The sequence below is a fragment of the Balaenoptera physalus genome (genome assembly GCF_965194825.1).
Source record: "Balaenoptera physalus genome assembly, chromosome: 6".
In the NCBI taxonomy this organism is placed as follows: domain Eukaryota; kingdom Metazoa; phylum Chordata; class Mammalia; order Artiodactyla; family Balaenopteridae; genus Balaenoptera; species Balaenoptera physalus.
In genome coordinates this window covers 7624218-7912575 of record NC_138885.1, presented here as the reverse complement: position 1 = coordinate 7912575, position 288358 = coordinate 7624218, and the positions used below count along the sequence as shown (strand labels likewise).

The window sequence follows — 288358 nt, the reverse complement described above, 5'->3', positions numbered from 1 at the left end:
CACGGGTTCGAGCCCTGGTCCGGGAAGATCCCACACGTCGCAGAGCAGCTAAGCCCGTGTGCCACAACTACTGAGCCTGCGCTCTAGAGCCCGTGAGCCATAACTACTGAGCCTGCGTGCCACAACTACTGAAGCCCGTGCACCTAGAGCCCATGCTCCGCAACAAGAGAAGCCATCACAATGAGAAGCCCACGCACAGCAACAAAGAGTAGCTCCCACTCGCCACAACTAGAGAAAGCCCACGCGCAGCAGCAAAGACCCAACACAGCCAAAAATAAATAAATTAAAATAAATTAAATAAAAAAAATAAGAACATACTATCAGCTCCTGTGAGCCAGGTGGTGTGAACTAGCTTCAGCGTAGGACCAGGCAGGAGTCAGGGCTGAGCCGGCTGCAGCCCCAGCGGAGAGATGCCCGACGGGTGACAGGCCGTGGGCAGTGTCGGGACCGCAAGGGGAGAGGGGTGCAAGGCGGAGATGCTGCATTGCAGGAGCTGCCAGTCAAAGGCAGACCCGAGGAGCTGGGGTTTATAACCTTCTTCCCATGGACCAGACAGTAGCCGAGAACAACTCCGCGAGCTGGGGAGTCCTGGGCCTGGGAGATCCAGTCACTTCACAAAGTCCTGCAGCTTGTCAGCAGTGCAGCCAGGACCGAGCCAGGCAGGTGCCCGACACCCAGCCCGAGTGGTTTCCAACACCTCCTGGACCTCATTTCCCATCTGGACCATGACTTCGTAATGGCTCAGTCCCCCAGACCAAACTAAATGGTACATAGTGTTCCTGTCCTCGGCCACCACGCTGAACCGGGACTCAGAACTCAGACTATTTCCCCACCCTCGTGTGGAATCAGCTGCAAATCGTATCAAGCAGTGATTTGGTGAGGCCTCTCCATTAAGCAGTGTAGGGAACGGCACGCAGAGTGAGCCTTTCCTGAGTCCAGCTCTGTGCCAGATGCCTTGCGGACATGATCTCATTTAATCCTCACCAAGCAAAGTAGCGATTCCTAGCCCTGTGTTTACGCAAAGCCCTCAAGGTCCTTGAGTGCTCGCCAAGGTCAAGAGCTGGACAGCACTGAGGTCCGGACAGACCCAAGCGTCATCTGTCTGCAACAAAGCTGGGAGGCGTGTCAGGGGTCTTACTTCCCGTCCCAGGAGCTTCGGGCAGGGTGAGGGTGGGAGCAGGGCTGGGGGACGCCCATCTGGCAACGGTGTTCAGGACGCAGGTGACAGGGGACTCGAACTCTGGAGCCGAGCAGTTGCCACCTGCTCCCTAAGGTGGGTCACCCTCACAGTGCTCCCCATGGCCTCCCTCCCTGAGGCAAGATGCTTTGCTCAGGGACCCCCATGCTGCTTCTCGGGAATCATCTATTTACGGAAGCTGCTTCCACACCCTGGAGGACAGTGTTACTCCTCTCCATCTCTACCAAAAGCCGAAGCACTGCTTTGTTTCCTTTTTAAAAATAGAATTTTGAATGAAAAATCTTCTGGCCCTACCTTCTTTCACACAGAAGGCCATTTTGAACCCCTGGAGGCCCCTGGGGGCTGTCTTGACATCACGTCCCAGCAGGGGTCCCCTGGACATTTCCTCTCTGGTCCCACTCAGGCCCTGGGGAACTGGGTTGGGGGGCAGTTCTGCAAGGATTGCTGTAATCTTAGGTTCTCACTGAGGCTGTAATTTAGAATCCATGTGTGGTAATATTAACAGAACCACCTACCACATGCCTGACATTTTAAAACCCACGCTGGGTACCAAGAACACTCGTGGTTTTACTACACTCACAACATGACCTGCCCTGAGGACCAGCGCTCACTCCCTCTCTCTGCAGAGATCTCTGCTCCCGCTTTCCACCCACCCGATGGCCAAAGCAGAACCGGCTCCTCTGCAGAGTCCAAGGATGAAACAAACCAGAGAGTTCTAGAGAAGGTTTTTATTATCCAAGAGCTAAACCAGAGCCTTGATATAACACAAAGCATCCGGTGGTTGACTACAATCTTCTTCCCCTCTACAATCATCCCTTTAACAGGGATGGGCCTTTAACCAGAGCAGTCATGTGTGACACTGACCTTGGGACCCGTCAAGATCATTCTAGCTCACAGCCTCTCTGCCCATATCTGAGTCTGTTCCAAAAGGCGTCCCATGCGGAAGTGTGGACTAATGCCCCTCCTCGTCTTTATGCTCCCGTGACAGGATACATTTGTGGATTGAGAATACGATGCAGGGACCCAAACAAAACAGGCCTGGGAATAAAGATATAATGAATCTTTCCATAGTGAAGGCAGGGGCTTCTGCTTACAACAATGTGATAGACTTCAGAGCAAAAACACCCTGCTATGAAATACCCAGAAATGCTGCAAGAAATATAATAAATGTCCTTTTAAATACATGGATGGGTCCACAGAAAAGTAAAAAGACATAGAGCCAAGCATTTTGGAGAGTGTGTTCATTTTCTATCACTACCATAACAAATGACCACAAACTTAGTGGCTGAAGAAAACATAAGATTTACGTACTTATAGTTTTGAGGGTGAGAAGTCCAACACTGGTCTCACTGGGCTGCATTCTATGGGAGAATCCACTTCTGTAGCTTTTTCAGCTTCTGGAGGCCACCTGCGTTCCTTGGCTCGTGGCCCGACCTCACCTTCACAGCCAACGTTGCCTTCCTCTGACCATTGTCCTGTAGTCACACCACCCTCTGACCCTCTTCTGCCTCCTTCCCCCACTTATATGGGTCCTGTGATTCCTTCTATCAGGCCCACCCAGATAATCAGCACCCTCAATTCCCTCTTTGCCATGTCCTCTAGCGTATTCCCAGGTTCTGGAGATTAAGATGCAGAAATCTTTGGGGTGAGGGATATTATTCTACCACAGCGAGAAAACCAAAGTCCAAAAAAAAAAGGGGGGGTGCTAACACTTCGGCTGCCTTGGATGGGGGAGGTTAGCAGTTTCCAAAGGGCTTGCATTTCAATGACCATGAAGGCAAGAGAAGCCGGAGCACAGCAGAGGGGGGTTAGAACTGAGCAACCCCCCTCATAAAAAGCTAGGAGCCTTAAAGTTTTTCACTTTCAAAGAATACACAAAAATCTGTCCAGTGGCAAAAAAAGGGGGGCTACACAAGAATTTGTCTCAAATTGTCTTAAAATGTGCCCATGGGGATACACAGCCACAGGCCTGCCCTCATGCATTGACCTTCCAGGAACCCACTGCTGAGAAACAAGTAAACAGCAGCTCTGTGCTGTGAACATCCCTGGGGTATCTGACAAAAGCAACTGTAGAGCTCCTTTAGGGAACCCACCCTCAGTATGGGCTTCATGTGTTCTACACCTAAGGCCCCACCCACGGGGATGTGCAGTCCAGACCCACAGAGCAAGCAAGGAACAAGACATCGTGAGCAAAAGCCGACAGAGATGAGGAGCCACTGAACCAGACTCCCAAGAACTGGAGACAACAGAACAGGTAGATACAGATTGTAAAGTAAGTACACTGACGATCATCAAAGAATAAAGGAAGGAGTCAGAGCATGATATAGGAGCAAGATGCTATTAAAATATATTACTAGGCTTGCTTAAAAATGAACCAAATAGTGTTTATAGGATGGAAAATAATGGTTATTGAAATGGAAAACTCAATGGACAAGTCAGCTGAAGAGGGCAATAGTGAACTGGAAAATAAGTCTGAAGAAATTCCTGAGAGTGCCACTCGGGAGAGATGGAGATGGAAATTTTGCAAGAAAAGATAAGAGACATGGAAGACAGAATGAGAGGTCCAACTTCCGCTTAATAGAAGTTCCTGAAGGAATGTATGGAAAGAAGAGGAGAAAGAACAGTTTTTCAAAAAGATAATGGCTGAGAATTTTCCATAATTGATGAAGGACGTGAATCTTCTAATTTAGGGAGTATAATGAGCTGTAAGTAAGAGAAATAAAAGTAATGAAATTGGAGAACTTTAAGGACAAGGACAGCCAGAGAGAAAAGATAAATTGCTACAAAGTATGGATAGACTGACCTCAGACCTCTCAATAGCAATAACCAAAGCCTAAAGACAGCAGAATAATATCTTCAAAATGCTGAGAAAAAATAACCATTAATAGAGAGTTTTATACTCAACTAAATGACTCAAGAAGGAGGTGACCTCTAGCTCTAGCTACAAATGTACAGGACAAACAGAGGATAGAAGAACATGCTAAGTGAGACTGCAGGATGAGGTCAGCAATGCTCAGATTGTGGGGAATTACACAGGACAAACACCTTGGTTTCCTCAACAAATAAATTGCAAGGAAATCTTGAAAAAGAAAGAAAAAAGAGGAAGATAAAGAGAACCCTAAAAGACACTTAAGAGACATATCAGTCAGTCTCAGTGATTGGGTATCATTTGAATTGATTCAAACTATTTTTTAAATTATAGTCATGAAACAACTACAAGTTTGAACACGGACTGGATATTTAATAATAATAATGAATCATTAAATTTTTATGTGTTATTATGGTATTATGAGGTTTTTCTTTTAATAATCTTTATGGTTTATTAACAGATGTAATGATACTATGTGTAGGGTTTGCTTCAAAATAATCTAGTGAGTGGAAATATGCAGAAAGCCAGATTGATTATGAGTTGACTTTTGTTGAGGTTGGATACATCAGGGTTCATTATTCTATTTATGATGGTTGTTTGAAATTTTTCACAATAAAGATACAATTATAATAGTTATCATAAAATAAATTATAAAATAAATGGAGGGACTTCCCTGGCAGTCCGGTGATTAAAACTCCGTGCTTCCAATGCAGGGGGCACGGGTTCGATCCCTGGTTAGGGAACTAAGATCCCACATGCTGCACAGTGTGGCCAAAAAATAAAATAAATAGAATTATTTTCTACTGTAAAATAAATATTTTCTATTATAAAATAAATATAATTATAATTTATATAATTATAAAATAAATTCTCTTGAAAGTCTTCTTCCAAGTTGAAAACATTATGTTTCTTAATTGTGTTTGTATTTCTCTAGGCATGTTCCTTCCTGGTATGTACTTTAACTTTCCAAGTAGTTAAATTATTATAATTAGATATGCCATATTAACTAGAAATTGTAAGAACATAACTAAAAAAAACCATCTAAATGAACCAGTTGGTATTGTTAATAGTTCATGATCCAACCAGTTATAATAGAATAACTCTGCATTCTTCTGTTGACAGGAGTCCAAGTAACAGGAAATTTCTGGATCAGATGCAGCTGTTGTTTATAATGTATTTGGCTGACAAAAGAAAACTACTTTCTAAATTTCTATTGCACACTTTGTTCCTGAGATCTTTAAAATGTATGATCCTCTCTGTTAACTACTTCTACTGAGTGTTGGTCCCCATTTAGTTTCACAAATCTGGAAATTTTTTTTCTATTGCATTTATAAAACGTTTTTAATTGATGAAAGATAAATCAATTTTAGATGCAATTTAAAGTGGATGCACCTCGTTGGATTGTGGATGATTGTACTTAATTTGTGCATGAATTTAATTTCAAGCTATGATGATTGATGGTTATAAAACTGGGAATAAATACATACTTGCTGCGATTGTACACTTCTACACTGTACCAGAAGAAAAAGGTAAAATTCTGAAGATATAAAAAAAAAAGTCTTCTTCCAAGAGAACAGATAGATAAATTGTGCTGTATTCATATAATGAAATACTATAAAGCGTTAAAATGAAAGAAACAGAGCTACATGTAACAATATGAATAACTCACTTAAAACAACACTGAGAGGAGAAAAAAAGCAGGTTGCAGAGTGATACAGTGTGCACTATTTATATAAAATTTGAAAACATGACAAAAATGAGCACAAAATAAAGAGACTTCCAGGAAAAAATTGAGTTTACTACTAACAGATTTTTATTGCTAGAACTTCTAAGTGACGTACTTCAGGAAGAAAGAAATTAAAACCAGAAGGAAGATCCGAAATGCAGGAAATAAATGAGTATTTACTATATAAAACCATAATTACAATAATGAGTAATATAGAGGATAGGAAAGGTGAAACTAAAATACTGGACGACCAAAACATAAGGCAGAAGGGGGTGACCTTCAAGAAGAAGCAGAGATACGGAGTCATTTTAGACTTTGTTAAGCATGTGTGTTAAAATTTTAGGCGTAATCATTAAAGAGTAGAAATAGAATGCATAATTTCCAAGTCAGTAGGGAGGGGAAAAGGAAAGACAACTCGATCCAGTCAAAAAGAAGTCAGGCCTTCCCTGGTGGTGCAGTGGTTGAGAATCTGCCTGCCAATGCAGGGGACACGGGTTCGAGCCCTGGTCCAGGAAGATCCCACATGCCGCGGAGCAACTAAGCCCGTGCGCCACAAGTACTGAGCCTGCATGCCACAACTACTGAAGCCCGCATGCCTAGAGCCCATGCTCCGCAACAAGAGAAGCCACTGCAATAAGAAGCCCGCGCACCGCAACAAAGAGTAGCCCCCGCTCACCACAACTAGAGAAAGCCCGCGTGCAGCAACAAAGACTCAACAAAGCCAGAAATAAATAAATAAATTTATAAAAAAAACAAAAAGTCAGGAAAGGAGAGTCAAAGAGGAGGAGGAGATAAAGAGAAAGCACAAAATAAAAAGGTAAAAATAATTTCAAATGTATCAGTGACCACAACAAAGGTTAAGAGTTATATGACAGGGGGTGGGAGAAGGATAGAGTGGGAGTTTGGGGTTAGCAGATGCAAACTATTACATAGAGAATGGATAAACAACAAGGTCTTACTGTAGAGCACAGGGAACTATATTTGATATCCTGTGATAAATCATAATGGAAAAGAATATGAAAAAGAGTGTATACATGTGTATAACTGAATCACTTTGCTGTACAGTAGAAATTAACACAACATTGTAAATCAACTATACTTGAATAAAATAAATTTTTTTTAAAAAGAGTTAAATGACAGAGATCACCAAGTGGGATTTTTTAAAAATCCAGCTACACTCTGTTTACAAGAGACACATCTAAAACAAAAGAAAACTATATGATTGAAAGTAAAAGATTGTATGGAGATGGGAACTAATGGGAATAGAAATGTCACGTAAATATTATAAAATAAGGTTGGAATGGCTAAATCACTGTCAGATTAAAAATAGACTTTAAGGCCAAAGTACCTGGAGGGACCAAGAGCATTACCACATAATGATAAATGGAACAGTTCACCAGGAAGATAAAACAACACTCGAACGCATCTAATAACATGAACTCAAGCTATATTAAGCAAAAACTGACAACTCCACAGAGTGGGAATTTTTAATACACCACTTTCAGTGATGGACAGGCAAACATGAGGAAGTATACAGATGTTTTCAACAGCACAACAGCAAGCCTGGCATAATAAGACAGATGTGGAACCCTGCACCCAGCAAGCGTCATGGAACATTTTCATAAATTAACCCTGTATGAGGCCACAGAGCAAGTCTCTGCATCATGCAGATCCCAGTACAATTAAATTAGCACTTTAAATGAAAAGCTTGCAGAACTAGAAGACACGGGGCTCTAAGCAGCTGTCAGGAACTGCCCCCCACCCCAACCCTACTCCACTCCAGGCAGGGTTCAGGGTCCATTCTACACCAGCGCTGCCCCTGGTCTGCCAGAGCCAGAAAGCCCAGGCGCATACCTCCGTGTCGGCGGCTGGCATCCAGTGGGGGGCGGTCCTATCCCTGGCGTCAGCTCAAAGCCAGGCCCCAGCTCTGTGGACAGGAGCAGTGACCAAGGGACCAGGACCTTCCCCCCCACCAGAATGTCTCTTTTCAGATAAGCTGCAACAGCTGCGAATAGAGCAGTGGGTGGCAGGGACCCCACATTCCCCTCACCTAGCTGAGTGAGGGGGGCTTCCAGAGCCACTCAGAGGGAGCCTGATCCCCCTTACCTGGAGTCTGCGGGCTCCCGAGACCTGAGCCCAGCTCCCACCACCCGAAAGTGTGCCCACGCAGCACTGGACACACGGGGAGGAAATGACACCCACTAGGGTGGGGACAACAGGGAGTCAGGCAGGGCATTAGATTCTGGCCAGGAGGAGAGCTGGGAGGGGCCATGGGGCCCAGGCTGGGTGCCCAGGGCGGAGGGAACAGTCACGAAGCCACCTGGAGGAGAGGCACTGCAGCTGCACGTTTTCATTTAGGAAACCCCAGAGGAGCGGGGTGCGGGGTGGGGGGTGCGGCGTCGGGGCGGGGGGCGGGAGTCAGCTCTGCACACCCGCCCAGGCCAGCGAGCCTGATGCCAGGTCTCCTGCATCAGACGGGAGCAAGCTTCCCGCCCTGCTTCCTCCTGACAGCTCCAAACTCAGAGAAGACAGATAGCCTGAGGGCTGCGGGAGGGAGCAACGCAGAAAAGGGAGAAGGAGCCAGCCTCACCCGGGCCCTCCCCAGGCTCCCAGGTGGAGCTGCCCGGAACTAGGGGAGTGGAAGTGCCCAACTTTACACGAAGTTCTGGGATGTTTACTTACACCGGACTGGACGTTTTCATCCGTAATTGAGAGGGTTACGGTGGCTAAAAGTAACTGGAGGCTTTTTCCTTTTCTAGCAGTGATCTAAAACGTATTAAAACAGCCCAAGATTTCATCTGAGGCTAGAAGTGACCGCAGCACTGGTTCGAAGGGACAGCCGTGAGAGAGGGTAGGTTGTTTTCAGTCTCACCCTGAGAACTCTGCCCAGCCAGGAGCTGGGGATGCCGGTCTGCTGGCAGCTCTGGTTTTGCCAGCTGGGCATTCCCACCGCCCCCCTCCTCCTTTGGTCAGGGCACCTGTGGATCACAAAGCAAGCCAGTCAAACGCCTTGGGGAAGGGGACCCTCCAGCTGGGACGCCGGTCACTCAGAGATGCTGCAGCCAAGGCCCTTGGACAGTGCTTCCTGGTTCCTGGCTGGTCAGCTCTTCCTTCAGTTTGGTGACTGGCCCCAGCTCCCCCCCCCACCACCCCGCCTGTTGCTTTGCCCACCACAGCCCCCGTGGGCACGGCTCCTGGGCCTCCGGGGGAACCCCTTGCCTTGGCCGTCTCTCAGCCTGCCCAGTTGCTGACCCCTTCAGTTTGACCAGCACATTTTCAGAAATGGAGTTTGAAAACCTCCCTGCAGGCAGCATACTCCGCAGGCCTCACCACCCCCTACTGTCCCACAACCAGTGGTTTTATTACCGGCAGACCGGCGATTCCTAGGTTCTTGTCCTCTCAAGGGAAAGAATTCAGTCAAGAGACAGAGAGCAGGTCTAGGCAGCAAGTTTTATTAAGCAAAGCAGAAGTACGCTCTCCAGAAGCAGCCCTGCAGGTCAGGGCAGGGTTGGGTTTATTAGAGTGGTGAAAGTCCCTCCCCATGCCCTACGTCATTTGACTGACAAGTTGATTGACAGTTTTAGGTTATATGATCTTTCTCTGACTGCGCAGGTGCTTACCACCGAGAAGCACCCAAGCGAAATGCACGGGGGGAGGGGCGGGGCAAAAAACGCCATGCTAATTTATTATAAATACGGCATAATGGGCCCTGGGTTACTTTGAGTCACTTTTTAGGTCTTGGTGCCCCTGCACCAACCTGTGTTGGCAATTTTATCCTGCTTGGTCCTGATAAGCCTGGAAACTCAGCGGTGGTCCTTGGCTGGAGGAGGGAGGCTCTCTGGGCGTGCTCTGATTAGCAGTGGGGGGCCGGGAGAGAGGACCCCCCCTCCAGGATGGGGCAGCACCCGCTCATGTCTGACTAGCTACCTAACAGTTTTTACCAACTTCACCCCTCCTTGGTGGCAGCACCTAGCCCTGCTCCCCTTTCCTTACTAATACCCCTGGAATTGTGCCGTGCCTTGGCTTCTCAGCTACGAGGGCTAGCTGACCCCTGTCTGGCAGGTCACTCAAATCTGAGCACAACAATTGTACTTTAGGTAGTTAAATCGATGGTTTCTAACAACTATTGAAAGAGAAGGTATAGCTCCCTGAAGAACCTAATTTACAGTCAGTTTTGCTGGTTTGTAAACAGTTTGAAAAAGAAATGAACACTGAGATTATTAGGCAATCAAGTCTTTGGTTTTTGAAGACACTTTTTATTATGGAAACGTTCACGCGGACACAAAGCAGAGAATGGAGGCATGAATCCTCCAGGTACCCATCACCCAGCTTCCACACTTATCAACATCGGGCCAATCTTGGTTCATCTTTTCCTCCCCCAGCCCTCCCCCCACCAACACACACACACATTACCCACCCTCCACAGCAAGCTGGGTTATTTTAAAGCAAATCCAAGATATCATAACATGCCATCCATAAACATTACATATTTATATCTTTAAGGAATACCTCCAAGAGATAAGATCTCTCTTGTTAATGTAACAACAATATGTAACAATAATTCCTTAATATCATCAAATACACATTGTTCAAATTTCCCTAATTATCCTTTAAATCTCTTAATCTATAACAGTTCCCCCTTCTTCTTTTTCTTTTTTCTTGTCACTTATTTGTTGGGGAAAAAAAAAGTTATTTGTCCTGTAGACTTTTCTATGGGCTGGATTTTGCTGATTGCACCTGCATGGAATTTTAACATGCCCCTCTATACCCTGTATTTCCTATAAACTGGTGGATCTAGAGACTTAACTGATTCGATTTCACTTTCTTTGGCAAGAATGCTTCACAGTTGGTGCCATGCACGTCCCACTGGTCACACCAGGAGGCTCCTAATGTCCAGCTGCCTCTCTCTCTGTCCGTGAAGACCAAGAAGTTGGCTCAGGTGCGACCCACCTGGCTGTGCCCATCCCTGGGCAGGGCCACACATCACTAGAGGGTCACCTTGTAGAATAAGAGTTCACCTCAAGTTTCCTGGTGAGTCTCAATATTTTTAAATTTCAGTCTCAAACAGAATAAAATTGTATCTAGTTTATAAAATTTAATATATATACTGCTAACTCAAAGGAATCCAACATTTTTTCAGTTCATGACAGAATTTCACATTTAACTCTACATATTTTTACAGCACTCACACTAAAGTTATTCCGTCATCACGCTTTATATACTCAAACAAAAATGGTATGTGAAATTGATACTATTTCTGTTTTATTTAAGGATTACTTTGCAGAATGACCAACTAAAGAAGGGAAGAAAGATTTATGGTATATATTCGTAGGAAAGTGATTTGGGGGTAAGGATTATGTAAAGAGACTTATGGAATTGAGACTAAGAGGTCTCAAGCATGAAGGCACAGAGAGAATGTTATAAAATTGTGTTTTTTACTAGCGACCAACAGGTGGCATGAGCAGCAACAGATCATTCGAAGGCTCCTAGCACCCGAGGCATTCAGTCAGAGCCTTATGTCAGCACCAACAGCTGGATCACATTTCCAGTTTGGATATTTAAAATAAGACTATGAAGATAAAAATATGATTTTGTCTATAGAATGTCCATTTACATATTTATTTTTCCTTGAAATGAAAATGTTTGAAAGTTACACTGTTTTCCACAGTGTTTGTTTAATTCATTTCTCTCAATGTAGGCAATGAAATTTCACATGCTCAGATTTTCAGTTCTTATACATCTGCTGAGTACTTAGATTCGGTTAGAAAACCTGATTATTCTTGACTTCCCCAGGAGTTTTATTTCTTATTGATTATTTCTTTCAAACCAAAAAACTAATATTCAACTTCTTTAGGAGCTATGACTAGAAAAAGAAACATTAGTTTGGAAAAAAAAAATAAGAATATGGTCCTTTTAATTCGGAGCCCTGCTGCAGGATCTAAATCTGGGGCTTGCTGTCGCCTGGGTGTTTTCTTCCCGTAATTACGGTATTAGAGAGACATTCCTTTTTTTTTTCTAATTTATTTTATTGTAGTTCATTTACAATGTTGTGATAATTTCTGCTATGTAACAAAGTGATTCAGTTATACATATATACATTCTTTTTCATATTCTTTTCCATTATGGTTTATCACAGGATATTGAATATAGTTCCCTGTGCTATAGAGCTAATTCCGAACTCCCATTCCTTCCCTCCCTCACCTCCCCTCCCCCCTGGCAACCACAGGTCTGTTCTACAGAGGTCTCTTAATGTTTCCTCTTCAAATTAAAAACAAGAAGTTGGAACTGTATCCTAACAGGCAGTCCCGGATGCAGTATTAGAGAAGGTATATTCAAGCCCTGAATCTATGTGTACGCCAACATTTCCTGGCCCACATGCAGAGGAGACTATGGGTAAGTGAATAGTGAGTCCAAGGGTAAGATACCATATGAGGCATGAGAATTCAGTGCCACTGGCTTCGCAACAGCTGTTTCTCCAAAAAAAAAAAAAAAAAAAGCAGCTCTGGTATGCAAAAGTAAAACAATCTTCTCACATTACTTTGCATAAAGATTTCAGCCTCCCAGAAACCAGGAGGCCAATTTATAACCAAGACAGCCCCCAGAAGGGATCCTTTTCTCCCCCACCATCATCCGTGGCCCACGAACACCTGGTGTGTGTCGGTCTGGCAGCTGGGTGAAAACGCCAGGCTCACTTTCTGTTAACAAAACGCACGTGGATGGGCTCCCCTGGCATCAGAAGCCCATGGGTTTTTGCATGAACAGTTTTAGTCCAAGGAGATATTTTGATCTCAAAACGTTGAAGCAACTAAGAAGAGAAAGAGAGAGAGAAGGACTTCAAAATTGGGAAGCAGAAAATTCACAGTACTGCTGGAGTGCCCATACTCCTGTCACAGCCCTGGCTGCAGGGAGCCGAGGGAATGAGAGATGTGGGAAACAGGGCATCAGGTCCTATACAGGAGTCCAGCATGTCCTCTGAGCAACAAGGCCCATGGGACAAAAGATACACAATCAGAATTTAAACTGAGCAGGACCCTGTGGGGCTCCTGGACACAAAAACCTTTCCATGTCCCCCATTTCTTGCTTGGAGGAAATAGGCTTCATACGACTTCCTTGACCTTCCCTGAGTTCCAAAGAGGGGACTCGAGCAGTTACTAATTAGGGAAGGGAGGGGATGCAGAAACAAGGGAGGAGCAGTCAAGAAACAATAGTGCAGCCTTGGGGCAGGGTTCTGGTTCCTCCTCAAGAAATACACATTACAGTATCTTTGAGCACTTCTGCAGAACTAAGGCCCCCACTCAAGTGGAGGATGGTAACTTCAGGATGAGCACAAGATTCCTGGAGCCCCACCCTCTTACCTTACCACCAACCAATCAGCCCTGCAGCCCTTACCCCAAATTTTGCCTATAAAAGCTTCTCCCCACAAACCATCAAGGAGTTCGGGGTTTGGGGGGCATAAGCCTCCCATGTCCTTGCTTGGCCCTGCAATAAACCTTTCTCTGCTTGAAACTCTGACATTTTGGTTTGTTTGGCCTCACTGTGCATTGGGCACATGAACTTTGTTCAGTAACAATGTTCAAATGACTTACACTTTATTAGCTAGTTCAAAGTTCTAACTGTATTACTTCCTCTGTAGGTCTAGAAAAAGAAGGAATCAAAGGAGCAAGGAGGGAAGAGGAACAAAGTGAAATTCCAGGGTTCCTGCTGGTCTGGAATCTGCAGCCACTTCAGTGGTGGTATGGACACAGCAGGGGCACAGCTGTCAGACTTCATCCATTACTGTCTGTAATTTAAATATTCTTCATTTTCACCTTTGATTCCATTTCTCATTTCTGCAGTTCAAAAGGAGAAGCAGCCCTACCTCTCAGGGTGAAACTGGGAAGTTTTAAAGAACACTTAAGTATCCGCCAGCCTCAAGCACTAATCTCCCCACCAAATGGCCAAGGCTTGATTTTCAAAGTCACCTCTAGGCTTAGAAAACAAAAGGCAACCTGCTCTAAGGACCTCTGTCAAAACTACATTGGTTCCTGGAGGGGAGGCAGGGCCTTGCTCAAGAGCCGGTGGGGACAGTGCAGGGTAGCAGACCAGCCATTCATCCCTCCCCTGCTCCAACCTCCTAAGAGAGCATCAGTGCTGGAGAACCTATATTGTCACATGGGATGCAGACGCCCCAGCCCACCCTGACTCTCCAGCCTGGTCTCCCAGGTAAGGCAGCAAGACCCACTGATGGGTCCTCTGGGTGAGCTGGGGCTCCGGGGCTGGAGATCAGGCAGGGAGCAGGGCTGCATTGAAGACACGGGCTAAAATCGTTACTTTGTCATTGTTAGAGAGCCAAGCTGAATGACCTGTATTTAGGCAGCTCTAGAACATTCTGGCATCGAGGTGCCTTCACCTCAACATCTAATCTCTGACCCTTTGTTCTGACCTCACAGGACTGCTCGCACATTCCCATGTGGCAGAAGAAAGAATCACACACAGGTCTCCTCACTCCATGGCCAACATCCCACAGGGCCTTTTTCCTTTCTGAGGGGCAGTACATGCTCATTGAAAAATGAAAACTACACAGGAGATGTAAAAGCAAAAAAAACAAGGCCCCCCTTCCACCTCAAGTCTCCAATTCCCAAGGAGTAAGGGTGTATCTTCTAACCATTCTCCATGCAATATGAATGTCTTGTTCCTGATTTCAAGGAAACACATTAATATTGCAGCATTAAAGCCAAACCTTCCCATAGGCCACAGGCATAAGTCGCTGTTTTGTTGGGATAGACACTATTTATTTGCTTAAGGAAAGCCCTTCCATTACAGGTGTGCTAAGAGAGTTTCTTCATGAATGGGTGTTGAATTTTATCAATTATTTTGGGAGAGGGTCATAAAATTTTTCTCCCTTAATTTGTCATTGTGGTGAATTCTGTCTTGAGGTGGGCCATCTTTGCATTCCTGAACACACCTGATTTGGTGACGGTGCATTTCTGGCCCATACATTGCTGGATTTGGCTTGCCAATTTTTCATTTAATGTATTTTTCATCTTTGTTCATAAATCAGATTGGCCTGTAGTTTTTCTTTCTTATTTTATCCATTCCAGGTTATGACTCTCAAGGTTATACAAGTCTCATAAAAGTGAGACTTCCTTTTTCTATTTTCTATTTGTATAAGATAATGATCACCCGTTCATTGGAGGTTTGATAAAACGTGCCAATAAAACTGTCTAGGTCTGGAACATTTGGTGGGTAGGTATTTTTACTACTGACTCAGTGTATTCAAGGTCTGTTCTCTTTCTTTTGAGTCCATTTGGGTAATTTACACCTTTTCTAGTAAATTGTACATTTTATCTAAGTCTTCAGATGTATTGGTAAAAAAGCTGTTTGCAGTATTTTCTTGATTTAAAAAAAAAATCAACCGCATTTGTAGCTATGTCTCCTTTCTCATTCCTAGTACTGTTTATCTGTGCCTTCTGTTTATTTTTTTCTCTTGGCAATTACAGACAATGATGTTCCCTCTCTATACTTGCGCAAGTAGAAATGAGGGCTCTTGAAGCAAGAACTGTAGCAGGTACCCGTGTATGTTATAGTAGCAAACAAATAAAACCCCCATCACCACCACCAAACACCCAGTTTCTGACCGTCTTCCCACTCCACCATCTGTGCCCTCAGCCGGCCCTCTTGCCCTCAGCACCCGCTATGGTCGTCCAGGCCGTCAGAAGCGGGAAGCGGCCGGGAAGCAGTCAGCCCCCCCGAAAGGCTGCCTGGAAATGGCCTCTGCCCGTCGGAGACGTGGTTGTGGAACACACGGCAGCACTGACGGAGCCAGGACCTTCCCAAACGCAGTCCCCGTGAGCAGACACTGAGAGCAGGTGTGCAGACGACAGAGACTCTGCTTAGACTCTTTTTACTCCTCACACACCCAGAAGGCAGGTATCTGGCCCATTTTGTGGAGGAGGAAACTTGCTCAGAGCGGCTGAGAGGCCCGCCCGTGGTGTCGGAACCGCAAACTGGCAGAGCTGGGGTTGGAATCCATCCTCCACACCGAGATGCCTCCCACCTCGGGCATGACTGGGCCCGGCCAGCGTCCATGGGGCCCACCGCTGCCCGGGACAGCTGCCCTGGAAGGGACGCCTCTCGCCTTGGAGGGCTGCAGCCAGCCGTGTGCCCACAGAGGTGGGACGACCGAGGGACAGGCCGGCGCCCGCTTCTGCGGGTCTCACCAGGTCCCCGGAGCTTTCCCACCAGAGCCAGGGGGGCCCAGCTGGCGTCCTCCCCGCCCACCTCCCTGGCCGTGGCCCTTCACCTCCTCCAGCCCTCCGAGCCTGCCCCCCATGCCCACCCTCCCCCCATGCCCACAATCCCCCACAGGCCGGCCGGGCTTCCCCATCCCTTACGCTCTCTGATGCCATCGTCCGTAAAGGTCCCAACCCCTGAGTGCTCTGCCCTGGGCTCTGCCGGCCTGCGGGAAACACCTCAGTGACATGAGGGGAAATACAGGCAGGAGACAGGACACGTGCCTCGCGCCCTGCACCTGCCACGCGGCAACCGTGGCAAGTGGCTCCAACTCCCTGAGCCTCAGCTTCCTCATCAGTGAAATGGGGAGATGGGTCCCCAGGTCATCCCCTCGTGCTCCCAAAGCCTGGAGTCAATGACAGTAGCTCCCGAGACTTGGGCCCAGGTTTTCCATGGCAGGTTCCCCAAATCTGCAGGAAAGGCTAATGGATAGAAGTTTCTCTACTGCAGGCTTTTCTTGCATAAAATTTCCTTCAGACGTTATTTAGTTCCCGCTGCAGCCTGAACTCAGATACTGTACAAGCGCAAAAGTAAACACTTGAGCCTTTAGAGATTTGCATGTAAGGTATTCTCTCACCAAAACCAAGCCTTCCTGATGTTTCGAAACCCAAACAAGCTTGAGAGCCATCTCCCTGTTTAAAAGACTGATTCACAGAAAACGAGGTGCTGAGGGGGCGTCAGGGGGTGAGTGTGACTTCCTCCATGGTGACGGTGACAGTGACAAGCTCTGAAGGGAGGAGGCCTGGGAGGCCGGGGCTTGAACAGCAGATGCGGCCACCAGCAGGAGCAAAGATGCCCCCATGCCCCACCACATGCACTTCCTTAGACCAAGTGCAGCCCATGGACCACTGACATCAGAATCGCCCAGAGCCCCATCCCAGACCCACCAAGTGACTCTCTCTGTGGCCGGGACCCAGGAGCCTGATTTCGAGGAGCTCCTGGTGACGGGATGGCCCGTAATGTTTGAGGGCCGCTTGCTGGACACTTTCCACTAGCGTCTCTGCAGAGCCCCTGTGGGAGTGCCTGGGCTCCTGTAACCACCCACCCCCGCTACACACACACACACACACACGGACACACACACACATCCCAGTTCTGCCCACGTGACTCCAAGGAGGAAAGAAACAAGGCAGGCGGCCAGGGGGCTAGAGGTGGCTACTGCAGGGGGAGGGGAGGCATTTTAACACATAAAAGGGATTTAACAGGAAGCTCTGAAAGTTTTCAAAATCCTGTTTCCTTGTTTTCCCCTAAGTCTTGATCCAACGGAGCCCAGTCACCTAGACGAAGCCCAGCCCGCAGGCGGGTGCCCAGCCCCCAGGCCCTACCTGGATTACGAGGAGGTGGATCTCCAGTTCTGCAATCCTCCGCCCGATGCAGCTTCGAGCCCCGTAGCCGAAGGGGATGGACCCGAAATTGTCAACCCTGCGCAGGTTTCCGGGCCGCAGCCAGCGCTCAGGCCGGAACTCCTTGGCCCGAGGGAAGTTCTCATCCTCGTAGGAGGTGGCATAGTGGCAGAGGGCCAGCTGGGTCTGAGCAAACCGTTTTCACCAGAAAAGTAATAAAGAACTTAATCAAGGGAAAGCAGAGCAGAGGCCACAGTCCCAGTTGGACCGACCCTCCAGAGATGCTCCGGGCCAGGAGGAGTCATGTAAGGGCCCAAGAGGCCATGCAGACCCAGGATGGCAGGTCCCCCTTCAATTCACACCCTACCCGGAATGGACATCAATGCAGCCACAGAGAAGGCAATTCAAGTCCTTCAGAAACTCTCCCTGGAGGCCTCCGGGGGGAGGGAGGGATGAATAGGCCTGTGAGCTACAGAAATATCTGCCTTTGTTTTTGCCAGAGCAGTATCACACAATCCACATCTCCTTGCTCCTAAAGCCCCATCTTCATCATAAAAATATATGCAGAAGAAAAGGACATCTACAGATATTTGCTTAGGTACAAGGACATCCGAAACATGGAAGCAAATTTCCAATCCAACCGCCCCTGCTCAGCCCAGCCTGGCCATGTCCGCCAAACTCACGCCTCTGGGAATCAGATACCCGCCAACAACCAGATCTTCCTGGGTGACCCGGCCATTCCCCGGCAGCACTGGAAACAGCCTAGAAAGAGCCAACGGGGACGGGACGGGAATGGTGACTTTCAAAATATGTTACTAAACATTTAGAAGTCTGGATATATTGCCATTTTCATTTTCTAAAAAGTAACACACGGTACAGTTTCAACCAGGAAATCTTGCAAGGATCTTCATGGGCTCCCTAGCTTTGCCCAGCAAGTATTCTGGGGCCTCACAGTCAAAAAAATTTATAGAACACAACGCAAAGCCTTTAAAATGCTACTGTGCTCCCAAGAGGAATAATTCTTTTTTTTAAAAAAATAAATAAATTTATTTATTTATTTATTGGCTGTGTTGGGTCTTTGTTGCGGTGCGCGGGCTTCTCATTGTGGTGGCTTCTCTTGTTGCGGAGCACGGGCTCTAGGCACGCGGGCTTCAGTAGTTGTGGTTCGCGGGCTCTAGAGCGCAGGCTCAGTAGTTGTGGCGCACGGGCTTAGTTGCTCCGCGGCATGCGGGATCTTCCCCGACCAGGGATCGAACCTGTGTCCCCTGCATTGGCAGGTGGATTCTTAACCACTGCACCACCGGGGAAGTCCCAAGAGGAATAATGCTGAATTTCTGAAATCTATGCAAGCATGGGACCCCTTTATCAAGGAATAGTTCATAGGACTCAGGGCTCCAAGAAATAGATTCTGAGAAATGCTACATCAGCTTTTGGATTCTCTGGGAAGTGATCCTACGAAAACTCTGAATAAACTTTAATTGACAAATACCAGTTAACACACAGCTGGCTATTTTCTTTCTTTCTCTCTCTCTTCTTTTTACTTTTTTTTTTTTTTGAGATTAAACAGCACGCTGAAGATGGAAGATACAATCCAACTTGAAATATCATTATCAAGTCAGGTTTAAAAGCATTATTTTAGTGTGTACTCTGTGAATAACCTTTGCTCCTTGCCACGGCATTTCCTCCACAGAGGAATGCTGTGGTCACGATCCTGAGCCTCACAGGAGGAAGAACCTTCCCTAGTCACCTAATCCCACCTCCCACCCAAGCCTGCCCAAGACCACCCGCATCCCTCACGCTCCGGCGTTTCCCAGGGTCAGTAAAGTCCTGTCCGGGAGTAAACAAGCCTCACTACTTGGTGTCTCCACCCTGACTAGGAGATTCACACAAAGAGCACAGCAAGCACGTCTAGTAACTGGCCACTCAGCCCAGAACATTCTCCTGACAGCCAGTCTTGCTCTGCTTTATCCTCAGTGGAGCACACTGGGAAACAGTTGATGAAACAAATGTCTAGAGTGAGCACAAAGTTCGAGGATGGCTCTGAAGATCTTTATGAAGAAATGAATATTTCCAACTGTAAAACAGAATAGCCTTTCTGCTGCTCTGCCGAGGGCAGAGAGGAAATAAAATGGTCATGAGTCCCTCCTTCCTAAACATTTCTGCCACCGAGGGTCGCTGGAGTATTGGTTTAGGACCCAGTTTTTAAGTCAAAAGCACATTCATTGTGATAAAGAATCAGAGACTTAACGGACACGGTTTTTGACATGAATTTTGGTGAGCCTTTTACCTCAAGGTTTCCTTAAGCAGAGCTCGGACCAGTGGGACTTTGGGAACGTCTGCAGCCGTGGGAACATGCCTTTCCCCCAAATTCCTCACTATCTCCCGGTACACGGTCTGCTGCACTTCCGGGTGCCTCGCGAGGAGATACACTGCCCAGGACAACGTGAACGATGTCTAATAAAGAAACCGGCAGACACAGGCACATGGGTGAGTAAAATCAAGGATTTCAGCTGCAGGCAACATCGGACGTGAAGTCATGGGAGAATAAGCACAGGTGCAAAGCCATGCCCATATAAGTCCATCGGAGCATTTTATGTCTTACTGAAACAAAAGATGATCTCCTTTAACTCCTCCTGGAAAAAAACTAACAGAGATTTTTGGAAAGTGACATCAACGTTGGGATTCAAGGGCTCTTTCAATGAAGAACCACAGGAAAAATTATTTTGGAACTTTTTAAAATCATTGAAGAGAAATCTGCCTCCTCTTCCGTGGAGTTTGAGAGCACGTAGGAATGCTGGTCAAGCCTGGAAGTTGTGCCTAGAACTTTCTTCGACCTTCTCTACAAGGGTCACCTGAGTTTTGCTAGAAAGGACCTGAGGCTGCCCATCAGCCTGAGAACTGCATCCTGCAGGCCCATGGCTGGGCAAGGGCTGCTCTGGTTGCCCTAATCTAGAGGAGATGGGGGAGAGGGGGACGGGAGGGGGTGGTCACAGGACTATTACTGGTCCACTCATCGTTCCCATGCACTTATCAAGCAAAGCACCATATAAGGATTGAATGGCATTTGCACAAAGCAGTATCATTGTTTACACCACTTCCTAAACTGAAGAATTACATTTCTGGTTATTGAGAATAAATAATTCTATTTTATACCCTAGATTCCAAGATTTTCACTAAAATCAATACTATTATCTATGTGACTGTAGTTCACTCTCTTGTAAATGAGGAAATTCCACAGCATAAGTGTCCTTTCTTTCATCTAAAAAAATCTAACTTAAGTAGGCCATCTTGATGTTATTTCCCTCTAATAGATATTATGTATTTTTAGAGGGCAAGCTTTCCTGTAATATACAACGTAACGTGCAAGTTCTTCCTTATAAATGATAAGGAAATAACTTAGATGCTTCCTATGAAAAGAACAGAAAACTTCTATTAAAATCACATTTTCATGGAAAAACCAAATGTGGTATAGCCATACAATGGAATACTATTCAGTAATAAAAAAGAATAAACTACTTTTACAGGCAACAACATCCATGAATTTCAAAATCATTTTGCTGAGTGAAGGAAGCCAGACACAAAATACATACCGTATGATTCCATTTATATAAATTTCTAGAAAAATGCAAACTGATTTCTAGAAAAATGCAAACTGTTATGACACAGTGTCAGAAGGCAGTTGCCGGAGGGGAGGGATGGGAGGGATGGACTGAAATGGGGGTGAGGAACTTGCAGAGGTGGTAGCAATGTCCAGGATCTTAACTGCAGTGCTGGTTTCAAAAATGATTGCAGCTGTGCTTATCCTGTATCAGTCAACAATCTGTATCGAATTGTACCGTTTAAATGGATGCGGTTTATTGTGCATAAATTATGCTGCAATGAAGTTGGCTTTTTAAAATAACATTTTAAAAAATGAGCGTGAAGTTTCAAGAGTTTTTCTCCTGATGTTCCCTTCACGTAGGTAAGAATCCTCTCTGCCCTCCATCTCACGGTGATGCTCTGTGTTACCACCAGAGGGCAATAGTAGCATGCATCTGAATCAGCTTAGACACAAGGCCGTTCATTCCATCATTGCTTCTCCACTCAAGCAAACCCACGCTGTCACATTCACACGGTTAATCAGAACTTTCATCGCTTGCATTGCCCGCATTGATTAGTTTGTATTTAATTCATATACTTTTTGCTTTATTGTTGAAGATGATCCCTAAGAATAATGAATTTATGTGAAGTTTTTTTGCTCTTACATGTTTAAGTGACTTCATAATAAAAATGTCAACCGTGGGGTTTTTGTCTACCTCTAAAAAGGAGATTTGTGCTTTCCTCAAGTCCGGGAAGCACTCCTGTGAAGGAAAAACCTTGAGGCAAGATTAGCTGTTTCATTTTCCCACCTGTTAAATGAAGACAATAACACCTACCTCAGAGGATTCCGTGTGAACAGAAGGGTGCTTACAGATGTGCATTGGAGACACAGTAAATCACCAAATGTACTGTCTTAATCGTCATTATTTCACTCAACTGACTTTTCTTCCACCAATTACCAAAAGCCTGGCCCTTCTTTTTCTTATTTCACCACTTTCTTTTAGCAAATTTAAAATTTTTTTCTGTACATATACTCACAAGTATATCATTTTTTATACTTGAGTAAATGTATCCGATTATACGTAAGTTTTTGGAAGGAACTTGGCTTCCACACCCCTGTGCCAGCCCCGCCCCAGCCCAGGAACCCACGTTAACCATCCAGGGTGCAGGGTCCATACTTTCCTCCACGCCCAGCAGTCACTTAGCGATACACACGTGCACACGGACAGATGGGACGGGGGCCACTGTTTTACTAACGGGAACACAGGATGTACACGCTTTTCTGCATCTTCATTTCTCACTTAGTAATAGGGTATGGAATTCCCTCCAAATCAATGGGCAATGCTTTGTTTCATTCTGATATTGAGCCCTCGTTGGTCATAGTGTATTATTCATCTGCTACACTAACTGAATCTATTCACTAGGATTTAAAATTGATATATGTACATATTCATAAGTCAAACTGCTTATTAAACTTTTCTTTCTTTATGATTTCTTTAGCAGGTTTTGAAGTTATGCTGACTTTATCAAATGAACTAGGAAGTTCTCCATAGCCCGGAATATTTTAAATGGTAAATAAGAGGGTTTTTAATGTTTGTACCCTCTTCATTTCTTTTTTTTTTTTTTTAAGATTTTTTTGATGTGGACTATTTTAAATGTCTTTATTGAGTTTGTTACAATCCTGCTTCTGTTTTATGTTTTGGTTGTTTGGCCGCAAGGCATGGGGGATCTTAGCTCCCCGGCCAGGGATCGAGCCCGCACCCCCTGCATTGGAAGGTGAAGTCTTAACCACTGGACCGCCAGGGAAGTCCCTTCATTTCTGATATTATGAAACAATGGAGAAATGTTTGCAAATCAGGAATGATTTTAAACTTTAAAACATATTGCTACTTTGTGTGTGTGGTAATAGAATTGGGTTATGTTATTTACAGAATTCATCGTGCACCTTAGTTTATATTAAAGAAAAGAAAAAAGGTCGAGTTTTCTCCTGGAGACCCTCAGCAGTGAAGCAGACGTTCAGCTAGTACAAACAAGCATGGTCCTCTTAAAGTATCTGCCATCTGTCCGATTCGTCTGAAAGGCCCCCAGCTTTAACTGTGCTCTGCTGAGAAGAAAGGAGAGCTGAGAGCTCACCGTGTCCACGCCGGCCAGCAGCATCTCGGTCAGGTTGGCGTAGATTTCCTCCCGTGTCAGCTCCTGGCTGAGGAAGAGGTACGTGAGCAGGCCCCCTCTCGCTCTCTCCCCTCGGTCCATTTGGCACTGTATGTCCCTCAGCTTGTTGTCAACGTGGATTTGGCCTGTTTGAAAACAGTGTTACTTTTGAAAGAAGTTTTGGTTAAGAATCGCTTCTTCAGGGCTTCCCTGGTGGCGCAGTGGTTAAGAATCCACCCGACAATGCAGGGGAGACGGGTTCGAGCCCTGGTCTGGGAAGATCCCACATGCCGCGGAGCAACTAAACCCGTGCGCCACAACTACTGAGCCTGCACTCTGGAGCCCGTGAGCCACAACAATTGAGCCCATGTGCCACAACTACTGAAGCCTGCACACCACAACTACTGAGCCTGCGCTCTAGAGCCCATGAGCCACAACTATTGAGCCCGCATGCCACAACTACTGAGCCCACGTGCCACAACTACTGAAGCCTGCACGCCACAACTACTGAGCCTGCGCTCTAGAGCCCGTGAGCCACAACTATTGAGCCTGCGTGCCACAACTATTGAGCCCGCGTGCCACAACTACTGAGCCCGCTCGCCTAGAGCCCATGCTCCGCAACAAGAGAAGCCACCGCAAGGAGAAGCCTGTGAACCACAACAAAGAGTAGCCCCCGTTCACCACAACTAGAGAAAGCCTGCGCGCAGCAACAAAGACCCAGTGCAGCCAAAAATAATACATAAATTAAATAAATAAATGTATTTTTTTAAAAAGTGAGAAATCTGTCACGTTACTTGTGGTCACAACCCACGTGCTTTTTGCTCATTTGAGAAACCAATCTAAAAGTTCTTGAGTCCAAATAGCATGTAACTCCATTGGGGTATCCCCTGCAGTAATACCCACTGTCTGCGTGAGTGTTAGATACACAACTAGGAGGAAAGTCAGGTCCATCTGATTCTATAAAAGGTGCCCTGACTCTTCTCTTACTGAATTTGAAGAGTCCATCCCAGGACCTGCAGAATTCCTGCCAAGGTTTGGGGATGAGCGGGCGGAGCCACCTAGGGATGGCACCGGCGTACATGGACGTCTTGAACGTGCAGAACATGAGCCCCAGGGCCTCGATGTAGTCCATCGTCGCCTGCGGGACGCTGTTCTCCAGGCAGCCCAGACGACTCTCGTAAAGAATGGTGGCCACTCCTGCGCGGGAGAGAGGTTACAACCCTTCTTCTTCTTCTTCTAGATTATTCACAGCATCCACATACGATACCTGGCCATAAATGTAACTTTCAAAAGTGGTCCAGGGACTTCCCTGGTGGCCCAGTGGTTAGGACTCCTCGCTTCCACTGCAGGGGGCCTGGGTTCCATCCCTGGTCGGGGAACTAAGATCCCACAAGCCTCGCAGTGCAGCCAAAAAAATAAAAATTTTTTTAAAAAGTGGTCCAGGTGCCTACCCGTGAGGTTTTCTCTACCAGGTCCTGACCCCCAGGGCGCTGTGGGTTCAATGCTGACAAACCCTCTGCCTCAGTGCGCCCTCAGCTCAACAGTCTGTTCAAGACCCACAAGGCAGAACTCCCAACCTTTCAGCCAGTTGCCCAACTTTGGGGAGTTGAAAGGTGGCTCCTCCTGGCCGCACATCGGGGAGCCCCAGGACGAGCTAAGGGGGCAGAGGAAAGGGCCTCTGTGAACCAGGGAAGGGCAGGATTTTGCAGTGTGTTTACAACTCACTTCTCTGTTGATTTTGTTACTATTTTTAGAGAGCATTAATACCAGAACTTTAAAAAGTTAACGTAAAAATTAAATTTGAAGAAACTTTTTTTTTTTTTAATGGGAAATCTGGACTTCCCTGGTGGTCCAGTGGTTAAGACTCCGCGCTTCCACTGCAGGAGGCCTGGGTTCCATCCCTGGTCAGGGAAGTTCTGCATGCCACGCGCAATGCAGCCATAAATAAATAAATAAAAATAAAAATGGGAAAGCTAATAGAATTCTCCAAAAACCCAGGTACAGAAAAACATGTTTGGTATGCTACCATTTTTTTTTTAAGTAAAAAGAATACTCACACGTATTTCTTTGTATGAACATAAAATATCCCTTGAAGAAGCTGGTGACCTAGCTGGGTCAGGAGAGGGGTAGACTTTTCCATGAGTACTTTTTGGGTTTGATTTTTGAACCATGGGAATGTGCTACCCATCTAACATGGATTTTAAAAGCTAGAATGATTATAGTACATGCCCTCTAGACCCCTGTTGCTTTTCAAACTGTGCTAAAACAAAATGTGTAGTAATTAGGAGCATGGTTCTTGAGTTAGAGAGACCTCAATTTGAAACTAAGTTTCTGCCACTAAAAATGGGGGTTAGTTTTTCAGTTCCCCCATTTGTGAAAGTGTCGGTCAACCTGGTTCCATTAGCACTGTGACAATTACATGTACGTATGTATGGGGCTTAGCACATTGTCTGGGACATAGGAGATGCTCAATGAGTGATAACAACCATATTTTGGTAAATGTCCATTCTTCCATCTTCCCCACCTCCTGAATTCACCTACCTTCCATTGAATATTTGAAGAAAAGGTCATTGATGTTGGTCACAGTCTCCCCATCTTCTGCCTGGCTCTTGAGGAAGTAGATTCTTTTAATTAAATCAGCAATAACTTGGTTGATTTCTCCTGCAAAAATGGCCACATCTTTCGGTTTCAGAATTCTTTGTCTCAACACACTTCTCATCTTGAGCCACTGTTCACCGTCCCTAGAATAAAGTGAATTCCAAATAACCTTACTTATAGTGATATTCTAGGAAGGAATTCAGAGTATCTCTGCAAAAATTTCCCAGCAATAAAGAGTCAACAAGATCTGCCAGTCCAAATGGGATGAAGACAGGACAGACACTGCAAAGAGAGGGGAGTGATGGTATTACTCCCCAGTTCATGTGTAAGGACATGTATATCAAAAGAGCCAAAAATAGAATTTCTAAACCAAAGGGATTTGGACCAGGGGATCTGCAGGTGCTCTGTTTTCTCCTCCCTGCCTGAGGCTGTACCGATTCACTCTTGGAAGACTCAGAGGTGTATAATAACCACAGCCTGTTATAAGGCAGGAACGCCATCACATGGCGATCAATGCTGAAGTTCGCAGCCCCTCCTGGAGGTCTCCTAAAACAGTTCACCACCCTCACCCCTGTGCACAGACGGGCTCTGTGAGCTTCAACCCCCGCAGTGGTCACCGAATGGACACCTAAAGCCACAAAGCGTTCCTTGAAAAATGGCTCCTCTCCATCACTCGGCTAGTGGGATCCCCACCTTGTCCCTGCCACCACATCTCTTCCCAGAGGGTTTTAGGAGATTTTAGGAGATCACACGTGAGGCTCTTTTGATACTATTCCACTGGGAGTTCTGTGCTTTATTAATAGCTGGTTTTAGGAGCCCAGCGTTCAGGGAGGGGGGGCGGTCCCTGGGCTCCCCGCTCCTGCTCGTGGCTCAGCCTGGCCTCACATACTCACGCGGAGATGAGCCCGGTGGATCTGCCCCGTAAGTCTCGGTACTCCTGCCAGGACCCCATGTTGGCTCTCTGGGGCGCGGCCCCCTCTGCCCGGAGCACCTGAGCCACCAGGTCTCGGTCTGCAACAGATACTACAAACTGAGGACCAAAGTGAGACTTGAAGATTTTTCCATATTCCCGTGTGTGTTTCTGCTGCAAAACCATGGAGAAATCAAAAAAGGAAAAAATACACAGATATGATATACCTTTGACACGGACATTCCTGGATGTTAGGGGAGCAGAAAACTGGGGCAGAGGGAAGCTCTGCATTATGCAGAACTGAATCAGAGTGGCCACTTTACTTACGGTTACCAAGGGGGAAAGGAGGGGGCAGGGATAAGTTGAGAGTTTGGGATTGACATATACACACTAGATAGCTAATAAGGACCTACTGTATAGCACAGGGAACTCTACTCAGTACTCTGTAATGACCTACATGGGAATAGAATCTAAAAAAGAGTGGATGTATGTATATGTATAACCGATTCACTTCGCTGTACAACAGAAACTAACACAACATTGTAAATCAACTCTACTCCAATAAATATTAATTAAAACAAAAAAAGAGTGGTTGCTTTAAGTATTCCTGAGGTAAACATATTTTCACATCATTAATCATATTCATAGAAGTTTTCCTAGTTCTTTAAAGATGTGTGTTTAAAAAAAAACCTTAGCTGTGTGAAGCAATGTGAGAGGAATGTGGCTGTAGATGAACTGCAGGGTCTTAACTGTCCTGAGTCAAACAGGCTCTGCCTGCCCCTTTCATTCAGACACTCAGCAGCCGCCCAGCCTGCCCTGTGAAGAAAGCTCCCTGCAGGAAATCTGTAATAAACCTGTAAAAATGCCCCCAGCAAAAAAATGAAAGAAAAGGCACCCTGATTGGAAAGGGAGAAGTAAAGCTGGCTCTATTCACATATGACATGATCTCGTGTGTAGAAAATTCTAAGACATCCGCTAAAAATCATGTTCAGTAACTTGCAGGATATAAGATCAATATACAAAATTCAATTGTATTTCCACACACTAGCAATGAACAATCCAAAAATAAAATTAAGAAAGCAATTCCATTTACAATAGCATCATGAAGAATAAAATACTTGGGAATACATTTAATAAAAGAAGTGTAAAACTTACACTCCGAAAACTGCAAAAGATCATTGAAAGAAATTAAAGACCTACATAAATGGAATTTATTTATTCCATGTCGATGGAATGGAAGACTTAATATTATTAAGATGGCAATACTTCTCAAACTGATCCGTAAATTCAACATAATCTCTATCAGAATTCCAGTGATTCAGAACAGCAAAAACAATCCTAAAAAAGAACAAAGTTGAAGGACTCACAGTTCCCTATTTCAAAGGTTACTATAAAAGTAATGAAGACAGTGTGCTACTGGCATAAGGATGGACATCTAAATCATTGGAATAGAATTGAGACCCCAGAAATAAACCCATACATCTAAGGTCAATGGATTTTCAAAAAGGGTGCCAAGACAATTAAATGGGAAAGAATAGCCTCTTTAAGAAAAGACACTGGGAAAATTGGATCGCCACAAACAAAAAATAATTTGTACCCTTATCTCACACCACATACAAAAACTACCTCAAAGTGGACCAAAGACTAAATGCAAGAGCTAAAACCACAAAACTCTTGGATGAAAACATAGGGATAAATATTCATGACCTTGGATTTGGCAATTGTGTCTTAAGATATGATACCGGACATTACCAAGAAAGTGAAAGACAATCCCTAGAATGGAGAAAATATTTGCAAAGTACATATTTGATAAGAGATTTATGTCTAGAATATATAAAAAAACTATTACAACCCAACAGTAAAAAACAACAACAACAAATAACCCAATTAAAAACTGGGCAATTATTTGAATGGACACTTCTCCAAAGAAGATATCGAAATGTCTAATAAGCACATGAAAAGAAGCTCAACATCATTAGTCATTAGGGAAATGCAAATCAAAACCACAATGAGATATCACTTCCCACATACTAGGATGCTTATAATCAAAAAGACAGGTAATAACAAGTATTGACAAGGATGTGGAGAAATCAAAACCCTCTAGCACTGTTGGTGGAATATAAAATAATGCAGCCACTTTAGAACAGTCTAGCAATTCCTCAAAAGGTTAAATACAGAGTTACTATTTGACACAGCAATTTCACACGTAGATATATACCCAAAAGAAATGAAAACATAACAGCCAAAAGGTAGAAACAATCCAAATGTCTATCAACTGATGAATAAGTAAGCAAAATGTGGTCTATCCACACACTGGAATATTATTTGTCCATAAACAGGAATGAGGTACTATTACATGTTACAACATGGGTGAACCTTGAAAACATTATGCTCAGTGAAAGAAGCCAGACAAAAAAGACCACATATTATATGATTCCATTTATATGAAATGTCCAGAATAGGCCAATCTATAAAGACAGAAAGTAAATTATTAGTCGTTGCTTAAGGCTGGGGGAATGAGAGGGTTGGGGAGTGATAGCTAAAGAATACAATATGGGGTTTCTTTTTAAGGTTATGAAAATGTTCTATAATTGATTGTGGTGATGGTTGTATACTTTAAGTGGGAGAATTGTATGATATGTGAATTATATCTCAATGAAGTTGTTTCCAAAAAAAGAAATCACAATAAATGTAAATGGATTAAACAGTCCAGTTAAATAATTAAAGAAGGAAGGAGAGAAAGTACCCTCCAGCATGGCTCAGCATGACATAGGCATGGGGACTTCCCTGGCGGTCCAGTGGTTAAGAATCCATGCTTCCAATGCAGGGGGCATGGGTTAGATCCCTGGTCACGGAACTAATATCCCGCATGCTGTGTGGTGTGGCCAAAAAAAACACAAAACCATGACATAGGCAGTGTTAAGCATGGGGAAAATGACTACGTCCCTCTTTGGCATCTGCCAACATTTCTTATCACTCCAACTCTCAACCACGGAAATGGCGGGCCAGAGGGTCTGTCATCTCTCCACTCTTCTGCTCTCAGGTAGAAGCTGTTTGCTTCTTTGTGGACCTGATTGAAGTCCCACTGCCTGGAGATGAAGACACTCAGACTCAACTGGGATGTGTCAGGTGCCAAGGGATCACTCTGCCTAACAAACAGGTGACCCCAAAAGGGTATTTCTCCAGGTCTCTGATAGGATGACTGTTACCGGAACTACTGGGAGATGGGCCACTCCTCGGGCAAATCCAGCTACTGAATGGGCACAATCAGACAAGGGAGCCACTGACCAAGGGGCAAAAAGAACGAGATGAAGGACACAGGTAGTTTATGACCCTTTTTGGTGGAGGGCCAAGGAATGACACAGTCAGCCACAAACTCAGTTTGTGTAGCCAGCTGGAGCACAGACTCTGGAGTTGGAATCTCGGCTCACAGTTTACTAGCTGGGTGACCTTGGGAAGTTAGGTTCCACTGGGTCTCAGTTTCCTCACCTGCAAAATGGAGAGATAATAGAAATTACCTCCCATGGAGGACTTAAAACTGTGCCTGGCACATGAAAAGTGTTCCAGAACTGTTCATTCCTCTTATGTATTGGTAATTATTACAGTTTACAAAGCCCTTCCACAGCCCTGATCACACGACCTCACAATAACCCGTGAGATGGATGAGAATTGTTATAGACTCCCGCACAGAGGAGGAAACTGTGCTCCAGCGAGAAGAACTGATTGGCCAAGATTCCACAGGTGCTTGTAAAGGGCTGCTATGTAACGCAGGACCCTCCTGCTCTGTCGTACCTGGCGACCTTGATCGCTGTGTCTGCTCTGCCACTAACCAGCTATGTGACTGTGGGCAAGTCACTCAGCCAACACTTTGGGCCTTTTCCACATGTAAAGTGAAAGACCTGGACCCTATAGATGAATCCCTTGTGAGACAGCATTCTGTGATTACAAGTCGAGTGAAAGGAAACTGGACTTGAGGTAACAGAATAATTCTCTTCCTCCTCAGAAATGCCTTAGGGGTGACCTGGAGAGCATGGGGAGAGGGTTTTACTAGAACCTTATCCAGTCTAGAGCAACCTGTATTGAACTTGTCAATAAATAAATAACATTTTTTTTTTTACCGTATTTGAAAACTATCATCTTGATATCTTATGTTCAGATTCCACATGGAACAGAAAAAATCATTTTTGACCCCTAGAAACATGTTTGGGAAGAAATCGTGTAGAGTTCATGTGGGGCATGGAGAGGAGGGGGCCAACTGGAATTTCAGTCAAATTAAAATTGCTCCTCTTACTCCACTGTTTGTTTGTTTGTTTTTCTATCAATGAAGTAAGTTTCTGCTTCTCCAGCTGTAGCTGTGGCCTCTGCACCATCATGTAGGTTAAGGGTTGAGGGAATGAATGTATGCACGAATGAGCAAAACCCAGGTGGGTGGTTACAAAAAGCTTCCTCTGAGAAGTTTCTGAAGGTTGAAGGGTGAGCTTTGAACAAAAAGAAGTGAGTAGTGGGGAAGGAGGATGTTCTCCGAAGAGGTCAAAAGGCCCAGGTCCCAGAGATCACAGCGGGCGCTGGGGTGGCAGCCCTGAGAAAGTGACGGAGGCAAGGGGCGAGCAGCTGCCATAGCAAATGGGAGCGAATGGATTTGACGACGCTTAAAGGTGGGGGTCACCTTGCAATGAAAGACGCGATTTGAGGTGGGCACGGGAAGGGCAAAACTCAGGGTCAAGATGAGCCGCCGTGCAACGAGCCGGCTCCCAGCACTCCGACGGGCTTGCTGGACCGGTTGGGTCCTTCCTAAGTCCCTGCCCAGACCTGGCTTGACGCCGAGGTTCACGAATTTTCGTTTGTCTTCCCATCACTTAGAGATTACATAACTCGGAGCCTCCGAACCCCTCGCTGTTGTTTTTTTTTTTTTTTTCAATTATAAAACACAAACAAAAAGGACTAGGAACGTACGCAACCTGTCCTCGGCCGCGTAAAGACCCGCAGGGCTCCTCACCCGCCGCGGGAGCGGTGCTGCTCACGGGCCTCCCTCGGGACGGTCCCGGGAGGCCGGGCGGCGGCTCCCCGCGCCCCGACTCCGCAGGCCCGCCCGCCGGAGCGTACGGCGCGTGGGGGCCCAGCGGCTCCAGGGCGGCCCCTGCCCGTGACCCCCTCCTCCGGCGCCCCTCTACGGTGCCCTCCCTGGAGCCTTTCCCGGGATTCTCTCCCCGGGTCCCCTCCCCGGCGCCCCCTCCCCGGGATCCTCTCCCCGGGTCCCCTCCCCGGCGCTGCCTCCCCGGGATCCTCTCCCCGGATCCCCTCCCCGGCGCTCCCTCCCCGGGATCCTCTCCCCGGATCCCCTCCCCGGCGCTCCCTCCCCGGGATCCTCTCCCCGGATCCCCTCCCCGGCGCTCCCTCCCCGGTTTCCTCTCCCCCGTCTCCTCCCCAGCGCTCCCTCCCCGGTTTCCTCTCCCCCGATCCCCTCTCCGGCGCTCCCTCCCCGGGATCCTCTCCCCGGGTCCCCTCTCCGGCGCTCCCTCCCCGGGATCCTCTCCCCGGATCCCCTCCCCGGCGCTCCCTCCCCGGTTTCCTCTCCCCCGATCCCCTCTCCGGCGCTCCCTCCCCGGGATCCTCTCCCCGGGTCCCCTCTCCGGCGCTCCCTCCCCGGGATCCTCTCCCCGGATCCCCTCCCCGGCGCTCCCTCCCCGGGATCCTCTCCCCGGATCCCCTCCCCGGCGCTCCCTCCCCGGGATCCTCTCCCCGGATCCCCTCCCCGGCGCTCCCTCCCCAGTTTCCTCTCCCCGGATCCCCTCCCCGGAGCTCCCTCCCCAGGATCCTCTCCCCCGTCTCCTCCCCGGCGCTCCCTCCCCGGTTTCCTCTCCCCCGATCCCCTCTCCGGCGCTCCCTCCCCGGTTTCCGCTCCCGGGTCCCCTCTCCAGAGCTCCCTCCCCGGGATCCCTCTCCGGCGCTCCCTCCCCGGTTCCTCTCCCCGGATCCCCTCCCCGGAGCTCCCTCCTCGGGATCCTCTCCCCCGGTCTCCTCCCCGGCGCTCCCTCCCCGGTTTCCTCTCCCCGGATCCCCTCCCCGGAGCTCCCTCCCCGGGATCCTCTCCCCGGGTCCCCTCCCCGGAGCTCCCTCCCCGGTTTCCTCTCCCCCGGTCTCCTCCCCGGCGCTCCCTCCCCGGTTTCCTCTCCCCGGATCCCCTCCCCGGAGCTCCCTCCCCGGTTTCCTCTCCCCGGATCCCCTCCCCGGCGCTCCCTCCCCGGGATCCTCTCCCCGGGTCCCCTCCCCGGAGCTCCCTCCCCGGGATCCTCTCCCCGGTCTCCTCCCCGGCGCTCCCTCCCCGGTATCCTCTCCCGGGTTTCCCTTCCCGGCGCTCCCTCCCCGGGCCTCGTCCCCGGCGCCTTCCCGCCGGAGCGAGCCCCCTAGCGCTCCCGGTCCCCCGCGCGCAGCCTACCTGGATCTCGTGGATGCGGCTGAAGCCGTCCTTCCAGAAGAACTCTACCAGGTTGGCGAGGGTCCGGGGCCCCGGCATGGCGGCGAGGCTCCGGGGCCCCCCTGTCCGGCCCCCGGCCCGCGGCGCCCCCGGCCGCCCGGCTCCTTTGTCCTCGGCCCGCGCCCTCGCCGGGAGCCTGGCGTCCGTGGGCCGAGGCTGCCAAGGGCCCCGCTCGGGCGCCGGGCGCAGACGGGCTTTGAGTATCCGCGCCAGCAGAGCCATTGCGATCCTCTGCGTTGGTTGGTTTGAGCAGTTTTTTGTTTCGAGGGCTGCCCTTTGCCCCTTGCTTGGTTTAACTTGCTCGAGCAGAGCTCCTGCGAACTCCTATGGCCTGGGCATCAGTTTACACAGACCGTTATTAAACGCTCCCTCCCCTAAGGCTGGGGAAAAGGGGGTGGTCTGCGATTAGACTGCCAGAGAAGTGAAGCGGTTATTATTTTTTCTTCACATCAGATTAATTAAGCGTTCTTTGAGATCAAAAAGTTTTAAGGCCAACGCGACTTCCAAGCATGGCCAAAAAAAAAAGAAAAAAAAAGAAAAGCCTACTGGGATTTTTAAAATTATTTCCCTCCTTAAAAATTACTATAGAGAGTTTACCGAAGAACGCTAATTTGCCCTTTTTGTATTTTAAAAACAGTTCTTTGTGATTTCAAGTTATACAATTATAATTCAATCACAAAATGAGAACAAAAATGTTAGATGACCTTGCAGTAGTTCACAGTATTGTAAAATGACCACATTATTATTTTAGCACGTTTCCATAATGAAAAATATGCTGTCTCTATTGATGGTTTTTATGGGTCTCAATTTTATCCGAGCACACAGTACACATTGGAAATGATAGTGAGGAGTATGATGAGGGGTGAGGGACTTTTCTTTGGACATTTGGCTTTTTTTCTTCTGGTCTCCCACAAGGACTGGTCCTGTTGCACAATGCTTAGGGAAATGAACTCACCTCCACGTGAAGGTGAGAAGAAAGAGAACTTTGCCAATATAGGTTTAGATCTCAGTGCCAAGCTGCAGAAGGGAAGCTCCCCACCACAAAGAGGGAGGGGCCCTTGGCATGGGAGGGGCCCTTGGCATGGGAGGGGCAAGAAGTGTGTCATCTGGTTTCAGGAAGGGAGCCCAGATTCTGAGCTAGCAATTCAACAACTTACTCTGAAAACTGAGAACATTATTTAAAGATTTCATAACAGCTTGTACTCCTGCATCTAAACGTTAAAAAAAAAAAAAAAGTCTACGAAGTATTGTTACTTTTTGATTAGTAGTTTATACCTTTACAAGTCTGTTAAATGTACATTTCATTTAAATATTTGTAAGTATGTAAGTGAAACAAAGAAGACCAGAGTTATTCCGTTTCTACAATTTGATTAATAAATACTTAGCAACTCTTATTTATAAGGCACTATAGCTGCAAGGGACTCAAAGAGTAAGATATTAAACCTGCCTTTAAGGAGCTCATAACCCACAAGAAGAATAAAACAGTACACAAATACACACCAGATTAGCATAAGTGCCATAAAACTGGTACAGAATATGATTGGAATTTGTGGGCAGGGCGATCACGTCCACTTATAGGGTAGGAAGGGGTGGGGCAGGAGAGAGACCTCCTGAAAGAAAGAGGCTTTTAGGCAAGGTTTGAAGAGAGGGCTCAGATTCAAGAGGCAGAGTGTGAAGAATGGCACAATCACTTTGTTCCTAGAGATTTTTTGAAGTATTTCTGAGGGTTACTGCTCCTCAGGAACAAAGAAATCATTAAAGAACCATATATGTAAAAGGCAATTCAGTCCATTCTAGACAAGGAACTGTTCGAGATAGATTTACATATATAATGGTGTAAAACACAGCTGCTTCTCTATTAGGGAAAAGGGTATAAAGAACGATAAGGAGGAAGAACGATTTCACGGTACATAGACACAGGTTTTCACGGAGCACACCTGAGCTCATGTCTCCTAAAGCTGGTTTCAAAATTGTGGATACAAATAAAGTTATCCGTTCTTGATATTTGCCTCAAGCTCAGTGAAAGTAAGCAAGAGGCTATTTTAGAGTCTCAGTACATTGGTATAAATTATCAATCAGAAATTCTGCAGTAGAACAGGATATTGTTTTGTGGCTAACTATTATTAGTGGAAAACATACATGAATCCAGACATAGACGAAATCATTCGGATTGGGAGAATTTTTTTGTGTGCTAATCAAAAATAATTGTAAAAGTAACTGTTACTTTGGTCTATCCAGCTTTCTTCTAATGAATATTGCTTTATATTTTTTTAAAAAATGGTTATTTAAAACAAATGAGTCTCATAGCTGTGGGGAACTCTAGTGGAGAGGAAATAAAGGATGGAATGTTATAAGAATCTTAAACATAAGTAAAAAAATAACTGAAAAAATTTTTTTCCAGAATAGGAAATACCATCCATGTGTTTGTTCCTTCCCCGCACCACCACCACCCCCCACAGTGAGCAAGAGAAACAGAAATGAGACTCCAACTTCAAGGAAACAGAACAGCACCATCTGTCCAAGTCTGACCTGAAACCAGACTTTGTACAGATGTTTTCCCTCAAGAAAACCAGTCTGTTGGCAGTACATAGGGAAACTATGAGCTGCCTTTACCCAACAAAAAAGGAAAATAAGATTGCCCTCTGAAAGTTAGACAAATAAATACACAAATTATTAGTCATCTGTGGAAGTAAAACCAAGAGATAGTATTTAATATCTCTCAAAACTCTAATCAAGGCGACCTCAGATACATCTCAGGATGCAGAACTGGAATATGGGCGCTGTTAGGTAAGCAAAGTTCAATGAATTATGCTTGGAATAGAACAGGGATGATCAAAATGGGTCTCCGAAAAGATAACTACCATACAAGACATTCTAGAAAGCAAGGTTCTGAATTCCAAAACCCAAACTTGCTGGTCATGGTGGGGTAGGAATAATTTACCAAGCTTGCTCCCGTCTGGGTGAAATATCTCTCACCCACGCTCGCTTCCTGTGCTCGGATTCCTTGCCCACTGTCTGGTTTCATTTTTCATTTGAAGAATCAATGATGTTTTTTAAAAGAGAATTAATGGGGCTTCCCTGGTGGCGCAGTGGTTGAGAATCTGCCTGCCAATGCAGGGGACACGGGTTCGAGCCCTGGTCTGGGAAGATCCCACATGCCTCGGAGCAACTGGGCCCGTGAGCCACGACTGCTGAGCCTGCGCGACTGGAGCCTGTGCTCCGCAGCAAGAGAGGCCGCGATAGTGAGAGGCCCGCGCACCGCGATGAGGAGTGGCCCCCGCTTGCCACAACTGGAGAAAGCCCTCGCACAGAAACGAAGACCCAACACAGCCAAAAATAATAAATAAATAATTCCTATTTGAATTTCTCCTCCTCCATTAAAAAAAAAAAAAAAATTTTGGTCCATCGGTTCTAATAATTCAATTTCAAAAAATAAAAAAGAATTAATGGTGTGATCTTGTTTCTTCCCCAGACCCATCAGTAAAAAGACAGAACAGCAAGAAAATCAGCCAAAGTTATTCCAGAACCGAGAGCTCTCAACTCCTCCTTCCTGTGAATAAGAAGGTGCTATTTCAGCCACTGCTGACACCCGGCCACAACAATCCCTGTTAGTTCAAGCAAAGAGGAAAAACTACCTCTTCCTACAAAGGTATGTGGGGGGACTTCCCTGGTGGTCCAGTGGTTAGGACTTGGGGCTTTCACTGCCATGGCCCAGGTTCAATCCCTGGTCAGGGAACTGAGATCCCGCAAGCCGTGCGCTTCGGCCAAAAAAAAAAAAAGAAAAGAGAGAGAGAAAGCTATGTGGGAATTCTCCAGTGGGGTTCATCAGCCAGCAAAGCCTTAGAAGCAGTTGTTAAGCTGCCAAACACGTGGGTAATATGTGTAGTAGTATTACTGCATACATGTGTTTACATGTAAATACATGCATCAAATACAAGTGTTTAATACAGGCCAAATACATATTTAGTAGACACGTACTGAGCATCGGGCACTATCCTAGGCACTTCTGCACCCCTTAATCCACCTCATTCTCACAACTACCCTGTGACATGGGCACATTAGCCTCATTTCACATGAGGAAACAGGCTTCAGAGACTTGCTCAAAAGCGTTGACTTAGCAGGACCAGAGTTAACACTGGAATCCAAGTCGGCTTTGGAGTTTCCTTTCACTGCACCTGCTTTGTGTGTAAGTGAAGAGAATTGGGAGTAGGCTAGCACTGGTTGCGTTAGTAGGGCACATGCTTCATGGCTTTCACCATTTCTCGCATACTAATGCTGTAGATAGATAACACAGAATGAGACTTTGTAGTACATCCTGAAAGGAAGGCAGGAGGCCCCTTGCTTGTCTCCAGAAGGCCTCAAGAGGAGTGGTGTTCACTCACTCTCCTTTCCTTTGTAGAGCCACCCCTCCCCGTGCCAAAGCCGCCCTGCTTGAAAGTGCTTGGTCCGAGTGGTTTTGTTGGTTTTGTTCTCGGAGAGACAGCAGTGAGCAGTCTTGAAGCAGGATCTTATTTCCCTACCCAGAGACTGAACCTGAGTAGCCTGGATGAAAAGCAGGAATCCTGTTTCAAGGAAGCAAAAACTGCAAAAATGGGCACCAAGTTTATTATTAGAGACACAGCACAACATGTGGGAGAGCACACAGAGAAAAGGTTTGTTTATTTAAGACAAAAGCAAGGCAGAAATACACACCCAGAGAAGAGGGTGTGTGTCCCGAATGAGAAGCCTGCCAGGGAGGTGATTTCAATCCCTTATATGGGGCAGTTCTTCCTGGTCTTTGCTCTCCTCTGGCCAGTTAGCCCGCTTCTTTTCCCACATCTGAGCTGTCTTTAGGGCCCTGCCCGCAATATGCGTGCACATCTTTTTGCCAAGATGGATTCCAGCGTGGAGGCTTACGGGGAGTTGACAACACCTACTGTGGGATGGCGCTCCCTCCCCTTGTGACCCCAGAGGAGCCTCCCTGCACATGTGCCGTCGGGGAGGTCTCCTTGACCTCAGGAGTGAGAGATGTGGTCCTCCTAGCTCTTTACTCCAGCAGAGCTCAGCTCCTGCTATTAACTTTGTCCTTGGCGTGTTTAGGGAAAACAGAGCTCCAATTTCCTCCATTTGACAAGATCCAGCTGCTCAGCCCAGGGGCCCATCTATCTCCTACCTCAGTTTGGATGGGGCTGGCTGCAGGGGGAGTTCCTGACTCCAGGGTGGCCAGAGCCCTCCAGGGACTTTGCTAGAGCAATCAGTGCAGACACTGTCTTCTTTGGGGACTGCAGTCTGTCACCCCCTGTGAGCCAGCTGTCACACACAGAGGCACCCAACTGGGGCTTTGCAGACAAAGGCGGGAGAGCCCTGACACCCTCATGTGAGACACTGGAGCCCAGCTTCCCAGAAGGGACCTATCATCCCCTCCCTAACTTCTCAGGTAGGTGAGTTGGCACTTTTTTCCCCTTTACAAAGTGGCGTTTACCTGGTGAATTGATCATGGCTCAGGGTGAGGTCCTCAGTCTTACAGATTCAGAGGTTCCGTTCTGTCAGAGCCTCATGAAGGAGAATACCTGATTGGTAGGGATGGGAACTTTCAATATGATTAAACTCTGAGTAACTTAAATGAAGAATTTACAATAAGAGCATGAACTCTCAATGTATCAAACCTTTAAATTGACCTTACCAGCCTGTTTTCTCCCTGTAGACATCAGAAATGAAATTATCAGCAGGTTGCCTGGTGTCCCTCATGGATCTGTAACCCTCTACCCCTCGACAGGGCTTGCTTGTTTACACAACAACTCCCTAGCCTGAGTCTAGGACTATACACCTCTTGAGGGCTGGGATTGTGTCTCGCTCGTGGTTGGATTCCCCCAAGCCTAAGACAGAGCTAACACACATGGTGACACTCAAAAATGTCCAAACAAATTTCTGTTTCAGTCAGCAAAATAAAGAAATCCCATCACCACTACTACACCACCTACTTACCAAATGGAAACATTTCCTGCAATGGTAAAACATGACTTTGACATTAGCCAGACTACTTCCCAGCAGTTAGATGAATCCGTGACCCCGCTGTCCACTGAACAAGACTGTGGTAGAGACCACCAAGGCCTCGGGGCTTCCTTCTGGCATCCTCTAGGATGGCCTTGCCATTGCCTCAGTCCTGAAGGCTCTGCAGACTTGTTCCTCTCTGCTCCGCATGGGTCCTGATACCTCACACGAGCCATGGCACACAGGACGCAGGTACTTTGTATATTAACATTTTGTTGTCCAACAAATGGATTCCCTACAACAAATAGGGAACAGAGGCTCACATAAGTTAAGTAGCTTGCAAGCTTCATATTATTGGCTTCTAAATTGCCTAGAATAGCTCGTTCAAGGCTTGCTTTCTACTGTGTTTTAAGAGCATCAACTTTTCCCTTAACTTGAGAAGGGCAGAGGATGTGACAGAGGATGGGGTTTCACTTTAGAATTCTCTTCTTGGACGGGTCACTTAAATCCTGACATTTATGTTCCCTGTTTGAAAGTACAATAGCAATAACAATACGAATATCTGATTTGTGTACAATACTTTATAGTTCGCAACATATGTTATTTCCAGTTGACACATTCAACAACCCTTTGGCTAGACAGATCAGTGATTGATTCCTAGAGATTACTAGAGTGATTTGCCCAAAGTCATCTGGCAGGCAAGGGCCCAGGATATTTCTAGTTTTGACTCCCAGCCCCATGCTCTCTCCACCTTCTTGCCCTGCCTCTTTCCTTACGTGCACTGATAGCAATCATAGTTAGGTCTGGAAATATCATACGCGGTATTTCATCCACCACAGAATTTGATGAGGCTACAATGAATTTGTTGTGATCTGTGACTGTTGAGCTCCTCCTGTGTGAAGATCACTAGGATAGGAGCTGTGGGAAATACCAGGAGAAGCTGACTAAACTGTGCCCTCATCCACCTGGACACCAGTTCCCACGTGCTTTATCCATTGAGCTATAATTTCAAATTGGCTCTTTTTGATGCACAGTTTTATGAGTCTAGACAAACACATGCAGTTGTGTAACTGTCACCACAGTGGGGACATCAAATGACTTCATCACCCAAAAAATTCCCTTATGCTCCTTTAGAGTCAACCCCAGCTACTCCCTTTTCCAAAATATCCTATCCGTGGAATCATACAGGAGGCAGCCTTCTGAGTCAGGCTTCTTCCCCTGAGCATAATGCACTTAGGATTTACCTGCTGTTTCATTACCAGTGGTTTGTTCCTTTTTATTTCCGAGTAGTACTCCATTATAGGGATGTACTATAGCTTGTTCATCATTCTGATCAATGAAGGACGCTTAAGTTGTTTCCAGTTTTGGGCGATTATGAATAAAGTCCCTCTAAACGTTCTTGAACATGGTTTTGTGTGAATGAGCACATAAGAATGAGAATGCTGGCTTTGCAGTCCATTTTTATGCCCTCAACACTTTTTTGCCCTTTTTAGGACTGATTTTATCATGCACTTGTCTCATCTTAGTCAATGGTTTGTCAGCATAGAGCCCACCGTGGGCTACATGGGTCCCCAGCGAAGCGAGGTACACCTGGAAGATCCCAGAACAGGGGGTTCTCCTTCTACTAGTACTATTCCTCCTTCTGGACCTCCCTGCACCATCCCTCACCCCACAGGTAAAGTCTGGCTTCTTCTCTGCCTGTTAAATTGTTACCGACCAGGGTTCTTGGCCTCCTTAATAAATAGAAATTGATAAGAGGCCGGGCAAGAAATTCAGGCAAGGCTTTACTGGGGCCCCTGCTGCAGCGGGGGGAGCGCGAACAACCAACAGGTTCCCTTGCTTGCTCCCTCCCCGACAGGGGGTGTGGGGTGTGGAGAGTGAACTGGTTCCTTATACGGGGTGAGGGTAGGGGGTGTGTCCAGGGGTCAGGCCGGAGGGGTAGCTTAGGTGGTTCACCCACCCCTGAGGTGGTGTTGAGTGCAGGGGGCATGCGCGGTACCCTGCTTTTGCTCCTGACCCCCTGCTTTTGCGCCCGGATCCCCAGAAGTGGCAGTTGGGATTTTTGGTCTTTTTGTACCTTGTTGTCCATAATTTGCCCCAACTGCACATGCATGCAGTTATTTTTAGTTCCTTATGGTTCCTTTGTATTTTGTTGCTCGAGACGTTTGTCCAGGTGCAGTTGGGGTCCCAGGTCCCAGGTCCCAGCTTGTCTCAGAATCACTCCTCATTGCAAGTTTCATTCCTCAGCAAAGTTCTATCTGGCCACCTCACCCCACAGAACACTCCCTCTCTTTCCATCCCACTCTCCATTTGTCTTCTACCATCATATCCTGCCTGTGACATAATTAGATTGGGCTCTGTCTTTTTCTGTGGGGTCTGTAGTTGCACAATTATGATCCCCACTTTACAGACGTGGAAACTGAGGCCCAGTGAGGCTAAACAATTAAGAACGAGGTAACATTTTCCAATCACCCACCACCATATGCCATAAGGTCTCCAACAACATTTTATTGTCCCCTCCTCTTCAGATGAGAAAACTGAGGCTCAGGGAGGAGAAATTGCTTGTCCAGGTCACACAACTGGGACTAGAACCGAGTTTTATCTGGCTTCAAACTCCGATCTGTGTGGTGTGAATCTGGGCTCAGCACCACACAGCACGATGCGACACTGCGCTAGGTGTTAGAATGGAGGGGGCCTGGCCCAGGGACTCCAGGCAGCACCGCTCACCTCTGAGCTTCCTCCTGACCTGCAGGGCAGAGAGCGTACAAAGGCTGACTGACATCCGGGCAAGGGCGCAGGTGTGCCTGGTGTCTGGCGTAGGAGGCAGCATCCGCCATCCCTGCCCTTCCCTCCCCACGTGCCCATGGACAGGGCTTCCAGAGGAGCCAGGCAGTGACCAGGAGACCTCAGGGTCTTCCATGTGTTGGAGCTCCCGGGACAGGGGTGCCTGATGGAAACAGGAGGAGAAGCAGACATTCTGGCTGACTCCCAACTCAGTATCCTCTGGGGCTCAGGTCTGCAGTTCCCACCATTGCTTTGTTGGCATTTTACTTACCATCCTTTTTAAAGATCCACAGCCCTCCACCTAGAATAAGAATTGGTATTTCTCCATAAAGTCACCCTAACTCCACAGAGGCCTTGTTAGGCCAATGGGAAGAACTGTTTAGGTTCCCACTGTCCATGAAAATCTTCTCAGCATTCAGAGTAGGGCCCAAAGTAAGAGGAATGTAGGCACTGAAATGCACACTGACCAATATTCAGCATGCAACAGACTACTGAAAATTAAACTGTTCTCCTTTGAACTGTGGAAGGAAAAGTGTTAAAATAATAATAATTACCATTTATTGAGCCTTTACTACAGGTCAGGCATTATACAGAGCTCTTTACACAGTGTCTCAATTAATTCTCATAAAAATCCTTATTTTATAAATGAAGAAACTGCCACAGAGTTTCCATAACCTGAGGGCAAAGCCTGGGGAGTAAATGGTCTCTGAAAATTGCCCTAGCATTTTGTGAAGCAATACTGTGTGGCTGGAGAAGAAACAGCACTGCATTTCTTTGCAGCCAACATATTAATTTCCTAGCAAACGCTTTACCTTGGACTCCCCAGCCCTCTGGAGAAGAGGCAGAGGCAGAGACAGTGGCAGGACCTACCTCAGATGGCAAAGAATGTTGCCAATGTTCAGCAATGGCTGCTGATGAAAAAGCAGAGAGACAGGCCACACAGTGAATGTGCCACTGTCTCAGGGTGGGAGGTGGACATGGTATTGGAATGGTCAGTGGTAGTGTGGAGAAAATTCAATCTTCTACCCACCGAGCCCTCACTGCTCCCCTTCTTTTCCAGGGCTCTCTCCCCTTGCTGGCTACTCCCAGGCAGAGTAGGAACTACCAAGAAAAAGCCTTTGGAGGCAACCAAACAGGTTCAAATCCTGAGTCTTCTAGTTACCAGCTATGTGATCTGACAATTTAGTCAACCTCTCTAAGCCCCAGTTTCCTCATCTGAAAAATGGAGATGATAATAATCAGGTGCCTGGTAAAAGGCATCCATTAAAAAATGATTTCATATTTAATGAAGAAAGACTAAAGCTTTCTCCCTAATCAAAAACAAGACAAGGATGTCAGGTCTTGCCACCTCTATTCAACATTGCACTGGAGGTTCTAACCAGGGCAATCAGACAAGAAAAAGAAATAAAAAGGCATCCACACTGGAAAGAAAGAAGTAACACTATTTCTGCTTGCAAATGACATGATCTTATATATAATAGAAAAGTGTAAGAAATTCACACATACACAAACAACTATTTGAGCTAATAAATGAGTTCAGCAAAATTGTAGGGCACAAGGTTGGTATACAAAATGGTTGTATTTCTATATATAAGCAATGAAATATCCAAAAATGAAATTAAGAAAACAGTTCTACTTCTAATAGCATCAAAAAGAATTAAATACTTGAGAATAAATTTAACAAAAGAAGTACAAGACTTGGACATTGAAAACTGTAAAACATTGTTGAAAGATATTTTAGAAGACTTAAATAAATGGAAAAACATCATATATACGAATTGGAAAGACAATATTATTAAGATAACAATAATCCCCAAATTAATCTACTGATTCAATGTAGTCCCTATCAAAATCTCAGCTGCCATTTTCTACAGAAATTGATAAACTAAAGCTAAACTTTGTGTAGAAATGCAAGAATAGCCAAAACAATCTTGAAAAAGAAGAACAAAGTTGGAGGACTCATACTTCCTCATTTCAAAACTTACATAATCAGGATTACTATGTAATCAAGATGATGTGTTACTGGAATAATAATAGACATCTACATTAATGGAACAGAATGTAGAGTCCAGAAATAAACCCATACATCTAGAGTCAATTTGGTTTTTTTATAAGAGTGCCAATACAGTTAAATGGGGAACAAACAGTCTTTTCAACAAATGGTGCTCGGACAACTGGATATCCACGTGCAAAACAATGTTACACTCCTACTTCAAAAATCAACTCAAAATAGACCAAACATCTAAATGTAAAGCCAAACTATAAAACGCTTAGATGGAAACATAGGGGTAAATGTTCATGGTCTTGGATTTGGCAATGGTTTCTTAGACAGGACACCAAAGCACAAACAACAAAAGAAAAAGTAAGTTGTAGTTCATCAGAATTAAAAACTTTAATGTTTCAAAGGACACTATCAAGAATGTGAAATGAAAAGTAACCATACTCCAATAAAAATTAATTTTAAAAAGTAAATTAAAAAAATTAATTAACTAATTAAATTAAATTAAAAAAAAAAAAAAAGAATGTGAAATGACAACCCAGATTTCCAGTTTCCAATCTGGCAGGTAAGGAGCTCAGAAGTCATTGCTCCCATACTAACAACAATAAAAAAGCTTAACAAACTGAAAAAATTTTTTTCTTAGATCCAGCTGAGGACTGAGGTCACAGGCAAACTGCTGTCCCATAAATTGGTGAAACCAACGGATGGATACAGAGAAACACAGCTTACCAAAGATGAAGCCCAAGAGCAGTGGGAACCACTGTGGGAACCAGTACCAGGGAAACTTAAACCGTAATTGATGAATTGTTGGAGGCTCGATCTGGAAAAGCTTGTAAAAATACCAGGGGTTTCAGCCTTAGGGAGGACCCACACTTTCCTGAGTTTCACCTCCAGGAGCTCTACCAGGTTCTTTCAATGAAGATCAGAGAAAAATCCCCCCATCCTGCCAGAAGGGGGAGAGAAAATACACCAAACGGCTCTGTTCTTCTTAACAAGGCTTTCAAGAGAAACTATTTTACCAGAGCCTGACTGAGGTTTTACTAGAGCCTAGCCAAGCTCGAGGAAGGGAAATACCCAACTGCAGCCCCACTCTGGGCTTCCTGTCCTATATAAGTGGGGGGAAATCTGAGAAGCACTTCAGAAGGTCACAGAACAGGGGCGTGGTCTCACTAAAAGACTAGACCTAATCATAAGATTAGAGAATCCCCTTCCCCAAATCTTACCAGCACATGGATAGGTTTCCTGTGTGATAAAGGAGACAAACCCAAGAAAACCAGAGGAAATTTAGCTTCTGACACTTACAGCTACAAAACTAGTAAACACAGCCTAAATCTTGGCCAGATAAAAATAAAGCCTCACACTGATGGCCTTTTTAATTCAGTTCCTTTTACCCAGTATATCACGTTAGGCTTTCAACAAAAAATTACAAGGCATCCTAAAAAACAACACTTTGAAGAGACAGAGCAAGCATCAGAACCAGACTCAGACATGGCAGAGATGTGGGTATTATCAGACTATGAATTTAAAATAACTATGATTAATATGATAAGTGAAAAAAGTACACAACATGAAAGAATAGGTGGACAATGTAAGCAGAGAGATGGAAACACTAAGAAAGAACTGAAAGGAAATGCTAGAAATACAAAACAGACTATAAAGAAATGAAGAATGCCTTTGACGGGCTTATCAATAGACTGGACACAACCCAGGAAAGAATCAGTGAACTTTAGGAAATGACAACAGAAATTTCTAAGATTGAAATACACAGAGAAATAAGAATGAAAAAGACAATAGAATACCCAAGAACTATGGGTATTACATATGTATATAGGGATACAAAAAAAAAGAAGAAAGGAACAAAATAAATATTTGAAGTGATAATGACAGAACTTTCCAAAAGTAATGACAGACACCAAACTACTCATCCGAAAGCTCAGAAAATACCAAGCAGTATAAACACCAAAAAAAAAAAAAAAAAAAAATCCAATACCTAGACATATCATATTCAAACTGCAGGAAATCAAAGACAAACAGAAAAGCTTGAAAGAAGCCAAAGGAAAAACACACCTTACCTATTGAGGATCAAGTATAATAATTACATCAGACTTCTCTTCAGAAAACATACAAGCAAAAAGAGGGTGGTATAAAATATTTTAAGGTGTTGGGGAAAAACCCACCAACCTAAAATTCTGTACCCAGAAAACTTATCCTTAAAAAGTGAAAGAGAGGGATTTCTGTGGTGGCCCAGTGGTTAAGACTCTGTGCTTCCACTGCAGGGGCACAGGTTCGATCCCTAGTCAGGGAATTAAGACCCTGCATGCTGCACAATGTGGCCAAAAAAAAAAAAAAAAAAAGTGAAGGAGAAATAAAAACTTTCTAAACAAATAAAAATGAGGAAATTTGTCACCATTGACCTATTTTGCAAGAAATGTTACACAAAATTCTTCAGAAAGAAAGAAAATAATGTAGGTCAAAAATTTGGATCTACATAAAGAAAGGAAAAGCTTAGAGAAAGAATAAATGAAGATAAAGTAAAATCTTTTATTTTTATTATTAATTGACCTAATAGATAACAGTTTTGTTTTTCTTAAATAGCAACAAAGTATCCAGTGATGATAGATTATGGATCAGAGAAATGAATGATAGCAATGTTATAAGGGACAGAAGGGAAGATTTAGGAATACTTGGTTATAAGGTACTTGCATGACCTGTGAATTGGTATACTGTTATTTGAAAAAAGACTTGAATTAGTTGTAAATGAATATTGCAAAAGCAATCACTTGAAAAAGCAAACAAAGAAGTATTACTGATATGCTAAGAGAGGAGAGAAAATAAAATTCTATAAAATATTCAATTAAAACCAGAGAAGGCAGAAAAAGTGAAAAACAAGAGAAACAAAGAATAAGGGAAAGGAATACAAAACAGTAAACAAATATGGTAAGATATCAATCCAACCATATCAATAATCACTTTAAATATCAATGGTCTACACCTAGAGGGGTGGGATAAGGAGGGTGGGAGGGAGGGAGACGCAAGAAGGAAGAGTTATGGGGATATATGTATATGTATAGCTGATTCACTTTGTTATATACACCATTGTAAAGCAATTATACTCCAATAATGATGTTAAAAAAAAAAGAAAGAAAAAAACAATTAAATAATTACAACATAAAAAAATATATATCAGTGGTCTAAATACAACACTCAGAAGACAGAAACTGTCAAAGTGGATAAAAAAACAAGACCCAACTATATGTTTTCTGCAAGAAACTCACTTTAAATATAGATATATTGGAAAAAAGGGATGGAGAAAGATACACCATGCTTATACTTTTTTAAAAAGCTGGAGTAGTTATATTAATTTCAGACAAAACAGACTTCAGAATAAGGAAAAATTATTAGGAATAGAGAGGGGCATTAGGTAGTAATAAAGACATCATTCTCTAAGAAGACAAAATGATACTTACTGTGTCTGTGCCTAACAACAGTGTCAAAACACATGAGGAAAACACTGATAGAACTGCAAGGAGAAATAGATGAATTGATTATCATAGTTGGAGCTTTCAACACCCTTTTATCAGGAATTGACAGATCCAGCAGCCAGAAAATCAGTATTATGTAGTTAAAATGAACAGCACCATCAATCAAACTGGATCTAATTGACATATATCTATGACTTCATTAAACAACAGAATACACATTTTTCTCAAGCTCACACAGAACGTTCACCAAGATAGACCATATTCTTTTTTTTTTCCCCTGACTACACACAGTAACATTTCCAGTATTATTTTCAACCATAACAAGCAAAGTGGAATTTAAAAAAATTTTTTATACAGCAGGTTCTTATTACTTATCTATTTTATACATATTAGTGTATATATGGATAGACCATATTCTTGGCAGTAAAATACACCTTAACAAATTTAAAAGAATAGAAATATGGTATCAGACCACAAAAGAATTAAATTAGAAATCATTAACAGAAAAATATCTAGAAAACCCTAAGATAATTGGAGATTAAACAGCACACTTCTAAATAATTCATGAATCAAAGAAGTCTCAAGATAAATCTTAAAACCTTTCAAACTAAATGAAAATAAAAATACAACTTATCAAAATTTGTGGGATGTAATGAAAGTGGTGCTTAATGGGAAATGTATAGCATTGAATTCATATATTAGAAAAGAAAGAAGATTTAAAATAGATAATCTAGTTTCCACCTTAGGAAATTAGAAAACAAGAGCACATTAAATCCAAAGGAAGCAGAAGAAAAGAAATAATAAAAACCAGAGCAGAAATCAATGCAATTGAAAACAGGAAATCAAAAGATAAAATGAATAAAACCAAGAGCTGATTTTTTGAAAAGATCAATAAAAATGATAAACCTCTAGCCATGTTAACTAATAAGCAGAAAGAAGACAGATCTTACTAACATCAGAAATAAAAGAGGAGCCAGGGACATCAAAAGGATAAAGAAAGGAGTATTATGAATAAATCTATGCCCAAAAGTTTGATAACCTGGATGAAATGGACCAATTCCTTGAAAGACACAATCTACCAAAACTCACACAAGGAAAAACAGACAATTTAAAGAGGCCTATATCAAAGAATTATAATCAGGGACTTCCCTGGTGGCGCAGCGGTTAAGAACCCCCCTGCCAATTCAGGGGACAGGGGTTTGAGCCCTGGTCCAGGAAGATCCCACATGCCGCGGAGCAACTAAGCCCTTGTGCCACAACTACTGAGCCTGTGCTCTAGAGCCCGTGAGCCACAACTACTGAGTCCACACGCCACAACTACCAAAGCCCTCGCACCTAGATCCTGTGCTCCGCAACAAGAGAAGCCACTGCAGTGAGAAGCCCGCACACCTCAACGAACAGCAGTCCCCGCTCGCCACAACTAGAAAAAGCCCAAGTGCAGCAACAAAGACCCAATGCAGCCAAACATTAATTAATTAATTAATTTTAAAAAAAGAATTAGAATCAATAATTAATAACCTTCCAAAACAGAAAGCACCAGGCCATGATAAGTTCACTGGTGAGTTCTACCAAACATTAAGGAAGAAATTATAATACCAATTCTTTACAATCTCTTCCAAAAAATAAAAGCAGAGGGAATACTTCCTAATTCTTTCTATGAGGCAGCATTATCTTATTATCAAAACCAGAAAAAGTCATTACAAGAAAGGAAAACTACAGACAAATATCTCTCATGAACATGAATGCAAGAACTCTTAACAAAATATTAGCAAATTGAATCCAACAAGGTATAAAAAGAATTACCACAATCAAGTGGGAATGATTCCAGGTATGCAAGGCTAGTTCAATATTTGAAAATCAATTAAGGTAATCCATCACATGAACAGACTAAAGAAGAAAAATCATATGATCACATCGATAGATGTATAAAAAGCATTTGACAAACTCCAGTACCCAGTCACAATAAAGTCTCAACAAACTGGAATAGAGGGGAACTTCCACAACTGGATAAAGAACATCTACCAAAAAACCTACAGCTAACATCATACATAATGAGGAGAAGATAGGTGCTTTCCTGCTAAGATCAAGAATAAGGGAAGGATGTCCACTCTCACCACTCCTGCCCAACATCATACTGGGAGTCCTAGCTAATGCAATAAGGTAAAAAAAACAGGAGGGGGCTGGATAAAAGATACACAGATTGGGAAAAAAGAAATAAAACTTTCTTTGTTTGCAGATGACATGATTGTCCATGTGGAAAATTCCAAAGGATCAACAAAAAAAGTCCTGGAATGAATAAGTGATTATAGTAAGGTTGAAGGATACAAGGTTAATTTATAAAAGTCAATTGTTTTCTTATACACTGGCAATGAACAATTGGCATTTGAAATTAAAAACACAACAGCATTTACATTAGCATTCCCCAAAATGAAATATGAGGTATACATCTAATAAAATATGTACAAGATCTACATGAGGAAAACTACAAAATTCTGATAAAAGAAATCAAAGAAGATCTAAATAAATGGAGAGATAATCCATTACATAGATAGGAAGACCTAATATTGCCAATATTCCAGATCTTCCCAAGTTGATCTATAGATTCAACACAATTTCAATCAAAAACCCAACAAGTTATTTTGCGGCTATTGACAAACTGATTCTAAAGTTTTATGGAAAGGCAACAGACCCAGAATAGCCAACGAAATATTGAAGGACAAAGTCAGAGGAGTGACACCATCCAACTTCGGGACTTATATAAAGCTACTATAATCAAGATAGTGTGGTATTGGTGAGAGAAGAGACAAATATTTTAATGGAACAGAATAGAGAGCCTATAAATAGATCCACACAAATAAAGTCATTGATCTTTGACAGAGGAACAAAGGCAATGCAATGGAGAAAGTCTTTCAACAAATGGTACTGGAACAAAGAACAAGAAATTATTAACAATAATTTTTCAAAAGGCCCTTCCACATGGAAATTAAATAACCTCCTATAAAACTCCTTGAGCAAAAGGAAAAATACACACCAAAATAACAATATTTATTTTTAAAATTGATAATGAAAACTACATATAATCTGTAGAATTTAGCTAAAGCGTGATCAGAGGAAAATTTGTAGCTTAAACATTTTTGTCAATAAAAATGAAAGAATTTAAGTTCTCAGCTTAAAAAGCTAAGAAAGGAGAAAGGAAATAATAAAAATGAAAGCAGAAATTAATGAGTTGAGGAATCAAAAAACAATAGCTCCAAGCAGTAAATCAAAATCCTATTTCTTTGGGAAATCCCTAGCAGTCCAGTGGTTAAGACTCCATGTTGTCACTTCCAAGGGCAGGGGTTCAATCCCTGGTTGGGGAACCAAGATCCCACAGGCCACACAGTGCATCCAAAAAAAAAAAAAAAAACCCTATTTCTTTAGAAAAGAATTAACAAAATAGACTGCTACCTATATTTACTCAGGAAAAAAAGAAATAAAGCACAAATATAAAAAATAAGAAATATTAAATGAAGAAATATCCATTGAAACAGAAGATATTTTTAAAATCCTAAGGGACCATTTCTCAGGCTTCTATGAAAATACTGAAAACCTGTACAAAGTGGATTACTTCCTATGAAAATACATTACATCACATACAGATGGCCAACAGGCACATGAAAAGATGCTCAACATTGCTAATTATTAGAGAAATACAAATCAAAACTACAATGAGGTACGACCTCACATCAGTCAGAATGGCCATCATTAAACTGATACTATGTATAAAATAGATAACTAATGAGAACCTACTGTATAGCTCAGGGAACTCTACTCAGTGCTCTGCAGTGACCTAAATGGGAAGGAAATCCAAAAAAGAGGGGACATATGTATATGAATAGTTGATTCACTTTGCCATACAGTAGAAACTAACACAACATTGTAAAGCAACTATACTCCAATAAAAATTAATTTTAAAAATCTAGAAATAACAAATGCAGGGGAGGGTGTGGAGAAAAGGGAACCCTCCTACATTGTTGGTGGGAATGTAAATTGGTGCAGCCACTATGGAAAGCAGTATGGAGTTCCTAAAAAAACTAAAAGTTGAGTTGCCATATGATCCAGCAATCCCACTCCCGGGCATATATCTGGACAAGACTATAATTTGAAAAGATACATGCACCCCAATGTTCATAGCAGCACTATTCACAAGAGCCAAGACACAGAAGCAACCTAAATGTCCATCAACAGATGAATGGATAAAGAAGATGTGGTACATATATACAATGGAATATTACTCAGCCTTAAAAAAGAATGAAATAATGCCATTTGCAACAACACAGATGCATAGAGATTATCACACTAAATGAAGTAAATCAGAAAGAGAAAGACAAATATCATATGATATCTCTTATATGTGAAATCTAAAATATGACACAAAGCAACTTATCTACGAAACAGAAACAGACTCTCAGACATAGAGAACAGACTTGTGGTTGCCAAGGGGGAGGGGGAGTGGGAGAGGGATGGATTGGGAGTTTGGGATTAGCAGATGCAAACTATTATGTACAGAATGGATAAACAGCAAGGTCCTACTGTAGAGCACAGGGAACTATATTCAATATCCTGTGATAAACCATGATGGAAAAGAATATGAAAAAGAATGTGTATATGTGTGTGTGTGTGTGTGTGTGTGTGTAACTGAATCACTTTGCTGTACAGCAGAAATTAACGCAACATTGTAAATCAAATATACTTCAATAAAATAAATTAAAAAAAAATAAAATACAGTTCATCAAAATTGACCCCATTAGAGACAGCCAGTTTAAACAGACTAATTTCCCTAGAAGAAATAGAGAAACTTATCACGGAATTTCCATATAAAAAAGAACAAAGGCCTAAGGTTTCACCAAAATTTCTTTGACGATTTCAAAGACCAGATAGTCATAGTGCTTCACAACTTTTTCCAGAGCTTTGAAAATGAAGGAAAACTTCTTAACTCTTCTTATAAAAGACAAATAATACAAAAACCTGATAAAGAAAAAGAAAATTACAAATATCACTCATGAATATTCATGAAAACAGTCTACATAAAATCCTAATGAACAGAATCCAACACCACACTGTAAAAATGATACAACATATCCAAGTGGGATTTATTCAGGAATACAAGGTTGATTAAATATTAATAAATTAACTAACACACTCTATGTATAGATTTAAGGAGAAAAATCTCTTTATTTCCACAGATGCTGAAAAGCCTTTGGCAAAAATCATTACTGATTCCTTTTTAAAACACTCAAGAAAACAGAAATTGATGGATATTTTTTAACATGTGAATACACACGTGTGCACATGTACACACGCACACACACACACACACACACACACACACCCCTTTGTGCTTAAAGCCAGCATTTCATTTAATGGGGAAATAGAACTTTCCAGTAAGATCAGGAACAAGGTAAGTTTGCCCACTGTCTCCACTACTATTCAACATTATACTAGAGGTATTAGCCAATTACACAAGAGAATCAATTACAGGCATGATATTTGGAAAAGAAAATTAAAACTATCTCTATTTTGCAAATGATATTAATGTACACAGAAGACTCTAGGGAATCAATGATAAAACTAACATTTCAATAAAGTAGCAGGCTGTAAAATTATCATATAGAAATCAACAGCCTTCAACTATACAATGACCGGTAAGAGTATATAATAGAGAAAATCCCATCTATGTGACAACAGAGAAGATAAATTACTTAGGAATAAATATAATAAGAAATCTAAAAACATATACATGAGGAAAACTTTAGCAAAAGAAAAGTAGCCTTGAACAAATGGAAAGACATTTCTTGTTCTTTTGTAAAATAACTCAATATTATAAAAATGTCAGGTCTCCCTAAGTTAATTTATAAATTGAATGCAATCCAATAAAAATAACAATGATTTTTTTATTTACTTTTTAAAAAACTGAAGTATAGTTGATTTACAATGTTGTGTTAATTTCTGCTGTACAGCAAAGTGACTCAGTTATACATATATATATATATATATATATATATATATATATACATTCTTTTTTATATTCTTTTCCATTATGGTTTATCCCAGGACATTGAACATAGTTCCCTATGTTATACAGTAGGACCTTTTTTTCCATCCATCCTACATGTAATAATTTGCATCTACTAACCTCAAACTCCCAATCAATCCCTCCCCCATCCCCCTCCCCCTGGGTAACCACAAGTCTATTCTCTATGTCTGTGAGTCTGTTTCTGCTTCACAGATAGGTTCATTTGTGTCATACTTTAGATTCCACATATAAGTGATATCATATGGTATTTGTCTTTCTCTTTCCGACTTACTTCACTAAGTATGATAATCTCTAGTTGTATCCATGTTGCTGCAAATGGCATTATTTCATTCTTTTTTGGCTGAGTAGTATTCCATTGTATATATGTACCACATCCTCTTTATCCATTCATCTGTCGATGGACATTTATGTTGTTTCCATGTCTTGGCTAACAATAAGATTTTTTAATGGAACAAGTTGGTGCTAGATTTCATATGGAAAAATAAACATGCAATCCAAGAATAGCAAGGAAAACTCTAAAATGAAAAGATATAAGGTAACTAGCCATACAAGACGTTAAAACATACTATAAAACATCTATAATTAGAGCAATGTGGTGCTAGCACTTGAACAAACAAGCCTGTTATCACAGTTTGTCAAGTCTATCATAGAAAAATCAGAAATTAAGTCAAGTACATATGGAACTTTAGTATATGATAAAGGTAGCAACTCAAATCACTAGGGCAAAAAATGGACTTTTTCATAAATGATGCTGGAACAATTGGTTAGCCATTTGGAGAAAGGATAAGATTGAGCTATACCTCACACCATATTCAAGAATAAATTCCAAATGATCTAAATGTAAACTGAATCCATATAAGTATTAGGAGAAAACTAGGTGAATTTCTCTTTAATCTGCATGTAGAGGAAGGCTTGCTAACTATGACTCAAATCCAGATTCACTAAGTGCACTAAAAAAAAAAAAGATTGCTAATTTTTAAAAATATTTATTTATTTGGTTGTGCTGGGTCTTAGTTGCAGCAGGCAGGCTCCTTAGTTGTGGCTTGCTGGCTCTTTAGTTGTGGCATGGGTACTCTTAGTTGTGGCATGCATGTGGGATCTAGTTCCCTGACCAGGGATTGAACCTGGGCCCCCTGCATTGGGAGCACGGAGTCTTAACAACTGCACCACCAGGGAAGTCCCCCGATAAATTTGATTAAAATAAAAAATAATGATTTTTCATGGCAAATATCACCATAAACAAAGTCATAAGACAATCGACAGACTGGAAGAAAATATTTGCAACATACATTACAGATAAAAGACCAATATGCCAGTATATAAGTAACTTAAAAATTGAGGGGGAAAGAGGGAAAAAACAAAAATAAAAACAAAGAAAAACTGGCAAAAGATAAAAGGCAATTCAAAAAATTATATATGAAAATGAAAATGTTTTCAACCTCACTCATAAGAGAAAAGCAAATTAAAACTACACTAAAATACCATTTCTTACCTATCGCATTATCAAGTTTTTAAAATGACAACCCACTCTGATGGTGAGGAAATGGATAAACAAGCATCTCATAAATTGTTGGAGGAAATGTGAATTAGTACAACTTTTGTAAAGGGTAATTTGGCAGTATCTAACAAAACTACCCATGCACTTACCTTTTGAATTAGCAATCCCGTTTCTAGGAATTTACCCTGAAGATATACCCGACAATAAGAAAGTACATTGCGTCATGTTTATCCTCAAAGCATTGTTTGCAGTTGCAGAATATTTTCAACAATCCAAATGCCGCACTTTGTTTTAGTCTGCTCTGGCTACCATAACAAAATACCATAAACTGGGTGGCTTAAACAACAGAAATTTATTTCTCACAGTTCTGAAGGTTGGGAGGTCCGTGATCATGGTGCCAGCAGATTTGATGTCTAGTGAAGGCCCACTTCCTGGCTTGCAGATAGCTGCCTTCTCTCTGGCTCACCTGTCTTTTCCCCTGTACAAACTCATGGAGAGAGAGCTCTTGTGTCTCTTCTTCTTCTTATAAGAGCACTAATCCCATGAAAGGGGTTCTACCCTCATCCAAATCTAATCATCTCCCAAGGCACACCCCCCCCCAACTCTTAATACAATCATAATGGGGGTTAGGACTTCAACACAGGAATTTTGAGAGGACACAAACATTCAGTCCATAATAACAGCGGCTAAATAAACAATGGTACATTCCCACAATGGAAGTTGTTTAAAAAAAAAAAAAAAGGACAGAGGATTTGGTTCATTCTTTTGTTTCTGTTTATTTCTTTTTTATATTCCACATATGAGTGAAATCATTTGGTATTTTTCTTTCTGGTGGTGGTTACCTGAGGAAAAGGGGTGTGGGGGAAGGTGAAATGGGTAAAGGGGATCAACTGTGTGGTGACAGATGGAAACTAAATTTTTGGTGGTGAGCAGAGAAGTAGAAATATGTTGCATACCTGAAACTTAGTGTTATAAACCAATGTTACCTCAATAAAAAATAAAATTTTTGAATTTTTTTGAAAGAGGAAAATCTCTATGAATTGATATGATTTCCAGAATTTACTGTTAAGTTTAACAAAAACAAAAAAAGCAAAGTGCAAAACGTTATCTAGAGGGACTTCCCTGGTGGTCCAGTGGTTAAGAATCTGTCTTGCAATGCAGGGGACACTGGTTCGATCCCTGGTCAGGGAACTAAGATTCCACATGCCATGGGGCAACTAAGCCTGCACACTACAACTAGATAGCCCACATGCTGCAACTACAGAGCCCATGCGCTCTGGAGTCCACACACCACAACTACAGAGCCCACGCACTCTGGAGCCCGCACGCCACAACTACAGAGAAGCCCACGCACCACAACGAAGAGCCCGCATGCCGCAACGAAAGATCCCGCGTGCCACAACTAAGCCAATAAATAAATAAATAAACTTTTTTTTAAAAAAAGGTTATCTACAGTATACTACCTATGGTGTAAGAAAGAAGAAATAAAAATAAAGAAGGAAAAAATAAGAAAATATACATGTGTCTACTCACTTGAGCATAAAGAAACAGACAAGATAAACTATAAGCTAAGACTAGATACCTATGGGGCATGTCAGGAAATGGATGGAAAAGACAGGAAATATGGGTGGGAGAAAGACACTTATCTGAATATAATTTTTGGTACAATCCAGACTTTTGGAACCGTGTTAGTGTTTCACATACTCAAAAAAGGAAAATAAGTAAAATCATCAAGTAAGGGGAAAATTTAATAAAACTAAAATTTAACCCAATCCCTCCCCCCAAATGAACCAAACTGCATATCACATGAATAACATAACCACACTGAAGGGAGATTGGGAAAAGAACCCAGGTAACATTTGAACACAGTATTAGGACTACATGTCCTCAGGCTAAAACCCCAAAACGTCCCTAAACAAGCACTGAACACTAATTAGTAGTCTTATTTTTCACAGAGGCAAAAATTAACACCCCTGAAACTACTTTATGTACATTCTAGGACTGAGTAAATAAAAAAATATATTGTGTAAATGGGAGCCAGTTTTCTCACTGTCAGAGAAGGGAGTTGTAAATAGGAAAGGAAGGATAAAATAAACCCTGTGTCTTGAATTGGAATTACAGCTATCAATGTGAACTCATGGGGAGATAGATGACAGATAGATAGATTAGATAGGTAGGTAGATAGATAGATAGATAGGAGAGAAGGGAGGGAGGGAGGAATAGAGGAAGGAAAGAAGGAAGGGAGATATTAGATGAATATTAAAATGGATATAGCTGTATGAATGTGTATATATATACTCATATAATGCTACTTCTAGCACAGATCAAGTTCTCAATAATGTCCTTTTCCAGGCTCTCTATTTCATTCTAACTGGTGTATTTTTCTGTTCCTGTGCCTACAGCACTCTTCTCGTAAATTATCACATTAATATTTTTGTTTATTTTTTAATTGAAGTATATTTGATTTACAATGTTGTTAGTTTCTGGTGTATAGCAAAGTGACTCAGTTTTATATATACACACACACACACACACACACACACACACACACATATACATATATCTTTTTCAGCTTCTTTTCCATTATAGGTTATTTCAGGATACTGAATAATTGAATATAGTTCCCTGTGCTATACAGTAGGGAACCTTGTTGTTAATCTATTTTTTCTTTTTTTTAGGTTTTTTTGATGTGGACCATTTTTAAAGTATTTATTGAATCTGTTACAATATTGCTTCGTTTTATGTTTTGGTTTTTTGGCCACAAGACATGTGGGATCTTAGCTCCCCAACCAGGGATCGAACCCACACCCCCTGCATTGGAAGGCATAGTCTTAACCACTGGACAACCAGGGAAGTCCCTGTTTATCTATTTTGTACATAGTAGTGTGTATCTGTTCATTCCAAGCTCCTAATTTATTCCTCCCCCGCCTTTCCCCTTTGGTAACCATAAATTTGTTTTCAATGTCTGTGAATCCGTTTCTGTTTTGTAAATAAGTTCATTTGTACCATTTTTTAAAGATCCCACATATAAGTGATGTATATATTTATCCTTCTCCTACTTACTCACTTAGTATGATAATCTCTAGTTTCATCCATGTTGCTGCAAATGGCATTATTTCATTCTTTTTTATGGCTGAGTCCAGTATTCCAGTGTGTATATATACCACATCTTCTTTATCCATTAATCTGTCGATGGACATTTAGGTTGTTTCCATGTCTTGGCTACTGTAAAGAGTGCTGCTATGAACATAGGGGTGCATGTATCTTTTCAAATTATAGTTTGTCCAGGTATATGCCTAGGAGTGGGATTGCTGGGTCATATGGCAACTCTATTTTTAGTTTTTTGAGGAATCCCATACTGTTTTCCATAGTGGCTGTATCAGTCTACATTCCCACCAACAGTGTAGGAGGGTTCCCTTTTCTCCACACCCTCTCCAGCATTTGTTATTTGTAGACCTTTTGATGACGGCCATTCTGACGGGTGTATGGTGATACCTCATTGTAGTTTTGATTTGCATTTCTCTAATAATCAGCAATATTGAGCATCCTTTCATATGTTTGTTGGCAATCTGTATATCTTCTTTGGAGAAATGTCTATTTAGGTCTTCTGCCCATTTTTTGATTCGGTCTTTTTTTTCATATTGAGCTGTATAAGCTGTTTTGTGTTATTTTTTTTTTAGTTATTTTACAATTAGTTTGTAAATTCCCTTGAAAAACCTGGTAAAGAATTTGATTTAAAATAGACTTAATTTACAAATTAATATAGGTAGAATTGATATCTTTCAGCAGACTAACCCTAAGCATTTTTAATTTCCTATGCTATTATAAACAGTACTTTTGCTTCAATTTCCAATTGATTGTTGCTAGTTCATAAAAATGTAATTGAGTTTTATATGTTGATATATACTGCAACCATGCTAAACTCACTCATTTGTATTACAGAAAATTTTTCTGTAGATTCCATGAGATTTTTACACAGATAATCAAGTCACCTGCAAATAAAGATAGGTTTATCCCTTCCTTTCTAGCCTGCATGACTTCTTTTTTTTTTTACCATATTATACTGGCTAGTCTCCAGTACAGTGTCAAATAAAAGTAGTGAGAATGGACATACTTGCCTTGTCCCTGACCTTAGCGGGAAAGCATTGTCTTTCAACATTAACTATGCTGTTAGCTGTAGGTTTTTGTAGATGCCCTGTATCAGTTTGAGAAAGTTTTCACCTATTCTTGGTTTCCTGGGTTTTATCATGAAAGGAGGTTGGATTTTGTCAAATGTTTTCTTTTTATCTATTGAGATGATCAGATGGTTCTTCAACATGAGGAATGATATTGATTGATTTTCAAATGTTAAAACAACCTGCAGTCTTCGGGTAAAATCCACTTAGGCATCATGTATTATTCTTTTTTTTTTCTTTTTTTTTTTTAACATCTTTATTGGAGTATAATTGCTTTACAATGGTGTGTTAGCTTCTGCTTTATAACAACGTGAATCTGTTATACATATACATATGTTCCCATATCTCTTCCCTCTTGTGTCTCCCTCCCTCCCACCCTCCCTATCCCACCCCTCTAGGTGGTCACAAAGCACCGAGCTGATCTCCCTGTGCTATGTGGCTGCTTCCCACTAGCTATCTATTTTACATTTGGTAGTGTATATATGTCCATGACACTCTCTCACCCTGTCACATCTTACCCCTCCCCCTCCCCATATCCTCGAGTCCATTCTCTAGTAGGTCTGTGTCTTTATTCCCGTCTTGCCATTAGGTTCTTCATGACCTTTTTTTTTTTTTCTTTTTCCTTAGATTCCATATATATGTGTTAGCAGACTGTATTTGTTTTTCTCTTTCTGACATACTTCACTCTGTATGACAGCCTCTAACTCCATCCACCTCACTACAAATACCTCAATTTTGTTTCTTTTTATGGCTGAGTAATATTCCATTGTATATATGTGCCACATCTTCTTTATCCATTCATTCAATGATGGACACTTAGTATTATTCTTATTACAGATTTTCAGATTCAATTTGTTAAAATTTTAAGAAAATTTTACATTTATATTTATGAAGGATATTCGTCTGTAGTTTTCTTTTCCTGAACTGTCTTTGTCTGCTTTCATTATCAGAGTAATGCTCTCTTCATAGAAGTATTTTTAGGGGGAAGGAATATGTACAGTTGTTCATAATATTCACTTGCTATCCTTTTAATATCTGTAGGATTTGTAGTAATGTCATCTCTTTCATTCCCGATATTGGTATTTTGTATCTTTTTTTTTCTGATCAGTCTGGCTAAAAGTTTATCAATTTTACTTTTCTTTTCAAAGAACCAGTTTTCAGTTTTTGTCGGTTTTCTATATTGTTTTGTTTCTATCCATTGACTTTCTGTTTTGATTTTTATCTCCTTTTGCTTGCTTTGTATTTCATTTGCTCTTCTTTTTGTAGTTTCTTAAATTGGAAGCTGAGGTCAATAATTTCAGATCTTCCTTCTTTTTTAAAATATTTATTTATTATTATATATATATATATATATTTTTTTTTTTTTTTTTTGGCTGAATCAGGTCTTACTTGCAGCACACAGGATCTTCATTGCAGCATGTGGCATCTTGTGTTGCGGCGCCCAGGCTCTTCACTGTGGCATGTGTGCTTCTTTCTAGTTGTGGCACACAGGCTTCTCTCTAGTTGTGGCACATGGACTTCTCTCTAGTTGTGGTGTGTGGGATTTCTCACTCTAGTTGTGGCATGCAGGCTCCAGGATGCATGGGCTCTGTAGTTGTGGTGTATGGGCTCCACAGTGTGTGGGCTCTGTAGTTTGTGGCACACTGGCTCTCTAGTTGTGTCACGTGGGCTTAGTTGCCCCACGGCATGTGGGATCTTAGTTCCCTAACCAGGGATCAAACCCACGTGCCCTACATTGGAAGGTGGACTCCTTACCACTGGACCACCAGGGAAGTCCCAGACCTTTCTTATTTACTAATATAGTTTAATGCTATATATTTCTCTCTAAGTACCACTGCTTGCATTCCCCAAATTTGGTATGTTGGTTTTTCCTTTTTTTACATCTTTATTGGAGTATAATTGCTTTACAGTGTTGTGTTAGTTTCTGCTGTGTAACAAAGTGAATCAGCTATATGTATACATATATTCCCATATCCCCTCCCTCTTGCATCTCTCTCCCACCCTCCCTATCCCACCCCTCTAGGTGGTCACAAAGCACCAAGCTGATCTCCCTGTGCTATGCAGCTGCTTCCCACTAGCTATCTTTTTACATTTGGTAGAGTACACATGTCAATGACACTCCTTCACTTTGTCCCAGCTTACCCTTCTCCCCAACCCGTGTCCTCAAGTCCATTCTCTACATCTGCGTCTTTATTCCTGTCCTGTCCCTAGGTTCATCAGAAACTTTTTTTTTTTTTTAGATTCCATATATATGTGTTAGCATATGGTATTTGTTTTTCTCTTTCTGACTTACTTCACTCTGTATGACAGACTCTAGGTCCATCCACCTCATGACAAATAACAATTTCGTTTCTTTTTATGGCTGAGTAATATTCCATTGTATATATGTGCCACATCTGCTTTATCCATTCATCTGTCGATGGACACTTAGGTTGCTTCCATGTCCTGTATATTGTAAATAGTGCTACAATGAACATTGTGGTACATGACTTTTTGAATTATGGTTTTCTCAGGGTTTATGCCCAGTAGTGGGATTGCTGGGTCATATGGTAGTTCTATTTTTAGTTTTTTAAGGAACCTCCATACTGTTCTCCACAGTGGCTGTATCAATTTACATTCCCACCAATAGTGCAAGAGAGTTCCCTTTCTCCACACTCTCTCCAGCATCTATTGTTTGTAGATTTTTTGATGATGCCCATTCTGACTGGTGTGAGGTGATACCTCATTGTAGTTGTGATTTGCATTTCTCTAATGATTAGTGATGTTGAGCATCCTTTCATGTGTTTGTTGCCAATCTGTATATCTTCTTTGAAGAAATGTCTGTTTAGGTCTTCTGCCCATTTTTGGATTGGGTTGTTTGTTTTTTTTGATATTAAGCTGCATGAGCTGCTTATATATTTTGGAGATTAATCCTTTGTCAGTTGCTTCATTTGAGAATATTTTCTCCCATTCTGAGGGTTGTTTTTTCATCTTGTTTATGGCTTTCTTTGTTGTGCAAAATCTTTTAAGTTTCATTAGGTCCTATTTGTTTATTTTTCTTTTTATTTCCATTTCTCTAGGAGGTGGGTCAATAACGATCTTGCTGTGATTTATGTCATAGAGTGTTCTGCCTATGTTTTCCTCTAAGACTTTTATAGTCTCTGGCCTTACATTTAGGTCTCAAATCCATTTTGAGTTTATTTTTGTATATGGTGTTAGGAAGTGTTCTAATTTCATTCTTTTACATGTAGCTGTCCAGTTTTCCCAGCACCATTTACTGAATAGGCTGTCTTTTCTACATTGTATACTCTTGCCACCTTTATCAAAGATAAGGTGACCATATGTGCCTGGGTTTATCTCTGGGCTTTCTATCCCGTTCCATTGATCTATATTTCAGTTTTGGTTCCAGTACCATACTGTCTAGATTACTGTAGCTTTGTAGTATAGTCGGAAGTCAGGGAGTCTGATTCCTCCAGCTCCATTTTCCTTTCTCAAGATTGCTTTGGCTATTCGGGGTCTTTTGTGTTTCCATACAAATTCTGCAATTTTTTGTTCTAGTTCTGTGAAAAATGCCAGTGTAGTTTGATAGGGATTGTACTGAATCTGTAGATTGCTTTGGGTAGTACAGTCATTTTCACAATGTTGATTCTTCCAATCCAAGAACATGGTATATCTCTCCATCTGTTGGTATCATCTTTAATTTCGTTCATCATTGTCTTATAGTTTTCTGCATACAGGTCTTTTGTCTCTGTAGGTAGGTTTATTCCTAGGTACTTTATTCTTTTTGTTGCAATGGTAAATGGGAGTGTTTCCTTAATTTCTCTTTCAGATTTTTCATCGTTAGTGTATAGGAATGAAAGATTTCTGTGCATTAATTTTGTATCCTGCTACTTTACCAAATTCATTGATTAGCTCTAGTAGTTTTCTGGTAGCATCTTTAGGATTCTCTATGTATAGTATCATGTCATCTGCAAACAGTGACAGTTTTACTTCTTCTTTTCCAATTTGGATTCTTTTCATTTCTTTTTCTTCTCTGATGGCTGTGGCTAAAACTTCCAAAACTATGTTGAATAATAGTGGTGAGAGTGGGCAACCTTGCCTTCTTCCCTATCTTAGTGGAAATGGTTTCAGTTTTTCACCATTGAGAATGATATTGGCTGTGGGTTTGTCATATATGGCCTTTATTATGTTGAGGGAGGTTCCCTCTATGCTTACTTTCTGGAGAGTTTTTATCATAAAATGGGTGTTGAATTTTGTCGAAATATTTTTCTGCATCTATTGAGATTATCATAAAGTTTTAATCCTTCAGTTTGTTAATACGGTGTATCACATTGATTGATTTGAGTATATTGAAGAATCTTTGCATTCCTGGGATAAATCCCACTTAATCATGGTGTATGATCCTTTTATTGTGCTGTTGGATTCTGTTTGCTAGTATTTTGTTGAGGATTTTTGCATCTAAGTTTATCAGTTATATTGCCCTGTAGTTTTCTTTTTTTGTGACATCTTTGTCTGGTTTTGGTATCAGGGTGATGGTAGCCTTGTTGAATGAGTCTTGGAGTGTTCCTCCCTCTGCTATATTTTGGAAGAGTTTGAGAAGGATAAGTGTTAGCTCTTCTCTAAATGTTTGATAGAATTCACCTGTGAAGCCATCTGGTCCTGGGCTTTTGTTTGTTGGAAGATTTTTAATCACAGTTTCAATTTCAGCACTTGTGATTGGTCTGTTTATATTTTCTATTTCTTACTGGTTCAGTCTCAGAAGGTTGTGCTTTTCTAAGAATTTGTCCATTTCTTCCAGGTCGTCCATCTTACTGGCATATAGCTGCTTGTCGTAGTCTCTCATGATCCTTTGTATTTCTGCAGTGTTAGTTGTTACTTCTCCTTTTTCATTTCTAATTCTGTTGATTTGAGTCTTCTCCCTTTTTTTCTTGATGAGTCTGTCTAATGGTTTATCAATTTTGTTTATCTTCTCAAAGAACCAGCTTTTAGGTTTACTGATCTTTGCTATTGTTTCCTTCATTTGTTTTTCATTTATTTCTGATCTTCATGATTTCTTTCCTTCTGCTAACTTTGGGGGATTTTTTTCTTCTTCTTTCTCAAATTGCTTTAGGTGTAAGGTTAGGTTGTTTATTTGAGATTTTTCTTGTTTCTTGAGGTAGGATAGTATTGATATAAACTTCCCTCTTAGAACTGCTTTTGCTGCATCCCATAGCTTTTGGGTCGTCGTGTTTTCATTGTCATTTGTTTCTAGGTATTTTTTGCTTTCCTCTTTGATTTCTTCAGTGATCTCTTGGTTATTTAGTAGCATATTGTTTAGTCTCCATGTGTTTGTATTTTTTACAGTTTTTTTTCCCCTGTAATTGACATCTAGTGTCATAGTGTTGTGGTCAGAAAAGATAATTGATATGATTTCAAGTTTCTTAAATTTACCAAGGCTTGATTTTTGACCCAAGATATGATCTATTCTGAAGAATGTTCCATGAGCACTTGAGAAGAAAGTGTATTCTGTTGTTTTTGGATGGAATGTCCTATAAATATCAATTAAGTCCATCTTGTTTAATGTATCATTTAAAGCTTGTGTTTCCTTATTTATTTTCATTTTGGATGATCTGTCCATTGGTGAATGTGGGGTGTTAAAGTCCCCTACTATGATTGTGTTACTGTCGATCTCCCCCTTTATGGCTGTTAGCATTTGCCTTATGTATTGAGGTGCTTTATGTTGGGTGCATAAATATTTACAATTGTTATATCTTCTTCTTGGATTGATCCTTTAGTCATTATGTAGTGTCCTGCTTTGTCCCTTGTAATAGTCTTTATTTTAAAGTCTGTTTTGTCTGATATGAGAATTGCTACTCCAGCTTTCTTTTGATTTCCATTTGAGTGGAATATCTTTTTCCATCCCCTCACTTTCAATCTGTATGTGTCCCTAGGTCTGAAGTGGGTCTCTTGTAGACAGCATATATATGGGTCTTGTTTTTGTATCCATTCAGCCAGTCTATGTCTTTTGGTTGGAGCATTTAATCCATTTACATTTAAGGTAATTATTGATATGTATGTTACTATTACCATTTTCTTAAATGTTTTGGGGTTGTTTATGTAGATCTTTTCCTTCTCTTGTGTTTCCTGCCTCGAGAAGTTCCTTTAGCATTTTTTGTAAAGCTGGTTTGGTGGTGCTGAATTTTCTTAGCTTTTGCTTGTCTGTAAAGGTTTTAATTTCTCCTTCAAATCTGAATGACATCCTTGCTGGGTAGAGTAATCTTAGTTGTAGGTTTTTCCCTTTCATCACTTAAAATATGTCCTGCCACTCCCTTCTGGCTTGCAGAGTTTCTGCTGAAAGATCAGCTGTTAACCTTATGGGGATTCCCTTGTATGTTATTTTTTGTTTTCCCCTTGCTGCTTTTAATATTTTTTCTTTGTATTTAATTTTTGATTGCTTGATTAATATGTGTCTTGGTGTGTTTCTCCTTGGATTTATCCTGAGTGGGACTCTCTGCACTTCCTGGACTTGACTGACTATTTCCTTTCCCATGTTTGGGAAGTTTTTGACTATAATCTCTTCAAATATTTTCTCAGTCCCTTTCTTTATCTCTTCTTCTGGGATCCCTATAATTCGAATGTTGGTGCATTTAATGTTGTCCCAGAGGTCTGTGAGACTAGCCTAAATTCTTTCCATTCTTTTTTCTTTATTCTGCTCTGTGATAGTTATTTCCACTATTTTATCTTCCAGGTCACTTCTCCGTTCTTCTGCCTCAGTTATTCTACTATTGATTCCTTCTAGAGAATTTTTACTTTAATTTATTTTGTTGTTCATCATTGTTTGTTTGCTCTTTAGTTCTTCTAGGTCCTTGTTAAATGTTTCTTGTATTTTCTCCATTCTATTATTTCCAAGATTTTGGATCACCTTTACTATCATTGCTCTGAATTCTTTTTCAGGCAGACTGCCTATTTCCTCTTCATTTGTTTGGTCTGGTAGATTTTTACCTTGCTCCTTCACGTGCAGCATATTTTTCTGTCTTCTCATATTCTTTAACTTACTGTTTTGGGGGTCTCCTTTTTGCAGGCTGCAGGTTCATAGTTCCCATTGTTTTGGGTGTCTGCCCCCAGTGGGTGAGGTTAGTTCAGGGGCTTGTGTAGGCTTCCAAGTGTAGGGGACTGGTGCCTCTGTTCTGGTGGGTGGGGCAGGATCTTGTCTTTCGGGGGGGCAGGGTCACGTCCTGTGGTGTGTTTTGGGGTGTCTGTGAACTTATTATGATTTTAGGCAGCCTCTCTGCTAATGGGTGGGGTTGTGTTCCGGTCTCACTAGTTTTTTGGCATGGGGCATCCAGCACTAGAGCTTGCGGGCCATTGGGTGGAGCTGGGTCTTAGCATTGAGACAGAGATATCTGGGAGAGCTCTCACCGATTGATATTATGTGGGGCTGGGAGGTCTCTGGTGGTCCAATGTCCTGAACTCGGCTCTCCCACCTAAGAGGCTCAGGCCTGACACCAGGCAGGAGCACCAAGACCCTGTCAGCCACATGGCTCAGAAGAAAAGGGAGGAAAACAAGAAAGAAAAAAAATAATTAAAAAATCATTAACATAAAAAAAAATAATTTTTTAAAAAACGAAGAGAGTAACCAAACCAATAAACAAATCTACCAATGATAACAAGCGCTAAAAACTAAACTAAGATAAACATATATATCAGAAACAAATCAGTTACAGACAGCAAACCCCAAGTCTACAGTTGCTCCTAAAGTCCACTGCCCCAATTTTGGGATGATTTGTTGTCTATTCAGGTATTCCAGAGTTGCATGTACATCAAGTTGATTGTGGGGATTTAATCCGCTGCTCCTGTGGCTGCACGGAGAAATTTCCCTTTCTCTTCTTTGTTCGCACAGCTCCCGGGGTTCAGCTTTGGATTTGGACCCGCCTCTGCGTGTAGGTCACCCTCAGGCATCTGTTCCCACCCAGACAGGAGGGGGTTAAAGCAGCAGCTGATTAGGGGGCTCTCACTCACTCAGGCTGGGGGGAGGGAGGGGTACGGTAGTCATAATTAGAATGCGGGGCAAGCTTGCAGTGGCAGAAGCCAGCATGACGTTGCAACAGTCTGAGGCGTGCTGTGTGTTCTCCCAGGGAAGTTGTCCCTGGATCATAGGACCCCGGCAGTGGTGGTCTGCACAGGCTCCCGGAAGGGGAGGTGTGGATGTGACCTGTGCTTGTACACGGGCTTCTTGGTGGCTGCAGCAGCAGCCTTAGCGTTTCATGCCCGTCTCTGGGGTCCAAGCCAATAGCCGCGGCTCGCGCCCATCTCTGGAGCTCATTTAGGTGGTGCTCTGAATCCCCTCTCCTCGCGCACCCCGAAACGATGGTCTCTTGTCTCTTCAGCAGGTCCAGACTTTTTCCCGGACTCCCTCCTGGCTAGCTGTGCCACACTAGCCCCTTCAGGGTGTGTTCACGCAGCCAACCCCAGTCCTCTCCCTGGGGTCTGACCTCCAAAGCCCGAGCCTCAGCTCCCAGCCCCCACCCACCCACCCTGGCGGGTGAGCAGACAAGCCTCTCAGGCTGGTGAGTGCTGGTCGGCACCGTTCCTCTGTGCAGGAATCTCTCCGCTTTGCCCCCTGCATCCCTATTGCTGCGCTCTCCCCCGTGGCTCTGAAGCTTCCCCGCTGCCACCTCCCATCTCCGCCAGTGAAGGGGCTTCTTAGTGTGTGGAAACTTTTCCTCCTTCACAGCTCCCTCCCAGAGGCACAGGTCCTGTCCCTATTCTTTTGTCTTTGTTTTTTCTTTTTTCTTTTGCCCTACCCAGGTATGTGGGGAGTTTCTTGCCTTTTGGGAAGTCTGAGGTCTTCTGCCAGCGTTCAGTAGGTGTTCTGTAGGAGTTGTTCCACTTGTAGATATATTTTTGATGTACTTGTGAGGAGGAAGGTGATCTCCACATCTTACTCCTCCTCCACCTTGACGGTCCCCCTCTGGTATGTTGGGTTTTGTTCTGTGTTCTTTTATGTGATTGACAGGTGTAGCCACAAGAGGCGACACACGAGAGGCTCAGGAAAACAAATTTATTATGCTCCCAGGTCCTAAAATTGGATGCACAGCATACCGTTCCATGTAGGGCCACATGGGAAAGCCTGAGTGGTCAGCAGGCAGAAAGCAGGAGCAAGGGGAAAGCCGAAGCTAGAATCTTTATTGGAGTTTCTGTGGGACAGGCAAGGCAGGGCAGAATGAACAGTTTAGAACTGGCTAGTTTGAATAATTTCAGCTGGCTCTACACTATAAGGGTGGTCCTTAGTTGCCTGGTACCTGGCCCTGGGATGATTAAGACAGAGTATATTGCCTCCTGGGGTGTATGGGCCAGATAGAGGAGATATGGCTGTGGACTGTTTAGTCTGTAAATCAAAGACATGCTCCTGGCTGTGCCCTTTGCTGTCTCAAGAACTGGCTAGGCTCAATATTTACAATAGCCAAGACATGGAAGCAACCTAAATGTCCATCAACAGATGAATGGATAAGGAAGATGTGGTACACACACACACACACACACACACACACACACACACACACACACACACACATATAGTGGAATACTACTCAGCCACAAAAAAGAATGAAATAATGCCACATGGATGGACCTAGAGATTATCATACTAAGTGAAGTAAGTCAGAAAGAGAAAGACAAATACCATATGACATCAGTTATATGTGGAATCTAAACTATGACACAAATGAACTTACCTATGAAACAGAAACACTCACAGACATAGAGAACAGACTTGTGGTTACCAACAGGGAAAGGGGAGGGATGGATTGGGAGTTTGGGGTTAGCAGATGCAAACTAGTATATATAGAATGGATAAACACAGGTCCTATTATATAGCACAGGGAACTATATTCAACATCCTGTAATAAACCATAATGGAAAAGAATATGGAAAAATGTATATGTAACTGAGTCACTTTGCTGTATACCAGAAACTAACAGAGCACTGTAAATTAGCTATACTTCAATTTAAAAAAAACAAAAAACAAGAAAAAGAATAGGCTAGTCTCAGCAAGGGGTATCTCTCCCCACCCAGAATAGTTTTTAAGATGTCAAAACATAATATACAGAAAATTATAAACAAAATCAATAGTTTTCAGACTTCCCTGGTGGCACAGTGGTTAAGAATCCACCTGCCAATGCAGGGGTCATGGGTTCAATCCCTGGTCCAGGAAGATCCCACATGCCATAGAGCAACTAAGCCCATGCGCCACAACTACTGAGCTTGCACTCTAGAGCTCACAAGCCACAGCTATGGAGCCCGTGTGCTACAACTACTGAAGCCCATGTGCCTAGAGCCTGTGCTCCACAACAAGAGAAGCCACCGCAATGAGAAGCACACACACCGCAACGAAGAGTAGCCCCTGCTCGCAGCAACTAGAGAAGGCCCATGTGCAGCAACGAAGACCCAACGCAGCCAGAAATAAATAAATAATTTATATATTTTTTTTAAAATGTAGCTTTCATTTTCACTCAATTCAAAAATACTAATTTCCCTTTGATTTTTTTTTAAATTTAGAATTGTGTTACTTAGTTTTCAAATATTTGGGGGTTTCCCACAGATCTTTCTTTTACTGATTTTAATTTACTTCCACTGTGGTCAAAGAACATAGCTTGTGTGATTTGAATCCTTTTAAATTTATTGGGACTGGTTGTATGGCCCAGAATTGAATCTTAGTAAATGACCTGTACGAACTTGAAAGGAATGTGTATTCTGCGGTTACTGGGTGGTGTTTTATAAATGTCAGTCAGGTGAAGTTGGTTAATAGTGTTGTTTAAGTCTTCTGTATCTTTACTGATTTTTGGTCTATTTATTCTATCAATTATTGAGAAAAGGGTATTAAAATCTCTGAAATGTGAATTTTTCTCTTTCTTCTTTCAGGTGTATCAGTTTTTCCTTCAAGTATTTTTAAGCTGTAATTAGGGACATAAATGTTTAGAATTATTAGCTCCTCTTTATAAAATGACCCTGTAATATTCTTTGCTCTGAAATCTATTTGGCCCAATATTAATATAGCTACTCCAGGTTTCATTTGCTTCATGTTAGCATAGTATATATTGTTCCATTCTTTAAACCTATTTGCATCTTAATATTAAATCTTGTAGGCAGCATAATTTTGTTCTTCTTTTAAAAATCTGACAATCTCTGATTTTTAATTGAGGGCGTTTAGACCATTCCCTATTTATTCTCTACTTATCCCATCTGCTCCTTATTTCCTTCTTCCTCTTTTTCTGACTTCTTTAGAATTGAGTATTTTTCATGACTTCATTTTATCTCCTATATTGGTTTATTAACCACAATTCTTTATGTTATTTTAGTGGTTGCTTCAGTACCACAGGCGACTTTCAAGTAATGTTATACAACTTTATATATAACACAAAAACCTTACAACAGTACACATCCACTTCTACCCTCTTGGCTTTTGTACTATTGTTGTTATACATTTTACTTTTACATGTTATAAACTCCACAATACATTTCCTTTGTTCTAAACAGTTATCTTTATTTTTTTATTGTGGTAAAATATATATAACATAAAATTTACCATTTTAACCACTTTTAAGTGCACAATTCAGTGGCATGAAGTACATTCACACTGTTGTGCAACTATGACCACTGTCCATCTCCAGAAGTTAGCAATCAGTTCTCCTTTAAAAAAATGTAAATAATAGAAAACCTTTTATATTTATCAATGTAGTTTGTAGAGGTCTTCAATCCTTTGTGTAGATACAAATTTCTAACTAGCATTATATTCCTTCCTCAAAGGACTTCCTTTAACATGACCTGTAGTGCCAGTCTGCTAGTAATGAATTCTTTCAGCACTCCTATATCTGAAGAAGAATTTCACTTTTATTTTTGAAAGATCTTTTCACTGGGTATAGAATTCTAAGTTGTTGGTTTTTTTCTTTCAATACTTAAAGATATTTCTCGATAGTCTTCTTGATTGCATAGTTTTTAATAAGAAATCTCATCAAATATTTGGGGGTTTCCGACAGATCTTTTACTGATTTTAAATTTAATTCCACTGTGGTCACAGAACATAGTCTGCCATCTTTATCTGTGTTTCCCTGCACAAAAAGTGTCTCTCTGGCTCCTTTTTAAAAACAGTTCTGCCCTCACTTTTTCTCTCTCCTTTCACATTTTACTATTTAAGCAGCATGAAGAAATCAGGTGGCTACTTGAACCTTTTGCTTGCAAATCTTACAAATCTAGACCACAAAGTTCATTAGACACCTTCTGCTTTCCATATAACTGCAGATGACAGTGCCACTAAATTTTTGGCCACTGTGTAAGAGATCCCCCTTCCTCCAGCTTCCAATAGCAGCTTCTTCACTTCCTTTTAAGCACTCACTGGCAGTGTTCTCAAAGTCCAGATTTCCACTAATAGTCTGCTGAAGGCAATATAGGCATTCTCTAACATGTTCCTCAAAATCCAGCCTCTCCCCACTTCTTAGTTCCAAAGCCACTCCCACATTTTTGAGTATTTGTTACAACGGCATCCCACTCTTGGTACCAAGATCTATATTAGTTATCTATTGTTTTGTAATCATGGGCAACCGTGACCACTATCCATCTCCAGAACTTAGCAATCAATTCTCTTTCTTAAAAAAGAGATGTAGAAAATAAGACATTTTTAATTTAAAATTTTTTTTAATTTAAAATTTTGTGGCTTAAAATGACAACATTTATTATCTCACAGTTTCTGTGCATCAGGAATCCAGGACCTTAGCTGTGTCCTCTGGTTCAGGTCTCTCACAGGATACAATCAAGGGGTAGGTTAGGGCTGTAGTCATCTAACCAATGCAGTCATTGGTTGTAGGCTCAACTAAGAGAGGAACAGTTTCCAAGCTCACTCCTGTGAATATTGGCAGGATTCAGTCCACCATGGGCCATTGGACTGAGGCTCCCTCCATTCCTTGCCATGTGGGCCTCTCCACTGGGCAGTTTACTTTGTCAGAGCAAGCAAGTAAGAAATGTCAGAGAGAGTATGGAAACAAGTCTTTTCATTATGAGTTGTATTTTCCTGACTCTTTGCTTGCCTGGTAATTTCTGATTGGATGTCAGACACTGCAAGTTTTACCTTATTGGTTGCTAGATATTTTTGTGCTGTAATAATTAGCTTTGTCCTGAATTGTAGTAAGTTACTTGGAAATAACTGGATCCTTTTGGGTCTTGCCTTCAAATTTTTGGTAGGACTCATGCAGCATTAGTTTAGGTCTAACTTTCCACAGAACTGAAGCAAAACCTTGCTGAACACTCTACCAGATGCCCTGTGAGTCGAGGATATTCAGTCTGGCTGGTGGCAACAGGAATAGTCCAGGCCCTGGATAAGCTCCCCCTGACCCTTTCATGTGGTTCCTTCCCCAGCCTTGGGTAGCTTCTTTACATGCATGTGCAGAGCAGTGCTCAGTGGAAGACTCAGGGCCCCTTAGCAAATCTCTTTGTGCAGCTCCCCTAGTTGGTACTTTGTCCTATACATTCCACCTGCTATGGGGTGTAAGGGCTGGTTCGGGGAAAAGGCAGCAGGAAGGGATAACAGGATAGATGGTTACCAGTGAGAGGTTCCCTCACAACTTCCCTCAAGGTGTAAGCAGGCAGGGTTATCGTGTTCCTTTTATTTTAAGTCCATAAACTTTGAAAAGAGTCCAATTCAATAGTCACTGGATACCTACTATATGCCAGATATTGGGGTACAGACAGAACTCAAACCAACAGGATACAAACATGTAAAAACCAAAAATGAAAAAAAAAAAAAGGACAGCATAAAGGACATAGCACAGTACAGGAAACACTTTTAGGGGTAGGAGCAGGAGTTAGGTTTCCTGGAGATGATACATCTCAACTTACTTTTAGAGAATAAATAGGAATTTGTTACATGGTGTCAAATAAAAAACTAATCCAGACTTGGCAAGGAGAGACTTTATTTGAAAGGATTGCTGCAAAGGGGAGGGCAGCTATTACAGCAGGGAGAACACACTGACCATATGATCAGCAAGCATCTCAAGAGTTAAGCAAAAAAGTTTTTCTTTTAAAGGGAGGAGGACACACGGGAGGGGCTGAGGAAGTGGGATGAATGGGAGTGGCAGTGGCAGATGGCAGGTCAGACAGTGTTTTACCCTGAGTCCCACTGGACTCAGGAGGGGCTGTAGGCTGAGCATGGGCCAAAAGTCAGGGGCCTGCAGAAAGGAGAGAATCCTAACCAAGGTCTGGTTAACAAGCATTTTGTTCCAATTGATCAGTGGCGACAAGCACTTCAGCTAATCATTCGAAGCAAAGAATGGGAATCTGGAAGGTCTGTGTCTGGCCTTGTCACTGGTAGACAAGGAGGGCACCCAGGAGCCTTATCTCAGACATATGGGGAAAGGTGGTTCTTTGCAGTAAGCTGTTTTCCGGAACACAAAAGATGGCGGGGGGTGGGGGAGAGTGGGTGTGTGGTTCTTTAATAAAAGTCCCTGTTTTCCAGGATCACAGGGCTTGGGTAAAATTCAACGTTATCTGTAGACAGGTTGGAGAACAAGAAAACGGTGAGCAACAAGGAGATACACGAAGTGCTTGGCATTGCTTGAGTATCTCAGGCATGACAGGACATGAGAATCTGGAAATAATACTGGTTATAATACAGTCTGAGACATCTGGGTGCCACCCACTGGGGTGAGTGGCCTTAGCACGGATGTGCCTGAGCACAGGCCTCAGGTCTGGCTGCTGGGGGCCACTTCCAGGGTTTGCACGGACAGAGCGGCTCTCCACGGGTCAGCACCAACTGCTGGCCACACTGTGAGAGTGTGTTTGTCCCCAAAAGGTCAGCTCAGTGAAGTGGAATGCAGTGGAGGTGGCTCTTGCTCCGAAGCACCCTTGACAAAATGAATGTGGTCTCCTCCCCGAGTGGGCGATGACGGCTGGGAACACTGCTGCCGGGCGGCAGGGGTGGGCAGACTCCAAGTCGAGCGGCCTTAGCTCGCACAGGCTTCCACCACTCCCCAGGTGCGCGGCTGTCGCCTACTAGAACGAGCCTCCTCAAAATAACACGTTCCTCTTCGTGACCTACGCCTGTGCGTGCCTGCCTGTCTTCTACGGACCAATCCTGCCTCGTGTGTCTTTTCCTGAACACCTTTTCGTTCATACCAGGAACAGAGCAGAAAAGCCCAGAGACGTCTTTCAGAATAAAGGAACCAGCCGTTAAAGATCAAGGGTACTAAACTGCTATTAGAAGAGGAATCCAGCCTCCCAGCCAAATCAACAATGTATCTGGGTGGTAGAAATAAGAGTTGATTCTCTCAGAGAAGCTCAAGCATCAGGAGCCGTGTGCACTGTGGCTCCCTACGAAGGTGATGGCCTTCGGGTGACCCAGAGGACCTACAGCTGTGGGTGCCTCCCATGGAACCCACCCGAGCTGAACAGGGAGGGGCCCGGCAGCACTGCAAACTGCTCAAGCTCCTCCACCGCTCTGGACCACCGTCCCGTCACCACTGCACACTAACGGGCAAGTCTTCCCGTCTCTCCGGTGCTCCCTGTGGACGGGCCCCATCTAATTCCTCTGGGCCTGCCACCAAGTGGAGCCCTGATGGAGGTTTGGCAAGACATAGCCCATGCCTATGACGAGGTGTAAGAACAAGGCGTACGATGAAGAGTGGTTAAACATCCCAGTGCTGTTTATTCAGGAGAACAGTAAGATAAATACACCTAAACATTACAGATTTTTATGTACAGGAATGACCACTCCCCAACAAGTTTGAAAAGCGGTCTGAAAAAGACAAAAAATGCAGTCCCCCCACTCCCACCTTCAAACCCTGGAACACCCAGGAAGACAGAGTCAAGCTCTTGATGCACTGTCTTCAACACAGCCAACAGGTATCGAGTCTAGACTGGTTTGGCCGATGCTATTGGAAAGAACACGGATGTGAAAAGAAAATGCTACGTTTAAAATCCCTTTCCAGTGCTGGTGCTAGGCACCCAAGCTTCACCTACGTGACCCTATGGGCGTCATTTCCTGAAGCGCTTGAAAAGCGGGTGCACGTGCTTATTGGAAGCCTTGCTCCGTGACGAGTGGTACTCCATGTACACTGTGTCGTCGGCCCCAGACATGGAGCTCATCGTGCCGAAGCGCCGAGACACCTGCAGGGCGACCCGGCGCACCGTTAGTTTACAAAGCGAAACACCCTCCGCCTATAACATTCATAATCATAATAAGATAAATTTGTAAGACTTATAAAAGTTTCATAGATTTTATTATTTTTAAAATAACATTTACTGACCACTTAGTATGTCTCAGGCATTGTTCTAAGCAGCTTATACTTATTTACGTGTCGTACCTCATCTAATCCTCACAACCATTATAATCCCCATCTTACAGAAGAGGAAACAGGCACAGAGAAATGAGGTATTTGTCCAAGATCACACAGCTCTTAAACAGATGGGACTTGAACCCAGGCAGTCAGCTTCAGATTCCCTGTACCTAGCCATACACCATCCTGCCTCTCTTAATGACAATTTCTAAACAGAATTTTAACAGTGAGGGCAGGAGTCGCTCAAAATCTCCTGAGACCCTACCATAAGGCTTTGAATCAACTGGAAATCCTTTCTAGGCCTGGGCCTGAATCTTGGCTCTGTGTCTCACTGCGTGGCCTTGGGCAAATACTGAATGTCTGCACCTCAATGAACTCATCTGTAAAATGGGGATAACCACATCTGCTTGACATGTGTGGTGTGAACAGAAATCACACAAGTCAAGGGTCTGACCCCAAGCCTGGGACACCACTTGCACCAGATTCCAAGCAAAGTACGCAGACAGGCACTGAAGCCACGCCTTGCACAGCCTCACCTTGGGTGACCCACTGTGAGGTGGAATTGACCAGACACCACCTTCAGACACAGAAACAGGAAGTTTCCCTGGGCTCCTGTGGAGAGCGCCCAGGAGGAGATCCAGCCCCCAACCCCCAGGTCTGGAGACAGAAAGGTCTCAGGCTGCGGGGAGGGCAGCACCTCCCTGGTGACACTGCTTCTTTCTTCCCTTGTTCCAGCCATCGCTCACCTTCCAGCTCTAACACCAACTTAGTTTCAAAAGCACCTGATGAAATGGTACTTCTCTCCTTGGAAGGGCTTGATAATAAGAATTCCTCATAATGATACTTTCATTAGTTATACCGTATTATATTTGCCTGGCACATAGTAGGCATTCAATAAGTATGTGCAGACTAACTGAAATGTTGTGTATTTTCAGAGAACTCTAAATTTTTCGAAGAATGTATGGAAACTACAATATGAGTTGATTCTCAGACCCATTTTACAGCCTGGAAGACTCAGTTTCATTACTGAGGAGGAAGCCAGGGATAAGGTGATGCGCCCAAGGCCAAAAAGGCAGGCCCCAGGTCCGTCACGCTCCTTCCAGTAGCCACCCTAGGCAGAGCCTGGGCTCCCACTTCCAAATACTAACAGATACTTACGCCAGACTGCTATGTGAACAGAGCAGGAGACCAGCCACACCCGCCGTGGGCTCAGACACATAAAACAAGATGACGCACAGAAAGGTTAGCAGGGGTGTTTCCGATTATTCTCTTCTCTACAGTCTCCTGTGTGTTCCAAGTTCTTGAGAAAATCACACAGGCACACGCACACAAAGGTCTGTGCGGGTGTCTGTGTGTCTAAGACACTGTCCTTCGGGAGAACTGGCATCTGGAGCCTCACCCACTCACTCACCTGGCTGGATCTGGAGCCAAACTCTCCCGCCACCACCTCCTCCTCGGCATCCAGGTCGGTGGCCGCCAGGACCTTCTGTAGGAGTTGCTGTTGCTCCTCTTTCGTTGAAAATGCCAACTCTTCCTCCTCCATGTTGGCCAGCTTTGTGATCACCTGCAGAGCAGAACCCTCTTGTTTTCTCTCCCTGGAGCCGATCCTGCCTTCTCCTGGGCTCACCTGGTCTGGTCACTTGCCCCTCAGGCCCAGGAGAGCAGGTGGCTAATAACGGAGAGCTCCTCTTCGGCAGTGCAGAGACCAGCCTCAGAGCCACTGTCAACAAGGAGCTTAACTAATGACTGCAAGGCAGGAGAGGTTCAGGACATTCTAGAAAACGCTGCTCCCAACACATGGCAGCTAAATGATCATTTACAGAAGATCAACGGGATCTCGGCAATCTTAAAACAACCATTCTGGTAGTTTTCCCACCTTGCACCAGGTAAACGAAGGACCAAAAACCGAAAGGCACAGCCGGCTGCCCTTCAAGAAGGCCTTCAACCTCCGGGCTTGGCACCCAGGGCTTCCAGCAGGAGGGGCACTTACAAATGATAGGATATTAAGAATGGATTTATAAGATTTTTTTCCAAAAGAGAAAGATAAAAGCATGGTGGAGGTTTGGTTTTCATTTCTTTGGAGATAACCTACTACAAGGCTTACCTATCCCTGCAGAAAGCATGGATTGATTACATACAGCAGGGGACCCCAACCCCCAGGCTGAGGACCCGTACTGGTCCGCGGCCTGTTAGGAACCGGGCCGCACAGCGGGAGGTGAGCGGCGGGAGAGCGAGCGAAGCTTCATCTGCCGCTCCCCATGGCGCGCATTACCGCCTGGACCATTTCCCCCCCCCGTCGCTCGCGTTACCCCCCTCCCCACCGGTCTGTGGAAAAACCGTCTTCCATGAAACCAGTCCCTGGTGCCAAAAAGGTTGGGGACCACTGAGTCATAAAGGGAACTTCCTTTCCTCTCTCTGTCTTTCTTCTCATAATTGTAATTAAAAGAAAATTCCTAGAAGGATCTGGCTGCGCCCTTCAGGTGGCCACAGATCTGGAGTACAGATACGGGACACTTCTGCCCTGGCCTGATCACCAGGGTCCTGATTCTGGGAACCCTAAGCTGGCTGCTCTCAGCAGGCAGCCCTGGAGGTGAGCAAGGCAAAGGCAGCTCCAACCAACACAGACAACCAGGTGCTCAGGTACCATGTTGTCGAGCTCACCCGTCAAAGAACCCAGAGCACTTCCTGATTCGCTGCTTCTCTGACCCTTACGACTCTCCCGGGAACCAGGAGGTATGGATGCTGTTATCAGCTCGAACGTTACACAGACGGATAAAAAGGTCGAAATGAAAATCCTTCGAAAAACTGTCCCAAGTGTCCTGAGCTGGAGTTCAGCATGAGAGGTCTGAAAAGTGTCACTGCCTCTGACTAAAAGGGGAGGGATCAGACAACCCTGTCCCTTTTCTAAGGCTAATAAAGGGAACTCTATTAGTTCTGCCCTAAACCAATTTGAAAAAGATACAGTCTAAAGTATCTGAAAAGGCAGCCTACAGCCTTTCACAAATCAAGAACCTGGGAACTTATATGTTCTAAGATATCCTTTTAATCCCCTGCTTCCAGCACCCTCCACCCACTACCACAAGTAAAAACCCTTTGGGACACTAAATCCTAACAAAAACTTAGTATTTGTCTCAATAGGAAAGAAAGCAAATGCCTTAGCCAATGAAAGTTCGCCAAAGCTTTAGAATTTCCCAAACTATTAAAATACCAGATTTACAGTACATGGATGGCTCTGATGTCTGTGAGGCCCACTGAGGCCCAGGCTTGCCAGATGACTAAGGGCAGACTCTCCCAGCTACCTGGAGGGGGCACCCCCTGAGAAAGTAACGCTGAGGGGCTCAGACTAACACAGTGATGGCCACAGTTCCTTCATCTCGAGTCCTACTAGGCTAGCACATTTTCCCACCAACATCTAATGTTTTCTTTGCAAGACAACTGTAAAAAGTTAACAAGCTGAGACTCCACAGGCCTCTTGCTTCAGGGGCCCCATTCTTTGACCATTCACTGTGAGAAGTTGGAAAGAGGAGGGATCCTGCACAATATTTTTCCTTCAAAGCTCCCCACAATTCATGCAAGGACAAAGGTACCCTAATGTCCCCTAATGTCCTGTGCCTGCCTGAGATCTGTCCCATGCTCATGCTGACAGCGGCCCCCCACTTCTCATGGAGGGCTGGGTACAAAAAAGCCTCGGTCCTACTCCGACCAGAGACCAAATGCTTACATACCTTAAAGCTATAACCTTGATCTACCAAGAACCTCTGCCGCTTGGTTGAGTAAGCCATTTCCTGTGTGTCCTGGGACACCAGCGAGTAGAAGAAGGCATTGTACTCCTCTGCAACCATCCCTGGGGGAGGGCACATAAAAGGACAATATTAGCTGTTAGAACGGCAGGAACTAAGGGTCCAGGGTTCAAAAGCAAGTACTGCAGTGGGAGAGCTCTGCAGTCAGAGGGGCCATTGCCCTGATTCTGCACGAGGACTTCATCAAAATTAAAAACTTTTGTGCTTCAAAGGACACCATCAAGAAAGTGAAAAGACAACCCACAGAATTGGGGAAAACATTTACAAAGCATATATCTGATAAGAGATTTGAATCTAGGGAATACAAAAAACTATTACAACTCAACAATGAAAAGACAAATAAACCAATTATAAAAAGGACAAAGGATCTGAATGGACAGTTCCCCAAAGAAGATATAAAAAGAAGATTCATGTGTCAATGAGCACATGAAAAAAGCTCAATATCATTAGTCATCAGGGAAATGCAAGTCAAAACCATGACAAAATACTAACTGGCACACACTAGGATGACTAGAATAAAAAAGATGATTACAGTTGTTGTCAAGGATGTGGAGAAACTGAAATGCTCATACACTGCTGGTGAGAATGGAAAATGGTACAACCACTTTGGAAACAGTCTGGCAGTTTATTAAAATGCTAAACATAAAGTTATTACACGACCCAAGCATTATTCTAAGAGCCAAAAAGTGGAAACAATCCAAATGTCCATAAATGAATTTTAAAAAGTGGTATGTCCAGGGACTTCCCTGGTGGCGCAGTGGTTAAGAATCCGCCTGCCAATGCAGGCGACACGGGTATGAGCCCTGGTCCGGGAAGATCCCACATGCCGCGGAGCAACTAAGCCCATGCACCACAACTACTGAGCCTGCGCTCTAGAGCATGAGAGCCACAGCTACTGAAGCCCACGCGCCCTAGAGTCCGTGCTCCACAACAGAAACCACCGCAATGAGAAGCCCGTGCACCGCAACGAAGAGTAGCCCCTGCTCGACACAACTAGAGAAAGCCCACGTGCAGCAACAAAGACCCAACGCAGCCAAAAAATAAATAAAATTTAAAAAATAATACTCAAAAAAAAAAGTGGTATATCTATACAGCGGACTATTATTCAGCAATAAAAAAGAATGAAGTACTAATACATGCTACAATATGGATAACCCTTTTGAAAACATTATGCTAAAACTACTAAAAAAAAAAAGGCTCAGAGAGAAAACCCAGTAATAGGAGAATTATCATAGTAACTAGGACAGAAAATATTGTAGCCTATAAAATCTGATCCTGCAGGAAAATCTGAATATTTTTGCTTCACAGTTCAAATGTCAGTAAGTTAAGTATCTGTGTACTGCCTCTGAATTCAATTGTTTCCTTGTCTTACAAGAGCTCAGAGATGCAAAGAAAAGGGCTAAGCATATTATATCAGATATTTTCCTTTTTCTCCCTTTGTTTTATTGAGATAAAACTGACATATAGTGCTACGTAAGTTTAAGGTACACAGCATAATGATTTCACTTACATATATTGTGAAATGATTACCTCAATAAGTTTAGTTCACATCCATCATTGTACTTTTTTTTTTAACATCTTTATTGGAGTATAATTGCTTTACAATGGTGTGTTAGTTTCTGCTTTAAAACAAAGTGAATCAGTTATCATCACTGTAGTTTTGATTTGCATTTCCCTAATAATTAGTGATGTTAAGCACCTTTTCATGTACCTGTTGGCTATTTGTACATCTTCTTTGGAAAACATGTCTATTCAGGTCCTTTGCCCAGTTTTTGATTGGATTATTTGGTTTTTTTGCTACTGAGTTGTATGAGGTCTTCATTTATTTTGGATATTAACCCCTTATCAGATATACGATTTGCAAATATCTTCTCCCATTCCATACATTGCCTTTTCATTCTGTTGACCATTCCTTTTGCTGCGAAGAAGCTTTTTAGTTTGATGTAGTCCACTTATTTTTTATTTTGTTGCTTAAGCTTTAGGTGTAATATCCAAAAAAAATACTGCCAAGACCCATGTCAAGGAGCATTTTTCCTTTGTTTTCCTTTAGAAGTTGTATGGTTTCCAGCCTACATTTAAGTCTTTAATCCATTTTGAGTCAATTTTTGCTAGTGGTGTAAGACAGGGGTAATTTCATTCTTCCGCATGTGGATATCCAATTTTCCCAGCACCGTTCATTAAAGAGACTATCTTTTCTCCGCTGGGTGTTCTTGGCTCTCTTGTCAAATACTGGTTGACCATATATGCATGGGTTTAATTTCTGGGCTCTGGATTGTGTTCCACTGGTCTATATGTCTGTTTTTATGCCGGTAACATACTCTTTTGATGATCACAGCTTTATTATATAACTTCACATCAGAAGTGTGATGCCTCCTGCTTTGTTCTTCTTTCTCAGAACTTGCTTTGGCTATCTGGGGTCTTTTGTGGTTCCACAAAAACTTTAGGATTGCTATTTTTACTTCTGTTAAAAATGCCACTGGACTCTTGAAAGGGATTGCATTCAATCTATAGATGGCTTTGGGTAGTACAGATATTTTAACAATATTAATTCTTCCATTCCATGAACAAAGGATACTTTCCATTTATCTTTTTACATTTCTTTCATCAATGTCTTATAGTTTTCGGTGTAGAGCTCTTTCACCTCCTTGGTTAAATTTATTCCTAAATATTTTATGGTGTTTTTTGTTGTTGTTGTTGTTGTTGTTTGTTTTTTTTGGCTGCATGGCATGTGGGACCTTAGTTCCCCGACCAGGGATTGAACCCGCGCCCCCTGCAGCTCGGAGTCCTAACCACTAGATTGCCAGGGAAGTCCCCAATATTTTATTGTTTTGGATACTACTGTAAATGGAATCATTTTAGTTCTTTTTTAGATAATTTGTCGTTAGCGTATAGAAACACTACTGATTTTTGTATGTTAATTTTGAATCCTGCAACTTTACCGAATTCATTGAATAGATCTAACAGTTTTTTGGTAAAGTCTTCAGGATTTTCTATGTATAAAATCATGTCACCTGCAAACAGAGAAAATTTTACTTCTTCTTTTCCAATTCTGATGCTTTTTTTAATCTTTTTCTTACCTAATTGCTTTGGTTAGGACTTCCAGTACAATGTTGGATAGGACTGGTGAGACTGGGCACCCTTGTCTTGTTCCTGATCTTAGAGGAAAAGCTTTCAAATCTTTCACTATTAAGTATGAGGTTAGCTGTAGGCTTGTCATATATGGCCTTTATTATGTTGAGGTACTTTCCTCCTATACCTAATTTGTTAAGAGTTTTTATCATGAACAGATGTTGAATTTTGTCAAATGCTTTTTCTGCATCCACTGAAATGATCATATGATTTTGTCTTTAATTCTATTAAAGTGATATATCACATTTATTGATTTGCATATGGTGAACCTCCTTTGCATCCCAGGTATAAATCCCACTTGATCATGGTGAATGATCCTTCTAATATGCTGCTGAATTTGGTTTGCTAGTATTTTATTAAGGATTTTTACAACTGTATTCATTGGATATTGGCCTGTCATTTTCTTTTCTGTAGTGAACTTTTCTGGCTTTGGTATCAGGGTAATACTGGCCTTGTAAAATGAGTCAAACAGTATTTAAAAAACGAAATTCCAATCAAATTCAAAGGGATTTTCAAATTAGCTTTGTTTGTGTGTGATGAGTAAGGAATAAGTAATGAATCACTTTCATATATGCTAGTCAGATTTATCCAGGAGTCTATTATATTGTTATGTACTCTCATTCCTCATTATTAACAGTCCTGCAAGGTAAGGATTGTCACTCCGACTTTGGATGAGAAACCAAAGCTCAGAGGGTCAAATTACTTGCCCAAGGTCACACAGTTGGTCTGGTGCCCAAGTCCACGTTTGCTATTTCCACTAACTTGCCCTGTCTCCATTTCAAACACAATTAGCTGTTTCCTAAACATACTCAAACGCAGTACAATTACAACACCTGCCCACTGATCCTGTCATTTTCAAACATCCTAGCAGTCCAAGTTCTTCCTAAGATTAGTGAATTCCTTGAGGACAGGGCCTGTGTCCTTGTTTTAGGACCTGCCTGGTCTGCTAAGAGGATGCCATCTCTTAGCAGAAACGTCAGTCTCTACTCTGCCCATGACTGGGTTCTGGGCTCCTTTACTGCAGTTAACAAGCAGAGGAAGCAGGACTCTTGCTTCCTCATTCACTGAGCTTGTGATGTCCCTGCTGTAAGCTGCCACTCAAGGGACCACTCTTCACAGGTTATGAGCAAGGTATCCACCTTGCGGCTGCCCAAGCTGCTCCTACCAAGCCCTCCCCTTACTCTTAACTCAAGGTTCAGGGGAGAGCTGCCGGCTCCTACACTTCCACTGGTGGTCTACGCTCTGCTTTCTCCCTTCTACATCTACACCATTACGCACTGCTTTCCTGGCTCCTCTATCTACCAACACAGACACTCAGCTCAGACTGTGACCTCCAGACAGCTGCCATGGAAAACACCCACATGCTCAGCCCCAGCACATGAGAAATAACAGTGGCCAAGGAGACCTTGGTCCTTGCTTTGGGACCCCCGTCCATCCCCTTCAGGGTCTACCTAGCCCAGGAGCACAGGCTCACCCGCACAAACAGACACCTGACGGAAGTGGTTTGGAAAGAGAGACTGCCTGGAGCAGAAGGTACCTTTTTTTGCTCGGAGCACTCGCCCCAGCCTCTGGGCCTCTTGCCGCCGGGAGCCACCATGAGATGAGATCTGAATGAGAACATTTGCTTCTGGCAGATCAAACGATGTGTCACCCACCTACAGAAATGAACCAGCTGTGAGACTGGGAAGGTTTTTATATATGAGTCAAAAGGGAAAAAAAACGTCAACTGGCGTCAAATTTAAATAAGCTCTGTAGGTAATTCAGAAAAATAATCACTGTCCTCTTCAGTCTGTACCAGGGTCCTTCAGATGCACGCAGGCCTCTAAGAACCTAGTATGTTCTCCTGAGAGCTGTCCTATAGAAGCTGTCACGACCTGACTCCTAACCATCTGTCTCAGCAACAGTCCCGGTGTGGCTGCTAGGGACGCAGAGACAAGAGGGCCCTATCAACAGACTCTCTGTGAGTGATTCTTCTTATTTTTTGCTGCAGAAATAGGTCTGCACAAAACCATCCACAATCTTAACTGGAGGCTATTGAGGCCAACGGCAAAGGTCGGACACGTGACCTGGGAGGGGGCACTGCCTGCACTGGGCTGGATTCTGACTCTGGGGAGCTGCCTTAGCTTGGGGAGGGGGTGGGGGAGGGGACCCAACCATCAGGGTTCCCAGACACAGAAATAAAAGCTTGATCCATCCATGATCACTTTGTAGGTAAATCTCGTTTCTTTTGGGCTTTGGGTCTGTTCTGACCTGAATGACTATTCTAAACTGTTGGGCCACCACTTCTACCTGCAAATTAAAACTGTCACCAAGCTGGGCCTACATGATTTTGCACTGTGTTTATATTCACCACCCACCTCCAAGGCATACCAGGAGCCAGGACAAAAGCTGCCCACGACCCACAGGAATCTCCAATGCCACAAAGAGAACCTTATGCAAATGCCCACCTTTGCCATAGTAGGTAATGAACTTTTCCCCCTTGTATAAAGAAAATACAACTCAAAGTTCCTGTATCCCAAAAAGAGGTAGGAGAAACTTAAGTCAAGCAAAAGGACTTGCTAGATTATATACTCCTTGAGTTAGGAATATAGATTATATACCTTAAAACTCTACATCTGCTTCTTCCACTACCTGACAGGCAACATTCCTCTGCCCCCAGACACTGGACACGTGGGAATGAAAACTGACACGTGATGTTCCTTCAACAAACACCAATTCACTGCCCAGAAATCATCCAGTGTCCCCCAGGCCCGGGGGCTGCTGCATGCCACACTGACCTTGGATATGAAGATGGTGTTGATTTTGGGGTTATGCTTGAAATTCTGGAGAATCTGCATCCTTTCTCCCTGTGATGTAGGACCATAGATATAGGGTCTAGAGAAGAACAAAGCTGTGTTAGGAAGACTACAGAATCAATCTTCAATTATCCTGAAAGCATGTCAGAGGGAAAGGGAGATCTTGCAAGGTTCCTCTCTTCCAGGAAGCCCTCTGTCATGCAGAAACATCAGGAAGAGAGCCATAAAAGTGAAAGGCTACGGACCCTCCCCACCGCCTTTCCAAAACACACACACCCCACCCTTTCCCCTCTGAGCCAAGATGCAGGTCACTACTCTCTTCAAGATTCCCTCCTTTACTTTTTTGTTTTTGGCCTGTGCTCCTTCCTGCCTCAGTATCTCTCACTCTAAGCTTAGTGTCTATACAAGGAGAATTCCCTAGATTTCACGAAGCTCAATGGGAGCGGCAAAGAAAACATTGCTATTTGCAAACAAAAGTTTAGAAGGAACTGTTTCCTAATCAAACAAGCATTCTCCAAGAAAGGAGAAAAGAGCCCCTTCCAGACTTTTCCCCATGGACCCCCTATAACACTAAGTTCAAAACATTTCTCTTGAGTTTCCAGCTCTGTGCCAAAGAATACAACCCTATCTGACAACCTCATTGGTTATCACCTCTTGGCACCTGGCAAAGCCATTCCTCTGCTTTTCTCGTAATGATGTGGTTTTGTAGCTTCCGAAGGGTCAGCAACAACAGTGATGGTGACGGTGACGACAAGGACAATGAGGACAGCTACCAGGTATGCAGGGCCCACCCACACCAAACATGCAGCTGGGTTCTACCCTGGGGAAAAAACATCCATGCCTGCCAATATTCCTCACAACTGTAAAAGGTAGCTTTCGTGTTCCCAATTTACACACGAGGAACTGAGGGTCAGGAGCCTGAGGAGGCTGAACCCAAGTGGCTGTTCCACCACTGAGGCCCACGAGCTATGCCCGGGCAGTGCCCATGGAAGGCTCAGGAAGCACGACTTTTGATACTTCACACGTGCTTCCCAACACTGTGCTACAAACTGGGTACAGGTGTACCCGTGAGAGCAGCCCCCTTGCCTGCGGGGAAGCTGGGCAGGGCCTGGGACAGCTGGATGCTTCCCTAACCACGGCAAGCCTGGCCTGTGAGAGTGTTCGGGGCACCACACAAATCTTATGATTTTCTGTATGTGTCATGCCGTGAAAAAGGTCGGGAAACTGCACTCTTCAGAACAGCCTGTCTCTTGATACCCAGGTTTTCAGGTGGTTCTTTTTCTCCTCGCTCGTCATCAGGAAACACGACACATACAGTGGTGAGTCCTCAGTTTCTGAAGGTTCTCTCATACAGGAAATGAAACAGAAGGGTAACCATCCTTCGGAAAGAGGACCTAACATTTGCTGAACACCTACTAGATGCAGGAATCCTCTGAGGTACGTGGTGGTAACTCCATGTGACAGTGCAGCAAAAGGAGGTTCAGAGAGGTAAAGAACTTTCCCTAGGTCACACAGCTAATAAGAGGAGGAGCGGGAGTCAAATCCAGTGTGTCTGACTCCAAAGTTCATGTTCCACCCACTACCTCACACTATCAAACAACCCAAAGAGTCTCTCCTGCAAAGTACTTTAGTGACACCTATTCCTTTCTCAGTAAGGTCGAAACAAACCAGAAACTCAGACTCCCTGCCACACACCAGTCCCAAGTTACAGAATGGAGCATAGCCCAGGATCCAAAGGACCACTGTACAGCAAGAAAGTGAGACAGACAACAACACTTCATACACTTAAAGGCCAGAAATAAAAGGAAAAAAAAAGATAATAAGTAAAAGTTGTAATTACGATTCTAGTACCCATGAGAGAGCCACAACCTGCTGCCCTTCACCATGCCAGATTGGTTCAGATTTGACAGTGCCAGGCAAATAAATGAATGTCCGTCTTGAGGGAGGCTCCAGGAAGAGTCAAGATGGAGTACTGGAATGGGGGCGGGGATAGGAGGGAGGATGGCTCTTAAATCAGACACAGTAAATATATGCACTGTCTTGATGCCCCTCTCAAACAGACGCTAATGCGACAGTAGTAAAGGATTAAAAAGACACAAACCCACAAGGGCAAAGAGAACAGAAGTAACAGCAGAATAGTGAAAGCAGAACTGTGGAGGTGAAAAGCAGATGGATATAGGCATGGAAACTAAACTAGTAGACCAGAAAAAGCAGAAGCCCAAGCCAGCAGGAGGGAAAAACCAATACAAAACAAGCCAATTTTCTACACAGAACACAGAAGGGTTCAGGATCTAATCACCAGTTGCCTTGGAAGGTGGGTGGTAGGGTAGGATTACAGACAGAAGGACTGACAGAGTACATGCATAAGGAAAAGTGTCAGACCCCAACCCTGAGAGCCAGGCATGCCTCCTCCCACCTGGCAGAGAACTGGAAGTTTACTTTCTAGATTCTGAACAGGAAGGTCTACACTTAGGGACCTCAGGCAGAGCTGAGGGCAAAGCAAGATTGAAAGTGAAGAACGACGGGGATTCCCTTTTCCCTCCCCCACCACAGGCTGGTATCTAGGAGACCAGAAGATTCCTCTCTGGAGAAACTTTCCAGCACAAGAGAAAAGACCCAGAGATACTGGAATCTGGCAATCTCTTGACAAACTAGCCAGGTCCCTGCATGATCGTGCTGTGGAGAGGTCCACAGGTCAGCAAACCCACTAAGCTATACACAAAGGCCAATCAGCTTGTTAGCGGCTGACCGTCAAATAAGAAACTAGAGCCAAAGACTACCAAAAATCAGAAGAAGGTCTCTAAAGATAGAGCTGAAACAATCAAAACACTTGAAGAAAAGAGAGACAGTGTAGGGAATAGAAGAAAGCTTCAAAAGCTTTAACAGCCTCAGAGACGACACTGTACTTACTCAAAAAACAAGAACAGCTGGTGATAAAGAACTCTTGGAAATTAACAAAAGCTTCAATAGTGTTGGAAGACAAAGGGATAAAAAATGGGAGAAAATGGGAGTTCACTGGAAGTCCAGTGGTTGGGACTTGGCACTTTCACTGCCATGGCCCGGGTTCAATCCCAATCCCGCAAGCTGTGCAGCACAGCCAAAAAAAAAGGAGAAAAAAGAAAAGAAAATTGGAGAAGCTGTCCAGAAGATCTAACATCTGACCGGCAGGAATTCAAAAAAGAGAGAGAAGAAAAAATGGAGAAGATGAGTAACAAAGAAAAAACAAAGAAATTCTCGGAATTGAAGGACACGAGTTTCCAGACTCAGAGGGTCTACTGAGTGTCCATCACAATGAAAGAAAAAAAGATCACACTAGTCATATTGTTTTGAAATTTCCAAAAATGAAAAAACAGATTCTAAATTCCTGAGAGAAGGAGCACAGGACCACCAGAACAGATCATCAGACTTGCAAGCAGCCGCACTGGAAGCCCCGGGAAAAGGGCCCTGCCTTTGACATTCTGAGGCCCAGCCAAACTACTGATCAAGTGTGAGACTGAATAATGACATCTGCAAGCGCATTCTTAAAAACTTTTCCTCTACGTACCTTCTCTCAGAAATCTACTAAACGATACACTCCATCAAAACGAGTGACCAAGAAAGAGGAGACTTGAGATTCGGCAACAGGGGCTCCAATACGGGGAAAAGGCACAAGGAATTCACAGGATGATGTCAGAGGGACAGTTAGGCAGCATCTCTAAAGACAACAGACAGCAAGCAGACCAACGCAGAGCAGGAGGATACAGTGCTGGTTGAGGCTGGTGGAGGGTGAAGGACTGGAAGGGATCCACCAGGGAAAGAAAGTGAAAAGAACTCGAGAGATGACCTGATGGATCTGACCCTTTTGACAAGGAGTTTATGACTGCATGAAGAGTCCGAAAAAGAGTAGTTAGTAATTATATAGAAAACCAAGAGAAAGTAATGACAAGGCAATTATTAACTTCAGGAAAAACAAATGTTAACACAAAGGAAAATGTAAGCATGGTACACTATCTGCCTTGGCTTGAACAATACTTACACAGCCACAATTATGTAACGCTGAATACTAACTTAACCCCAAATACACTGGGAGGATGGAATGGGGGGAGGGGATGGAGCGGCATATGTAAGAGAGCTAAATCCACAACTCCCATGGCAGGAAATTAATAAGCAATTTCTACAATTAATAATCAAGAAATTACTATATAAATTATTACTTAGAAATATGAAGGTAAATAGAAAAGAGAGTTGAAAGTGGCTGTCTTTGGGGAAGAGAAACTGTGAGTAGGAAGATAGGTGCAAGGAACTGCTGGTTTTTGTAAGTCTGTTACTTTGATAAAAAGTAAAATCTTTCCTACATTATAAAAAGGTATGGACCAAAACCTTCAAGATGGTGGAGGAGTAAGACGTGGAGATCACCTTCCTCCCCACAAATACATCAGAAATACATCTATATGTGGAACAACTCCTACAGAACACCTACTGAACGCTGGCAGAAGACCTCAGACTTCCCCAAAGGCAAGAAACTCCTCACGTACCTGGGTAGGGCAAAAGAAAAAAGAAAAAACAGAGACAAAAGAATAAGGACAGGACCTGCACCAGTGGGAGGGAGCTGTGAAGGAGGAAAAGTTTCCACACACTAGGAAGCCCCTTCACTGATGGAGACGGGGGTGGGCGGGGGGGAAGCTTCGGAGCCACGGAGGAGAGCGCAGCCACAGGGGTGCAGAGGGCAAAGCAGAGATTTTCCTGCACAGAGGATCGGTGCCGACCAGCACTCACCAGCCTGAGAGGCTTGTCTGCTCACCCGCCGGGGCGGGTGGGTGCTGGGAGCTGAGGCTCGGGCTTCGGAGGTCAGACCCCAGGGAGAGGACTGGGGTTGGCTGCGTGAACACAGCCTGAAGGGGGCTAGTGAACCACAGCTAGCCGGGAGAGAATCCGGGAGAAAGTCTGGACCTGCCGAAGAGGCAAGAGACCAATGTTTCGGGGTGCACAAGGAGAGGGGATTCAGAGAACCGCCTAAACGAGCTCCAGAGATGGGTGTGAGCCGCAGATATCAGTGTGGACACCAGAGACGGGCATGAAACGCTAAGGCTGCTGCTGCCGCCACCAAGAAGCCTGTGTACAAGCACAGGTCACTCTCCACACCGCCCGTCCCGGTAGCCGGTGCAGCCCGCCACTGCCAGGCTCCCGTGATCCAGGGACAACTTCCCCGGGAGAACACACGGTGCGCCTCAGGCTGGTGCAACGTTACACTGGCCTCTGCCACCGCAGGCTCGGCCCGCATCCGTACCCCTCCCTCCCTCTGGCCTGAGTGAGCCAGAGCCCCCGAAGCAGCTGCTCCTTTAACCCCGTCCCGTCTGAGAGAAGAACAGACGCCCTCAGACGACCTACACGCAGAGGCGGGGCCAAATCCAAAGCTGAACCCCGGGAGCTGTGCGAACAAAGAAGAGAAAGGGAAATCTCTCCCAGCAGCCTCAGGAGCAGCGGATTAAATCTCCACAATCAACTTGATGTAAACTGCATCTCCGGAATACCTGATTAGACAACGAATCATCCCAAAATTGAGGCGGTGGACTTTGTGTGATTTTCTGTATAGCTTTGCTTTTACCATATTTCCTAGGGTTCTGTCAATGTTTTTTTTTTAATAGTTTTTAGCGTTTGCTATCATTGGTGGATTTGTTTTTTGGTTAGGTTGCTCCCTTCTTTCTTTCTTCCTTTTTTTATTACTTTTTAATTTTTTCTTATTTTTAACAATTTTTTTTTTTTACTTTTTAATAACTTTCTTTTCTTTTTTTCTTTCTTTCTTTTTTTCTCCCTTTTCTTATGAGCTGTGTGGCTGACAGGGTCTTGGTGCTCGGCCGGGTGTCAGGCCTGTGCCTCTGCGGTGGGAGAGCCAAGTTCAGGACATTGGTCTACCAGAGACCTCCCGAATCCATGTAATATCAAACAGTGAAAGCTCTCCCAGAGATCTCCAACTCAACGCCAAAACCCAGCTCCACTCGACAACCAGCAAGCTACAGTGCTGGACACCCTATGCCAAACAACTAGCAAGACAGGAACACAACCCCATCCATTAGCAGAGAGGCTGCCTAAAATCATAAGGCCACAGACACCACAAAACACACCACCAGACGCGGTCCTGCCCACCAGACAAACAAGATCCAGCCTTACCCACCAGAACACAGGCACCAGTCCCCTCCACCAGGAAGCATACACAACCCACTGAACCAACCTTAGCCACTGGGGGCAGACACCAAAAGCAACGGGAACTACAAACCTGCAGCCTGTGAAAAGGAGACCCCGAACACAGTAAGTTAAGCAAAATGAGAAGACAAAGAAACACACAGCAGATGAAGGAGCAAGGTAAAAACCCACCAGACCAAACAAATAAAGAGGAAATAGGCACGCTACCTGAGAAAGAATTCAGAGTAATGATAGTAAAGATGATCCAAAATCTTGGAAATAGAATGGAGAAAATATAAGAAACGTTTAACAAGGACTTAGAAGAACTAAAGAGCAAACAAACAATGATGAACAACACAATAAATGAAATTAAAAATTCTCTGGAAGGAATCAATAGCAGAATAACTGAGGCAGAAGAACGGATAAGTGACCTGGAAGATAAAATAGTGGAAATAACTACCGCAGAGCAGAATAAAGAAAACAGAACGAAAAGAATTGAGGACAGTCTCAGAGACCTCTGGGACAACATTAAATGCACCAACATTTGAATTATAGGGGTCCCAGAAGAGGAAGAGAAAAAGAAAGGGACTGAGAAAATATTTGAAGAGATTATAGTTGTAAACTTCCCTAATATGGGAAAGGAAACTGTCATTCAAGTCCAGGAAGCGCAGAAAGTCCCATACAGGATAAATCCAAGGAGAAATATGCCAAGACACATATCAAACTATCAAAAATTAAATACAAAGAAAAAATATTAAAAGCAGCAAGGGAAAAACAAAAAATAACATACGAGGGAATCCCCATAAGGTTAACAGCTGATCTTTCAGCAGAAACGTTGCAAGCCAGAAGGGAGCGGCAGAACATATTTAAAGTGATGAAAGGGAAAAACCTACAACCAAGATTACTCTACCCAGCAAGGATCTCATTCAGATTCGAAGGAGAAATTAAAACCTTTGAAGACAAGCAAAAGCTAAGAGAATTCAGCAACACCAAACCAGCTTTACAAAAAATGCTAAAGGAACTTCTCGAGGCAGGAAACACAAGAGAAGGAATAGACCTACTATAACAAACCCAAAGCAATTAAGAAAATGGGAATAGGAACATACATATCGATAAATGTAAATGGATTAAATGCACCAACCAAAAGACATAGACTGGCTGAAGGGATACAAAAACAAGACCTGTATATATGCTGTCTACAAGAGACCCACTTCAGACCTAGGGACACATACAGACTGAAAGTGAGGGGATGGAAAAAGATATTCCATTCAAATGGAAATCAAAAGAAAGCTGGAGCAGCAATTCTCATATCAGACAAAATAGACTTTAAAGACTACTACAAGAGACAAAGAAGGACACTACAGAATGATCAAGGGATCAATCCAAGAAGAAGATATAACAATTGTAAGTATTTATGCACCCAACATAGAAGCACCTCATTACATAAGGCAAATGCTAATGACCATAAAAGGGGAAATGAACACAATCACAGTAGGGGACGTTAACACCCCACTTTCACCAATGAACAGATCATCCAAAATGAAAATAAATAAGGAAACACAAGCTTTAAATGATACATTAAACAAGATGGACTTAATTGATATTTATAGGACATTCCATCCAAAAACAACAGAATACACTTTCTTCTCAAGTGCTCATGGAACATTCTCCAGGATAGATCACATCTTGGGTCACAAATCAAGCCTTGGTAAATTTAAGAAAACTGAAATCATATCAAGTATCTTTTCCAACCACAACGCTATGAGACTAGATATCAATTACAGGAAAAAAATCTTTAAAAAATACAAACACATAGAGGCTAAACAATACACCACTACATAACCAAGAGATCACTGAACGAATCAAAGAGGAAATCAGAAAATACCTAGAAACAAATGCCAATGAAAACACGACGACCCAAAACCTATGGGATGCAGCAAAAGCAGTTCTAAGAGGGAAGTTTATAGCAATACCATCCTACCTCAAGAAACATCTCAAATAAACAACCTAACATTACACCTAAAGCAATTAGAGAAAGAAGAACAAAAAAACCCCAATGTTAGCAGAAGGAAAAAAAATCATAAAGCTCAGACCATAAATAAATGAGAAAGAAATGAAGGAAACAATAGCAAAGATCAGTAAAACTAAATCTGGTTCTTTGAGAAGATAAACAAAATTGATAAACCATTAGCCAGACTCATCCAGAAGAAAAGGAAGAAGACTCAAATCAACAGAATTAGAAATGAAAAAGGAGAAGTAACAACTGACACTGCAGAAATACAAAGGATCATGAGAGATTACTATAAGCAACTATACGTCAATAAAATGGACAACCTGGAAGAAATGGACAAATTCTTAGAAAAGCAAAATCTTCCAAGACTGAACCAGGAAGAAATAGAAAATATAAACAGACCAATCACAAGCACTGAAATTGAAACTGTGATTAAAAATCTTCCAACAAACAAAAGCCCAGGACCAGATGGCTTCACAGGCGAATTCTATCAAACATTCAGAGAAGAGCTAACACCTATCCTTCTCAAACTCTTCCAAAATATTGCAGAGGGAGGAACACTCCCAAACTCATTCGACAAGGCCACCATCACCCTGATACCAAAACCAGACAAAGATGTCACAAAGAAAGAAAACTACAGGCCAATATCACTGATGAACATAGATGCAAAAATCCTCAACAAAATACTAGCAAACAGAATCCAACAGCACACTAAAAGGATCATACACCATGATCAAGTGGGGTTTATCCCAGGAATGCAAGGATTTTTCAATATATGCAAATCAATCAATGTGATACACCATATCAACAAACTGAAGGATAAAAACCATTTGATCATCTCAATAGATGCAGAAAAAAATTTTGACAAAATTCAACACCCATTTATGATAAAAACCCTCCAGAAAGCAGGCATATAGGGAACTTACCTCAACATAATAAAGGCCATATATGACAAACCCAAAGCCAACATCATTCTCAATGGTGAAAAACTGAAACCATTTCCTCTACGATCAGGAGGAAGACAAGCTTGTCCCCTCTCATCTCTATTATTCAACATAGTTCTGGAAGTTTTAGCCAGAGCAATCAGAGAAGAAAAAGAAATAAAAGGAATCCAAGGTGGAAAACAAGAAGTAAAGCTGTCACTGTTTGCAGATGACATGATACTATACATAGAGAATCCTAAAGATGCTACCAGAAAACTACTAGAGCTAATCAGTGAATTTGGTAAAGTAGCAGGGTACAAAATTAATGCACAGAAATCTCTTGCATTCCTATACACTAATGATGAAAAATCTGAAAGAGAAATTAAGGAAACACTCCCATTTACCATTACAACAAAAAGAATAAAATACCTAAGAATAACCTACCTAAGTAGACAAAACACCTGTATGCAGAAAACTATAAGACACTGATGAAAGAAATTAAAGATGATACAAACAGACGGAGAGATATACCATGTTCTTGGATTGGAAGAATCAACATTGTGATAATGACTATACTACCCAAAACAATCTACAGATTCAATACAATCCCTATCAAACTACCAATGGCATTTTTCACAGAACTAGAACAAAAAATTGCACAATTTGTATGGAAACACAAAAGACCCCGAATAGCCAAAGCAATCTTGAGAAAGAAAAACGGAGCTGGAGGAATCAGACTCCCTGACTTCAGACTATACTACAAAGCTACAGTAATCAAGACAGTATGGTACTGGCACAAAAACAGAAATTTAGATCAATTGAACAGGATAGAAAGCCCAGAGATAAACCCAGGCACATATATTCACCTTATCTTTGATAAAGGAGGCAAGAATATACAATGGAGAAAGGACAATCTCTTCAATAAGTGGTGCTGGGAAAACTGGACAGCTACATTTAAAGAATGAAATTAGAACACTCCCTAACACCATATACAAAAATAAACTCACATTTAGGATTAAAGACCTAAATGTAAGGCCAGACACTATAAAACTCTTAGAGGAAAACATAGGCAGAACATTCTATGACCTAAATCACAGCAAGATCCTTTTTTGACCCACCTCCTAGAGAAATGGAAATAAAAACAAAAATAAACAAATGGGACCCAATGAAACTTAAAAGCTTTCACACAGCAAAGGAAAATTAAACAGGACGAAAAGAGAACCCTCAGAATGGGAGAAAATATTTGCAAATAAAGCAACTGACAAAGGATTAAGCTCCAAAATTTACAAGCAGCTCATGCAGCTCAATATCAAAAAATCAAACAACCCAATCCAAAAATGGGCAGAAGACCTAAATAGACATTTCTCCAAAGAAGATATACAGATTGCCAACAAACACATGAAAGGATGCTCAACATCACTAATCATTAGAGAAATGCAAATCAAAAGTACAATGAGGTATCACCTCACACCAGTCAGAATGGCCATCATCAAAAAATCTACAAACAATAAATGCTGGAGAGGGTGTGGAGAAAAGGGAACCCTCTTGCACTATTGATGGGAATGTAAATTGATACAGCCACTATGGAGAACAGTATGGAGGTTCCTTAAAAAACTAAAAATAGAACTACCATACGACCCAGCAATCCCACTACTGGGCATATACCCTAAGAAAACCATAAGTCAAAAAGAGTCATGTACCATGATGTTCACTGCAGCTCTACTTACAACAGTCAGGACATGGAAGCAACCTAAGTGTCCATCGACAGATGAATGGATAAAGAAGATGTGGCACACATATACAATGGAATATTACTCAGCCATATAAAGAAACGAAATTGAGTTATTTGTAGTGAGGTGGATGGACCTAGAATCTGTCATACAGAGTGAAGTAAGTCAGAAAGAGAAAAACAAATACTGTATGCTAACACATATATATGGAATCTAAAAAAAATGGTTCTGAAGAACCTAGGGGGAGGACAGGAAGAAAGACGCAGACCTACTAGAGAATGGACTTGAGGATATGGGGAGGGGAAGGGTAAGGTGGTACGAAGTGAGAGCGCGTCATGGACATATATACACTACCAAATGTAAAATAGCTAGCTAGTGGGAAGCAGCCGCATAGCACAGGGAGATCAGCTCAGTGCTTTGTGACCACCTAGAGGGGTGGGATAGGGAGGGTGGGAGGGAGACGCAAGAGGAGGAGATATGGGGATATATGTATATGTATAGCTGATTCACTTTGTTATACAGCAGAAACTAACACACCATTGTAAAGCAATTATACTCCAATAAAGATGCTTAAAAAAAAAAAGGTATGATTTTAGGAATTTCAGCAACTTAATCCTTCTGTGTCTCAGTTTTCTCATCTGTAAGATGAGGATAGTACAATGACCTCATATGGCTGAGGTGGTGATTAAGTCACAGCTTGTGAAGAGAAACTGCTCCGTATCCATCCTTCCCTCTGCATCCCTCCCCCTCATAACGAATGAAGGCTTATCTTCTCAGAGGACCTTGCCTTCTCTCCACTCGCAGCACCTGAAGCCCCGCATCACTGTGCACAGAAGCACCGGCCTCTTCCTCCTTACTTGGCAGGAAATTTTCAACAGCCAGGTTTTAAACACAGTATCTGGGTGGGGCTGTAGGCTTAGGAGGACCCTGTTTGGTGTTTCCTAAGAAGCTCTTTCTAGACGCTGGGCCACACCTGGGATGCTGTCCCAGTCTGCCTTGCCTTCCTGGCCCCTGACCAAATACAGTCTGATGTCATCTCTGGCCAGAGTACCCACTCAGCCTGAAACTGCAGACACCAACCCGTGCCCACCCTTGGAGCCCAGCTCCAAATCAGCACAACTCTAGCCCATGCTCCCTCAGCTCAGAGCGACCAGGCCCCCTTTCCCATACACTCTAACCAATGATTCTGACCACCTGCTCCTCTGTCTCACCTGGTCCCTGGGACCACAGAACTAGATACTAAGAAGTTCCTGAGAGCTTCGAGAAAAAAACAGGCACCTTCTATACTCTCACACGGGGAAGTTAAACTGGCTTTGGAGGCTACTCTAACTTTCCAGTTCTTACTTGTTCAGTCGAATGGCATATTCCTTCAGAGCAAACACGTTGTCAGCAAAAACAATAATCTTGTCATTCCTCCTTTCATGAAACTTGATCAGAAACTGGCAAGCTCTGAATTTGTTGGGGTTCATGGTGTACAGCAAGATTCGTTTCTTGGTTTTGATTGCCACATACTCCCGGTAAAACTCAGGAGACATCGGGCACCACACCTGTGATACAATAAGAATCAGGGGTCAGTATGCAAGTTTAAGCATCATACAACTGGGAACTTTAGCAAATTAGCTTTAAAAAAATCAAGACGAAACCAATGGTATGTGAATTATATCTCAATAATATTGTAAACACACACCGCAAAACAAAACCTAATACCCAATGTTGAACCAGGATACTCTCACATGTTAATAACAGAGATTTTAAAATGCATCAATATCCAGGGAATTATTCTCACGCCAGCTCCAAGTGAAGAAACCCAGATTCCCAACCAGTGGTGTAAACAATCCCTCCCATTTAGATCACACCTCCACACACAGCCCACACACAGCACTGCTACAGAGAACTGCACACACACTTGCCAGCTCTGTCTGTTGGGTTAGCCTAGCAATGACATCCCAGGAGTAAGGAACACACCAGCACCCAGATCTTGGCTTTTAAATTACATTCTCTGCTAAACGGGCTCCACAGAGAAATGGCTGATTCCAGGGCCAGGGCAGGGAAAGTACCAGATGAGCCGGAAATATCTTACTGTGCCAGAAAGCAAGGAAGTGCTCAAAGTCTGATGGGAACATGTCAAATGGTCATAGAAACTAGCTTGAATGTAGTCCCACTGGTCACATCTGAGACAATTCGAGCATCCAAATAAGAATGACAGTAACACTCCTGAGGGCCTCCTCTCCGCTAAGCCCTGTGCTTGGCTGTTGACAAACTAAAGGAACCTCGGGCAAGTACACTGAAGTGCCATGACTAAAGGTCTCAAGGCTGTGTACAGACAAAAACGACCCTCCAGGAGCTTTGCACTGGAACAAGCCATAGCCTACAATGGCAGACTGAGTTTTTGGTTGCGACCAGCGCCACCCTGTGTGATCGTCACAGACCACTTCTTCGTGCTGCCACCACTGCAGAATTAGCTGACATGGTTATGTGTCAAAGTCTGTGCTGAGCTCAAATCTAAGTTTTGCTGTCGTTACCTTTTCTGATTCTCTCTGGGACATATCCTATGATGACCCCTTTAGAATTTCTAGTTCTTCATAAACAAAGCAATTCTTTTTTCAAAGTAAAATCTTTAAAATCATGCATCTCCCAGAATATGAAACACAAGTGGCCAATGAACGTATGAAAAGATACTCAACGTCATCAGTCAACAGGAAAACACAAACTAAGACCATAAAAAGATACCATTTCACACTTATCAGGTCTGCAAAAATTAAAAGAAGACATTTCCATATTAGGTGCCAGAGATGTGGAGCTAGCTCACTCACCCTAGACAAGAGTGTTAACTGGTGCAACCACTTTGGGAAACAGAGTTTTCCACATGACTAGTGAAGTGAGCATCCGGAGAGCCTCTGACCCAGCAATGCGACTTCTAGGTGCACCTGCCAGAGCAGTGGCCTTCAACCTTGGACCAGTTTATGTCGTAAACTGAACATTCCCACACACCAACACAGTCTTAGGAAACAATATATACCTTTAATACATATGACGCATTCTGGCAGACTCTATTCTATCCTGGTGATGACGCACCGAAGTGACGTCACCATCTACTACATGGTCACAGTCCCGTGTGAACACTGCTTTAGAAAACGTCTGACACAGGAAACAGGGACAAAAAATACACGCAGCAATACTGTCATAACAACAAAAAGACTAAGCTCCAAAGTTAGAGCCAGTGCCCGCCTAGGGCTGGGACTAGAAGCAGGGCCTTGCTAACGGGCACAAGGGGACTTTCGCGGATGCGGGAAATGCTCTAAAGCTGGATTGGGGGCACAGCTGCACAACTCTTTACATTTACTAAAATCACAAACGTTATAAACCACACTATTTACTCACAACAGGTGAATGTTATGGAACATAAACTAGACCTTGACAAGGCTGTGAAAAAAAAACAACTTAGCAACCCAAACATCTGTCGACGTTAGAAAAGAGTTTATTTTTACTTCTGTGTAATATTCCATTAGCTATCAAACTGTGGTATATTTGTCCAATGGAATACTACAGAGGAATTAAAAGGAATAAACTACAAGTACATGTATCATTAAAAAAATAATGCATTATGCAAAGAAAAAATACTAAGCAAAAGACAGAAGTCATACAAGAACACATATAACCTGGTTCTATCTGCATATACATAAAGATTTTTTTAAAAGGCAAAGCTAAACAATGAATGTTTAGGGAATTATACATAGGAAGTACAATAATAAAGAAAAGCAAGAAGACGACAAACCTAAGCTCCAAGACAGCGGTTACCCTGGCAACGCTGTGTGCAAGGTGGGTGCTGATTACGAAGATGTAACCGAAGGGTACGGAAGCTTCTCGACAGAGCAAGTCCGCCTGCACAGCTTCCTCGCACTCACCTTCACCCGACAGGCCCATGTCTGCCCTCTGAGGACACAGCCCACCCTACTCTAGCCACTGAGCGACAGTCATTTTAAGGTGCCAGAAAGGATTTCTGTTGCTGTTCCTTCTGAGAAGACTTACTTTTCTTTGAACATGTATTTTAAACACATACCTGTGCAGGTATTCATCACAGAATACGGGGAAAATGGGTTCTTAGAAATAAAATAATCAAGGCCACATGTGCCTTCTGGGGGCACCAAAACCAACAGGCTTTGGTACCGGGGGTGGCCTGTGGGCTGCCCACGCGGGACCAGCAAGAATCAAGAATCCCTCCGGGGTGTGGGTGGGCAGGAGTACCCTGAGGTGCTCACTCCCAGAAAGGAGGACGAAAAGCTGCGCCAGCCTGGATTAGCCTCCTGACCTGACCACTTCCTGTGTGCCCGTGGACAAGTGATTCTGCTTCGCGCATCCGTGAAATCGCGGGAGACTGCCCCCCCACGGGGGCTGCGGGCACCGCACGAGGCAGCAGCGCTTTTGCTCAGGTCCTGACCTGTGCATCTGCCCACAGGGAACCGACCTGATCCACTTCCCTCCCCCAGGGACCGTGCCAGGAAGGGGACAGCTACCTCCGCGCACTGGACTTTGGCGATGTAGCCGTTGTTCTGCAGCTCCATCCAGTTGGCTTCATAGAGCTTGGGCCCAATCAGAAAGTTTAAGTCGACGATCTTGTCGTCCTCCCGGACGAGGGTCGCGGTCAGGCCCAGTCTGCAGTGGGCCGGCACGACGGTGAGCACGCGCCGGAACACCCTGGCTGGGGAGACCGCCGGCGCACGCACGCTGTCACTCCTGTAACGCTCAGAGCGCCGCGGACAGCCTCGACCCGGCTCGGGCCCGGGACGCTGCGCGGCTGGCCCCGGGCTTCCGGACCGCAGGCACCTGGCTCTAGACAAGGACGGTTAGGTGCGAGCGCTGCATCTCCACTCCCAGACCCGTCCAAAAGAAGGGTGAAAAGGAGAGCAAGAGGGCGAGATGACCTGGAGGAAGCCCCGGGCTAGGGAGCCCCAGCACTCCCCTCACCGCAGCTCGGCTATCAGGGGCACAAACGGCAATCTGAAACATGAGCCACTCTTAAAGTGCCGCTGAGCTCTGAATCACGCAAGGAATTTGTTCACCCTGAGGCCTGCACCTCGGTTACCAGGAAGATGGTGGGGTACCTGGAGGACCAGAGGAATGAAAGGAGCTCCACTTCCCGCCACCCTCCCAGAAAGCAGGAAGAAACGAGGGAGAGATGAAACCCCAGGCACCTCTCCCACCTTAGGAAACGTCCCTCTCTACACTCTTCAGTTACATTCATTCTGGTCAACCAGCAACGTCCTTTGCCTTCCTTTCGCTTGAATGTTATCATTCTTTCTGAGGTATCAAATTAAATTAAATAAACACTAAAAGGGTACAAGATATTCATTTTTAAAAACTCAATTTACGGGTTTCCACAGGCTCACCTTTTACAAACTCTAACACTACGAAGGAAGGTAAAAATGCTGAAGTCATGCTTACCTTATATCCAATTAAAGGCAAGGTTAGGGATACTTCAGAAACAGACCTGGGAATTCCCTGGCTCTCCAGTGGTTAGGACCCCATGCTTTCACGGCCAAGGGCCGGGGTTCAATCCCTGGTCAGGGAACTAAGATCCACAAGCCGCCGTGGCACGGCCAGATTAAAAAAAAAAAGAAAAAAAAAAAAGAAATAGACCTAACAATCCAAGGGAAAGAAGGGCAGACGTCACCAAAATGCAAACCAAAAACATAAGGACGGTAAAATAACAAAGGGCTGTCTAACCCCAGTAAGTGCCCAGGTCTCACGGTTTCACACATTGAAGCCTAACACTGCTTGCACACACCCCTGGAAAACAAATAAACAAAAACCCAGGGTTAGGCTTATGTCCAAGGACTGTGCCGGCTCCAAAACGGGCAGCCAAGGACCCCAGACCAGGTTCCCCACATCAGAAGGACATGGCAGCCAAGGCAGTGGAGACCCCAAGCTACTGTGGGCTCCAGGGAGGCAGCACTGGGGCGGCCCGGGGACTGCATCAACCCGAGGGGAGCACCACGCGGGGACCCTGCCTGAACACTCCGCAGCCAGAAACAAGCCTTCCCCGAGGCATCGGCCCTGCAAACGAGTCACGTCCCACTGCTGTGTTCTCTCACAGCCATAACAGCTGTCACAGGGGAAGAGCTCATGTACAATGACGTGCACGGCTCCATGAATTTTTACACAGGTACGTACCTCTGGAACCACCCAGATGAGGGTCGGAGTGTTCTCAGCACCCAGAAGTCTCGCCTCTGACCCCTCTGGTCAACACCAGCACTCTCCCTCAAGGGAACCCCGATCCAAGTTCAGGCATCAGAGAGGAGGTCTGCCTCCGGTCTGAAGTTCATGTAAATGGGATCACAGTACGTACTTTGCGTGTGCGGCTTGTTTCACCGGACATTATGTCGCGGTTGTCATTTGACATTTATTTGTGTGATTCTCTGACTGTCTCTCCCACTTTGCCTCCAGTGCCAAGCAGAGTGCCTGGTACTTAATGGGTTCTCAATAAATACTTGTTAAAATAATGAAAGTGGCACAGTGCCTTGCATGCAGGAAACACTTAATATATGCAAGTACTGTAATAAGAATTTCTTATTAATATAATGACTTAATAGGGCTCCTTTTGGAAGATCTATAAAAGAACACAACAATCTTTATCTTCTGAGATAAATCTCAAAGATTTACCATTCTACCTAGTCCAAGTAGTAAATGTTTATGGCAGAATCTTACTCTGATTCGCTAGAATTCCCTATTTAACATCTGCTCTCTGGCCCAATGAGCATGGCCATAGGGCTTATAAGGCCTGAACGCAAAATCCTTTAGAGCAGTTTGGTTTCACTCTTCTACCTAAACAGAGGCAAACTGCTCCAATGAACCAGAGGAGAGACAGACACACCTGGTGAACCGTGTGGGGTACACCTCTATATCCTCATCACCAGATAACCAACCCCAAGCCTGGCTGCCACCCTCTGAGACCCGGGGCCCAAGTTAAAGAGGAACATCAACGTATGCTAAATATATCCTCTGGCAGAAGGCCTCAAACATCCCCACGCTTCAAACACAGCCTTCAACTAAACTGCTACAAAGCAATTCCAAAGTCATTTATAAAAGATGTTTCTCTAGATCACCAATTCCCAATCCAATCAGACCCAATACCCACCCTCTCTTTAAAGTTTTTTTTTTTCCTCTTGGTTTAGTTTTTAAATATCACACAGTAAACTGAACTTCTTCTGAGGGTGGGTGGGTGAGAGTGGTTCTATACATGTTAACACGTGTGCAGACTCTGTAACCACCACCATAATCATACTCAGGAGACAAACCAATCCATGACCCCAAAAGCTGCCTCGTGCTCTCCCTGTACAGTCGTACCCTCCCCGCACCACCCCGGCACCCACCGATCCGTTCTCCGTCACTACAGATTTCTTTTCAAGAATGTCCTACGAAAGGCATCACACACTCTGTAAGCTCCTGGGACTGGCCGATTTCACTCAGCACGAAGCCTCTGAGACTGCTTGTCACGGAGCGTCCCAGCGGTTGAGGTGCCAGCTTCAATGGCTGGTCCATCCAGCCACTCACTGACAGGTTTTTCCGCTGCTTTCTAGGTTTCGGAGATTACGACCAGAGCTGCTGCTATAAACATTCATGCACAGGTTTTTGTGTGAACCTAAGTTTTCATTTCTCTAGGAGAGATGCCCAGAGTGGGACTGCTGGGTCTATATGGTAATTTTCTAATAAACTGCCAAACCTCCCCAGAGTGACTGTACATTTTGCAAGTCCTCTGGCCACGTATGACAGTTCCAGTTGATGTGCACTCTTGTCAGTACTTGGTACTGTCAATATTTTTTTTTTTATTAATTTATTTATTTATTTTATTTATTTATGGCTGTGTTGGGTCTTCGTTTCTGTGCGCGGGCTTCCTCTAGTTGTGGCAACCGGGGACCACTCTTCATCGCGGTGCGCGGGCCTCTCACTATCGCGGCCTCTCTTGTTGCGGAGCACAGGCTCCAGACGCACAGGCTCAGTAATTGTGGCTCACGGGCCTAGTTGCTCCGTGGCATGTGGGATCTTCCCAGACCAGGGCTCGAACCCGTGTCCCCTGCATTAGCAGGCAGATTCTCAAGCACTGCGCCACCAGGGAAGCCCTGTCAATATTTTTTATTTTAGCCACTCTAATAGGTCTGTAGTGGCATCTCATCGTGGCTTTAACCTGCATTTCCCTGGGGACTAATGCTGCAGAACATCTTTCAAATGCTTATTGGCATCTGTACACTCTCTTGAGTGAAAATCTGTTCATGTCTTTTGCCTGTTTTCTAACATTTCTGCCTTTGCCTGACTGTAACAGCAATCAAATTAACATGTCTAAAGCCTAACTCCCGGTCTTATCTCTCCAAACCTGCTCCTTCTAGAGTCTTCCCCATCTCCACATCCACTCCACCCTTCTGATGGCTCAAGCCAAAAGCTGACAGTCATCCTTGATTTCTCTTTCTTTCAGAACCACATCTAACCAGCCCACCTAACCTTCACCACATAACCAGAATCAGTTTACCTTTATTCTTACTGGTCCAAGCCTCATGTTGGGATTCCACCAACTAACCTACTTAGCTGCTCTCCACCCTTGCTTCCTACAGTCTCTTCTCAGCGCAGCAGCCAGGGTGATATTTTTATAACATTAAGTCAGATAATGTCACCCTCGGCTCAAATCCCTCAAATGGCTTCTCACCCAGAGTGCAAGCCAAAGACCTCCTTCAGGTCCTACAGGATTGGCTCCGACACCCCTCCGACCTCAGCTTTGACTGCTCTCCTCCACGTTCCCCTCAGCCGCAGGGCTACAGTATTGTCAGGCCATGCAAGTACTACTTCCCCACCTCAGGACTGCTTCCTTCTACCCGAGAGACCCCTCTCATCCCTACCTGGCTTGCTGTGAACATCTCTCGGTGTTTTCAGACATGCAGAGGTGTTGGAGGAGCTCTCATTACGCAGAAAAAACAGACAGAAAGGCCCTTTTGACAATGTTTTGAATACTCTATGTGAAAATGCCTCTGATTTCATTTACTTCAGAGTAATCTCTAATTTACACTTCTTAATTGATCAGGGCTACCCATTAACTTGTTTTATCAAGAAAGGTTTGCCTGGAATGCTATCCAGTAATAAAAGGAACACAGCATCAGTACGTGTTACAACGTGGGTAAACCACTGTGTGAAGTGAAAGAAGTCAGATAAAAGAACATACATATTATGTGATTCTGTGAATATATTTCCAGAAAAGGCACGTCTCTAGAAACAGAAAGCAATTCAGTGACTGCCTGCGGCTACGGATGAGAACACTGACGGCAAGTGAGTATGAGGACGATGTTCTAAAACTGGGTCACGGTGACGGTCGCACAAACTCCGTTTTACTAAAAATCCTGAATCGTATACTCACGCTGGGTAGATTTTACGGCTTATAAATTATGTCAGTATGGCTGTTTAAAAGGACTGCCTGCAATACTTGGACCTCTATAACATATTAAGGAACAATACTTCAGTCCTCAAATAAAACAAATATCGCAAGGACTTTTTTGTGCCCCAGTCTAGTTTCTGCAGGACCATAAAGAAAAAAATGGGTTAAGGGTAAGCTGAAGTGCAATAGCTGAGAGGGAGGATGGAAGAAAAATTCACTTTCTAGATGACTACTCTGGGCCAGCGATTAAGGAAGCTGCCAGTGTGTACACCCACCTACCACTAAGCCCCTCCCCACCCCACCCACCCACGCTCATGGAAATCAATCTGTCTATACGATGAGTGGGCATCCCAGCTCTCAGCCGGCTTACCTGGTATGGTGTGTACTTCGTCCAGGATCATGAGGCCCCACTCCTGAGTTTTGAGCCACTCCATCACCCGCTCGGCCTCCCAGGACCTTTTGGTGGTGTGGCCCAGCATGGAGTAGGTGCTGATGGCAATGGAGCAGCCTATGGGCTTGTCCTTGGCGTCGGAGGTAAAGCGGCAGATCTGGCTGTCATCGATGGTGGACCACATCTTGAACTGGGCTTTCCACTGCTCCACAGACACAGCTGAGTTGCCCAGCACCAGGCAGCGCTTTCTGACTGTGCACGCAGCTGTCACGCCAACCAGGGACTTCCCAGCACCTACGAGAAACCAAAGGGCAGTCCTACGCGAGGCCGGGATGAAATGAGGCACAGGGACAGACAGGAGGACTTGTCAGCCCACCAAGCTGTCCAAGATCATTTGTAACGATCCTCAGGGCTGACACTGTTGAGGTGCTTACTGCTCCAAACCTGTTTCCTTCTTTAGAAAAAGAAGGCACGCACACTCCACACACAAACGTGAGAATTAAAAGACACAAGTGCCAGGCCCTATTAAAGCACTGTACACGCCTCTCATTTAAATGTTGAAAAACAACATTTGTCAAAATAAACCATAGGTAAGAGACACTCCTATTACTGCCATTTTAAACACGGGAAAACTAAAGCTGAGTGGTAAGTCGCCCAAGGCCCTGGGACAGCGGTGCTGCTGGGGTACAGTGTGCCCAACACCCAGACTACCTCAGGAGGGACTCAGTAAAAGACGGCTGCCATGATGACGCAACAAACTGGGCTGAGCACTGGGGAATGCGGTACGTACGCTGCTACTGGCAAAGACAGAGGAAGGTGAAACTCCAGGGGCTTCTGAGTTTACTACCACCTACCACGTGAACATCAAGATTAAAAATCAAGCTACTCCTTGAAACAGCAATTCTTCCTTGACCAGGGGTGTGCATCAAAATAACCCATGAGGCTTTAAAAAAAAAAAAAAACTGAAGGTGCCTGCCCCTCCCCTAGAGGGTCTGCCTTCTCGAGTGTGGGGTAGGCCACCAGCTGAGTCTACTGTGACCTCTGGCCAAGAACCCAGGCCAGATCTGACACGACTTAGGACAAATGATATTAGACAGGCGCCAAGGCGGCTGCCACAGCCCCTTCTTGGATGTGCACACTGTAATAAGCAGTCCAGGACCAAACAAAGTTTCTGTGCTAGGGAGCCTCCAAATACACGTAACTTACAAGACTGACTGTGAGGAACTCTAACCCCAGGATGTAAACCAGCCCTTTCCCACAGCACCACCCTTCCTCACTGCCCAAGACTTTATACACTGCCTAGCTGATTGGTTTACTGTCTAAGCTCCCCCACCACAATGAGCTCCATGAGGTCAGGAGTGTTGTTCTATCCACCATTACATGCCCAGCATGGAGGTCAGGGCCCTGCACAGAGCAAGCACGCAAGTATTTGTCAGGTCATGAATCAGGGAGCCCTGTGATACTGGCTGTTCCCTGACCAGGTGGGATTTAGAGAAAGGCCCTCAGGGAGGGCGTACGGCAGGTCCGGACAGAGCGGCCTAGCCATCTTCTTCACTCAGACGCCACTCACCACAAGGAAGGACGATGACCCCGGAACGTGCGCGCCCATTCCCGAACATCTTCCGCAAGCTCTTCTCCTGATAAGGTCTAAGGACAGCTGTGGGTTTCAGGTCAATGTTGATGTCAGGGTTGACAGAATCATTCCGGAAGTCGTATTCTGCCAACAGAGGGTACTCCAGGTGGATGCAACGTTTCTGGAGTTCCTCAATCATTTCCTGGAAAGTGAGCATGAAGGTTTTACAATCTTGTTAACTCCAAAGTGTGCTCACAAACAGCACACATTCTAAGGAGCCTAATGATTTAAAGAAAAAAAAGAAAAAGGTTAGCTAGACTTTTAAATTTCAGATCTTGCTTGATGACAGCCGGTTTAAAGCATAGACTAAGGGCCCCAAACTAAGGACATGGACAAAATTAAATCCAATCAACCACCAAAAATGCCCGCCAGGCACTGTTTCTCACATCTCCCCAGGAACCTGTGAACACTGACCCACCAGCCTGAAGAACAGGACACTGAGATCTAAGTCCATCAGGAAGAATGGTGCTGCAGTGCACAGGCACCAAAATTTGGGGACAGATGGGGATTCCTTCCTCTCACACAGGCTACAGACAGTCCAGGAAGGGCTGAACCAGCTTCTGACACCGGCTTAAGAGAAGCAACCAGGAGGGGTACGTTCACTAACCTGCTTGACTTCAAAAGATACGGTCTGTGTCTCTTCTTCTTCCTCCTCATCCTTGTCCATTTGTTCATAAAAGTCAAACAGGTCCGTGGGGATGTCAGATTTACCCTGTGGATCTGTCACCCGGGAAGTGGACGGCCCACCGCTGCCTTCAGCACTCTTAGCGATCTGAAAGAGAAAGGCAGGATCGGACTTACACAAAACACTTAACCCTACTGTTACCAAGCAACAGAGCTGCAAGAAAACAAGGACTACCAGACTGCAAATGCTGGACTAACAGCACCTGAGAGAACTAAAATCCTAAGTGCGTCCACCCCCAGGGGTGACCCAGGAGGCCACATACGGCAGATTTGCTGGTGAAAGTCTCTGTGATGAGCTCGGTGGCCTCTCCCTCAGAGTTCTTCAGGCGGCATTCCCGGATCATGGGATCCTGGAGAAGATGCTGGATGACATCAGGGTGAGAACTTTCAACGAAGTACCTGTAAGAGGGAAGGAAGGAGGTGCCTACTGACCAGTACACCATTTTCAGAAGGTTCCATTGCTCACTCATAAGATGGTCTGGAGACAGCGGCCTAAGGCCTCTCTCCACGCTCACTCTCCCCCAACCCTTTGCCAAATCTGAGATATGAGCTACTGGCCATGACATAACACACGAGGGTTGTAGGCAAAGCCCCACTGTGAAGACAAACTAGCAGGGATCTGAACCCCAGCTCCACTGTTCAGGGGAATACGGTGGTCAGTGAATGAATTTCCGGTTTTGGCCACATCACTTCACTTATTCCTTTTAGCCCCTTACTTGGGGGAGTGGGTGTTAGTGCAGAGCAGACAGTCTGCATGTGTTAGCTCCTTGCCACCTGATATGCAGAGGGTGAACGTGCCTTGGATAGGCCTGTCACAGAACCCCTTACCTGTTGTGCTTCAGGACCAGCTTGACTTTCCCATAGCTGACAGTACATAACTGCAAGAAGTGACAACACCATACAGGCAAAATTAGCGATATGCAGCTCACTCAGAACACATTCATTACTGGGCACACCTTACTACCTATCAACCAAGCGAAGAGTTCATTTTACTTTAGGAAAATCCAATGTGCAATCCTAAAGGGGGCAGATCTGCCTAAATTGAGCTTTTCTATTAGCTCCTACTTTTTGAGGGCAAAACCTTCCTCTTGCCTGGCTAATTCTGATGCACGTCCCTTAATCGAAAATATGCTGCTTAAAATCTTTCTTTCATTTTCCCTTTCCCTTTCTTCTCCATTCCCAGAGCCCCATCCTAATCCAGGAGTTCATCTCACTGTACCAGTACCACCACAGCTCCCAGCACAAAGCTGGTAGAGTTATGTGTCCACTAATTGTGTGCTGCGTAAATTAAATGTGAAGCCTCTGGCCTCCTCACCAATGTTCCTATCTCCCCAACTAGATGTAAGCCTCTTGATGGTAGAAAATCCTTCCAGGTTCCCAAAAATCTTTAGGATGGAATGCAGCAGAGATTGTACAGTAGCCACGAAAATTCACAATTCAGATCTCAGGCTGCTGCCGCCTCCACTGCTGCCCTTCTGCATCCACCACTGCACTAACCAACACCCACATTCCCACAGGCAGCTCCCAACCAAGACTGAGAACAGCCAGGGTACTGAAATAGGCTCATGCTACAAGGTGCAAGCCCTTCTCCCAGGGCACCCTTTCACATCAGAAGAAAAGAGAACTCTCTCCAGGGCTCCTGCCAGCTTCTCTGAGATTGGCTTCATTACTGTACTGGATGCCTGTGGCACTCATCTTCTGCCACTTCAGATCTGGGGGTCTGAATCCAACTCCCTGTAGATCAGTTGAGGACAACGAAAGCCACTGTGCACCTCTTTTGAATGGTATTCACTATCTCTCAGAACAAACCCAAGCAGGTTCAAGTGCTCATCACATAGAACCCTATCCACTTCAAAATTTGAAGTCCTTTTGACTTTTCCTAATGGAAGTTGTTGATTAGTGGTCTCGTGCAGGTATTCAAACTTAGATGGAGTTTATCATCTGTACTAACTTGCTCAGGTTACCATATAGAACACCACAGACTGAGTTGTTTAACAACAAAAACTTATTTCTAGAAGTCCAGGATCATGATGCCAGCCATTTCGTTTCCAGTGAAGGTTCTCTTCCCAGCTTCTAGGGGGCTACCTTCTTGCTCTATGCTCACATTACCTCTTCCTTGTACAAATGAAGAGAGAAAGAGAGCCCACAAGCCTTCTGGTGTCTTTTCTTATAAGGACACTCATCCTATTGGCCTCACTCTTATAACCACGTTTAACTTTAATTATATCCTTACTCCAAATACAATCACATTACGGGGTAGGTCCTCAACACACGAATTCCGGAGGGGGCCCAATTCAGTCCGTAACACCGTTCACTTTGGGCTGTACTCCCAAATAACCCGGGCCAGAATGGGCCTGAATTAGTAACCCCGCTGTGTGAGCACCCACTGGCTAAGAGCAGCTCGTGGGAAGCGTGCCCTCAGCGAAACACGATGCTGGATCCAGAGGAGGAGCAGCTGGCGTAATCGGTTACTATGCTCCCCACACTGGATCTGAATGGCATTTTCGTGACTGCTACAGGGTAACAATGTACAGCACCTGTCCCCACTATCACTACCTTAAGAAGGAGGGCAAAAGAGCCAGCCTTAGCCCCCACTTGCCTTAATAAACTGAATAATTCCATCAGGGACTCCCGTCTTGCTGAGCTTCCTGAGGTACTCAGTGATGTCACTAGTTTGCAGCCCAACGCTGACAGCTGCGTACAGGGAGTAGGCAGTTAGTTTGTACTCATGCACGTGGGTTGGTCGGCACACCGGCTCTGCAATAGCCACCAGGAAGTCTTGAGCATATTTGTAAACTGGAGAGAAGGCTTCTAAGAAGATGTGGCCATCAGGAGCCTGCGAAACACCAAATGGACACGACAGACAAGGAAACTGATGAGTTGCAGAGACGATTAGACTCTTTCTCACATCATTATCTAGAAAGGATAAACTGCCCAGAAAGTGATCTAAAGCTAGCCAACACCAGGAATATTTCTGTAAGCACATCTTCAGCCAACTGTGGGTCCCGCTACTTTAATCGGATACAAGGAGTAGAGAGAATAGAAGAAAAGGTTTCCAAGGTCAGTAGCTGCCTCTCACGATGCTTCACAGGAAAAGCCCACCTTACTGGCTATCCTTCTGGCTAGATTTCAAATGAATGGAAAACATTAATTACTTCAAGCTGAGCAAAAAAGCTGCCTAGCAAATATATGTCTCATTAGTTTTTTTTTTTAATAGGGAATTAAAATGTTACATAATAAATGCCATTTATTCTTTAGATAAAAGTTGTTTCCAAACATGTGGCAGAACTGGAAAGGGAAAGGGGAGCAAAAGGAGGGGTTAGAGAGGAAGGAAGCCCACGTCTAGCCAGCACATGTGTGCGAGCAGGCTCACTGCTACCTCGGCTGTTTCAAACTGCCTATGAAAATGAAAGCTCGCTGCCAGTGGGCTCTGAAGCGAAGCTCACGATCCCGCGTTCCTATCTGGGCCGCACCCACTCTTGGGCCCGGCCCCGGCTGAGGGCGTGCTTACCACCCAGAGGGGCCTGGAGGTGTGGTCGCCCTTCAGCGGCATCTGCAGCCTGTAGTCCTTGGCTCCATACTCATCCACTTTGGTGCCGGACTCATCCACCTGCTTCCCGGCCGCCGAGGGAACCGCTTCCTGAGAGTCGTTCCCAGGGGCGTCGTCTTCATTGTCTTCCTCATCCTCGTAGTGCCGCTTCTTGGACTTCTTCTTCTCTGCAGATACGGACACGGACACAGAAGTGAGCCCCGCAGGAGCCTTGGGTTCCCCCCGCACCGACTAGCCGCAGGTCGGGGGAACCTGGCTGCAGCCGGACTTCCCCAGCGCCAAGCACCCCGAGCCCAGAGCCACTGCGCGCCGCGGGCGTCCTCTCCCTCAAACGCTGCCCACCCAGCCCGGGGGCAGGGCTGCCCGGAAGTCAGGGGTCGCACCCCCGCCCAGCGGCCTGTCGGGACAGTAGGTGACGACGGCGAGCGACTCTGGGGTCGACCGCCGCCGAGAAACCCTGAGCAGCTACCACACAGGATGACAGGGACGGCAGGTGCAGGCAGCCCCGAAACGCGCCCACGCCACGTCTCACCGCGGTCCCCCCGGTCCCTTTTGCCCATGTCGGCGACCGCAACAACCAGCCAGTGCCGCCGAGGCACCCCAGCTACGGCTCTCCGTGGGACTTCCGGTTCACACCGGAAGTTCTTCCGGCCACCGCACAGGAAGTCCCGCCTCTGGGCGCCCGGGGGAGGCGTAGGTGTCTGATCCTGCAGCTGAGAGGTTCGCTGACTGTGCCCGGGTGCAGGCCCTTTCTCCCCATTGTTTCTCCTAGTCAGTGAAGTATTTTTTCAGTACCTGTTACGATCGTCCAGGCACTGTTGTTTTAGCCCCTGGGGCAGGATAGCGAACAGAGCAAAGGCGTTGGCCTCTTGGAACAGAGAGACGTGGGCCGTAAACGAATGTGTCAAGCGCTCTAAGGAAGAAATAAAACAGAGCCCAGAATGACAGGCAGGGCTGTCCCAGAATATCTCGCTGAAGGGATGTTATTTGAGAAAAAGGTCATGAAAGTGAGATAATGTCCTATGTAAATACCAGGAAGGAGCAGTGTGGGTCTAGGGGCCGGCCGACACAGGTTTGGCGTTTAAGAGGAGCTGAGAGGGGGAGCAGTATGGCTGTAAGAGGTGGGAGACGGTACAGGACGTAGAGAGCAGTGATTCTCAAAATGGGGTCCCCTGGCTGCATCGACATCATATGGAAACTAGTTAAAACTGATCAGAAAGGCACAAACGCAAAATACCTGAGTCATAAAATTCTGCAAGCAGGCGCAACCATCCTGCCCTCCAGAAGACTGTGATGCTCAACTCTGAGAACAACTAACGTAGAGCTGTGTAGGTCATTGCAAAAACTTTGGATTTTATTATGAAATGAGAAGCTACTGGAGAGGTTTGAGCAGAGAAATGACAATCTGATTTCGTATTAAAGGATCACTCTGCACTAGCTGCTGTGTTGAAGATGGACTTTACAAGGTCAAGGGCAGCTACTGCAGCGCTCCAGTTGAGAAATAACTGGCTTTATTAGGGTGTTGGGGTAAAGGTGATGAACAGTGGTTCCATTCTTAATATATTTTGAAGATAGCACAGGATTTGCTGACTGACCTAGATATGGAAGGTGAGAGAGAGGAATAAAGGAAAACTGCAATGTTTTTGATCTGAGCAATTGCAAAAATGATGTACCTCAGGGAAGGTACAGGTTTTTGTTTTTGTTTTTTAATAAGGGGGACTGAGCAGCACCCAGCCTGCTGCTGGTGAGGGCCCGGACCCCCACTCAAAGTCTCTGTTAAGGGGTGCTACTGCGAGGTTGGGTAGTGGTCCTCACGCAGGGTTCGTCATCCTGTACGATTTCACCGTTGGCCAAGATCCGCACCGTCCTTCCAGGAAGTATGGGTCCCTGCTGCGCTGCACCTTTCCCCAGACCTCGAAACACCTAAAGGAAATAATCTGTGTGGGCGGCTCCCGGGACTCGGCAGTGTCCTCTCCCAGGGGCTCCCAAGCCGCTTCCTCCCACCTCGGAAGGTACGGATTTGAACACTGGTCTTGGACGTATTGAATACAAGTGGCTATATTAGCCTGCTCGAGTGCCATAACAAAACACCACAGACGATGTGACTTGAACAACGAAACTTATTTTCTCACAATTCTGGAGGCTGGAAGTCCAAGTTGAAGGTTCTGCTATCTTCCTGGCTCACAGACGGCCACCTTCTTGCTATGTCCTCACGTGGGGACTGAGGGAAGGGCAAGCTCTCTGGTGTCTTTTCTTTACATATGGGCACCAGCTTTGTCAAATTAGGGCCCCACCCTTATGACCTCATTTAACGTTTATCACCCCCTCACAAGCTCTGTCTTCAAATACAGTCACATTGGGGGTTAAGACTTCAATGTATGAATTTGGGGAAGGATGCAATTCATAGAAGTAGCCTATTACACGATCAAAGGAAGTGTCAAGCAGGCAGTTGGATGGAAGTCTGAAGTTCAGGGACCTAGAAATATAAGCTTGGGAATTGCCATTATATCTATGGTATTGAATCTATAGAACTGATTGAGGTTACCTAGGGAATGAATGTAGGTAAAGAGAACGTCTGGGAACATTTCACAGTGAAGAGGCTGGAAGATGGAGAATTGGGCAACACCAGTTGAAGAACAGTCAGTGAGATAGGAAAATCGGGAATCCTGGAAGTCCTTTCATTCATTTCATTCCAAGGTGGAGGGAGCGATCTACTGTGTTAGATGCTGCTGATCAGCTGAGCAAATTGAAGACCAAGACTCAGCCACAAAATTTGCAACGTAGAGACCAGTTCTCAGCTAAATGGCCTTCAGTAATTTGAAGCTTTGTTCCCTGCTCTAAATGAATTTCACTTCCTCAAGTAATGGAGGAACCACACCGTTAAAACTGACTTTTGCATTTTTATATTTTCCCTCTGATTAAAGTAATGCATGCTGTGTGAAAATCTCGGAAAACAGAGAAAAGCATGGTGAAGCTTATTTAAATCATACATAACACTACCCCTAGCTATCTATATTTTGGTTTATTTTCTTCTAGGCTTTTTTCCTGTGAGTAGGTATTTTTAATACCAAGAAGATGTTACGTGGACATATAATTTTATATCCTCCTAACATAAGCTTTGTTCACCTCTCACTAAAATGAATGTTTAAGGACTACTTAATTTTCTGTTGTATGGTAATATCATTATTTAGTCAAACCCTAATTTGGGGGCATTGGAATAGTTCCAGGTTATCCCATTGTAAATAGCTCTGCAATGAGTATCATTGGCAATTAATCTCTAACTGCATCTTGAATTTTTTCAAGGCAAATTCTGAGAAATAAAAATAATGGCCTTGGGAATTCCCTGGCTTTCTGGTGGTTAGGACTCCACGCTTCCACGGAGCACGGGGTTGATCCCTGGTTGGGGAATTAAGATTCTGCAAGCCGCATGGCACAGCCAAAAAAAAAGAGAGAGAGAGAAAAGAAATAATGGCATTAAACGTATGGCTTTTGATTAAGCTCTAACTGCCAAACCTGGTTAATTTTACTGAAGGATTTGATGAGGAAGAATGACTAATCTGACCTTTTCATAATTAAGAAGATATTTTGTGAACTGATACTTGACAAGAATACTCAATGGGGAAAGGTTAGTCTCGTTAATAAATTTTGTTGGGAAAACTGGATAACCACACGCTGAAGAATGAAATTGGACCCCTATCTTTTTTTTTTTTTTAATTAATCTTTCTTTTTTCTTTTATATTTATTTATTTATTTATTTTTGGCTGTGTTGGGTCTTCGTTTCTGTGCGAGGGCTTTCTCTAGTTGCGGCAAGCGGGGGCCACTCTTCATCGCGGTGCGCGGGCCTCTCACTATCGCGGCCTCTCTTGTTGCGGAGCACAGGCTCCAGACGCGCAGGCTCAGCAATTGTGGCTCACGGGCCTAGTCGCTCCGCGGCATGTGGGATCCTCCCAGACCAGGGCTCGAACCCGCGTCCCCTGCATTGGCAGGCAGATTCTCAACCACTGCTCCACCAGGGAAGCCCTGGACCCCTATCTTATACCACTCACAAAAATTAGCTCAAGATGGATTAAAGACTTAAATAAAAGACATGAAACCATATAACTCTTAGGAAAAAAAACAAGGAAAAGCTCCTTGACATTGGTCTTGGCAACAACATTTTGGATATGACACCAAAAGCACAAGAAACAAAGGCAGAAATAAATAAGTGGGACTATAACAAAGTAAAAATCTGTGCAGCAAAAGGACAACAACAAAATGAAAAGGCAACCTACAGAATGGGAGAAAATATTTGTAAACCATATATCTGATAAGGGGTTAATATCCAAAATATATAAAGAACTCATACAACCCAATACAAAAAAAAAAATTTCGATTTAAAAATGGGCAGAGCAGCTGTAAAGGCCTTTTTTTCAAAGAAGACCTAAAAATGGCCAACAGATACATGAAAAGATGTTCAACATCACTAATCATCAAGGAAATGCAAATCAAAAACCTCGGTGAGATATCACATCACACAGGTCAGAATGGCTTATCAAGAAGACAAAGCGTAAAAAATGCTGGCAAGGATGTGGAGGAAAGGGATTCCTTGTGTCCCTCAATAACAAAAAAACAAACAACCCAATCAGAAAATGGGCAGAAGACCTAAATAGACACTTCTCTAAAGAAGACATACAGATGGCCAATAGGCACATGAATAATGCTCAACATCACTAATTATTAGAGAAATACAAATCAAAACTACAATGAGGTACCACCTCACACCGCACAGAATGGCCATTACTAAAAAGTCTACAAATAACATACCTGGTTGATCATGCCAGTAGCACATGCTTGTCTCAAAGATTAAACCATGCCTGTCTAAGTACGCATGGCTGGTACAGTGAAACTGTGAATGGCTCATTAAATCAGTTATGGTTCCTTTGGTCACTTGCTCCTCTCCAACAGTAATTAACTGGCACAAAACCAGAAATATAGATCAAGGGAACAGGATAGAAAGTCCAGAGATAAACCCACACACCTATGGTCACCCAATGTATGACAAAGGAGGCAAGAAAATACAATGGAGAAAAGACAGTCTCTTCAATAAGTGGTGCTGGGCAAACTGGACAGCTACATGTAAAGGAATGAAATTAGAACAATACCTAACAACATAAACAAAAATAAACTCAAAATGGATTAAAGATCTAAATGTAAGACCGGATACTATAAAACTCTTAGAGGAAAACATAGGCAGAACACTTTCTGACATAAATTGCAGCAAGATCTTTTTGGATCCACCTTCTAGAGTAATGAAAATAGAAACAAAAATAAACAAATGGAACCTAATTAAACTTAAAAGCCTTTGCACAGCAAAGGAAACTAAGCAAAATGAAAAGACAACCCATAGAATGGGAGAAAATATTTGCAAACGAAATCAGCCAACAAGGGATTAATCTCCAAAATATACAAACAGCTCATGCAGCTCAGTATCAAAAAAACAAATAACCCGGGCTTCCCTGGTGGCGCAGTGGTTGAGAATCTGCCTGCCAATGCAGGGGACATGGGTTCGAGCCCTGGTCTGGGAAGATCCCACATGCCACGGAGCAACTGGGCCCGTGATCCACAACTACTGAGCCTGCGCGTCTGGAGCATGTGCTCCGCAACAAGAGAGGCCGCGATAGTGAGAGGCCCGCGCACCGCGATGAGGAGTTTCCCCCGCTTGCCACAACTAGAGAAGCCCTAGCACAGAAACGAAGACCCAACACAGTCAAAAATAAATAAATAAAAATACATCATTAAATGTTAAAATGATAATATTAAAAAACAAAAAAACAAAAAAACAAACAAAAAAACAAATAACCCAATCAAAAAATGGGCAAAAGATCTAAATAGACATTTCTTCAAAGAAGATCTACAGATGGCCGAGAGGCACATGAAAATATGCTCAACACCGCTAATTATTAGAGAAATGCAAATCAAAACTACAATGGGGTATCACCTCACACCAGTCAGAATGGCCATCATCAAAAAATCTACAAACAATAAATGCTGGAGAAGGTGTGGAGAAAAGGGGACCCTCTTGCACTGTTGGTGGGAATGTATATTTGTACAACCATTATGGAGAATAGTAGGGAGGTTCCTTAAAAACTGAAAATAGAGCTACCATATCATCCAGCAATCCCACTCCTGAGCATGTATTCAGAGAAAACCATAATTCAAAAAGATACATGCACCCCAACGTTCATTGCAGCACTATTTACAATAACCAAGACATGAAAGCAACCTAAATGTCCATCAAGAGAGGAATGGATAAAGAAGATGTGGTACATATATACAATGGAATATTACTCAGCCATAAAAAAGAATGAAATAATGCCATTTGCAACAACATGGATGGACCTAGAGACTGTCATACTGAGTGAAATGTCAGACAGAGAAAAACAAATGTCATATGATATTGCTTATTTTGGAATCTAAAAAAAGGGTACAAATGAACTTATTTACAAAAAAGATATAGAGTTGCAAATGTAAAAAAACAAACTTATGGTTACCAGGGGGGAAAGGGGCGGCGGGGAGGGATAAATGGGAGATTGGTATTGACACATACACGCTACTATATGTAAAACAGATAACTAACAAGGACCTACTGTCTAGCACAGAGAACTCTACTCAGTACTCTGTAATGACCTATATGGGAAAAGAATCTTAAAAAGTGGGTATATGTATAACTGATTCACTTTGTTGTACAGCAGAAACAAACACAATGTCGTAAATCAACTATACTCCAATAAATTTTTTTTTAGAAGTCTACAAATAACAAATTCTGGAGAGGGTGTGGAGAAAAGGGAACCCTCCTACACTGTTGGTGGGAATGTAAATTGATACAGTGACTATGGAGAACAGTATGGAGGTTCCTCAAAAAATTAAAAGTAGAACAACCATATGATCCAGCAATCCCACTTCTGGGTATATATCCAAAGGAAATAAAAACAGGGTCTCAAGGAGATGTCTGCACTCCCATGTTTATTGCAGCATTATTGACTATAGCCAAGGTATGGAAACAACCTCAGTGTCTGTCAATGGATGAATGGATAAAGAATATTTGGTTTAAATATACAATGGAATATTATGCGGCCATGAGAAAGAAGGAAATCCTGCCATTTGTGACAAATACTGTATAATATTACTCATATGCAGAATCTAAAAAACTCTGAACTCATAGAAAGAGAGAGTAGAGTGGTGGTTACCAGGGGTTGGGGGTGGGAAGAAATGGGGAGATGGTTGATCAAAGAGTAAAACTTCCAGTTAGAAGATGAATAGTTCTGGGGATCTAGTGTACAGGATGGTGATTATAGTTAATAACACTGTATTAAATACTTGAAAGACGGGGACTTCCCTGGCGGTCCAGTGGTTAAGACTTTGCCTTCCAATGCAGGGGGTGAGGTGGGTTGGATCCCTGGTCAGGGAGCTAAGATCCCACATGCCTCAGGGCCAAAAAACCAAAAACATAAAACAGAAGCAATATTGTAACAAATTCAATAAAGATTTTTAAAATGGTCCACATTTTAAAAAAAACAACCACCTGTAACAAATAAATAAATACTTGAAAGTTGCTAAGAGACTAGATCTTAATCTTCTCATCACAAAAAAAGGAAATGGTAATTATGTGATGGATAATGCTACTGTGGTTATCGTATTGCAATATGTAAGTGTATCAAGTCAACACTTTGTACATCTGAAACTTACATGCAATGTTTTATGTCAATTATATCTCAGTAAAGCTGTGAGGGTGGAAAGTATTCTGTACAAAACAAAAACACCCACATTTATCATAAAAGTTTTAAAATTACAGATAAGTAAAAGTAATAACCATCACTTGAGTGACATATATATTCTCTCAATATTTTTTCTAGCTATTTTTAAACAAAAAGTGGGATCAAACTATACATCTTGTGTAACTTGCTTTCTTTCAGTCGATAATACATGATGAAGAGTTCCATTGTACGGATATACTACAATTTATTTGCTCAATCCCTGTTACGGTTCATTTTATGTGTCAATTGGCTAGGCTACGGTATGCAGTTGTTTGGTCAAACACAGTCTAGATGTTGCTATTAAGATCTTTTTTTTTTTAGATGTAGTGAACATTTGCAATTAGTAGACTTAACTAAAGCAGAATTCCCTCAATAATGTGGGCAGGTCCCAACCAACCAGTTGAAGGCCTTAAGAGCAAAGAGAAGTTTCTGAAGGAAAAAGGAATTGCGCCTCCAGACTGTGACCCGGAAGTTCTGCCTCGCTGAGAACCTAGGCTAGTACAGATTTTGGTAAAGGGAAGTGCTGTAATAAATACCCCAAAATGTGGACGTGTCTTTGAAATCAGGTAATGGGTAGAGGCTAGAATTTTGCAGTGCACGATAGAGGAAGCCTATAGTGCCTTGAAGAGCTGGGTGGTAGAAACATGGACATTAAAGGTGATTGTGCTGAGCGCTCAGATGGAAATGAGCATTATGTTATTGGAAACTAGAGGAAAGATGATTCTTGTTATAAACTGGCAGAGAATTTGGCTGAACTGTTTCTATTGGGTGGAAAGGAGAACTTGTAAGTGATGAACCTGGATAAGATTTGGATGAGCTGAGAAGATCTGTAAGCAAAGGTTAAAGGCGTGGCCTGATTTCTCCTTGCTGCTAAGTTTAAATGTGAGACGAAAGCGATAAGTTGAAGAAGGAATTGTTAAGCAAAAAGGAGCCAGAATTTGAAGATTTGGAAAGTTCTCAGCCTATCCATTTGGCAAATAACTAGAAAAGAAAACACCAAGGGTGTGGCTGGACAACCATTTGCTAAAGAGATTAGGCTTGTGACTTGCGGATCCAATCAACTATCAACAGAAACCCTGACCACTTGGAAGGGGACAGAGATGGGACAAAATGAAGAAAGGCTGGTAGACATCAGGTATTCTACAGGCAGGAAAAGGATTGATAGAGTTTTTCGGCTGCAAACGTGTTATCCTTAAAGAAAAGGGAAGAACGATTTGAGGGCAGTTCAGATGCCAGCAGGGCTGCTGTTGCCACCACAGGCCCAGAAGAGACAGGCCAGGGTGCAGGTCCGCTGACTCCGGGCCACCTTCTTGGTTCTGAGGGGGCAGTGCAACGACCCCAGTAGCTTCCTTAAGACAGGGCATGGAGCCAGTGAGGATTCTTCTCAAGTCTTAAAATCTAATGAAATGTGCCCTGCTAGCTTTCAGACCTGCTTGGGACTCGTGTCCCTTTTTTCCTTCTGACATCTCCCTTCTGGAATGAAAGTGTCTATCCTCTCTCTGCCTGCCCCACCACTGTGCTTTGGAAGCAGATAACCAGTCTGGTCTCACAGGTTCACAGATGGAAAGGAATTTTGCTCCAGCATGAATCATACCTCTTACCCATAATTGATTTGGATAATTTAGATGATGATATCTGAGTTGATGTGGTTTAGATGAGATACTGGACTTAGAGTTGACGCTGGAACGATTAAGACTTTGGGGGAAGTTGGGCTGGGGTGGAAGTATTCGGTACCTGGGAAAAATATGAATTTTCAGAGGCCACAGGGCAGACTGTGATGGGTTTGTGTTCCCCACAGAAAGGTATTTTGAAGTCCTAATCTCCAGTACCTCAGAATGTGGCCTTACTGGGAAATATAGTCTTTACAGAGGTAATCAAGTTACAATGAGGTCAGTAGGGTGGGCCCTGATCCAATATGACTGGTGTCCTTATCTTAAAAAAGGGAAACACACAGAGGGAGACCACCACATGAACACAGGAGGTAGAGACAGGAGTTACAGCCACATGCAAGGAATGCCTGGGGCTACCAGAAGCTAGGAAGAGGCAAGGAAGGACTCCCCTACAGGTTTCAGAGGAAGCACGGCCCTGCTGGCACCTTAATTTTGGTCTTATAGCTTCTAGAGCTGAGGCAATAAATTTGTTACAAGCCACCCAGTTGTAGTACTTTGTTGGACATGTAGAACCTCAATTTTGGGCTTTTATGGATATATTTTAGCACATCTGCAATCATATTCCTACACACAAAACTGTTGTGTCAGAGGATATACGAGATTGAGGCAGTTGACTTGCATTGCTAAGTTGCCCTCTTCAGCGTTCCCCAACCTTTTTGGCACCAGGGACCGGTTTCATGGAAGACGATTTTTCCACGGACGGGGGAGTGGGGCGGGGGGGATGGTCCAGGCGGTAATGCGAGCGATGGGGAGCCTCCGATGAAGCTTCGCTCGCTCACCCGCTGCTCACCTCCTGCTGTTCGGCCCAGTTTCTAACGGGCCGTGGACCGGTACCGGTGTGCGGCCCAGGGGTTGGGGACCCCTGCTCTATATGCGGCATTAACTTAAATGATCTCCAATACTGTGGGAGCATCCATTCCTTACCCTCTCTCTGACAATAGACTTTCTGTTTTTAATCACCGTTGATCTCTGATTTGGGTAACCAAAGTGTCCAGAGAAATATGCCAGAGTATGTTGGGTAGAACATTATAAACTTGTATCCTGGGAAGATTTAGTTGCAGTGTTTCTAGGTTGGTCTGTTACTGGTCTCCTACAAAGTGATTAGCTCAGGCAAAGGAAAGACAACCGTGAGCGCAACGTGTCCAAGAACAGATCTGGACAAAGCAGTCACAGTGGAAATAAATATCAGCTTTATTAACACTCAAAGTGCCATTCATTTATATTCATTCCATAGTCCAGAAGGTTACTTAGAGTAAGCCTTTGCACCACAATCTTTCAAAAAATGAACTAACATGTAAGAAAAAGCAATTTTCATTGTGCTAATTATTGCAGGCCTTCATGCACGATAAATCTAAACAAAGATGGTGCCAACAATATACAAATTTCCATATAAACAAAGTCATTGATCACTAACAAAATATAAACATGGTTTCTTTCACATTAGATTAAAAAAAAAAAAAAGGCTATTTACCAGCAAGAAAAAACAAGTACATAAAACCTGTAAAACTCAGAAATTTTATACATTTTTACAAGCACAATTTTGAATGAACACAAAGTCAAAATGTGCATGAAATGTGGCACACACCACACTGTATCTGGCTTCTGGTAGGTTTTTCTAATCATATCGGCTCCTCGTAACATAATAAGCTTAGTGACATTCAACTTCAACAGTGGACTTTATTCCTAACTTAAGTAATTTTACATGGTACCACATATTAAAAACAAGGTTTTCCTTAAGCACAACAACATTGTCAGATTGGAACTTTAATTCCCAATTCTTTTTCTGCCAGTTACTTAAAATACACAGTACGGTATAAAGACACAATGTATGTTTGGACATTTCTAAACCAATTTATAGTCAATTACAGAGAATCAGAATTTGTCAATATATTGTTTTATGAATGAGGTCTGACCTTGCCCAGTAAGAAAAAAACTGAAAGTTGAAATCTTTGGGGTAGAATAAAGGAAATATTCAAAAACAACAGTAGGACAGGCCAACAGCAACTGGAGATATAAAAACCTTGACATCTCTTCAAAATAATTTAGTTTCTCACATTTTTTCATAGTTCTGAGAATTCAAAGACTGTTTTAGTGGACAGTGTTTTTGCTACTGCTTAAAACCTATTTTTTTCCTCTTAATTTGCATTTCATAGAATTCTCAGAGAGAATTCAATGTTGTTCTTTGCAAGAGTATTTTAATTGATAGATATCTAAGTAAATCTGCATCCAATTGTGGAAATACAAATACATTTTGAATGGTTAAAAACAAAATTAAAAAAATATTTTTGATCAGCCAGCTGAAAATATATTCATATAGTAAATAATCTCTCAGAAAGCTTTATATATATTTAATTATTCTAACTAAACAGTACCCTTATAAAACAAGTTCATAAAAATGTAGAAGTGAAAATAAGAAATTACTGGGATATATACATGTACCTACAGACAGAAAAAGACATCTCCACACACACATCCCCTGATACACAGAGTTACAAGCATACTTTCCACTTAGTCATGGATTTTAGAATACACATAAAATCAGAAAGTGATGTTGAACTCCTGAGTTCTTCAACAAAGATAGAACCATAGATAAGTATACTTTGTAAAAGCAAGAAAGTCCATTTAAGTCAGTAATAGCAGTGCAGTTACTGACGGCTACATCTTGAAAGAAGTTTAAACGTAGAGACACAGACAGTAGTTCAATGCACGCATTCATGATGCTCATACACCCATCAACAATTATTGGTCAGAGTAGTAAATCAGTGTACAAATTAAACATTTCCAAAAATGTGCAAAAAAGTCAACCTTGATAGGAAAAGAACACCTTTGTACATAATTATAAACTGCCCAGCATTCAACTGAGGTTAAAAACGTTTACAGAGAGAAACTAATGGATTAAATATAGAGAATTTAATGGCTACATTTAAAAATGTACATTAGGTCAAAGGGTAAATTTACAAATTGATAATCATAGTTTGCAACAATTAAAAGTTTATTCTCAGATTTATCCAAGTTTGCTTTTATTTACAATGATATTTGAATAAAAAGAACCATGTGAAATGTAAGAGATGTCAGACATTAAAAGTATTTTTGGTATTAACTCTTTTATAATGTTTCAGAATGCAGGGTAGCAAATTTTAAAACCAACAGCAATAGAAAAAATGTAAACCTTTTACTTACTAATTAAGATTATATTAAAAACAACTGTTTGTTTTTAAAGAAGTATTCTTATCCTTAGACACTGTACTTTCACTTGAACAGGGTATATTGCAAGGGTTTGGCCCACTTTTTTTTTTGCCCATAAACCTTCCCAGCTCAAATGTTTCCACTAGTTCTCTCTTCATATTCCAGGTGGGAAAAAGTCTTTGGAAAAAATGAGAACATGACAAATCCATTTTGGAGCCTAAGTATCTAACAGAGTTAGGATGTAATTTTGTTACTTCTCCCTCCCCTCCAAGTAATGCTAATGCTAAAGTCACCAATTGTTAGTTACATAAATAAGTGAACACAGAAGTGCTCTTCAGTATAGTCACCAACTTGACTGTTCTCAGCTGGCATGAAGGACTCAGAAACCCTACCTGGGGACAAATTCTGCATGTATGCTGGAGAGCAGACTCGTCCTTACGTTCCAAAGTGTCTATGGCACAAAAAGTCCATAACCTACTTTTCTTCACAGCTTTCCTGAAATGCCCCTCAAGTCAAACACAAGTTCATAAATGTTAAGACATTAGGAAGAAAGTACGCCACCAACCTGAGGCATCATATGTCAATGTACATGCGTTTATGGTCAAGTGACATTAATAAGATTGGCACGTGTACAAACTCAAGCTCGTAATGTCTATATAGTTCCATAACAGTTGAAGTAAATTCCTGCATGTCTAAATGCAAACACTGAGCACCTGTCTTTAACTTGAAGGATAGATTGAGATACAAATTCTACTAGTACCTGTTTTATCGTTTTTATACTATTAGCTTACAGGTGGGCAGAAGTAACAGTGCTAATCATTTTGGCTGTGTGTGCAGAGAATATAAAAGCTTTGGTTTAAAGTGATTCTGATAATACAGATTGTAAATACAAACAAGAAGTCATCAGGCATAGGGAATAATAGTACTCACTGATTTAATGCCTTTGCTGTTTTTAACAAAAATATCATTACTGTCAATTAAAATGCACAATTATGAAAAATATGAAGAATTACATAAGAGACTGTATACAGGCAACAGGTAAAATTTATTCTTTTCTTTACGATAGCTACGACTCCTCCCTCGACCTTCTGAAACGAAACCATGTCTGCTCTCACTATAACCTAGAGAAGGTTCTCAGCTCACTACCATCTACAGCTCTGAAAGGTGAGTACAGAGAGATGGTTGGCCCTGATACTTTCACACCTATTATGGAATCCTGTCCAGACTGTGGCAGAAGTTAAAGCAAAGCTAAAGACGACTATGAAGTAGGAACAGTGGCTTCACAGCACGCCTTCCCTAGCCAACCAAAAAAGAGGTAAAATTTCCTTTTGAACACTTGGTAAGCTAAGGAAGCTTGTTTTGATGATGTCTGGCAGAATTTCTATTCCAAAGAGCTCATGAAGAACTATGCAAAACCAATTACTTTCTACTTAAGAATTATATATAAGCTATTATACACACATACAAATTCAATTTTAATCTACTTTTAGCAACCAAGAGCTTGGCAATTTACAATAAATACCTTTATTAAACAACCGTTTGTACTAGCTACTTGTGGAAAATGTGCTGGCATTCCATCATCAGTAGGTCACACACATTTGAGCTGTTCTTCCAAGAACAGAGGCTAATCTAACTGGACATTCACACCTTTCCTTCCTTCCCACCCCTGCCCCAACTCCAAACACACACAGACACACACACACACGCACACACACGCACACACACTTCACAGAAAAGTAAGGTGGAGTTTTAGTCAAAATGTTAGTTAGAAAGTAAGGATTAGAATTTGCTATCCCTGGATTTCTTGCTCATTGCCCTAAGTCTCATTGCCTTAACATCTGTAAACCACTTAAACGACCTCTTTAGGACAAAAGCCACCTTTCTAGTTCTGCTTTGAAAATCATAACTGAACCATGACATACAAAGAATTTGGATAGTGCCAGTGTGATTGAAAATCAAGTCATCAACCTGGAAAACAATTCACTATGTCTCTTTAGAATTAGAATACCTCTTTCTATCCTTATCTTAGGAATTTGTGTCTAGTAAAACTGCAATGTGTCTATCACAGAACAATGCTAATGTTTCTCTTCTAACATATTAAAAAAAAAAAAAGAGGTAGAAAAGGGTAGGAGGAAGAAGCAGGCGTTAAGAAACGTTTAAGGGCCAATACACAGTCTAAGGCCAAATCAACTCTTGAAGCCTACTGATTTTGGAAAAACCTTCATTTCGGTGGGTAACTTGAATTATTATTGACATAAAACAAAATTAAGGCATACAGAGAAAAAGGCACTACGAAAAATTAACAATTAAATTGCTTTCCACTGACATTTTAACCAATGTTAAAATTCAAATAAATATAAACAGTGCATTTGGAACTAAGGCCAAACTTCATATAAAACAATAAGATCTCAAGAAATTTTCCTGATCTTAGTACAAATAACACTGTTGACAGAATTCAATTTCTATCAAATGTTTTGGGTATTTTAACAATTTAGACCAAAAGAAAATATTTTTTTCTTTAAAGGAAAAAGCAGGAAAAAATACTATCTAATGGAATAAATGCCCCCCCATCACTGGAACTGTTTGAGCAGAGGCTGGGTTTTATAAGAGGGAGTCCTGAGAGAGAGGCTGCTTGACCTACGCGGATCCCTCCAATCTGGGGATACTTTTAATTGCTGTTGTTAATGACATTTTAGTTTATAATAGCCAATGGTTACCCAAAATTGCTTTCCCTCACTTCATAAGAAATAACATTTTAAAACATCATTGCTGAACTTTCAGATTCAGGATATGCCATAAAAATAAGTAACTGTTTGCCCATTTTTCCTCCTAGACTGTGACCTCCTTAAGGATAAGTTAATTTAGTACCCGACATAATAAGCCACAATACTGAATAAGCAAATGAAAAGGATTCACCACATTTAAAAAAAAAAAATAGATTCCTATACTTGGTTGACACCAGGTGATTTTATATCATGCTATTGGTCCCAAATGAAATCAGTGACAAAGAATTCTGCGGTGGGCCAAGGAGTTTGCATCTGGTGAACATCTTGGCTTTTGCACCCAAGCTTAGTTGTCCTATAAACTATTCAGATTTGATTTTCTCAACGACTTCATGTATCTTATAACAACTCCATCTCAGAGATACGACACACCAGACCTGACATATATAAGAGCTGAAGTAGCGAAGAAAGCTACTCTAAAGAAATAGTTTCCTCTTTTTAATGTAGCTTCTACTGGGAATAAGATAAAGACTCCTTCAAGTGAAAGCCAATTCAATTTACTATGAAATAAGTTTTAATTTTTCTTTTATAGTTCAGCCTGTGCGTTAACATTCCAATCTCTTATATAAATTATGTAAGGTTGACTGTGCCTTTGAAAACTTTCTAAGGCAGTAGTCTTTCACCATTTTTCAGGTTAGAAACATATTTTGTAAATGAGGAAAATTAAAGATAGTCATACTGAAAATTTCAAAGTCTGTATATTTTTAAATACATTTTAAAGAATTATCATCAAAACTTCCATTAGTCATTATGATATTTTTCAACCCTTTTATTCAATACACTTTGTTTGCAATGTAAAAGATCTTATATTTGGTCCAAGCCTAAATCATGCCATTTTGAATCTCTCAAGGCCTAAGTAGAAAGATATTTCCTGAAAAGCACATACAAGACTGCTAGTGAATCTTCTCCAGCACCAAAAAGTCTGCCACTATCAAAGCAGAATGCATTTTAAAGGCACAAAGTTAGCAGTCTGGTCATTTTCCAGCCTCAGCAAAGAAACATTACAGTATAGAAGAATCAGTTGTGCATTTAAAAAACAAAATACATTTAGAGTCATCTTAAAAAGTTCAAATTTCATTTGTTGATCCATACCATTATTAGAAAGAAAAAATTGGAGTGTTATTTTAACTGCCCCTGATAGAGGTGGTTCCTTTGAAAATTTTGTTTTAAATTTAATTTTGGTCTTTCATACCTCACCCCACTTTAAGCTTTTTTGTTCTAGTAGTTTTTATATATATTAACTTTTACTGTGGTTTTTGGTACCTTTACAACTTGTCTGAAATAAATTCACATCACATTTTTATATAACTCTGTAAACTATTAGTCTATTCTTAAGTCTTTACAATAAAGAACAATACTTTTCCATAGCTAATAATATTTTTTCTTATAAAACAAAGGTCTTGTGCAGCAGTGTTAAAGTAGTAGTTTCTTTTCAGGTGATTTTATTTTCTATAGCATTTCAAAAAGAAAAAGAAGACTGAAAAAAAAGCAAACAATTTTGCTTTGGGTTTCACAGTCTCCCAAGATTTCTCTTTAAAGAGCATCTGTCTCATATTTTGCACTGCTGATTACCCTGACAGACCAAAAATGAGCCAAAAGGAAATCACAACCACACAATACAAAGAAACAAAGGAAAAGCCCACTGGTCCAGATACCATGATCTTGCTCAAGTAGAAGAGATGCCTTCACTCATAAAAGATAAAGAAATTATAATAGATCCACATCCTTGGGGACTATGTTTATAGCACAAGATTTGGCAGTTGATTTCCCAGGGGGAGGAGGCCAGTAATTCACGTTCTTCCTTGCAAGCTGCTTCCTTTCGTTGTAAGGGTAAGTGAGAAGCTTTATCAACTATATTTGTGCTTTGACTTCTTCTCAGACTAGCTAATGGAATTTCAAATATTCCTACAGGGAATGCCAGATAGGACCTTGATACAGTAAACCAAGATCTACTTAACTTCAGAAACAAAGTATTTTAAAAGAGTTCCTAAACGAGCATACCTTTTAGCAGAAAACAAAATATCTGAGGTCCCTTATGAATCCCATGAAAGGCATCACAGTTAGGGCCTCCAAGAAGAATACTATTTTCTAGACCTTTAAAAATAAAGTACTTAGCATTTGCTTTAATACGTTGAAAAAAATTGCAAGTGGCCAAATTACTGATGTCATTCATGTTTTCCAGTAGCACAAGTCCCATCAGAGATAGTGGGAGTTTCCCAGCTGTCTCGTTCGCTTAATGTCCTTGCTCTTATACTAGAAATACCTGGCAGTTTTTAACCTTCCTATAAAGTAGCTAATACTTTGTTTTAATATGCCTTTCTTTTCCCACAATTATGAATTGACTTTTGAGGAAAGAATACACACAGATGACTGAGTTCAATAGGCTCCGTGTTTAAGTTCATTTTGTGTCTAAAATGGAAGTTACTGATTTGGGTGCAATATGCAGCTGGAAGGGAAAGGATTGTTACTGGCTGTCTGTTGAGACCTTTCACCCTCGACTTGAAGTAGTGGTATCTTCTCTTGTAAAACCCTCATTATGCATTACATCACTCTCTGAAACTTACTTTTTGCAAGGAACCTGCTTTGTAAACGGCCATTTTCGTTTATAACTGGGGCTGGTATGTATATCAGGGTTTCTCAACTTCGGCACTTTTCACATTTGGGGCAGGATAATTCTTTGTCGGGGGGCTGGACGCGCTGTTCTTGTATATTTTAGTTTGTTTAGCAGCATCCCTGGCCTCTAACCATTAGATGCCTCTAGCATCCTCCTGGTTGTGACAACCAAAAATGTTTCCAGGCATTGCCACATGCCAAGCAAAACTATCCTCACCCCAGCTATGAAAACCACTGTTTTACATGCTAACTGTTTTTTGAGGTGCTTTAGTAGTCTGTGATCCAAAGAACAAGAACAAGGGTTTCATATCATGACACTAGCTTTTAACACATGGCTACTCCAGGTTAAACTCTTACTTCCTAAACAATGTTATCTATGGGGAATCAGGAGCTAGAAACAGAAGGATATAGTATACATGATTTTGATTATTTCTCCTTCCCCTTGATTTTTGGGACTTTCCCCCTCAGGTAAAGAACACAGTTTAAAATACACTAAACAACACTTAGTTCTTCTTTTCATTATTTCTGTTGACTGGCAAATGTGGTCTCTTCTACTGCTTACACATTTAATTAGAGCAATCTCCTTTTGTCTTTTAATTTGGATTTGCTTATTGACTTCCCATATCTGTTTTAAAATAAAACAATATCTTTTCTTTTTTTAAGCAGAAAGCTATCCCTCAAGGTTTATAGATTCCAGTAACATGGATCTATTATAGTGTATTTGCTTATTATACTGGTTAGGATTAACAAACAAACATACCTCCTAGAGATTCATATTTTCTATCAAGAGTCCTACTGAGCAAAAAGCTTGGTAGACAGAGGTTAGGATCTAAAGAATACAGATACAAGAAGGAACCTATATTCTTTAAGCTGAGTACCTATCCTAAACTCAAGTTTAGGGCTCAACCCCACAAACAAGAATCTATTTTAAATACTATCACTAAAAACTACAAATTATACATCATTTTCTTCTCCTTGTTTTCCATGTCTCCCCATCACTGCCAATCTGTCAGTGACACAGGGAAAGACTCTACAATCTTTAGGTATTCCAAATGATCTTTTTGTACTAAAAAGAGTGACTATGTACTAAAGTGCTTTATGTCTCTGAACCACATCAGTACATTATAAAAATTAAAAAAAAAAAAAAGTTTCAAGTTCTTGTAAGGGAAAAAAAGATTAAATATAAAAACTTTAGGATACTATTATTATTAATCAAATTTAACCAAGAATCAAGAGAAACACTTTCCCTCTTGTCTGTTTTTTCTCCCCCATCTCTCTTTTTTATAAAAAAGAAAAGTGCAGTCAGAGAGAAGGTGAACGAACAGATGGGAGCCGGGAAGAGGCACGGCAGAGGCTACTGGCTGCTAGTGATAGTGCACGAACATGTGCCTTAAAAGTTCGTCAGCGGAAGGTCTCAGTTTGGCCTCTACAAAGATCCGTTTGAGGAAGTCTCGAGTGTGGTCTGAGACGTGGGGTGGCAGCTTCGGGTTCGTTGGCTGAGTGGCGATTTTAAAGATGGCAGCCATTGCTTCAAATTCCGCCCAAGGAGGCTTCTCCGTTAGCATTTCCACCACAGTGCAGCCCACGCTCCTACGAAGAAATAAAAGAAAGACCTTACACAAACAGTATCATCATGAGGTCAGCTAACTAACTACAAAATGAGAAACAGGCGTGGAGTCCATATACATTTAAATACGACTTGGTTTCAAATGTAAAGTTTCGTTAAAAGGCTGTAAAAATTGAGCTCGGCGCTCGGCCTCCCGTACGGAGCCTCTGGGGCCGGGGCCGGGGCCGGGGGTGGGGGGTCGGGGTCGGGGCCGGGGGCCAGGGCCGGGGGTCGGGGTCGGGGCCGGAGCCGGGCGGGCCACACGCCTTGGCAGCGTCTCCCTCGCCTCACTTCCGAGTTGCCGAGGCGCCGCCGCCGCCGCAACCCGGGCAGCCCCGCGGGGTCCCCGGGCCGCCGCAAAGCGCCAAAAAGACGCAGGGGTGCCCGAGGCTTCGGCGGGCCCGGCCCGCAGCGCGGCCAGCACCCGAAGGCGGGGACACCTGCCCCGCGCCCCGCGCCCCCCTCCCGGCACTGGAGGAGAATCCCCTCCGCTCCTGGCGTCGGGCGGACACTGAGGGCGCGAATGCAGACAACCTGAGAGAAGGCTTCGCGGCAGGAATGAGGCGATTAAGATCGACTGACACGGAGACCTGACAGAAAGGGCTGGAGAAAAGGGGTTTTCTGAATTTGAGGAGACATCTTTAAGTGAATTTATCTATTCTTAAGGAAAAAATATGTCCATACCTGATGTGGTATCATTCCCACACCTGACAGATGAGGAAAGTCTGTTTTAAAGATACATATGCCTGCAGACACTACTGGACCTCCAACAGGGATTTGTCAAGGGCAGAGGGCAGTCAGAGGGGAAGCATTTCATGTATGCAGCCTTGAAGAAAAATTTATGTTTGCAGTCTAGACTTCAATGAATTCTGACAGTTGTAGAAGCAGATGGGAAACACTCAAATATTCCTCTTGTTGCACCAAAAAGTTAATTTGTGGTACCTGAAACTAATATTGTTTTATAATAACTGTTATTAGTGAAATACTTTCTAGTGCATTTTATTGACTCTTCTTAGTTTAACAGTTTAAACACCTATGCAAACTTAAAATGTGCTTTTCTTTCTGAAAGCTGGTATTGTTTTGAAAGAGCTTTCTAAATGTAAAGTAGTGAGAATTTCAATTTGGGTAAAACGTTTGCATAACTTCCAATATTTGAGGTTTGTTAAACTCAACTCTGGGCAATCAAAAATGAATAAAAAATAATGAGGAAATGAATAGGTGCTTCCCTCCTTTTCCCAGGATAAGGGGAAAGAAATTTACCATATTTCTCTTTTTTAACTTCTTTTGAATTGCTTTGAAGGCATGGTTTTTATTGCTTATTACTTTAGGCCTGTAGTTCTCAATCCTGACAATACTTCAAAAATCTTTGCCTGGGCCCCACTCTTGAGAGATCCTCATATAACTGTTCTGATATGGGCTTTGGGTATAGCTAGTTTTTAAGCACCAATCCTCCTCCTTCCCTCCATTCCTCAAACGTGTGGATAGGTTTGAGAACCACTAGACTAACGGTGGTTTTTCCTGTTTAAAGGAGATAATCAATCTGAGCTTTGTTTTTATATTGCTCTGTTCATGGCTTTGTTACAACTGAATTACTGTTATTACTCTTTCATTGTTAAATAAAGTAAGCAGGGCTTCCCTGGTGGTGCAGTGGTTAAGAATCCACCTGCCCATGCAGGGGACACGGGTTCAAGCCCTGGTCTGGGAAGATCCCACGTGCCGCGGAGCAACTAAGCCCACGTGCCACAACTTCTGAGCCCGCACACCACAACTACTGAAGCCCATGCGCGGAGAGCCCATGTTCCGCAACAAGAGAAGCCACTGCAATCAGAAGCCAGCGTACCACAACAAAGAGTAGCCCCTGCTCACTGCAAGTAGAGAAAGCCCACGCACAGCAACGAAGACCCAACACAGCCAAAAATAAATAAATTTAAAAAAATAATAAAGTAAGCAGCCTGTGTTTGAGTTAAAAAAAAAACAAAACAAAAAAACAAACCTGTAGTTTAAACATAAAAATCAATGAAAATAAACTAAAATTTAAGCTCTCAAATTTGTTAGGCAAAGAATATTATTCATTTTATAATTTTTGCTTTATATAATTCTCTAACCTGACATTGAATATAATTGTTTTTTGTCTTTATCTTACAAAGAATACAAACGCTAGAAATTCTTTGTCTTTTGGTGCCTAAAATGCATATCTCTCAAAAAAATTTCTCGGGGCTTCCCTGGTGGTGCAGTGGTTGGGAATCTGCCTGCCACGCAGGGGACATGGGTTCAAGCCCTGGTCTGGGAAGATCCCACATGCCTTGGAGCAACTGGGCCCGTGCGCCAGAGCTGCTGAGCCTGTGCTCTGGAGCCCATGAGCCACAACTACTGAGCCGGAATGCCGCAACTGCTGGGGCCTGTGCACCTAGAGTCCATGCTCCGCAGCGGGAGAGGCCACTACGATGAGAGGCCTGCACACTGCAGCGAAGAGTGGCCCCCACTCGCCACAACTAGAGAGAGCCCGTGTGCAGCAGCGAAGACCCAATGCAACCAAAAATAAATAAATTAAAAAAAAAATTTCTCAGTGGGAAGTAGGAAATGGCCATTTTATGTTCTAACTTAGAATTATTAAGTAATTAAAGGTTAACTGAATTATAAGACTAATAATGAAGATTAATTACTTTTAAAGTTCTTCAGGGAAATAAAATGAAGATAGCTTTCTAATGCTGAAATTTGCTCAATAGGAAATCCTTCCTGGGACTTCCCTGGTGGCGCAGTGGTTAAGAATCTGCCTGCCAATGCAGGGGACATGGGTTCGATCCCTGGTCTGGGAAGATCCCACATGCCGTGGAGCAACTAAGCCCGTGCGCCACAACTACTGAGCCCGTGTGCCACACCTACTGAAGCCCACGTGCCTAGAGCCCATGTTCCACAACAAGAGAAGCCACACCGCAGTGAGAAGCCCGCGCACTGCAACGAAGAGTAGCCCCCGCTCGCCACAGCTAGAGAAAGCCCGCACATAGCAAAGAAGATCCAACGCAACCAAAAATAAATACATTAATTAATTAAAATAAATAAAAATAAAAATAAGTTGTCCTCTGTTAAAATAAAAAAAAAAAAGAGATCCTTCCTAAAGAATGGAAGACAGGTTCAAAAGCTCTATTTATTTAGTCACTTATTAAGCCTCAAACACACATAATTAAAATGATATTAATCCCTGTAATCCTGACATCCTATCTCAAAAGTACAAAAAATAAATTTACCTCAGTAAATTCCATCCTGGGTGGAAATATGTTAAGAAGGCATGTGCTTTCGGTCAAATCCCCCATCAAAACCTACCAGATATCTGCTTTTCTGCCATAGCCTTCTCCACTAATCACTTCGGGGCTCATCCAGTATGGTGTGCCTGTGACAGACTTCATTCCTGTCCCCGAAAGACAGATGGTTTGAAGCCGTTTGCTGGCCCCAAAATCTCCTAGTTTGACGTTGCCTGTTGAATCTCGCAGAATATTTGCGCCTAAAATAAGAAATATCCTCATTTCATTATTTTTATTGGCAATTTGGAATACAACATAAAAGAACGGCAGAAAATTACTTAGCAGACTCTTCAATCTGTCTCCAAAATCAGGCTGCTTTTCACCTTCCGAGCAGTACCTGGCATAATGCCAGTCATACAGTCAGTGTGCGTTAAAAATTTATTACATGAACTCTGAATATTTAGAGTCACCTGTGTGATTCAAGACCTAAGAAGGTTCTCCCACCGAAAAGGACTGGTGCAAGTGGGAGGCGAGGATGAAAAAGAAGAGAAAGGGGGAAAGGACTGCGAATGTGAAGTTCAGAGAAGGATGAAGAGAGCAAGTAGCAGGCTCTTGGCCCCAATTTCTCTGTCATAAAGTAAGAAGCCCATGTCTATAGATTGTTTCCCTGAGGACCTAGCATCTCCTCAGGAACCTCTTAAGGGACCTTCATAATCAAAGTTTTTTCATTCTTCATTCTCAATTTCTGTATAGTATATTTTAAATCTAATCTAAGCAAGCTTTGAGGTTTCTGCTTTAAAATTTCATTTACTTCTATAGTAAACTTTTAATTTTATTTATTATAAACTGACCTTGACAGCCTGGCTGAGGTGGTGTTTGCCGAGTCCTCCCCTGTAAAGTCACTCCTTCCCCTTTTCCATACTTAGCTCTTCGGAAGAAGTTCACTATGTGTACAGGAGTGAGAAGTTATGCTCCAGGCTTAGTAGTTACATATACTGGGAATTATTCTGCATGGGAGATTTGTCTCTTCTCTCCCATTTATTTATTCAACCATCCATTTCTATCAGTCTGAACACATGGATATTTATTTTATACTTTGGGTTATAATCCAATGACTTTTTGCTCAAGTTGTTCCAGCTTTGGTCATTGGGAGCTCTCTCTATTGGCTCCTGTGTCCCTCTGCTATACCTCAATCATTGTGTTCTTGCTTGATCTGATTTCTGGATTGTTTGTTTGTTTCTTAGTATCGTCTTACGTTCTGGTACTAGAAGATGCTCCAGGCTCACCTTGTGTACCTCCTGTACCGCTTCTAGAATCAGCCATTTCTCCAAGGAGCACTAGTTCTGTTTACTGAAGAATGGTATCAGAAACCAAGATCTAGGAGCTAGGTTCATTTATTTTTATTCTCTATTTTCCCCCCTTTATCATTCTTTAAACTCAATCTTTTTTCTGGGATTGTAAGTCTAGTTTCTTCATACATAAATTATTTCTATTCTCATTTTTAGCTTTTTCTATAAACTGTTTTTAAATGAGCGGCTTATTAGCTTACCTAATTTTAGTTTCTAAATTTTACCTCAATTATTTTTAAGTCTTCCTAACCTTAATCATATTTTATATTAAAAAAAAAAGATTCCCTATTTGTCTTTTTTTTTTTTTTAATGGCCTCTAAGAAGGAGAGTGAATAGTGGAAAAGATCTGTATTATAGACTGGAGAGACTACAGACTGGCCATCCCCGCCATGAACTTCTGTACCTGTCTTCCTGTTCTCCCAGCAAATTTCCCAGTCTAGTCAAGGAAGGCTTTCCAAAGCCTCTCTCCGGGGAGGGTTAAGGATGCATTCTCTGCATGCCATAAGCCTAAGTATGCCGTGGTACCAGGGACTCTCTAAGACAGCACTGCCTTTTTAACATCTCCCGCTGTCCAATTCTTAAAGAAGGACTCTGTCAAAAAAAGCCACCATGTCTAAAATATTTAACCTGGGGAAGGACAAGAAACAAGCCAGTTTTTACTGGTTACCAGCTGGGAAGGAACAGGCCCAGGCAGGTCACAGACAGAGAGAGCTATCTCCGGGGAGTAATCACCGATGCTGAACCAACGGCCAACCATACAAAGGGCTGAGGAGAAAATGTATAGCCAGGTTCCCAATACAGTTATCTAATTTTTAAAAACTTACTCTGGATATGTTAAAAGTAAGCTATGAAGGAGAGTTTTCAAATATATACAAAAGCAGACCGAACCGCATATGAACCCCTCACACAGCCCCAACCTCTTCCAGCCACTCCTCTTCCCCTCTCATACTATCTGAATCAGATGAAAGACGTCGTGATCAATCAATAGTTCAGTCCATATCTTTAAAAGATAAAGACTCTTATCACACCTAAGAGAACAGACAGTAACTCCTTTAATATTATTAAATATACACTCAGTGGTTTTTTCAGTTTTTCTTTAAAAACAAAAAATCAGAATCCAAATAAGGTCCTTACATTGAGAATCACTAATACATCTTTTAAGTCTTTCCTAAAGTTCCCTCCAACCTTTTTTTTTTCCTTTGCAGTTTATGAAGAGTCTAAGCTGTCTGCCTATAGCTTTCTTATTGTCTAGATTTTGCTCAGTCCATCCCAAGGAGTCATTTAACATGTTCATCTGTTCTATATATATGTTCTATAATTCTCCAATTTGGTAGCTGAATCTAGAGGGTTGATCAGATTCAGGTTCAAAATTTTTTTTTTTTGGCAAAACTACTTTGTAGATAATGATATAGTCTATGAATAGGAAGTATGTAATGACAGACTGTCTGTGTGAAGTGATGTTAACAGCTATTAATATTTAGTGCTTATGTCTACTAATCTGTTAGTCGTTGTAAAATGGTACTATTCTATCATTCCTGCTTCATTTGTTAGCCAAAATATTTTTATAAAGGTAAGTTTCCTTTCATCCACTATTTAGTCCTCAGTACAGTTCATAAAAGAAAGGTCCAATAAAGAAACCCTATTATGAAATAATGAGTTGGTTCCCTAGCAACAATGATCAATTAATTTTTACCCTAGGTTTCATTATGAACTCATAAGTCTAAACTTAAAAGGAATCAACTAGCTTTCCTTTGCCCTCTCCATTTAAAAACTGCTCATTATAAAAATTTAGGAAATACATAAAAAGTAAAAAGCATGCAGGAGAAAAACAACTATCACTCACTCTGCCACTTGGAAATAACCACTGTTCATCATGTAGAGATTGTTCTTCTAAGTCATACTTTAATTTTACAAACTTGAGATCATACTGCTTCATCCAATTTTATACCTTACATTTTTCTTATCAATATATTTCCCCTATAATGCTTTTAAATCAGCTTGTTTCCAACCTCCTCATTTTACTGGCAAGGTTAGAGGAGGATCCGCTTGGGGGGTAGTAGCTCCCCTCGGCTCCTTTACCTTATTATCAGGGGTAAAGAGAAACTGGCTTGAATAGATTATTCCTAATAGAATAATTCACAATCAAATCATTTTCCTATGTGTTTTATTTTTTTAATTGAAGTATGCTTGACCTACAACACTATGTTAGTTGCAAGGTGTACAACATTGTGATTCAATATTTCTGTACATTACAAAATGGTCACCACCTTATGTGGTTCTTTAAGCTTTCGGGTTTTGGACTTGATAGCTGAGGTCTGCCTAAGCTGGGTAGACCCTGAGGTGAAAGACAGGCTCCTGTTTCTTTCAGATCATGAGCCGTGCTGTCATCCCCTAAGACTCACTAGTAAGGTCCATTCGTTACATGTGATCTGGCTCAGGCATTCTGCAGCAGATCCCACTCTATGACCAGACACTGGTTAGGAATGTTCTCTTTAGCCTGAATATGGCCATATTCACGGTGTGACATACCACAGAAAGGAAGTAAATTCCTGGTAGCTCATAAGAGCCCCTAGAAAGACCAATGAAAAAAAAATTTTCAATTTATTATTTATAAATGTGTGTTGTGTATTTGTTCATTATTCTCGTCAAATGATTGAATAAAGTGATCTTTATATTCGGGTCACAACCTGGTTTTTACAGAATGAAGCCTATCAGTGTGCTTTGCAGACAGAGTTTTATGACTCTCAAACTTACATACCTCCATCACTATTTTGTCTCACTTCATGCAGTTACCTTATGTAACTGATCCATGAAAACAGTTGAGTTTTTGAGTTTTAAAAAGTGAGCTTAACTGAGTTGCAGTTTATCAAAGCTCAGTCTTGGTCTCTCTTCTCATTCTCTCCCTTAGGTAATGAGGTCCATTCCCTCAGCTTTAAATATGATCTCAGCATAAAGTACGTCATCACCGTAACTAACTTTTGAGTGCTTTCTAGGTACCAAGAACGGTTTTAAGCATGTTATACGCATGAACTCATTTAATCCTTGTAAGAATCCTGTGAGCTGTTCACTATTACCACCCTCCTTAAAAATGAGGAACTGAGGCATAGAGAGATTGTCTCGTCTAAGGTCACACATCTGGTGATGGATAAAGCCTGAATCTGATTCAGGTCAAATTCAGAGCCCCTATTCTTAACCGCTATGTTCGAATGCCTGTGCGCTATGTGTGAAAACATGTCTCATTTTCATGCTCATTTGAACTTTACTGATTCTGTGAGCCCCAACAGGGGAGCTTCCCTCTTGTGGCGACCTGAACAACACGACTAGCTGGAACTGTTTTCCCCTGGTATTTTAAAGGTGCATGTATTAAATGTTGAATTTCTTAACCACAGCACATGTTTTGTTAAAAGAAAAGAACTGTGTACTTAAAAAATACCTCATTACTTACCTTTTATATCTCTATGAACAATCATATTACTGTGCAAATAATGGACTCCCTCCAGAATCTGACGGGTGTATTTCCTAGTCACATTCTCAGTAAGAGCTCCATATGCTTTTAGTTGGTCCTTAATTGAACCCTAGGATAAAAGAAAACGAAAGAAAACTATAGTATGGTTTGAAATGAAAACTACTAGTAAATCTTTATCTTTAAAGATGTGTATATGTATATTTATTATTCTTATCGACTGAATAAAGTGATCTTTATTTTATTTTTAACATCTTTATTGGAGTATAACTGCTTTACAATATTTTATTTATTTTTAATTGAAGTGTAGTTGACATACAATGTCATGTTAGCTTCAGGTGTATAACATAGTGATTCGACATTTAAATGCATTACAAAATGATCACCACGATGAGTGATAACCATCTGTCTCTGTACAAAGCTATTACAGTATTATTGACTATATTCCTTATGCTGTATATTACATTCCCATGACTTATTTATCTTAAAACTAGACATTTTAATTTGGAGAATCCTAGTTCATGACTGGGAGGCTTTAATTGGAGAGCACAGGAATTCTCAGGAAGGACATTATATGCTATTAATTTAACATAAAACTCTACTATATTCCCTGACTAGAACTGTGGAAGGAAGCCTTTAAAACTATTCTTTGACTGATACCCTTGTTTCTATGACTATGCTGGTTCTATCTCCTGTTCCTTGCAACTGTATTTTTAAAAATTCTCCAGTACTTTTATCTTGCATTGTTTTTGCCCTGAATACATTTTTGATTTTCCTACTTGCTCTTCTATATACGTCCTACTTTAATTTTATTTATTTTGTTCTTACTCTGTTTTTAAAACAGTTTTATTGATACCTGCAAACTTACTTCTCAGGAGAAAGAATGGGTATGATTAGAAGATCTGAACACACGTGAGATTTTAAAGTTTTTCTTTTATATACTCACCATTTTAGTTCAAAACATGAGAAAAATATATTAAAAAGGAATTTCTAATTTTCTTACATGTTTTAGGCAGGATGAGGTACCATCTCTGAGAAGAGGGAATCAATCTGAAGTGAGACATAGGCACTTGAATTTTGAAAAAGCTTCCCTGATGATTCCAATGTGCAAATTTGATAAATAATCACGACTTTAAAAGATGGAAATAAAATGCTTCCTGAGGGACAAAATCTTTTAGAGATAACATATCCAAATGTTCCTGTCTTTCCTTGAATACTGGTAAACTGTGTACTTTGTCATATAAAAATAGATCCTTGGATTTTACAGGTTTAGCCATTTGCTGTTTCCACTATTCATGAGCAAGCCCTGAAGGGACAGCAAGATGCAATTCTGCTGACCCCAACTTGCAAACACGTGTGGAAAGCCCTAGGCAGTGAATGAACCCAGACAACCAGTCATACCTGTAACTCAATGCGGCTTGTTCTTCAGTCAACGTATTATGTCTCTACTTGTAGTAATGCACAAAATAACACAGCTAGAACTGAGCTTTCCAAACCATAAGCCCCCAGATACTTGTAGGCTGCAAATGAGTGTCAGACTTACAGAGCCTCTGGGCCCTCAGGCAGCTGGGCCAGTGGCCCATGGTGCTAACAGCTCCGTCAGTGTAGTCTGTTTACTGCTGTGTAACATGAAAATATTATCTTCTTCAGTGTGAACAACTGGAATGGGCTGGAAAGCACTGTGTCAGATAAAAACAGTGTGTGTGTGTGTGTGTGTGTAAGAGTAACAGAAAGAAGTCAACTGCTAGGTCAGGTATTGGAAATAAAAAGAAAGTTATGGTTCCGGTGTGAAAGTAGTTCTAGATAGACTAAGGAATGGAATGTTATGTTGGGAAAAACTGAAGAATGGAATGACAATTTTGGCAAAGCTTGAATCTAGGGCATAAAGGGGTCCATTATACCAAATTTACTGAAAGAAATTATATAGCATCATTTACACACTTGGAGATTCACGGAAGTCTAGGAACATCTATGTCCATCCCATATATGCCATGGGCTTGCCATACACATAATTCATTTAGATTGTCAGTGAACTATCATTAATTTAGTAACATGCTTTTCAAATTCAAGGAGTGATAACCTAGACTTTGAAAAGACAGCTGCCTTCACAAAACCTAATGAGAAACATGATCTAACGCCTTTTCCTGAATAGTCCTAGTTTAGTCTTAAGATTGCTAAATATATAAAGATTACCCATATGTCTATTTGTGATGTAAACTGGTTCTAACCAATGAGCCATTTTAATTAATTTTATCTTCAACAATCTGGGTCTCTATTCACATTTATTCATAGCTATTTCCTTATTTTTAATTTAAATATTTGTTGCACAAACAGTAATGGGAATCTGAATAAGAGAAAAGTCAATCACAATCCCAACATAATACATTTTCATTTTTCTAAGTTTCTTCTGTTCTTGTCCAAATACAGATACTTTTAAAATATCATTACCAATATTAAAAAGCATTTTATATTCTTTTTCTCTAAGTACTTCCTCCAACTTTGCTACGTGGGCTTCACAATTTTAATTTGTAATATATACTCTCTTGGACAATGCCATCATAATTTACTTCCACTGGGGGAATTGATATTTCCACTTTTTCCATCACAGATAGTACTAAAATAAAGGTTCACAGCTTTCTCCTTCTTTTGGATTACTTCTGTAGACTAAACTTTTTTTTTTTTTTGTAGACTAAATTTTAAAAAACAATTTACACTGCCAACATAATCTTTGAAAATAAAAAAGTAGCAATGATGAATAACAGTGGTGTCCCTATAAACAATTATTCATGAAGATAAAAATCAAAGTAAAATTTACTGTTGCTGTTGTAAGACCGAGGATGGTTTAAGACCATTACAATCGGCCTGTATTCGCAGGCCTCGCGTCTGGGGATTCAACCAACTGCTGACTGAAAATATCTGGAAAAAAAAATTCCAGAAAGTTCCAAAAAGCAAAACTTGAATTTGCTGCACTGGCAACTATTTACATAGCATTTACATTGTAGTTGTAACTATTTACATAGCATTTACAGTGTATTAGTTATTATAAGTAATTAAGAGATGACAAAGTATATGGGAGGATATGCATAGCTTATATGCAAATACTACACCATTATATAAAGGACTTGAGCATCTTTGGATTTTGATAGCCGTGGGAGGTCCTGGAACCAATTCCCTGGGGACACTGAGGGACAACTGTACTATGAGATACTGATCCACAGTTTTATTGATCCATAAGATTAAACTGCAACCTGTACATTCTACATACAATTCTAATAAGCTATTTCCTTAAAGACCCATAAATCAAGCCTTTTTCTAACATATACTGCCTATTATGAGAATGAATGTATTTTTAAGTGAGTAAATATACCACCATCTTGAAAATCATTAGTATTAGAATGTACTCTACAAATACTAAAAATAATGAAGAAGGAATGACAGAGTTTTTTGCAAATCACATTTTTCACCTCCCAATGAAATTACTGACTCAGGCAATGACTATCAATCTGTGTTAAAAACATTAGATGGATGGTTGAAAAGGAACTGGATATTCCTATGTGCCACTGCTGTAAGCCCAGATTACCTTCTGGTCTCCAGGAAAAAACAAAACTTTACAATGGAAGAATCAGGACATCAATCACCCTAGTCAAGCAGTCAACCTTAGCATCACTACCAGTAGAACAACCAGAAATTGTATGTCTCCTAATGGGATGCACAGCATCATTTAGGATGCATGCGAATAAATGTTGAATTTGAATATAATTTAGATTTTAGATCTAACTTGGAGTTTACAGGAAATACGGGGGTAAACGAACAAACTAAACACCACCACGAGGATGCAAGGGGAGAAATCTATGAGATGAGACTGTCAACAGAACAACTAGTTTGGTCTCTTTCTTTTTTTTCTTCTTAACGTCTTTACTGGAGTATAATTGCTTTACAATGGTGTGTTAGTTTCTGCTTTATAACAAAGTGAATCAGCTATACATATACATATATCCCCATATCTCCTCCCTCTTGCATCTTCCTCCCACCCTCTCTACCCCACCCCTCTAGGTGGTCACAAAGCACCAATAGCTTGGTCTCTTTGTCGAATCTGTCACCTAAAACTGTTCTAGATTAATAGAGGAATAAGAGACATAGTAGCAAAATGTAATGTGTGGTCCTGGACTGAGTCCTGGTTTGGAGAAGCCAGTTATTACAGGTTATTTTTAGGGCACTTAGGGAAATCTGAGTATAGACTGCTATGATGTCTGTAACCTATTTTAGCATACTTTAGTATTTTTAAAAACGAGTTAAAAAATACAAAGATAGATGAAGAAGACAGAAAATAAAACTATATTACCCATTTCCCATTTAAAACTCTTCCAAAATGTCCTTAACATTTTATAACCAAAGTTTTGTTGTTTTTCTTTATTCTCAACTAAGACGTTAAATAGAATCTCTCTATTTTCAAAGGATGTACTAACTCACCCCTGGCATATATTCCATAAATATGGAAAGCGTCTTTTCTTGGGGGTCCCTCAAACAGCCATAATACTGAACAATTCGCTCATGCAGCAAGTTTTTCAGCAACTGAATTTCACACTCAAGTGCATTTACTTCCTGAAAGACAGAACTCACTGTTAAGTCTTTACAGCATGGCTAGTAAAAGCAAAAAAATTCTACCTTCGTGGACCATCAAGGTGATTTCACTCTGAAATTTTCACTTCCCAAGGAATAAACATTTTAAAGTCTCTAAACAATAATAACTTTTGTAACAGTCCTTGATGGTATGCTAAAGCAACACTAAATCTTACATTAGGAATATAACTGAGTACTAAAAGAGAAAAATCCATAGTACAAAGTAAACAAACATATCTAGTTATCTATTTTTTTTGCAAATAATTTGTATTGAGGAAAAACAAAAAATTCTATTATGTGTTATATTTATTTTAGTAAAAATGCTTCTTATAATGTGACAAAGTAGCTTATGCAGTGATTCTTACCTTGCTGGTCTCAGGGCTATCTGGGTCAAACTGAACTTGCTTAACAGCCAATTCTCTTCCTGTATCAACATCATAACAGAGGTAGACCCTGCCAAAGGCTCCCTGGCCAAGCAGTTTGCCCAATCTCCAGTTGGTTGGAGCGCGAGGTGCTAAAAAAGAACATCTTCTTAAAATGGAATAGCCCAATGGCACACAATGGTTAAGGACTACTGCATTAGTGATATCCTTAATTGAATATGCTTGGATATTAAGGGAAAACCATGTTCATCCAAATTCATAACGATCATCATCTTTGAAAACTATAAGAACTCTAAACCCAAACAAGGTTCAGATCCCTATGACTAATTTTTTCCAATGAGTTTTTTTTCACCTGATTATAAACATAATAGCATTTTCACTCAATTTAAGATGCCACTGATTATGTAAGATGCACTACTTCTAATCTTTATTGCAGTAATATCTGTAATTAGTTTTTCAACTGCCTACAATGTAGAAAGCTGGAAAGACCATCGCTCTCATTCTAACAAGAGGAAATCTTGAAAGCAGCCAGTAGGGGGAAAAGCACACTATATACAGAGGAACAAAGATAAGAAATACAGCAGACTTCTCCTCAGAAAGTATACAAGCCAGAAGACAATGGAGAAATAACTTTAAAGTGCTGAAAGAAAAAAAACTGCCCAGAATGCTATACCCAGAAAAATATATCTTTCAAAAATAAAGGAGAAATATGAGTTTTTCAAACAAACAAAAGCTGAAAGAATTTATTACTAGTAGACTCGTACTACAAGAAAAGGTTAAAAATAATTCTTTGGGCAAAAGGAATTTGATACCTGACAGAATCTTGGATCTACATAAAGATCTACAGAAATAAACTGGAGGTATATTTAAAAGACATTCTTCTCCTATTTTTAATCACTTTAAAATATAGTTGTCTAAGGCAAAAATAGCAGCAATGTAGTGAGAGTCACAGATGTGAAAGTAAAATATGACAACACTAGCACAAAAGGGCGGAATTCAGAGTATAAAAATATTGCTGCAATAAATATCTTTGAGCATGAATCTTTTATACATTGCTTACATGATAAAGTTCAAATACTTCACAATCCGGCCTTAGTTACCATTCTAATTCTACTTCGACTGTTTCAAGTAAGATACCCTCTACTTCAGCCAAAAATGAACTATTCCCCATTTTCAGAATATATCATGGCCTCTTGCACATGTCACCTCCTTAACTGGTGAATTCCTATGCACATCATTCTCCCCATTAGATTACATCTTAGAGGCCATATTTGAAATCTCAGAGCTAAGCACTCAATAAGGATATGTGGAATGAATGAATGAATGACTTAATTGGTAACAATTTTCCTAATAAAAGCAAAGGACAGAATCATTTAAAGTAATAGCAGTAATACCATGCTTATACCTGACATTACAACCACCTTTAGAAATACCATTTTTACCTCTTTTGAGATTCTGGTCTCACCGTGAAGACTGGCTTGGTATTTATTCTTTTTTAATACCATAAAATTCTGCAAAGGCTCTGCTACACATTTCACTACGCCAATTTCTATTACTCACAGCGGCTGGGTGGGCTGATGTCCATTACAGTCAAAGTAGGATTGTCTATGTCACTTCCCCTTCTTCTTATTCGACTCTCATCATACTCTGGGGTAAAGATACTGCTTCCACTACTAGTGCTTAAGGAGTGGTCTGTAGGACTGAAACTCACAGGAGACCGGAAGCTGGTCCCCTGGGTCCTTCTAGCTCTTGGAAAAGTTTTACGACCTACAAAGTGAAAACAGAATTACCTTGCAACTTTTATTAATATATTATAATTAAAAGTATTTAAAATTTGTAACATAAGGAACAGAAATTTGTTCTGTGACTAGGCTAAGAAACTAAAACAGCAATTATTTGATTATATGTTTTAAACTTAAGAATAGTATTTTTTAAGAGTGCAAAGAAATATCTTTGTTAACACTGAATCATGAAGTAAAAAATAAAAATAGAAAGAAGAGAAAAGTGAAAGCAGAAATGAAAAGTGGGGAAAAAAGAAACAGAATCTGAATATAAATTCAAATAACCTCTTATGTTAACACACACACATTCATAAAAGCATAGAACTCCCTCAGTTTTGTATAAAAAGGAGAAAAAATATATTTTATTCTCATTTCCAATAATGATTTAAAATACAAAATAAAAATTGGAAAGTTTATAGGCAGCAATTTTTTTTCCTTAAAAGGACAATGCAAGTAGGCATTTCAACATCAAGGAATAGTTTTCTAATTAATACCATTTTTAACTACTCCTTTTTTTTTTCTAAGGGAAAGATAAGTATTATGAGGTAAGTTGGCATAAAGCTAAGATGTTATTGTAGTTTTAATTATGATCCAATATCTTTAAAAAAAGTTTTAAGCAGAAAACTAAGTGATATAGGAACAAGTTTATTTTTATTGTTTCTGAGATTTTTAACAAACTGTTCTTTGATCTAATAAAAACTTACCATCATTATAGTCTTGATGATGATATGAAACATGATACCTTCTTGGATATGTTCCTCCTTTTCCAAATTTCTCAAAGATAGGGTTATCATAGTCTATTAAGACACACAAGAAAGTTGTATACAAGTTATACAAAAGTCAAATATTTCCAATGATGAACAACACATTTACTCATTTTTATTTGATTTTTTTAAAAAAAGTTCCCTCGCCCTCCCAGCCAAAAGATTATTCAATGACATAACATTTAAAGATTTAGAATGTGAACAGTCTAACCTGAAAATTCCTGATGATTATCTGGGTAGCTCTGGGCCCTAGGCATTCGTGATTTTGGATAGCTCTCTCTAAAAGTAGAAAAAGTCTTGTTATTTCAAGACAAAATATTTAAGACATTTAAAAAAATCTTTATGCAATACCAATATCTATCTGTATGTGTATATATACATACATATATAAAATAACATGTATTTTTATATATACATACATATATACAAACATACATACATATATACAAACACACATACATATATATACACATATATATGCTCTCTCTGAAACATTAACTGAGAAAGGGGGAACTTCTTTTCAAACACTTATTTGGTACGTGCACCGCAAAAAGCCTGGCTTTTAAAATTAACCCACAGAGTACAGTGGTAAGAATGATACATTTTGGAATTACAGATGCATGGAAACACCTGTGCTTCAATCCTAGCTCTGCCACTTAAACTAGCTATTGCAACCTTGGCAAATTACCTTTCTGAGACTATTTCCGCATTTATAACAAGGAGATAATAATGTCTAACTCATCAATTTTATACTTATCTACCTCAGGACAGTGTCTTTCAAGTATTAAGTACTCAATATATAGCTTTCACAACACAATTTCCCTGAATTTCTTAAATGTTTTAAATATCTATCTTGAGATAGACATGGGCACAGACAAAGGTTTCATGTATATGGGTAACAAAAAATTAAATGTAAAGTTCCATACAATATTAGTTATATTTTCCAAATTTGCTTTCATAAAGCAATTCCAGAGGAGATTAAATAGGTCATGATCTTAATAAAGATACTGACTTTGCATGCTACAGGTGAACACTGTCCGACTGAGACCAAGAGAGAGGGAGCACTTGTAACCGAAAATTCACAGATGCAACTTGCCCCAGCTTATATTCCTGAACAGTTGTCTCACAAAAGTACTTAAACTTTAATTGACCAAAATACTGGGACATAATTATCAAGAATATATGTTATTTATAATTTGGTGCCAGAATGAACATAATCCTGAACAGGTGCAACAACTCAAGAATCTCCAAAACAAAACCTATTATGAAAAATTTGACAGCAGTTTCACCAACACAGGTTTAAAAGTAAACGTACATAAATTCTAAGTTTGCCTTTAGTTTCAAACACAATTTAGCAAGCAGGAAACTCAAAATATTATAATCAGATATCATTTTAACTAAAAAAGATACTGAGCCCATGAAGTTAAGAAATTTGTCCAAACTGAAAAAATCAATTTGCTGTAAGTATAGATGAGTATCAACTACATTCCTCTGAATGTAGCACGAAAGAGTTGATACTTCGACACGTTATATATATGCATGTTTACCCATATATATTAAAAAACAAAAACTACAATCAACATTACCCATCCAGAGGGCTATCAAGTGATGGACAACTCCCTGAGCCAGAATTTTCAGGGCTGCTTAAAGATAATGGGTCCAGCATCTAGAAAAATAAATGGGTCCACCTTGAGTCTGCATGATATAACCAGAAGTTACTGTTTTTTAAAAACAGCTTTATTGAGATATAATTCATGTATCATAAAATTCACCCATTTAAAGCATACAGTGCAGTTCAGTGGTTAATATTGAGAATGTATAACCCTCACCATAATCTCAGAACACTTTCAGTACCCAAAAAAGAAACTCCATATCCAACAGCAGTCATCCCCAGAGTTATTCATTTTTAAACGTTTTAAAAGTAGTTGTCCTTGTAGGTAGGCTACAACTTCAAAATTTACTAACAGAAAAATAGGAATTTTCTATCTCTTTCTCTCTGGATTATTATCTAAATAATTAAAAGCTAAAACACTTCACATAATTTTATTTACTGAAAACTGAACAAAGGGGCCACCCAAATGGAAACAAATGACACCATGACTGCTACATGATTAGAAAATGTAAACTCCTGCAATAATATAAGCAGCCAATGTAAAGAAAACAATAGCAAATCCATGAAAATACTTCAATACCACAAAACTTTAAAAAACATTTTTAAATGTTTTAGAAAGTAGACAAACCTCAGCTTCACAAAGTTAAATATTTATAGTTTTACTGTGTCTTTCAAATGTTAATTTAAAAAAATCCGAATGTTAATCTCAGGATTATAAACAAATGCATTCATTCACTTATGGATGAGCAACGTAAGAGAATCAGCCTCATTCCACCTTCTTTATACGTGAATGCACACAGACACATGTAAATTAGTGGGGTTTTCCTATAGTTCTACTACTTTGTTCGCTTATAAAGGAAGATATGGGATTGGAGAAGAGGTAAAACAAATACCCCCTCCTCCATATACCTGCCAAACCACACTATTCCCTGACAACATCCCTTTAAATGAAATTAAAAACCACATCCAAATTTTGCTTACTTGGTCCATGCTCTCTGGAATGAACTCTCCTTCACTGTTGATACTGGTAAATGACCCATTCCGGGCAACCTGGTGTAATTCATCTGGAATGTATCCAGGGGGAGGGGAGCTTCTATCTCTACTAGTGGGACCTCAAAGGAGAAAAATTATATGATTTTATAAATTCCAGCAGGGAACCAATTCTTGTTTTAATTAAATATACACTCAAAATTTCTGGACTATAATACGAATGCTTTTAGCAACTGAAATCTAGTTTTTATTAAAGCTTATCAGAGCACTCATGTCTGTAAAACTTCAAATGTTTTTATTCCTTTCTAAACTCCCACCTACTGTAATTATTAACCTTATTGTAATATTCACTTACATTTTTTAGGTGTATGTTCTTCTGACTGCTGGCAACTGCATTATGAGTATTGTATTGATAATACAATAAAGATTTTTAGACAAATGCCACTGCTTCTACACTTTCAAAGGTCACTTGTACCCTGGTATATGTTACCCTTTAATGTAATTTATGGAAGGCATCATGATGTAGTGGAAAGAATATGGGCTTTACAGTCCAACCTCAATTTAAATCTCAGTTCCAGTTATTTACCAGCTCTGCGTCTTTGGGAAAGTTATCCAATCGCCATGAACCTGTTTCCTCATCTGTAAACATGGGACTAAATCTCTCCTTTGCAAGGGTGTTGTGATGGCAAAATTATTCATAATGAACATATGCTGTGCACATTTGTCTACATGATGTTCCTTCCATTGCCACTCTTTAATCTTTAGAAACCTAAAGTGAGGTTACTTCTTAGTCATTTAGTCAACATTAGAATGTTTCCAATTTGGAATCCTGGATTTTATTCTTGGGTACTTAAAATTAGGCTTTTGGCAGCAAGCCATATTCCTGGAATTTAAATTTCTTCATAGTTTAGAAAATTAGAGAATCTAATATAGTTCATCTAATTATGCTATGTTTATTAACACAGTTTCTCAGCTTTCCTCCTTATTTTTTGAAATTAAACTATAAAAAAGATATGATGAAATCATGTGAGCATTTGAGTTCTGGTCAGATTTAAAGCAAAAAAGGCTTTTGCCTCATGTAAAGGGGTCACTGTAAATACGTGTCGGCATTTGTTAGTGAAGAGATAGGGAGAAAGAGAACAAAATGATTATCAAGAGATATGCATGAAAAAGATAATTTTTCTACACGGGACTCCAAAATTATTAGGAACTATTGAGCCAGTGGTTGATTTGGGCTTTGTAACAACTATGATCACAATGTCCCTAATATTTTTATTTCTTCCATATGACCCTATTTATAAACGAAGATAAATATACTCATTATTCGAAGCAGATAGGGAAGAAAAAAAGCTTAGAAAATTTCTTCATCTTCTTAATTGATAACCCATTTTTTTGAACCTTTGTTATTAATAGGTATGCCAATGCACTCTTGGTCAAAACCTCCACACCAGCATATACTCCCATCCCAAAGGAAGTTCTTCCTCTATCTTTTGTAAAAATAATTGAAGGAGATAATGATCAATAAATAAGGAAAAAAGATAATGGTCATATCTATCAAAGCCATTTCAAGTTTAAAGAGGTGCCAAGAAAAGACTAGTAAATTTTATACTTTACAATTTCCAGTTTCTTCTTATGCTGGCACTGAAGTCAAACAAGAATATTTATTAGTAGAATAAGAGTGAGACATTCAGTACAGTTTTAAATCAAAATGAATTTAAAATGTCAATTTAACTAATGTATTTAGCTTGTTCTGTCTAATGCAACTAAGATGAATTAGCAATTTTTTACTTTAAAATGATAGGTACTATAATGATAAGAAAAAGGATAAAGAAATAAATGTATGATTAATAATAGTCATGCTTTCTAGTTTGAAAAGCAAAATGTAGTTTAAAAGTGTTCTCTCAGGGACTTCCCTGGTGGTGCAGTGGTTAAGAATCTGCCTGCCAATGCAGGGGACACAGGTTCGAGCCCGGGTCTGGGAAGATCCCACATGCCACAGAGCAACTAAGCCCGTGCACCACAACTACTGAGCCTACGCTCTAGAGCCTGTGAGCCACAACTACTGAGCCCTTGCGCCACAACTACTGAAGCCCGTGCACCTAGAGCCCGTGCTCTGCAACAAGAGAAGCCACCACGATGAGAAGCCCAGGCACCACAAGGAAGAGTAGCCCCTGCTCACTGCAACTAGAGAAAGCCCATGCGCAGCAATGAAGACCCAACGCAGCCAAAAATAAATAAATAAGTAAATAAATTTATTAAAAAGAAAAAAAAGTGTTCTCTCAATTGACTGCTACAACAATCCCATGATTTAAAGATGAGGACAATGTTAGTGGTCTCAGGTTAATTATAGAGCTGGCATTTGAATTCAGGTACCCCTAATGTTCTTTCATCAAAAATTTAAATTATATCAAAATACATCCAAATGAAGACAAGCAATTTTTATTTTACTTGTATATTATCTCTGCTGCTCATACTTCCAACACTTCTCAAACCCAAAGTAAAACAAAAGACAGACACTTAGAAGGAAGTAGTCATAAAAAAAGCTTTTGGGTAACAAAACAGAAGATGAATAACAGATTTTTTGGTTGGTTCACATGCTAATTTAATCTTTTCTTTCATTACTAACAATCCTCTTCTATCACCAGTCTTAGATTCCCTTCCTGCTTCCTCCCTATTCATCTGTTTTATGTCTCCTACTTCCCCCTTTAAATCCATCCCTCACATATGTTTTCATGCTACCTTTAATACCCATATTCACTGCCCTGTTAAAAAGATTTTTAAGTGTTTTTCGAGCAATGAAATGTTTTTATCATATAAAAATGTAGATTATCAATGTTGTATACAAATTGAAGAAGATACACAGAACTGGGGAGTTCAGAGCACCTCTGCCCAGCCTATGCCTCTCTAATAGGCCTCCTTTAAAAAAAGAAAAAAGAAGCACACAGGATCCATTTTTCTTTTTACCATAAACTTAAATATAAGTGTATTTTTAATGACTAATAAAGTAATTATAAAACATAATCTGGAAATTCTTAGCAATCTTTATTTTGGTAGCATTCTTGGCAATAACTAAAACTTAGAGAAAGGTTTATGAACTTAGTCCATCCATTAATTTTAATATGTTAGAATTACTTCATTTAATTTTTTTCCCTTCAGCTTATTTGTACAATTAAAACGCTTTTGAGGTTTTCTTTTAACTTGTTAAACATCAAAATACCCTGGGTATATAAAGAAAGGAAATATTTAAACTGGAGACTGCTAATCGTGTAATACTTGACATTAACTTTTCAAGGGACATCAGATACCAGAACATAGTTAACTGAACTAAATTACAAAGAGTACAGAGATAGGCTGCTATTTATCAGGATTATGTTTAGGTGTTGCCCTACCTTAAAGGATGGAGATGAAACCAAGAAATCACCCATTTCATGATTTCGACACTAGCTTTCTTACCTACTACAGAAAGTCTTTTTTTCCTCTCTGCTCCAAATACTGTGTTATCCAAATCTTCTAGTGATGGCAATGGCTCTAAATTAGTAGCCTACGAAGAAAAAAAGAAGATTCATGCTATTCTTCCCCTTTAGGGCTTTAATCAGAATCCTTTCCCCTACCAAATATAACCCAGGCATTCTATGTAACTATGTTTCATATATTGACTTTTACAAGCATAAATCCTATAATCCTCACTGAAAAAAAAAAAATCCCAATTCATACCTGTGCACTTCCGTTTATTACAAGTAATATTTTGAGGCTCTTCATATGAATACTACGATCCAGCAGTTCCACAGCTTTGTCCAAGTCATCTTGGGTGGTTAATGGAATCACCAACTAAACAAAAGGGAACATAATTATGTAGCCATCTCACCAGGTCAAGTCCTCCGGGAGCATCTCCATTACTATGGAATTATAAACCTCAAAATACCTTGCTCTTTGATTTGTCAGTATAATGAAATTCTGAACGAATACATGTATCTAGATTGTTTTGCTCTTCCCATCCTACCATCGCTAAAATCATAAAATGAGTATGGATTAATAAATTTTTTTGCTTTACTGAACATTAAATTCTTCTAGAAAACACATTTAAAGATTAAACACATTAAAGATTAAAGATTAAAGATCAATTTTCTAGGATATTTCCATAATATTATTAAACTTAAGTTATAATATCTTCACCTCAAAACAGCATTAAGGAACATACACAAAAACTATGTAAAATAACAGTACTATCTTTTATCTGCATTGATGAAAGGTTTACTTTTTTTATAGCAACCACAGATTCTCGTCCTCACCCGGTATGCTTACCAACATACAAAATACAATGAGCATCAGTGACGGATGCCATGGAGGGGTGCCTCCACTAATGTACCTGCAATCTACAGCCTACCTGGCGCTCTTATCTCTGACTTGACCACTACAGTCTAAAACAAGTAAGCTAAATGGGTGAGCCATCCTACAGTAACGCCTGAATGTTGAAATCTGCTTTCATTAGTCCTCTCGTGGGTCAGATGTTATAAGGGACAAAAGCACCTGAACAGCCTGTGAGGAAAAAGCATGATTCATACTACTTAACAAAATACTTCTTTTTTTAAAAATGTAAACTTAGTAGCTTAAGATGACTTTGTCAATAATCTTCAAAGTACATTCCGTTTCACTGAAAGGACAGAATGAAAACAAGTGAACGTATTCCATACTTGTGAGCCGGCACTAACTAACACAGTATATAAGCCAATCAAGCGTAAAGGCCTAGTTAGTTAAGGGTCCTCTACAGTACAAATATCTCGCAGGTAAGGACTCCCCCTAAGCCAGCAATGAACACAGAGCACATCAAAAACCAAATACTTGGTAAATATTGTTTAATAAATATCATAGGGTAAAAGCTTCATCTGCACCCAAACCCACTAGCTGACATGGTGTGCATTCATTCTCCGTAGATTTCTTTATGAAAACTATTCCTTGTTTGAAGAAAGGCTGCCAGACACAAATACAAAGCAGAACTAATGTGAATTACATCATACAATCTGCTTACATTTACTTACTCTGTACTTGAAATTATATTCCCAATTTCTGTTCCTATAGCTAGTTTTATACTGTCACAATTTAGCTACTATCAGGCCTTTTTTTCCCTGTGATAATTTTTTTCTAATAAAAAAAAGAATATTAACTGTTTGGTATCATAGCACAAGTCTGATCTACTTAATTAAATTCCTTTCATTTTCCTATCAATCATGAACCATATTGGTACACCTTGTTCCCATCTTTAACAGTTTTTAAATTATATTTTAAGCACTAGAAAACATTTTAAAGCAATGAAGAGGATTGTTTTGCCAACTTTTCATTTAGGGGGAAACCTGAATGTTTACTTTAACTACACATTATTTATAATTGGATTGTTTAGTTCTCCAAGATACTGCTGCTTTGGAAGGAAAAAAGCACTAATTTAAATCACAGCAACAAAGTATGAACATAAATGATTCCGCTCTTCTTTAGCTTACGAAAGTGAAATCTGGCCATTCTGGAGTACCTGCAGTGGCAGCCTGGACTACTGTCTATATATCGCTGATGTAATCCCTCATATGTGCTGAGATCACTCATTACAAATTTTAAAACAAAGACTAAGAGTCACGAACAAGTCCCACCCTACCTAAATTATACTCAATAAGTCACCCAATATTTCCCTGCTTGGTGAATTCATTTTGGCCTCATTCATAAAATCTATTTGCCTCTGGCTTATTACTGATAAATCCAGTTGTATGTTAATAAAAATCATTTCTGGAAAGGAAACTAAAAATTAAGTCCAAAACCCCGTTAAATAGAACCTAAATTTGAAATAAGTTAATTATCTTCCTAACTTTACATAGTGAAACATGAAAACTGTCTATAAAAAGCCTTGTCCTCCTCTACCCATCTAAAATGGGAAAGGTCTTAGAAAACCCACTTACTTTTGCCTGCACACCCCCATTTATCTCCTGTGACAATACACACACACCCGACACTTTATTAGACAAAGAGTAGCCTAACTCACAGATCCAACCAATCCCAGCTTAAATTTGCTTGTTTCCATTCTGGCAAACCAGAAGTTATAGTCTTTTAGAACAGAGGATTTTATATTACACGAGAAAAAAAAAATTTATAGAACTGGAAAAACAAGCAGTCTAAATGAGTTTTTAGCTTGTCTACAAGTCCACGAAACTAATAACCCTTGTTAAGTCTTTCCCTAGTGCCCCCAATGTCCAAGGACATGCCCTGGGCTTGTCATGATGTGAATCAGGACATGGTTAACTTACAGAATCTCACAGAAACTCAGAGTTGCAAGACAATTTTAAACAATGTAATGTTACCCCAATGCCTCCTCCACCACATTTCTGCCAAGAGGCCACCCAGCGTAATGGCAAAACCACTCTCAGAAATCCTTTAGAAAGCATGAGAAAAAGAAACTGAAATGGAGACATTTTCCAATTTTTAGACAATGGGAGAGGGTTCCTAAAACTACAGATCAATTAGCTTGATGTCAATGCTCAAGAAAACCCTAGAAAAAATTATATGCAGGCACCCCTTGTTTTAGTGTGCTTCACTTTACTGCACTTCACAGATACCGTGTTTTTTACAAATTGAAGGTCTGTGGCACCCCTGCCGCAAGTCTACTGGCACCATTTCTCCAATAGCATTTACTCCCCTTATGTCTCTGTGTCACATTTTGGTAATTCTTCCAAATATTTCAAACTTTGTCATTATTATTACAATTGTTATGGTGATCTATGATCAGTGATCTTTGATGTTACTATTACAAAAAGATTACAGTTTGCTGAAGGCTAAGATGATGGTTAGAATTTTTTAGCAATAAAAGTATTTTTAAGTAAGATTTTTTTTTAGACATAATGCTATTGCACATTTAAGAGACTATATTATAATGTAAGCATAACTTTTATATGCACTGGGAAACCAAACAATTCATGTGACTAGTTGTATTACAATAGTCACTTTATTGTAGTGGTCTGGAACTGAACCTGCAGTATCTCCAAGGTATGCCTATAAACAAATTGGGAGATCTCAGAAAATAAACAGTAATTTTAGGAGCTCAGACAGGTACAATAGGAACAAATCATGTCAAACTAACTTCATTTTTCTTGATAGAACTACTAAGTTCACAGATTAAGACAATATTGTAGTCAATGTATCTTGGCATTTGAAAGTTTTCCATGATACAATTTTAGACCAAACAAAACCAAAACAAAGATATAACTGGGTTCCTTAGAATCATACCATGAGATAAAGATTCAAGTATGTTTATAAAAGATACTAGGAAACACTGATAGGGGAATGGGGAAGACAGGGAAGAGAAGGAGCCCCATAAAGGGTATACTATCCAGCACTTACCACAGTTGGTAAGTGGGGCCCATCCATCCCCACCTCCCACCACATCCTTGAGCCTCATATCGCCAATCCCAATTCCCCACCACCACCATATGTACTTCAGCTTACACCCTATAGCCATACCTCTGAAAAGCCCTCAGAGTCTCAGGGGCTGGCAGATGGAAATCAGGCCAGCACAAACAGAAATAAATATCAAGATAGGGCCAGGCAACAAGAGGTGTACATGGCTAACTGAAAACCCAAAAAAGTATTTGAAAAATAACATTTTAAGGTATTACCACAGTATAATACTCATCACTTTGTTCAGAAATATTATTTGGATATGGATTTTTACTTTATCAAAATATTTTCCACTTTCAGCTATAAGTGGTTTCTTTAGACAAGCTACATTAGCATGTTCTTTTGCTTTAAAATAACAATAATTCATTTGAAAATCTAATATTTCAAATATTTTTATTAGCACAGTGCTTTAATATTTGCAAAGTACTTTCACATTTTCTCAAATTAATTTTTACTGAACTTTCCACTGTCACTCCATTCCCGCTGACACTTTTTCTATTCCTGACACACAAGTCTTTTCCATCTTAGGATCTCTGTATGCTCTGCTCTCGAGCTGCTCTCTCTGTCAGGAATGTTGTTCCCCTCAAACTCTTTGCGGGGTTGGCTTTTCATACTTCAAATCTCAACAACTAAATAGTACCACCTCATTCAGCTCTTCCTTAGTACCACCTAAATAGGACACCTATTGCCCTTGCCTTTATCCTTTATCATAACACTTTATGCATTTCCTGCAAAGAACTTCACATATTTAAACAATTCAATTATTAACTGTCTGCTTCTACCACAAGTCTATAAACTCCATGAGGGGCTGTAATTCATAAATCACAGCCATCATGCCTGGCAAATTCAACAGTATTTTTCGACAGGGAAAAAAACCAAATTAACCAATTAACTAAATTGTCCCTAAAATTTTTTAAATCTCAAGATCTTGATCTGAGATCACAGGACTTGAAAGAAATCTCAGAGATTTGCAATCCAAATTTTACAGAAGGTTCAAAAGGGATTCCCCAGAACACAGAGCTCCTGAATGTCATAGTGAGCCCTTAAGATTACAAGTACTGACTCCCAAACATAAACATGATGATATAATCACGTCCTTACAAACATGAAAGTAATCCTTTAAGCTTTAGCTAAACTGTCCAACTACCAAAGCTCTGTTGACTCTGTAGACAAGTATACATATATAACTGGGTTCCTTAGAATTCCTCAGAGAGTTCATCAATAAAGAACAAAGAGTAAAAATAAAACACAAATAAGCAGCAAACCTCTAAGTAATACATATTTCCTCCTTTAATAGATTCTCAATTATTTGCACAGTAGCACCTTTCAATATCTTCCACAATGAAAAAACTCATTTTAATAAGTTAAACTTTACTTCTGTTATCTTATTCTTCTCTAAAATACCATATCCTTATCAAGCCCCAAATAAAAGCACAACCATCCTAAAACAATCTCTTAAATAAACACACTGTTTTCCAAAATAAGAACTATTGAAAGTTAAACTGTACATGTTTACCTCATTATTGGTATAATGTAGGTCCATAGACTGTCCAAAGGCAATTTTAGCTTTAGACCTCAGATCTTCCAGTTTAACTGGTCTGGGAAACTGAAGGATTCTATATAGACAGAATTTTTATATATTTTATTTTCTTAGGCATAGTTAAACAACTTACTTGCAACAGTTATCGCTTGGATAGAGAAATATAAAATTAAGTTAAAATGTAAACATTCACTTAAACACTACAATGGCACATTTTTGATCAAGTGCACCAATATTTCAATACAAAGTTCAAGACCTCTGAAGTTTGTTCTATCTTAATAAAAATTATAAAAAGAAATTCTCTAAATGTTCTGCACTTTATAATTTGTGCTGCAAGTGTTATATGAACATAAAAGAGCAATGTAAAATGTTCATTGAGGAAAGTGATTAAACTTAACTATGTGACATCCATACGATGAAATGCATCGAAACTGTTAAAAAGAATAAAGCTGTTCTCCAGGGATCCAAATTTTGATTCCTGTACCCTTATCAACTCAACATTTCTGAGCACATATATATATCATGTAAGCATATCTCCCCCAGATAAATATCTTTAAAGGGTTAAAATTTTTAAATTCTAGAATTTTCTTCGTATTTCACAAAGGATTGACTTGTGTTGCCCCTGGGGACCATGCACCTAAGCTTGGAGACTATTCTACTAGACCGTAGGTTTTGTAACAGGAGGGATCATGTCTATTTCACTTACTTTATTCCCTTCATAGCCTAGCATATAGTAAGTACTCAATGAATAGTGCTCAATGAATAAAAAAAAAATTGAGAAAATATCCATAAAGAATTGTAAATAGGAAAAAAGTAGATTGGACAATACATATATGGTATATCTGGTATGTTCCCCCCCCTCCTTTTTTTAAACATCTCCGTGTAAAACATTTTTACATCTTCAGGTTGTATGATTTATGAGCCTTTTAAAATTCCTTAAAATGGTTAGATCTTTCATTAAATTAATTTAATGAGACACTAATAATAGAAATAAAATCCCATCTTCTCTAACTCCTATTAGGTCTTGTTTAGCAATTCTGTTGTCAACCACCACTACTACGACTTCCACCATTCCACTGAGATACAGATACCCAGTTGAAGGCTAGGCTTCCACCTCCGCTAAGTAATTTGTAGTCACCATTCCAACTCACTTTCCTCAATGTTATTAATTAAATACAGGTCATATGATTAAAGTCTCTTGAGAATAATCAAAATTGTGAATTTAAGTCCATGCACCTAAATTCTATATGGTATCTGAAGGGATGATACAATTATAATAAGGAGAAATATATTTAATTTCCACTGAGTAAAAATTTTAAAAAATGGTAATATTTAAAACTGCATTATGCAATGACCTTATTTATTTCCTAGTACTGCAAAGTAAAAACATTAATCATTTCTGATGTTTAGCCTGAATTTTGACAGGTTCTATCTTAAGTCCAAGTACACATTACAGTTACCAAGGACTATTCCATTCTCAATTTGTAAGCCATGAACCTTCATTAAAATTCTAAAAACAACCTCTAATGGTCTTAACTAGGACATGCATTTGATTATATCAATAAACCAACATATAATGTCTCCTTCCTTACCTTTTTTCTCCTCTGTGTTCAAATTTGACTCGGACATCATTCTGTAATGAAATAATAAATCATTTCAGAGATCAGATAAAATTTCCAGAATTTCTAAACCACTTTTTTCTTAGTCACTCATTTAAAATAGAGCAGAGGGGGAAGAAGGTTTCATTTTCAGTGTCAACTCCAATCAATTGATAGTGTCTACCAAAGAGCTGAGCTGAGAACTAGGTTGCTGAATCTGGGCTCAACAGGAAAGAGCACCAAGGTCTATTAGTGATGGCATCATGGGTCTGCGACATTTGCTAATTCTGTTAGAGGGCAATATAGAATACTATATTTCCACTTTTTATGTTAGACATCCCAAACAAATTTTATATTATACTCCAATAAAAATTAATTAAAAAAAGAATCAAAATGATCTTCATCTGTAAATATACAGAATAATAGACTATTTTAAATAAAAACCACTTGCTTGTGTTACGTGCCTTAAGAATTGGATGAAACATCAACTCTAGAGAGAAGTTACCATATTAAATGAAACTACCATTTAACAAAACAAAACAAAACAGACACCCTATGGAAAAATGTATGACAAACAACAAAATACTTGATTCGAAAGTGTAAAAGCTAATCACTTTAAACAAACCCTCTATACGATTAGGATATTCAAAGAAAGTAATTCATAGAATAACAATATATATTTATTAAAATATTATTGAGACAAATACCTGCTTTTTTGGTGATAAGGATTTTGCTTTTCTGGTTTCCTGTAAGGATAATGCTGGTCGACTGGCCTTATGAAGAACAGCCAAATCTTGCATGATTGAGTTCAAAGCTTGCTGATCATCTAGGTATTTTTAAAATAACATATACACAGAATTGTAATTTCAATATGTATTTATCATAGACATCAATACAAAATTTATAGTAAAATTTAATGCAAAAATACATTAATTTAATGCAAAAAAATGCATCTAGAACATTTTCAATGCCTACATTCCTGCTATTTTGGTGAAATAAAAATTTAGTTATTTAAAAACTGAAGACAAGTAACATTAAAACTGCACTAGACTCAAGCACTTGCATCATACTTGCACAGGTGTTCACACGAGACATTTATAAGGCAAGTAAAGTCATTCTGATGCTTCTAATGATGTAACATCCTAGCATATGGGTCAAAACAGCCCTGTTATGACAAATTCTTTTCTATGACTCCTAAACAAAACATCAACAAGACATCTAAAATCTTAATTAAAACAAGTGGGGAAAAAATAAACAACTTTCTATAAATACCATCATTATTTAACATTTATGTTCAAAGTATGGAATTCCTTTTAGAGTTTTTCTCTTTCATCGATACTTTAAGTCAGAAACAAAGAAACGCTTTATAGGTGGATGAAGACCTACTGATACTTGGAAGTGTTTTTTTTTTAACTTCTTCACCATAACGTTCAACAAGACTACATTTAACAGACAAACTAATGGTCTCAGCCACTAACAACTTAAAAGGTATCAATGCAAGAAAAAAGTAATGAATCCATAAAACTGAATGAAAGGATCATGAACCATGAACTTTTAATCTCTTCCAAACACATCAAAGATTTCTTTCTAAGACTATAAGCATAAGCCTCCTAGTAATGTCAATTATATGATCTCTGGAAAACTTCAGAGACAATTTAATTGATTTTCACTAGTAAATCAACTCTACTAATGATAATCAACAATTGGTAAATAAAGAAACTGAGGGACTTTACAGCTTACATTTTAAAATGTAACCATTTTGGTGAAGAATAATTTATGTTCCAGAGCAGTAGTAATTAAAACATGCTTTATCCTGTAAAGGGAGATCATTAAAAAGAAGGTGGCAATGGGGCTTCCCTGGCGGCGCAGTGGTTGAGAATCCGCCTGCCAATGCAGGGGACACGGGTTCGAGCCCTGGTCTGGGAAGATCCCAAATGCCATGGAGCAACTAAGCCCGTGCGCCACAACTACTGAGCCTGCGCGTCTGGAGCCTGTGCTCCGCAACAAGAGAGGCCGCGATAGTGAGAGGCCTGCGCACAGCAATGAAGAGTGGCCCCCGCTTGCCGCAACTAGAGAAAGCCCTCACACAGAAACGAAGACCCAACATAGCCAAAAATAAATAAATAAAATTAAAAAAGTAAAAAGAATGTGGCAAGTCAATGGCTTCATCAGTCTTTCAAAGACACAAATAGCTGACTTCTCTAACGTGTTAATTTTTTATAACACTCAATATATTCTGTTCTACAGTGAAAAAACTTGCATATTAAAATTAAAATAATGGCTCCAAAGGTTTTGTTAATAAATTCCAGGTCTGGAGAAAATTTTAATCCTTCACAAAGTATTCTTTGTAAAATAAAATTTCTATATAATATTAGCTTAGCCAAACAGTAACTGAGCCAGATGGGTATAATGTAATCACAACATGTGTACTGTATATGGGTCCAAGCCAGACTATGTCATTTATTGATAAAAATAAATCCTCCCTTAGGAAAAGAATAAGCTGAAAATGATCTGAACTGGAATAAAATTATCTGATGTAGCCTTAAGAAAAGTAAGACCCTTAATTCTATACTGGGGAAAGGAAAACTCTTAAACATATCTATGTTTTAATTATTTTCTTCATTAAACACTTGAATTTAGGCATTTTCACAATATTTAATGTTTAACATTACATGTTTAATATTATAGCACCAAAATAAATAAATGCCTGGGAAGGCTTTGGCTTAAATCTCTTATCACATTTACATATACTAACTTCCTTGTTTAAAAAAATGAATACCGTTTTCTATAGTACATGTAAAGAAGTAAAGACAGCCATTTGAATAAAAGTAACTTCTTAGGGAGATGACATACAACTGAAGGGTTATTTAATTGAATTCCTTCTTTTTCTGGAATGAAGGAGAATCAGATGGTAAATAAGTACCCAGCAGGTAACTTACTTTTGATAAGATGTAAGCCAACAAATCCCCAAAGGATCAAGCAAAGTGGTGAACATACACTACAAGCACTACTCCTAGACTGTTTTACTCTATTAAGAATCTCTATGGTGGTTACAGGTACTAGGAAAATTAGACAGGTTATAAACAACATAGGATCATGAGTTGAGAGGATGGCAGAGAGGATGCTTGAAGGATACCAGAGCCTGACCAACAGTCACACAGGAGAAGCAGTGTATTTCTGACACACGTTAAAAGGACAGTGAGTTGAGCAGAAAACCGGAAAATACTTGGGAAATAATTTCAAATAAAAAATTTATCAGAAATGTTTAATTTGATATCTTATATTCTTATTTTACTTTATAAGGACAGGAGAAAATCTTAAACCAAAAATTCAAATATCTGTGACACACTCTTAAATATTCATAGTTTCTTGTGACTAGCTTTGTACATGTTTTTAAGCAATGACTGATCTTTGCATACTATAAGTATCATTTGAGAAGTATGGTGTAAATCAATTTAATATAAAGTTCAGACTGCAAGTCAGAGCAACAAAAATGAAAAGTTGGTATGAATTCAGTAAAAGGATATCCAATTTGGAATTGGAGGTGAAGGTGACAAAAGTGGAGAATTTGGACCACATGATGGCACTGCACTCATGGTTAAAAAAGGAGAAAGTAGGGCTTCCCTGGTGGTACAGTGGTTAAGAATCCGCCTGCCAATGCAGGGGACATGGGTTCGAGCCCTGGTCCAGAAAGATCCCACATGCCGCGGGGCAACTAAGCCCATGTGCCACAACTACTGAGCCTGCACTCTAGAGCCAGCAAGTCAAAACTACTGAGCCCATGCGCCTAGAACCCGTGCTCCACAACAAGAGAAGCCACCGCAATGAGAAGCCTGCGCACCACAACGAAGAGTAGCCCCCACTCGCCGCAACTAGAGAAAGCCTGCGTGCAGCAGTGAAAACCCAACGCAGCCAAAAATTAAAAAATTTAAATAAATAAATAAATAAAAGAGACAGTAGAAGAGAAATTTAGAAAGTAGGAAGGTGGAGGTTTGTTTTACACACTTGGCCACGAGCAGACACACTGAAAGTGTGCTAGCCCTTCCACTAAAGAACACAGACAAATTAAAGCTCCTTGGCCTAAATGCCATGTATATACATATACGAGTGACTAATATATATTTTTTAATTTATTTATTTATTTTTGGCTGCGTTGGGTCTTCGTTGCTGCACACAGGTTTTCTCTAGTTGCAGCGAGCAGGGGCTACTCTTCGTTGTGGTGCACAGACTTCTCATTGCGGTGGCTTCTCTTGTTGCAGAGCACCAGGCCTAGAGCACATGGGCTTCGGTAGTTGTGGCTCACGGGCTTAGTTGCTCTGTGGCATGTGGGATCTTCCCGGCCCAGGGCTTGAACCCGTGTCCCCTGCATTGGCAGGTGGATTCTTAACCACTGCGCCACCAGGGAAGCCCCAGCAGGCAGATTCTTAATCACTGCACCAACCAGGGAAATCCGAGTGACTAATATTGATACATTTGTTAAGCAAGTGGTAGGAAAAGTGTGACAAAGACAAACACTGGCAAATACATGTCAGCATTAAGATATCGTTATAAGATACTGGTCTAAGTTTAAAACCTTAGCTTCCAACTACCCAGTCCATTTTTCCCCATTTAAGATCGGACAGGCCAGTTGCTCCATTTGTTTCTAGTGTTTCACTGTCCAGTCCCTGCCTCACATTGGAATGCTCAACCCCAAGGAGAAAAGAGAAGAAAAGGAAGAAAAGAGAGTAAAGAAGAAAACAAAATGATATACAAACTGAACACGCACAATCCATTCCCATACGTTAGCCTCTCTTTCCATTAACATTATGACACCATAGGAAATTCACAAGGGTTGTAAAACATATCCTCTTCGAGCACCAATGATTTACTGCTCTATTCTTTTATAAAGTTTTATGATTTATTATTTTTATGCAGCTATTTTCCTTAGCCTATCTATATTATTACACTGTTGAGTAATTAAAACAATTCATTCTTCAGCATTTATTCAACCTTTAAAAGTCAGGTTTCTTTACTAAGTATTCTCTCTGGCCATCAGGTTCTAAGAAAATCACAATCCATCTTAACAGTTTATTTTTAATGTCCATTCTATGTCCTGCATAAACTGGTTATCCCAAAACTGTAAAAGTCAACACAAAAAGTGCTTTAATTGAAAATCTATTAAGTAAATAAATGTAAATATTACATAAATCTACTTAATCATAAAATTTCTTCATAAAAAGCTTATCATACACACAGAGAAAAAGTTTTCCTTCCCATTTTATCCTTTAATTATAGATGAGAAATGCTTTTAGTTGGAACTCACCCATCATGGCAACCAGCTTGACTATTTGAAAATTAGGGAAATGGTTCTCTCATCAGCATTCTCTATTGCCTAAGAATATAAAAAGATGAACACGTTAATAAGATGAAGAAAGAGAAGAGATAGCCACAAAAAGAAAAAAGTCAGTATAAATAACACTAATGTGAATGTACAATGTTAATACTTTACACATTTTGCTGGGGAGAAGTGCTTTCTTTTTTCCAGATATTCAATTATTGAGAAGGAACTGAAAATCATTATTATTTTAAATTAAATTTACCTCAGTATTTTTCAGGTTCCTATCTATCTAAGCTAAAGCAAAACAAAACGACACGTTTTTTGAGAGTCAAAAAACTTAAGAGATAATCTAATAAACTCAAGTTCCGGGACTTCCCTGTTGATCCAGTGGATAAGAATCCGCCTTCCAATGCAGGGGACGCAGGTTTGATCCCTGGTAGGGGAACCAGGATCCCACATGCAGCGGGGCAACTAAGCTGGCATGCCACAACTACTGAGCCCACGTGCTCTGGAGCCCGCGCATCACAACTAGAGAGAAGTTCGCACACCGCAACTAAGACCCAACGCAGCCAAAAACAAATAAATATCAAAACAAAAACAAAAACAAAACTGAAGTTCCCACAGGGCAATGGCAGATATAAAGATTGAGTGGCAAATGTCATATTTAGAGACATCAACAAAATAGTAAAGGCCTACAAATCTCCATAAAAGAAAATATTATCACAATCAACAAAAAGGAATTAACCAAAAGCTTGCAGCAATCTGGGCAGCATTTAGGAGTCACAGTAAAAAGAGAACCTTGTGGCATTCTGACCTTCCCTATTCCTATCTTCCTGCCCCTTACTCCCAGCTCCAAAGTAGCAATCTAAACCAACAGCCCACAGTCACCATGAAAATGAGCAGCCTGGCAGCAATTGGAAAGGGCAGAATGTAACTGGAATGCCTTCAAAGTCTGATTCCAAAAAAACTGTCATTATTTGACCTATCTAATGGTTGGCTGATAGACCCCATTTGAAAGGCTGCCTTTATTTAACCTGACTCAAAGCTTTTCCATTGCAAAGAACTTGGAGTGTTTGCTGAAATCAATCAGGGACAACATATCTCAACTGTCTGAGGAAGGGGAAAATAGTTGGGCAAACAATAGGACAAGAAAAAAATTTTTTAGAAAAGCTGAGGAATGAGATGTCAACAGGGAACTTTGAAAAGCTCCAACAGACTCCTGGGACTCTAGAAGGTACACAAATGCCCAAGGCTGTTGCTTACTCAAGAAAGGCCTAAGAAGGCCCTCGGCTTTCACCTCTGACTAACTCTGAGGCTCTGTGTAGCAGTAAGTAAAGGATAAGGTGGAGTTGTAAATGCCTGGGAGAATGTTAAAGGCCAGCCCCAACACACACAGAAAACCACTCAAAAAAGACTTCAAGACGAGACTTATCTGTTCCAAGTATCTAAGGAAATCTCTGTCTAATCATTAGCTGACAGCTAAACTAAGAACAGTCTTCAGTGACCATATATGACAAAGAATACAGACTTTAAAAAGTGAGTTCTGAAATGTCACTAAACAAACAAATAAGAACAATAAACAAAAAACACTGGGGAGGGGACTTCCCTGGTGGTCCAGTGGTTAAGACTCCATGTTCCCAGTGCAGGGGGCAGAGGTTTAATCCCCGGTCAGGGAACTAAGATCCGGCATGCTGCGTGGTACAGCCAAAAAACAAACAAACAAACAAAAAACCACTGGGGAGGGAGAAGAATCTGATTTCCAGAGGTGGCCCATTATAATATTTTAAATGTCCAGTTTTCAAGAAAAAAATGAGACATACAAAGATATTAGTCCATACACAGAGAAAAAGCAATCAACAGAAACTGACCCTGAGGAAGCCTAAATGTCAGACTAACTAGACACATACCAAAATTCCAGATTCCCAGATGAAAAGCAAGTGTTCAGCATAAACTATATTGTTTGTATAAGCAGCTTAGGTACAATAAGCCATTCTTATCAGTTAGGCAGGTGGGAACTCTCTTGAAATCCAAGTTCTCAGATGCCAGCCAATGATAAGCAGTTCATTCCAAGGATAAGCCGTGAGGCTATGTTAACTCTTTTCTATACAAACAGCAGAAGGAAATTAAAAGACAAATTTAAAGAAACTGCATAAAGCAATAATTATAAGCATGTTGTTGGGTGTACAATATATAGATATAATTTGTACAACAATATACACAAATTTCCCTTTGTATAGTACAAAGGAAAGAGGAGGGATGGAGTTAAAAGGAAAGTTTTGTATGCCACTCTAATTATGTGGCATTAACTCAAACTACATTGTTTTAAGTTGAGATGTTAATTTTAATCCCCAGGTCAAGGACTGAAGAATACATTTTTTTTTTAACATCTTTATTGGAGTATAATTGCTTTACAATGGTGTGTTAGTTTCTGCTTTATAACAAAGTGAGTCAGTTATACATATACATATGTTCCCATATCTCGTCCCTCTTGCGTCTCCCTCCCTCCCACCCTACCTATCCCACCCCTCTAGGTGGTCACAAAGCACCGAGCTGATCTCCCTGTGCTATGCGGCTGCTTCCCACTATATACACTACCAAATGTAAGAATACATTTTTTTAAATGGCAAAAGAAATGAGAGAATTAAAATAGCACACAACAAAATATCTATTTAACACAAAGAAGGCAGTAATGGAGGAATGAGGAACAAAAACAACAAAAAAGATACAAAACACATAGAACACAAACATAAAATGGCAGATGTAATCTTACCTTATGTGTAATTATATTAAATATAAGAGGAATGAACAAACCCGTTAACAGGCAGAGATTAGCAGACTAGGTTAAAAAACATGATCTAACTATATGTTGTCTACATCAGACACATTATAGATTCAGGCACAAAACAGGTTGAAAGTAAAAGACTGTAAAAAGATATATCATGCAAACAGTAGACAAAGGAGACATAGCTATACTAATAGCAGACAAAATAGAATATATTATACACAAGCACTGAATATGAAACTGTGATTAAAAATCTTCCAACAAACAAAAGCCCAGGACCAGATGGCTTCACAGGCAAATTCTATCAAACATTTACAGAAGAGCTAACACCTATCTTTCTCAAACTCTTCCAAAATTTGGCAGAGGGAGGAACACTCCCAACCTCATTCTACAGGGCCACCATCACCCTGATACCAAAACCAGACAAAGATGTCACAAAGAAAGAAAACTACAGGCCAATATCACTGATGAACATAGAGGCCAATATCACTGATGAACATAGATGCAAAAATCCTCAACAGAATACTAGCAAACAGAATCCAACAGCACATTAAAAGGATCATACACCCTGATTAAGTAGGGTTTATCCCAGGAATGCAAGGATTCTTCAATATACACAAATCAATCAATGTGATACACCATATTAACAAATTGAAGGAGAAAAACCATATGATCATCAAAATAGATGCAGAAAAAGCTTTTGACAAAATTCAACACCCATTTATGATAAAAACCCTCCAGAAAGTACACATAGAGAGAACTTACCTCAACATAAAAAAGGCCATATATGACAAACCCACAGCCAATATCGTTCTCAATGGTGAAAACTGAAACCATTTCCACTAAGATCAGAAACAAGACAAGGTTGCCCACTCTCACCACTATTATTCAACATAGTCTTGGAAGTGTTAGCCACAGCAATCAGAGAAGAAAAAGAAATAAAAGGAATCCAAATCAGAAAAGAAGAAGTAAAACTGTCACTGTTTGCAGATGACATGATACTATACATAGAGAATCCTAAAGATGCTACCAGAAAACTACTAGAGCTAATCAATGAATTTTGTAAAGTAGCAGGATACAAAATTAATGCACAGAAATCTCTGGCATTCCTATACACTAATGACGAAAAATCTGAAAGAGAAATTAAGGAAACATTCCCATTTGCCACTGCAACAAAAAGAATAAAATATCTAGGAATAAACCTACCTACGGAGACAAAAGACCTGTATGCAGAAAACTATAAGACAATGATGAAAGAAATTAAAGATGATACAAACAGACGGAGAGATATACCATGTTCTTGGATTGGAAGAATCAACATTGTGATAATGACTATACTACCCAAAACAATCTACAGATTCAATACAATCCCTATCAAACTACCAATGGCATTTTTCACAGAACTAGAACAAAAAATTGCACAATTTGTATGGAAACACAAAAGACCCCGAATAGCCAAAGCAATCTTTTTTTTTTTTTTTTTTTTTGTCAATGCCACTTAATTTCCTTTATTATATTTTGGGGGGGCATGTTTAATCAGCACATCCTGGCTTTTGCACTGATTGCACCTGTCAGATACTGAGTGCAGGTGATATTTGCTTGCCTTTAAGTCTTTGTTAAGCAAAGACCTTAGCCAAAGCAATCTTGAGAAAGAAAAACGGAGCTGGAGGAATCAGACTCCCTGACTTCAGACTATACTACAAAGCTACAGTAATCAAGACAGTATGGTACTGGCACAAAAACAGAAATATAGATCAATGGAACAGGACAGAAAGCCCAGAGATAAACTCATGCACATATGGTCACCTTATCTTTGATAAAGGAGGCAAGAATATACAATGGAGAAAAGACAGCCTCTTCAATAAGTGGTGCTGGGAAAATTGGACAGCTACATGTAAAAGAATGACATTAGAACACTCCCTAACACCATACACAAAAATAAGCTCAAAATGGATTAAAGACCTAAATGTAAGGCCAGACACTATAAAACTCTTAGAGGAAAACACAGGAAGAACACTCTATGACATAAATCACAGCGAGATTCTTTTTGACCCACCTCCTAGAGAAAGGGAAATGAAAACAAAAATAAACAAATGGGACCTAATGAAACTTGAAAGCTTTTGCACAGCAAAGGAAACCATAAACAAGACGAAAAGACAACCCTCAGAATCGGAGAAAATATTTGCAAATGAAGCAACTGACAAAGGATTAATCTCCAAAATGTACAAGCAGCTCATGCAGCTCAATATCAAAAAAAACAAACAACAATCCAAAAATGGGCAGAAGACCTAAACAGACATTTCTCCAAAGAAGATATACAGATTGCCAACAAACACATGAAAGGATGCTCAACATCACTAATCATTAGAGAAATGCAAATCAAAACTACAATGAAGTTTCACCTCACACCAGTTAGAATGGCCATCATCAAAAAGTCTACAAACAATAAATGCTGGAGAGGGTGTGGAGAAAAGGGGACCCTCTTGCACTGTTGGTGGGAATGTAAATTGATACAGCCACTATGAAGAACATTATGGAGGTTCCTTAAAAAACTAAAAATAGAACTACCATATGACCCAGCAATCCCACTACTGGGCATATACCCTGAGAAAACCATAATTCAAAAAAAATCATGTACCACAGTATTCACTGCAGCACTATTTACAATAGCCAGGACATGGAAGCAACCTAAGTGTCCATCGACAGATTAATGGATAAAGAAGATATGGCACATATATACAATGGAATATTACTCAGCCATAAAAAGAAACGAAATTGAGTTATTTGTAGTGAGTTGGATGGATCTAGAGTCTGTCATACCGAGAAAGTCAGAAAGAGAAAAACAAATACCATATGCTAACACATATATATGGAATCTTAAAAAAAGAAAAAATGGTTCTGAAGAACCTACGGGCAGAACAGGAATAAAGACGTAGATGTGGAGAGTGGACTTGAGGACACAGGGATGTGGGGGTGAGCTGGGACAAGGTGAGAGAGTGGCATGGACATATATACACTACCAAATGTAGAATGGATGGCTGTGGGAAGCAGCTGCATAGAACAGCGAGATCAGCTTCGTGCTTTGTGACCACCTAGAGAGGTGGGATAGGGACGGTGGGAGGGTGACACAAGAGGAAGAGGATATGGGGTATGTGTATATATATGGCTGATTCACTTTGTTATACAGCAGAAGCTAACGCACCACTGTAGAGCAATTATATTCCAATAAAGATGTTGGGAAAAAAAAGCATCATTATGATGTGAGAGCCACCATCATCCATTTTAAAAGCACAAGACAAGCTCTTTAACAATCAGATATTTTACATCATTCCTTTTACTCCTTGAAATTATATTTCCATTTCACTTCCCCCACAGAATTTTATCCTGATGTAATACATTGATATTTTTATGCTTGACAGTCTTTTATTGATCAGTCTCTCATGTATCACAGCAACAAAACATGTATGCAAATTTGTTTAAAATGTTTCCTATAACTGCAAATAATAAATAATTATTAAATATAAAAAATAATATATTACAAAATCATTATTAGTGGCAAATAAGGACATTTATAGTGAAAAAATTACCAACTTATCAACACGATATAGTAATTATGAACATGTATGCACCTAACAACAGATTCTCAAAGTGCATGGGAAAAAAAAAAGATAGACTTGAAATAAACAATTCAAATATAACAGCTGGAGATTTCAATGCCTCATTTTCAATACTGGATAAAACAAGTAAACAGAAAATCAATGAAAAACGAAGACTTAAATAATGCTATAATATGCTATACAGATAAAATAATGCTATACAGATACAGAGCACTATATCTATAGAACACTCAACCCCCAAACAGAAAAATACACATTTTTCTCAAATACATGTACAACATTTTCCAGGACAGACCACTTGTTAGGCAATAAAACTGATCTCAGTAAGTATAAATAGATTTAAGAAATATGATGTATGCTCCCTGACAACAATGCAATGAAATGAGAAACTGATAATAGAAGGAAATTTGGGGAATTTACAAATATGTGAAAATTAAACAACACATTCCTGAAGAACCAATGGAACAAAAAAGAAGTCACATGGAAAATTAGAAAATGCTTTGAGAAGAATGAAAATAAAAACAAAACATACTGAAAATTACTGGATACACCTAAAGTACAACTTAAAGATAAATTTATAACTGTTGGGAACTCCCCGGCAGTCCAGTGGTTAGGACTCAACACTTTCACTGCTGTGGCCTGGGTTCAATCCCTGGTGGGGGAACTAAGATCTCGCAAGCCATGCAGCATGGCCCCCTCCAAAAAAAAGAGAGAGAGAGAGAAATTTGTAACTGTTAGTGTTTATATTAAAAAAAAAAGAAAGATCTCAAATCAATAAACTAAACTTCTACCTTAAAACACCAAAAAGAGACGAGCATGTTAAACCCAAAGCAAGTAGAAAGAAAGAAACAATAAGGATTAGAAGTGGAAACAAACCAAAAAAATAAAAACACAATCGAAATTTTTTGAATCAATGAAACAATGGTTCTTTGAAAAGATCAATAAAATTGACAAAACTTTAGCTAGATTAACCAAGGAAAAAAAGAGGGAAGATACAAATATCTAAATGCAGTAATTAAAGGAGAATTACTACCAACCTTACAGAAATAAAAAGGATAAGGGAATACTATGAAGAACTGTATATCAATGGATTAGATCACCTGGATGAAATAAAGAGATTGAATTAGAAATTTTAAAACTTTTCACAAATAAAAAGTCCTAACCCAGATAGATGGCTTCAAACATTTAAGAAAGAATTACCACCAATTATTTAAAAAAAAAAATACTGAACCTAGTATTACTCTGATAACCAAACCAGACAAAACACGTTACAAGAGAAAACTACAGATTGGTAACTTTGTGAATATAGAAAAATCCTCAACAAAATACTAGCAAACCTAATCCAGAACATTAAAAAAGGGGACTCTACACCATGAACATTTAGGATATGTCCCACAAAAGCAAGGTAGGTTCAGCATACAAAGATCAATGTAATAAACCACACTGATAGAATAAAAGACAGAAAGATACATGATCATCTCAACAGACAAAGAAAATGCAAGTGCCAAAATCCAACTGCCTACTCAAAAGACTAGGAAGAAAAGGAAATTTCCTCCAGCTGATAAAGGGGATCCATGAAAAACCCACAGCTAATATCATACTTAATGATGAAAAACTGCATATGTGCCCCCTAAGATCAGGGACAAGCAAGGATGTCCAGTCTTGCCGCTCATATTTAATACTGTACTGCAGGTCCTAGTCAGAATATGAGGCAAGAAAATGAAATCAAAGGAATCCAGACTGGATAAGAAGCAAAACTATCCCTATTTGCAGTTGACAATCTTGTATACAGAAAATCTAAGAAGTTCACATAAACAATATTAGAGCTAATGAATGAGTTCAGCACAGTTGCAGGATACAAGATCAACACTGAAAAATCAGTTGTATTTCTATACACTAGCACTGAACAATACGGAAATAAAATTTAGAAATAAATTCCATTTATAACAGCATCAAAAGAATAACAAAAAGTCTGTACACTGGAAACTATAAAACATTATTGAAAGAAACTGAAACAGATCTAAATATATGGAAAGACATCCCATGTTCATGGATTGGAACAAAATATTTTTAAGGTGACAAAACTCTCAAAGTGATCTACAGATTCATTATAAAGCAGAAACTAACACACCACTGTAAAGCAATTATACTCTAAAAAAAAAAAAAAGTGATCTACAGATTCAATGCAATCTCTATCAAAATCCTCTATCAAAATTCCAATGGCCTTTCTTTGCAGAAATGGAAAAGCTGATCTTTAAATTCATATGGAGCTACAAGAGACCCTGAAGAGCTAAAACAATATTGAAAAAGAAAAATAAAGTTGGAGGACTCACATTTCCTGATTTTAAAAATTACTACAAAATTATAGCAATCAAAACAGTGGGGGTACTGACATAAGGAGAGAGACTGGTGGAATAGAAATGAGAGTCCAGAAATAAACCCAAACATCTATAGTCAAATGATTTTTGACAAGGGTGACAAGACAATGGGGGAAAGAACATTCTTCAATAACAGGTGCTGGACAACTGGATATCCACATGCCAAAGCATGAAGTTGGACCCCTACTTCAAATGATATGTAAAAATTAATTCAAAATGGATCAAAGACTAAATGGAAAAGCTAAATCTATAAAACTCTTAGAAGGGAACAGAGGTATAAACATCATTTTCTACCAACCACCCTTAGTTTTTAAATGCAGAACTTACCTAAAGTGAACAAATTTTAAATATACATTTTACATATGCATTTACCCACATAACCACCAAACAGATAAAAATATAGACATTTCTGGGACCCATAAAGGCTCCTTTGTACCCATTCCCAGTCACCCTTTCCCCACAAGGGTAACCATCATCTTGACATTTATTGCCATAGATTAGTTTTGCCTTTTAAAATTTCATGTTAGTTGAATCATACAAGACAAACTCTTTGTATTTTTTTCCTTTTTTTTTTTTTTTGGCCACACTGTGCAGCTTGTAGGATCTTAGTTCCCCGACCAGCGACTGAACCCACGACCTTGGCAGTGAAAGCATGGAGTCCTAACCAATGGACCACCAGGGAATTCCCTGTATTTATTTTCACTTGATATGTCTCTGAAATTCTTCCACATTATCTGTATAAGTATTTTGTTCACTTTCATTGCTGTGTAATATTCCATTATAAGCCTATACCTCAACTAATTTACCCATTCTACTACTGATGGACATGAAGGTTGTTTCCAGTTACTGGCTATTACAAATAAAACTTCTATGAACCTCTTTGAACATGCCTTTTGGTAAACATAAATACATATTTCTGTTGGATATATACCCAAGGAGGGAACTGCTAGATCTCTAAGACATGCATATAGTTAGCTTTAGCAGTTATGGCCGAACATTTCTTCAAAGTGATTGTGTTAAATATATATACTCTCACCAGCAATGTAAGAGAGTTCCAGTTCTTCCACATCCTCAGCAACACTATTAGTCATTCTGGTGGTTGTGTAATATCTCACTATAGTTTTAATTTACATTTATCTGATGATTAATGATGTTGAGTACCATTTTCATTGGTTTACTGGCCACTTTGATATCCTCTTTTGTAAAATGACTGCTTACGTATTTTGCACATTTTAAAATTTTAGATACAAAAACTTTGTTGGATATGTTCATTATGGTCTGTGTCTTCTCCTTACACTCTGTTTATGATATCTTCACTCTAACAAATTTAATGGAGTCAGTAAGTATATAGTGGAGAATTTGGGCAAGTCCTTGATGAGGTGATCAAAATTAACATCACATATAAAGGACGGATGAACATCCTGTGTCTCTAGATGTGATACTCTGAGGACACAACATAAACTAAGCAGTTTTCTGATAATGTATAACCTAAATACAATTCATAAAGAAACTTTAGACAAATAAAAAATAAGAAACATTGTATTTAAACAAAAAGGGAGATTGCATTCCTCAAAAACGCCAGTGAAACAGAAGTCAAAGAAGGGCTATGGAAATGTTGCAGATTCAAGGAGAGTAAAGAGACATGGCAACTTAATCCATCCTGACCCTAGACTGGATCCTGTACTAGAGGGGAACAATGCTATAAAGACCATTATTAGGTCAACTGACAAAACTGGAATACGCACAGTTACTATTTATTCAGAAAGGCTACATTCCAGTTACTACTGTCTCTGCTATCCTTTTTCATTTTGTTCCCAACATCAGAGCCTTTATTATTTGCATAATAAATGATAAAAATGTGCATGTGTGTTCTGGTGGTGATTAACTGGCATGAAAGATATTAGAAATGAGTTTTCATTCATGAAACTGGTGGGGTTCAAATAAGTAGACTGGCTAAAATACCAAAGAAACACTCCTCTACTCTTGCATGAACAACATATTCTTTACTCTCTTTTTAAAATTTTTAGAATGTTTTTACTGAATTATAGTTGATTTACGCCGCTAGTTTCTGGTGTACAGCAAAGGGATTCAGTTACACATATATATATATACATATTCTTTTTCATATTCTTTTGGTTTATTACAGGATACTGATTATAGTTTATTATGGTTCCCTGTGCTATACAGAACCATTTTTAAAATCTATTTTATATAGATTAGCTTGAATCTGCTAATCCCAAACTCCTAATTTATCCCTCCCCACCCCCTTTCCCGTTTAGTAACCACAAGTTTGTTTTCTATGTCTGTGAGCCTGTTTCTGTTTCGTAAGTACGTTCGTTTGTGTCATATTTTAGATTCCACATATAAGTAATACCACATGATATTTGTCTTTCTCTGCCTAACTTACTTCACTTAATATGATAATCTCTAGGTCCATCCATGTTGCTGCAAATGGCATTATTTCACTCTTCTTTATGGCTGAGTAGTATTCCAGTGTGTATATATACCACATCTTCTTTATCCATTCATCTGTCAATGGACATTTAGGTTGTTTCCATGTCTTGGCTGTTGTAAATAGTGCTACTATGAACACTGGGGTGCATGCATCTTTTTGTCCCAATGTATGTCCAGGAATGGGATTGCTGGATCATATGGCAATTCTATTTTTAGTTTTTTAAGGAACTCCATACTGTTTTCCATAGTGGCTGCACCAATTTACATTCCCACCAACAGTGTAGGAGGGATCCCTTTTCTTCACACCCTCTCTAGCATTTGTTATTTGTAGACTTTTTTTTTTTTTTTTTTTTATGGCTGTGTTGGGTCTTCGTTTCTGTGTGAGGGCTTTCTCCAGTTGTGGTAAACGGGGGCCACTCTTCACCACGGTGCGCGGGCCTCTCACTATCACAGCCTCTCTTGTTGCAGAGCACAGGCTCCAGATGCGCAGGCTCAGTAGTTGTGGCTCACGGGCCTAGTTGCTCCGCGGCATGTGGGATCTTCCCAGACCAGGGCTCGAACCCGTGTCCCCTGCATTGGCAGGCAGACTCTCAACCACTGCGCCACCAGGGAAGCCCCTGTGGACTTTTTAACGATGGCCATTCTGACCAGTGTGAGGTGGTACCTCATTGTAGTTTTGATTTGCATTTCTCTAATAATTAGCAATTTGAGCATCTTTTTATGTGCCTGTTGGCCATCTGTACGTCTTCTTTGGAGAAATGTCTATTTAGGTCTTCTGCCCACTTTCTGACTGGGTTGTTGCTGTTTGTATATTTTGGAAATTAAGCACTGGTAGGTCGCATCATTTGCAAATATTTTCTCCCAGTCCATAGGTTGTCTTTTCATTCTGTTTATGGTTTCCTTTGCTGTGCAAAAGCTTATAAGTTTGATTACATCACATTTGTTTATTTTTGCTTTTATTTCTATTGCCTTGGGAGACTGACCTAAACATTGGTATGATTTATGTCAGACAATGTTTTGCCTGTGTTCTCTTATAGGAGTTTCATGGTGTTATATCTTATATTTAAGTCTTTAAGCCATCTTGAGTTTATTTTTGTGTGTGGTGTGAGGGTGTGTTCTAACTTCATTGATTTACATACGGCTGTCCAGTTTTCCCAACACCACTTGCTGAACAGACTGTCTTTTTCCCACTGTATATTCTTGCCTTCTTTGTCGAAGATTAACTGACCGTAGGTGTGTTGGTTTATTTCTGTAAAAGCCTATATTCTTAAAGATAGTGCCAAGGTCAGTCATTCATTTTGAGGATTCTGGTTATTTGATGCCACCAATAAGATTAACCAACTCCTGCCTCTACAGTTTTGTTGCATCTATATATCAAGTGAATCTTTCATGCAAGTATGGCTGAAGTAACTTAAGGAGAGAAAGTTGGGAAGTTAACATGTTTACAAAGCAAATGGCACTTACTATTTTTGAACTTGCTTGCTAATAAATGTTGGCGAAATAAAAGTCTATTATATTTGGCAGAATTTAGTCTAAGGTTTACTTTCATTATAAGCCAATAAAGTACAAGGAAGCAGCTGATCTTCACTTAACTTCACTGACTGGTAGCTACTTTTATTTACCTAAAAGAACACAATAATTGTGCATAACCAATTTGACTTTGTTCAATTCACAACACCCAACTTAGGGCCTCTGCACTTGCTTTTTCTACATCTAAGAGTCTTTCCCCAAGTCCTTAAATGGCTGCTCATGTCTACTGACCATCCAATGTAAAATACTTCTCCCACTCACTCAATTATTTTTTTTACATCATCCTATTTTTGCTTCTTGATAGAACTTATCATGACACAAAAATACTTCTAATTTAGTTAATTTACTTATTTATTGTATCTCCACCCCCAGTGGCACACAAGAGCCTTAAGAACAGAGACTTTATTGATATGGTTGATTACTGCATCTCCTATGCACAGGACAGTGCCTGGCTCATAGAAGGTGTTGAGTATTTTAGAATGAAAGACAGAAAGCAAAAAGGTGGGAGGTGGGGGATAAGAGAAGAGAGAAGTTAGCTTGCAAAGATAAAAAACTAAATCTAAAAGAACAGGGAAAAAAATAATAATAAAAGAACAGGGGAAAAAAGGTCTACACAAATACTCACACTATAAGAAAATGAGCAAGACATTAGTAAGACAGTTTTGCACTCCACACTGAAAAAGCCCATGGACCAATAAAGAAAAGAGGAAAAGACACTGCTGGAGTGTCATGCATGTTAACAGAGATATGTCACTAAAATATAGGTAAGAAATACCCAACTGTGTGACAGTATTTTGCCATACTGTACTATGACTAATTATTTAAAGTGCATTTCATTATAATTAAGCACACCCCCATCGCAAGCAGATCATGAATTCACTGAGATCAAACCAAATGTTATGTAACTCTTTATCCTCACCAACAAACAACAGTCAAAACTGGTACTCAATCTAAATTTGTTAAACTGTTCTAACAAGATTTTAATGATTTCACATTTATAGGAAACTAGCAATGATTAGAAGACTCTGTCCTGATATGAATAAATTACAAGTTAAATGAGATCTATGAAAGTGGTGTATGAGAAGCTGACAGTAAATTGAGAGCATCTCATGACATTTCAGCCTATAAAGATTCAGTCTAAGCAAAGATGACCTATATTCTATGTATCATGTAAAAAAGTTTTTTAAAATTTTTATTGTATGTGGCTTTATTTTCCAAAATACATCCTTTGTCCTGGAATCATTCTCATTCCAGGATCTAATCAAAATACACTTAAAACAAAGTAACCTATTTCTGAAACTCAATAATTCAAACAACTTTCTCAAACACTAAACCCACAAAAATATATGCTAAAAATGAAAACTATAATTTATATTAAAATATCATTACACTCTATAATCTTCTGAAGCTTTCCAAACAAAATAATTTACACTGACCACACATTTCATGTCACTCACAACCTATCTAAGGTCTTTATCTAAAATCATTTAGGCTTAGACTAGGGAAAAGCCTTTATATCACAGTGTTCCTCACTGTCCAAAATCTCACTTATAAGCATTCACTTCAACAAGGTGGCATACTGAAAACTTGTATTCATGTTCTTGTGTAATGTCCTCCTGTTAAGCACAACTGGACCTAGTGACTCTCTTTTTAACAAAAAGAACAGGAAAAAAATGATGAGATGTTGTCTCTGAAATTAGGTTACAAGAAGACTGACTTCTATCTTGCTCTCTGTCTCTCGGTAGCACCCTCTGAAGAAAGCCAGACAACATTCTGTAAGCTGCCCTATGGAACGGCTCACATGGCAAAGAAACAATATCTCGCCCAACATCCAACAGGGACTTAAGCCTGCCAATAGCCAACTGAATGAGGAAGCAGGTCACACCCCAAGTGAGCTTTAAAATGACTACAGCATGGCCAAAAAACTCACTGCAGCCTTGTAAGGAATCCAGAGCCAAAAGTACCCAGATAAGCTGTGCTCTGATTCCTGCTCCACATAAACTGTGAGATAACAAATGCTTGCTGTTTTAAACCCCTGAGTTTTGAGGAAACTTCTTATGCAGAATAGATAATTAACACAGAGGCAAAAATTAACTTTTTATATCTATGTAAATGTTGACTGATATTTCCAGACAAAAATAAAATACTAACTAAACAGAGATGTATGAGCTATAAAGTGATGCCATTCTAACAATACAAATGCCATTCTGCCTATACATATATACTTATATACTTTAATTCTTTAAAGTATATTTAAAATACTTACACTTTTATTTAATATGTTATTACTTAAGATTCATAAAATGGAGAGGACATTTTTGATGCATGGAGTGTCTTTCCGTCAAAACTAAATGGATTCACTGCAGCATTATTTATAGGAGTAAAAAGTGGAACCAACCCAAATATCCATCACCTGAGGAACTGATAAGAAAAATGTGGTATATCTATACAGTAGACTATTATTAGGCAATATAAAGAAATAAGATACTCAGGAGTGACATCAGCAACATGATGGACTATGAAGCTCCAAGCCCTTATTCCCCCACAGAACATTTGAAATCAGTCGAAAGCTGGTGAAATAGGAGCTCTGGAAAACAGTTAAACTAGGAGCTCTGGAAAACAGTTAAACAACTACAACAAACAAGTAAATATCTAATCAAGTAAAAGCTACATTCAAAATAGAAACAAATTTTGGGGCTTCCCTGGTGGCGCAGTGGTTGAGAATCTGCCTGCCAATGCAGGGGACACACAGGTTCGAGCCCTGGTCCGGGAAGATCCCACATGCTGTAGAGCAGCTGAGCCTGTGTGCCACAACTACTGAGCCTGCACTCTAGGGCCTGCAAGCCACAACTACTGAAGCCCGTGCACCTAGAGCCCGTGCTCCGCAGCAAGAGAAACTACCACAATGAGAAACCCGCGCACTGCAACGAAGAGTAGCCCCTGCTCACTGCAGCTAGAGAAAGCCCGTGCACAGCAACAAAGACCCAACACAGCCAAAAATAAATAAATAAAAAAAATTATTAAAAAAAAAATAATTTTTGTGGCATTTTTATTTGACCTTGCTCCACCCCCTCCCTACACAGTCTTGGTCTGGAGCAAACAGCCTGGTTCCCAAATCCCTCCCCCAAACTAGAGGGAACAAAGCAAATTTCTTTGCAGTGTTCTAAGCTGCTGGGAGCTGCCTGAAGGACTGACTGCTCTCTGTTGTACCTAACTCAGGACTCAGATGGAAAAGACGCCAGTACTATGTGGGTAAACTGCAGGGGGCCTACAGACCTGCAGATGCCTGGAACAAAAGATTATGATACATACAACAGATCATCTAGGGCCCTGAGGAGAAGATTCAAGGGGAAGATTCTTTGGAAATTTAAGACCTTTAAAAGCAGTTGTGGGGACTTCCTTGGCAGTCCAGTGGTTAAGAGTCTGCACTTCCACTGCAGCGGACGCAGGTTCAACCCCTGGTCAGGCAACTAAGACCGCACATGTGGTGTGGCCAAAATAAATAAATTTTTTTTAAAAAAGGAGTGTCAGATATAGCAGAAAGGTCAGAGTTTGGGGTACAAGATGCGGGACAGTGGGACCCCGTTAACCTCTGTTGGAGGTTAATAGTAGAGAGACTGGGATCAGCATTTAAAAAAAAAAAAAAAAAAGCAGTTGTGGATATGGGGGAACTGAAGACATCACATGGAGATTTAGCAAAAGGTATGCCCAGAAAAGGCCTGAGAAGACAAAAAGCCTTCACACTGGGCTGATCCTAAGCCCCAAAGCACACTCGGCTTATTAGTGAAAGACTGGTCTGACAGACACAGAACAAGTCTGCAAAGGCAGGGAGAAGTGATCATTTTTTCAAATGATTAATTTTCAACATAAAATGACAAAGCATACAAAAAACAGGAGAACATGGCCCATTCAAAGGAAGAAAAATAAAGTGGCAAAACCAGCCCTAGAGAAGCATAGGTGATGAACTTACTAGATAAAGACTTTTAAACAACTGTCCTAAATATGTTTAAAAAGCTAAAAGAAAACACAAAGAAAAAAAGAAACAAGGAAAACAATATATAAACAAAATTACATTATCAACAAAAAAAAAAATTACAAAAGGGAACCAAACAAATTCCAGAGCTGAAAAATAAAATAAAGGGGTTCAACAGTAGACTTGAGTAAAAAGACAAATCAGCAAACTTAAATATAGAACATTTGAAATTATCAAGGCTGAGGAATAGAAAAATATAATAAAGAAAAGTGAACAGAGCCTAAGGAACTTATGGGACACCATCAAGCAGACCAATATATCAATATAAACATTATAGGAGTCTGAGAAGAAAAGAGAGTGAAAGGGGCAGAGAGATTACCTGAAGAAGTAATGGCCAAAAACTTGCCAAATGTGATAGAAGACACGAATTTACAAATCCAAGGAGTTCAATAAATTCCAAGTAGGACAACCCAGGCAGATCTACACCAAGACACAATATAATCAAACTGTTGAAAGACAGACAGAATCTTGAAAGCAGCTAGAGAAAATTCACTCATCATGTAGATCCTCAAAAAGATTACCAGTAGAAACTGTGGAGGCCACAAGACAGTGGGATAATACATTAAAAGTGCTAAAAGAAAAAAAATGCCAACGAAGAATTCTGTATCTACCAAAAGCTAAGGAAGTTCATTACTATTAGTACTGCCCTACAAGAAATGCTATGGAATTTCTTCATATTCAAATGAAAAAACACCAGACAGTAACTCTAAGATATATGAAGATAAAGACCTCCCGTAAAGGTAAATACATGGGCAAATATAAAAACCGGCATTACTGCAATATTGGTCTGTAACTTCACTTTTTATTTTCTACAGGATATGAAAGACAAATGCACAAAAATAATTTTAAATCTACGTTAATGGGAACACAATGCATAAAAACGTAATTTGTGACACTGACAATAAACAGGGATGAACAGAGCTATATAGAAGTAGAGTTTTCATATGTGATTGAAGTTAAGTTGATTTCAATTCAAAACAAACTGTTATAACTTTAGGATGCTATATGCAACCTCATGGTAACCACACACACACACACACACAAACCCAACAGAACATAGATTAAAAACAAAAAAAAAGGTGAGAAAAATCAAACTGCATCACTACAGAAAAATCCACTAAACACAAAGATAGGCAGAGATGGAGGAAATGAGGGACAAAAAAATACAAAAATACAAAAAACAAAATGCCTTCTCTATCAGTAATTACTTTATCTGTAAAGTAATTAAGCATTCCAATCAACAGGCACAGATTGGCAGAACGAACTTAAAAAGCATGATGCTCCTGTATACTGTCTACAAGAGACTCACTTTAGATCTAACAACACAATAGGTTTAATGTGAAAGGACAGAAAAAGATATTCCATGCAAACAGAAAGAGAAGAAAACCAGAGTGGCTATACTAATATCAAACAGAACAGACTGTAAGTCAAAAATTGTTACAAGAGACAAAGAAGAACATTAAACACTAACAAAAGGGTCAATTCATGAAAAAGATATAACAATGATAAACATCAGCACTCCAAAATATATTAAGCAAACTGATAGAATTGAAGAAACAAATAGACATACTTAAACAATAACAACAGTTCACTCAATACCCCACTTTCAATAATGGATATAACAACCACACAGATCAATAAGCCAACAGAAGACTTAAACAACACTACGAGCAATTAGACCTAACAGACATATACAGAACACTCCACCCCAAAACAGAATATATATTCTTTTCAACTCCACATGGAATATTCTCTAGGATAGATCATATGTTAGTCCACAAAAAAAGTCTTAAAAATTTAGTAAGATTGAACTCAAAATATTTTTTCCAAGCACAATGAATGAAACTAGAAATCAATAGCAGAAGAAAAACTGGAAAAGTAACAAATATGTAGAAATTAAACAGCAAACTCTTAATCAGCCAAAGAAGTCAAAGGAGAAATCATAAGGGAAATTAGAAAATATCCAGAAACAAGTGAAAATGAAAACACAATATACCAACACTTTTGGGATGCAGTAAAAGCAATGCTAAGGGAGAAATTTATAGCTGTAAACGCACACATTAAAAAAAAAGATTTCAAGGGACTTCCCTGGTGGCACAGTGGTTAAGAATCTGCCTGCCAATGCAGGAGACACAGGTTCAAGCCCTGGTCCGGGAAGATCCCACATGCCACAGAGCAACTAAGCCCGTGCGCCACAACTACTGAGCCTGTGCCCTAGAGCCCATAAGCCACAACTACTGAGCCTGCGTGCTGCAACTACTGAAGCCCACGCGCCTAGAGCCTGTGCTCCGCAACAAGAGAAGCCACCACAGTGAGAAGCCTGCGTACCGCAACGAAGAGTAGCCCCCGCTCACCGAGCAACAAAGACCCAACAGAGCCAAAAATTAAATAAATAAATAAATAAATTTTTTAAAAAATAAAAAAGATTTCAAATCAATGACCTAACTCTACATCCTGAGGAACTAGAAAAAGAACAAACTAAACCCAAAGCTAGCAAAAGGAAAGAAATAATAAAGATCAGAGCAGAGAGAAGCAAAATAGAGAAGAGATAAACAAGAGAGAAAAATCAATAAAACCAAGAGTTGATTCTTCAAAAAGATCAACAAAATGGACAAATCTTTAGCTAGACAAAGAAAAAAGAAAAGATTCGAATAACTAGAATCAAAAATGAAAGAGGGAACATTACAGAAATAAAAAGGATCAGGGAATTCCCTGGCAGTCCAGTGGTTAGGACTCCATGCTTGCACTGCAGGTAGTGCAAGGGTCTGATCCCCGGTTGGGGAACTAAGATCCCACATGCCATGTAGCATTGCCAAAAAAAAAAAAAAAAACCCTCCAAACAAGAGAAGCCCAGGGACTTCCCTGGTGGCACAGTGGTTAAGAATCTGCCTGCCAACGCAGGGGACACGAGTTTGAGCCCTGGTCCAGGAAGATCCCACATACCGCGGAGCAACTAAGCCCATGCGCCACAACTACTGAGCCTGCGCTCTAGAGTCTGCGAGCCACAACTACTGAGCCCATGTGCTGCAGCTACTGAAGCCTGCATGCTGAGAGCCTGTGCTCCGCAACAAGAGAAGCCACCGCAATGAGAAGCCCGTGCACTGCAACGAAGAGTAGCCCCCACTCGCCACAACTAGAGAAAGCCCGCGCACAGCAATGAAGACCCAACGCAGCCAAAAATAAAATAAATAGATAAATTTATAAAAAAAAGAAAAGCCCAGATCCAGATGGAAGGAACACTTCCTAACTCACTGGATGAGGCCAATATTACCCTGATACCAAAACCAGACAAAGCCATTACAGAAAAACTATAGACCAATTATCTCTTATGAATACTGATGCAAAAATCCTCAACAAAGTACTAGGAAACCAAACTAAGCAACATATTAAAAGGAGTATTCATCACAACCAAGTGGGATGGATTATTAAAAGGCCGGATGGGGCTTCCCTGGTGGCACAGTGGTTGAGAGTCTGCTGCCAATGCAGGGGACACGGGTTCGAGCCCTGGTCTGGGAAGATCCCACATGCCGCGGAGCAACTGGGCCCATGAGCCACAACTACTGAGCCTGCGCGTCTGGAGCCTGTGCTCCGCAACAAGAGAGGCAGCGATAGTGAGAGGCCCACATACCGCGATGAAGAGTGGCCCCCGCTTGCCGCAACTAGAGAAAGCCCTCGCACAGAAACGAAGACCCAACACAGCCAAAAAGAAATTAATTAATTAATTAATTTAAAAGCCTTTAAAAAAAAAAAAAAAGGCAGGATGGTTCAACAAATGAAAAGTCAATGTAATATATCACACCAGTGGAAGGAAGGGGAAAAAAACACACAATCATCTCAACTGATGCAGAAAAAGCATTTAACAAAATTCAATACTCTTTCATGATAAAAACACTCAACAAACTAGCAACAGAAGGAAACTTCCTAAACATAATAAACATCATATAAGAAAAGCCTATACCCAACATCATACTCAATTGTGAAAGACTGAAAGCATTTCCCCTTAGCTTTTCCTGGTTGAGATTAGGAACAAGACACAGATGCCCATTTTGCCACTTTTATTCAACATAGCATTGGAAGTTGTAGTAAGAGCAATTAGGCATGAAAAGAAATAGGCCTCCAAATCGGAATGAAGTAAGTAAAATGATCTCTGTTTGAAGGTGACATGATCTTATATGTAGAAATACCTAAAGACTGTACACACACACACACAAACACACACACACAAACACACACAGAGTGCTGGAGCTAATAAACAAATTCAACAACACTGCAGGATACAAGATCAACACACAAAAATCAGTTACATTTCTATACACTATGAACAATCTGAAAACAAAATTAAGAAAATTCCATTTACAATAGCATCAAAAAGAATAAAATACTTAGAAATTAACTTAACCAAGGCAGTGAAAGACTTATACAATGAAAACTACCGAATGCTGCTGAAATAAATTAAAAAGACATAAATAAATGGAAACACATCCCATGTTCATGGATGAGAAAACTTAATACTAAGATGTCAATACTATCCAAAGTGATCTACATATTCAATGCAATCCTTATCAAAATCCCAATGATTTTTTTTTTTTGCGGAAATAGAAAACCCATTCAAAAGTTCATAAGAAATCTCAAAGGATGCCAAATAGCCAAAACAATCCTGAAAAAGAACAAAATAGGAGGACTCACACTTCCTGATTTCAAAACGCACTACAAAGTTACAGTAATCAAAACAACATGTGGTGCTGGCATAAAGACCAATGGAATAGAGTCCAGAATTAAACCCTTGTATATTTGGTCAAATAACTTTTGACAAGGGTGCCAAGACTATGTAACAGGGAAAGAACAGTTTTTTAAACATTTGGTGATGGGAAAACTAGACATTCACATGCAAAAAAAAAAAGTAGCCTTACTTTACACCAAATACAAAAATTACCTTAAAATGGATCATAAACCTAAATGTAAGAGCTAAAACTATAAAACTCTTAAAAGAAAATATAGAGGGAAAGCTTCATTTTTGCAACAATGTCTTGGATGTGACACCAAAAGCACAGTCAACAAAAGAAAAAATAGATAAACTGAAGTTCATCAAAATTTAAAACATCTCATGGATGAACCTGGAGGACACTATGTTAAGTGAAACAATCCAGTCATAGAAAGACAAATAACGCATGATTCCACTTATATGAGGTATCTAAAACAGTCAAATTCATAGAAGCAGAGAATAAAGTAGTTGTGGGGTTGGGGGGCCAGCAGGTGGTGAAAATGGGGCATTGTTATTCAATGTATATAAAGTTTCAGTTATGCTGATGATTAAGTTCTAGAGATCTGCTGTACAACACCTGAAGTTATTAATATGGTATTGTGCACTTGAAATTTTGTTAAAAAGGTAAATATGTTAAGTGCTCTTACCACCACCAAAAAAAGGGGGGGAGGGGGACACAAGGAACTTGGGGGAGGTGTGGGATATGTCTATTACTCTGATAGTGGTGATGGTATCATGGGTGTTCATATATGTCCAAACTCATAAAATTGTATACATTAAATACGTGCAGTTATATTTTATCAATTACACCTCAATATAACTGTTTAAAAAATTTTAAACTTCTGTGCCTCAAAGGACACAATCAGCAGGGTGAAAAGGAATGCGAGAAACTATTTGCAAACCATTTATCTGATAAGAGGTTAACGTCCAAATATATAAAGAACTCTTACAATTCAACAACAAAAAAACAAATAACATGATTAAAAAGTGGGCAAAGGACTTGAATAGACATTTCTCCAAAGAAGGTATACAAATGGCCAATAAGAATATGAAAAGATGCTCAATATCACTAATCATTAGGGAAACTAATGCAAATCAAAACCACAATGAAATACTATCTCACACCCATTACAATGGCTACTATCAAGAAAAAAGAAAATAATAAATGTTGGCAAAGATGTGGAGAAATTGGAACTCTTGTGTACTGTTGGTGGGAATGTAAAATGGTGCAGTCACTATGGAAAACAGTATGGTGGTTCCTCAAAAAATTAAAAACTAAGTTACCATATGATCCAGCAATTCCACTTCTGGGTATATACCCACAAGAATTGAAAGCAGGGACTCAAACAGGTTTTTATACTTCCATTTTCATAGGAGCATTATTTACAATAGCCAAAATGTTAAAAGCAACCCAAGCGCTCACTGACAGATGAATGCATAAACAAAACATGGTGTATATGTACACAATGAAGTATTATTCAGCCTTAAAAAGGAAGTAGATTTTGACATATGCTACAACATGGATAAACTTTAAGGACATTTTACTAAGTGAAATAAGCCAGCCAACAAAAATACAAATACTGTATGATTCTACTTATTTGAGGTACCTAGAGTAATCAAATTCATACAGACATAAATGAGAAAGGTGGTTGTCAGGGGCTGGGGTCAGAAGAAAAGGAGGAGTTTTTGTTTAATGGGTCTAGAGTTTCAGTTTTGCAAGATGAAAAGAGTTCTAGAAAAGGATGGAGGTGATGGTTGTACAACAATGCTAATATATTTAATGCCACTGCACTGTACACTTAAAAAAATAGTGAAGACGGTAAATTTATTTTTATTTTACTACAATTTTAAAAATACCAAAGAAACTCCCCAAAACACTTCCTTCTTGCAAAATCCCAACAAGACTCAAATCTAAACTTAATGATCCTACACTGTGCTTTCCTTCAAATGCAACCTTTTTTTTTTTTGGCCGCATTGGATCTTTGTTGCTGCGTGCGGGCTTTCTCTAGTTGTGGCGAGTGAGGACTACTCTTCATTGCAGTGCGTGGGCTTCTCATTGCGGTGGCTTCTCTTGTTGCAGAGCATGGGCTCTAGGCGCGCGGGCTTCAGTAGTTGTGGCACACGGGCTTAGTAGTTGTGGCGCATGGGCTTAGTTGCTCCGCGGCATGTGGGATCTTCCTGGACCAAGGCTCGAACCTGTGTCCCCTGCATTGGCAGGCAGATTCTTAACTACTGCACCACCAGGCAAGTCCCGCAACCATTTACTTTTAAAATGTAGGGTTTTATTTTTTATTTTAAGTGATCTACTAACATTGTAAATACCTCCATTTCGTATGCTTTGAGGACTACCATTCACTCATGTCTTAAAAAAAATTGTTAAGCGTCCACTCACTATGTGCCACATATACTGTAGTAAACAAAGTCCCTGTACTCTTGGGACTTTGTATACAAGTGAATACAAAGTGCCAATGAAGAAAACAAACTCAGTGAATGAGTAAATAGGTAAGCTCTCTAAAAACTGAGAAGGTATCAGTCTGAAGAAGAGTCAGTAGGAAAACTCTCAAGGCTAAAGAATAGCACACACAAATGCCCAAAAAGCTTAGCATGCTCCAGGAACTGTAGGAAGGACTGTGTGGTCAGTATTTTACAAAGCAAAGGGGGAGTGGCAAGAAATAAACTGAAAATGTAAGCTACAGCCACTACCAAGAAAGTTCATAAAGGAGTTTGACTATCATATATAATACAGTAGAAAGCCAATAAGTGGTTTTAAGCAAAGATATGATTTGATTTGGGGTTTTTTCTTTGTTTGGTTGCATTTGTTTTTGTTTTGATTTGTTTTTAAATATCACATTGGGGAACTTCCCTGGTGGTCCAGTGGTTAAGACTCCACGCTCCCGATGCAGGGGGCCCGGGTTCGATCCCTGGTCAGGGAACTAGATCCCACATGCCACAACTAAAGATCCCGCATGCCGCAACGAAGATCCCGCATGTAGCAACAAAATATCTCGTGTGCCACAACTAAAGACCCCGTGCAGCCAAATAAATATAAATAAATAAATAAATATTAAAAATAAATAAATATCATATTGGCTGCTGAATAAATGTAACAGCCAAAATGTGTATCACTCACAGAATGGACACACTATAAATTCAGGCACTGAATGTTATTTAGTTGGTTCATTTGCATTACTACAGATACATGTAACAAAACATGGATATTTATTCATATTGAGCAAACAATGCTTGAAGTTAAAAACATATGTTGAGCAAAAAAGCAAACAAAAAAGAATGCTTACAGTGTGTTTTCATTTGTAAAAGAGGGGAGGAATGACTTTACAGTGCAGATATATAACAAGTACTACCTCAGCCAGGTGACCAAGGTCAACATTACAGTGATAAATCAAGTTTATACTCAACCTTTAATATGATGTTATCAAATATGATGAAAATGGCACTTTACCTTTGTGGTGTTCCTCCAAGAACTCATAAACTAAGTAATATGAGAAAACATCAGTCAAAATGAAATTTGAGAGACATTCTATGAAACACCTGATCAATATTCTTCAAATCTGTCAAGGTCATTAAAAACAAGGAATGTTTGAGAAACTACCACAGTCCAGAGGAATTAAGGCATTATAAAAACCAAATGTAATCTGGCATCCTAGATGGGATCCTGGAATGGAGAAAGGACAACAAAATCTGAATATGAGATTAATAATGATGTATCAATATTGATTCCTTACTTGTGACAAATGTATCAATAATAACATAAGATGTTAACAATATGGAAACTGGGTGCAGAATACAAGAACCCTCTGAACTATCTAAAAGTTTCCTGTAAAACTAAAACATTCCCAAACTCAAAAAATTATTTAAAGAATGAACTGTAAGAGAAACAGAAGCAGCAAAAACAGTTATAAGGTTACTTAAGGTCCAGAAGGAGACGATAGTATATTAAAGTGTTTAGAATAATATGGCAGCAGGGAAGATGGAGGAAAAAAAAAGGATTCATGGTATATTTTGAGGACAAAATAAAAAGAGCTTGGACTTCCAGTTAATGTAGAATAAAAAGGTCAGCAAATCCTCTTCTCCAAAAATAAGAATAAAACTGGACAAATTGCCAAAAATAACTATTTCAGGGATTTGGAAATTGCCAAAAGATAAACAACAAATTGAGAAGTATTTATTCAGGGAAAACTACCAGAACTTCAGGTAAAGCAGTGGGAGTCAGCAGGTTCCCAACACTAGCCCAGTTTGGTCTACATAAGAACTTTCAACAGGGCAGAGCTGGCCCTGAAATTCAGCAACTCTTGCTAAAGGGCTTGACTTGATTTGGTGTGAAAGATGAAAAGTCACGCTGAGTGACACTGTCAATAAAAGGAAAAAACAGGGTAAAAATGAACAGGGAAAACCAGTAGCTCTGCTAGGAGGAGGAAGAAAGGCTCTCAGCTGGGGGCAAAGGCAGACCAGTCAAAAATGTAATGGGAAGATCTTGAAAATGAGAGAGCCACAGAAGTGCTGGACGAACTCTACAAATCCCTGGCTGACTAGGAAACTATGGGCATATGTAGACAGAGGAAACCCAAGAGGGCCAGGTACAAAGTAAAAAGTAAGGTCCACTTGGCTACTGCCTTAAATTTGCACTCTCCAATTCACACACATCCACCAGAAGATGGCTGAAGCCTTACAGGCTTGAGGTATTTGAGTGTAACCTCTGCCCAGTCACTGACTGACCACTAAGTTAGGCAGTCACAGGGCAACCCTTAGGAAGCCTGGCTTTAAAAATACAAACAGAAAAACAAACAAAAATAACTAAGCAAATACAATAACAGCCAAACAAGCATGGGCAACAATGTATTCCACGGATTAAGTAGAAGCAAGTTGGTTTAAAAAAAAAAAAATCCCAATCCAGATATCCTACAATGTATTATCTAATACGTCTAGTTCTCAAAAAAAAAAAAAAGTGAAGCAAGCAAAGAAAGAGAAAAGTGGGACCCATACTTAAGATTTAAAAAAAAAAAAAAAGCTATCAGTAGAAATGGACTCTGGGTAGGCTAAAATGTTGGAATTAGCAAAGACTTCAAGGCAGCTATTATAAATATATTTAAAAGAATTAAAGGAAAATCTGGTGAAAATTATTCCATAAATAGGAAACATCAATAAATAGAAACTATAAAAAAAGAACTAAAATGGAAATTCTAGAGGTGAAAAATACCATATCCAAACGTAAAGTGTATCAGATGGACTCAACGGTAAATCTGAGATGGCAGAAGAAAGAATTAAACTCCACAAAGAGACCAATAGTAGTCATCTAATCTGAAGAACAGAGAGAAAAAAGACTGAAGGAAAATTAACAAAGTCTCAGAGACCTGTGAGACATTAAGCAGACAAACACATTTTAATGCATGTCCCACAAGGAAAGAAGAAGAAAAAAGTGGACAGAAAAAAATATCTGAAGAAGCAATGGCTGAAAAGTTCCCAAATTTCTTGAAAAACAGGAATCTACAGATCCAAGAAGCTCAATAAACTCTAAACACAATAAATATCAAGAGATCAACACCTAAAATTTTTTTTAAAGTCATTTGAAAAATCTTAAAAAAAAAAGAGATTCACACCTAGACACACATTATAATTAAACTACAGAAAGCCAAACATAAAGAACATCTTAAAAGCTGAAAGAGAAAATAACTCATTTTGCTAGAGAGGAAAAATACAACTACTGACTTCTATCACAAATAACTGAGTCAGAAGAAGGTGGAATGGCATGTGTAACGACAAAAATAAAACAAGAACACAAATATCAAGCAAGAATCATATATTCAGCAAGACTATGCTTCAAAATGGAAGGTGAAATAAAGACATTCCTAGACAAACAAACACTGAGAGAATTCACTGCAAGAAGAATTGCTTTATAAGAGTAAGGGGGGACTTCCCTGGTGGTCCAGTGGTAAAGAATCCACCTTCCAATGCAGGGGATGCAGGTTTCATCCCTGGCTGGGGAACTAAGATCCCACATGCTGCAGGGCAACTAAGCCCACGCACCACAACTACTGAGCTCACACACCTCAACAAGAGAGCCTACGTGCCACAAACTACAGAGCCCACGCGCTCTGGAGCTTAAGCACCACAACTAGAGAGAGAAAATCTGCCCGCCACAACTAGAGAGAAGCCCACGCGCCACAACGAACAGCCCACACCACAACGAAAGATCCCACACACCTCAATGAAGATTCCGTATACTGCAACTAAGACCCGATGCAGCCAAAAAAAAAAAAGGCAATAAATTAAAAAAAAGAAAAGAAAGAAATACTAAGGTGAGTTCTTCAGACTGAGAAGTGACATCAGATGAGGTAACTCAAATCCAATAGACAAAATGAAGCACACTAGAAAGAAACATGAGAGTAAGTTTGAGGATTATTAAAATGTTTTCTTTTTTTCTTCTCTTAAGCTCCTTAAAAAACATATGATTGTATTACGCTAATTCACACATACATGTGTGCGTGCGTACGCGCACACACACACACACACACACACACACACAGACCATTCCACCCATTAATGGCAGATTACACATTCTTTTCAAGCACCCATGGAACATTCACCAAGGTAGACCTGGGCCATATCCTGGGCCACAGAATAAATTTCAACACACTTAAAAGAATTAAAATCATATAAACTATGTTCTCTGACCACAGTGGAAGCAATCCAGAAAGTAATAACAGAAAGACAACAAGAAAATCTTCAAACATTTGGAAGTGAAACAACATACTTGAAGAATAATCTGCAGCTAAAAGAGAACGTCTCAACAAATTTTTAAGTATATAGAACTAAACGGAAATACAACATGTAAAACTATGTAAAACACAGGCAAAGAAGTGGTGAGAGGAAAAATTACAGCACCATGCTGGGCTGCTATTACACCTGCCTCTGCCCACCCAACAACTGCTCCATCTAATGTCTTTGGGGGTCTTGCAAATATGGAAAGGGGTAAGGCAAGAATGAACCTTGTGGTGTGGAACTGGGATTGAAGGTATCATCATAAGTCACGGTTTTGAAATATGTCAAAAAACAGATATAGATGTACACAAACACACACATTTGTACCTATATATGTTTTAAAGCTTTGTCTATGGAGACCTGGAAGCAGTGACATCCTACTCACAATAAGTACACCTGCTAGATGTTGGTTTCTAAATACCAATCTCCACTAAGAGGAATGAAGCCTCCTTGAAAATACGGGTTATTTCCATGTATGAATCAGGTAACTGCAAAGGAAGCCTAGAACATCTTACTGTGCCAGGAAGAAAGTATGCAAAGAATCATGGGACATGTCAAAAGGACACAGGAACGACCTTGAAGGGGCTCCCACTAGCCAAATATGGGACAATTTGGGTTTCAAAATAAATAATGATCGATTACAACCCACTGAACAAAAAAGGAATCCATGAGTCCACAGACACGTCATTAAAAAATGAATCAATAAATGGGAGAAGAGGAAGAAGACTTTCCTTTTTCCTGACATTCAAAGCATGGGTTATTGAATGTAGACTTATAAATTATAATAATGAAATTACAAGATCATTATTTGGCAGTCATCAGTAGTAATAATTCAGCCAAGAAAAATCAATAAATGCTAAAACTAGTGGGTGAAGTGATGAGGAATGAGATACTTAGTCTCAAAATATCTTTCCCCCCAATGTTTATTAGTTATAAAGGAAAAAAGTACCTTTTTTAGTAGAAATCTGGCAGAAAGCTTAGTTAAGTAATCAATTAACATCACCAGTAATGGGCAAATTAAAATCATTTACACCTGATGGGATGCATTGAGAAGACTATCACATCACCTCTGTGATGTTCCTGCCAAAAATACATAACCTAAATTGAATCATAGGGGAAGCATCAGACAAACCTCAACTGAGGAATATTTTAAGAGTCAACTATTCTATAAATTTCAAAACTATCAAGATCATGAAAGTCAAGGAAACATGGAAGAATTGTTCCAGACAGAAAAACACTAAATACAAAATGTGATCCTCGATTGAATTGTGTTGCTAAAAAGGACGTTACTGAGACCACTGGCAAAACCTGAATGGGTTCTGTGGATTAGATGATACTATTCTATCAATGATAACTTCATGATTTTGATGGCTGTATTCCAGATATGTAAGAAAATGCCCTTGCTGATAGCAGTTACAAACTAAAGTGTTCTGGAGTGATGGAGCCTCATGCTGGCAACTTAGTCTCAAATGATTAGAAAAGAAACTTCTTTACAACCATTTCTGCAACTTTTGAAAATTTCTAAAGAAAAAATTTTAAACTAACAAAGTTGGGAAAATATAAACATTACTGTTCCTCCCCAGTCTTCACTATCTCATCAAAAAAGCATCTCTATTTTTCCAGCTGTTCAAGACAAAAATTTTGGGATAGCCCTGATTCCTTTCATTTTTTCATTCTACATTCCAACCCGTCAGCAAATCCTGTTAGCTCGTCCTTAAATATATATCTCCACAACTACCATTCCATTCCAAGGCATGATCATCTCTTGTGTGGGTTACTGCAATACCTTCCCATCTAACCAGCCTGTTTTCACTCCAAACCCTCATACAGCAATGAGAGTGATTTTTTTTTTAAGTCAGTGGATAAATAAACTATGACACATTCAAGCAACAGAATATTCAGTGCTAAAAGAAATGAGCTCTCAAGCCATGAAAAAGACATGGAGGAACCTTAAATGCATATTATAACTGAAAAAAGCCAATCTGAAAGGGCTATATACTGTATGACTCCAACCATATGACATTCTGGATAAGGCAAAACTATGGAGACAGTAAAAAGATCTGTGGCTGCCAGTGGCAGCCAGGGAGGGAGGGAGGAAGGGATGAATAGGTGGACCACAGAAGATTTTTAGACCACAGAAGATTCTGTAGGGTATTGTAATAATAGTAGATATATGTCATTATAAATTTGTCAGGACTCATTCAATAAATAACACAAAGAGTGAACCCCAATGTAAACTATGGACTTCAATGAATAAGAATGTATCGGGACTTCCCTGGTGGTCCAGTGGTTAAGACTCCACGATGCAGGGGGCCCGGGTTCGATCCCTGGTTAGGGAACTAGAACCCGCATGCCGCAACTAAAGATCCCGCACATACTGCAACTAAGACCCGGCGCAGCCAAATATAAACAAACAAATAAATAAATATTTTTTTAAAAAGAATGTATCAATACAGGCTCATCAAATGTAACAAATGTATCAATATCACACTAATGAAAACGTTAATAATAGGGAAAACTGGGAGGGGGTGAGGAGGTAAATGGGAACTCTGTACTTTATGATCAATTTTTCTGTAAACCTAAAACTGCTCAAAAAAAAAAAAAAGTAAAATTCCTTCCTTTTCACATTCGGAAAGGAGGGGGGTAAAAAATACAATGAGATTGAGATTCCAAAAGAATGGCCATATGAAGTATTGGCAAGGATGTTGTGCAACAAAAACATCCACATTGCTGGTAAGAATGTCAAACGGTACAACCACCTTATGAAACAGTTTGGCAAAATCTTACAACCCATCCATTCCACTCCTACGCACTTACTCAAGAAAAATGAAAGCGTATGTCCACACCAATACTAGTACACAAGTGCTCACAGAAGCGTTATGTGTAATAGCCCCAAACTGGAAACTCAAATGTCCATCACCAGGTGTATAGTTAATTTATGGTGACAAAAAACAGATCATTGGTTGCCTAAGGACAATGGAAAGAGGCAAGACAGTGATGGGACTACAAAAGGGCATGAAGAAGCTTCTGGGGGTGGTGGATATGTTCACTATCTTGATGGGGTGATGGTTTTACAGGTGTGTATGTCCAATTTTACCAAATCACATACTTTAAATGTGTAGTCTGTCAATTATCTCAATCCAGCTACAAATTTTTATTCTATAATGCTACTAGCACTGCAACTCTGACCACTGACTTTAAGCCAATTTATAAGTTACACAAGTCTCACTACCTTATAGACACCCCTTGCTTTTGATTTTTAAAAAATTACGCAGACTGGTGGCCCCTTTATTTGCCAGACTACAAATGAATTCTGACTCGAAAAAAATAAAATCTGCCATCATTTGTCAGACACATCCCAATTTCAGGTATTCAAAAATTCGGAAGACAATTTCAAAGGAGTACTTCCCCAGTAATATTGGTCACATCCAGTTAGGAAGAACTGGGTAGCTGGGTGGTGAGAGTTGCACTGTATATCTTTTCATAGTTTCTGAACTTTGTACCATATTATCTACTCAAAACCACATAAAGATCAAATTTAAAGAGAACTTTAATAGCGTTCCCAAAACATCTTAAGTACTGATATAATAACAATACGTAGCCTCCTAGAATGATTAAAGAAAGTACTTACCTAGATGCAATAAATGTGGTTAATTCTTAATAACTTAATAGCGCTAGCTCTAATGTAATTTCACACTGGTTGAATGATCACCCTCATGTGCAGGCAATCATTTGTAAACAGGCCTGCACATCCTCAGAAAGGCAGAGAAAAATCTAATGTCCATCTAGTGGTCCCTGTTGTCATGATAATCATCACATTTAGGATGTTTTTGCCTCCTTTCTGTTATCAAGTTCTAAAAGACTTTTTCGTTAATAAAATGTTTTATTATTTCTTGAACTGACATTTCAAAAGAACATGTAGTTTATCTGGCAAATCAAATTTGAGTTTTCACATTTCCTTGGGAAGCAGAGTATTGTAGTAGAATGTTTTAGAGTCACACAGGGACTTGCATTCATAACTCTGGCCATTCTGAATACAATCAGAGTATTCATGGTCTTGTTTATAAAATGAAGATATCAGAGGTCATATTCCAGGTTTGTTTTAAGCACTGAATAAGATGATACGTATAGCACCTAACACAAATACCTAACATAGAGATTCTAACTTAATAGATGTCAGTTGCCTTCTCTTCCACCAAACAACTCAGAGCTAAAGGCAGGTTAAATTCTAAAAAGCAAATTCTAATTTTTCTCCTTTTTTAAGTATAACACAGTAACAATATATTTGTGATCTGTAGCATTATGTCATACTCACCTGCATTTTAACATTCAACAGGTCATGCTCCCTATAAAAATAAAAATAGCAAGCATAGTGGTTAGGAGCTCAGACTGTGGAGCCAAACTGCCTGGGTTTGAAATCTGCATCTGCCACTCACTAGCTGTGTAATCTTAGGCAAATGACTCTATCTCTCTTTGCCTTCATTTTCTTATCTGTAACAGGAAGATTTATATAGGTATAATCATCACCAGACTGCCATGGAAATTAAACAAGTTAATGTTCGTAAAGTGCTAAGAATGGGCCTAGCATATAGTAATAATTATGTAAATGTTTGTTAAAATTAAGTTGATATAGTAAGGTTTTTTTTTCTCTTTCTTAGTTCTTAAATCATACTAAGAATGTTGGGGAATTTATTTTAAATGTCTAGAAAGCTTAAGTCTTTTCTACATTTTATTAAATGGATCTTAAAGGAGAATGGGGTAGCTCTTCAGTCAATACTCTAAGAAATTTGGGCCTTTTAAAAACTTTCGGGACTTCCCTGGTGGCGCAGTGGTTAAGAATCTGCCTGCAATGCAGGGGACACGGGTTCGAGCCCTGGTCCGGGAAGATCCCACATGCCACAGAGCAACTAAGCCCGGGAGCCACAACTACTGAGCCTGCTCTCTAGAGCCTGCGTGCCACAACTACTGAGCCTGCGTGCCACAACTACTGAAGCCCATGCACCTAGAACCTGTGCTCCGCAACAAGAGAAGCCACCTCAATGAGAAGCCCACGCATCGCAACAAAGAGTAGCCCCCGCTCGCGGCAACCAGAGAAAGCCCGCAGGCAGCAACGAAAACCCAACGCAGCCAAAAAAAAAATAACATCTCTCAAATCACTGTAGGCTGATGTAGATGTATCTGTACCCTGACTGGCATTCCCTGATATTTCTATCATGCACTAGAGAGGAAAAAACTCAACATTAGTTCACCAAAAATATCACAAAACTCCCTGACAATAATGATAATGATGGCTCTCAAAGCCCACTTCTTCATCTATGAAATGGGGACAGTAACTGTGCCTACTTCATGTGATTATTATAAGGCTTAAATGGAACATCTGTAAAGCACCCAGAACAATACCAAAGCATAGCGAACACTCAAAAAAATAAGTTTACTTATTAAGTTCAGCTTTGGAACCCACACAACCTTATTCAGAATCCACTCTTACATGCTACATTATATTGCCTCTCATTTGTCCACCAACACTTAGCCCCTGCCTACTGTGTACCAATATGCTCACCTCGCTAATCTCCTGGATTTTAAAAATGACAAAACACCAAATTCTAAAATACTGATGTCTTTTTAAAATTCTAAAATCTATCCAAAGCTTAAAAAATAAGCAAATACGTATACCTTATACTGGTATAATAAAATCACGGCCAGGGTTATATTCAAACTAGGATTATGCTGAGTACACTCATTTTGCTGGTAGCAGTCGGACACTTTCTATTGCTTATATAAAACAAAACTGCCAAATAATATGAAACGCAGTACTTCTCAGTCAGAACTCTGAATTCAATATATATTGCCAGAACCTCAAACTCCAACATAAAACCCCAAGGCTGGCCAATTTTCATCAAATCAATTCCCATAATCCCTTTCATTTCATGCTTTGTAAAAAAGTTTTGTGTACCGGGCTGTGTCCTCATGATACAGTAAGCTCCTGGAGGGCAAGAAACATTACTTACAAATCTTTATATCTCCTGAAGCACCTAAAAGCACTTTGTAAATAGCTAGGCCATTAACAAATACCTTAAACCTCAAATTTGAATCTCTTTACTACCACAACATAACACAGCACACACCTGTTTCAGTCAATCCAATCTACCTGCCTTCCCCAAAGGACTTGATAGATCCTAATTCCTGGGCCTTGGCTTCTGTTCATCCCCTGAACGCCCATTTCCTCCTCCTCTTTAGGAATTCTTACTCCTAACACTCATCTCAAAACAACTTATTCATGAAACCTTTTCCAATTAACTTAATTGCCACTTTGAGCACTTTGCCCCTTATTTCCCCGATTTCTGGGCATGATCTCCTACATATCCAATTTGAAAATTCTAAAATTTTTGTCCACTGTGGCTTTTGCCATGTTTTCATTAGGCTAAGCTGACATTTAGGTATCCTTCATTCCTGTAAGATCAAGAGTATTATGACTATCACTATTTAATTAAATACAGCTTCAGTATTTCAATATTATATTACTATCTATACTTTTGTACTTAATTTTATTTTTATATTTTATAATATATTATCTGTGATATTCCCATGGTACTTTGTATTTGCACATATGTATAGTAAACCGTTAAGTCTCAGGTTGCTAAGGACAGTCCCAGTTTATTTTTTAACATCTTTATTGGAGTATAATTGCTTTACAATAGTGTGTTAGTTTCTGCTTTATAACAAAGTGAATCAGATATACATATACATATATCCCCAAATCTCCTCCCTCTTGAGTCTCCCTCCCACTCTCCCCATCCCACCACTCTAGGTGGTCACAAAGCACCGAGCTGATCTCCCTGTGCTATGCGGCTGCTTCCCACTAGCTATCTATTTTACATTTGATAGTGCATATATGTCCATGCCACTCTCTTCATCCCAGCATACCCTTCCCCATCCCCATGCCCTCAAGTCCATTCTCTATGTCTGCGTCTTTATTCCTGTTCTTCCCCTAGGTCTTCAGTAGCTTTCTTTTCTTTTTTAAGATTTTATATATATGTGTTAGCATACAGTATTTGTTTTTCTTTCTGACTTACTTCACTCTGTACGACAGACTCTAGGTCCATTCACCTCACTACAAATAACTCAATTTTGTTTCCTTTTATGGGTAAGTAATATTCCACGGTATATATGTGCCACATCTTCTATATCCATTCATCTGTCGATGGACACTTAGGTTGCTTCCATGTCCTGGCTATTGTAAATAGAGCTGCAATGAACATTGTGGTACATGACTCGTTTTGAATTATGGCTTTCTCAGGGTATATGCCCAGTAGTGGGATTGCTGGGTCGTATGGTAGTTCTATTTTTAGTTTTTTAAGGAACCTCCATAATGTTCTCCATAGTGGCTGTATCAATTTACATTCCCACCAAGAGTGCAAAAGGGTTCCCTTTTCTCCACACCCTCTCCAGCATTTATTGTTTGTAGATTTTTTGACGATGGCCATTCTGACTGGTGTGAGGTGAAACCTCATTGTAGTTGTGATTTGCATTTCTCTAATGATTAGTGATGTTGAGCATCCTTTCATGTGTTTGTTGGCAATCTATACATCTTCTTTGGAGAAATGTCTATTTAGGTCTTCTGCCCATTTTAGGATTGGGTTGTTTGTTTTTTTGATATTGACTGCATGACCTGATTGTAAATTTTGGAGATTAATGCTTTGTCAGTTGCTTCATTTGCAAATATCTTCTCCCATTCTGAGGACTGTCTTTTTGTCTTGCTTATGTTATCCTTTGCTGTGCAAAAGCTTTTAAGTTTCATTAGGTCCCACTTGTTTATTTTTGGTTTTATTTCTATTTCTCTATGAGGTGGGTCAAAAAGGATCTTGCTGTGATTTCTGTCATAGAGTGTTCTGCCCATGTTTTCCTCTAAGAGTTTTATAGTGTCTGGCCTTACATTTAGGTCTTTAATCCATTTTGAGTTTATATTTATGTATGGTGTTAGGCAGTGTTCTAACTTCACTCTTTTACATGTAGCTGTCCAGTTTTCCCAGCACCACTTATTGAAGAGACTGTCTTTTCTCCAATGTATATTCTTGCCTCCTTTATCAAAAATAACATAACCATATGTGCGTGGGTTTATCTCTGGGCTTTCTATCCTGCTCCATTGATCTATATTTCTGTTTTTGTGCCAGTACCATACTGTCTTGATTACTGTAACTTTGTAGTATAGTCTGAAGTCAGGGAGCCTGATTCCTCCAGCTCCGTTTTTCTTTCTCAAGATTGCTTTGGCTATTCAGGGACTTTTGTGTTTCCATACAAACTGTGCAATTTTTTGTTCTAGTTCTGTGAGAAATGCCATCGGTAGTTTGATAGGGATTGCACTGAATGTGTAGATTGTTTTGAGAGATATAGTCATTTTCACAATGTTGATTCTTCCAATCCAAGAACATGGTGTATCTCTCCATCTGTTTGTATCATCTTTAATTTCTTTTATCAGTGTCTTATAGTTTTCTGCATACAGGTCTTTTGTCTCCTTAGGTAGGTTTATTCCTAGGTATCTTATTCTTTTTGTTGCAATGGTAAATGGGAGTGTTTCCTTAATTTCTCCTTCAGATTTTTCATCATTAGTGTATAGGAATGCAAGAGATTTCTGTGCATTAATTTTGTATCCTGCTACTTCACCAAATTCACTGATTAGCTCTAGTATTTTTCTGGTAGCATCTTTAGGATTCTCTATGTATAGTATCATGTCATCTGCAAACAGTGACAGCTTTACTTCTTGTTTTCCACCTTGGATTCCTTTTATTTCTTTTTCTTCTCTGATCGCCATGGGTAAAACTTCTAAAACTATGTTGAATAATAATGGTGAGAGTGGACAACCTTGTCTTGTTACTGATCTTAGAGAAAATGGTTTCAGTTTTTCACCACTGAGAACAATGCTGGCTGTGGGTTTGTCATATATGGCCTTTATCATGTTGAGGTAAGTTCCCTCTATGCCTACTTTCTGGAGGGTTTTATCATAAATGGGTGTTAAATTTTGTCAAAAGCTTTTTCTGCATCTATTGAAATGATCATACGGTTTTTCTCCTTCAATTTTTTAATATGGTGTATCACATTGATTGATTTGCATATATTGAAGAATCCTTGCACTCCTGGGATAAACCCCACTTGATCATGGTGTATGATCCTTTTAATGCGCTGTTGGATTCTGTTTGCTAGTATTTTCTTGCGGATTTTTTGCATCTATGTTCATCAGTGATATTGGCTTGTAATTTTCTTTCTTTGTGACATCTTTGTCTGGTTTTGGTATCAGGGTGATGGTGGCCTTGTCAAATGAGTTTGCGAGTGTTCCTCCCTCTGCTATATTGTGGAAGAGTTTGAGAAGGATAGGTGTTAGCTCGTCTCTAAATGTTTGATAGAATTCGCCTGTGAAGCCATCTGGTCCTGGGCTTTTGTTTGTTGGAAGATTTTTAATCACAGTTTCAATTTCAGTGCTTGTGATTGGTCTGTTTATATTTTCTATTTCTTCCTGGTTCAGTCTCGGAAGGTTGTGCTTTTCTAAGAATTTATCCAGTTCTTCCAGGTTGTCCATTTTATTGGCATATAGTCACTTGTAGTAATCTCTCATGATCCTTTGTATTTCTGCAGTGTCAGTTGTTACTTCTCCTTTTTCAGTTCTAATTCTATTGATTTGAGTGTTCTCCCTTTTTTTCTTGATGAGTCTGGCTAATGGTTTATCAATTTTGTTTATCTTTTCAAAGAACCAGCTTTTAGTTTTACTGATCTTTGCTATTGTTTCCTTCATTTCTTTCTCATTTATTTCTGATCTGACCTTTATGATTTCTTTCCTTCTGCTAACTTTGGGGGTTTTTTTGTTCTTCTTTCTCTAACTGCTTTAGGCGTAAGTTTAGGTTGTCTGAGATGTTTTTTGTTTCTTGAGGTAGGACTGTATTGCTATAAACTTCCCTCTTAGAACTGCCTTTGCTCCATCGCATAGGTTTTGGGTCATCGTGTTTTGTCATTTGTTTCTAGGTATTTTTTGATTTCCTCTTTGATTTCTTCAGTGATCTCTTGGTTATTTAGTAGTGTATTGTTTAGCCTCCATGTGTTTGTATTTTTTACATTTTCCTGTAATTGATATCTAGTCTCATAGCGTTGCGGTCAGAAAAGATACTTGATATGATTTCAATTTTCTTAAATTTACCAAGGCTTGATTTGTGTCCCAAGATATGATCTATCCTGGAGAATGTTCCATGAGCACTTGAGAAGAAAGTGTACTCTGTGGTTTTTGGATGGAATGTCCTATAAATATCAATTAAGTCCATCTTGTTTAATGCATCATTTAAAGCTTGTGTTTCCTTATTTATTTTCATTTTGGATGATCTGTCCATTGGTGAAAGTGGGGTGTTAAAGTCCCCTACTATGATTGTGTTGATTTCCCCTTTTATGGTCATTAGCATTTGCCTTATGTATTGAGGTGCTTCTATGTTGGGTGCATAAATATTTACAATTGTTATATCTTCTTCTTGGATTGATCCCTTGATCATTCTGTAGTGTCCTTCTTTGTCTCTTGTAATAGTCTTAATTTTAAAGTCTATTTTATCTGATATGAGAACTGCTACTCCAGCTTTCTTTTGATTTCCATTTGCAGGGAATATCTTTTTCCATCCCCTCACTTTCAGTCTATATGTGTCCCTTGGTCTGAAGTGGGTCTCTTGTAGACAGCATATATGTGGGTCTTTTTTTTGTATCCATTCAGCCACTCTGTGTCTTTTGGTTGGAGCATTTAATCCATTTACATTTAAGGTAGTTATCGATATGTATTACTATTTTCTTAATTGTTTTGGCTTTGTTATTATAGGTCTTTTCCTTCTCTTGTGCTTCCTGCCTAGAGAAGTTCCTTTAGCATTTGTTGTAAAGCTGGTTTGGTGGTACTGAATTCTCACAGCTTTTGCTTGTCTGTAAAGGTTTTAATTTCTCCATCAAATCTGAATGAGATCCTTGCTGGGTAGAGTAATCTTGGTTGTAGGTTTTTCCCTTTCATCACTTTAAATATGTCCTGCCACTCCCTTCTGGCTTGCAGAGTTTCTGCTGAAAGATCAGCTGTTAACCTCACGGGGATTCCCTTGTATGTTATTTTTTGTTTCTCCCTTGCTGCTTTTAATATTTTTTCTATTTAATTTTTGATAAGTTGATTAATATGTGTCTTGGAGTATTTCTCCTTGGATTTACCCTGTATGGGACTCTCTGCACTTTCTGGACTTGATTGACTATTTCCTTTCCCATATTAGGGAAGTTTTCAACTATAATCTCTTCAAATACTTTCTCAGTCCCTTTCTTTTCCTCTTCTTCTACTGGGCCCCGTATAATTTGAATGTTGGTCCGTTGAATGTTGTCCCAGAGGTCTCTGAGACTGCCCTCAATTCTTTTCATTCTTTTTTCTTTATTCTGCTCTGCAGTAGTTATTTCCACCATTTTATCTTCCAGGTCACTTATCCATTCTTCTCCCTCAGTTATTCTGCTATTGATTCCATCTAGAGAATTTTTAATTTCATTTCTTGTGTTGTTCATCATTGTTTGTTTGCTCTTTAGTTCTTCTAGCTCCTTGTTAAACGTTTCTTGTATTTTCTCCATTCTATTTCCAAGATTTGGAATCATCTTTACTATCACTACTCTGAAATCTTTTTCAGGTAGAGTGCCTATTTCCTCTTCATTTGTTTAGTCTGGTGGGTTTTCACCTTGCTCCTTCATCTGCTGTGTTTCTCTGTCTCCTCATTTTGCTTAACTTACTGTTTGGGGTCTCCTTTTCACAGGCTGCAGGTTTGTAGTTCCTGTTGTTTTTGGTGTCTGCCCCCAGTGGCTAAGGTTGGTTCAGTGGGTTGTGTAGGCTTCCTGGTGGAGGAGACTGGTGCCTGTGTTCTGGTGGGTAAGGCTGGATCTTGTCTTTATGGTGGGCAGGACCGCGTCCAGTGGTGTGTTTTGGGGAGTCTGTGACCTTATTATGATTTTAGGCAGCCTCTCTGCTAATGAGTGGGGTTGTGTTCCTGTCTTGCTAGTTGTTTGGCGTAAGGTGTCCAGCACTGTAGTTGCTCGTCGTTGAGTGGACCTGGGTCTTAGCGTTGTGATGGAGATCTCTGAAAGAGCTTTCGCTGTTTGATATTATGTGGAGCCGGGAGGCCTCTGGTGGACCAATGTCCTGAACTTGGCTCTCCCACCTCAGAGGCACAGGCCTGACACCCAGCCAGAGCACCAAGACTCTGTCAGCCACACGGCTCAGAGGAAAAGGGAGGGAGGGAGGGAGAGAGAAGAAAAAAAGAAAGAGGAGGAGAAAAGGAAGGAAGGAAGGGAGAGAGAGAGAGAAAGAAAAAAAGGAAGATTAGGAAGGAAGGAAGGAGAGAAAGGAAAAAAGGAAGGAAGGAAGAGAAAGAAAGAAGAGAAAGGAAAAAGGAAAGGAAGAAAGAAGGAAGAGAGAAAGGAAAAAGGAAGGAAGGAAGAAAGAAAGGAAGGAAGGAAGAGAGAGAGAAAGAAAAAAAGGAAGAGAAAGAAAGAAAAAGAAAGAAGGAGAGAAGGAAGGAAGGAAGGGAGAGAGCGAGAAAGAAAAAAAGGAAGATCAGGAAGGAAGGAAGGAAGGAAGGAGAGAACGGAAAAAAGGAAGGAAGGAAGAGAAAGATAGAAGAGAAAGGAAAAAAGGAAGGAAGAGAAAGAAACAAAGAAAAGAAAGAAGGAAGAGAGAGAAAGGAAAAAGGAAGGAAGGAAGAAAGAAAGGAAGGAAGAGCGAGAGAGAAAGAAAAAAGAAAGGAAGGAAGAGAAAGAAAGAAAAAGAACGAAAGAAAGAAAGGAAGGAAGAAAAAAAAGAAAAAGAAAAGTTATTAAAATAAAAAAATAAACAAAGTAATAAAAAAAAAAGTCAAGAAGAGAGCAACCAAACCAAAAAACAAATCCACCAATGATAACAATCGCTAAAAAACTATACTTAAAAAGAAAAAAAAAAAAAAAAAAAAACCAACATGGACAGACAGAACCCTAGGACAAATGGTAAAAGCAAAGCTACACAGATAAAATCACACAAAGTCCACCAACTCAATTTTCGGATGATCTGTTGTCTATTCAGGTATTCCAGACATGCAGAATTCATCAAGTTGATTGTGGAGATTTAATCCACTGCTCCTGAGGCTCCTGGAAGAGATTTCCCTTTCTCTTCTTTGTTCACACAGCTCCTGGGGTTCAGCTTTGGATTTGGCCCCGCCTCTGCATGTAGGTCGCCTGAAGGCATCTGTTCTTTGCTCAGACAGGACGGGGTTAAAGTGTGGCAGAGGCCGACGTGATGGTGCAACAGCCTGAGGCGCGCCGTGCGTCCTCCCGGGGAAGTTGTCCCTGGATCATGGGACCCTGGCAGTGGAGGGCTGCACAGGCTCCCGGGAGGGGAGGTGTGGATAGTGACCTGGGCTTGCACACAGGCTTCTTAGTGGCTGCAGCAGCAGCCTTAGCATTTCATGCCCGCCGCTGGTGTCCGCGCTGATAGCCGCAGCTCGCAACCATCTCTGGAGCTCGTTTAGGCGGTGCTCTGAATCCCCTCTCCTCACACACCCCAAAGCAATGGCCTCTTCTTGCCTCTTAGGCAGGTCCAGACTTTTTCCCGGACTCCCTCCCAGCTAGCTGTGGCGCACTAGTTCCCTTCAGGCTGTGTTCACGCAGCCAACCCCAGTCCTCTCCCTGCAATCTGACCGACTGAAGCCTGCGCCTCAGCTCCCAGCTCCCACCCGCCCCAGCGGGTGAGCAGACAAGCCTCTCGGGCTGGTGAGTGCTGGTTGGCACCGATCCTCTATGCGGGAATCTCTCCGCTTTGCCCTCTGCACGTCTGTTGCTGTGCTCTCCTCTGTGGCTCCGAAGCTTCCCCCCCGTCACCACCCATCTCCACCAGTGAAGGGGCTTCCTAGTGTGTCGAAACTTTTCCTCCTTCACAGCTCCCTCCCAGAGGTGCGGGTCCCATCCCTATTCTTTGGTCTCTGTTTTTTTCTTTTTTCTTTTGCCCTACCAAGGTACGTAGGGAGTTTCTTGCCTTTTGGGAAGTCTGAGGTCTTCTGCCAGCGTTCTCAGTAGGTGTTCTGTAGGAATTGTTCCACATGTAGATGTATTTCTGATGTATTTGTAGGGAGGAACGTGACCTCCACGTCTTACTCCTCTGTCATCTTGCAGGTCTTTCCCAGTTTATTTTTGTTGCTCCAAGATCATTTTTAAAATACCATCCTTTCACTCTTAAAAGTAGCCCAGTTTGGATAACTAATTATGAGGTCACCCTAATATGTCTGTCTCTCCCCAACCAGAATGGAGCCTATGACTACAGGAACAATGATCAATTTATTTATCTTCAGTGTTAACACAGAGAAGGTAGTCAAACATTTTAGTAATAACTGCGCACATGAACAACTAGATAACAAACTTATTAAAAGCTTATTTTACTGATTCCTAAGACATTCCTAAGATTTTTCAATAAACATTCAGTGAATTTAAAAATTAAAATAGAAAGAAAAAAAAATGTGAATACTTCCATTAAAAAATCACTTATATACTCCAACAACACAATGAAAAAATTATCATTAATAAAACATCCGTACAGCCTTTTAGGTCTGATTATACAAGAGAAAACAGACTGGAATACTATCTTCAAAATGCTGAGGGAAAAATAACTGCCAATCTAGACTTTCACTCACAACTAAAACGTCATTCAAGAACAAGAGTTAAAGATTTCCAACAAACAGAAATCGTAATTTATCACCAACAGACCCTTCGTAGTTGAGGAACTTCTAAAGGATATACTTTGTGAAGAAGGAAAGTGATTCCAGGAGAACAAAAGCTGGCAAAAAATTGGTAAACATGGTTAACTTACACAAATATTAATTGTATTAAAAGAATAAAATGCTTAATTCGAGGAACTGAAAAATAACAAGGTAGAATTATTGTACCAAATGACTATAACAAAAGGAGGGACTCATCCATAGTGGCCTTCTTCTGGAAGCTTGTCCCTTCTACCACCACCACCTCCAACCACCCACTTGATTACTAAGTGTCACCAAATTAGCTCAGTGTGGTCCCACACCATAACTGATGGTCCAGAGATGGGCAACTGGCCCAAGCAGAAGCAAACACGGACAATCTTTAGAAACTATAAACAGATTACCAAAAGCAAAGAGTGGAGTCAACAGGTCCCAAATTGAGTTAATGCAGTGCTACATGCCTTGTCCATGTCTCCTCCTATTTCTGCTGTCTGAAATGCTTCCTCCCTTTTTCTACTTGTCTAAACAAGGACCCAGCTTAAGCCTCCCCTACCCCCCTCATCTGGGCATCTTTCCTTCTATAAATAAGAAGTGGAAAATAATTAACCTCTGTGGACTGCCAGTGTACTAGGAATTTCACATACATTACCGCTGAACCTTAACTGCCCTGGAATGACAGCACTTGCTGTCTCTCCGCTCATCACAGCAGTCATTCTTCTTAAAGGATATTACCTTATTTAACAGCTTCCCAACCATGCTTTATGTTTACATGTGTTCTCTGCAGCTTGACTATAACATTCTCAAATACAGGAACCATGTCTTCTACTTCATTCTTATCTCCACTCATCTGCTCTACTTCTCCCCTTTCGAAATACACCCTTCCTATTTCTCAATCCCTTCTCATTACTACCGCAACTACTACTAATAACAAAAGCTACTATTTACAATATTTTACATTGTGCTGACACTGCTAAATGCTTTACAAACATTTCATTTAATCCTCACAATAATCCTGTAAAGTAGGTATTATCTCTCCATTTCACAGAGGAAGAAAAAGGCCTGGAGATTTTAAAGAACTTGCTCTCTCACAGGAGGATGAACCTAGATCTATAAAATATCACTGTGGACTCCCGCAACTACCACATTCCCGACTGTGGTTTCCCACCCCCCACTCTCACCTGCAGTGACAGTTTGTACCATGTCAACTTTTAAGTTCAAACTACCTTTCCCAGAATCCTCTTCCCACATGGTTCCAGGTTAGAGCTGGCCAAAGATGGAAATTACTCTCGGAAGATTATGGTTAGATGCAGAGTTGCCAGAAGATTGCACCGTGTCTCTGCTCTCCCCTGTACTGCATGCAGCTCTTCTTCCTGATTGCCAACCCTGCTGACCAAACAGCAACCTCAGCCCCACCACCAAAAGCCTGACAGAAGACCACAGAAGAGGTAGCTATGCAGAGGCAACAGCTTTCCATACTTTCCACCAGCTCTACTGTGCAGTCCCACTCCAGCAGCTGGGCATACCTAGCTTCTCAGATTCACCTGCAAACTCTGACTTGCCCACTGCACCACTGCTTCAGGAAGACTGATTAGTGACTTCTCTGATCTGCCGATTCCTCCTTACAGACTCTGGTTTCCAAGTTTCTCCCACAACTCCGTAAGGTCTTCCTCCTTTCATAAATCCCTTAATTCCATAATACCATAGCAGTTCTTCTTCTGTGATTGACTCCTAACCCATGCAACTACTCAAGCCTCCCCCCATCTACTGACCAAGATCTCTGCAACTTTCCCTTTTGAAATCTTCCTGCATAACCAAATCTAGGGCACTCAGTCCTTTCATAATCTCCAATCAAGCCTTCTTTTATAGGTTCTGAGCTGCCCATCTTTGAAAACAGGCTGAAGAGTCCCTCATTCTAAAGAAGCTGTATCTCCCTTACTTGATCCTCCCATTTGCAAAAGAGCAAGATTTACATGAGAGAAAACACTAGAGTTTAGTGTTAATCAGATTAACAAAAGCCAATACCAATTTATTAACTAAGGATAAAATAAGCCAAGCACTCTTAAGGTACTTCTGTGCTTTGGTTAGAGATGTGAAGATGGAGAAAGAAAGAATAAGGATACAGAAAGATTCTGAGGGAAAAAAAAAATTTGCTGAGGTATAATTTGTCCCAAATGTTTTTTCCATTGGGAAGTAGAAAGCTTCATTCTTTTACGTAATCGTTTTGGACTTATCCAAGTACATCCATAAATTATTTTAAAATTTCTAGTGGGCATAAAAGACTGCATGTACAAGTTTTCCAATACTTTTTTTTTTCCTTTTCCAGAAAGATCTTCCCTCCCTTTTGGCTGAAGTATTTCCAAAAATGTATTTCACTAGTCTTGGCTCCCCATTCATGAGAATAATGTAGTTCTTCTCTGTTATTTTCTAGGGTTCAATGCTTACTATCCTGGATTTTATCACTAAACTGATCTATGAGTGATTCTGATTTCTATCGCATCAGTCCTGAAGTTATTCATTCACTCTTTCAACAAGTATTTACTGAGAGCCTACTATAGGTTACCATAGTTCAACACAAGGTACTTGGCTATAAACTACCTTTAAGTAAAAAATCTCATTCTGACAAATTAATCACATTTAAAGAGAGCTATTTATCTTCCAAATGCTGCCCTATAACTAACCTTCCCTGGACTGTTGTCATCTTAACAACCTCCTAACCAAAAAAACTTAAATCTCTTTTGACTCTTTACTATTTTCTATTATGTTGTGGATCTCACAGAATCAGAGACTAGACAGGTCCTTAAGAAATTAACTAGGGCAACTTTTTCAAATTCAGAAATGTTGAAGTGGGTTTCCCTGGTGGCGCAGTGGTTAAGAATCCACCTGCCAATGCAGGGGACAGGGGTTCGAGCCCTGGCCGGAAGATCCTACATGCCACGGAGCAACTAAGCCCATGTGCCACAACTACTGAGCCTGCGCTCTAGAGCCCGTGAGCCACAACTACTGAGCCTGTGCACCACAACTACTGAAGCCCACGTGCCTAGAGCCCGTGCTCCGCAACGAGAAGCCACCGCAATGAGAAGCCTGCGCTCCGCAATGAAGAGTAGTCCCTGCTCGCCACGACTAGAGAAAGCCCGCACGCAGCAACGAAGACCCAATGCAGCCAAAAATAAACAAAAATTTAAAATAAGTTTTTTTTTAAAAAAAGAAATGTTGAAGTCACTTTATCACAGTCTATTTCTAATTAATGGCAGATTTAAGACTGAACTCAGGCTTCCTACCTACCATCAGTGTTCAACAAACAGCATGAAATACAGTTTGTAGTTTGTGGTACTCACTTCAGGAACACTAGGCAAGATACATCCCTGAGTAAACCTTCTAACCCTAAGGCAGTATGCAACAGTCCATGACTATGGGACATAACTTTGAGATGCTGATTAATATATATTACATGATCTTAAGAACACATAACTCATCTAACCTTTCTCATATCATGGGGCAAGATTTATATATGCAGGTACATGGTGGTTTGGGGGTGAAGTCAATAGAATGCAGGCAGGTACTGCTCACAGGTCAGACGGTTAATGTTGCACCATCTCTCAAAGTAGATCTTCATCAACACTAAGGTGAGCTACCTTCTACTTCTTTCATTTCCTTTTAATGTCTAAGCAAATCAGAAAGTTTGCAAATATAGTTTGACATTATTTCATACTATACAATAAAATATTACTAATTTTACAAAGCAGTCAACAGGCTACTTAAAAATGCCTAAACTGATTTAAAAATGCATTAAAGTCATCATATAAATCATGATATTAATTCTCCTTAAAGTTAGGCAGAGGACATTGGTCTCATTTCTTTCATATTAAAACAAAAGAACAAAATATTTTGGGTTAATTTAAAACTCCACAAATACGATTAAAATGTAGCCAAGTCAGTCAAACTTATCAAATAATGATAATGAAGCATCTTCAAGTCACAAATCTAAAATACAATATGAGTTGGAAGTATTTAACAATAGCACAGAAACAACTAAAAACTGGCTTCACCTTAGACTGCAGATCTGTTCTCAAAGACTTACAAAAATAATAAATATTATCTCATATTCTCCCACTAGCTCCTATTAACAATTTTCAAAAACTTTTCGAGGGACTTCCCCCGTGGCGCAAGTCTCTGTGCTCCCAATGCAGGGGGCCTGGGTTCAATCCCTGGTCAAGGAAATAGATCCCACATGCATGCCGCAACTAAGAGTTCACATACCACAACTAAGGAGCCCACGTGCCGCAACTAAGGATCCCGCCTGCCACAACTAAGACCTGGTGCAACCAAATAAATAAATAAAATTTTTTTAAAAAAACAACAACTTTGGGCTTCCCTGGTGGCACAGTGGTTGAGAATCTGCCTGCTAATGCAGGGGACACGGGTTCGAGCCCTGGTCTGGGAAGATCCCACATGCCACAGAGCAACTGGGTCCATGAGCCACAACTACTGAGCCTGTGAGTCTGGAGCCCGTGCTCCGCAACAACAGAGGCCATGATAGTGAGAGGCCCGCACACCGCGATGAAGAGTGGCTCCCGCTTGCCACAACTAGAGAAAGCCCTAGCACAGAAACGAAGACCCAACATAGCAATCAATCAATCAATCAATCAATAAATCTTTAATAAAGAAGGCTAAAATTTAAAAAAAAAAAAAAAAACAACTTTTCCACAGCCTTGCCTCTGTGGTAGAGCTGTTCACAAACACTTAATTTTCTCCTGGGCATATGGAAGTATTTTATTGAACTTCCCCACCCTGTTCAACTCAGGCAGGCACCACCTTTTAAGACTCCTATAACAGTGCAAAAGGAGGTCTCTTCTGTCAACTCACTATTCATTTAATAAACATTTGGCAACAGGCATTGTGCTCGGTGTTGGGGCACCAAAATCAACAAAACACTGCCTCTGTCCTTGAAGAGCCAACTTCCCAGTGGAAGGCACAGAGATGTGCACAGTGCAATGCGGTCAGTGGGTGGTCGAGGCAGGTGCAGAGTGCTCAGGGAGCATTCCGCCTGAGGTAGTAGCGCTGAGGGCACCCAATCTGGGAATTATCAGAAGAATACTGATAAAATCATATCTTAAACTATTCTTTTAATTGGTCATTATTAATAATTAAAGTCCACACTAAATGACTAACTGCATAACTGGGGGAAAAACTCTAGAAAAAACTTCTGAAGTTTATAAACCCCACAGCGCTTTTTAAATTTATGGTACTATGAATCTCAAGCGTAACACTCTTGAACACTTATAAGAAAGGTGGTGAGCTAGTTACCAGAGGAACTCCAAAGAGGATTCTACCCCTATCCTCCTGACAAAGTATGCATAACAAAAAAAGTAAGCAACAAGGGCTAAGTAACAATAAAGGCAACAACACAAGAGATGTTACAAAGCAAATATGTGATTAACCAGAATGAGAAGCAGTCAGCCAATGTTCCTAATAAATCCCAAGGATATCCTAGATAAAAGACGAAATTATACAGACGTTTCTTATAAATGTGTGTGTATAAAGAGGTATACCTCTGTACAACGCTTGAGAATAAGGGAGAAGTTTTTTAACTTCCATATATACAGTTCATCCTGTTTATAAAAGAGATGTGTGGAAAACCTTCATGTAAACTTGCTTCATGAATTAAATCATACTTTTAATGAGAAAATGTGTTACTTAAGTAAGTTCTATTACGAACCCTTCATTAAAACAATCACCTACTAAATGTCAGTTAATTCGTTGGGAAATAAATTCAATTTTATATTACACACAGTTGATTTATTTCTATGTGGCTTAATTGAAGTGAGGTTTGCCTCTAAATGTAACCAACATGTCTCATTATCAGAAATTCACAAATGTTTACTAACAATCATTATGATGTAAGAATACAGGGTGAAATTTAAAAACTTATAATCCTTGCACTTCACAGAATGGTAGAATTAGGCCTAGAGTTTAGATCTTCTGATTCTCAATCCAGTGCTCCTTTGTATTACACCAGAAAACAGACAGTTTTGTCAAAACGTTTTCTAGTAAAGCCATTCTCCCTTTATTGTATTTCTGGCTATTCCTGTGCAACAAATACTGGCTAAGAAAAACTGAAAAGAAACACTCTCCTTGAGGGAATTCCCTGGTGGTCCAGTGGTTAGGATTCCACGCTTCTACTGCCAAGGGCCTGGGTTCAATCCCTTGTCGAGGAGCTAAGATCTCACAAGCCACACAAGCTACGTGGCACAGCCAAAAACAAAAAAAAACAACACACACACACACTCACACACACACTCACACTCCTTGAGACAGACAAAAGAGTACAGGAAAGGACAGGCATTGAATTTTTCCCATTTTTCTCGGGCCAGGTTTCTTTTTATTCATAAGAGGAGATACCTTGAATTCATGATTAAAAATCTTTAAAATCCTAGAAATCAGAACCTAATATAGCAGCATAGATTTTTACAATTCCTGTGATGTTGTTACTATCTATAGACCAACAAAAGATTGTTAACATTGAAATTCAAAAGTTACCTTGACAAGGATCAGCAATAGATGCAGCAATACATAAAACTATTAGGTGAAAGATTACTGGAGAACAGGCCAGCACTAGAGTGCTAATTTATCATGCCAGCCTACTTGCCAACTGCAATGGGGAAAATACACCTCACCTTAACCCCCATAACCAAGTGATCAAACTCAGCATCACAAATAACAGGACTTGACAATATACATCCCCTGATGGGAAGCAATATAAAGTACACAGCAACACTCAGTAGTTATTCTTGCCCAAAATATTTAATTTGAAACTAATCAATCCTTTAAACCTAACTTACAGTTAGTGTAGGGGGAAAAGAGGAACATGCTAAATGACACGAGGGAAGAATATCAGACAAATCCAGAATGTGACTCATTTTATAAGGTAACTGGCTTGATCTCTGAAACAAAACAAAACAAACAAAAAAAACCCACCATTTTAAAAGGGAGAGGTAATGGGACTTCCCTGGCATTCCAGTGGTTAAGACTCCGCACTTCCACTGCAGGGGGCACGGGTTCGATCCCTGGCCAGGGAACTAAGATCCCACATACCATGTGGCACAGCCAAAAAACAGATCGACAGATAAATAAAAAATAAAAATAAATAAAAGGGGGAGGTGAGGCTGTTCTAGATTCAAAGAGATCAAAGAGACTTAACCAAATGCAGTGAATAAACCTTGATGGGATCCTGGTTTGGTGGGATTGAGTATAAAAAGCCGTAAAAGACCGTGCAGCACAAATGGGGAGATTTAAACATGGACAGATACTAGATTACATTAAAAAATGATCAATAAGAAACTATTAACTACCAATAAAAAGTATTAACTAAGAAAGTTAACAATAATGGTATTTTGGCTATGTAAGAAAATGTCCTTATCTTTGGAGATGCAAGCTGACATATTTAGGGGTAAAGTGTCATAATGTCTACAGCTTAGTTTTCAAATGGTATGGCCAAAAATAATATACGCGTATTTATACACAAATCAAATACGGCAAGATGTCAACAAATGAAACTAGAGAGTTATCAGACGGATGTTCAATATTACCAACTTCCTGTGTACTTGAAATTGTTTTATAATAAAAAGTTGGGGCTGGGTTTGGGGGTGGTGGTGGGAGGGAGCCTAGAGAGCTCCAATTCTACAGGGGGAAAAAAAAAAAAATCAACCTGACACCAAAGCTGTGGGCACTGCCTAGAACCAAACATGATTTCATTTTAATATAGCATCTATTAAATATAGTTTACCCCTTTGGTAGCAATAAGGTAAACTAGGAATGAAAGTTCCAACTAAAACACTGCTTAAAAGATTGAATCTATAATGTAATACAATTATTTAAGATAAATCTTTAATAGTTATTTCTTTCAAGAGAGACACATGGAGAGCATGACTGGATAAGCATTCTACAATGATATTATATTCAACAAGACTCACCATACATTTATATTTTAACCAAACAACAAATCAATCTGTGAACCATATAACTATAACTTAACTATATAATTCGACCTTTTCTCTACAGACATTACAAAGACATTCAACTACAAATTTTCTTAAACCTGATAATATACTAAAAGAAATTATAAAGTACTACAATTTTGGGCATCAATAGATTTCTTAAACATTTACAACTATGCATCAAGCTTTAACTACTCAAAGGGATTTATCAACACTTTCTTCTGTAAAGAGAAATGTAAAGAACTTTAGTTTTTCCCTAACCATAACCAAAGAAACAGTACAGGCCAATGTTAAAATGAGAATTTCAGTTAGTTTATAAACACTCATTAGTTGCTACATATAAAGGAAAGAAAAAAATCACACCGTTAAAAGATAACTTTTTACAATATTCTACACATTAAATTTTGACACTCCACTCAGAAATATTGCACAAATTAACGCACAAATTACTAAGCGTGTTGCCATTGCCACATAATCCAGTAACAAATTTTGCAATAAGGAAATCTCAAGGAAATCACCCAACTGCGAGTTCCCTGTACGCATCAAGAATTACACAAGTAAAATTGTAACTTTTCAAGAAACATGGAGTTTTACCAAATCTATTTCTTCCTTTTGATAAGACAGGAAATATTTTCTGCTCATTCAGTCCCACTGCAAAAAAACAAGGTAAAGGTGCATGGAGTCACCTTTTAAAAGTAATTTTTTAAAAAAGAGCCAAGAAAATCATCTGGCTAGGCTGCAGCAAAACACATCGAACAGCCTACATTACGGGCAAATGAACTCTACCTATGTATTTAGAATTTACTCCCAAGAAGAAACTTTCCAGCTATTCTCATTTTCCTCACAAATTTATTTTCGCAAGACCCAGAAATACGGTTCTACAGAAAAGACATAATATTCGAATCAAGACTTTCCCAGATTACCAAACTGCACGACCTTGGGCAAGTTCCTGAATCTGAGCCTCGATTTTTTCAACTGTAAAATGGGGAGACACGTACCCACCGCACTGGGCTTCGAAGGTGAAGTGAGACAACGCACGACAAATACCGGGCGCGCATTAAGTGGTAAGTGCTAGCTAAACGGTCCGTAAACAGAAAGGGGCCTCGACCCTAACCACTAGTGAACCACGCGGTAACAGGGCAAAGACAAGCACTTTCTCGCTCACTGCATATAACATTTCTGCTTCTGCCAAGGACTAGGGACAATCTTCCTTCCCAAAGCCCTGCAGAGTACGCGTCTGACAGCTCCACCGCCCAGCAGTCTAGTTCGCTCAGACCTGGACTTCAGGACAGGATGCAGGGGGCCCGAAGCCCGCCCACCCGGAGCGAGGCAACCACCTAGCGAAACCTCCGCCCCGGGAGCAGCGCACAGGCCGGCGGCGGCCCCCTCCCCACGTCCGGCCCGCACCCCCACCCCCGCCCCCGCCCCCACCCCCACCCCCACACACATGCGCGCCCCCGAGCACACGTACCGGCCGCTCCGCGGGGACATAGGGAGCCGCAGGCCCACCCCTCCGCCCCCGCGCGGCCTGTCACCGCGCCCCCCGGTCGGGGGAGGCTGCGGGCCCCCGGGAGCCGGAGGGGCGCACGAGGAGTCGGGCGCGGGCCGGGGGGCCAGGCCCGTCCCTCCTTCACATGGAGCCCGGGCCGGGCGCGTGGACCGTGGCGGCCGGCCGGAGCCTCTCGGAGCCCCTCGGTGCTTCTCGCCGCCGCGGCCCGGAGGCCCGCGGGAAGCTGGGTAGGAAAGGAGGAAGCCGCGGCCGGGCGCCGCCGAGGCCGGAGAAGGGGCGGGAGCGGCGACTCCGCGGCTGGGAGCGCCGGGCCTCCCGGTCGTGGTCGCCGCCGCCGCCGCCGCGGGCCGCAGGACCCCCGAACGCCGCACCCAGCGGCCGCACCGCCCTCGTCAGGAGCCGCTGCTGAGGGCAGCCCGGCCGCCACTACACACGGACCCGTGACGTCGGGCGTAGCGCGGCACACGTCACGGCCGGCTCGCTCGTGCGCGCGCAGCCCTCCGCCTGTCGGGAGCGGAACCCGCCGTGGGCGCGCGCCCGCCTGGAGCGCCGCGCGCAGACCGAGGAGAGCGTGTCCGCGCCTGCGCAGTGGCCGGTTGCGTCCACGCACGTCCCGCTGCCCACGCCCGCTCCGCCGTGCGGAGATGCCCGGCCCGGGCCCGGCTGCCGCGCCCCCTTGTACTTAGGTCGTAGCTACCGGTTCCCGGCCGGTGAGCCGCGCGCACATACACGCGCGCACGCATCTCGGTCCCCTCGCATCTGCGGGAGTCTTCGGCGCCGAGATTCCAAAGCAAACCTCGAAAAGGGTCTCCCGCGTGGCTTCGGGCAGAGCGGGGGCAGCAGAGCAAGAAGAGGCTGCGACCCACTTCGAGTCCATGGCAAGTCGTTTGCAGGCGAAAAGCCATCTGCCTCTTCATTTTTGGATCTGGTTTCAGAATTTTTTCCTAAAGGACTTACGAAATTCTTGTCGGCTTGTCACCTGACCGTAAACCACCCCCCTGGAGATCAGCCTTCTAAGTTTTATAGTTGTTTTCTGTTTAGTTATTACATGTATGTATTCGAGGTCGGCCTAGCAAGTATTACTTTTTCAGTTTAACAGATGTGGAAATCTCGGCCCAGAGAGATGAGTTGACACCCCACCCCCAGAACTCGTGGCAGGGTCTAAACCCCAATCTCTTTCACCGAATCCATTTTCACTCCCTCTCGCCCCGCGGGATAAAATACAAATTCATCGTGCTAGCGTTGGAGGCCTCTGTGATGTGACTAACGTACATTCCGATTGTTTTCAGCCCACACTACTCTGATCCGGAAAGTATCTGTCCCGCCCCATCTCTTCTTTCCTCAAATACCCCCTTAACAACTTCCTGTGCCATTTCTCCTCTCTCTCAGCATCTGCTTGGTTTCTCGGTACGTTGTGGGTCCCACCCGCTTCCTGACTTTTCCAGACCGAGAGTTGGGGGCGGCACCCACCCAGAGGTAAGCAACTACCCCAACTCAGGGCCCTAGAGGGCAGGGGAGCTGGCATCCGTGGGGCAGGGACTGAGGAGGAGGATGTTATGTAATAAAATATCTGGATCCCCTTCGTGGAATTTTTATTACAGACCCATTAGCGGTGTTGTCAAAGGAGCAGGAACAGAGATGTTCATTGGCAGGTTTTTGTAACAGTGAAAGCCTGGAAACCTAAATGACTATAAGACTGAGCTGACAGTGGTTCATCTGCTCTGCGGAGGATTAGGCAGCCAACACAAAGAAGGGCTAATGCTGAAGGACTTCAAAAATACACAGCTAAATAGAAAAGCAGACTGCTCCCACTAATTTAAGAAGTGGAGGAATTTTAAGCTTACATACGCATAAAATCAGTCTTTAAGATTGCTTTTGGTTCTAACATCTAAGCCTGGTAGACCACAGAAAAAAAGGATCTCAGTATGCTTGGGCAGGATTTAAATCTTAAACTTCTATATTGTTTTGAACAATTCCTGGCCTGACCACATAGCAGGCGCTCAATAAATACTTGTTTACTAAATAATCTAGAGATGGAGATGGATTTTTCTTCACACCTCTGCTCACTCCTTCCCTCCCTACCTGGGGACTTCATCCACCACTGGTTCCTTAGAAACACCCCACGTGTACATTAATAATAGCCTCTTTTTTCTTTTTCTCCAGTCTCTTTTTACATTGGTGAGACTCTTGCTTAGACGTTAAATTTCTGGCATCCTGGGTTACTGTAGTATATATGATTACAAATTAGTGATCTCAGGCTTTCTTCTCCTGGATGAAACCTTCATCGCACAAATATTTGTTGCTTTTGCCTCCCTGCTGTGTGCCTGGGATTACAATGATAAAGTGGTAGTCCCCATCCTCTCCCAGGAACTCAGAATCTTGTGAGGAGAGCAGACTGGTAAACAAATCATTATAATACCGAGTGACATGCTCTATAGCGGGATGTTTATGAGGTGCCACAGCAGTGGAGAGGAAGATGGCACAGGGGTACCCAAGAAGTGAAGGAAAACTTGCGAGAGGAGGCATGATGTGTTTGTTTTCTGTTGCTGCATAACAAACGACCAGAGACTTAGTGGCTTCAAACAACACCTGTTTATTCGCTCACGGTTCTGTAGGTCAGAAGTTTGCACAGCATCCTGGCTGGGTTCTCTGGTCAGCATCACAGGCTGAAAGCAAGATGTCAGCTGGGCTGAGTGCTCATCTGAAGCCCCTGGGAAAGATCTGCTTCCAACCTCATTCTTGTTGGCAGAATTTGGTTCCTGGTGGTTGTAGAGTCGAGGTCCCCATTTCCTTGCAGGCAGTCAGCCAGAGCTTGCTGTGGGCTCCTAGAGCCCACTGGCATTCCTTGCCGTGTGATCCCCTCCATCCTGAAAGCCAACAGCAGAGGATGTCTTGCACACCAGATCCCCCTATACATGTTGAATATCTGACTTTCTCTTTTGCTACCAGCCAGAGGAAACTGTCTGCCTTTAAAGAGTTCATGTGATTAGATCAGGCCCACCCAGACCCACTGTCCTACAACATAACTTAACCATAGGAGTACAGCTCATTGTATTCACAGTAGCCGGGGGTTATGCAGGCCACGTCCACCAATGGGCAGGAATTTTCAGGGACACAGGAGAATCCTGCGCACCACACATGGTGAGCTAAAACTTGGTTCAGGGTAGTTATTTGCTGGGAGAAATAAGGATGGAGGAGTGGGCATTCACAAGCAGAGGGAATCAAGTCTGCACAAACTTGGAGGTGTAAAAGAACATGCCCTGTCCAGGGAATGGCAAGAGTTGCTGGCCTTGGGGTGTTGGAAGAGATGCAGGCAGGGGGTAAGGCAGAGAAGGAAGAGAGCAAAGGCAAGGGTGTTGGAGCGGGCTAAAGATCTTAAGTAAGGAAGTGAAGGTGTAAACCACAGCAGTGACTGTGAAAGTGATTTGAAGAATGTCGGTTGAGATGCATTCAGCTGCAAGGAACAAAACACCCGGACCAAAAACAGCTTAAACAGTGAAGTTTATGTTCTCACCTAACAGAAATCCAATAGATGGGTCCAAAGTTGGTTAGGGCTGTGAATTGTTATCTCTGCAGTCAGAAGATGGCTGCCTCAGCTTCAAACATTATGACCTCCCACTCGGGAAAGAGGGTAAAGCGTCTTTCTCTCGTCTCTCTCTCTCTGTCTTCATTTTTTGTTTTTGTTTTGTTTTGGCCACACTGTGCAGCTTGCGGGATCTTAGTTCCCTGACCAGGGATTGAACCCGGCACCATGGTAGTGAAAGTGCCAAGTCCTAACCACTGGACCGCCAGGGAAGTCCCTCTCTCTCTTTTTAATGAACATTTAATTTTAGAATAGTTTTAGATTTACAGAAAAATTAAGAAGATAGTACAGAGAGTTCCCATATACCCCACACCCAGTTTCCTCTATTATTCATATCTTACATTAAAATGGTACATTTGTCACAATTAGGGAACCAATATTGATACATTATCATTAACTAAAGTCCGTACTTTATTCAGATTTCCTTAGTTTTTACTTAATGTCCCTTTTCTGTTTCAGAATCCCATCCGGGACACCACATTACTCTTAGTCATCATGCCACCTTAGGCTCTCTTGGCCATGACTTCCCTTGTTTTGGATGACCTTGACAGTTCTGCAGAGTACTAGTCAGGTGTTTTGTAGAATATCCCTTCACTGTGGTATGTCTGCTGTTTTTCTAGTGATTAGACCAGGGTTATGGGTTTGGGGGATGCAGAGCACAGAGGTAACGTGCCATTCTCACCACAGCCTGTCAAGGACACATCCTATCCACATGATTTATGACTGTTGAGCTTGACCTTGATTGCCTGTTTGAGGTCTGGTTTGTCAGGTTTCTACAGTCTTTTTGCCCCCCTTTCCATACTGTACTCTCTGCAGAGGAGTCACCGTGCTCACACCTGAGGAGTGGGGAAATATGCTCCACTCCCTGGAATGCAGAGTATCGGACATGAGTTCCATAGAATTCTTCTGCGTGGGAGATGTGTCCCTTCTACCTCAGTTACTTACTTATACAGTCATTTATTTACATTACTATGAACTCACGGGTATTTATGTTTTACTCTGGTTTATAACCCAGTACCACATTATTTTGTTCAAGTAGCTCCAGGTTTGGGCATTAGGAGATCTTTCCATCAACTCCTGTGACCCTTTGACATACCCCCATCACTGTGCAGGTTTTGTTTTGTTTTTGTTTTTGTTTTACTTTTTTGAGCACTCCCTTACTTTCTTGCCTTAACAGATGTGCCAGATTCATCTTGATTATTTCCTGCCCCAGTCCTAGATTCAGCCATTTCTCCAAGGAGCCCTGTTTCCTTTTATTGGGGGATGACATTAGAAACAAAGATCTGAGGCTGGGTATGCTTGGGACTCTCTTTTCATTAAGGATGATCTCACATCAGCCCCCCTCCCCCCCAGAAGACTGCCTCTTTTGTTTTTGCAGCAAGGTCAGCTAATGGTGGCCCCAAATTCATCCTTTTCTTTCCCAAGTCATCAGATTTTAGCTGAGTACATAGGCCCCCCATAATAAAGAGTTCATTTCCCAGTCTCCCTTGCAGCTAAATGTGGCTGTGTGACTAAGTAAGTACTGGCTAAAGGGAAATCAGTGGAAGTGTCTATTCCAAGTACTTGCCTTGAGAGACCCTTCCTCGGCAGACCACCGCTTTTGCCCCTCCGTCTTCATCCTCTCCTCCATTCTGGAATACCTCCTGGCCATCTTGGAGAGTGAGGACAAGGGGCCACACACAGGAATGGTGGAGCTGGAAGCAGAGCCCCCTTCCCAGTCTGTACTTTCTCATGAGAGAGGAGTAAATACCTGTCACCAGTAGAGAACCTACTCCTAATAGCATCTCATTGGCAGGAGCTGGGCCACGTGCCTGTGCCTGCAAAGGACTCGGCTTTGCTAGGATGGCTTCAGCCCACATGAGGCCCACACTGGGGCTGGGCACACTGCCAGGCCACATCTGGACAGAAAGCCAGGTTAGGTTACAGGGGAGCCAAGGGATGGATGGCTGTTGTGTAGCGGCCGACAGTGTCTGCCTGAGAAGCGCGTGGAGAGTCAGGACTCGGGGAGCCAGGGCAGGACCCCTGAGCATATCTCGTACTCTGTAAATGATCTGTGGCATGTCTATTATTCTCATCATCCTCAGGGCAGTCGTGGTGGAAACTCACTTTGCTGTTTCAAAAAGTAAAACATTAGTAAGGTAAATCTCCTGATCGAAGTGCACAGTGCTTCCACAACCAAAGAAAAGTCATTTCTGGGATTTCTGCTTCTTGGAACTGCCCGAGAAGTTTTCTGAGTTTGGTAAAAGGCCATATGAAGGATTTCTAACAGAGGATTATCTTGAATTTTCTGTGATCTTGATCATCTCCAATTCTTTTGTTTATCTGTTGCTAATACATACATTTCTTTAAAATTATATTTGTTACATATTTTCTGCTACACATAGTAATAGAAAAAGTGGAAAGCACAAGAGAAAAAACCCTCTAATTCCTTCTGTAGCTGTATTTCCATCCAATCTTTTCTCTTTGCGCAGATCTTTGTTGAGGGGGTGTTTTTTATTTTTAGATACATTTTTAGATAGTTTTCAGGTAGTTGTGCATGTAATTTTATATCCTGCTTTTTTCACTTAAACACAGCGTTAAGTAGTTTGACTTTATTTTCCTTATACTTGCAAACAGAAATTTGAATCGCTGGTATATATACTTAAAACTCTGCCTTTATTCTCATCTTTTTAATGAAAAATGTTCATAAAATGGATATATGTGGAGCCAATGACAGCTTCTTGGCTGCTGTGGAACACATTAGAGAGAGATTTCTTTTTGCCCTTAGTGTTTGAGGCCAAGAGAGAGCGACCACGGGAGATCCCCAATGCTAACCTAAGCCTGAGAAGTGAACCTCACACTACAGGGAATGACTGTCCCTTTCGCATCCCCTTAGCCCTTGTCCCAGCCTGAGCTAATTTTGCTTACGGTGCCAAAGGAATATTACGGATTACCGTTGGGGGAGAACTTCCTATTTTGGAAAAGGACCCATAGGTATTTAAATCATATGGTTTATCCGCATTAGTGCATTCTAAGACTTTGTAGTAAAAGATATGCTTTTAAGACATCAAACTGTGAACAATAATAACCAGATTTTTTAGCAGGTGGCTGTTTGCTTAGGGCTTCCTGGTGGCCCCGCCACTGCGGCAGCCACTGCCCCCCGTCACACACACACACCACGGGCTCCTCGCTTCTGACTTCTGTCAGCACGAGGACTGGCTGCTCTTTCCCTTCCTCCTGTTTGTACCGTCTCCTTATTCTCTTCCTGTTCCTCTTTCTCCTTCTCTTTCTGCCTCTTCCCCACTCCCTTTAATTCACCAAGTATTATTAGTTATTTTTCACAAACATCCTGAGTAGCTCAGCAGAATTATTATTCTCATTTGCCTCTGAGGAAAAAGTGGCAGAGAAAGGTTGGGGTTACTGTCACCACACCCCTGGGACACCTCATGAAGCAGCCCTGAACTGGACTCCACCTGTCCGGCCCTCCCTCGTGCCTGATGTCTCACGAGGCTCCCTGATGCCAGGTCCCTCCCTGATTGCCTAACGCCCGGGGGTTCCTCCCAGCACCGGGGCTCTGCTCTCCAGATTCAGCCTCGTCATCCCTGAAACCACTGGTCCTTCACTCCAAGCCTTCCCAGCCCCCTCTCAGAGCTGCTCTGCAGGACTCAAAGCCCCCGCGGTGCACCATCAAGGGGGCTGGCACCAGCGTAGGTGAGTTAAGGGTCAGTCATCTTCATCCTTAGGGCTCATCACACCCCTCAACCCAGTGTGACGTAGCTCCTTCGGCAGATGGTTTCCACAAGTCAAATCACAAGGGTTGGGGTCCTTTCTTCCACTGGTTCTTCATCAGAGGCCAGCCTAGCTGAAGCTGAGCGGGGCAGGGTTCAGTGTCCCAAGAGACAGCAGTGCCACTGAACCTTCAGGCCCTCCAGACTGCTCAGACCAGTCTCAGAGAGCGGGGCTCCCTGGGCCCTCAAACAGTGGCCACCCTGCCGTGGCCAGGCCTGGTGGCTCTGGCCAGGCTGAGCCACACAGAACCCTAGAGCTAGCAGACACCGGTGCCCGCTCTTCGGAGCCCACCTTGCTCAGCGTCCTCATCTGAAGACGGAAGAAGGCATCCTGCCCCAGGACTGTGGTGGACACCGCGGGGTAAGGCATGTGGAAGCCACTGGAAACGGACAGCACTTGTCCCCACCTGCTGCCCACAGAAAGCCCAGCACTGCCCCCTCCCCACTAGACTAAGAGCTGGCGAGCCCTTCAGAATGGAGGGCTTCCAGCACGACCGGCACGCACGGCCATTTTCAGGGAGACCAACTCTGAGATTGTGTCCCCACGAGATGAGTCACCACCTCTCATTCCTGGAGTCACGCGGATAATCAGGCTCTCATGAGCCAGCTGACAGTCAGCCTTAAGCACAGCACAGGGTCCGTGCCAGGAGAAATCTGGGCAGCTTTCTGTCGCCATGGGAGACACAACCTACCACCTGGAGTCCCTGAGACGACCCTTCCCCCGCTGGGCCTGCCCCCGCTCTCCCTGACCCTCTACCACCGTCCTTGAGAACCAACCTCTCAGGTCCTCTGCCCTGGAAGTAATTCACGCCAAAGCAAGAAGACCTGAAAGATGTTATCCCTGGAGGTTTATAAAATTATGAAGCTGTAGAGAGATTGCTGAGCAGACAGACTGCACTGTGATTGGTCTGGCTTGGATTCCCGCAGCCAGCGAACCTGGCTCTTCCTACAGATTCTCTTACAGGCCGATGCCTGACTTCGCTGAGCCCTCACTTGCAAGTCCAATCTCTGGTCCACACCTTTCACCTAACCCTGCTGCCTTAAGATCCCTTAGCTTGGGGGGGCCTAGAAGTCAGATATCCCAGTGATGATGAATATGTCTAATGCCCTGGTCTTGGTTTCTGTTTGCCATTCTCCACTAAGGGGACCAGGGCTGGTGCAGAAGTGTGAGAGCCTGGACCATCGTATACCAGAGAGTAAGGAAGCGCTCAGAAAACCCTGAGGGTGTGTTAAAAGGACTCAGGAGTCAGCTTAAAGGGACTGCTTCTGGCCAAATGTGGGACATGGTGAACATTAAAACAGTGATAGTAATGAATTCTATCCCATATCATAAGATAACCCATGGGGCATACTGACACATGAAGGACCAGCAGAAGAATGTCAACCAACAAATGTAAAACGAATGGTGGAGTCAGGAAATTCACGTTGGATATTCAGACTGGTGGGTGAAAGCTTGATGAGGGACAGGATACTTATTTCAAAGTCTCTCCTCTCAAACTATTAATTACAAAGGGGAAATGGTCACTTTACAGTGGAGAAATCCGGCAAACACCACCTTTACCAAACAAACACCCTGCAGCCCTGCCGTTTAAGCTTCCAGAAGTCACCTGCTGAAGTGCCCTCCAGGAGTGACCTTTGTCCCTGTGCATATGGTGTGCTCAGCAACTTGTGCTCAGTGTCAGGCTATGACTTGAATGCAGCTGAATTCAGCCCACGTACACGTCACTACAGTGATTACTAACCAAAGAGGTACTTTCAACTCAAAAAATACCTGTTTTCTATGGGTGGCCACTTGGCATACAGGTCAGACTTGACTTTGAATTTCTGCCAAACTGTGGGAGCGCAGGCAAGCTGCTTCACCTCTCTGAGCTTCACTCCTCCATCTATATAATGGAGATGATAATAATAATATTCCACTCCTAGTATTTCCTCAAGAGAAATGAAATCGTATGTCCACACAAAGGCTTGGACACGTTATGTTCATAGCTGCTTTTTTCATGATAGCCCCAAACCAGAAACAATCCAACTATTCATCAACTGGTTAGCAAAGAAAGGAACAAACCAAGGCTCGTATGAATGAATTTCAAATGCGGTATGCTAAGTGAAAGAAGCCAGACAGAAGACTTCAGAGTACGGGATTCCATTTATATGAAAGTCTAGAGGTAAAGCTATAGTGGTCAGTGGTTGCCAGGGGCCAAGAGGGAAGGATTGTCTACAGAGGGGTGATGGGAATGCTCTATGTCATGAACATTGTGGTGGCGGTGATTAAAAGCTTGTATACTTTTGTCAAAACTCAGCAAATTGTACACATAAAATTGCTGAATTTTGTTGTATGTCAATTAAGCCTAATAAAACTGATTTTAAAATACCTGCATTACAATGTCGCTGTGAGGGTTAATGGAATGATATCTATGCAGCCCCAAGTTCAGTGCCTGAGTAGGACAGGAGTCCTAAAATAATAGCTGCTAACTGCGCGCGCAGTCTTCGGCCAAGCAGGCAAGTGTGCAGACAAGAGGCCGCCCAGGGAGCCACCCTCTCAAGACGTTCGCAGCTAAACTGAGTAACCGTGTGATGCGAGGTGGAGTAAGGAAAGCGCGGGTGCGCAGGTCCGAGGAGAGGAGCCGCGGAGTCCTGCAGACCCACGCTGGGCACTGTCACCGCCCTCGGGGCACCAAGAGCAGCAGAAGCCCCTCGTGCCCCTGGGAAATGGGCACGCGCTCTCATCGTGGAGCCGTCCTGTGTCCACCGATTCGGCCTCAGGGAGCCCTGCCCGGGCACCACCTCACCCAGCCGAAATGGTGAAAGTCCACGCTGCCTGCCGCCGCCCACGCCTTGGGCCGCCCGCCCCTCCCTCCACCCTGCCCCTCGTAGCCTCGTCCCATTCGTCGCCCGGGCAGAGCCCCGCATCCACCCCGGGAAGTCCGCATCACTCCAGTCTGGAAGCTCTTAGCCCGAGGGTCAAACCTTCTGCCCCAGGAAAAGCCGGAGGGAAGGCTGCGGGGCCGCGGCTGGAGGGGAGGGGCAGGGGAAAGACAGCAGCGCCATAGACAGCCTCACTGTTAACAGCGAGGGATCCCAGAGTGTTTATGTGTGTTGTGTCTTGTTGCTCGGCAACCAGGTCTGGGCCCGAGCAGGCTGGGGAGGAGGGGGTCTCCTTGCTGGAGTGGGTTGCTGTGACTCATGCCTGCACGCTGTGGCCCCTGGGACTAGGTTGCCAGGTACACGTCGTTTCAGGCCGGGTGCAGCCAGCCAGGGCTCTTCCTGTGGAACCGAGTCTGGAGCAGCACCAGCTCCTGGGAGGAACGTGGGCCGCATAGTCAGACCACCACTGGGCCCCGGGTTCTGCCAGCTGTGTAGCCTTGGGCAAGTCCCTTAACCTCTCTGACCTCAGCCTGCTCATCTGTAAATGAAGAGTATGAGATCACATTTAGAGTGACTCCTAACTGGGGGCTTACAACAGACTTTAAATACATGACCTCATTCACACTTACCCCTCCCCCCACTTGACAATGAGGAAACTGTAGTCCAGGGCAAAGTTGACTAACTTTCCTAAAGTCACCTAATTTGTAGGTGGAAGAAGCAGGATTCCAATTGGATCTGTGTGGTTCAGCACCCTGCCTTTTCACTGTGACACCCCACCTCAAGTGCTCAGATACCTGGCCCCTCCAAGGGGTTCAGGGACTGAGTTCCTGGGCTCAGCCTGAAGCGATTCTCCAGGGCAGACCCTCAGAGGATGGAGGGCTGGAGAATTCCCTCTGACGTCAGGGCCAGGTCTCAGACGAGCACGGATGGTCCCTGCACTTGGCCGGGAGAGGCTGCAGCTGCCTTCAGGCCTCAGCCTGCCTCCTCTCACTGGAAAGCTGGCTTCTCATTGCAGTGGCTTCTCTTGTTGCGGCACCAGGGATCGAACCCATGTCCCCTGCACTGGCAGGTGGATTCCCAACCACTGTGCCACCAGGGAAGTCTCCCCTTTTCTATTCTTGAGTCACCTTACTGGGTGTCTTCCAAGTGCTGCACGGTGTCAGATTTTGACCAGTTTCCTTAGAGCTGCAGGAATCTCTTGAGTCAGGGTAAATGATACAGATCTGGCCATGTCACTCTGTTACAGACCAGGGTTCTTGGCCTCCTTAATAAATAGAAATTGATAAGAGGCCAGGCAAGGCTTTACTGGAGCCCCTGCTAGAGCAGGAGGGAACGAGAACAAGTAACAGGTTCCCTTGCTTGCTCGCTCCCCAAGGTGAGGGGGGGCGAGCTGGTTCCTTATATGGGGTGAGGGTAGGGGTGTGCCCAGGGGTCGGGCTGGAGGGGTGGCTGAGGTGGTCTGCCCACCCCTTTGGTGGTGGTGTGTGCAGGGGGCATGCGCAGTACCCTACTTTTACTCCCAGCTCTTCAGAAGTGGCAGCTGGGATTTTGGTCTTTTTGTATCGTATTGTCCATAATTTGCCCCAGCTGCCCATGCACACAGTTATTTTTAGTTTCTTTGTATTTAGTTTCTCATAGTTTCTTTGTATCTGTTGCAAACATCACTGAGGAGATGTTTGTCCAGGTGCAAGCACTGCAGCAAAGTGTCCCAGGTCCCAGGTCCCAGGTCCCAGCCTGTTTCAATTCCCCTTCACAGAGCACCTCGGTGGCCTCCTTGCCCACAGGATGAAGTTTAAACTCCATTGTGTGGCAGGCGGACAAGGCTTCCATCCTGGGCTTCTGCATCTCCAGCCCGTCTTGTCATTCTCATCACACCCTGCTCTCCAGACCCCAAATCCTCAACCAGTCCCACCTCTCAGGCCTGCATGTCCCCCACAGACTGTCTCCTCTCCTCCCTCTCCCTCGGCAGGCCTCCCCGCCATGCTCTCCTGAAGCCCTCCCCAGCCTCACTAGGACTCAGGCAGGTAGGTCTTAGCTGCCCCATTTTACAGGGGAGGAAACTGAGGCTCAGGAAGATGACTTTCCAATGGTCACACTCCCGTCCTGCCAGGCTGACAGCCCTCACTCCCACCCCGTTCATCTCTGTCACTGCAAGGTCCTCTGTGGCTGCTTCTACGGCTGCCTCCCGATGAGACCGAAAGCACCCCAATGGCAAAGTACCCCACCTCCATCGTGCATGCCTGCTTCTGCCTAGGACCAGCTGTGCGTATTTGCTGAGTAAGTGGATGCATGGGTAGGTGAAGGACAAAATGTTTATTTTATCTTAAAGAGCCTAAAGCCTCCAACATTAGGAATTTGAGGCTATCGATATAAGGGCAGGAAATCTCTGGTTCATGACCCTTAGGCTAATTTCATCCAGCTCTGGACACTTTTTAAAAATATACTCTTATTATTCAGACCTATTTCTCCCCAGTAGCTGTAAAAATGTAGCATTGTTTTAAAGGCCATAAGCAAATGTATCCTGAAAAGGTGCAGCAGTTTGGGCCCTCACTCCCCTTCTTAGGGCCTCAGTTTCCCTGTTTGCACAACAAGAAGCTGGCCTAGAGGGGTGTTTTTCAAACTGCAGGTCCTGATCCATTCATTGGTATGTTGTGAAATCAAAGTAGGGGGAAATAACCTGCATGGGGTAGAAAGTATCACACATGACAAGAGTGACTATTGTCTTGTGAAATTTTAAGTTGAATGTGTGTCTCTATGGTAGGACATCTTGTAAAATATATTTTTTATTTTTTACTGTGGGTGACAATCAGAAGAGTTTGAAAGCCCCTCTCCCTCTGAGACCCGAGGCTTTCATCATTCGGAACTGGAGTGCAGGTGGACCGCTCCCCCCCACACACACACACACAAACACTTTTTGTGGTGGGTGAACCCCATTGTAACAATCCAGCCACATCCCCTCCGCTGTTCTTCAGTTTGAGAAAAAGGAAACAATATAGACATTGTTAAAGAAAAAAACAGAATAGATCTTTTCTGTTCTGTTTTAAAAATAATAGATGCTGTGGTTTAAAAAAACAAAAACAATTCAAGCAGTACTGATGCAAGGGAAAAAAGAAAAATCATCCTCTCCCTTTCAACTCCCGGCCCCAGGTGCACCCCAGAGGCAAGCTCTGCCGCGTGGAGCCCAATGGAGGGGCACTGCCGCTCTGAATCCACCCTTTTATCTGAACGGAGGCCAGGTCCCCACAGGTGCTCCCAGCCAAGGACTGAGGGACCAAGCTGCCCTCCCTCGCTCTGGTTCGCTCTCAGTCTCACGGTCTGTGTGCCCCCTGCCTCTCTTCTCGGCCCTGCACAGTTTGCCCCTCGCCTTCCCAAGCTGCCCCAATGGCAGCCCAGTTCTGCATTTTCATTTAACCAAGTTAAATCTGACTCATGCTTAGATCTTACTTTCTAAATACGTTCTCCAGTGAAACAAACCAGGGCTCCCAGAGAAAGGGTTGATCGCAGCGCTGGAGCAGGGAAAGTACAAGATGAGCCTGCAACATCTTGTGTCAGACAATAAGGAAGTGCTCCAAGGAATGATGGGGGCACATCATAGACACAGGGACCAACTCAAAGGAGCTCCCAATAGCCAAATGTGGTGCAATCTGAGCAAAAATAAAAAGGTAATAGTAATGGACTATAAGCTGTAGAATGAAATAAACATCCACAAGTCCATACAGATATACAAATAATGGAATAAATACATAAATGGGGGAAGGAGACAGCTCTTTTCTACAGCAGAATTCCAAAGAACAAATGTAGAAAGAACAGTGGTAATAGGAAAATCATCATTTGGTAAAAAAAAAAAAACAAAACACAGTAATAACTCTTGCAAACCAAAATCACTGATGGAGGACTTCCCTGGTGGCGCAGTGGTTAAGAATCCGCCTGCCAATGCAGGGGACACGGGTTCAATCCCTGGTCCGGGAAGATCCTACATGCCGTGGGGCAACTAAGCCCGTGCGCCACAACTACTGCGCCTGCACTCTAGAGACCGCGAGCCACAACTACTGAGCCCACGTGCCACAACTACTGAAGCCCATGCGCCTAGAGCCCATGCTCCGCAACAAGAGAAGCCACCGCAATGAGAAGCCCGCGCACCGCAACGAAGAGTAGCCCCCACTCACCGCGCCGCAACTAGAGAAAGCCTGCGCACAGCAATGAAGACCCAATGCAGCTATAAATAAATAAATTAAAAAAAAAATCACTGATGGATGCTAAAATTAGAAGGAAAATGTAAGAGGAGAAACAGGATATTTACATAGTCATAAAGCTTCTCCCCACAGGATGTTTATTAATTACAAAGGAAAACAGTAACTTTACAGTGAAGAAACCTCAGGAAGACATCACTTTAACTAAGTGATCAAAGTTACCATGACTAGTACAGGTGTACCTGGGAGATATTTTGGTTTGGGTTGCAGACTGCTGCAACAAAGCGAATATTGCTATAAAGCGAGTCACACTTTATTTTCCCAGTGCATACAAACGTTATGTTCACACTATACCTTAGTCAATTAAGTGTGCAATAGCATTATGTCTAAAAAAAACAATGTACATACCTTAATTTAAACATATTTCATTGCTAAAAAAGTGCTACCTTCTGGGCTTTCAGCGAGTGGTAGTAGGAACATGAAAGGTCAATGACCACAGACAACCACAACAAATATAATAGTAAGGAAAAGTCTGAATTATTGTGAGAATTGCCAAAACGTGACACAGAGACACAAAGTGAGCAAATGCTGTTGGAAAAATGGTGCCACAAGACTTACTTGATGCTGGGTTGCCACAAACTTTCAGTTTGTGAAAAATGCAATAAAGGGCCATACAGCAAAGAGCAATAAAACGAGGTATTCCTGTAATTAGACACATCAGCAAGACCTGATGTGGTGTCCTGAGACAGGCACAACATTGCCTGCTTCCATGGCAATGCATATTGCCCAAAATGCATAACCTCAATCTATGAATGAAAAACATCAGACAAACCCAAAGTGAGGAATGTCTTACAAAACAACTGGCCAAAGTGCCACAGTGACAAGGACTGTGGAACTGTCCCAGATGGGAGGAGACCCAGGAGACATGACATGTGGGATTTTCAAAATAAAAAGACTGGGTGCTGGTAGCCAGCATCAGAAGGGTACAGCCTACAGGATGGCGAATCACTCAACTCAGGGCTGCCCCGAATGCTAGTTCTTTGGCTTCATCCCAGGGGCAGAGCTGAGGGTGGTCGAGTTGTCCATGGGGAGGGGGAGGGAAGGGGGTGTGGGAGGAAGGCCAAGTACGTGAACTTGGTGGTGGGTACAGGACTGTTACATTTGTTCCTGACACCTCGGTGTAGGTTTGAAATGTTTTTAAGTAAAAATTTTGAAGTAACAACAGAATTCAAACACCACAGTGAAAAGTCTTCTTCCCATCCCCAAGTTCCTCCCCTCCCCCACCCCACCTCCCTTCCCCCCTCCTAGGTTATCACAGTTACAGAGGATTCAATGCACATCAGATAATAACAAACAGGTATGTGTATTTATTGCCCGTAGAGGTTGGGGGCTCTGTCTTCGGTCACAGGAAGTCAAGGAGGGTCATGACGGGTGAGAGCCAGGAAGCTTCTGCCAACAGGTGAAGAAGGTCCTTTCCTGCTGCTGTGTTTTGTATTGCAGACAGAAAAGACAGATATGTCTGGATACCATCAAACACATTGGTGTTGCACTAATAGGTAGGTCAAAACATCAACTGAGTGTTTCATGATCATCAATCTTTAAAAATAGGAAAGATATTCTAAGTAAAAAGGGGAATACAGTAGATGAAACAAGATGGACAAAACGTTCATTGTGAAGCTGAGGGACGGGTACATGGAAGCTGATTACATTATTCTACTTTTCTGTGTTTGAGACTTCCCACAATAGTTTCTGTATATCTCCTAGGCAGCTTTTCTTTCCATTAAAAAAAAATAAAAAGTGAGAGAGAGAGAGAAAGGAATAGACAATGGCAAGAGTGCATCACTGTATTAAGGGTCGTTTTTGTGAAACTTTGTTACCATGTAAAACGTATTTCTTACTGAGGGTTGAGGGCTTGTCGTTATTTTTTTAAAGTTTGAGAAAGACTGCCTTAAGCCACAACTGTCAGAAGGCTAGAACCTGGATCACCAGACAGTTTGCCCCAGGCTGCAAGCCATAGGGCATGTCACGTTCCTGGGATCCACCAGGCAATACATGCGCAGGCCTGACTTCCTTGAAACTTGATTCGAAGACTAGTTGTTTAATGGGTAACCAGGGACGACAACCACTCAGCTTGGGGGTGTGTGGTCCCATGGGGGACCCTGCCACACCGCAGGGTACAGGGCTCCCAGGGGTGGTGTGGGACTGCCCCAGGGCCTAGCAAGTTCAACCACAGAGGAGGCTAAGGGCGCCTGTGCCGAGGGCTCTCCCGCCAGCTGACAAACCCTGGGGTAGCTTAGCTGGGCTGGAACGGTTCCCAGCGTGGGCATCCCCCTCAGGCCGGAGCCGCCCACCCCAGCCCAGGACGTGCTCTCTGCAGACCAAGCTGCCTTCTTAACAGCCGGGCGGGGCGCGCCTTCTGTGAAAGGTGCGGAGTCTAGGCTCTGGGGGGCACACAGCCCCTCACAACTGCTCCGTCCTGCAGCTGTCGTGCAAAGCAGTCATGGAAAATACATAAACAAATAAGCACTGCTGTTCCAATAAAAATTTTCATGGACGCTGAGGCTTGAATTTTATATAATTTTGTTTCTTACAAAATAAATCATTTTGGGGGACTTAACCATGAAAATATGTAAAAATCAATTTAGCTCCTGGGCTGAACAGAAACATAAGATGCTGGATTTGGCCCGCAGGCCACAGGTTGCAAACCCTTGCTTTGGAAGTGGCCCTCCTTTCCTCCCTCTCCCCCGTCCCTCCCTCCCTCCTCCCCCGCTCTCCGCTCCGGGTCCCCGACTGCAGCCCAGACGCGGCGGCCGGCGGTCAGGGGGCGCTGACTCACAGGCTGACTCAGCGGCAGGCGCGTAGCCAGCACACGCCCGGACTGGGCGGCGGGGCGCCGGGCGGGCTGGCGGCCGGCCGGCCGGCGGCGCTGCCCTCGGAGGTAGGGGCGTGGCGGCGGCCGCGCAGGGGACGGAGCGGCGCGGGCCCGGGCGCACGCCTCGCCGCAGGAGCAGCCTTGCGGGGCCGGGCAACCCGCGCTGCCGGGCGCGGTGGCCTCGCCAGAGCCTGCGCCCCGAAGGACGACGGCCCCCGGAGCAGGACAGGCCCGGAAGACGCCGGGCGCACGGGGGCGGTGACCGGGAGCGAGGCCCTGGCTGCGCAGGTCCCTTGGGGCCAGTCCCCGGCCGGGAGAGGCTGGGGCGCCGGCCCCGCCCACCTCTTCACACGCCCCCTCCCGGAATTCCAGCCACGCCCCCGCCCCCGTCCTCCACCCCGCCCCGGTCCTTCGCCCCCGCGGTCCAGCCGGGGCTGGCCTCCTCCAGGCAACCTTACCACGGGGCCTCCTCGGGGCTAGGTAGGGCCCGCTCCAGGGTTGCCTGGGGAACCTCCCTCCTGGCACCTTCGACGTCGCTGTCCGCCTGCCTGTTTTGTGACAGGCTTCATCAGCAGACTGTGAGCCCCTGGAGGGCAGCGACCGGGTCTCAGTTGACTCTGCATCCCTGGGGCTTAAACAGAGCCCAGGCAGAGGAGGAGGTGGACTTCTATTCAAGTGACCAACTTTAGAGATCCCACCTGAGACACATCCATACCAGATCCCCCAAACCGATAATAATATAATAGGTAAAAAATAAGACACTTATTTGTTATACCCAGAGTAATATAATATGTAAGAAAATCCTACAAGTACATATCTGTATTACTTTAACATAGAAATATGAACAAAGCGTTTATTTGAAATGATATCTATTAGAATTACACATTTTATATGTGTAATATGAAAAATAGGTGTCTATTTGAAATGATATATTCTGTATTTACTTCTCTGTTACATAACTGCTATTGTTTAAACAAAACAATAGGATTAGTAACAATTAATAATTAAGAGTAGGACAAATTAAGCAAATAATATGTATGAGAAAGAAATAGGAAAATAGTTTTATAATGTTTCTTTCCTCTGACAGGGCAATTTATTTTAACCCATTATAGATTACTTAAATTTTGTATTAAGATACATATATATGAAAGGCTATGTACTATATGATTGCAACCATATGACATTCTGGAAAAGGCAGAACTATGAGCAAAATGAAAAGATCAGTAGCTTCCAGGGGTTGGGGAGAGGGGGTTAGTGCCAGGGATGAATAGGTGAAGCACAATATCAAGAGTGAATCCTAATGTAAGCTATGGGTTTTGGCTGATGATGTTATGTCAATGCAGGTTCATAGTTGTAACAGATGCACCACTGCTGTGGGGATGTTGATAATGGGAGGGGCTGCACATGTGTAGGGACAGGGGGTGTATGAGAAATCTCTGTAATTTCCCCCTTGATTTTGCTGTGAACCTAAAACTGCTCTACAAAATAAATTTTTAAAAAATACATGTAAGACTTTTAAAAGGGAGAATGTAAATATAATAGGACTAATTAAACAGATATTACCAGTATTTAATTTTTAAAAATAACGACATTTCTGTTCTATGATACAAAGGCTCTTTTTACCTCTATTTCCTTGCCTGCAGCCTTTAGGAAACGCTTCTTTTGTGTAGTGATCAAACTGAATGTGGTCAAACATAAAATTCTTTGACTTGCAACCCTGCTGTTATTAAGCGCACTTTGCACTGATTCCAGCTGTCAGTCCAATGTGATGGCACCAAGCTAACGATTCTCTCAACAAAATCATTTGAGCTTGGAATACTTAGGGTCTTACTAACAGCAGCAAGTTTTTAGACTGTAGGGATTAGTTTCCAGATCTCCAAAAATGTCCATCCGCTTCGTACCTACAGGCTGGTTTTGGTAGATACGTTGTTTGTCGGCTCCTTTGCATCTATAAATTCATTATGTAGGATATTCGTGTCTAAAATGTCCTTTTTAGACATTTTGAAGCACTCTGGATGTCGTAAGTTAAACCTCTCAGGGAAAATGATTTTAAAGCACAGTGGTATTTGAACTTAGGAAATTAAAGTTGAACGACAAATAATTTCCAGTTTTAGTAAAGAAATGATAAAATCCTGTGTAAATTCGTTGTCCTTTTCTGGTGACATTTTGTTTTATTTCCCCCAAGGTGAGTCACTTTTCATTATATGAGTTTTTGTCACTACCTACACATCACATTGAACAACTCAGGGGCAGTCATCTCACGCATTTTTAGGGTCCACATGGCCTCTTCAAACATCATCAGTTTTAGAGGAACAGTTTTTTAAATTAATTAACTTATTTATTTATTTATTTATTTATTTATTTTTGGCTGTGTTGGGTCTTCGTTGCTGTGTGCAGGCTTCCTCTAATTGCGGTGAGCGGGGGCTACTCTTCGTTGCAGTGCACAGGCTTCTCATGGGCTCTTGGTGTGCGGGCTTCAATAGTTGTGGCATGTGGTCTCAGTAGTTGTGGCATGGCCAGCTGCAGAAAGTGTGATTGTTGGTAGTGTCTGATAGATTCAGCTCTACATCATAAAGAGCCAACACATCTGTTATCAAAATTTTTCTCCTTTTTCTCACTCACAGGATATTTCAGTTACAGCCTCTGAATGAGGAAATGTAACTTTACTCAGTTTCATTGAACAGTGAAAGGAGCAATACGTTCATTCTTGTGGCAGGCCCAAGCTAATTAAATGGCCACTGTTTTTCTTTTTTTTCTATTGAGGTATAGTTTTGTTTTGTTTTTGTTTTTTGGTCGTGTGGCATGCGGGATCTTAGTTCCCTGACCAGGGATAGAACCTGTGCGCCCTGCAGTGGAAGTGCGGAGTCTTAACCACTGGACCGCCAGGGAAGTCCTATTGAGGTATAGTTGATATACAATATTTATAAGTTTCAGATGTACAACATAATAATTCACAATTTTAAAGGTTATATTCCATTTATAGTTATCATAAAATACTGGCTGTATTCTGTGTGTTGTACAATATATTCTTTTTTTTTAATGGTATTAATTTTTTTTTTTTTTACAAATTTATTTATTGATTGATTTTTGGCTGTGTTGGTCTTCGTTGCTGCACGCAGGCTTTCTCTAGTTGTGGTGAGCGGGGGCTACTCTTTGTTGCGGTGCACGGGCTTCTCATTGTGTTGGCTTCTCTTGTTGCAGAGCACGGGCTCTAGGCGCGTGGGCTTCAGTAGTTGTAGCACGCGGGCTCAGTTGTTGTGGCTCACAGGCTCCAGAGCGCAGGCTCAGTAGTTGTGGCGCACAGGCTTAGTTGCTCTGCGGCATGTGGGATCTTCCCGGACCAGGGCTCGAACCCATGTCCCCTGCATTGGCAGGCGGATTCTTAACCACTGCGCCACCAGGGAAGCCCTGTACAATATATTCTTGAAGCTTATTTATTTTATACATAGTGGTTTGTGCTTCTTAATCCCCTATCCCTAGCATGCCCCTTCCCCATTCCCTCTCCCCACTGGTAACCACTAGTTTATTCTCTACATCTGAGTCTGTTTCTTTTTTGTTATATTCACTAGTTTATTGTATTTCTTAGATTCCACATATAATTGATATATACAGTATTTGTCTTTTTCTGTCTGACTTGTTTCACTTAGCATAATGCCCTCCAAGTCCATCCATGTTGTTTCAAATGGCATTATTTCATTCTTTTTTATAGCTGAGTGATATTCCATTGTATATATATGTATATATATATATATACCACATCTTCTTTATTCATTCATCTGTCGATGGACACTTAGGTTACTTCCATGTCTTGGCTATTGTAAATCATGCTGCTATGAACATAATGGTGCATGTATTTTTTCAAAGTGTGGTTTCCTTTGGATATATGCCCAGGAGTGGGATTGCTGAGTCATACGGTAGCTCTATTTTTAGTTTTTTGAGAAACTGCCATACTGTTTTCCATAATGGCTTCACCAGTTTACATTCCCACCAACAAGTGTACAAAGGTTCCCTTTTCTTCATATCCTCACCAACATTTGTTATTTGTGTTCTTGTTGATGATAGCCATTCTGACAAGTGTGAGGTAACATCTCACTGTGGTTTTAATTTGGGTTTCTCTGATGATTAATGATGTTGAACATTTTTTCATGTGCCTGTTGGCCATCTGTTTGTCTTCTTTGGAAAAATGTCTATTTAGGTCTCCTGCCCATTTTTTTAATCAGGTTTTTTTTTTTTTGATGTTGAGTTGTATAAGCTGTTTATATATTTTGGATATTAACCCCTTATCTGTCATATCACTTTCAAATATTTTCTCCATTCAGGTTCTCTTTTTATTTTGTTGATGGTTTCCTTTGCTGCACAAAAGCTTCTAAGTTTAATTAGGTCCCATTTGTTTATTTTTACCTTTATTTCCTTTGCTTTAGGAGACAGATTCAAAAAAATATTGCTATGATTTATGTCAAAGAGTGTTCTGCCTATGTTTTCTTCTAGGAGTTGTATGGTTTCTGGTCTTACATTTAGGTCTTTGAGCTTATTTTTGTATATGGTGTTAGAGAATGTTCTAATTTCATACTCTTACGTGTAGCTGTCCAATTTTCCCAGCACCTCTTATTTTTTAAATTAATTAATTAATTAGGTTGTGCTGGGTCTTAGTTGCAGCAGGTGGGCTCGTTAGTTGCAGCTCGCAGGTTCCTTAGTTGCGGCTTGCAGGCTTCTTAGTTGCAGCACATGGGCTCCTTAGTTGTGGCATGCAAACTCTTAGTTGCAGCATGCATGTGGGATCTAGTTCCCTGACCAGGGATCAAACCTGGGTCCCCCTCATTGGGAGCGCGGAGTCTTAACCACTGCACCACCAGGGATGTCCTTTCCCAGTACCTCTTATTGAAGAGACTGTCTTTTCTCCATTGTATATTCTTGCCTCCTTTGTCATAGATTAATTGAAAATAAGTGAATGGGTTTATTTTTGAGCTCTCCATTCTGTTTCATTGATCTATGTGCCTGTTTTTGTGCCAGTACCATGCTGTTTTGATTACTGTAGCTTTGTAGTATAGTCTGAAGTCAGGGAGCGTGATTCCTCCAGCAGCCACTATTTTCAACTGCGAATTGTTGTTTTGGGGGGAGGCCAAAAAACCCTTTTGATTAATTCAGAAGCACTTGCCTGTCTCATTGGGGACTTGTGAGAATCAGTTTCTACATGTGCTTTCCCATTCCTTTTTCCATCATGCCCATCCCAAATTCTTTTCTGCATACTGTGCAGTATGCTCTTTTTGATTTTTTACCTCCCTAACCCAGTTGTATGTGTTATGCCAGCTGTCATTAAAGTAACATAGTCATTTAGCCTTCTAAATGACCATCATGTCTGGTTCCTGCTGGCATTGACTGGTATTGTCATCGTTTTCATTTTCATTATTCAAACTCTTAAAAAACATGGCCACAATATTCACCATGTTAAAAATTAAACTAGCACTGTCTCGACACAAATCATAACAGTCAGTCCACAGGCAAAGTGGATGTTCATGCTTTAGATTACAGTGCACTTAAGTTGAATCACTAGGCAGCGGGGGTGGTGGTGGTTTATAATGGATGATCCGCTATCAGGAACTGCAAATCGTGGTTGCCATCATCAGCAACAGAGACTAGGGAAAGTGCTATGTCCATTTGGCACTAAAACCATTGTGGCTTTCAGCCTCTCTTTTGGGGGTCACCTTTGGGTTTTGTACCTTTCCCCTAACCTTCTGTGCCCATCACTGAAAACTGGGAGTTTTCTCATCCCAGGGAAGAGTTTACCCAATGTAGGACTTTTAGTGCTAAAATCAGGACAGTCCCAGACAAACCAGGTTGGTTGGTCACTCTAGCAAATGCTTGCAGGATCAAGAGCTCAGTCTCAAGATAAATACTGTATGACATCACTAATGAGTGAAAAAAAAAACAACAACCAACTCATAGACTAAGGAAACAGACTGGTGGTTGCCAGAAGGTGGGGGCTGGGCGGGGGAGATGGGTGAAGGTGGTCAGTTATAAGATAAATAAGTTCTGGGGATGTAATGTACAGCATGATAACTATAGTTAACAATGCTGTATTGCATATATGAAAGTTGCAATGAGAGTAGATCTTAAAAGTTCACATCACAAGAAAAAAATTGTAACTAGGTGAGGTGACAGATATTAACTAAACTTATTGTGGTGATCGTTTTGCAATATATACATATCTCAAATCATTATGTTGTATACCTTATATTAATATGTTATATGTTAATTGCATCTCAATAAAACTGCAAAAAGAGAAATGTCTCCATATTAAAAAATCAATTGTATTTCTATATACTAGCAACAAACAATTGTAAATTGTAATCTGTAAAATGCCATTTACAATAGCATTTTAAAAACATGAGTTAAGTAGGGATAAATTTAACAGAATATATTCAAGACTGACGCACTGAAAGCTATCAAACTTTGGTGAGAGAAATTAACAAAGACCTAAAAAAAAAATGGAGAGAAATACCATGTTAATAGATCAGAAGACTCAATACTGAGATGTCTTTTCTCCCCAGATTGTTCTATAGCATCAACTCAACCCCAATCAAAATTCCAGCAAGCATTTTTTTTGGTAGAAATTGACAAGCTGATCCTAAAATGTGTGTAGAAATGCAAAGGACCTAGAATAGCCAAAACAATTTTGAAAAAGAACAAAGAGGATTTACACTGCCTGATTTCATGACTCACTGGAATCTTGTAACCGTGGTCAAGCAATTAAGACAGTATGATGCAGGCATAAGGAGGAACAGATAGATCAGTAGAATAAAATAAAGTGCAGACGTAGACACGTGCATATATGGTCAATTGATTTTTGACAAAGTACTGAGGCAATTCAATGGGGAAATGATAGTGTTTGCCACAAATGGTGCTGGAACAACTAGATATCCATAGGGGGAAAAAAAAAAAGAACCAATCCCTGCCTCACACCATATATAAAAATTAATAAATTCAAAATGGGTTGGAGATCCAAATGTAAAAGCTAAAACCATAAAGCTTCTAGAAGAAAACGTAAGAGAAAACCTTTGTGACCTATGTGATCTAAGGCAAAGATTTCTTAGGTAGGACACAAAAACACAAACTATAAAAAATATTGATAATTGGACTTCATCAAAATTAAAAATATTTGCTCATGAAAAGACACTGTTAAGTAATAAAAGACAAACCATCAACTGAAAGAAAATTTTATTTATGTGACAAAGGACTTGTTGCCAGAATATATAAAAATTCTCAAAACTCAGTTTAAAAAATAGGTCAAAGATTTAAACAGTAACATAACCAAAGAAGATATATGAATGGCAAGTAAGCACATGAAAAGATGCTTAACATCATTAGTGATTAGGGAAATAAAAATTCAAGCTACAATGCGATACTACAATTCACCTATTAGAATAGCTAACAGTTAATAAACAAAACCCAAAGAACTGACCACACCAAATGCTGGGCAGGATGCAGAGCAGTTAGAACCTTTGTATGTTGCTGGTGGGAATGCAAAATAATATAAGCCACTTTTGATAACAGTTTTGCTCTCTTTCTTTTTTTTTTAACAAAAGTAAACATGTACTTACCACATGACTCAGCAATCCCATTCCTAGATATTTGCCCACAAGAAATGAAAACATATACCCACACAAAGACCTGTGCGTGAATGTTCTAGCAGTTTTATTTAATAATAGCCAAGAAGTGGCAAATGGATAACAAATTGTGGTACCTCCGTATAATGGAAACTACTCAGCAATAAAAAGAAACTGCTGATACACACATCAACATGGGTAAATCTGAAAAGCTTCATGTTGAATGAAAGAAGCCAGTTTTAAAAAGGCTACATACTGTAAGGATTCCATTTATATGCCATTCTACAAAAAACAACAGAAATCAGATCAGTGGTTGCCAGGGGCTGTGGGTGTTAGAAATGTCCCATTTAATTATTGTGCTGGTGGTTACACTATTACAGACATCTGTCAAAACAAACAGAACTGTTCATTCAAGAAGAGTGAAAAATGGTACAGATGAGCCAGTTTGCAGGGCAGAAGTTGAGACACAGATGTAGAGAATGGACATATGGACACCAAGGGGGGAAAACTGCAGTGAGGTGGGGATGGTGGTGTGCTGAATTGGGCGATTGGGATTGACATGTATACACTGATGTGTATAAAATTGATGCCTAATAAGAACCTGCAGTATAAAAAAACAAAACAACTAATACTAAACTTTCATTGGGTTATTTGTATGGAAATATGTTAATATAAATGTTTCAGACATTACATGAAATTTCTAAAAATCTTATATTTGTATTTGTATGGAAATATGTATGGAAATATGTTAATATAAATGTTTCAGACGTTACATGAAATTTCTAAAAATCTTATATTTGTATTTGTATGGAAATATGTATGGAAATATGTTAATATAAATGTTTCAGACATTACATGAAATTTCTAAAAATCTTATATGTTCTGGTATAATGTTATAAGTCATAATCCTAGTTATTACTTTAAAATGTATATCTCAGAAATAACTAATTTTCTTGTCAACTGCATTATTATGAACTTTCATCAAATCTTTTACCGTGGTCATTTTTAAGTCTTTTGTCATTTACAGACAGTTCTGGGTGTACTCTGATGATTTTGCAAATATGTTCCTATAAGAGGGTTTCATCTTCAAGAAATTCATGGAAAAGACTCTGACAAGTACAGGTTTCTGGTAACTGACTGTACTGCTGAACTGAATGAATAAGCATTTTCAGAACTCTGATGAAAAACTGATGAACTCATAAAAGTGCTAACAAAAGATCAAGATGAAAAAAAAAACAACAATTAATTACATGGGACTGAGTGAACTGATGAGGATGAGTATAATTTTTGTGACTTTCTGTCTGAATTAAAAAAAAAAAAAAATCCCACAAGGACTCAGAGGCAGGGAATATACAAATCAATTTTCACTGCAAAGTAAAGGAGCTGTTACAGTGGAGGATTACTGGACTGAATGTCAATATTATGACATAGTATGAGTGTGTTTCATGTTTGGTAATTGCAATCATTGTTGCTTTTGTTGTGGTCATCCATGTACAATGCTTGGTGTCAGTCTATTTATCTCTTGTAAAAATAAAATACAGTGTGTGTGTGTGTGTGTGGAAAAAAAAAAAAAAAAAAAGAAGAGTGAATTTTACTGCATGTAAATTATACCTCAAACCTATTTTTTAAAAAAAGAATGAAAAAAAAAAGAAGAATGAAATAATGCCATTTGCAGCAACATGGATGGACCTTAGTGAGTCCGTGGATGGACTCACTAAGTGGAGTGAGTCAGCCAGAGAAAGACAAATATCATATGATATCACTTATATGTGGAATCTAAAGAAATGATGCAGATGAACTTGTTTATAGAACAGAAACCGACTCACAGACTTAGAGGGCAGGCTTGTGGTTGCCAAGGGGGAGAGGCGGGGGAGGGATGAAGTGGGAGGTTAAGACTGGCATATGCACGCTACCATATGTAAAACAGATAATCAACAAGGGCCTACTGTATAGCACAGGGAACTATACTCAAGACTCTGTAGTAACCTATTTGGGAAAAAAATCTGAAAAAGAATAGATATATGAATATGTATAACTAAATCACTTTGCTGTGCACCTGAAACTAACACAACATTGTGAATCAACTATACTCCAATATAAAATTTTTAAAAAAAGAATCAATGTGTCCTTATGCTGTTGACATCATTTCCCCTGGAGGGTTTGATCCTCACCTTCTCTCTGGGATATTTGGGGAGCCACAAGAGAAAATTGTTGTCGATTAATCGATCACCTGTTAAGTCTCAGGCCCACCTTGTAGAAACTATTTGATCCTCATAACAACCACCTGAGGTGGATGCTATTCTTGGCCTCGTTTACAGAGTAGAAATTGGGGCCCAGGGAAGTTAAACAGCCCAGCCAGGAAGGAGCCAAGATGAGGCTTAAACCCGCGTAAGCCTGACCCCGAAGATGAGCTTTTGAACACCCCACTGCTGGATGCCGTCTGATAATTGTGACTTTCTGTTTCCCCACACACACACCTTTGCTTCTTGTTCCTTCACCTGGGTCCTCACAAATTCAGGGAATTCCCTGCACACAGACGTCCTTCCTGTCTCTCAGTCACCTCTGGCTGGGATGCCTAAATTCTGCTCTAGCATCTGGAGTCGACCTGACAGAATTCGGGCCCATGTGGGGTGACTCACACCTGGGAAGAGAAACCCCAGAGTCAGACAAGGTCAGTCATCCGCGCCCACCAAGCCCGGTGAAGCTGCACCTTGGAGCAGCGGTCTGGACCCTTCTGTGGGACCAGAGCAGCGCCCCCTGCTGGAAGCCTGTTGCAGGTGAGCAGAGACGCCGGATTCCAGGCTGCACCTGGACTCTCCAGGTGATGCCAGGCTTTCAGAGCCAGCAGAACTCGGCAATGGCTTGTGGCGTGGCCCTTCCCTGCTTCAGGGAGGTGAGCCGGGCCTCCTGCGCCGGCAGCCAATGCGGAGGCGGTGATGCAGGCACCCGCACTGCAGCACCCCAGGAGGCCAACAGCAGAAAGGGCAAGAGGAGCCCTCCTGACCTCCAGACGGCCTTCCAGGCCTTTGCGGACCCCAGCACTGGCCACTCCTCCCACTGCAGGCGCTCTGGCTCTTCTGGGTGCCAGTGGGCATCTGGGCTGGTTTGGAAGGGGGTGCCTCGGGCAGAGTCCCTTATTCTTGGTCAGGGTCTGTGGTGGACCCTACATAGACGTCACATGGAGCTGATCTCCTGGGCTAGGCTGGGGAGCTGGTGGGAGGCGAGGAGGTGGTGGGGAAGGGAAGATGCGCAGGAGTCCCTGTGAACAACACACACAGCGCCTGGCACTTGGCAGGCGGGGTGACGGGTGGCAGGCGGTGGAGTGGAGGCGATGCCGCAGACCCATGGGGGAGGACCCTGGAGCAAGCACAGGGGTGCAGGAGGCATTTTCACACATTCCTCAGCTTGCAAGCCTCCCCTCTTGCGTGGTCAGGCACATCGTCTCCATGCTTCCTACCCGAGTCAACAGGACCGTGACTTCCCTTCTCCAAGCAGTGGCCCCAGACCCTACAAACAGCCGCTGGCTCCCCACTTCCTAGAGGCTCCATCCCAAACTCTGTCCCCTCCCCCTCCCCACCTGAGGGCCCTTCCTCTTTTACCTGGGTCCTGCCTGCCCTCTGATGTCCAGCTGAAGCTCTGCGTCCTCCAGGCAGCCTTCCCTGACCATCCCACTTGTGCTGATTTCCCTCTCCTCGGAATTCCACAAGCTTCTCCATCCGCACCTGTCACCTGGCCTCTGCCCAGTGGGTCTGCCTTGTTAGACGTTCACCCTGTTCCTCTGGTCTTCTCCAGTGGGCCGTGTGGGCAGCACAAGGGCCTTGTACTCCACAGCCGGGCACGGTGCTGTACCCCAGTAGGAGGTGTCTGGTTGCAAAGAGACTTAAGGAAAGAGGGGGTTTCCCAGGAGCGCAGGGGGACCACCATGAAGCCAGAGGCAGGATACGCCCCAGTCATGACGAGGTAGGCTGCTACCGCCCGCCCGCAGCCCGCCCGAGACTCTCAGCCTCTGTCTGCACGTTCTACATCTTCCCTCTCATCAGCCTCGTCCGCTTTAGTCTGAAACGTCAGTGCCCAGCCTCTGGCTCCAAAATCTGAGTCCAGGGACTTGCCTGGTGGTCCAGTGGTTAAGACTCCGTGCTTCCACTGCAGGGGGCGCAGGTTTGATCCCTGGTCGGGGAACTAAGATCCCGCATGCCGCACGGTGTGGCCAAAAAATTAAAAAATTAAAAAATCTGTGAGTCCAGTGCTCACAGTGAAATAAGGCTCTAATGCCCTACGCCTGGGGGCTGAGGGGGAGAATCTGATGGACTCCCGGGTCAGGGGACTTCCTGGTGCCGTCACCAGAGGCCAGCAGGGCAGGGTCACATGAGCCGTTCAGGGGCTGGGACTTTGAGGAGTTTGGTCAAGTCCTCCAAGGAGGGAGTGGGGTTTGCAAGAAGTGGGGACATCCCCAGTACAGGAAGGAAGATACGGAATAAACTCTGACGGACCGCAGGGCCAGGGCAGAGGCTCTAGGTCGACCCCTTTACTTCTGCTCCTGCCCTTTCTGGCAAACCGGTCAAGAACTGACTGCAGCCTTTTCGGAATCCTGTTTATTTTTCTCACTTGCTCACAGAAGTGGCCAAGAGGTGCTGGGAAGACCTGAGTCCTAATCCAGGCCCGCCGCTTACCAGCTCCGTGAATTTGGGCAAGTGACAAAAGATTCCTGAGCGTCCTCATCTGCAAAATCGAGGTTATGGGAATAGTCATGTGCAGTCGTGTGTGCGTGTGTGTGGGCTTGGGGGGCAGTTACCGGTGCGGCTGGAGCTGAGAGTTTAGCCGAGTGCTTGGCACCCATGTGGTAGGGACCCTGAGAGGCATATCTTTTCATGTTTTTTTTTTTTATAAATTTATTTATTTATTTTTGGCTGCATTGGGTCTTCATTGCTGAGAGGGCTTTCTCTAGTTGCGGCGAGCGGGGGCTACTCTTCATTGTGTTGCGTGGGCTTCTCGTTGCAGTGGCTTCTCTTGTTGCGGAGCATGGGCTCTAGGCACGCGGGCTCAGTAGTTGTGGCTCGCGGGCTCTAGAGCACAGGCTCAGTAGGTGTGGCACACGGGCTTAGTTGCTCCGCGGCATGTGGGATCTTCCCGGACCAGGGCTCGAACCTGTGTCCCCTGCATCGGCAGGCAGATTCTTAACCACTGCACCACTAAGGAAGTCCCTCTTTTCATGTTTTACATCAAACCTTCATGATGTAATCAGGATGGCCGGCCATTGAGTAATTAACAATGTTTCTTTTCTTTTACGCTGACACATAAAATAGATGCATCTTATAACTAATGGCATCCTAGATTTGGTGAAATATCATTACCGGTTGTGCTGATCTGAGGCAAACCGCAGTATCTCCGGGTAAAAATGTCCCCATCAGCTAAAGGGGGACAATGTCCCTCCTTCAGCCAGCCGCTATGAGGCTAAAATGAGGCCACGTCCGTAGACAGTTTTGACGTTGCCCGGCCCTACCCTCCTTCCCTCCTGCAGGCACCACTGATGGGCACAGGTGGGCTTGGGGCAGACAGAGCGGTCCCGAGCTGGGAACTTGTTTGTTTATCTGTGGAGAGGGAGGCCTCAGCACCGAGGGCCAAGCAAATATTTGCAGTTATGGATTAACTCGAGGTCCAGGCTGTCATGGCGGCAGGAGGGCGACCTTGCAGTTTCTCGGCGGTCCACCCCAGTAAGTCCCCTTCGAGGCAGGTCTGTGAGGGGGGCTGCAGGAGGGTGAGCAGGGCTGAAGGTGGACTCTTCTAGCCAGGGTCTGAGAGGCTGGCTGGAGCTTGGGGTAAAGGAAATCTGGGCTCTGCCACCGGCCAGGCCAAGGCTCTGGCTGGCATTCCTCAGGCTGGGGTGCCATGGTTCCCAGGGGCCTTCCTCCCAGACTTTGAGGGAAGTGGAAGTCGGCTGAGGGCCTCCAGACCCCAGAGCCATCGCCAGAGGCAGCTTGGAGCCCGGGGCCCTCCAGGCTCCCCACCACAGCCTCACCTCTGCTTCTAAACCCTTTAAACAAATGTCAGAATCAGCCTCAGAGGGAGTCGGCAAAGTGGAAAATGAGGTTAGACGGGGAGGGGGGTGCCGGTGGGGAACCCACTCAGCCTGGGGGGCAGCAGGGGCTCCTAGGTTTCCGGCCAGCAGGGCTACCTCTGTGGCCTTGTGGTGCGCCTGGTGGTTTGCGGCAGGGGTTAAGGTTCCAGGCCTGGAGCCACACAGGCCTGAGCTCAAGCACTAGCTCTTCCGCTTCCTGGCTGCGGGTGTTTAATAAGCGATTTCTCTCCTGTGAGCCTCAATCCCCCACTCTGTGAAATGGGGTGACTTCATTAATACCTACCTCTCGGGTGGTGGTGAGCGTTCGCTGAGATAATAGTAGCTCATGCTTACTGAGCATTTGCTATGTGCAAACCTATTCAACAGCTTTATGTAGATTAACTCATTTAATTCTCGCAATAACCCTCTGAGGCAGCAATACAGTTTTCCCATCCATTTTACAAATGAGGCAACTGAGGAGCAGTTAGGGGTCTTGCCCGACAATCCTGTCCTGGCGCTGGGATTTGCACCAGGCGCTCTGACTTGGTGGCCTGTCCTCTGAACCATGTACAAATTTCTTGAAAGACACCGGGACTGTCCAATAAATGTCAGTTATTATTCTTAACCTGGCCTTTAGATCAGCAGAGGCGTCACCCCCCGAATCCTCACCGAGGGAGGGCAGGAACATTGTGGGTGCACCTGCCCATCACCCTTCTGTGCCGAGTCCCCTTTGATCTTCACCAGGTCACTGCCCCTTCCACTTCCTCTCTTCACCCTGCAGGCTCAGGTCGTGTGACCTTAGCCCCATATAGACAAGGGGACTGAGGTGCCACGTGGGTGCCTGAATAGTGAACAGGGACCCCCCCACCCCAGCTTTTGCCCTGGCGATCAGCACACACAGGAGGCCGGTTCATTCAGCTCCCACCCGGGGCCGGGGGAGGGGGCAGAGCGGGGGGCTGGCGGGGCTGCCGGAAGCTCAGAAGTCCTCCTCAGACAGGTGGCAGCAACTTCAGAATGTGGCAGCTTACAAGCCTCTTATTGTTCGTGACCATCTGGGGAATTTCCAGCACACCAGTTCCTCCCGGTAAGGCCACTCTCCCACCCCCCTCCTCGGGGACCCTCAGGCTCTTCACACCTTTCACCATCTCCCCTGAGCCTCAGGGCGAGAGGAGATGAGAGGCGGACCTGAGGGCACAGGGATAAATTAACTGAGGGGAACACAGCAGCAGGCTGCAGCTCAGGGGCTGAGTCCTGTGGTGATGGCAGGGAGCCCCCGGGGTCATGTCCTTCCTCCTACCTGGGGGGTGGGTCACAGAGTCCCCTGGGGTCTTCCCACTCCACCGCTCCCTCCCTCAACCGTGAGAGCGCCAGGCCCCGTGGCCACGCAAACTGCCCCAGAGCAGCCCGTCCTCCTAAAATGCTCACCTGCTGGCCGCTACCCTGCCCCAACCCCTCCCCTGGTCCCCACGGCCAGGGGACCAGGATGTGGAGAGGAGGAGGCCAGGATGCTGGGGGAGGGGGCCTGCAGGACAGATGTGCTACCTGGTTTCTTAGGCGGCCCTCCCCCCACACCGCCTGCAGCCACCATGGGCTGTTCCTTCCATGTATGCCTCTTCCTGAGCTGCTCATCCACCTGGCGGCCCTTCCTCCCCACCCCCAGCCCCGGTTCCCACCTGCGGTCCTCTTGGCTCCTATGTCCAGACTCAGTCAGGCACATCTTCCCTTCCTGAGGATGCCCTTCCTGGCCTTGGCATCCTCGAGCCTCTCTTGCTCACTCCCCTGCCTTGGTCCCTCCACCCCAGCTGTCCCCCTGCCCCCAAGGCAGACACCTCTCAGAGCCCAGGAGACATTCGGTGATGCTCCCTGGGTGGCAGGTCTGCCGTTGTCCAGGTGTGCCTGCCCTAGGGGAAGAGCATGGGAAATGCTCCATGAGGGGGAGGGGGAGGAGGAGAGGGCAGGGAGGATGGAGGGACGGCGTCAAGATGGGCTTGCACAAGGTGTATTTGGAGAACAACGAGACCCATTTACCTTTGCAGTATAATGATAACAACAGCAGCAGCACATGGCATTTGTCACTGGCTGCTCATTTCCGCGCCAGGCACTGTACTAAGTGTTTTACATGATTATCTCATCCTCATTTTTTGATGAATAAACTAAAGTTTAGAGAGGTAAAGACATGGGCTCAAGGCCACATGGAGGTCGGGCTGGGTTCGGAGGGAGGGAGGTCTGTCGGTCTCAGTGCACGCACTGTGAATGGTCAAGTGTCCTGTCCTCCGATGGCCGGCCACCTGCTTCGGGAGGAGGAGGAGAGCAGGGGAGGAGGAGAGGGTATCGGTACCTGGAATTATAATCCCGAGGGACCCAAGACGAAAACCTCCCCAGGGACTCCCCAGCCGGACCCCCTCACTGCGGGCCCCCCACCAACGCGAGCTCCCTGTGACCCTCCCAGACTCAGTGTTCTCCAGCCACCAGCGTGCCCACCAGGTGCTGCGGATCCGCAAACGCGCCAACACCTTCCTGGAGGAGCTGCGGCCCGGCAGCCTGGAGCGCGAGTGCAGAGAGGAGACCTGTGAATTTGAGGAGGCTCGGGAGATTTTCCAAAACATGGAAGACACAGTACGGCCGCCCGACTGGGTGCAGAGCATGAGGCTCAGGGGTGGGACCTGGAAGAGCAGCCGGGGGCCCCTTGGGGGTCCTGGGAAGCAGTGGGCACCAGCCCCTTACCCTCGCAGCTTGCCAGGGGTGCAGCAGTGGAGTGAACGGCCCTATGGTCTTGGTCAGGGCACATGGGACTCCAAGAAACAGAACTCTGCAATGAGCGTGAGAAGCCTCTGGGGAAGCCTTAGGCTGGGATTCCCACCCAATCCCACTGGAGGTAGTTCAGTCCCCCTCTCCACCTGCAACTGGCCACCACGGCCTCCCCTCTTCTCTCTCCCTCTGATCAGAAGGCCACCACCCCTGCTTCCAACCTGCACCTGCTGACCAGGTGACCCAAGACTCCCTGATGTCTGGGCACACACACTCACTCTGTGCCTTAGATACTGCAGGGGTGAAATCTGACTGCTCAGCGGATCCAAGGAAAGGGTCTGTGTCCTCTCTGGCCCCCAGGGCCCTGTAGCGGTGGCCCTGAGGTGGTAGGATGCACTCGGTAAGGGAGGTGGCTTCCTGATACGAGGCTCAGACCCCCTCCAGCACCCAGCGCTCACTTTAGCGACCAGGACCTGGGGTTGTGCCACCACCTGGATCCCCTTCAAGCTGTCTGTAGGCATGCCCTTCCCACTCAGCTCTCACGGCTGAAGAGGGAGCTCTGGGTGGCCTCCTCTCTTGCCCTCAGCCACCATCTCCACTGCCTCTTTCCCCAAATGGCCTCCTCAGCAGATGCCAAGATGATTTTCTGCAGGCACAGCCTGGGCACATCACACCCCTCCCGGGCCTCCCCCCCCACCCTGCCCAGGGTCTCCCAGGCCAGCAGGGAGCTTTCAGCCTGGGCATCAAGCAGTGGATCTCAGGGACTGGTGGTCCCAGCCCAGTAGCAGAAGTGCCACCAGAGAGCTGGTTAGAAAAGCAGACTTTCTGAACCGGCAAGCTGTGCCTCACGCACGACGTCCTGCTCCACACTCAGCTCTGAGGACACGGGCTCAGGGAAAGACCAGACGCCCAGCGCCTGGAGGGATGGAGCTGGAAGCAGGCAGAGCACCCTGGCGGGGGTGGGGGGGGGGATTGGGGTCCCTTCCTTTGCAGAGGCTGCTGTGGTAGCAGCCAGCGCCCAGAGGACGCTTCCAGCTGCACGGGCGGGGGACGGGGGTCGCGTATGGGATGTGGGGTGGAGATGGGCAGAGGGGCGAGGAGCCTGGCCTTTCTCAGGGTGCAGCTGCCCAGAGGCTGGGGTTGACCCCTCTTTGTGTGGAAGCCCTTCCCTTCCCTGCCCGCTTAGATGCTGCCTGCCGGACCTGGGCCAGCCCGGGGAGGGGCCCCGGGGGCTCCCCATCTACATAGGTGGGCTGACGGCCCCTGACGCCGCCCCTTCTCTCCGCAGATGGCCTTCTGGTCCAAGTACCACGGTGAGTGCGCTCCAGACCCCTGGCCGCGGTGCCCGTGCCCCTCGAGGTCTCTGGGCCGCTGGGGGGACGGGGACGGGGCCGGCGGACCCCCGTGATCCCCTCCTTACCCCTCGTCGCAGACGGGGACCAGTGCGCGGCCCCGCCGCCGGCGCACCCGTGCGACAGCCCGTGTTGCGGGCGCGGCACGTGCATCGACGGCCTGGGCGGCTTCCGCTGCGACTGCGCGCAGGGCTGGGAGGGCCGCTTCTGCCTTCAAGGTGAGGGGCGGCGGGCGGCGGGCCGGGGAGCTCCCCGGGGCCGGGGGCGGGGCCGGGCGCGCAGAGCGCCGCGCTCTCTCGGCGCCCTCCTGCCGGTCCCCCGCAGAGGCTCGCTTCTCCAACTGCTCGGCGGAGAACGGCGGCTGCGCGCACTATTGCTTGGAGGAGGAGGACAGGCGCCACTGCCGCTGCGCGCCCGGCTACCGCCTGGGGGACGACCACCTGCTCTGCGAGCCCAAGGGTGAGCCGCAGATGGGGGACAGCGCGGGGCGCCCGGGCGGTGAGCAAGCCACAGTGCCAAGTCCCAGGCGAAGGAGACGGGCCGCCCCGACGGAGAGGGAGGGTGCCCTCGGCCGGTGTCCTGCCCGCTCTTGCCCTCGCTTGCCCGCCTTCCTCCATGGGGCCGCTGCTCACGTTGGGGGCGTCGCCTGGAGCAGGAGCCCAGAGGTAGCGCATCTCCCCAGGCCGGAGCGGATGGGGAGGGCACGCCTCCAGCATCCTCCTCATCTCTCTTGCCGGCTTATTTCCGCCTTCACCCCTGGCTTCTGCAAGGAGAGACAGGAACGGTGATTCTGCCTTCTTTTCTACTTTCCTTTTTATACGTTTAAATTTCTATCAGATTTATATACTTACACAACAGTCGGAGTTTCACAACTCTTACCATGATTTCAGCAGGTTGTTCCTCCGTGTGGATCTTCTTGCATTCACTGTGCAGCGCCCTTTTCATGGAAATGCGTGTCTTCTATCTCTAGGAACATTTCTTTAGTTATTTCCTTGATGGCCTGCCCTGTGCTTTCTCTGTTCTCTCTTTCTGCACCTCCTAATCAGATCTCTTTCCCCGGATTGATCTTCTAGTTTTATTATCTCATTATCTCTTCTATTTTCCATATCTTTGACTTTGTGTTCTTCTTTCAGGGAACTTTCCACAACTTTATATTCCAGTCCTTTTACTGAAAAAAAAACCAACTTACTATTCCTTTTAAAGTAATTAGACATTCACAGGAAGTTGCAAAGAAATGCCTGGTGGACCTGTTGGCTGGTGGGCTTTCCTGAGACCATCTGAAGGCCCAGGTCACTGGCAGAACCCCTATTGCCCAGATTCTTAGGTCTTTAGGCCATTTTCTGAGAGGAATCCTCCAAGCTCATGCTTGGGTGGTCCCAGCCTGGCTTCCAGCCCCCTGGGGAGAGTAGGGGGAAGAGGAACTGGCATCTGCCCCGTCTGCAGATGTCTGCGTGACTCCCTCTGGTCAGCCTTGCGTGTCACTCTTTCCTGTGGCGGTGCCTGGAGTCCCCAGGCCTCTGGTTCACCCTCTGCGGAGAATACACCTAGGGTCTTCTGCAGGGGTCAGAGAGGAGAGTCAAGCCACCGATGAGGGGTCGAGACAGAAGCCTAGGGCTCTAGCAGTTTCTTTGACAAGCTCTCAACATTCCTGCTGTAGCCCCACCTGCACAGCTTCTTCAGAGACACATGGAGGCTTCCTGGGCGTTTGCGTTGCCAAGCAGCCTGCTCCCAGCGTCTCCTACTACTGGCTGAGGTTTCGGCTTTCTCAGTCGGCCAAGTCAGTTACCGTGTCCCTCTGCTGTCCAGCTTCTGGAATCTTGTCACTGATGTTTCATCTCCATTTTCTGTCACTATGCAATCCCCCTGCTGATGGTTTCCCACTGCTTCTTGCGAGTCTAAATCTCCCAACCCAGCCTGAATGGCCCTGGCCCACCTCCCAGCCCTCAGTTCTGCTCAGTGCTCTCTCCTCTGGGCTCAGGAGCCACTCGGAGGCTCTCTGGGCATGCCCACCTCCTCCTCCCCATAAGTCCTTACCTCTGTTAGGAGCTCGGCAGTGTCCCAGCACGAGACCTTACTTGTGCATCACAGGGATTACTCCCAACAGCCCTGGGGTGTCCCAACTCTGAGAACTTTAACGACCTGCCCAAGGGCACACCGCTAGGTAGAGATGCTGCTTGGTCTGACTCTTGCCATTAAGTGGCGCTGTTCGTTACCCGACTGACCAACCTGAGGGGCTTTGCAAGTTGATAGAATTGAGTGTCTGGGCATCATTTATCCTACAAGGCAGCAAAGGAGGCTGCTGGCAGGAGGGGGACAGAGATGGGAGGGCAGTCTCGGGAACAGTGCCCAGCGGGCACTCAGCAGCCTCCCCCTGCCTTCAGTGACGTTCCCTTGTGGGAGGCCAGGGAAGCGAATGGAGAAGAAACGCAAGAACTTGAAACGTGACACAGACCAAGTAGACCAAGAAGGCCAACTAGATCCACGGCTCATCAGTGGGCAGGAGGCCGGATGGGGAGAGAGCCCCTGGCAGGTGAGAGGAGAGAGAGGCAGCAGCTCACCAGCTGGGTCAGGAGTCACTGCACCCAGTTCCCGCTCAGGAGGCACCAGTGGGAAGGGAAGTGCAGCCTTTGCTTGGGGGGTGGGGGGTGGCAGTGCTAAGGGTAGAGGGTTCCAGGGAAAGATGGTTCTAACCCGATGGGAGAGGGCAGGGTGGGGTGGGCACCGGGGGCCGAGGGGGAATATGCAGGAAGGAGAGGTATAGCTTTTAAAAAGAGCTGGAAAGATAATGCTTTGTGGTGGTATTGGAGGCAGAGACCTGGCTGAGGGGAGCAGTGTTTTGCGTGGGAAAGGGCTGGGAGGCAGGGTTGACCTCTGAGTACCTCTCCAGCCCCCCCATGGGAACTAACACTTATTTGGTCCCCATCTCTGCCAGGCACTGGGGTGGGGGGATTGCCCAGAGATCAATAAGCAGGAGACTGGCAGGTCTTGGGGAGCTCACAGCCCCCAGGAGGTTCAGGCTCCTGAACACTCGGCAACCCAATGGGACCAGAGCCGGCCGGCAGGACAGGGACAGAGGGAACCCAGAGAGGACTCCCAAGGCAGCCTGGGGGCCCCAAAGGCTTCTCAAAGGACTCCAGGACCAGCCTGAGCCCCCGAGGGTGAGAAGAGCTCTCTGGAGGCTGCTGAGGATGATTATAGGAACAGCACAGGCAAAGGCGGGGAGATACCCTGGAACAGGCAAACTCCATCAAACATGCAGGAAAGAAAATGCCAAAAAAGTCCACGCGCGTGTGACCAGGGAACCCAGGGAAGACCTATTTATGCAGCTAGTGCCCGGGGCTGTGCTGAGACCGGGGGCCCTGACACGGAGCTGCCCGAAGGCCGCGTGGTGCCGTCACTGCCCACCCCCCATCACAGGTGGTCCTGCTGGACTCGAAGAAGAAGCTGGCCTGCGGGGCGGTGCTCGTCCACGTCTCCTGGGTGCTGACAGCGGCCCACTGCTTGGAAGACCGCAAGAAGCTCATCGTCAGGCTTGGTGCGGGCTGGAACCAGGCCGGAGGGGTGGCCCAGAGGGCTGGCCGGGTTTGGGGAGCCTGGTCTCCGGGGTCCTTGAGCAACAAGACACCAGAGCCGCACAGAAGGCATCTGGGGGGAAGAGGCCCGTGTGCTCCCTCCCCGCCGCTCCTGTGGCGGCATTTTAGATACAGTGACACCAGGTAGTTTGCACGTAAGGGCTTCTCTTCGAATCTGGTGCCCAGGTGCTTACACACGTGTGTTTGCCAGTGAGGAGGTTGCACACATACTTGTGTCTTTGCTCTCACTATGTGGAGTGGCTGTGTGTGTGGATCTGCGGCACCCTGGGGTGCAGAGACCCAGAAGGCATCCTCAGGGCCACGCTTCCCACAGATGGACAGGGATGGACTGCGCGGGGGGCCCTGGCATCTGGCACAGCAGCCAGCTGGTCCCCTGCAACAGCCCGGGGCTCCCCGAGCCTAGACCCCACTCTCTACCAATTTCTGGGGGGCGGGATTCTCTCACTCCAATCTTTATGCAAAAAAAAGAAGGCAAAGATATGTACTGAGAGTGAATGACCAGATTCACACACCCTGCCTTCACGCCCAGCACAACCAGAGGCCAGTGGCCTCCAGCGGGGCTGGGCTTGGAGGCAGAGCCCTCACCCCCCCTTTCCAGGAACCAACAGCCTCGCCTAAGAAGACCTCGTGTCTTGTATGTGGTCCAGATCTTTCCTCCCTGGTGGAGCCTGTGTCCGGCTGGCTCTCCTCTCTGGGTCCTGCTATTCCTGCCCCGCCCCCATCTCGGCAGGTGTCCCATGTTCTCTTTGCGGCTCTGGTCTGTGTCCCAGGTCTCCAGGGAGCTTCAGCCTTCCCTGCTGACTGCCCACCGCTGGTCACTTCCCAGGCCTCACTGCTCCGTCTATGAGCCAGTCCTGAATTCAGACCAGCGTTGTACCCCTTAGGACTGACATTCACGGGCTGTTACCCTTGATAGGGACCAGAGGCACAGCCCCGTGGCCCAGGACAGTGCCGGGCATACGCGGCGACCACTCCTGCGATCCCTCCACGAGGGCCTGCAGGAGCATGGCAGCCACGTTGGCTTCAGGGGGCCCCAGGGGAGCCCACTGTGACAGCCCCTCTGCCCTGCAGGGGAGTATGACCTGCGGCGCTGGGAGAAGTGGGAGGTGGACCTGGACATCAAGGAGGTCTTTGTCCACCCCAACTACACCAAGAGCACCAGCGACAATGACATCGCCCTGCTCCACCTGGCCCGGCCCGCCACTCTCTCGCAGACCATTGTGCCCATCTGCCTCCCAGACAGTGGCCTGTCGGAGCGCGAGCTCACCCAGGTCGGCCAGGAGACGGTGGTGACAGGCTGGGGCTACCGCAGCGAGGCCAAGAGAAACCGCACCTTCGTCCTCAACTTCGTCAAGGTCCCCCTGGTCCCGCACAACGTGTGCGTCCTGGCCATGCAAAACAAGATCTCCGAGAACATGCTGTGCGCCGGCATCCTGGGGGACCCGCGGGATGCCTGTGAGGGCGACAGCGGGGGGCCTATGGTCGTCTCCTTCCGCGGCACCTGGTTCCTGGTGGGCCTGGTGAGCTGGGGTGAGGGCTGCGGGCGCCTCAACAACTACGGTGTTTACACCAAAGTCAGCCGTTACCTCGACTGGATCCACGGCTACATCAACCCTAAGGAGGCCCCCCTCGAGAGCCAGGTGCCTTAGCATCTCCCCCACTTGTGTCTGGACCCCAGAGGACACCCTTGGACGGGGGCTGGGTTGTTGAATGGCCAAGATGTTGGACATTAAAAAGGGCATGCCTCAAGCACAGCAGCTATGGCTCTGTCTGTCTTTCCGACCCTTTTCTGGGCTGTTCTGGAGGGAAGTATTTTTGGAGCATCTACTGCACGCCCCACACTTTATGAACTGAATCTTATAGCAACTACTCTGTGGGGTAGGGAGGAGAAGACCCAAGGTTTGTGGCATCTAAAGCTGGTAAAATTTGGGGGAGCTCGCTTTATGAAAAAGAATAAAAAATGGGACTACAAAACTGAGAGAGCCCCTCCCAGGGCTTTGGAAGGGGCCTGTGTGAGTCAGGGGTCCTGACAGTAAAGCCAGCTCTGAAGGTAGAGACTGCAGCTCATATTATGGGGGAAGAAACTGAGCTTCAGGAAGGTTTGCATTGTGGAGCCAAAACTCAAACTAGGTTTGACTCCCAAGCCAGGGCCCTTCAGGCCATCCCCCACTCTTCCTGCTGGCTCTGGAGGCCAGCATCGGCCTGTGCGGGGAGGAGCCAGAGACCCAGAGGGGTAGGTTCAGCCCAGAATGAACTCATGCTGTAGGTGGGGAAGCTGTTTAAGAACAATGCCACACAATCGTGAATAGCGGTAAGCTATTGACTCTGTCTTGACCCGGCCTTATAGGCATAACTGGATGAGCGAGAGAAATCAGTTAGGATGCACCCGACAAAAGGGGAGAGTGGTGAGACAGAGCCGAGGCAATTAGTCTAAAGTCATTAAATTAGTCTAACCCTCCGTGTGCCTCGGCCAGTCACTTCTGTTCTCTGGGCGTCAGTAAAATGAAAAGATTAGATTGAGAGCAGTGGTTCTCAACCTTCACTGTACTTTAGAATCTCCTGGGGGCTGGGGGTGTGGGTGAGGGCTTTCAAAGACATCTACATCCAGTTTCACCCACAGAGATTCTGGCTTAGATGATTTAGGGTGGGGAACCAAAACACTGATATTTTTTAAACTCCCCAGGTCATTTTAATGTGTGACTAGGGGTTGAAAGCCACTGGACAAAAGGAACTTTAAGGACCTTTTCTGCTTGTGGTGCCAAGATGCTCAGGGCCAATGAGGATAAAGAAAGTACAGCACAAATCAGTCAATGGTACAGGAGGCCTTGACTTATGATTACATCCTGCTTGTTGGAACCACAGCTGCTGCTTATAGACCGGGGGGGACACCAGGACCCACTGAGTTCTATACGTGCAACACAAGGAAAGAGGCATGGCTGAGAAGGAGGCTGCAGGATCTGTCTCCTTAGGGCCTGGGAAAGGGTAGGTGGGACTGCTTGGAGGTGGAAGGAAGCCAGGTCTGGGGCTGGAACCATCTGCTGATCAGTGCCTAAGGCCAGTGTCCCCAACACTTGCAGTGGGACATGATGGATTGAAAGAGTGACAGCATGCTGAGGTCTTTGCCCTTGTTAAAGATTCCCCAGGTGAGTCTCCTGTCAAGGTGGTAAACTAGCGTGGGAGAGAGAACTTCCGGCATCCCAGCCTGAAGAGATCTGCTGACCTGCTCTCCGGTGAAACTAGTGAAAATTATTAAAACAAACAAACAAATAAACAAAGTCTCTGGAAACGGTCCTAAGAGCAAACAAAACAAGAACAAAAATACAACTTTTAAACCAACATAAGAAAACTTGATCTGTCCGCAGAAAGCAAAGAAGGAGAATAAAAGTAAATGAGCAGCACGTAAAAATCAATGGTATTTCTACATGTTAACGATGAACATGTGGAAACCAAAATTAAAACCACAATACCACTTCCAATCACTCTAAAGAAAATGAAGTACTTAGATATAAACATAACAAACATGTACCAGATATGTGTGATGACACAAAATGCTAATGAAAGAAGTTAAAGAAGACCTAAATACATAGAGAAACAATGGAAGCCTCAACACAGTAAAGATGTCAATTTTCCCAAAATTGAGCTATAGGTTTAACACAATTCATAGAAAAATCTCAACATGATTTTTTTGTAAACAAGCTTACTATTTTATATATATATATATATGTTATATATATGGAAAGGCAAATGACCTTGAGTAGCTAAAACACTTTAGAAAAAGAACAAATTAGGAGAAATCATTGTACCCAGTGTCATGGATTATAATCTAACTACAGTGAACAAGATTGTGTGGTATTGGGGGAGGGAGAGACACATAGCTGAATGGAATGGAATAGAGAATCCGGAAATAGACTCACACAGCCATGGCCATCTGATTTTTTTACAAAGATGCAAAAGCAATTCGATGGAGGAAGGAGACCCTTGTCAACACATGGTGCTGGTACAATGGGGCATTGACAGGCCAAAAAATGAACACAAAAATTATACAAAAATTAACTCAATATGGACTTACATATAAAAACTATAAAATGAAACAAGAAGAAAGTACAGTTAATGGAAACTATGGAGTAAGATGGAAATAATAAGGATAAATGTAACTGGGTTAAACTTATCAATAAAAAGAAAGAACTTTCAGAATAAAAAATAAACCTGACAATATATTATTTACAGACAGCATAAAAACAAAAAACACTGAAAGACTGAAAATGATATTAGAAATTCCACATTGATTTGAATGAAAAGAAAGCTAAGATAGTGATTTTAATAACTGATAATATGGCAATCAAGGAAAAAATATCACAAACAACAAGGATGGACATTAAATACTGATAAAAGAATCAATCAGGTATAAAGGTATAATCATGATAAAATAATATATGCCTCTAACAATATAATCTCAAAATATTTATAAGCCAACAATTGACAGAAGTGCAGGGAGAAATAAGCAATTGTATTTGGAAATTTAAAAGAACTCTCTCTCAACCAATAAACAGATTAAAAAATAAATGGATATATAGAAGATTTTGGACAATAAAATTAACATGCTTTTTTTTAGCCTGCTAGGAGCATTTACAAAAATATACTGGACCATGAAGGAAGCCTCAATAAATTCCAGGGGCTCAATGTGATATAAAACATATCCTCTAGTAAAAAGGCAATGAAAATAGAAATTAATAACAAAAAGTAGTTTTAATTTATTTGGACCCTCCCCTTTTTTTCTTGATGAGTCTGGCTAAAGGTTCATCAATTTTGTTTATCTTTTCAAAGAATTAGCTTTTAGTTTCATTGATCTTTCTATTGTGTTTTTTAAAAAGTCTCTCATTTATTTCTGCTCTGATTTTTATGATTTATTTACTTTTACTAACTTCGGGTTTTTTCATTCTTCTTTTCCTAATTCCTTTAGGTGTAAGGTTAGATTGTTTATTTGAGATTTTTCTTTTTCCCTGAGGTATGCTTGTATCTCTATAAACTTCCCTTTTAGAACTGCTTTTGCTGTATCCCATAGATTTTGGATCATTTGGCTTCAGGTATTTTTTTATTTCTTCTTTGATTTTTTCAGTGATCCATTGGTGAGCATATTGTTTAGTCTCCACATGTGTGTGTTTGTGTGTGTGTGTGTTTGTAATTGATTTCTAGTCTCATAGTGTTGTGGTTGGAAAATATACTTGGTATGATTTCAGTTTTCTTAAATTTACTGAGACTTGTTTTGTGGCCTAGCATGTGATCTATCCTGGAGAATGTTCTATGTGCACTTGAAAAGAATGTGTATTCTGCTGCTTTTGGATGGAATATTCTGTATATGACTGTTAAGTTCATCTAATCTAATGTATTGTTTAAGGCCAATGTTTTCATATTGATTTTCTGTCCAGATGATCTGTCCATTGATGTAAGTGGGGTGTGCAAGTCCCCCACTATGACTGTGTTACTGCCAGTTTCTCCTTTTATGTCTGTTAACATTTGCCTTATATATTGAGGTGCTCCTATGCTGGGTGCATATATATTTACGATTGTTATATCTTCTTGGATTGATCCCTTGAGCATTACATAATATCCTTCTTTGTCTCATGTTACAGTCTTTTAAAGTCTATTTTGTCTGATGTAAGTATTGCTGAATGGATGAAAACTCAAGCCTCATCTATATGCTGTCTACAAGAGACACTTCAGCTTTAAGGACACAGCATAGATTGAAAGCGAAGGGATGGAAAAAGATATTCCATGCAAATGGAAACCCCCCCCCAAAAAATTATAAGCTGGGGTAACTTTACCTATATTAGACAAAATGGACTTTTTTCTTTTTTGGCTGCACTGCATAGCTTGCAGAATCTTAGTTCCCTGACCAAGGATCGAACCCATGCCCTCTGCAGTGACAGCAGGGAGTCCTAACCACTGGACTGCCAGGGAATTCCCAGCAAAATAGACTTTTTAAGACAAAAACTGTAAAAAGGTCATTACATAATGATAAAGGGGCCAATCCAACAAGAGGATATAATGTTTGTAAGTATTTCTGCACCAACATTGGAGGTCCTAAATATATAAAGCAAATATTAACAGACCTAAAGGGAGAAAGAGACAGCAATAAAATAATAGTAGGGGACTTTAATACCACACTTTCATTAAAGTAATAGATCCTCTAGACAGAAAATCAATAAGAAAACATTGACCTTAAACAACACATTAGACAAGATGAACTTAACAGATGTATACAGAGTATTCCAACCAAAAGCAACAGAATACACATTTTTCTCAAGCGTACAAGTGACCATTCTCCAGGATAGGTTACACATTAGGCCACAAAACAAGTCCTAATAAATTCAAGAAGATTGAAATCATACCAAGCAGATTTTCCAACTATAATTGTATGACACTAGAAATCAATTCCAAGAGGAAACCTGAAAAATTCACAAATATGTGGAGATTAAACAACATGCCAATCAACAACCAAGGGGTTAAAGAAGAAATCTAAAGAGAAAGCAAAAAATACCTTGAGACAAATGAAAATGGAGATACAAGACACCAAAACTTGTGGATGCAGCTTTTAAGAGGGAAGTTCATAACTAACTGTACACCTTAAGGAACAAGAAAAAGAAAACCAAACAAAGCCCAAATTTAGTAGAAGGAAGGAAATAACAAAGAATGGAAATAAATGAAACAGATACTTAAAAAATAATAGAAAAGATCAATGAAAATTAAAGCTGGTTTTTTTAAAACATAAATTTGACAAACCTTTAACTAGACTGCCCAAGAAGAGAGAGGACTCAAATAGATAAAATCAGAAATGGAAGAAAAGACATTACAACTGATACTATAGAAATACAAAGGAGTATAAGACACTACTATGAACAGTTATTCAACCACAAATTGGACAACCCATAAGAAGTGGATAAATTCCTAGAAACATATAAACTACCAAGACTGAATCATGAAGAAATAGAAAATCTGAACAGATCAATTACTAGTAAGGAGATTGAATCAGTAATCAAAACCCCCCCAACAAAGAAAAGTTCAAGGCCAGATGAGTTCACAGGTATCTCTACCAAACATTCAAAGGAGAATTAATACCAATCCTTCTCAAACCCATCCAAAAAACTGAAGAGAGCACTTTCAAATTCATTGCATGAGGTCAGCATTACCTAATACCAAAACCAGACGACACCACAAGAAAAGACCATTACAGACCAATATCTCTGATGAACACAGATGCAAAAACTTCAACAAAATATTAGCAAACTGAATTAAATAATACATTAAAAGGAGCATACACCATTATCAAGTGGGATTTTTTTTTTTTTTTTTTGGCCATGCCATGCGGCATGTTGGATCTTAATTCCCCGACCAAGGATTGAATCCACACCCCCTACATTGGAAGTGCAGAGTCTTAACCACTGCACTGCCAGGTTAAGTCCCTCAAGTGGGATTTAATTCCAGGTTGTAAGAATGGTTCCATCTGCAATTCAATCAATGTGTTACACCACACTAACAAAACGAAGGATAAATGATTATCTCAATAGATGCAGAAAAAAGCATTTGACAAAATTCAATATCCATTTATGATAAAAACTCTCAACAAAGTGGATATAGAGGGAATGTGCCTCAACATAATAAAGGCCACATATGACAAGCCCACAGCTAACATCATACTCAGGGGTGAAAATCTGAAAGCTTTTTGTTTAGATTTGGACTAAGACAAGGATGCCCACTCTCACCACTTTTATTCAACATAGTATTGGAAGTCCTAGCCACAGCAATTAGGCAAGAAAAAGACACAAAAGGCATCCAAATTGGAAAGGAAGAATTAAAACTGTTACTATTTGCAGATGACATGATATTATATATAGAAAACCTTAAAGACGTCACCAAAAAAAAAAAAAACTGTTAAAACTAATCAACAAATTCAATAAAGTTGCAGAATAGAAAATGAACATACAAAAACCTGTTGCTGGGGCTTCCCTGGTGGCACAGTGGTTGAGAATCCGCCTGCCAATGCAGGGGACACAGGTTCGAGCCCTGGTCTGGGACGATCCCACGTGCCGCGGAGCAACTGGGCCCATGAGCCACAACTACTGAGCCTGCGCGTCTGGAGCCTGTGCTCCGCAACAAGAGAGGCCACGACAGTGAGAGGCCCGCGCACCGCGATGAAGAGTGGCCCCCGCTTGCCACAACTAGAGAAAGCCCTAGCACAGAAACGAAGACCCAACACAGCCATAAATAAATAAATAATTAATTAATTAAAAAAAAAAAAAACCTGTTGCTATTATATATACTATCAGAAATGAACTATCAGAAAGAGAAATTAAGAAAACGGTCCCATTTATAATGTATCAAAAAGAATATTTCTTAGGAATAAATTTAACCCAGGAGGTGAAAGACCTGTACACTGAAAACTATAAGACATTGATGAAAAAAACTGAAGACACAAATAAATGAAAAGATATTCTGTGCTCATGGATTGGAAAAATTAATATTGTTAAAATGCTCATACTACCCAAAGCAATCTACAGATTCCTATCAAAAATGAAATTCCCTTGGAAATTCCAAAGACATTTTTCACAGAAATAGAAAAAAAAACCCCAAAAACTTCCTAAAGTTTGTATGGAACAACAAAAGAAACCGAATAGCCAAAGCAATCTTGAGAAAGAAGAACAAAGCTGAAGGCATCATACTTCCTGATTTCGAACAGTATGGTATTGGCATAAATACAGACACAAAGATCAATGGAATAGAATAGAAAGCCCAGAAATGAACCCACAAATACATAGTCCATTAATTTATGACAAGGAGCCAAGAATACACAATGGGGAAAGACAGTTTCTTCAATAAATGGTGTTGGAAAAATTGGGCAGCCACATGAAAAGAATGAAACTGGACCACTGTCTTATACCTTACACAATATAAATTCAAAATGGATTAAAGACTTTAATGTAAGACCTGAAACCATAAAACTCATAGAAGAAAATATAGGCAGTAAGCTCCTTCACATGAGTCTTGGTGATGATTTTTTTGGATTTGATACCAAAAACAAAGGCAAGAAAAGCAAAAATAGGTGGAACTACATCAAACTAAAAAGCATCTGCACAGCAAAGGAAACAATCAACAAAATGAAAAGACAACTTACTGAATAGGAGAAAATATTTGCAAATCATATATCTGATAAGAGGTTAATATCCAAAATATGTAAAGAGCCCATACAACCCAATATCAAAAAACCAAACAATCTGATGTAAAAATGAGCAGAGGATCTGAATAGACATTTTTCCAAAGAAGACATACAGATCGCCAACAGGTACATGAAAATGTGCTCAACATTACTAAGCATCAGGGAAATGCAAATCAAAACCATAATGAGGTGTCACCTCATATCTGTTAGAATGGTTATTATCAAAAAGACAAGAAATAACATATGTTGGCAAGGAGGTAAAGAAAAGGGAACACTTGTGCACTGTTGGTGGGAATGTAAATTGGTGCAGCCACCATGGCAAAACAGTATTGAGGATGTTCAAAAAATTAAAAATAGAACTACCATATGAGCCAGGAATCCCATTTCTGGGGATTTATCCAAAGGAAATGAAAACACTAACCCGAAAAGATACACACACCCCCAGGTTCATTGCAGCATTATTTACAATAGCCAAGACATGGAAACAACTTAATTTCCATCAGTGGATGAATAGATAGAGAAAATATGAGACAGGTAGGTAGATAGATAGATAGATATGAGATAGAAATATAAAATGTGAGATACACACACACACACACACACACACACACACACACACACACACCATGGGGATGTAATGTACAGCATGGTGACTATAGTTAATAATATGTATTGTGTATTTGAAAGTTGCTAAGAGAATAGATCTTAAATGTTCTCATCACAAGGAAAAAAAATTGTAACTGTGTGGTGATGGATGTTAACTAGATTTATATATACTGCAAATATATACAAATATTGAATCATTTTGTACACCTGAAACTAATATAATGTTATACGTCAATTATATCTCAATAAAAAAATAAAGACAAAAAGAAAAGGGAGGGAATTAGGAAGTATTTTATTTTAAGCTAATAAATTTGAAAACATACATGAAATAGATACAATACTGAAAAAATACAAAGTACGAATGCTGATGCAAGAAGAAAATTGAAGTGGTGAAAGCCATTCCCACTTCCCCTCAAAAGCTTCAGCCACATGTTGTTTTGTGTGTGTGAGTTCTACCAAACTTTTTTTAAAATATTTATTTATTTATTTATTTGGTTGCATTGGGTCTTAGTTGCGGCAGGCGGGCTCCTTAGTTGCGGCAGGCGGGCTCCTTAGTTGCAGCTCACTGGCTCCTTAGTTGCGGCATGCAAACTCTTAGTTGAGGCATGCATGCGGGATCTAGTTCCTGGACCAGGGACCAAACCCGAGCCCCCTGCATTGGGAGCGTGGAGTCTTTACCACTGCACCACCAGGGAAGTCCCTAAGAAACTCTTAAAGAACAGAAAGTTCCCATCTTAAACAAGTTTGCTCCCCAAAAGGAGCAAAAGGAGCAAAACAGTACAACAGGTGCGCAGCTCATTTTACATTTAGTGCCTTAGTCATTTCCCAGTTGATGGCCTAGGACTCGCTGAGGTAAGCTCCTCCCTCCCCTCCTTTCCTTCATGCAAATCCAGGACTGATGGTCACAGTAACTAAAACCTTTTCAGAGAAGGGAAAGGTCAGCCAAGGCTGAAGTCAGCTGTGAAAGTGGAAGAGTTCAGTTTTCCAGTGGAAGCTGGCCAGGCAGAGAACCCCACGCTGGGGATGCTGGAGCGAGGGGCTGGGGGTTCTGCCTCCTAGGAGCCCTCCAACCCAGCTTCACCTGGAAGGACAGATGGGAAACTGCTGACAAAAGTGAGGCCAAAGGACCACAGTGAGCTGGGGGGAGACCGCAGGGCGCTGGCAGGAGCTGGGAGGCAACGGTCCAGGAACAGGTGGGCCAAGTCTCAGGGGAGGCCAGGGGAGCCTGGGTGGCAAGACGGGCCCCAAGAGCTGTCCCGGGAGAGGTCACAGGTCAGGGTGACGGTGGCCGTATTGAATACTTTCACTGCAGCTGACCGTGTGATGGAAATCTCACGGCAACCAGAGGGGCGAACTGCTGACTGTCCCCGTTTTGATGAGGAGGAAAGAGGCTAGAGGGGATGCCTAAGTTGTCCCTATCGGGGGAGTCCGGCTGGGGGTGTGGCTGGCTCCAAAGTCCCTGCTCTGTCCTCTGTGACACGGAGCCAGGTCGCAGGTGAAAGAGGAGTCGTGTACGGTTGGGCAGTGGCAGGACCTGGGCTCTGTCAATATTTGGGATGGTTCAATCATTATCCAACTTCAGCCTTGTCCCTTGGCAGACTCTCCAGGGCAGGTGCTGGGCCAGGCCTGGCCCTGGCTGCAGCCCTTGGAGACTGGTGCCCTGAGCCCACGCTGCCAGCCCGCTGTGGGGCTCCATGGGGCTTCTCCAGGGTTGGACGTGGAGGAGCAGGCAGGTGGCAGTGCCCGCCCTCCGCTCTGGAAATTTCCCCCGTGGTTGGTGGTATCCCCACCTGTCCCCACCCACAGGGCTAGAGTCCTGTCTCGGGGGCCAAGTGAGCACACACTTAGGATGCTAAAACAACTGGGAAATTGAGTTTGAAAGTAATCTGTCAAGAGAAAAAAAAAAGGCATTGAAAGTAGTCATCATGGGAAAGGCAGAATTTTGATGGACTTGAGTGCACTTATTTTGTGGTTTAGGATGATTTTTATTTTCAATTATGTACGTGGGGAAAGAAAGCACACCATAAGCTTTCTAGCGCTCTGCTCACCTTGACCTGTGCTAAGTGCCAAGGACTGTTCTAGGCCCTTCCTACGCACTGTTGGATTTAATCCTCTAGGCCATCCTAAGAGACACATGCTCTCCCATTTTACCCATCTTAGGCAACTGAGGCTCAGAGAGGCGAAAATACTTTCCAAATGCACACTGAGTATGGAGAGGATGAGGACCTGCCCCCACGTTTGTCTGACTCCAAGCGAGGACCCTTTAGTTAACGTTGGTCCTGGAGAGATCTCAGCAGAGTAAGGAACTGGGGAGGGGTGCAGGCCAGCAGGTGAGGGTGTCCTCCAAGTTCTGGCAGAGGCTGGAGCTGAATGGGACCAGCCCTGGGAATGCAGGGTCCCAGTGGCTGACACGTCCCTGCTATGTGCTCTCCACAGACAGAGTTCTGATTCTATTACAAAGTGACATGCAGGAACAAGATCTCGCCTGAGATAAGGCATGTGAGCTGGAGCTGGGTGGTGGCAAGTGGGTGGAAAAGCCTCAATTGGTCCCAGAGAATTGATGTTGTTTGGGGGCCAGTCACCTCACCCCACTGGGCCACAGCACTCATCACTTGACCCTCATTTGGAAGGCAAGAAAACCCAGATCTCACTGCAAGTCGGTGGTAGAGCTAGGCCTGAAATCCAGGACCCCTGGTTCTAGCCCGTGTTCTTTCCCCTGCACCCACTCATCATCTTGTGCTGTGAGCATAAGGGCCAGAGTGTGGGCACAGAGGTCCCACAGGACCTTTCATCAGGCAGGACCAGGTTGCACGTGCTTAAAAGAAATCAAAATTATACATGCACGTGGTTAAACAACCAACTAGTACAGAGGACTTAATATGAGCGGTCATTATCTGCCATCCAATCCCTCCTCGTTTACTCCTTGACTTCTCTCTGTGCTGATTTGAGTAGTTTTTATTGTTCTGTCTTCAAGTTCACTAATTCTGTCTTCTCCTGTGTCCAACCCCTGTGAAATCTGTCCAGTGAGTTATTAATGTTGGATACCAAAGTTTTCCACTCTAGAATGTCCATATGATTTTCTTTGCATATTCCATCTCTCTCAAAAAAGTTCTCCATCTTTTCACTCATGTTTTTCTCTATCTTACATTGTTATAGTCATTTTAAATCATTGTCATCTATTCCAACATCTGGATCATCTGTGGGTATACATGTATTGGCTTTTTTTCTCTTGGTTACATTTTCCTGTTTCTTTGCCCATCTTGGAATTTTTACAGTATGCTAAAAACTGTTTATAAAGGAACCAGAGACTGAAGAATATATATTTTTTCTTATCAGAAAATGTTTCCCTTTCTGGTTCAATCAAGAACTAAGCTGGAGACACAAACTATTATATATAGAATGGATAAACAAGGTCCTACTGTATAGCACAGGGAGCTATATTCAATATCCTGTGATAATAATGGAAAAGAATATGCAAAATAATGTATATATGTATAACTGAATCATTTTGCTATACAGCAGAAATTAACACAACATTGTAAATCAACTATACTTCAATTAAAAAAAAAAAAAAGAACTAAGCTGGGATGAAGCTGGATGGCAACTTTAGTTAGATTCAGAGCCTTTCAAATGCTTCCTGGGGAGGCGCTCTCAGCTTTGGACTGAGAGCCTGACAGGTCTGTCTTGTCCACCCCAAAGATGCAGGAGGTTGTTCTTCCCTTTAGCAGTTTTAAGCTTTGCTCTTTAGTCCTCCCTCTCCCCGCCAAACCCCCACCAATGCTCCTTCCAAATTTGGCAAATATCTTTTTTTTTTAATTTATTTTATTTATTATCATTTTTTTTTTTGGCTGCGTTGGGTCTTCATTGTTGCGTGCAGGATTTCTCTAGTTGTGGCAAGCAGGGGTTACTCTTCGTTGTGGTGTGAGGGCTTCTCATTGCAGTGGCTTCTCTTTTTGTGGAGCATGGGTTCTAGGTGCGCGGGCTTCAGTAGTTGTGGCACACAGGCTCAGTAGTTGTGGCTCGCGGGCTCTAGAGCGCAGGCTCGGTATTGTGGCGCACGGGCTTAGTTGCTCCACAGCATGTGGGATCTTCCCGGACCAGGGCTCGAACCCGTGTCCCCTGCATTGGCAGGCGGATTCTCAACCACTGTGCCACCAGGGAAGCCTGGCAAATATCTTAAGAAGGAGACTGGCAGGTCGCTTGAGGCAGGCCCTTTTTCTGGATAGGACTTTGTCTCCCAGATACCTGAGACTAAGGGAGACTAGGCTCTACCATTGAGAAACCCCTAGTCTCCTTAATCAGCAAATTAACTGGGATGGGAGTGGGGGTAGGTACACTTAAAATTTTTAATATTTTAATTTTTAAGCAAGAGTTTTAGTTTTGCAGAAAAATTGAATGGAATGTAGAGAGAGTGCCCATATATCCCCACCTTCACCACCACCACATTTTCCCCTATTATTAACAACTTGCATTGCTGTGGTGTGTGTGTTACAACTGATGAGTCAAATTATTTTTTATTTATTTATTTATTTTGGCTGCACCACTCCGCATGTGGGATCTTAGTTCCGCGACCAGGAATTGAACCCGCGCCCCCTGCAGTGGAAGCACAGAATCTTAACCACTGGACCATCAGGGAAGTCCCTAAATATTGATACACTATTATTAACTGAAGTCCATAGTTTACATTAGGGCTCAGTCTTTGTGTTGTACATTGTATGGGTCCTGACAAACCTGTAATGAGATGTATCCAACATTACAGTATCATACAAAATGTTTTCACTGTCCTAAAAATCCTGTCTTTCACATACTCATCCTTCCCTCCCTTCCTCTAAGCCCCTGGCAACCGCTGATCTTTTTTACCATCTCCATAGTTTTGCCTTTCCCAGAATGTCCCAGAATACTTGGAATCCTACAGTATGTAGCCTTTTGAGATTGTTCCCTTTCACTAAACAATATTCATTTAAGTTTCCTCCATGTCTTTTCATGGCTTGAGAACTCATTTCTTTTCATCGCTGAATAATATTCCATTGTCTGGATGTTCCATGGTTTGTTTATCTATTCCCCTATTGAATGACTACTTGGTTGCTGCCAGGTTTTGGAAATTATGAATAAAGCTGCTAAAAATATCTGTGTGCAGGTTTTGTATGAACATATTGTAAGTTTTCAAATTATGTAACATAAGTTAACATTTGGAAAAATACCAAAGAACATGACTGCTGGATTGTATGGTATGATTATGTTTGGTTTGTAAGAAACTGCCAAACTACCTTCCAAAGTGGCTGTACCAGTTTGCATTCACACCAACAATGAATGAGAGTTCCTGTTCCTCCACATCCTCACCAGCATTTGGTGTTGCCAGTGTTTTAGATTTTTGCCAGTCTAATAGGTATGTAATGCTACCTCACTGTTGTTTTAATTAGTAATTCCCTAGTGACATTTAATCTTGAGTATCTTTCATATGCTTTTCTGCCATCTGCATATCTTCTTTAGTGAGATGCCTGTTCAGATCTTTTGCCCATTTTAAAATTTGAATCATTTGTTTTATTATTGCTGAGGGTTTTAAAAATATATTTTGGATACCTGTCCTTTATTAGATGTGCATTTTTCAAAGATTTTCTCTCAGTCTGTGGCTTGTATTTTTATTTTCTTAACAGTGTCTTTTGCAAAGCAGTTTTTAATTTTAATGAAGGCTAAGTTGTCAGGTTTTTTTCAAGAATGGCATTGTATTTAAAAAGTCATCACCGGGTTTCCCTGGTGGCGTAGTGGTTAAGAATCCGCCTGCCAATGCAGGGGACACAGGTTCAAGACCTGGTCCGGAAAGATCCCACATGCCGCAGAGCAACTAAGCCCATGAGCCACAACTACTGAGCCTGTGCTCTAGATCCCTCAAGCCACAACTACTGAGTCCACGTGCCACAACTACGGAAGACCACGCGCCTAGAGCCTGTGCTCCGCAACAAGAGAAACCACTACAATGAGAAGCCCACACACTACAATGAAGAGTAGCCCCCGCTCGACGCAACTAGAAAAAGCCCACGTGCAGCAACGAAGACCCAATGCAGCAAAAAATAAATAAATAAATAAATAATAAAAAGTCATCACTAACCCCAAGGTCACCTAGATTTTCTCCTAAATTATCTTTTAGAAGTTGCATATTATTGAGATTTTCATTTAGGTCTATGATACATTTTGAGTTAATTTTTATGAAAGATGTATGGTCTGTGTCTAAATTTATTTTTTTACAGGTAGATGTCCAGTTGTTCCAGAACCATTTGTTGAAAAAAACTATTCTTTCTCCACTGAATTGTCTTTGCTCCCTTGACAAAGATCAGTAGACTGTATTTGTGTGGGTCTATTTCTGGGCTCTTTTCTCTGTTCCATTGATCTCTGTGTCTTTGTGTGTGTGTGTGCACGCCAGTACCATGTTGTTATTGTTGTTGTTTGACTGTGTTGGGTCTTAGTTGCAACACTCGGGATCTTCGTTGCAGCATGCAGGCTCTTCGTTGTGGCACGCAGGCTTCTCTCTAGTTGTGACGCCCGGGCTCCAGAGCACATGGGCTCTGTAGTTTGCGGCACGTGGGCTCTCTAGTTGAGCCTCTGGGCTTAGTTGCCCTGAGGCACGTGGGATCTTAGTTCCCCGACCAGGGATGGAACCTGCGTCCTCTGCATTAGGAGGCAGATTCCTTACCACTGGACCACCAGGGAAGTCCCCCATGCTGTTTTGATTCCTGTAGATTTGTGGTGTTGTCTGAAGTCAGGGAGGTACCTCCAGCTCTGTTCTTTATCCTCAAGATTGCTTTGGCTATTTGGGGTCTTTTGTGGTTCCATATAAATTTAGGATTATTTATTCTAGTCCTGATGTTCTGCCTCCTTAAGTGCCAGTAAGGGTTGCCCTTGCCCCTTTCAGGAGCTGTTTTGGGTCTGAGCTGGCTCTGTCCCACACCACTGAGCTCTTCCGCAGCCACAGCAGTCCTCGCCCTAGTGTGGAGCTGTGCTGGGGAGCAAGCAGGGTAGGGCAGGTGCTAGGCTTAGGCTGGGGCACACCCAGAGTCCTGTGCAGTTTCAATCCACTTCCTCTGCCTTGTTCCCAGGAGTAACCAGGTACTTGTGCGCTCTTCAGAGTGGAATCTCGGTTTCTCACAACCCTCCTGTTAGTCCCACTGGTTTTCAAACCAGCTAATGGAACTCGTCTTCTCAGTGTTGGACCCCAGGGCTGGGGTGTCTAATATGTGGACTGAACTACTCACTCCCCTACGGAGTGCCACCACCTGTGTAATCCCCTCCTCTTCCATGTCCCCTCCCGGGGGAACAGGTCCAACTTGATCACTTCTCTTCCCTTCCTGCCTGATTCCATGTGGTTCTTTCTTACAGACTTGGTTGTACAAGAGCCTTTCTGCCAGTCTCCAGTTAGTTTTCAGTGCGAACTATTACACGTAGATGTATTTTGTATTTTGTTCATGGGGAGGAGGTGAGCTCCGTGTCCTCCTACTCTGCCATCTTGATCTTCTCTTCTTGATTTGCTCTTGTTTTTCTAGTTTCCTAAAGTAGAACCTTAGATTATTGATTTTAGATCTTTCTTCTAATTATACACATTCAATGCTCTAAATTTCCCTCTACTATTGTTTTTGCTGCATCCCACAAATTTTGATAAGTTGTGCTTTCATTTTCATTTAGTTGAACATATTTTTCAATTTCTCTTGAGATTTCTTCTTGGACCCATGTGTTATTTAGAAATGGGTTGTTAATCTCCAAATATTTTGGGGTTTTCCAGTTACCTTTCTGTTGATTTCTAGTTTAGTTCCATCGTGGTCTGAGAGCAGACATTGTACAATTTCTATCTATTCTTATAAGCTTAAGGTGTGTTTTACAGCTGAGAATGTGGTCGGTCTTGGTCAGTGTTCCATGTGAACTTGAGAAGAATGTGTATTCTATTGTCATTGGATGAAGTATTCTATAGATGTCAATTAGGTCCAGTTAATGACTGGTACTGTTCAACTATGTCCTTACTAATTTTGTGCCTGTTGGATCAATTACTGATAGAAGGTATTGAAATCTCCAATTATTAAAGTGGATTCATCTATTTCTCCTTGCATTTCTATTAGTTTTTGCCTCACATATTTTGACACTCTGTTGTTAGGTGCATACATGTTAAGTATCTTTTTTATTTTTTTAAAGAATTGACCCCTTTATCATTAAGTAATAACTCTCTTTATCCCTGATAATTTTTCTTGTCTGAAATCAATATAGCTACTCCAGCTTTCTTTTGATTAGTTTTAGCATGGTGTATCTTCCTCCATCCCTTTACATTTTTTTAGTATTTATTTTTTTATTTATTTTTTATTTATTTGGCTGCATTGGGTCTTATTTGTGGCATGTAGGATCTTCATTGCGGCATGTGGGATCTTTCGTTGCAGCACGCAGGCTTCTCTCTAGTTGTGGCGCATGGGCTCTAGAGCACGTGGGCTCAGTAGTCGTGGAGTGCAGGCTCTCTAGTTGCGGTGTGTGGTCTTCAGAGCACACGGGCTCAGTAGTTGCAGTGCACAGGCTCTCTAGTTGTGGCATGTGGGTTCCAGAGCGTGCAGGCTCAGTAGCTGTGGCATGTGGGCTCTCTAGGTGTGGCACATGAGCTCTCTAGATGTGGCATGCAGGTTTATTTGTCCTGTGGCATGTGGGATCTTAGTTCCCCAACCAGGGATCGAAACTGTGTCCCCTGCATTGGAAGGCAGATTCTTAACCACTGGACCACTAGGGATGTCCCCTCCTCTGGTTTTAATTGAGCATTTTGTATTATTTTTTTCTCCTCTCTTAGCATATCAATTATACTTTTTAAAAAACTTAAAGTTTTTGGGACTTACCTGGTGGTGCAGTGGTTAAGAATCCTCCTGCCAATGCAGGGGACACAGGTTCGAGCCCTGGTCCAGGAAGATCCCACATGCTGCGGAGCAACTAAGCCCATGCGCCACAACTACTGAGCCTGAGCTCTAGACCCCTCGAGCCACAACTACTGAGCCTGCATGCCACAACTACTGAAGCCCACGCACTTAGAGCTCATGCTCCACAACAAAAGTCACCGCAATGAGAAGCCCACACACTGCAATGAAGAGTAGCCCCCACTTGCCGTAACTAGAGAAATCACATGTGCAGCAAGAAAGACCCAGTGCAGCCAAAAATTAAATAAATAAATAAATAAATTTTTAAAAAAAACTTAAAATTTTTGTTTCCCTTGAGTTTGCAATATATACTTACATCCAATATAAGTTTTCTTTCAAATAACACTATACCAGTTCATGAATAGTGCAAATACCTTATTACAGAGTGTTCCAACTTCTCTCTCCCATCTTTTATAATATTGCAGTCATTCATTTCACCTATTCATAACCTATAATCACTATTATTATTTGGAACAAAATGTTACCTGTTAGATCAATTAAGAATAAGAAAATTAAAATAATTTAATTTACCTTCATTTATTTCTTCTCTTCCTTTCTTTATGTAAATCTGAGTTTTTGACCTGTATACTTTTCCTTCTCTTTGAAGAATTTCTTGCAAGGCAAGTTTACTGGTGACAACTTCCCTCAATTTTTTTTTTTTTTTCTGAGAAAGTCTTTATTTCTCCTTCAGTTTTCAAGGATAATTTTCTGGATACAGAATTCTAGGTGTGGGTTTTTTCTTTCAATACTTTAACTATTTCATATCACTCCCTTCCTGCTTGCATAATCTCTGAAGGGAACTTTGATATAATTCTTATCCGTTTTCCTCTATGGGTAAGGTGTTTTCCCCTCTTGGCTTCTTTCACGTTTTCTCTTTGCCTTTGATTTCTGCAGTTTGAATATAATATGCATAGATGTAGATTTTTTAGTATTTATCATTCTTGATGTTCTCTAGGCTTCCTGTATCTGTGATTTGGTGTCTGAAATTGATTTTGAAAATTCTCAGTCGTTGTTATCAAATATTTCTTCTCTTTCTTCTTTGGGTATTTCCATTATGCATGTTACACCTTTTGAAATTGTCCCATAGTTCTTGGATATTCTGTCCCATTCTTTTTCATTATTTTTTCTTTTTGCATTTCAGTTTTGGAAATATCTATTGACATATCTTTAAGTTCATGGATTCTTTCCTGGGCTAGTGTACAGTCTATTGATGAGTCCATCAAAGGCATTCTTCATTTCTGTTACAGCATTTTTTGATTCCTAGTATTTCCACTTGATTCTTTCTTAGAGTTTCCATCTCTCTGCTTATATTGCATACCTGTTCTTGCATGTTGTCCACTTTTTTCATTAGAGTCCATAGCATATTAATCATATTTTTAAAAAATGATCAGTCTGGTAATTTCAATATCTCTGCTGTATCCAATTCTTGTTCTGACTTGGATTGCTTGCTCTGTCTCTTCAAAATGTGTTTTTTTTTTTTCTTTTAGTATGATTTGTAATTTTTTGTTAAAAGCCAGTGTGAGGTACTGGGTTAAAATGAACTGAGGTAAATAGGCTTTTATGTGAGGTTTTATATTTATCTGGCTATGGGTTAGGCTATGTTTATTGTTTGCTACAGATGTAGATGTCAGAGGATAAAATATATTCTGGAGTCTTTGCTTTGTCTCCCCTACTGTCTTTGGGTTTCCCTAGAGCCTTCTTCTTAAATTACATCTGAGACATGCAGTTCTTTTAGTTGTATTCCTTGTTATTAAACAGGATCTCTATTGATGTGGTTGTGAAGTGTGGAGAGAGGGGAATGTTCTATAGTCCTATGATTAAGTTTCAGTCTCTTAATGAGCTTGTGATCCTGGGCTGTGATGTTCACAAGTGCTTTTCAGTTGTTTTTTCTCTCTCTTAGAGAGACAGGAAGGCTAGAGGGGGCTGGAGTTGGGTACTTTTCACCCTCATAGAAGGTTAGAGGAGGCTCGAGTTAGGTATTTCCCCTCCCCCAGGTCAGTTAAGCTCTGGTAAACCACTTTCTCTTGAGGGCAGGCCTTATTAAGACAAACAGAGTATTCTGGGCATATTTCAAAATGGCCATTTTCCCCTCCCCCCTCCCAGAAGCATAAGGGGATTTTTTTTCTGATTCTGAGAATGTGGTAGGGCTTCTGGAGATAAAACTCAGAAAAGTGGGGTTGGGGGTATAAGACTGTCCTTCTTGGAGTTTTTAACTCTCAAACTTGTCCTCACTGAGCCTCCAGCAAATCATCAATTACAGTTTAGGTTTTCCTGCGCTGGTATTGGTTCCTTGGAGTTTCTGCTCCTGTAAGTTGTGATTCTCTGTATATGCCTGTTTCTCTAATTTTGTGGGCAGAAGTTGTGATCTTGAAACTCTGATGGATCTAAGAATAGTTGTTGATTTTCCGTTTGTTCACTTTTTTTCTTGTTGTGAGATCAGCAGTGATGACTGTCAAACTCCTTACATGACAGATTGAAAACTAACAATGTTTTCTAAAGATCAAAAGTTGTTTATTTTGAAGAAGTCTAATTTATTAATTTTTTCCCCTTTATTGTATGTGCTTTTTGTGTTGTTTAACAATCTTTGCCAAGCTCAAGGTCACTAAAATTTTCTCCTAGAAGCTCTGTAGTTTTAGCTCTTACATTTAGGTCTACAATCCATTTTGGGTTATTTTTTGAATGTGGTGTGAGGTAAGGTCAGAGGCTTAATTTTTTGCACATCCAGTTGTTGAAAAGATTTCTTGCAAATATTTCTTTCTTGTAAAGATTATCCTTCCTCACTGAATTGCCTAAGCATCTTTGGCAAAAGTCATATGTGTGTGAGTCTATATAGACTCTCTATTTTGCTTCATTGATCTAATTGTCTCTCTTTATGCCAATACCAAAATTTTGATTACTGGGGCTTTATAGTAAGTCTTTAAACCAAGTAATTAACAGAAAGAAAAAATAATTCAATATTAATTATTTTTCAAAGTATTTTGGCTATTGTAGGTCCTTTTCATTTTCATATAAATTTTAGAATCAGCTTGTCAGATTTTACAAAAAAGTCTGCTAGTATTTTTATTGGTAGTGCAATAAATTTATAGATCAATTTTCAGGAGAATTGATACCTTTCTTTCCATGATAACTGTTTACTAAACTTCTATCATATCCCAGGCACTGTGCTAAGTGTTTCATGCTTATTATTATTATATTTTATTTTTTACTGAAGTATAGTTGATTTACAATGTTGTATTAATTTCTGCTGTGCAGCAAAGTGACTCAGTTATAGACATATATACATTCTTTTTTATATTCTTTTCCATTATGGTTTATCCCAGGACATTGAATATAGTTCCCTGTGCTACACAGTAGGACCTTGCTGTTTATCCATCCTATATATAATAGTTTGCATCTGCAAATCCCAAACTCCCAATCCATCCTCCATCCTTCCCCTACCCCCCTTCCCCTTGGTAACCACAAGTCTGTTCTCTATGTCTGTGAGTCTGTTTCTGTTTTGTAGATAGGTTCATTTGTGCCATATTTTAGATTCCACATATAAGTGATATCATATGGTATTTGTCTTTCTCTGTCTTACTCCACTTAGTATGATAGAGAATTGATATCTTAAAAATAGTGAGACTTCTGAAACATGAACATAGTATATCTCTCGATTTATTTAGATCTTCTTTAGTTTCTAACAGCAATTGTAGCTTTCAGGGTACAAGACTTACATATCTTTTGTCAAAGTTATTCATAAACAATCAATAGTTTTCATGCTACTTTAAAATGCATTTTAAAAAATTCAATTTCCAATTCTTTGTTCCTAGTATAAAGACATATGATTGAATTTCCATTTTCATCTTGTATCCTGCCACTCTGCTAAACTCACTCATTAGCTCTAAGAACTCTTCCATAGAGTCAATGAAACTATCTACATAGATAATCACATCGTTTGTGAATAAAGACCTGTTTTATTGTTCTTTTCTAAACCATATAAATGACTTAAAAAAAAACCTACCTTATTGTACTGGTAAGAATCTCTAACACAATGTTGAAATAAAAGTGGTAAGAACAGCCTTGCCCTGTTGCTAATCTTAGGGAAAAGCATTCAGCTTTTCACCTTAAATAGGGTGTGAGCTGTAGGGTTTTTTATAGATACTCTTTATCAGGTTGAGGAGTTTCCTTCTTTTTCCTAATTTTCTGAGGGTTTCTATTTGGAATGGATGGTGGATTTTGTCAAAATTTTTTTTCTTGCATATATGAGAGGTGGTTCTATTTTAGTCTGTTAATATGGTGGTTTACACTGATTTTGAAATGTTAACCATTCTTGCATTCTTGGGATAAAATCCACTTGGTCATGATCTACTACCTTCTTACACTTGTTAGATTCAATTTGCTAAAATTTTGATATGGATTTTTCATGAGGGGCAACTTCCTGTTTTCTTTTCATGTCTTTTTTTTTTCTGGTTTTGATATGAGTATAATGCTGTCTCAAATAATGAATTTACAAGTGTCCGTTCCTCTTCAATTTCCTGGAAGAATTTGTGTAGAATTATTTCTTCCTTAAAAGTTTACTAGAATTCACCAGTAAAGACTTCTTGGCTTGGAGTTTTGCTCATGGGAAGGCTTTTATTTATTTATTTTATTTTTTAATTAAAAAAAAATTTTTTTAAACATCTTTATTGGAGTATAATTGCTTTACAATCGTGTGTTAGTTTCTGCTTTATAACAAAGTGAACCAGTTATTTTTTTGTAATTGTATTTATTTTTTAAATTGAAGTGTAGTTGATTTACAACATCCTATTAATTTCAGGTGTACAACATAGTGACTCAACATTTTTATAGATTATACTCCATTTAAAGTGCCCAGAACATAATGGTTATATTTCCCTGTGATGTACAATACATCCCTGTAGCCTATCCACTTTATACACAGTAGTTTGTACCTCTCAATCTCCTCCTCCCATCGTGCCCCCCATTCCCCAACACTGGTAGGCACCAGTCTGTTCTCTATACCTGTGAGTCTGTTTCTGTTTTGCTATGTTCATTCATTTAGTTTTTTAGATTCCACATATAAGTGATAACACACAGTATTTGTCTTTCTCTGTCTGACATATTTCACTAGGCACAATACCCTCTGGGTCTATCCATATTGTTACAAATGGCAGAATTTCATTCTTTTTTATGGCTGAGTAGTAGTTGTGTGTGTGTGTTTGTGTGTGTATATACATTTATTTATTTATTTATTTATTTTTGGCTGTGTTGGGTCTTCATTGCTGCACAGGGGCTCTAGAGCACAGGCTCAGTAGTTGTGGTGCACAGGCTTAGCTACTCTGTGGCATGTGGGATCTTCCTGGACCAGGGCTCAAACCTGTGTCCCCTACATTGGCAGGCAGTTTCTTAATCACTGTGCCACCAGGGAAGTCCTATGTATACATCTTCTTTATCCATTCATCTGTTGATGGACACTTAGGTTGCTTCCATATCTTAGCTATTGTAAATAGTGCTGCTATGAACATTGGGGTGCACATATCTTTTGAATTAGCGCTTTTGTTTTCTTCAGATATATGTCCAGGAGTGGGATTGCTGGATCATACGGTAGTTCTATTTTTAGTTTTTTGAGGAAACTCCATAATGTTTTCCATAGTGGCTTCACCAATTTAAATCCCAACAGTGTATGAGGGTTCCCTTTTCTCCATATCCTCATTAACATTTGTTATTTGTATACTTTTTGATAGCCATGCTGACAGGTGTAAGGTGATATCTCATTGTGGTTTTGATTTGCATTTCTCTAATGATTAGTGATGTTGAGCATCTTTTCATGCGTCTGTTGACCATATGTATGTTTTCTTTGGAAAAATGTCTATTCAGGTTTTCTGTCCATTTTAAAATTTTATTGGTTGTTTTTTTTTTTTGATATTGAGTTGTATGGGCTCTTTATATATTTGGATGTTAGCCCCTATTTGTCATATCATTTGCAAATATTTTCTCCCATTCAGTAGGTTGTCTTTCTGTTTTGTCAAAGGTTTCCTTTGCTGTGCAAAAGCTTTAAAATTTAATTAGGTCCCATCTGTTTATTTTTGCTTTTGTTTCCTTTGCTTTAGGAGACAGATCCAAAAAATATTGCTATGATTTATGTCAGAGTGTTCTGCCTATGTTTTCTCCTAGGAGTTGTATGGTTTCCAGTCTTACATTTAGGTCATTTAATCCATTTTGAGTTTATTTTTGTATATGGTGTGAGAATATGTCCTAATTTCTGTTCTGTAGCTGTCCAGTTTTCCCAGCACCATTTGTTGAAGAGGCTGTCATTTCTCCCTTGTATATTTCTCCCTTGTATATTCTCCCTTGCCTTCTTTGTCATAGATTAATTGACCATAAGTGCATGGGATTATTTCTGGGTTCTCTATTCTGTTACATTGATCTATGAGTCTGTTTTTGTGCCAGTACCATGCTGTTTTGATTACTGTAGCTTTGTAGTATAGTCTGAAGTCAGGGACTGTGATACTTCCAGGTTTGTTCTTTTTTTTCCTCAAGATTGCTTTGCCTATTTGGGGTTTCTTGTGGTTCCATATACATTTTAGGATTATTTGTTCTATTCTGTGAAAAATGTCATGGGTATTTTGATCAGGATTGCATTAAATCTGTAGATTGCTTTGGGTAGTATGGACATTTTAACAACATTAATTCTTCTATTCCATGAACTTGGGAAGATTTTTAACTACAAATTCAATTTAAAAAATAGATATAGGGCTATTCAGGTTATCTATTTCTTCTTGAGTTAGTTTTGGTAGTTTGTGTTTTACAAGAAATTTGTCTAAGTTGTCAAATTTATTGGTATAAAGTTGTTTATAATATTTTGTCTATCTTTTTAATATATATAAAACAGTGCTGTTTCTTCTCTCATTCCTGACATTGTTGATTTGTGTCTTTTCTCTGTTTCCTGATCAGGCTGTTCTATATAAATGAGCCAAAGATAGGTTCTGTATATTGATCCTATGCTGTTATTCATAGCAGGCTGGGATTCGTAAGCTCAAAGGCTGGTGTCAAACTCAAACTTCACACATCCAGTTGTTTTAAACATATCCCTAATAAACAAATTTTTAGCTCTTTAGAGCCTCTCTGCTTTGCATACCCCAGGAAACTGCACCCAACATCTGCTAGCCACAGATAAGATAAACCCAGAAATCTCTGATCCAGATGCTCTCCATTGCACGGCTGAGCGACACTGTCTAGAAGCATAAGTCCCCCCACCATGATAGTCATGAGAAGGGTTCTTCTGCTGTAAAGAAGCTGAATAAATTACCTGTGGAGGGTTAGGGCAGTTAGATGTTGGAATCGCAGCCTCTTTAATTCTTCTCCTCCTTTAGCATTCTCTTGCCCTCTTCCCCTCCTGGGAGGTGGTCCCTGTGTGGTAGCCTCTGTAGCATGTAGATGGTCTCAGGCTGTGAGAGACTTCCCACATGTCACATGTCAGTGTTGCCCAAATAAAGCTTGCTGTGTGCTACTGCTACTTCAGGATCATATCTTTTTTCTTGATCAGCCCCCCAGATGCTTGAACTCACTACAAGGGTGATGAGGAAAGGTAGGATTTTGGAAATGATGAAGAAATTGATATGGGGTCTACTGAGTCAGTAGGACAATCAATTGGCAAAATGATCCTGGAGAGCCTTAAGCGGTTGGGACTCAAAATTTGGAACATCTCCACTTCAGTTTGATGTGGCATTGCTCTGTGCCATATTGTACTCTATTTTCTGTAGTCTTTCCAGTGCCTCATTAGCTTGGACAAATGGTTCCACCAGGATTGAGTGAACCCCTGCCACTGGAATTGACTTTTGGGGCTAGAGGTCCTGAGCTGCCCTGAGTGGGAGGTCAGTCCACATTCCTGGTCTTCTACTAGGCAGGTGTTGGACAATATAAAGCTTTGGGGGCTGGGTGGTGAAGGGGAAGGAGGGCACACCTCTGCACAAAGGGTGGGTTACTTCCGACTCTGTAACAGGCTATAGCATGAGGAGCTCCCCACAGCCAGGCTGGTAATTTAGGGAACTCTCGAGATGAGAGGCAGGTAGAGGAGCAGATGGGGCAGAGATGACAGGCTGACGCTGGCCTCCTTGACAGTTGGGGGAGATGCCTTTTAAAGAACTAGCATGCCTCTGCTGCTTGGGTCTGCGGTGCCCAACCCTTGGGCTAAACCTGCTAAAGCATTATTCAAAGTGACTAAATACAAGGAAGTTTATATTCCTGCCCCTCTCAGGACTCTGAAGGAGGTGGTTATCCTATTGAACACGTGCTCCAAACCTTGAGAAGATGAGATGCCTGTTGGGCTCTGCTTGCCACTTCTCACCAGGAACTGTCTCTTCAGGATGTCATTGCAGAGGAGGCAGGAGGTCCAACTCCCAGGGGATGAGACCTAGGGAAGGATTCTGGGCAAGAGGCCTGGCGCTGCCCTCCAGAGAAGAAGGCAGCAAATACCACCACGACAGTCATGAGGAGGGTTCTTCTACTGTAAAGAAGCTGAATAAATTACCTGGGGAGGGTTAGGGCAGTTAGATGTTGGAATCTCAGCCTCAAGTTCTCCTCATTCTGGCATTCCCAGTGCGAAGCCTGGCCCTTGCCTCATGACCCTAAAGCAAAGCCTGCCAATCAGTGGGCTCTGCCAATTCCTATAGCTTTTCCTGTTTTTTGTTTGTTTGCTTGTTTGTTTTTTAAATATTTATTTATTGTATTTTATTTTTGGCTGTGTGGAGTCTTAGTTGTGGCACATGGGATCTTCATTGTGGCATGCAGATCCTCTGCTGTGGCATGCGGGCTCCTCGTTGTGGTGCGTGGGCTTCTGTTTAGTTGTGGCGTGTGGGCTCCAGAGTGTGTGGGCTCTGTAGTTGTGGTGCATGGGCTCTGTAGTTGCAGCATGCAGGCTCTCTAGTTGTGGCCCGTGTGCTCAGTAGTTGTGGCGCGCAGGCTTAGTTGCCCCGCGGCAAGTGGGCTCTTAGTTCCGTGACCAGGGATCAAACCCACGTCCCCTGCATTGGAAGGCAGGTTCTTAACCACTGGACCACCAGGGAAGTCCCTCTTGTATTTTAAAACATTACCTTATTCTCACATTTTAAAAGATGACTGAATACTCAACAACGGTATTTATAGGTGCATATCTACCTGGTGTAAAAACTACTTTTTTAAAAAAGGAGATGATTACGATGAGTCAGAATAGTGATAAGCTGGTTGGGGAGGGAGCCAGGAAGTTAGAGAATTCTGATAGACAGAGGCATACAGAAGGCTTCTTGCGTAATACTGGCAATGTTCGGTTTCTTCATCTGGATAAAAATTCATTCAGCTTAACATTTCTGTTTCATATTTTCTTTTTTGGTATGTGTTATTTATTTTCCACAAAAGAATATTTAAAGGAAAAAATACAAACTAAGACTCACTGGATATTTGAAGAAAACCCTTGATGTGAAAGTAAAAAACCTCAAATAAAGAAATAGAAAAACTGACTCCAGAGGAAAGAGAGAAATTCAGGAAACAAAAGAAAAGTTTAAAAGAAAAATTTAATTTCCTTAAAGAGATTTTTTTTTTGAAAATTATATCCTTAAACAAGAAAAAATGTAATAAAAAAATCAGAGACCCAATTTTAAAATGGGCAAAAGATCTAAACAGACAACTCACCAAAGAGGATGTACAGGTGGCAGATAAGCATATGAAAAGATGCTCAACATCATATGCCACTAGGGAATTTCAAATTAAAACAAGGGGACACCACTACAAGCCTGTTAGAGTAGCTGGAATCCAAAGCACTGACCACACTAAATGTTGTCAAGATTGTGGAGCAACGGGAAATTTTAGTCATTGCTGGTGGGAAAGCAAAATACTACAGCCACTTTGGAAGACAGATTGGCAGTTCTTACACCGCTAAACATAGCCTCAACACATGATCCAGCAATTGTGTGCCTAGATATTTAGCCGACTAATTTGAAAACTTATTTCCAAACAAAACCTACACAGATATGTTTATAGCAGCCTTTTTGGTAATTGCCAAAAAGCATAAATAGCAAAGATGTCCTTCAATAGCTGAACAGATAAACAAATTGTGCTATGTGCATAAATGGAATATTATTATTTTTCAAACGAGCTATTAAGCCATCAAAAGACAAGGATGAACCTTAAATGCATAGTGCTAATTGAAATAAGCCTGTCTGAAAATGGTACTTACTGTATGAGTCCAACTGTATGATATTCTGGAAAAGGTAAACCTGTAGAGACAGTAAAAAGTCAGTGGTTGCCAAGGGTTTAGGGGGAAAAAAGAGGTTGAATGGGTGAAACAGAAGGTTTTTTGGGGGGGGCGGGGCTGTGAAACTACTCTATATACTGTAATGATGGATACATGATATTATTCATTTGTCAAGACCCATAGAATTTCAGTATAAAAAGTGAACCTTAATATATGCAAATTTAAAAAATCATTTAGAAGTTTGGGGAAATCCTACAATGAAATTCAGACTGTGACAAAAAAAAAAATCTCATGCATCACAAAACAATCTCACTTAAGGGGGTTGGGGTAAAGGTGCTGACCTAAGTAACCCTGGAAATGAGTGGAGTTTGTAAGACTAAAGGGAAAAATAACTGCATATAACAACTGAACTTGAGTTGATAAGGTTGCTTCTCTTAGGTGTATGGGTCAGCAATTCTGATGGCAGAGGGTGGAAGCCAGGATTCTCACTGTGCAAGTGGCAGCTTCCAGATAAGGAAGGGAAGGAGGCTAGAGTAATCCATCAGGTAATAGATTCGAGCTGAAAACATCAGTACGAATTCACGTTTAGCTTAACACAGATACAGGTGGTTACACAGAGAAATATTTAGAGGTATGGTTATATACATGCGGTGGTATACACACATTTATATCCTTGCTCTGTCTCAGCTCTTGCTGGGAGGGCCTAGATGCAGCAACACCCCAGAAGCAACAAGCATGACTAGTGCCCAGATCGTGGTTTCCAATACCATTCTCCAATAAAAGGAACCAGGGATCCCCAGAGAAATGTCTGATTCTAGGACTGAGGCAGAAAATATACAAGATGAGCCTGGAGTATTTTATAGTGCCAGAAAGGAAGGAATCGCTCAAAACACACACACACACACACACACACACACACACACACACACACACACACAGATGGGGCTATGTCAAAGAGACATAGGAGCCAACTGAAAGAGCTCCCAATGGCCAAAGCTGGATCCATCTGAACAACAAAATAAAGAAGTATTGGATTACAACTCAAAATACAAAATAAATATTCATACATAAATAACACAAGGAGAAAAAACACATAAATATAGGTGTCCAGCATCTGATTAAACGGCATACCCGAAAAAGAGAATAGAAAAAAATGAAAAAGTACAAATTATTGAAGAAATAATAGAAAAAAATATCCCAGAACTGAGGAGATAAGTCTTCAAATTAAAAGAACCCATCAAATGCCAAGAAAGTGAGTAGAAAAAGACCCACGCCTATACACACTCTTGTGAACGTTCAGATCAAAGATAGACACTGGAAAGCTTCTAGAGAGATTTTTTTTTTTAAAGGTCATCTTCAAAGGCATAAGCAAGTTTCTCTTTAGCAACATTAAATGCTAGAAGAGATAGAGGAACGTCTTCAAAAGTCCGTCGTGAAGCATTTACCTGTCCGTTTGGCACAGAGGCTCCAGGAAGCAAACTTTGAGGTGGCTGCAACTTCTAATTTTAAGTCTTGCCCTCAGGGCGCTAGTGGGAGAGCCCAAGTGACAGCCTCCTTTAGTTTATCTGGCTCTTGTTACTGCGTAGGTCCCCACTGAAAAGTGGAAGATTTATGGGGGGGTTCAGTAGACAGGGCCGGCAAACACTGGACGTGAGGAGCATGCTGGCACCAGAATCCAAACTTTCCTCCTCACTGTTGGGCTTCCTTGACTGATGTGGGAGGTTGGAGTGCCAACAGCTTGCCTTTGACTGGAGCATTAGTTGGCTAGGGCTGCCCTAACAAAGGACCGCAGACTGAGTGACTTAAACAACAGACATTTATTCTCTCACAGTCCTGGAGGCCAGAAGTCCAAAATCAAGGTGTCAGCAGGGCTGGTTCTATTCACGCCCCTCACCTGGTTTTTGATGCTTTGCTGGCAATCTCTGGCACTCCTTGGCTTGTAGAAGCATCGCCCTGATTTCTGTCTTCCTCTTGACATGGTGTTCTCCCCGTGTGTCTGTTTCCAAATTTCCCTTTTTATAAGGATACCAGTCAGACTGGATTAGGGACCCACCTACTTCCATAGGGCCTCATCCTAACTTAACTAATTACATCTACAATGACCCTATTTCCAAATAAGGTCACATTCTGAGGTACTGGGGGTTAGACCTTCAACATATGAATTTGAAGGGGGCACAGTTCAACTCATAACAACCCGATAGCCATGAGTAAAGGTCCTGACCCCCCCTTCCCCTCTCCTCTTTCTGCCCCCCCCATTTTTCTTCTCTCTCATCTCTCTCCCCCTCCTTTCCTCCCTCTGTCTCTCCCTTCTTCCAAAAGAAGTCCAACTATTAGTGCTGGCTGTAGACGTGAACAGAAAATGATCTGATGTGAGAGAGCTGGAGAAGAAAAATTTCAGGGTACAGAGCAGTGGCAATTCCCTGCTATGGTGGTGTTTAAGAATCTGGGGAGTCCCAAAGGCCTGCCTTGGGCGTTTCTTGATTATCTGTGCCTCTCTGTGGAGCGAAGTGCTAACAGTCTTACCTGCAGGAGAGCTCCATTAGGAGCGTGCTGAGTGGGAGAGAAAGGTGACAACAGTGTGGATGCCGGGCCCTCATTTCCTCTCTTAGAAGGGACCATTTAGAACCACATATGCTCACATAAGAGAGTGGAAACGTGATTGCCTGTGTGTGGTAGGGAGATTTGCACTCGCATCCTTTGCACTGTTAACTGTTTCTTTTTTAACCATGGGCAGCTTTTACTTTCCAATTAAACAAATAATAATGTAAAAAACATACAGGGGTGAGTGGGTAGAGAATGAAGCTCTGCCACCGGAGGCTGCGATGACTCCTGCAGCATGGCAGAAAGG

At 42.0% G+C, this 288358-nt stretch overlaps 4 protein-coding genes and 1 long non-coding RNA gene across 14 annotated transcripts; 2 read left to right on the top strand and 3 right to left on the bottom strand.

The window, feature by feature from the left end:
• Window positions 1-12349: 12349 nt before the first annotated feature.
• On the bottom strand, window positions 12350-36207 carry CYP27C1 (cytochrome P450 family 27 subfamily C member 1). Of its 5 annotated transcripts, none has more exons than XM_082465901.1 (9): window positions 33083-36207; window positions 26630-26820; window positions 25680-25879; window positions 24126-24335; window positions 23121-23284; window positions 19696-19862; window positions 18092-18170; window positions 17391-17594; window positions 12350-12598 (listed from the first exon to the last, which is right to left on the bottom strand). In XM_082465901.1, exons 1-9 carry the CDS (start codon window positions 33341-33343, stop codon window positions 12482-12484), a joined length of 1593 nt encoding a protein of 530 aa, XP_082322027.1. In that variant the 5' UTR covers window positions 33344-36207; the 3' UTR covers window positions 12350-12481. The 5 variants fall into 5 exon arrangements, with proteins under 5 accessions (XP_082322027.1, XP_082322028.1, XP_082322030.1 ...); XM_082465902.1 differs by having other exon boundaries at window positions 26630-26817; XM_082465904.1 differs by having other exon boundaries at window positions 25680-25799; window positions 26630-26747.
• Window positions 36208-74734: 38527 nt separating this feature from the next.
• Window positions 74735-112256, bottom strand: ERCC3 (ERCC excision repair 3, TFIIH core complex helicase subunit). 2 transcript variants are annotated; one of them, XM_082465833.1, is made up of 15 exons: window positions 112138-112256; window positions 111567-111772; window positions 110655-110891; window positions 108884-108933; window positions 108319-108454; window positions 107979-108143; window positions 107309-107513; window positions 105718-106032; window positions 100447-100631; window positions 97277-97479; window positions 85092-85188; window positions 83852-83969; window positions 79111-79229; window positions 76797-76949; window positions 74735-75215 (listed from the first exon to the last, which is right to left on the bottom strand). In XM_082465833.1, exons 1-15 carry the CDS (start codon window positions 112163-112165, stop codon window positions 75084-75086), a joined length of 2349 nt encoding a protein of 782 aa, XP_082321959.1. In that variant the 5' UTR covers window positions 112166-112256; the 3' UTR covers window positions 74735-75083. The 2 variants fall into 2 exon arrangements, with proteins under 2 accessions (XP_082321959.1, XP_082321960.1); XM_082465834.1 differs by lacking the exon at window positions 79111-79229.
• A 9979-nt stretch (window positions 112257-122235) lies between these two features.
• Window positions 122236-219335, bottom strand: MAP3K2 (mitogen-activated protein kinase kinase kinase 2). 4 transcript variants are annotated; one of them, XM_082465873.1, is made up of 17 exons: window positions 218730-219335; window positions 165329-165397; window positions 160734-160852; window positions 160021-160061; window positions 158405-158504; window positions 153172-153285; window positions 152911-152998; window positions 149449-149579; window positions 148442-148521; window positions 147067-147134; window positions 146796-146888; window positions 145871-146077; window positions 144293-144441; window positions 143778-143909; window positions 139290-139419; window positions 134578-134755; window positions 122236-131240 (listed from the first exon to the last, which is right to left on the bottom strand). In XM_082465873.1, exons 2-17 carry the CDS (start codon window positions 165333-165335, stop codon window positions 131015-131017), a joined length of 1863 nt encoding a protein of 620 aa, XP_082321999.1. In that variant the 5' UTR covers window positions 165336-165397; window positions 218730-219335; the 3' UTR covers window positions 122236-131014. The 4 variants fall into 4 exon arrangements, with proteins under 4 accessions (XP_082321999.1, XP_082322000.1, XP_082322001.1 ...); XM_082465874.1 differs by lacking the exon at window positions 218730-219335 and adding an exon at window positions 217895-218716; XM_082465875.1 differs by lacking the exon at window positions 218730-219335 and adding an exon at window positions 190449-190510.
• LOC309662781 lies at window positions 218734-223645 on the top strand. The gene is made up of 3 exons (XR_014264956.1): window positions 218734-218811; window positions 219323-219409; window positions 223601-223645. It is a non-coding gene; the product is annotated as an uncharacterized lncRNA (long non-coding RNA).
• A 24704-nt stretch (window positions 223646-248349) lies between these two features.
• PROC (protein C, inactivator of coagulation factors Va and VIIIa) lies at window positions 248350-258313 on the top strand. Of its 2 annotated transcripts, XM_082465912.1 has the most exons (10): window positions 248498-248522; window positions 248709-248897; window positions 249860-249950; window positions 251316-251482; window positions 252903-252927; window positions 253047-253184; window positions 253291-253425; window positions 255348-255496; window positions 256384-256501; window positions 257631-258313. In XM_082465912.1, the coding sequence occupies exons 2-10, from the start codon at window positions 248853-248855 to the stop codon at window positions 258206-258208; spliced, it is 1446 nt and encodes a 481-aa protein (XP_082322038.1). In that variant the 5' UTR covers window positions 248498-248522; window positions 248709-248852; the 3' UTR covers window positions 258209-258313. The 2 variants fall into 2 exon arrangements, with proteins under 2 accessions (XP_082322039.1, XP_082322038.1); XM_082465913.1 differs by lacking the exon at window positions 248709-248897 and having other exon boundaries at window positions 248350-248522; window positions 249864-249950.
• Window positions 258314-288358: the final 30045 nt, after the last annotated feature.

Excerpts from the sequence above, each read along its gene's own strand:
- MAP3K2 (XM_082465873.1), bottom strand. Across the intron at positions 149,580-152,910 it reads AAAAAGACTTTCTGTAGTAG|GTCCCACTAGTAGAGATAGA; the intron begins GTAAGAAAGCTA and ends TTCTCCTTTGAG. Across the intron at positions 146,078-146,795 it reads TCATCAAGACTATAATGATG|GTCGTAAAACTTTTCCAAGA; the intron begins GTAAGTTTTTAT and ends TTCACTTTGTAG.
- PROC (XM_082465912.1), top strand. The coding sequence starts at position 248,853 with ATGTCAGAATCAGCCTCAGAGGGAGTCGGCAAAGTGGAAAATGAG. Across the intron at positions 252,928-253,046 it reads CTTCTGGTCCAAGTACCACG|ACGGGGACCAGTGCGCGGCC; the intron begins GTGAGTGCGCTC and ends CCCTCGTCGCAG. Across the intron at positions 255,497-256,383 it reads GGGGAGAGAGCCCCTGGCAG|GTGGTCCTGCTGGACTCGAA; the intron begins GTGAGAGGAGAG and ends CCCCCATCACAG.
- CYP27C1 (XM_082465901.1), bottom strand. The coding sequence starts at position 33,343 with ATGGCTCTGCTGGCGCGGATACTCAAAGCCCGTCTGCGCCCGGCGCCC. Across the intron at positions 19,863-23,120 it reads TGCTGGCCGGCGTGGACACG|ACATCGTTCACGTTGTCCTG; the intron begins GTGAGCTCTCAG and ends TTTCTTTATTAG. Across the intron at positions 17,595-18,091 it reads GGTATCTGATTCCCAGAGGC|ACCCAGCTGGCCCTCTGCCA; the intron begins GTGAGTTTGGCG and ends CGGTTTGCTCAG.
- ERCC3 (XM_082465833.1), bottom strand. The coding sequence starts at position 112,165 with ATGGGCAAAAGGGACCGGGGGGACCGCG. Across the intron at positions 108,455-108,883 it reads CTGGTCCTGAAGCACAACAG|GTACTTCGTTGAAAGTTCTC; the intron begins GTAAGGGGTTCT and ends TCCCTCTTACAG. Across the intron at positions 83,970-85,091 it reads ACACCATCTTCATATCCAAG|GTGGGTGACACATCGTTTGA; the intron begins GTCAGTGTGGCA and ends TCATTTCTGTAG.